Here is a 254,619-nt window from a genome sequence, read left to right as displayed (position 1 = left end):
ATCCTTTTACCCTTGTTAATTGGCAAATCAAAAGCCAGCTGTATAACATCAAATATCAGTTTCTTAGAAAGCTCCAACCTGAATTCCATGTTATAAAACCTAGTGAAAAGTAAGCTCAGAAAATAATTTGCTGATATTTAATTAGTTATCTTTTGGTAGTAGGAATTTATGTCCTGTGCCAGAGGTGAGTCTGAGTCTTTCTGGTACTAATTTTGAGACAAGAATATAAGGATAGTTATGGAAGGCACACCATGGCAATAGTTGACTGAGGACACTCAGCCCAAGCTTGGCCTGATTTTATTTTCCTCATACTTACTTTCAAAGTCATTTAGATATTTGAAGCTTCTTACCCACCTAGTAACTGTTTCTGGCTTCTCCTACTTCACCCCCGCGTGAAATGGGGATCAAACAACCAGAATAAAACGCACATTTTGACCAAGCAAAATGTTTGCTTCGAATTTCAGAAGTTACTTCGAAGGAAATTAAAAAATACTAAGTACTTTAACATTTTTTTTCTCTCTAAGCTTTTCACACATATACATATATATACACACACACATACTTTTGTTCAGAAGTTATGTTGTGGCATTGGATATTTTTCACCCTTGGAAATGGTTCTTAACTCTGGGATTTTAAAAGGTGAAAATAATTTTTCAAGAGAACAATGGTACTCAAAATAATGAAAGGTGGTCCCTACATTTTCTGTATTTCATTACTTTAAAAATTTTTTTCCCCCAAGAACTGCAAGTAATATTTGAACCATGCTGCTGTTGTACCTTAAACAAAAACTCAGTGATAACCAGTATTTAGTCTATTAAAAATGCTCTTTTTGAAGAAAAAAGTTTGGAAGTCTCTGATTAGCCAGAGTATAGTATGAATCTTCACTGAGAAATATAGTGACCCATTTTCTTTGTGAAAACCTGGGAAAATGCAAGTGTGGGTGTGATGTGTGTGTTCTATTTGCATTGAAACAATGTAATTTTGTGTCTTCTTTTTGCTTTTCCTGATTTATTTCAGAAATTGTACAGTCTTGGGGGGGGGGGAGTCTTTTGTTAATATATTTGCAACTCATTAAAGGATATGGAAAATCCAAATAAATTACTTTTGAAAGCAATTTATAATCAAGTTGTTAAAGCTATATCAGAGCTGTGCCATCTGTATTTTTTAGTAAAGCACAGCAAAATAGTGAAAGGTTACAGTTTTATGTTCCACAAAAGTCTAGGTCAGTGTTTAATTTTTTACTTACACCCTCTTTTAATACATATATATATTTAAGAACACATTCTTATTTTAGTATTATTTGGAATTTCATAATAAATATTGTGACAAAAAATGGTAATTTTTAGAATATTTTTTCAAACTGCAGAAGCCCCTTGTCAGCAGCTGCTACTTTGCAAGTCATTTGCTTATTTAATCATGTGATTTCTAAAATTCCTTTAAAAGGGACACAAGCTTTTGTTCTAAATCGAATCTCTTTTCAAAATCAAGATCTGAAAGAAGTAAAATATAGAAAATAAATTTTACTCTAGTTTGATTATCTTGGAGAAAATGGAGAGATCTGAAGGCTTTTGTTCAAATTTGAGGAAAAGGTTAGCAACAGAGAGAAACAAATAGGATGAACTAGGCAGATCAGAGGGATTTGCTGTCAACTGGGTAGGGGTAACTAGAAGTATTCGTTGGCTCATCTAGCTGCTAATTAATGGTTTATGAAGGTTTGGTATATAGGTTTTATTTTTCTTTATAAGTGTAAATTTTGCTAAATAGCTATGTTTAATGAAATCATGACGTGTGCTGTGTAACTTAATTTTTGTACAGTATTTTCAATCCTCAACCCTATAAGGTAGGTATTTCTCTGTTTTACAAAAGAGAACATTGAGGCTCAGCTATTAGATGATAGAGCTGAACGCTTTTGACAAAGTATGTTTAAACCCTTTTATTTAGTTTAGGACTTACTCTGAAAATTTCAAATCATGTCAAATGTTATCTGTCAGGTATCCTTTCTATCATTTTGAAATTGTCTACTATAGAGTATTATAGAAGTTCAGGTTTTACAAAGGAAATTTATTATTTCTTTAAGTTGATTTTTAGAGAGAGAGGAAGGGAGAAACATTGCTGTGAAAGCAAAACATCGATCGGCTGCCTCCTGCACTCCCCCTACTGGGGATTGAGCCCCCAACCTGAGCATGAGCCCTGACCAGGAATAGAACTGGCAACCCTCCAATCCATGGGACAACACTCAACCAACTGAGCCACAGTGGCCAGGGCAGGAAACTTTATTATTAACCATAGATTCAGATCTATCATATGCATACTCCATATATATATATATATATATATATATATATATATATATTTTTTTTTTTTTTTTTTTTTTTTTTTTTTTTTTTACAGAGAGGAGAGGAGATAGAGAGTTAGAAACATCGATGAGAGAGAAACATCGATCAGCTGCCTCCTACACACCCCCCCACTGGAGATGTGCCCACAACCAAGGTACATGCCCTTGACTGAAATTGAACCTGGGACCCTTCAGTCTGCAGGCCAACGCTCTATCTACTGAGCCAAACTGGCTAGGGCGTATCTGTCTATTTTAAAAAGCACATTGGCTGGCATGGCTCAGTGGTTGAGCATCGACCTATGAACCAGGAGTTCACGGTTCGATTCCCAGTCAGGGCACATGCCCAGTGTGGGGCATGCAGATAGCAGCTGAGAAAACAATGGCAGTAGCCTGATTACAAATATGCCCCTTACTCTCCCAAAACAACCATAAAATCAAGTAGAACAAATAAAAACTACACAGGATTCATGCCTTCATTACTAGAATACAAATTGCCTGTAAGTACAAAACAACTTTTGCAGTAGGGACCTTGCTACCACCATAAGCCTGTGGGTGTTGAGAATGTGGAATGAGGTTAAATCACTTAGTGGATCAGCAGAATGGAATAGAAGACTTAGAGGAAGCACAGGCAGAATCTATAGGAAAGAAAAAGTGACGTAAATGCGAACTATTGAACACAGGTTGGGACTTGTGATCATTCCCCTCATTTCAGGAAAAGGTTTGAAAATGTATGGGACCAAGAACAAGAGCCTCATAGAAGTGGTGTTTCTGGGGGAGAATTGGGAGATACAGACATGAAGAGATAGTGAAAGGAAAAGGATGAAATATGAGACTGGCAGAAAAGAGAAACAAGGTAAAGGGTGTCCCAAAATTCATGCAAGAAGTAATTTTGATAGAAAACACAGGTTTATAATAAAAAATTGTAAATTTTTTATTGATTCATAAAGTATACAGTATAGGGTTATGTATGGAATAGCATATCGGGTAAATGGCCTCCACGGCACAAAAAACTGGATTATCATGTCACGATAGTGAGCACCATTAACTGTTATTGCCTGAGCAGCCGCATTTCGGTCATGGAAAATTTCAACAAAAGAGTGCGTATGTGCCAGCAAAATCATGGAGGCCATTTACCCGATATGCTATTCCATACATAACCCTATACTGTATACTTTATGAATCAATAAAAAATTTACAATTTTTAATTATAAACCTGTTTTCTATCAAAATTACTTCTTGCGTGAATTTTGGGACACCCTTTATATTGATCGTCCCACCCTCACCAACAAGTCCTTAAACTGCACAGAAGAGGGTGGACAAACAGATAAGGGCTCTCAAACGGAGAATTCTTGTCCATGAGATTATTTAGAGTAGAGTGTATAGCGGTCCATACACATACAAAACTATTGCAAAAAGTCCAAAAATGTAAATTAAAGTCTTTCTGATGATAAATGTCTCCCCCAAAGCAATCACAAAGCTAAAGAAAAATAACCCTTTTAAAAGGATGAGAAAGTGGCTCTGCTGGCGTGGCTCAGTGGTTGAGCGTCGACCTATGAACCAGGAGCTCACGGTTCAATTCCTGGTCAGAGCACATGCCCTGGTTGCGGGCTCCATTCCCCGTGGGGGGTGTGCAGGAGGCAGCCAATCAATGATTCTCATCACTGATGTTTCTATCTCTCACCCTTCCTCTGAAATCAATAAAAATGTATTTTACAAAAACTACACCGAGATACAATTCCTCACCCAACAGATTAGCAAAAATTCAAAACTTGAGTCTACACTCAGTTGGCAAAGCTGTGGGAAACAGGCACTCTTCTACATTGGTGGTGGGGGTGCAAAATGGTACAACCTGTGAAGCAGAATTTGGCAGTATACAGCAAAACTCCATACGCATCTATTCTTCACCCAGCAAACACACCTCTAGGAATTTACCTAGAAGATACACCTCAAAAATACATTTGCATAAGTTCATTCATTATAGCATTATTTGTAATTGCGAAATATTAGAAACTAAATGCCGCCGAAACCGGTTTGGCTCAGTGGATAGAGCGTCAGCCTGCGGACTGAAGGGTCCCGGGTTCGATTCCGGTCAAGGGCATGTGCCTGGGTTGCGGGCCCATCCCCAGTAGGGGATGTGCAGGAGGCAGCTGATCGATGTTTCTCTCTCATCGATGTTTCTGACTCTCTATCTCTCTCCCTTCCTCTCTATAAAAAATCAATAAAATATATTTAAAAAAAAAAAAAAAAGAAAAGAAACTAAATGCCCAAGCATAGAAGATTGGTTGGATAAACCGGTACACACACAATAGAGTGCTCTGCAGCTGTCAAAAACCGGACAATCTCTATAAACTGTTATGAAATGATTTTTAGGAGATGTTAAGTGAAAAGTTAAGTGCAAAAGATCATACACATCGTTTGTGTAAGGAAAAAAAAAAGGAAGTAAAACGTCTATAATTTGCTTCTCAAAAAGGAAACAATGGAAAGATAACCCAGAACTTAGTGAAGTTGGTTACCTTTAACAGGTGAGGAATGGAGTGGAAGGGATTTGGGAGGAAGTGATACTTTTCTGATTATACTTTTAAAATACACATATTTTTTTATTGATTTCAGAGAGGGAGAAAGAGATAGAAACATCAATGATGAGAGAGAATCATCGATCGGTGGCCTCCTGCACGCCCCACACTGGGGATGGAGCCTGCAACCCGGGCATATACCCTGACCAGTAATCAAACCATGACCTCCTCCTGGTTCATAGATCAATGCTCAACCACTGAGCCACTCCAGCCAGGCTGATTATACTTTTTTATAATATTTTTATTTTTGAGAGCATATTAATATGCTACATATTTTTTTAAAACAATAAGAATTGGAAAGAGGAAGAAACTAAAAATGAAATAGAAACAAATGAACCTAACTGTAGTATTTCTAGTGAATACCAGAACCAGCCTGGGAAGGGGAGTGGAGGGTAGGACTAAGAAGAGCTAACTGAAGTAACTTATGAACACAGTATTTCACTATATACTCTCAGTCTTGAGAAGGATAGGGTGTGTGTTGGGGCAGTGATGGGAGATAAAAGTGAAAACAAATCCTGAACTCTTTAGTAAGTTTGTTTATTTTAGTGGTGTAAATGAAGCAATGGGAAACTAAGATATATCACAGGATTGAACAAATGAATAAATGTGTTGATATTGTGGATTGGAATTCTAACTGGAAGAAGATAACATAAATTGGAGAGGAAAAAACAGGTATCTCCTTCTTTCAACTTTTGGCCTGACTCTAACAATAGAGTCAGTTAGATACTATCATTTTCTGGAAAGTGGTTGCTATCCTTCACCTTCTGGACTTTGTACATGCTATTTCCTCTGTACCTCCCTTTCCAATCTTACCTCCATACTGCCTTCTATCTCAGCCCTTATTTCATTGTAATGGCTTTGCCTTTTTTTTTCCTGTCTTCCCCACCTCCATGTAAACTTTGAAGGCAAGGGCACTATCTTATCATCACATCTTCAGGGCCTTGGCAGTGGCTCGCATGTGGCAGGTGCTCAATACTATTTTCTTAATGACTTTTGAAGTTGAGATAGACAGAAACTTAATTGCTAAAAACAAGCAGCATTCAACTACTGGGGTTCATGAGGAAGAACCCAGTGACCTGTGCTACATACATTAGGAAGAAATAAAATCAACATATACCTACTAGCCTTTTACTCTAGTACAGTGATGGCAAACCTTTTGAGCTTGGCGTGTCAGCATTTTGAAAAACCCTAACTTAACTCTGGTGCCGTGTCACATATAGAAATTTTTTAATATTTGCAACCGTAGTAAAACAAAGATTTATATTTATTTTATATATTTAAATGCCATTTAACAAAGAAAAATCAACCAAAAAAATGAGTTCGCGTGTCACCTCTGACATGCGTGTCATAGGTTGGCCATCACTGCTCTAGTAAAATGCTGCTTTTTGAACAAGAGATCCACTGCCCAATATCACTGCCCAATGATCTCTTTTATATATATATATATATATATATATAAATTGATTTTTTACAGAGAGGAAGGGAGAGGGATAGAGAGTTAGAAACATTGATCAGTTACCTCCTGCACACCTCCTACTGGGGATGTGCCCGCAACCAAGGTACATGCCCTTGACTGGAATCGAACCTGGGACCTTTCAGTCTGCAGGCTGATGCTCTATCCACTGAGCCAAACCGGTTAGGGCCCAATGATCTCTTAACTAAGCTGATGACAATGGAAATAAAAGAAAATTTTAAATGTGATATTGTGAAAGAAAACCAATATAAATGAATGAATATAGGGGCAATATGTACAACTCAGGATCTCATATCTTCTCGTATTTTAATCCAGAAGGCCAGAGTCCTAAGGATTGAACAACAATAGCATCAGCCAATTTTTATTGAGCACCTACTGTGTGCAAGTCTTCACCTGTGTTAATCTTTTTTAAAATATATATATATTTTATTGATTTTTTACAGAGAGGAAGGGAGAGGGATAGAGAGCTAGAAACATCGATGAGAGAGAAACATCGATCAGCTGCCTCTTGCACAACCCCCACTGGGGATGTGCCCGCAACCAAGGCACATGCCCTTGACTGGAATCGAACCTGGGACCCTTGAGTCCGCAGGCCGATGCTCTGTCCACTGAGCCAAACCGGTTAGGGCCACCTGTGTTAATCTTTACAACAACTCTAGGAAATAGGTATTATTGTTGAGAAAACTGAGGTAAAACCACTGCTATTGCTATCTTATCCTCTTAACTTTTTAATACATATTTTAGTGATCAAGTATTTATTTAGGCTTCTGTGTCTGGCAGTGCCCTGTGTAAAATAAAATATACAAGACAGTTTCTGCCCTCAATGAGCTTATGATCCATTTAAAATGCTTAATTTAAATGATTTTTTTTTAATAAGTGAAACTTTGGCCCTGACCGGTTTGGCTCAGTGGATAGAGCATCGGCCTGCGGACTGAAGGGTCCCAGGTTCGATTCCAGTCAAGGGCATGTGCCTTGGTTGTGGGCATATCCCCAGTGGGGGTTGTGCAAGAGGCAGCTGATCGATGTTTCTCTCTCATCGATGTTTCTAGCTCTCTATCCCTCTCCCTTCCTCTCTGTAAAAAATCAATAAAATAAAATAAAATAAAAATCAATAAAAATATTTTTTTTAAAAAAAGTGAAACTTTGACATGATTCAAAGATTAACAAGAGCCCTAGCTGGCTTGGCTCAGTGGATAGAGCGCCAGCCTGTGGACTGAAGGGTCCCAGGTTCGATTCCGGCCAAGGGCACATGCTTGGGTTGCGGGCTCCATCCCCAGTAGGGGGCGTGCAGGAGGCAGCCCATCAATGATTCCCTCTCATCATTGATGTTTCTCTCTCTCCCCTCTCCCTTCCTCTCTGAAATCAATAAAGAAATATATTTTTTTTTAAAAACAAAGATTAACAAGAGAAAAATTCTCTCACTTCATCTTCCTTGTTTCCCCTTTTTGGAAGCAACCAGTGTTACTGAGTGTATATTCTTCAGAAATACGTTTTAGGTGTATGTAAGTACATATATGTAGAGATTTTTTTTCTTTCTTTCCTTACCCAAATAGAAACAGGGAATAAACATTGTTTGATACCTTAAAAAAAAACAAACCAAACTGTATCCAGAGATCATGCTCTAGTAGTAAATGTAAATAGAACTTCCTTCTTTTTTATGGCTGTCTAATATTCCATTGTATATCTGATAACAGTATTATAGCAATAATGGTAATGACATTAAATACTTATGTAGTAGCTATACACTATTCTAAGAGTCTTCCCTAATTTAGTTTATTTAATCCTCTCAACAATACTATGAAATAGGTATGACTATTATTCTCATGTTGCAGAGATGGAAACAGGCATTGATTGTTTAAATAATGTGCCCAATGTCACAAAGTTAGCAAGCAATGGACAGGACCAGCTATCTAATTTGGAGTTCAGTGCAAAATAAAAGTGTGGATCTCTTGTTCAAAAAGCAGGAAAAAAGTGCCATTAAAGGTACTAAAATATAAAATTTTTCCCTTTCTATCATGGTCTCTGTCTTGACTCGTTATGGGTTTTTTTGTTATTCGATGTCATCTAAGCAAATAAAAGTTTAAAAATTTAAATGAGCAAGCAGGAATTTTGCCATCTATCTTTATGTTGTGCACTGCCAGTTTTAAAGATCATTTATTTAACTCATATGTTGAATTGCTGAAATTATACAGTTATTCGTATTTTGTTGCTTGTACCTGCACATGTATTTTGTTCTTACCACAATAGTGGGAACTCTGGATAAACCAACTCAAATGTTTTGATTTTACTTCTTGCTGTGGGCATATTCTACTCACACTCCACTTTCAACTTACTGATGAATAAGGAAGGACTGAAAGGAAAAGGAACTCCAGATTGCCTTTTCCTTTAAAAAATTTTTTTAAATTGATTTCAGAGAGGTAGAGAGAGGAAGAGAGAGATAGAAACATCAATGATGAGAGATAATCATTGATCAGTTGCCTTCTGAACGCCCGTCCCTGGGGACCAAGCCCACAACCTGGACATGTGCCCTGATGGGGAATCGAACCCAAGACCCTTCAGTCCACAGGCCAACACTCTATCCACTGAGCCAAAGCAGCTAGGGCTGCCTTTTCCTTTATGTCATTTTCAGGATCAATGATTGGTTAATACAAAGAAGCAACGTGAGTAAGAAAAGTTAGAATACCTGGAGTCCCAGCTTGGGCACCCTGTGTCCTGGACAGGGACCGGGCACCCGATCCTCAGGAACCATTCATCATTCTGAATTTAGTAGTCTAAATTGCAATACATTCAAACTACACAATAGGAAATGGCAATTGTGGTGACAATTGTGACTCCAAGAGACAATGGACACTTCACTTCCCTTTGTGTGGTTCTTAGTAGAGAAGACTGAATAAGCCCCAGAGTCCTTGGAGGTTGGGAGCTAGGATAAGCAGCTCCCAAGTAGGAGGTGTTGGATTTCCAGCTCTGTAGGGTAGCTGCTTGAGCAAGTGATTAGAAAATGTAAAGAGATGTGAATGCTTTTAAACGCCAAGTACACCCTCATTTCTAAGTTGGTCATTATCATATTCTATATAATAAAAGCATAGTATGAAAAAAAAAATACAATTCCTTATCTTTCTCGTTTCTTAGAATATATTACCTTTTTTCTGGGTTGGAACAGAAAGTTCTAGTTTGAACGGAAAGTATGACCTCTCAGGGCTTCTTCAGTCATACATGTAAAACACATACCCTGCATTCATTTTGAATCTTGTGGAACTCCCACATTACAGGTCCCCCAGAATTCTGTGCTCATGGGGCATCACCAATGCTTTATGTAAATGGCGTGACAAGGAATGGTGACACCTAATTGTGCATATCTCCTCTGCTTGCTCATGCATTTGCTTCATTGGCCCATTGGACTTCATTTACAAAACCCAAGTTCAAAAGTAAAATCATTAAAAATTTCAAGATGGCAATAGCAGAGTGTGGGGCCCTGTGTGACTGCATAGTTGTTATGCCCATAGTTGTTATGCCCTGGTGACAGAGCAGGAGTCAATAATTTATTTAACCAGTCCTATAATGAAGTGCATTTAAATTTTCTTTTCATCTTTTGCTATTAGAATGTTTGTTAAAAAAAAACAAACAAACTAGTAAGTATGTATATACAGATTATGTCAAAATTTGAAAGTAGGGGAATATTTATTATACTTTTTAAATTTTATTTAATGTGGTCTGATAAAATCTTTTATATTCTCTGGTTGAGATTTAAGGCTTCTTCCTCATGAACAACTGTATAACAATGAAATAAACAGCCCCATATTTCCAGATTTTTCGGAGAATATATCAGTAAGATAGATTCTACAGCATAAAACAGTGCCTGCCACATAGTAAGGTGCTCAATACATATGTATGGAATGAATGAATACAGTTCTAGGGTTGGAATTACTGAATTAAAGGGTATTTGCATTTATAATTTTGATGGTTATTGCCTAATTGCTCTTCATATAGCTCCATAGATATTGGAAGAACTTAGACTTTCATCAGTGATGTGAAAAAAATTGTTATTTCCCTCTTTCCATTGCCAACACAATGTTTAGCAAATGTTTATCTTCATGACCTATTAGATGAAAATAGTATCTCAGTGGAACTTTAAATGCATGTTTTTGTCAAGTTGAGCATCTTTTTATTTGTTTAAGAGCCATTCCTGCCCTAACTGGTTTGGCTCAGTGGATAGAGTGTCGGCCTGTGGACTGAAGGTTCCCAGGTTTGATTCTGGTCAAGGGCATGTACCTTGGTTGCGGGCACATCCTGAGTAAGGGGTGTTCAGGAGGCAGCTGATGGATTTTTCTAACTCTCTATCCCTCTCCCTTCCTCTCTGTAAAAAATCAATAAAATATATATTTTTTTAAAAAAGAGCCATTCCTGTTTTCATTCTTGTGAAATTTGTCATAAACTTTGTTCATTTTTCTAGAGGTGCTGTTTTTAAAATATTGTCATTGTGAAATATATATACTGAAAAATATAAATGTTTTTGTACATTTTAATGAACACTTATAGAGCACATACTTCTATCCCATCACCTGATCAAAAAGTAGAACACTGCTTGTCCTTAAGAAAACCTCTGCCCAAACTCCCTCTGTCCCACTAATTCGTCTTTTGTGTTCATTTCCTTCCTTTTCTTTATAATCCTAACACCTATCTATGCATCCCTAAGCAATATTTTGCCTGCTTTTAAACTTTACATAAATGGAATCATACTATACATGTTTTATGAATCTTGCTTTTTGTGTATGTGTTCAATGTTACCTTTGTAAAAATTTTTATGTCGTTGAATATAACCATAGTTTATTAATTTTCATGGTACAAATATACAATAATTTGACCATTTTACTCTTGGTAAACATTTGGGATGTTTCCAGTCTGGGGCACTAAGGAACAATGCTGCTATGACTATTCTTGTACAGTAATACTTATGCTTAAAACTCTGCATTTCCTTATAATATATATCCACTAGTGTAACTGTTAGGACATAGAGTATGCATATCTCCAATTGTATTAAATTATATCAAAGTCTTTTTCAAAGTGGCTGTGCCAGTTTGCACTTCCACCAGAAATATATGAGGATTGCTGGTCTTTATTTCTTGATTTGTAGGAGGTCTTTATATACAGCATTATGGAAGCTAGCCCTTTGTAATAGGAGTAGCAAAATTTTCTTTCCAAGTTTACAATCTCTTTAAAGAGGCACTGATGTTCTTCCAACCACCCCTAGAGGAATGAAAATGTAACTGGAAGAAGTAAAGTATTCTAAATTTGAAGCATTTAAATAAAAAGTAGGTGCTCTGGGTTAATCACCTTATCACTCTTAATTTGCTATTATACATGCCATTAATACAAATAATCATACCAAAAATTTTCATGGCATGCTCTGGAATACAAGATGCAAAATGTAATAATAATGGTAGTTAAAAACTGCACTGTGTTAAATTTATTATATGTATTAACTAATTTAATCCTCACAAAAAACCCTAGGATGTAGGTACTATTTTTTTTCACCCCATTTTACAGATATATGAAATAAAAAGCTGGATTAAAGATGTTCTCTAGGGCTGATTTAAGTAAAATTAATAAACTCAGAAATATCATTTTTTAACTGATAAAGATTTCTTTTTATAATTTGTTTTTCCTCTTGGGGATTAATGATACCCCATCTTGGGTTCCTTATCCCCATCTTCTCAGATCTGCTATATACTGTATAGCTCTCTCTTTTTTCTTTGAAGAAAGACAACCTGTATATATCTTTCTTCCAACACTCACTCATAGTCCTTTGCTCTTTTAGTCACAGGGATATCAGAAATCTGCAGGTAGAGAGTGCTTGGAGCAAATGGGAAAGAAGTAGAGAGAGCAAGAGATAAGAAGCCAAGGGAAGGGTCACAGCCTGGCATAGTATGTGGGGGGTGGAAAGAATGCTTTCTTTAGGGCAGGGGTCCTCAAATATTGTATTTGTTCCCGTTTTTTGTTTTTTTTTAAATGTTTTTTTTTATTGATTTTTAGAGAGAGAGAAAGGGAGAGGGATAGAGAGACAGAAACATCGATGAAAGAGAAACATCTTTAATCAGGGCTGCCTCCTGCAAGTCTCCCACTGGGGATCGAGCCCACAACCCAGGCATGTGCCCTCGGCCGGAATCGAACCTGGGACCCCTCAGTCCGCAGGTCGACGCTCTATCCACTGAGCCAAGCCAGCCAGGGCCCGTTTTTTTTTTGTTTTTTTTTTAAATATATTTTATTGATTTTTTACAGAGAGGAAGGGAGAGAGATAGAGAGAGTTAGAAACATCGATGACATCGATCAGCTGCCTCCTGCACATCTCCTACCGGGGATGTGCCTGCAACCCAGGTACATGCCCCTGACCGGAATCGAACCCGGGACCTTTCAGTCCGCAGGCCGACGCTCTATCCACTGAGCCAAACCGGTTTCGGCCCGTTTTGTTTTTTTTTTTACTTCAAAATAAGATATGTGCAATGTGCATAGGAATTTGTTCATAGTTTTTTTTTAAACTATAGTCCGGCCCTCCAACGGTCTGAGGGACAATGAACTGGCCCCCTGTTTAAAAAGTTTGAGGACCCCGGCTTTAGAGTATGGTTTCCTAAACTATGGTCCGCAGATTAGGAAATCCATGAACTTAGAAAAGCATATGCTTTTATTTTTGCTAAAGTGTAACAGAAAATTAGCATTTTTTGCAAGTACAAATGGAGACAACAAACCAAGTATTATTAGCAGTACCTGTGATCTTTTTTTTTTTTTTTTTTTTTTTTTTTTACTTTCTTTTTTTTTTTTATTTTTTTATTTTTATTTTTTTAATTAAATCTTTATTGTTCAGATTATTACATTTGTTCCTCTTTTTTCCCCCCATAACTCCCCTCCTTCCAGCTCCCACCCCACCCTCCACCCTCACTCCCCACCCACTGTGTTCATCCATAGGTGCATGATTTTTGTCCAGTCACTTCCCGCATCTCCCACACCCCTTTTCCCCCCAAGAATAGTCAGTCTATTCCCTTTCTATGTCCCTGATTCTATTATAATCACCAGTTCATTATGTACATCAGGTTATTTATTCACTTGATTCTTAGATTCATTTGTTGATAGATGCATGTTTGTTGTTCATAATTTGTATCTTTACCTTTTTCTTCTTCTTCCTCTTCTTAAAGGATACCTTTCAGCATTTCATATAATACTGGTTTGTCGGTGATGAACTCCTTTAGCTTTTCCTTATCTGTGAAGCTCTTTATCTGACCTTCAATTGTGAATGATAGCTTTGCTGGATAAAGTAATCTTGGTTGTAGGTTCTTGGTATTCAGCACTTTGAATATTTCTTGCCATTCCCTTCTGGCCTGCAAAGTTTCTGTTGAGAAATCAGCTGACAGTCGTATGGGTATTCCCTTGTAGGTAATTGAGCCTCTTTCTCTTGCTGCTTTTAAGATTTTCTCTTTGTCTTTTGCTCTTGGCATTTTAATGATGATGTGTCTTGGTGTGGTCCTCTTTGGATTCCTTTTGTTTGGGGTTCTCTGCGCTTCTTGGACCTGTAAGTCCATTTCTTTCTCCAGATGGGGGAAGTTTTCTGCCATTATTTCTTGAAATAGGTTTTCAATATCTTGCTGTCTCTCATCTTCTGGCACTCCAATAATTCTGATATTAGACCGCTTAAAGCTGTCCCAGAGGCTCCTTACACTATCTTCACACTTTCGGATTCTTTTTTCATTTTGCTTTTCCAATTGGGTGTTTTTTGTCGAATCTTTTGTTTGATTATTGTGCTCCTCTGGTCTGCTATTGGGTATAATATTCTTTATTTCAGTCCGTGTATGCTTACTTTCTAATTTCTTTATCGTAGCATCGAGGGTCTCATTAGTTTTCGTGAGGTTCTGCACAAATTTATGGCAAGCCCTCAAAATTGCGATTCTTAGCTCCATATCCTCCATTTCTGTCATGTTTTTTTGTCTCCGCATCTTTTACACTTTCTTGGTGCACCCCCTTGTGGTCTCTGTGCGCAGTCTTGTTCTAGCCAAGCCTTAATTGTTGTAGTTAACACTAGAGGGGTTTGACCACCAGGCCGACTGGCTATAGGAATCAGCTGTATGGAAAACGTCTGCCTTCTGGGGAGGCGCTAATCCAGCCTTTGCCTGAGGCGATCGGCAAATGGCTGTGCGCAGGCTTTGGGCGGGGCGGGCTCAACAGGGCGGGCGGAGGGAGCAGTTATGGCCACGCTCAGTCCCGTTCCCAGAGGCTCTGCTTCTCAGAACCTCGGCAGCCGCTGCAAACTTCGGAGAGAAAGCTGCCCTCAGGTTCCAACTGATGCCGGATAATCCCGCTTCTCCCGTTTGAGTCTGGGTCCCTAGAGACTCGCCCGGATCTGGAGCCCAGAGTCTGAGACTCACTCCCGACAGAAAACGAGAACCGCGCCCTCAGCCACCAGCCCGCTTTGCGCGCGCACCTCGGTACCTTTGTATTTTCCACACTGCGCCGCCTCTGAGCCTCGATTTGCTGTTCTCTTTCCTTCTAGTTGTAGAGTCTCTCTTCAGCCAGCCTTCCTGTGGTTCTGGGTGATGTCCGTTCAGTCTTTTAGTTGTGTTTTTGAAATGGTTGTTTGCGGCAGCGGTCTCCGGTGTTTACCTACGCCGCCATCTTGGTCTCCTCTCTCTCAGTACCTGTGATCTTGTCATCAATAGAAATCACAGATATTTTTCAAATCTATTACAGTCATTGCAGAGATCTTGAAATATTATTTGTTAATTTACTGCCTCAAAATTACTGAGGTTATTAGATCTTATTGAATACATTAATATAAAATGCATTAATATAATTGAAAATTGTGGTTTAATATCATTGCTTTCCTTTGCATTCCCATGTATGTTTGCTATGCATTTGAAAACATTCTGAGAAGAGGACCATATACTTCACCAGACTGAAAAGGGTCTGTGGTTTGAAAAAATTAAGAACTCTGCTTAATGGATATTTTCTTGGCTTTCATTCTTTACTGAATGAGCCTAAAGAGGGTCCCTGAAGTGAGTCTCAAGAGCCTCACCGGTCTTACAGTTTTATTATTCTGTTTTTCCAGATACCCCTCCTCCCTTAACTTTCATGCTTCTTCAATATTGTTTTTCTTACCTAACTGCCCCTCATTCTGTTTCTTTTCATCCTCCTGTGGGTTTCTTTTACATTTCTATGGGGAGTTTACCCTTTAGCATGTCACCAGTCACCGTATTTAGGCGGAGACTCTCAGATCTCCCCTAGTCCAGATTTTCCAGTCTTCACCAGTTCCATAACTCCAGTTGCCCCTAGGACACATCCACTTAGTTTTACCACTGGTATCTGGATCTGAATATATTAAAAACTAAAATTCCTTCCTAAATCCGCACGTCGTGCCACTTTGGACGACCATCTTGTCTGTCCCCCTGGTTTTCCAACCTTGGAATTATTTTTAAATTTAAATCAATTACTTAACAAAAAAACCCCAACAAAACCAACCTGGCATCTTTGTGAATGGTACAAAAATCAAAAGATACAAAAGGATGTGCGGTGTAATGTTGTCTTCCTTCCACCTGGTCTCCCAGGCACTCAGTTCTCCCGCCCGGGAGGAAACCACTGTTACTAGCACTTTGAGTCATTTTGATTCCTTCTGATAGTGGCTCTCTCCCAAGTCCTTCCCTGTTTGTGAGATGTGTACCCTTTCCTCTCCAGGCTCTCGTGACCTTTTATCTGACTGACTTTATATGTAAGTATTTGTATGTGTATATTTTATATACATCTATAAAATCTCCTCTGTGGCCTTCCGGCCTCGAGTTTTCATCACGTCGCTTCCTGGATGAAGAACCTACAAGGGTGAGGGGCCGGGGTTGGGGGTGATGGAGAAGAGGATCTACAGGGGACTTAGGTAGAGGACTCGGAGCGGCCGACCGGCGGGAGGCTCTGTCAGGATGCCTCTTTCTGTCCTTCCCACCTCCGGCCTCCGTTCAGTCCTCCGGTTCAAATGTCTCTCCTTTCCCGAAGCGAGACAGAGACAGAGAGATACACAGAGACAGAGACGCCGGGGCACCAGCATCCTCTCCCCCTTCTGTCCCGCCCCGCCGCTCTGACGGACATCCGCCATCAGCCAATGCCGCTCAGGATGTGCTCTGGAAGGGCCAATGAGAGACAGAGGAGGGCGGAAGATTCCCCGCCCCCACTTCTAGGCTTGGTTGAGCCGTGCAGGTAGGTCCGGGGCCCGGGGAGCCGCCGTTGGCACTGGTGCCCCGGGGGGTGGGTGCCCGAGTCGGTAGGGGTGATGGTGGGGAAGGGGAGGTGGTCCCGTCCGCGGGAATCCGAGGGGGCGGCCCGGCCGGGAGGCGGGGGGCCGCAGGGCCCGTGGAGCGGGCGCCGCCGAGGGCCCTGGAAGCGGCTGGGCTGGGGGAGCGGAGACGCGTGTGTGGGGCATAGAGACCCCCGCCCCGTTCCCACTCCCAGGCCTGGGCCGCGGGCCGCCTGCCGAAGGGTCGGGGGCCTGGTGCCCGGGGGCCGGCCGGGGCCGGGCCTAGGGCCGGGGGCGCCGAGGAGAGCCCGGGGCGCCAGGCCGAGCCGAGGTGGGACGGACCGACGCGGAGGGGAAGGGAAGCTGCATCCCGCGGGCCGCCCCTCCGGAGGGCAACGGCCACGGGCGCCCCTGCCTTGAGCCCACTCCCCCGGGCGCCCCCCCTCTAACAATGGGGATGGGGCAGAAGGAGTCACCCCGCTGCGGGAAGGTGAGGCGGAGAGGTTTGGGACCAGGGTCCGAGGTGGGGGGAGGGGTGGGAACTCGGGCTGTCCCCTTTCTCTTCTCCCCATGCCTTCTGCAGTGGGGGTCCCCGAGGGGCCCCTAAATCCTCCTGAGACTTGGGTCAAGAGTCAGACTCCTTCCCCTTACCCCCCCCCCCCCCCAAAAAAAAAATCCGATGAGCGTTAAGGAAAGTGATGGCAAGTCTTCCAAGCCGAAGTGACAAATGTATAGCAGGAACAAATCTACACCAGAACATTTTAAAAACATTTTTCTTTAGAAAATGAGGGTATTGTAGTCTTTGATTTTTCCGAAATTTATTTTATAGAGGTGGGTGCTGTTATTTTTGTTCCTATTCAGGCAAGCCTCCATTTTAAGCGAAGCAATAACTGGTTAAGCTGGAATTTTCATTCAGGCCTAGGATTTGAACGAGGATTCTGCGAGGGAGGTCATTTAACCCATCCTCCTACCTCCAGGCGAACTTGCCTCCCTCCCGGGTCGTCAAAATTAAGTTGTTTGGTTTGCTTTTAAAGATCTCTAGGAAAGAAGGGCCTTTTATTTGCTTGTAGCACTTTAGTCAAGCATAGGTTTTTAAGTAGAATGGGTTCTAAAACTTAATAAAATTTAGGACAATGGGAGCGATCAGAGAGATTTTCATTAAATAAAATTAAATGTGGCAAGGGTCTTTTTTAGATGGTCAGTTAACAAATCACTTTCCGTAGTGTTTATGAAGTACCCTGGATGGATAATTATTTTTCTATCTGGGATTTTGGCTTTCTAACGATTTGATATTATCTAAAATTTTATATTATCTAAAATATGTATTACACATTTAATCCACTTTTTATGTAAAATATATTTCTCCATATATATGGATATACACATGCCCACAGGTGCTATTTTCCAAAGAGGACTGTTTTGTACCTCTCTTTGGGATGGTGAGGCAGTAGTACTTCAAATCTCTGTCCACATAGCTTAACTATTTACTCATTCTTGATTATTTTTTTAGTCTAAATGAAAGTCTTCTCTTTCAGATACCTTCTTGAAACAAAACATTTTTCCACCTGCTCATACTTGGTGACTGAGGGATTACTAAGACTCCCTTCTTGCTCATTTTTGAGTATTGTCTGAACTATTCCGACACTATGAGTGCTATTCGGATGCCTCTTAAGGTAAGATGTGTTATTTTTAAAATTAAAGGCCTAATTTATTTTTTAGAATTGAGAATATTCTAATTCTCAAATTTGCAATTCTTTAAGCCTCTTTCCACTCAAAAACTACTATTGTGTTTGCTTCCTAGGACTGATGGGTTATTCCTTACTTTGTATTGCTACTTTTCTTGGTTATTGGAGTTAAAATATTAGTGAAGTTTTCAAATTAATTTGCATTACATATATATGTGTTATTTTTTTAACTTTAAGTTATGACAACCCACATAGTTGTAAAATTCTGCTCCTATCTAAGTAGGATGGATCGGCAATTCCGACATCCAGGTCCACTTTCAAACAAGTACTTTAGAGTCATAGGTACTAGGGTGTGACCCACTCTTGCAAATGTGTAGCTGATTCATGTGTTACAAAAGATGTGTCATTAACCATTTGTTTACTCTGAAACTTCATATCATATAGGATATAAGAACATCCTAAGACCAGTTGGTTTATGGATACAACTCTGTTGGAGAGTTACCATGCTGTTTCCTAGTCCTTTGTATGGGAATGAATTTACATTATTTTTCTCAACAGGTAGCACTTTGTGCCAAGTTTCACTTCACAGGATAAACCTCTTTCGGGCAGTGTGGACAGATGATCTTTTATTTTTTCAAATATATTTTTATTGATTTTAGAGAGGAAGGGAAAGGGAGAGAGAGAGAAACATCAATGATGAGAGAGAATTATTGATTGGCTGCCTCCTGCATATTCCCCACTGGGCATGTGCCCTAATGGGGAATTGAACCCTGACCTCCTGGTTCATAGGTTGGTGCTCAACCATTGAGCCTCGTTGGCCGGGCAATAGATGATCTTTAGATGAAAAACCACTCATTGATACGGTTTTTCTCTAGTCTCTTGGCTGCTTTCAATCTCTTGTACATAGATGGCCAAAGGACACTCCATTGAAACTAAGCAGAGGGGCCAAGTTTAAGACATGTAGGGAGGAAAATGGGAGGAAGGATGGAGAGAGAAAGACAAGGAGTAATGGAAACCTTCCACCAGCGTCACCAGGTGGCATAGGTTGCCTTCCTTTGGAGCTAGACATTAGTGTAATTAGATAATTTGTTGTGTGGTAATCTTTCCTGCAGAATTCCAAATTAATGCAGTGAATAAATCAGAGAATAATGCAATCTGTGTAAACTAAATATTTGGACTGTTGGAAATCTTTAGGTAAATGCATACTGAGTTCTCCATCTTCGTTTATGTTTCAGCTGCTATTGTTGGATAATGAGGCTTATTTTAGTGTAAAGGAAGTCAAAGTCACACAGTTTTTCCAGTCATTCTCCCTGTAGAATTGAAGCGGTTGCAAGGGGAACCCAACCAGAAGTCCTGAACCCTTAGGAATTGGAGGACTTTGTACAAGAGTATTATTTCTCTTTGGTACTGAGAATTTAGCACCAGGATCTGGTGACTTTTGTTATCTTTAGGATACAGACAAAGGACTGTCAGCAGGTACTAGTTCCCTAAAACTCAAGAAAATTTGGATCAATATATTGGATTTTATTTTACAGTCACCTTGGTTTTTTAAAAAAATATTTTTTATTGATTTTTTTTTTGGGTTTGTTTTACAGAGAAGAAGGGAAAGGGATAGAGAGTTAGAAACATTGATGAGAGAGAAACATCGATCAGCTGCCTCCTGCACACCCCCTACTGGGGATGTGCCCGCAACCAAGGTACATGCCCTTGACCGGAATCAAACCTGGGACCCTTCAGTCCGCAGGCCGACGCTCTATCCACTGAGCCAAACTGGTTAGGGCAGTCACCTTGGTTTTAATGAATGTATTAGGTACATAGAGTCCTGCTTTTTAAGGTATATATGCTGTTTAAGATTTTACCTCTAAATCTCAGAACCTAGAGTGTTTAATATACAGTTGGCCCGTTAACAACCCTGGGTGTTAGGGGCGCTGCCTCCCGCTCCCCCCACCCAGTCAGAAATAGCTAATGACTTTTGACTCCTCCAAAACTTAACTACTCGTTGTTGACAGTATTACTGATAACAAATAGTTGATTAACACATATTTTGTTTGTTATATGTATTATATGCTGACAATTAAAGGAAGTCAGAGAAAAGAAAATTTATTAAGAAAATCATAAGAAAAATAGTATTTATGGAAAAAAAACTCTAAACAGTTTAAGCTCACATTGTTCAGGAGTCAGCTGTAGTTTCACTGTAACCCCTGAAGCTGTACCAAAGACTTCTGGCTTGGTAGGAATACAGAATGGAAGTCAGAGCTCTGTACTGTATGAGTTACCACTTGTTAACTACTAAAGAATGTAGTTATGTGGCTGCCTTAATTTTATATTCCCTGCTAGTGGAAAAACCTCTTCCTAATCTAAACAAATGTTTTATTTGCTAACATTTTCCTCCTCCTTTTATTACTTAAAAAAACTTATGAATTATAATGTTTGATCTGGGCAGGAGAAAAAGCACTTTTTGGGGGGAAGAGGATAGCATTGAATTTACAGGATGGAAAATAAAAAAAGGAGGGAGAACTTTATTCCCTTTTTTTAGTTGTAAATATCCTTACAATGTTTCTGAGATGTATTTTCAGGTTATAATTATTTATTTTTTTAAGTGAAAAAAAAAGGTAGTCTAATTAAAATGGAGCCAACATGTTCATTTTCTTTAGTTTTTATGTGATTACCTTATTTCAGCATGAACTCTAAATGCATTACCTAACTGTTAGGCCTGAGTATATGCTTATTTCCATGCTTCTAGAAAGTAGTGCCAATATTCACCCTTTTCACAAGCCAAAGTACCAAAGGAAACCTAAGTTACAAAGGAAAATTAACTTCAAACAGCAGCTCCTCAATTGAAGGCATTTTTGTTAATTAGAAGTTCCTATGGAAATTATTTACCGCTTTCTGTCTATATCAGGGGTCTCCAGCTTTTTTATTGGTAGCGATGGCTAAGCAATATCAATGAAGTTTGCTGTTTCTAGGTCCAGTTTTCAGGGTTAGGGTATGGGTGAGATGGGAGAGGAATAAGGAGGAGGAGAATTGGATGAGTTGGAGAAAAGAGCAAAATGAAGATGAGGTGGAGAGAATAGACAGATGGTCTTTGGTATGTGATACAGTGCCCCCATCTGTTGTCTCAGTTAGCTCTGGCTGTCCTGTGTGCTAGACTGAATTATGATGAAAGCAAGTAAAAAGTATTCTTGACAAACAAAAGGACAGAATTAAAATATAATTCAATATGATATGGAAAGGTCTCCCAAGATATAGTTAGGTGATAAAAGCAAGATGCAGAACAGTGTGTATGATGTGTTACCTTTTGTGTGTTTTTGAAGAAAGAAATGCAGAAAAGAAAATTTGTATTGGCTTGTATATGCATTAAAAAAGACTTTAGAAGAATAAACAAGAAAATGGTGACATTGGTTACATGTTAAGTCTAGGGACTTCGCAGGCAAAGGACATTGTGGGAAGGAGACATCTCACTATATTATATTTTTTTTATACTTTTCTGTTTGTATCAAAATAAAAAAATTAAATACAAAATTTAAAACAAAACAAAACAAAACAAAAAAACCAGTATCTCAATCCTTACATTTTTTCTTCTCCTGTGTCAGGAAGTTAAGGAAACAGTAAGGGGCCACAACTGAGCACAAACAGCCCTTGACCAATGGCTGAAGGGGTACATGTACATGTTGTCCTGGGATCTTGAAGAATTTTGAATTTATAGATGTATATTTCTAATATTAAGTTATAAGGCCAAACATTTAAAAATTTCACCAGCTCTTAAAGTTTAGTATAGAAATATTTTTATGTTTTTTCCTTCAAGTTGGCAAATTAGATACACTATCATGGTTCTTGGTTGTAAGATACTGGGCAATTTCTTAATCTCTCTGATAGGGCCCTCCTTTGTATTGGTAATAATATTTATTTCAGAGGATTGTTGTGTATGTTATATCACTCCTGTCTGGCTTAATGAACTATTAATAATAGTTCCTTTTAGCCTAGTGATAAGAGTCGGGGCTGTGGCTGATTTTGGGCAAGTTCCTTAATCTCTTAGAACCTTGATGTGTCCTCATCTGTAAAAAGGGTATAATTATAATATGTGGATCCTGGGGTAAACCTGAGTTTCTTGATGCCAAGTGTTTAGATAACACTTTGTATGTGCTCAATAAACACTAGCTGCTTATTTTCTTCATGACACCTGTTTACTGGGGCTCCTGTAACAAAGTACCACACACCGAGTGGCTTAAACAACAGAAATTTATTGTCCTTCAGATCTGGAGGCAGAAGTGTAAGGGCAGGGACATGCTCCCCCGTTAAGGTGCTAGGACAGGATCTATTCCAGTCCTCTCTTCTAGCTTCTGGTAGTTCCTTGTGTAACTCTAGTCTTTACATAGAGTTCTCCCTATGTGTGTGTCTTTATGTTAAAAAAAAATTCTCCTTTTTAAAAGGACAACAGTCATATTGGATAGGGCCCAACCTAATGACTTCATTTTAACTTTATTACCTCTGTAAAGACACTATCTCCAGCTAAGGTTACATTCTGAGGTACTGGGGGTTAGGAGTCCAAACTAACTTTTTTTGGGGGGGCTGGGGGGTTTCACAGTTCAACCCATAACAACATCCAGTAGCTTTGTCAGCCCCAAAGATGTCATTTATCATGGGTGGCACACCCTTAACACCTATACATAAAAAATGAAAATTTTCGTGCAAATTGGTAACATGATTTAAAGAACTAGATTATTATTATTTTTAAAATTGATCTTTAGTGTTGAAAGTATTACTGATGTCCCCTTCCCCCCCAGTAGGTTATTTCTTTAGGATTTTTATGCACTTAAGCTTATGTATAGATTTTTGTTATCATTGAAACTATAGCTTTATATAAAATTGAAACTTTAGAAGGTAAGATTATTCTCTTTTTTTTTTTTTTTGGTATCAAACCAGTCTGACTTGAAAAATTGGGATCAAGATTACAGTCTTGCTCTCTCTCTGTCTCATCCTTTGTAGACATTGATGGAACCTTGGGATTTCCTTAATCTGTAAGAATTAGGGCCAGGTATCTATCTGTCTCTAAGGGACTTGGGAGGTAAGGATACCAGTAATATGGAATTAATACCCCTTTCCCTGTGTGAATAAAGAGAGATTTTACATTAATCAGATGTCATATTTGAAAAAGCTCGAACATTTGGTTTCAAATTCCATTGGGATAGGCAGTAGGGATCACCCTAGAAATAGCAAGGCCTTAAGGAAGTTGCTCTGGCCTGACTGATTTGGCCAGCCCTCTACTTGTGTTCCCCTCCTGTCTGTGTTTAGGACAAAATTCAAACTTTTAAACATAGAATATAGACTCCTGATGATCTGGCTGCTGATGACCTTTCGGTTTTGTTTTTATTTATTATTATTATTATTTTAATTTATCTTTATTGTTGAAAGTGTTACAGGTCTCCCCTTTTCCCCCACATCGACTCCCTCTTCCCCACACCCATCCCTCTATAGGCCTTCACCCCACTATTGTCTGTGTCCATGGGTTATGCATATATGCATATAAGTTCTTTAGTTAATCTCTTCCCTCCTTGCTCTGTTCTGTTTTTATTTTTTATTTTTTTGTTCTGTTTTTAAATCAAGCCTTTCACCACTGGCCTGTATGCACCTCTCCTGAAACTTCTAGAGTCAAGACTTAAAAAAGTTATCATATAGGTGAAAATCTTTTCAAAAGTTATTACATGCCTGTCTGCCTTAAAGAAAGCACTCTGAGTGAAAAATTTTTTTCTTCACAGTTTTTATTTTTATTATTAAACTTATACTTTGTATTGATTACAGAGAGGAAAGGCGAGGCAGAGAGAGAAACATCAATGATGAGAGAATCATTAATTGGTCGCCTCCTGCACAACCCCTTCTGGGGATTGAGCCTACAACCCTGGCATGTGCCCTTGACCGGAATCGAACCTGGGACCTCTCAATCTGCAGGCCGACGCTCTATCCACTGAGCCAAATAGGGCCTTGCCCTGACCGGTTTGGCTCAGTGGATAGAGCGTTGGCCTGCGGACTGAAGGGTCCCAGGTTTGATTCCGGTCAAGGGCATGTACCTTGGTTTCGGGCACATCCCTAGTGGGAGGTGTGCAGGAGGCAGCTGATCGATGTTTCTCTCTCATCAATGTTTCTAACTCTCTATCCCTCTCCCTTCCTCTCTGTAAAAATCAATAAAATATATTTATATATATAAAAAAACCAAATAGGGCCTTTACTGAGATTTTTACAGTGGTCTGGGACTGCTCTAGATTAAGTACATGTTATAAAATTGCTTTGTCAGTTGTTCTCAGATTTTTTCTCCTATTTTTCCATCTGGGAGTGAAGGAGTTTATAGTATTAGGTGATTTTGTTAGAACTGTGTGAAGAAAGATCATTTGACTAGTCCTGAGACAGTGCTGACCAGGCTGAGGCAGAGTACAATTGTTAGGGCTGGAGTGAGGAAGGGAAGTTGGGTAGTTGGCCAGAGAGCAGCTCTGGGCATTATTGGCTGGTTTGCTCCAGAGGACAAAGGGACTAGCCATAGTAAGTTCTGGAAGCTCAGGGAATACATATTTAGGTACTTGATTTGAAGAAATTAAAAATACTATCTTTTTAAAAAATTATCTTTTTATTTTGAACCTAGTGATTTTAGTTTTTGCTAGTCTTTTTTTTTTTAGAAATCATCTTGTGAAATGCTTGCAATCTAGACCATACTTGAATAAGTCAGATGAAGTAAAAACAGGAGTAAAATATTAAATAAAAAATATAAATTAAGGTTGTTACTCTAAAAGCATCTTACTATGGGGGCTTCTTCAGAACTTAAACGCCTGCCTTGATTGTAAAGGACCTGCCCTCCCCCAATGTCTTTCTGTCTACGGTCATAGAGCACACAAAGCCTTATCAGGAAGACTGTCTTCGTGGGCCTATCCCTGTCCTTGCTTTTGTCTCTTCCTATATTAGGCCCACCTTGGTCTTTTGAGGTATTTTCTTTTTCTTTGTAGGCATCTCTGGCAGACAGTTGTTTCTTCCCAACCAGTTTCAACCTCTCATTCCCTGTTGGCTCTTGTCCCTCAACTTAAAAACACACTCTAGTCTTTCTCACTTTTAGGAATACAAAACCCTTAAACCACATCCCTTAGTCCCCATCTAGCTTCTACCCATGTGTTCCACTGAAATTGCCCTTACAGAGTTATCCCTGTTGCCCAAGGTAAGAGGATCCCTTTCTGTTATTATCTTGTGAGGCCTCCTTATATTTCTTTTCATTTCTTTTTAAAAAAAAATTTTTTTTTTTAATTGATTTCAGAGAGGAAAGGAGAGGAAGAGAGAGAGAGGATCATCAGTGATGAGAGAGACTGACTCATTGATCAGCTGCCTCCTGCATGTGTCCTGACTGGGAATCGAACTGTGACCTTCTGGTTCATAGGTCCATACTCAACTACTGAGCCACACCAGTAGAGCAGGCCTCCTTATATTTCTGACACTCTGGACCATTCCCTCTGGCTGTGGTGGTGGTCCCTTCTGGTCTCTTTCTTGTCTTAATTTCTGAGAGGCATTGTAGAAGAATGAGACGGAACATGGAATTTGGAGCCAAGCTCCTAGATTCAAATTTCAGCTCCTCCACTTATTGTGTATATCTTGAAAAAGTAATTTAACCTCTCTGTGCCTCAGTTACCTCATCTGAAAAATGGAAAAAATAATAAGATATTATAACACCTACCTCACAGGACTGTTGTGAGGAGGAAATGAGTTAGTACAGTGGTCACCAACCTTTCGGACCTCATGGACCACCAGTGGTCCACCGGTTGGTGACCGCTGAGTTAGTACATGAAAAGCACATGGAAGAGTGCCTGGCTCACAGTAAAGTATAAATGTTGTGAGTGCTGGCTCTTTTTATCATTTTTGTCATTTCTGACTTTCTCAGTTTTCTTTGCAGTCTTTTTTCTCTTTCACATCAGTGTTTGCCTTACTTTGGCTCTCTCTCCCTACCCTGTCTAGTTCCTGGGGGACATCTTAGACACGTTGTGTCTCATTCGCCATCCATACACTGATGATTTGCAAATGAATTTTTTCCAGCTCTAATCCCATACACACAGCTGTCTCCTGGACATCTACGTGTGGATGTCCTTTGTTCATTTCAAAATGACCTTAAAGTTCAACCTCTTCCTATCTTCATATCGCAGTGAGTGGTACCATCACCCATCTAGTCATTTAATTCCTTCTTATGGCATAGTAGTCACCATGTTCTTGAGATCCTAGCTCATAATGTTTCCCTAGTCATCTACACTTCTCCCTTCTGAGTTTAGACCTTGGTCACCCTTTGCCTGCATGACCTGCAATCACCTTTTGATCATTCTCCTTGACTGCCTTCCAAGTTGCTGTCATTGTAAAATGTAGATCTCATCATATGATTATGTACCTCCTCCCCCGCAGCTTACCTGGCTTTTGAGGTAAATGTCAAATGCTTTTGCCAAAGCACCCAGGCCTTGCCAGATCATCTCTACTCCTGCCTGAGCACTCTGTACTCAGCAGTGCTGAATTGCTTGAAGTTTCTTTTGTGCACCTTGTTGCTCCTGCCTCTGGGCCCTCACACAAGCAGTTGCCTCTGTTTAAAATGGCCTCCATCCTGTTCTAGAAAGTAACAGTGGTGATAGTAACAGTGACAACAACAATAGCTGGTACAGCTTCATATGGACCCAGGCGTGGCCTTTGAGTGTGTTACATTCCTAGTATTTCTCTTGTACAGTGATTGCAGGTTTTCTTCTCTCACCCAGCTAGCTAGTCTTTAAGTTCTTTGAGAGTAAGGGCTGTGTCTTGTCTTTTATCATCATTGCTTGCTGTCTGATGACACTTAGTAAATGTGTAATGAATAGTCTGAGGACTGCTTTGCCCAACCTGTGGAGTACATCTTTAGGGAGGGGACAGTGGAAAAGCTGAGTTAATTACATCCATTCACCAATCCTGCTTTACCCTTTGGAACTATAGGATCCAGTCTGTGCAGTGTAGCTTGGAATAAGGCAAAAAGGTGTTTGTATTTTAATAATCTTCCATTGAATAATGAAGGGCATAGGTGTTTTTGCTTTCTTAGTGAGGACCTGTTTTTTGATAACCCAGTGTCATGTGGTAGCTACAATATTTTCACATTAGTTAGAATAAAATATAGGGAAATGGATATTAATTAGGTTTGTGATGTTCCAAGCAGGTAGTATATTTGGCAGTGAACTGATGGTAGTTTTAGATTCCTTGTGAAATTAGTTTTTATACATTAGTGATCAGGTGTCCCCTCTCTCCTCCATCACAGATGTGTTAAGTATGAGTTAGACACATAACATTTTATCTTTTATCACTATGTTTGTAGCAACAGTCTAGAAAATGGACAAGATTGTAATTGTGACCTATTTTTTTAAATCTAGGTCTTGATCATGGTAGCAAATTTTTGGCCAGCAGGGGGAGCTAAAGTCACTAATATGTGACTCCTCAAGTGGTTTTTGAAGTTTGTCACAGCCAAAAGAAAGAAAAGCCTTACTGACAAAGAATATGATCAGAGTTCACAAAGAAGAAATATAGTCGTTACCTTGTTGCCAATAGAATTTGCAATCCCTCCCCCCTACTTTGCATAGAACATCACATTGTCTTTAGGGAACATTTTATAGTTATTCAAAAATTCTTTTTTGACTGGAAGCTATGAATCCTTTAGGTACAATTTAGATTTTTAAAAATACATATATTTTTATTGATATCAGAGAGGAAAAGAGAGGGAGAGAGATAGAAACATCAGTGATGAGAGAGAATCATTGATCAGCTGCCTCTTACTGGGGATAGAGCCTACAACCCGGGCACGTACTCTCAATCAGAATTGAACCTGGGACCTTTCAGTCTGCAGGCCAACGCTCTATCCACTGAGCCAAACTGGCTAGGGCACAGTTTAGATTTTTTTTCCTGTAAATGCCTTACTTTTCATTTGTGCATGCTGTAACACCTGTCACTTCCCTGCCTGCAGTATTTTAGCCTCTTGTATCTCAGTACGTCTTCAAAGTAAAATAGAGTAAGAATTAGAAGGCTTGACCTTACGTTGAGTTGAAATGTGCATCTCTGCAGTTTCCACTTTGGGCCTAATTTGTCTATACAGGAACTGCGTGGAGCAACTACTCTAGTTTCTCTTTTGCCCCACAGCCCTTCTGCTATTTAGACAACTTTCATGCTTGCCAAAGTATTCTCTAAGCTGAAAAAAAAAAAAAAACCACCTAGTTTTTCCAAATGCCTCTCATTAGGTGTACTTAAAAATCCTTTTCACCTCATTTCTCTTATTTTTCACTATCAGGGAACTCATCATTCCATCTGCAAAATGGAGAATTCTCTGTATATCTCTCATGTAATTTATTAAATTACTAAATATAGCATTTCTAAAACAATACCTAAGATCAATCTTCTGCTTATATTTCTTTATTTGGGAAAATGCCATGTATCCACCCATTAATTTTCTGTCTAAATCATGCTCTGTCTATGGTAAATATTTTCAATTTTGGGGTCACTCAGGTTTTTATAGATCTTGTCAAGGTTTTTATAAAAGGCCACATAAATTATGTTCACATACTTACTTTTTCCTCAGAAAATTTGGGTAGACTGGTGTGGTGAGATTTTCTCTTTTAGAAGCCTTGTCTTTTTCTCAGAAGATTATTCATGCCACTATGTCTTCTGATCTCTACTAGAGATTTGCCAATTTGACTGATTTGAAGCTCACAGCCAGAGCCCTTCTCTTGAATAGATGGGAGTTATATTGATGGCATGTTTTTGTTCATTTTGTTCAGTAGACATTTTTGAATGCCTGAGTATGCAGGAGTAAAGCCAGAAGCTGGGTAAATGTTGATAAAGGACACAGATCCGGATTCTATCCTCCTACCTAGGTCTATAGGAGGTCACTTCCTGTCATGTGGCTGTCAGCAGTAGGTTTTTCCGTGAAATTTTTTAATGTTATACTTAAATTCTTTTAAAATTCAGAGAATGCTTTGGGACTCCATAACTACCTAATAGCTAACTTATTAGTTTGGAAGCATCTTGTTTATTGAGTGATGAATTTGATTCCCTGTCCCTGATTTGTATATTTTAAGAATAATTTAGAAATAGGGTATTCTTTCTCCTATCTTCTTCAGTAAATATTTAAGCAAAAAAAAATATTCAAGCAAATTAAAGTTGGGCCTATCAGCTGTCTTGCTTTTATCACTGTTTATACCCTGCTTATCAAATGACTCATCCAGTAATTATTTGGCATCTGGATTTTTTATTTTTGGTGCTGAAACCCAGGATCATCTGGCTTTTTATATACTTAAGCCTCCTCTTGTGGCTTTGCATTTTCTTGCAATGTTTTAATTGTTTTGCCTACATAGGTCTTAGTGCTCCTGATCAGTTACAATTTATGGTGTTTTATTACTTTTCTGCATTTTTGTTTATCTTAACTATTTTGAGAAAAGTTGTTTTCCTCCTCCTCTCCTGCCCGCCCTCCACATCCCTCCTCCATCCCCACACTACTTAGCAATTCAAAACTTACGGTTGAGCACCTGACTTTTTTATTTCTTGCATGGAGTATTTTAAACTCCAACTCTAAGCTTTGTATTACACATTTGCTTTTTAAACATAATTTTAATTTTATCTAACTAAAGTCTAGATTTTCTTTCTTAAAATTGGGTAACCATATATTACATTTTTAGTTTTTCCTGACTTACAGAATGTTGGTTATGCATTTTTTGTTTTCTTTAAAAATATATTTTTATTGTTTTCAGAGAAGAAGGGAAAGGGAGAGAGAGATTGAAACATCAATGATGAGAATCACTGATCGGCTGCCTACTGCACGTCCCTACTAGGGATCGGGATCGAGCCCACAACCCAGGCATGTGCCCTTGACTGGAATTGAACCCGGGACCCTTCAGTCCCCAGGCCAACGCTCTATCCACAGAGCCAAACCAGCCAGGGTGGTTATGCGTTTTTTATGTCTATTACTAGTAAGTCATATATGTCAGTTTCTGATTATAATTTAGTACCAAGTTCTGTTATATGCATATGTCTCACTCAGTAGGTTCTAATTTATTTTTTTGAGATGCGATTTATTTTATTTATTTTTTTATTTTTTTTATTTTTTTAAAAATATATTTTATTGATTTTTTACAGAGAGGAAGGGAGAGGGATAAAGAGTTAGAAACATCAATGAGAGAAACATTGATCAGCTGCCTCCTGCACACCCCCCACTGGGGATATGCCCGCAACCAAGGTACATGCCCTTGACTGGAATCGAACCTGGGACCCTTTAGTCCTCAGGCCGACGCTCTATCCACTGAGCTAAACCAGTTAGGGTGCGATTTATTTTATTATTTACATTTTTATATCAGTTCCCTCCCCAAAAAGTTTTGGGTTGTTAAACACATAGATTATTGAACCCTTCATTATTGTTATTGTAGTTTTTTTATGTTTTTGAATTGATGAGCTTTAAGTTCAAAGAAACCGTGATTTAAGTTAGTCAAGCTCTCTTGTTTTCTACATGAAGAAACTAAGAGCAGTAAGGTCATTTGCCCAAAGTCACATAGCTACTTAGTGATAGAGCTAGAACTTGAATGTCAATCCAGTATTAATCATATCAGTCTAATGATTACTGGGTGCTAAACTTATATGCCAATCACATTTATATGGGACCATATGCAAACAATTGTTGATTTATGGGAGAAAAATGAAATGAACAATCTGGCTTGGAAATGAGTTGACCGATCATCATATTCTTTCTTGTTTAGCACATATTCTTCCTCTCAAATCCTGTATTTGTGGATAAGGGTGCCATCTTTATACTTCGGATAGTGCTGGGGATGATAATGACAAATTCTTTCTCTTTGAACTACCCTTTTATAGAAGGCTTGCCAATCATCTGTTATAATTCTTCAAGGAGAGTATAATATTATTGCTTTTGTTGAAGCTTTTAAAATACTGATATATTCCAATCCTATCTCACTGAAGATAACCCTTGCATTAATAGGATTTGTGATTTTTAAACTCTTCACTTACTGATGCCCTAGTTTTGTATCATTTCTATAGATGACTGATTGTATCAATTACATGTTGGGTCTTCCTCATTTCATTCTCACAAAGTAGAGTAACTTCAGTTTGATGAGAACCTAATCTTTTATTTTTTCTTTTTAAGTTAAAAAATGTTTTTTTTTCTCTAGCGGGTTTGGCTCATTGGATAGATTGCCGGCCTGTCGACTGAAGGGTTCTGAGTTCGATTCTGGTCAAGGGCATGTACCTTGGTTGCAGACTCCCGGCCCTGGTCGGGGGCATGCTGGAGGCAGCCAATCCATGTGTCTCTCTCACATCAATGTTTCTATCTTTTTGTCTCCCTTCCACTCTCTCTAAAAATCAATGGAAAAAAATATCCTTGGGTGAGGATTTAAAAAAAGAAATGTTTTTCTTTACAGTAATCTATTATGCTGCAAACTTTCATTTTTGTGAATATGTATGATGTGCCAGGTATTTCCAATGTATAGTTACATTTTTTATACCTATATTTTGAGGTATCTCCAGTCCTATTTTTTGTTTCTTTATATGAACATATTTTTATTAAAAAAATGTTAAACTATGGCAAATTTCAGTCTTTTCTTATATATATTGCTGGCAATGAATTTGCAAGTATAACATAAAGGCAAATTAGTGCTCTGAGGTAATCTCTCAAAGGGAAATACTAGTAAATAGCAGAATTATGACATGCCTTCTGACATTTTCACAAGTGGTTCAACATTTTTTTTCAAAGTGAAATTGTTTAGAAATTAAGTATTTTGAAATCATTTTTTACAGCTTTATTGAGATACATCTCATATATCATAAAATTTACCCATTTAAAATATACATTTTTTAGTGTATTCACGAAGTTGTGCATTCATCAGCACAATCTAATTTTAAAACATTTTTAACATCCAAAAAGAAACCTTATATCTATCAATAGTCATTCCCTATTCTCTTTTGTCCCCCAGCTTCTGACAAGCACTAACCTACTTTCTGTCTCTATGATATGCCTATATTGGACATTTCATATAAATGGAATCATATAATATGTGCTCCTTTATAACTAGTTTCTTTCACTTAGCATGTTTTCAAGGCTCATCTGTGTTGTAGCATATATATCAGTACTTCATTCCTTTTTATGCCAAGTAATATTCCATTTATATGGATATTCCCCATTTTGCTTATTCATTAATCAGTTGGTGGACATTTAGGTGTTTCCATCTTTTGGCTATTATGAATAATGCTATAAACATTATTGTGCAAATTTTTGTTTGGATACCTTCTTAAAAATATGTTAAAAAATTGATTTCAGAGCGGGGGGCGGGGGGAGAGAGACAGATAGACATTGATGTGAGAGATACATGGATGGGTTACCTCCTGTATGTGCCCAACTGGGGATTGAACATACAACCTAGGTATTGAACATATGACCTTGTAATGCACAGAACGACACTCCAACCAGTTGAGCTATGTTGGCCAGGGCTGGATACTTTTTAAAAAATATATATGTTTTTATTGATTTTATTTTAGAGAAGGAAGGGAGAGGGATAGAGAGAGAGAAACATTCATCAGCTGCCTCCTGTACACCTCCTACTGGGAATCCAGCCCCTGACCCAGGCATGTGCCCTGACCAGGAATTGAACTGTGACCTCTTGGTTCATTGTTCAACACTCAACCACTGATACACCCTGGCTGGACATTTCTACATATTTTATTCTTTTTGATGTTATTGTAAATGGAATTTTAAAAAATCATTTTCATATTGTTCATTGTTAATGTATTGAAATACAATTGATATTTGTATAGTGATCTTGTATCCTATAACTTTAATGGACTTTATTATTAGCTCTAATAATTAATTTACAGGTTCCTTAGGATTGTCCATATATAAGATAATGTCGTGTACAAATAGAGATAGTTTTACTTTTTCCTTTGTAATCTGAATGCTTTTGTTTCTTTTTCTTGTCTTATTGCCCTGGCTAGAATCATCAGTACCATGTTGAATAGAAGTGGTGAGAGTAAACATTCTTGTTTTGTTCCTGTTCTTAGGGAGAAAAATATTCAGTCTTTCTTCATTATGATGTTAGCTGTGGGTTTTTCATACATACCTTGTATCAGGTTGAGGAAGTTTCCTTCAGTTCCTTGTTTGCTGTGTAATTTTGCCTTAAAAGGATGTTGGATTTTGTCACATACCTGTTTGTATTGAGGTGATTATATAGTTTTTAACCTTTATTAATATGGTGTCTTACATTAATTGATATTCAGATATTAAACCAACCTTGAATTCCTAGGATTAACCAGTTATCAAAGGTTATGTTGCTGGATTAACTTGCTAGTTTTTTTGTTGAGAATTTTTATATCTGTATCCATAAGGTATCTTGATCTGTAGTTTTTTTTTTTAATTAAGTCTTTATTGTTCAGATTATTACATTGGTTCCTCTTTTTTCCCACCATAACTCCCCTCCACCCAGTTCCTACCCCACCCTCCGTCCTCACTCCCCACCCACTGTCCTCATCCATAGGTGCACGATTATTGTCCAATCTCTTCCCGCACCCCCCACACCCCTTCCCCCCCAAGAATAGTCAGTCCATTCCCTTTCTATGTCCCTGATTCTATTATAATCACCAGTTCATTCTGTTCATCAGATTATTTATTCACTTGATTTTTAGATTCACTTGTTGATAGATGTGTATTTGTTGTTCATAATTTGTATCTTTTTTTTTAAATATTTTTTTTTATTGATTTTTTTACAGAGAGGAAGAGAGAGGGATAGAGAGTTAGAAACACTGATGAATGAGAAACATCAGCTGCCTCCTGCACACCCCCTACTGGGGATGTGCCTGCAACCAAGGTACATGCCCTTGACCGGAATCGAACCTGGGACCCTTGAGTCCGCAGGCCGACACTCTATCCACTGAGCCAAACCGGTTAGGGCTGTATCTTTACCTTTTTCTTCTACTTCCTCTTCTTAAAGGATACCTTTCAGCATTTCATATAATACTGGTTTGTGGGTGATGAACTCCTTTAGCTTTTTCTTATCTGTGAAGCTCTTTATCTGACCTTCAATTCTGAATGATAGCTTTGCTGGATAAAGTAATCTTGGTTGTAGGTTCTTGCTATTCATCACTTTGAATATTTCTTGCCACTCCCTTCTCGCCTGCATAGTTTCTGTTGAGAAATCAGCTGACAGTCGTATGGGTATTCCCTTGTAGGTAACTGAGTTTCTTTCTCTTGCTGCTTTTAGGATTCTCTCTTTGTCTTTTGCTCTTGGCATTTTAATTATGATGTGTCTTGGTGTGGTCCTCTTTGGATTCCTTTTGTTTGGGGTTCTCTGCGCTTCCTGGACTTGGAAGTCTATTTCTTTCACCACGTAGGGGAAGTTTTCTGTCATTATTTCTTCAAATAGGTTTTCAATATCTTGCTTTCTCTCATCTTCTGATACCCCTATAATTTGGATGTTGGTACGCTTGAAGCTGTCCCAGAGGCTCCTTACACTATCTTCGTATTTTTGGATTCTTTTTTCATTTTGCTTTTCCAGTTGGGTGTTTTTTGCTTCTTCGCATTTCAAATCTTTGACTTGATTTTTGCGATCCTCTGGTCTGCTGTTGGGAGTCTGTATAATATTCTTTATTTCAGTCAGTGTATGCTTAATTTCTAGTTGGTCCTTTATCACAACATCGAGGGTCTCACTAGATTTCTTGAGGGTCTCACTACATTTATCGGCGGTTTCTAGAAAGTTCTTGAAGAACCTTATAAGTGTGGTTTTGAACTCTATATCCAGTAGTTTGCTTTCCTCCATTTCTGTCATTTGTGTCCTGTTTCTTTGTCTCGGCATTTTTTATGCTTTGCTGTCAATAGAGTGGCTTTCTGTGCTAAGTGTCCTATAGGACCCAGTGGCTCAGCCTCCCCAATTATCTGAGGTAGACACTCTTGGTGCACCCCCTTGTGGGCTTTGTGCACAGTCTTGTTGTAGTTAAGCCTTGATTGTTGTAGGTAAAGCTGGGAGGATTTGACCTCCAGGCCAATTGGCTGTGAGAATCAGCTGTGTCTACGGTGGAAGAACTTCTGTGCTGAAGACACCCTTATGGGGCAAGACTTGCTTCAGTGGGGCTTTGGTGCTCACTGAGTCTGCCGCTTGAGTGTGTCCCTTATAGATCTGAGGAGTTGTAATTGGATGGTCCCACTCTGACCACTGGGTACACTGGCTCTTGGATCTAAGGAGGTGCTAATCTAGCCTCTGCCTGAGGCTACCCAGCAGAAGCCAGCTGTAAAGCAATGCAAGTTGCCCTGGGGCCTTGGGGCAGCTGCAGTATGTTAAGTTATTTTCAGATTACAAAGGGCTGGGCCTTTCATATGCAAAAGCCTCCATGCATTGCTTGGGTGGGGGCGGGGTCCCAGGGGATCAGCAGGGCGGGCGGAGCGAGCAGTATGGCTGCTCTCAGTCCTGCCTTCAGAGGTCCTGGCAATCGCTGCGAGCGCCTCCGAGAGAAAGCTGCCCTCGAGTTCCGACCGATGCCAGACAGTCCCGTTTCTCCTGTATGAGTCTGGGGCCCCAGAGACTCGCCCGGAACTGGAGCTCAGAGCTTGAGACTCCCTCCCGATTGAAAAAGACAATCGTGTCCTCAGCCGCCAGCCCTCTGCATGCACCTCTGTACCTTTGTATTTTACTTCCGCACTGCATCTCCTCTGAGTCTAGGTATGCTTTTCTCTTTCCTTCTAGTTGTAGAATTTCCACTCAGCCAGCCTTCCTGTGGTTCTGGATGATGTTCGTTATGTCATTTAGTTGTATTTTTGAAGTGGTTGTGCGAGGCAGCTATCTCCGGTGTTTACCTATGCCACCATCTTGGTTTCTCCCCATCTATAGTTTTCTTGTAATACGTTTTTCTGGTTTTGGTATTAGGTAATAATGTGATCTTGCCACCATAGATATTCTAGGAAGTGTGACTAGTTTTTCCTCTTCCCTACATAGAAGGATTTTTTTCTTCTTTATTTTATTTTATTATTATTGTTTTTGTAATTCTTTATTGTTGAAAGTATTACATATGTCTCTTTTCCCCCGTTGACCACCTCCAGCCCACCCCCACCCTTTTTTTCTTGGTACCACAGAAGATAAAATTAAGCTATTTTATTAATTGTTGTTCTGCTACTTGAAATTAGTTCATTTGCATCTAAATTCGATGGTGGGAATTTATCTGGAATCTGGCTGAAAGTACTGAATACTGTGTTTCATTATTTTTGTCATTCTCATTAAGAAGTGAAAAAAGGTTGCTGTTAAGAAAATGATATATGATAAATGAGTGACAGAGATAAGATGGACTTTAGCATTTCCTGAATTTCAGTCATGTTTTCAGTACCTTGTGGTCTCATTAATAATACTAGAGGCCCGGTGCACGAAATTTGTGCACTCTGGGGGGGGGTGTCCCTCAGCCTGGCCTGTGTTCTCTTGCAGTCCGGGAGCCCTTGGGGATGTGGGGAGGGGGCCTAAGCCACCAGTCTGACATCCTTAGCGCTGCAGCGGAGGTGGGAGAGGCTCCCGCCATCCCTGCAGCGTTCGCCAGCCGTGAGCCTGGTTTCTGAATGAGCGCACTGACCACCAGGGGGCAGCTCCTGTGTTGAGTGTCTGCCCCTTGGTGGTCAGTGTGCATCATAGCGACCGGTCATTCCACCATTCAGTTGATTTGCTTATTAGCCTTGTATTATATACTACTAGCCCTGCACACGAATCCACGCTCCAGTAGCTTGCTGCCGCCCTCCTGAAGCTCTCTGCCTGTTGCCCTGCCCTCCTGTAGCTCTCCCCGACCCCCAACCTTGCAATCCGGGACCGCTGGCTCCTAATCGCTCGCCTGCCTGATCACCCCTAACCACTCTACCTGCCTGCCTGATTGCCCCTAACTGCCTCTGCTTGCCAGCCTGATCGCCCCCTAACTGGGCCCCTGCCGGCCTGGTCGCCCCCAAACTGGTCCTCTGCCGGCCTGGCCGCCCCCTAACTGTCCACCTGCTGGCCTGGCTATCCCCTAACTGCCCACCTGCTGGCCTGGCCGCCCCTTAACTGCCTCCCTGCCGGCCTGGCCCCCCACAACTGTCCCCCTGCTGGCCTGGCCGCCACCTAACTGCCCACCTGCTGTGCTGGCCTGCTCCCCCCCCCCCCCCCCCCCCCCCGCAACTGCTCCCCTGCCGCCCTGATCGCCCCTAACCACCTCTGCCTTGGCCCCCGCCACAGTGGCTTTGTCCAGAAGGAAGTCGGACATCTGGAAGATGTCTGGTCGACCCGGTCTAATTTATATATATATATAAATATATATATATATACATATATATATTTATTTATTTATTTTATTGTTTTATTGCTTAAAGTATTACAAAAAGTATTACATATGTCTCTTTTTTTTCCCGTCCTTGACAATCCCCTGGCCTCCCCTACCCCCAGTGTCTTATGTCCATTGGTTATGCTTATATGCATGCATACAAGTCCTTCGGTTGATCTTTTACCCCCCTCCCTCCTGCCCCCCAACCCTCCCTGGTCTTCCCACTGCAGTTTGACAATCAGTTTGAGGCAGCTCTGCCTCTGTATCTATTATTGTTCATAAGTTTATAATGGTCTTTATTATCCATGAATGAGTGAGATCATGTGGTATTTTTCCTTCATTGACTGGCTTATTTCACTTAGCATAATGCTCTCTAGTTCCATCCATGCCATTGCAAATGGTAAGAGTTCCTTCTTTTTTATAGCAGCATAGTATTCCATCGTGTAGATATACCACAGTTTTCTAATCCATTCATCTACTGACGGGCACTTAGGCTGTTTCCAGATCTTAGCTATGGTGAATTGTGCTGCTATGAACATATGGGTGCATATATCCTTTCTAATTGGTGTTTCTGGTTTCTTGGGATATATTCCTAGTAGTGGGATCACAGGGTCAAATGGGAGTTCCATTTTTAGTTTTTTGAGGAAACTCCATACTGTCTTCCATAGTGGCTGCACCAGTCTGCATTCCCACCAGCAGTGCACGAGTGTTCCTTTTTCTCCCCGTCCTCTCCAGCACTTGTCGTTTGTTGATTTGTCAATGATAGCCAGCCTGACAGGTGTGAGAAGGTACCTCATTGTTGTTTTGATTTGCATCTCTCGGATGATTAGTGACTTTGAGCATATTTTCATATGTCTCTTGGCTTTTTGAATGTCCTCTTTTGAAAGGTGTCTATTTAGATCCTTTGCCCATTTTTTGATTGGATTGTTTATCTTCGTTTTTTTTAAAAAATTTTTTTAATTAAATCTTTATTGTTCAGATTATTACATTTGTTCCTCTTTTTTCCCTCCATAACTCCCCTCCTTCCAGCTCCCACCCCACCCTCCGCCCTCACTCCCCACCCACTGTCCTCATCCATAGGTGCACGATTTTTGTCCAGTCTCTTCCCGCATCTCCCACACCCCTTTTCCCCCCAAAAATAGTCAGTCCATTCCCTTTCTATGTCCCTGATTCTATTATAATCACCAGTTCATTCTGTACATCAGGTTATTTATTCACTTGATTCTTAGATTCATTTGTTGATAGATGCATATTTGTTGTTCATAATTTGTATCTTTACCTTTTTCTTCTTCCTCTTCTTAAAGGATACCTTTCAGCATTTCATATAATACTGGTTTGTGGGTGATGAACTCCTTTAGCTTTTCCTTATCTGTGAAGCTCTTTGTCTGACCTTCAATTCTGAATGATAGCTTTGCTGGATAAAGTAATCTTGGTTGTAGGTTCTTGCTATTCATCACTTTGAATATTTCTTGCCACTCCCTTCTGGCCTGCAAAGTTTCTGTTGAGAAATCAGCTGACAGTCGTATGGGTATTCCCTTGTAGGTAACTGAGTTTCTTTCTCTTGCTGCTTTTAAGATTCTCTCTTTGTCTTTTGCTCTTGGCATTTTAATTATGATGTGTCTTGGTGTGGTCCTCTTTGGATTCCTTTTGTTTGGGGTTCTCTGCGCTTCCTGGACTTGGAAGTCTATTTCTTTCACCACGTAGGGGAAGTTTTCTGTCATTATTTCTTCAAATAGGTTTTCAATATCTTGCTCTCTCTCATCTTCTGATACCCCTATAATTCTGATGTTGGTACGTTTGAAGCTGTCCTAGAGGCTCCTTACACTATCTTTGTATTTTTGGGTTCTTTTTTCATTTTGCTTTTCCAGTTGGATGTTTTTTGCTTCTTCGCATTTCAAATCTTTGACTTGATTCTTGCGCTCCTCTGATCTGCTGTTGGGAGTCTGTATAATATTCTTTATTTCAGTCAGTGTATGCTTACTTTCTAGATGGTCCTTTATCACACCATCGAGGGTCTCATTAGATGTGCTCATATGTACATCTCATCAAGTTTATCGACAGACTCTAGAAGCCTCTTGAGAGACCTCAAAAGTGTGGTTCTGAACTCAATATCCTCCCTTGATAGTTTTGTCCTGTTTCTTTGTTTCCGCATTTTTTACGCTTTCTTGGTACACCTCCTAGTGGTCTTTGTGCGCAGTCTTGTTGTAGTTAAGCCTTGATTGTTGTAGTTAATACTAGAGGGATTTGACCTCCAGGCCGACTGGCTGTGATAATCAGCTGTGTCTGCAATGGAAGAACTTGTGTCCTCTAGGGAGGTGCTAATCCAGCCTTTGCCTGAGGCTGTCCGGCAAATGGCTCTGTGCAGGGCTTGGGCGGGGCGGGTCCCACGGGATCAACAGGGCGGAGGAGGGAGCAGTTATGGCTGCTCTCAGTCCGTCCCCAGGGGCTCTGCCTCTCTGTCCCAGCAACAGCTGCAAACCTCGGAGGGACCGTAGCCAGACAGTCCTGCTTCTCCCGTTTGAGTCTGGGTCCCTAGAGACTCGCCCGGATCTGGAGCTCTGAGTCTGAGGCTCCCTCCGGATTGAAACAGACAACCACGCCCTCAGCCACCAGCCCGCACCGCGCGCACTCTGCACCTTAGTATTTTACTTCAGCACTGCGCCTCCTCTGATTCTCGGTTCCTCCTAGTTGTAGAACATCCACTCAGCCAGCCTTCCTGTGGTTCTGGATGATGTCCGTTCCGTCTTTTAGTTGTATTTTTGAAGTGGTTGTTTGAGGCAGCAAACTCCGGCGTTAACCTATGCCGCCATCTTGGTTTCCCTTTATCTTCCTTTTGTTGAGTTTTATGAGTTCCCTATAAATTTTGGAGATTAGGCCCTTATCAGATATGACATTGGCAAATATGTTTTCCCACGAAGTGGGCTTTCTCGTTGTTTTGTTGATGGTTTCTTTTGCTGTGCAGAAGCCTTTTATTTGGACGTAGTCCCATTTGTTCATTTTCTCTTTAGTTTCAAGTGCCCTAGGAGCTGTATCAGTGAAGAAATTGTTTCGGCATATTTCTGAGATTTTGTTGCCTTTGGATTCTTCTAGAATTTTTATGGTTTCCTGTCGTACATTTAAGTCCTTTATCCATTTTGAGTTTATTTTTGTGTATAAATATTTATATTTTTGATATTTATTTTATATATTTAAATGCCATTTAACAAAGAAAAATCAACCAAAAAAATGAGTTCGCGTGTCACCTTTAACACACGTGTCATAGGTTCACCATCACTGGTATAGAGGATGCCCAAAGCAATTTTTACATTAGGTCTTTTCAGGTTTCATTATCTGTATAAAGGGACTATATTCAGGGTCCCTTTTTAGCATGCATATATATCAATAACCTAGAGCAGGGGTGGGCAAACTTTTTGACTCGAGGGCCACAATGGGTTCTTAAACTGGACCGGAGGGCCGGAACAAAAGCATGGATGGAGTGTTTGTGTGAACTAATATAAATTCAAAGTAAACATCATTACATAAAAGGGTACGGTCTTTTTTTTTTTTTAGTTTTATTCATTTCAAACGGGCCGGATCTGGCCCGCGGGCCGTTGTTTGCCCACGGCTGACCTAGAGGTTTGTTGCACAAAATTCGTGCACTTAGGGGGTCCCTCAGCCCAACCTGCACCCTCTCACAGTCTGGGAGCCCTCAGGGGATGTCCGACTGTATGTATGTATGTATTTATTCATTCATTTCCAATATGTCTTTATTGATTTTAGAGAGACAGTAAGGGAAGAGGGATAGAGAGATAGAAACATTGATGAGAAACATCTATTGGCTGCCTCCTTCATGCCTCCTACTAGGGACGAGCCCACAATCCAGGCGTATGCTCTGATCAGGAATAGAACCTTGGCCTCCTGGTTCATAGGTCGATGCTTAACCATTGAGCAACACCAGCCAGGCTGGGACAGGGTCTTGAGCTTAATAGGTAGTCACTAAATTTTTTTGAATAAATGCATTTAAAAAAATTTTTAATGTGGCTTTAGAGTTATTGTAAATAATTCTTTTCAGAATTTTAATGTTTTTAGGGAGCTCAAATAATTTTTATGTATAGTATTATCTGAGTTTATGCATGGACACATTGTTAGCTGAAGTCTAGAGTGGGATTTGAAGTTTGAATTAGAGAAGATGTACTGACCTTTATTTTAGTCTTTCAATTATTAAACTTTGGAAAATAGCTTCATTCATTCCTTATTTATTTCTTTCTCTATCCTCACCTGAGGATATGTTTTTGTTAACTTTTTTAGAGAGAGAAACATCGATGTGAGAGAGAAACATGAGTCAGTTGCCTTCTGTACACACCCCGACTGGGGATCGAACCTGCAACCTAGGTATGTGCCCTGACCAAGAATCGAACCTGCAACCTTTTGGTGTATGGGATGATGCTCCAACTGAGCCACCTAGCCAGGGCTAGCTTCATTTGTTAATGATAATGATAATAGCTAAACTTATGAGGTAGGCACTATTATACCTTTTTTACAGACTAGAAACTGAGGCTTATAGGTTAAATAATTGATAAGTGATGGAGGGACAGTAAAATCTACGGCTATATGTGGGTTCCTATATTATACCTGTTTTCATTTTTTCAGCAAATTCTTATGAAGTGCCTCTTTTTGCAAGGCTGTGGACTAGGTTCTCAGGATGCAATGGTAAATAACAAAAACCAGGTCTCTGTCCTTTTGAAACTAAATGGTTTACGCTTTAGGACTTTCTCCTGAGTTATATAATAATTGCTTTTTTAAAAAGTGCAAAACAAAATAATTCCTTGTCCTTGTAAGATTGGTTTGGATGTGTGAAGTACTGAATATGTTATAGAATACTAGAGGCCCGGTGCATGAAATTCATGCACTTGGGGGCGGTTTCCTCAGCCCAGCCTGTGCCCTCTTGCAGTCTGGGAGCCCTTGGGGGATGTCGAATGTTGCGGGGGTGGGAGAGGCTCCCACCACCACCGCTGCGCTTGCCAGCCATGAGCCTGGCTTCTGGCTGAGCAGCCCTCCCCTTGTGGGAGCGCACTGACCACCAGGGGGCAGCTCCTGCGTTGAGTCTGTCCCCTGGTGGTCAGTGCGCATCATAGCGACTGGTTGTTCCACTGTTCCGTCGATTTGCATATTAGCCTTTTATTATATAGGATTCTGTTCAGGAATTTCTTTCTGGCTTGTTAGAAGATATATCGTGGGTAAGTTAGAGTACCTTTTTGGAATATGTTTTTTTTTTTAAATATATTTTTTATTGATTTTTTACAGAGAGGAAGGGAGAGAGACAGAGAGTTAGAAACATCGATGAGAGAGAAACATCCACCAGCCGCCTCCTGCACACCTCCCACTGGGGATGTGCCCGCAAGCCAGGCACATGCCCTTGACCGGAATCGAACCTGGGACCCTTCAGTCCGCAGGCCGACGCTCCATCCACTGAGCCAAACCGGTTTTGGCTGGAATATGTTTATTGTATAGATGAGAGTAATAAATCTGAAGTCGGAATATCCATAGTTCTTGCCTTTAAGAGGTTCTAAATCAGCTTCAGGAAGGGAGATGATTTATGAAAACAACCTCAGAGGAATTACAGAGAGCATATAATCAAGAGCAGAATACCAGTAGTACCAGTTACCTACATTATTGAGTGAGTTAATGATAATGGTTGTGTGGTGGAACATATCTTGAAGGAAAAATAAGTTTGAGGTGGATTGGGGGAGAGGAATGAACAAGGAATGATGGTGATGAGGGATGGTCCTCTTCTTTGCAGCAAGAACACAGCTAAAGACATGGATGGGTATAGAGTTGTGTATAGGAAGGAAGGGCCTTTTTGAGGAATAAATAATGTTATATAAAATAAATGTTGGTTGTTACATTGTTCCTATGTAGCTGGAAGTCCAGAAGTCTTGCAGATAACAGGATTGTTTGGTATAAAGATTTAATACTGTCACTAAAGACGAAAGTTCTTGCCAACTGTCTTCCACCTTTTGATGGTGGCATCTTCAGGCTTGCTGTAAGGTAACTAGTGGTTTGAGGTGTCATGTTTAGCACTGTCTGAGAAAGAGGGAGTGTTTCTTCCTCATCCTTAGGATTGAAGAAGCTTTTCTCACAATTCTCTTTTGGAGATCATCTGGTGGGCTTTCACCCATGTCTCATTGGCCAGGATTGGGTTCCATGCCCATTCCCAACCAATCATTGGCAAAGAGAATGGGTTTAAATGAATCCATTAGGATAGAGTAGATATTGGAGAGTCAATTACAATGTCTGTTCTAACAGTTACTTGAAAAGTGAGTAGTATGTGTGTGTGTTTTTAATGTCTTGACATCCACTGTGTTTCTGGAGGAAATTTTAAGAAAACATATTTCTCTTCCTAAGATTTTTGTGTCTACTGGCTCACCTTTGAATGTCCTTATTTGTAAAACTTGGTGCCTAAGCAGAAAGAGATCTGATTTGAGTGTAAAACAGATTGACTTATTTAAGTGCCATAAGCACTGTGAACTCCTGAGCTAAGCAATGAGAGAAAGGAAAAGTTGGAATTTATTTTTCCCTAAAACACATGTTTTGAAATGAGTATTTCCACCTTTTTCCTAATCCATTGAAAAAATGTATTTCATAACCTTGGTTATTTGGGGGCCTAATTAAATCTGGCAGTTGAGTTTTAAAGGTTGAAGCAGTAGTAAGATTATTTTGTGGTGGGTGTCTTTGAACATAATATTTAAGTATACACTGCAAAGGGCTTTGCCTTATTTGGTGTTTTTCATTCTGCTCATTTAGATTTCAGAAGTCTCAGATTAGGGCTCTAGTTCGCCATCTATTGGTCCTGCAATTGTATGTTTAACACCCTTATGCTATACTTTGTGGAATTACTATTATGTGGAAATATGTGTGTGTACATTTTTTAATCAACAAAATATTTTTCCCCAGGATTATACATTAAAAAGCCAAAAGCAGGATCTCTTTTGGATGTGTATGCAGATATGTATACATATATTAGTTTATTCTTTGGGTAATTTGACTCTGGGACTTTCTTAGCTGGTTGCTTTTGATATTTGAAAACCACTATAATTGAGAGAGTGATTTTAAGAGTATATACATGGAAATTCATGGAAATATAGGTGCAAATGCTGTAAGAGCTGGTGAGTTAGTGTACCTTTGTGGGAGGACTAAAGCTGTATTGTTTTTTTTGTTCTGTTTTTTACTAGAAGTGAGGCATACCACCGGATATTGGTTCTGGTAAGCCACAAGAGTATTGAGCATTTCTCATCTTCATTTTTGGTAGTAGAGCATACTCTTCTCATCTGCTGAATATGATGATTGAATTGTTGGACACATTTCTTTTTTTCAGTCATTTAAAGTAATATTTTGATAAATCCTAGGATTCTTTTTTTATAAAAAAAATCTTAATTCATCTTTTGGCAACTTTTTCTTTAGTTTTAAAGGATGATGGAATATAATTTGTATATTTGTGTAAATGTCACACTTTGCATTATATTACTGACTTTTTAAAATCTATAAAAGGTTCCACTATTTTAAGACCCTATTTTGGGAAATGAATAAAATACTGTATTGACAAACTGGTCATGAGAAATGATAAAGTTTTAAACCAACTCCGGTATGAAGGTGGGAAGTTTGTTTTTTGTTATGAGACTTGGGTTTCTCTACGGAGTTCTTTGTTAAACTTTTAGCATAGCAGTGAACTTCCTTTTGGTGGCGACAGGAAGCATAAATGCTCATTGTGTAATGCCGTTTGCCTGTTTTGGCGGATTTGCCAAGCCATGACACCCAAAACAAGACGCGTGCTTAACGAAAACTACAGTTCCCAGCGGGCCCGGCGCTGGTGGGCCACCACTTCCCCTCTGTCTCCCGGCTTCTCCTTCCCGGGCTGGCCCGGCGCGGGCCCTGGCACGCGCTTGCGCAATGACGACGTGCGCTTTTTTTTTTTTAACCTGGCGGCTGCGGAGCGCAGCGCTGGGGCTAGTGGCCAGGCGTGCTGCAGTGTTCGGAGGCAGGCTGCTAGGACAAAGGGCGGTAGGAAGCGCTTCAGTGGTCAAGGAGCTTCCTACCCGGTTCCGCGCACGTTAGCCCTGGAATAGTGCGGTACCTCGGCCGTAGCCGACAGTGCAGACAGTTCCTCGCTCACGTCCCCTCGCTCCGCCGCACCGCTTTGCCCCTCGCCTTGCCCCTCCTATCCGGCGCGCGGCCCCACCAGCCCCAGCGCGGAGGGAGTGTGACGGCGTCAGTGCCTCAGGTTAGCCTCACCTTGGCCGCAGCAGACCCCTCTCCCGCCTGCTGCAGTGTCGCGTGCCGCCGCCGCACGTCTGGAAGCCGCTGGGGCCCTGCGCCGCGGCCTCCACAGATGGAGGCGCAGAAAGCAGCGGCCGCGGCGAGGAGCCATGACTGAGGCGGCGGCGGCGGCCGCGCCTCCTGGCGGCCCGTGGGGGCGGCGCGGCGGGCGCCCCCTGGCGGCGCGCCGGGGCGGAGCGGCCCTTCGCCGCCGCAGCCGCAGCCGGCGGAGGCGCTGCTGTCCCTCCTCCCCGTGTCCCCGGCGCTCGCCCGCTCGCTCGCTCCATTCTCCCTCCGCTTCAGATTAAAGGGGGGGAGGGAAAAGGAGCTCGGCCGCCATTTTCCCAGTGCCGCCGCCACCGCCGCCACCGCTCGGCGAACCGGCGGGAGAACCGAGCACCGTAGCAAAGCCGACTCATCTCGCCGCGGCGGCGCGGGGGGCCGCCGGAGCGCGCTCCCCGGCCTGGAAGAGACGTTCGGGGGTGGCGGCCGGGGTGCGGGTTCGGGCTGCAGACGGCGGCGCTTGTTTGTGCGGGGCGGGGGGGGGCGGCTTCACCCTCTGCCCCCGCCCGCCCGCCCGCCCGGTCGGGCTGCGGTCCCCGGCGGTGCCCAGGCCCCGCCGGAGCCGAGGAAGGCCGGAGAAGGGGCCCTAAAGAGAAGAAAAAGCAGCCGCTCCTCGCCGCCGCCGCCTTCCCCTCCCCCTCCGCCTCGCCCCCCCGCCCGGAAAGTCAGGGCGGCTCCGGGCGCCGGGGGGGAGGAGAGCGGGGGCCCGAGCCGCAGCCGCCGCCGCGCGCCCCCGCCCGCCGCCGGCCCTCGGCGCCCAGGCCGGGGGCTGTTTGCAAACTGCGCCCATTTTGTGGGGCCGAATCCGCCCGGGCGACGCTCCTCCATCACGTGGTAGGTGCTGCTGCTGCTGCTCCTTTCCTCCACCTCCTCCCGCTGCCCTTTCTCCTTCTCCTCGCTCTCCCCGTGGCTCCCATTTCTCTCTCTCTTTGTTAGTAGTAACTAGAAAGGCAGGGCAGGGCAGGAAAAACCCCCGGAACTTTAAATGGCCTCTCCGGGCTTCCCCGCTGCGGGTCCGGGGCTGGGAGTCGCCCCAAGGGCGGGGGTGTGCGGGGCCCTTCCCCACCAGCTGCCGCCGCGTTCGCCAGCTTTTCCTTTGGCGTTCTATTTAAAAACGAGGCCTTAGAACACCATTTATTCCCGTTAAAAAAACAAAACAAAAACAAACTCTGGCTTTCGCCTTGAACTTCTCGACTGCAAAAGGCCTTTCTCTGCTCGAAATACACATCTTGCGCGTTTCACGGTGTATATCACAACTCTTGATTGTTCTGTGAGATGGTTATTTGTTTCATTTATTTATTGTTTTTGTTGTCTGTAAATTGAGGTCACTTAGGTTTTCAGATCTAGTTTCCCTCAGGCGGACGTGTTTTTTTTTTTTTTAACTAAAGAGGAAGAGGCATTTATTTGCTTTTAAGCGAGTTTGGGGGGCCTGTTTTCCGGCTGACGGTCTTTTGAGTCTCAGCATATAGTTTGATTGTTCTTCCATATGATAAACAATATCCTGATGCTTTACTTAAACATCCTTTTGTTTTCCATTTTTGGGATCCTAATGTGGTGTTTTTGAGAAACATGTTACTTAACTATTGCTTATTGGATTGCCTTAGGGGAGAAGGGGTGACATGATGGCGCCACTTTAAATTGCTCTTTCCTCCTCCGTTTTCCCCCTTTATTCTAGAGGTCACTGGTGCATTTTTTGTGACCTATTAATAAAACTGTACTTGAGGATATTAACAGTACAACTCTTAGGGCTAGAGTTTGGTCCTTTAAGGGTCGGTAGACTCGAATCTCAAGGTTCCCAAAGTTCCGAGAAACCTCCCTAGTCTTGCCTCGCTTCCCTCCCCTCCATTCACAATCCTGATGTTGCCATCTCTTTTGTCACGTGGCTAGCAATCATTGTGTGTTTCTTTTTTTTTTTTTTTTTTTGGTTTGTTTTGGGATGTGTTTTTATTTTTAAATTGTAGCCCAGAAGAACCTATCCCCTCCCCATTGGAGAGCAAAACGTTTTAGTTGTTTTAGTTTTAGAGTCGGAGAACATTTGTAAAAAACGATAAAATTACATAATCTTTGCCTTGCGTAATCATGATATAGTTATAGATTGTTACTGAACTTCGTTCTAAAGCACTTTCAAGTATGGAAAAGTAGTACATCGGGGTATGTTTTTCATATTTCGGAATAGTATAGTTGCTTTTTTTCCTACTTTGGGGCCATTTAAAGTACCACTATTTACAAAGGCTTAAGTGGGTGTGTTTTCCCCTCCCCCTTCTATAGGCTATACTTGGTTCCTTTTCTAACAGTCTGACCAATTTAGAAATTTTCAATTGTCTGCAGGTTTGTCAGTTAAAACTATTTTTCTTATATCCTAACAACAGTAAATACTTTTGAGTAATAATTACGCTTTAGCTAAGAGTATTTCATTATATTTTTATTGTGCTTTTGATCTGGAGATTTTTTGCTTTTTATCTTAAAGTTTTAAATGAATGTTCATTTATCGGTTTCTTCATGTCAGTTTTCCTAATAATTGTGTAAATTCCTATTTTATAAAATACCAAGTATATTTCTCTGTTTTTCTGCATAGGTTATTAGCCACTTTTACAATTTAAAAATGTGATTTAATAAACTTTTTAAAAAAGTAAGTATGAAATGTAGTGATTCTTAAGGATGCATTGATTCTTGTCCTCTTACTAGATATATTTCAATGATTTGGGCCATTTTCTTTGCTAACAGTTACATCACATCATGTGATATGTGCAGTGTGATGTGTAGTTCTAAAAATAAGGCAAGGTAAAATGCTCATTCCTTGAGGAATTTAAAAAATGTATTATAAATGTGGGATAACTCATTTATATTTCTGATTTCAATTTCCACTACGTTTCCCCAACACAGTATGCAATTCTTTTGACTTTAGCGTATTTGGTATATTTGTTAGTGATCTCATGTTTGGAGGTGATTAGCTTTTTATTTCTCAAATGTTGGAGAGAAATATTAAATGTGACCAAGATTCTGAACATCTCTGTATTATGGTTGGTCTCTGATGACTGCCTCATTAAAGTAAGATACATATGTAAGATAAGTATTTTTGATTTGTATCTGTAGATAGTTAAAAGAATGATCAATTAAATATTGATGGACCTTTGAGGGTGGGGTGGGATGGGGTTTTTGGTCCTTTTGCCTATATGAATTTATTGAAGTGAAGTATTTAGAAGTGTTCCTGCATCTTTTCTGAAAGCTTCATTCAGAACATTAGTATTTGACTGATGTGCTTTACCAAAGTCAGGTGTTAACTTTTTGTCTGATTTTCTTTTTTCTTGCCTACACATGCTATTTCTATGGCTAAAACTGCAGAGCATTCTTTGGTTGTTAAGTGACTTATCATTATCCTGTTGAGGAAAATTTTGGAAGCTAGAAAATGAGTAAGCCTTAAGTTCACTTTTGAACTTTTATCACGGTGAGAAGAAAGGAAAATAACTGTAGTACTCCATTTTTTCTTCTTCAAACACTGCCAACCCTTCCATCTTATTTGTTACACTGTAACCTACATCCTCTGAATTTTATTGGGTTGGCCACAGATTTTAATTGTATTTTAAAGTGAAAGCAAATTTTAGCTTTGTTCTGTTGATACAACCTGACTCATGTGATCTGTAAACATAGGGCCATGTGGTTGATGGTGGTTGGAGAAGGTATTTTAGTATTTGAGTGGTGCTAGTTAGAAACTTTGTGAATAAAGCTTAGTTATCTTGTCATATTAGAAACACAATTTTTAAATGTTGTAAAAACATCATAATCATGCTGTATTTTCTAAACAGTAGTCATTGAAAATTCTGCGTTTAAAGAGTAATACTTATTCCTTTTATATTTAGTCAGCTTGCTTGAAGGCTTGGTAGGATTTTTTTTTTCTTCTTGGTGAGGCTATTAAAACAAATTTAAGTAATTTCCTTCCTGGAGAGAGAGAGATTAAAAAAATATTTTTTAATTGACCCCCCCCTCTCCCCCCCCTCCCCCCCCAAAAAAGATCTCTCCATTGCCTTGAGTTTGGAAAGGAGGGAACTGTGCAGATTAACTATGTGATCTTCATTTGATTGCCCCAGAGCAAATTTCATCCATTTAGTGGTTTATTTAGAGCTCTAAAGCACCTTTTCTTTGCCCTCTTTATTTTAAGTAAGCTTCTGCCTTGATTGGTTAGACCAGTGGTTCTCAACCTTCCTAATGCCGTGACCCTTTAATACAATTCCTCATGTTGTGGTGACCTCCAATTTCATTGTTACAAATTGAACATAATTAAAGCATAGAGATTAATCACAAAAACAATATGTAATTATATATGTGTGTTTTCTGATGGTCTTAGGCGACGCGACCCCTGAAAAAGGGTCGTTTGACCTCCAAAGGGGTCGCGACCCACAGGTTGAGAACCACTGGGTTAGACTGTTTTAAGTTTTAGGAAGTGTCTTTACATTAGTGTACCCTTCTGCTTGATCACTTTTTGAAGTACAGTGTAGGTGTCTTAAATAAAAATGGTCCCGAACACCTGGCCTACCTACTATCTCAGTGCAGAGTATTTGGACCATGTCCTTTACCCTAAAATAGGACTTTATTTCTTGGAAATCTATATTAAGACTGGTTTTCCAGTCTGCATGTTGGCTCTGAAGATGTATTTTTTTTTTTTTAATATATTTTATTGATTTTTTACAGGGAGGAAGGGAGAGAGACAGAGAGCTAGAAACATCGATGAGAGAGAAACATCGATCAGCTGCCTCCTGTACATCTCCCACTGGGGATGTGCGCGCAACCAAGGTACATGCCCTTGACCGGAATCGAACCTGGGACCCTTCAGTCCACAGGCCGACGCTCTATCCACTGAGCTAAACCGGTTTTGGCAGAAGATGTACTTTTAAATTATAGTTTCTATCCCTAATAATTTGTCTCTGGGCATATTAAAAATTTTGTAAAAGTATTCTTGCCAGAGTATAATAATTCATAACAAAATAAGGGTCTTTCGGTACTTCCCATTCTCCTAAAAACAGTGATAGGAAAGACAATATAAATTGGAAAAGACAGATACCCACTGTACTAGAGATCTCCAACATTTGAAGGCCACAAGAAGGTAGGAGGTAAGTGGTATCTTTGGGTATCACTTGCAGATTGTGGGAAGAATTGTGGGTCATAGGAAAAGACCAGTTGGAAGGGTTACTATTAATTATTCAGTTATTATTTGTTTCTCCATTATGCCATGTGCCAGTCTTTTAGGATGTAGGGTAAAATATGTAGGAGAAAATAAACAAGTAGGTATAATTTACCAAAAAGACTGGACTCCAAACAGGACTGAAATTGACTTTTTTTTTAATGAGTTATGAGGAAACTGACTTAAGAGTTTGAAGCACAGCTCATATTTATGAATGAAAAGCAGATAAACTTGGATAATCTGAAAGAAAAACTTAAAAGTTTGTATAAGAAAGTTTTAAACCTTTATGCCAAGAGACCCTCAAGGGGGAAGATCTTTTAAATTCTTATCTCCCTTTGGGTAGATGTCTGGCAGATAATAGTTGCTTAATGAATGTTACTTCCTGCAAGCCTTGCTTTTCCAAGACTAAGCTAGCTCCATAAAATTTTAACATTTGAATGCCCTAACCTACTAAGGAATTATTTAGCTATATGTATATATATACATTTACATATGTGTGTGTGTGTATATATATATATATATATATATATACACACACATACACACACACTTTTAAAAAATATGTTTTTATTGATCTCAGAGAGGAAGGGAGAGGGAGAGAGATAGAAACATCAATGATGAGAGTCATTGATCGGCTGCCTCCTGCACGCCCCCTACTGAGGATTGAGCCTGTAACCTGGGCATGTGCCCTTGACTGTAATTGAACTTGGGACCCTTTAGTCCACAGGCTGATGCTCTATCCACTGAGTCAAATCAGCTAGGGCTAGGTATATATTTTAATGTTGACTGTAAACTTGCCTTTTTTTCCTAGTTCTAATTTTTTAAGAATTACAATTTTCCCCCAAGCTTTTGAGAATCAGGAAATGTAAGGTGGAGGTAAATTCAGTGCAGTTTTATCTAAATGTTATCAAAAACTCTGGTTCTTGTTACTTGAACCAGGAATCCCAAATGAGGTCTCACTCTGAATTTTAAGTACAGCAGATTCTGCTCTTGTTTGGAAAAAGTTGCTTGAATAGCATCAAACTTAATGGAAGATCCTCACCTTTTAATTTCTTTTTTAAAAAGGATCAGTTTAAGATCAGAATTGGTTAATTACAGTTGGAGGGGAAGTGTTGGGGAATAAAAAAGATGAATAACAATTTTGTTAGAACGGTAAACCAAAAATTGCTAAAAGCTTACATCCAGGTTTTCTCCTGCTACTTGTTATTTGGCCTTTGTGACTGCTTATTAGCACCTTCATGGAAGGGTGTGAAGGGAAAAGAGGCAAAAAGCTAATTAGTTTAATTTTTTATGTTTGCTAATGTATAGGCTTTGAAGAAATACTAGTTTGATAAGTTGAACTGTCAGGAAAGTTTCATTAAACTGTTTGTACATTACCATGGAGAACTGATGATTTTAAAGACCTTAAGCACATATCAAAAAAAAAAATTGGGCAACTGTTTATGCAGTTATTGGTTTATTGCTTACTCCTACTTTTTCCTTTGGCCTCCCAAAGGATTGAAAGAAGGATGGTAGTATTACTATTTAACATTTCCCTGGTGTTGGAAAAATGAATTTTTATTTATCATTAATTCAGTACTCTAAACAGATAAGGTAGGCTTCAGTGAGATCCCTGGAATTTGGTCAAGGATGCCCGCCAAAAAGAACCCGTTTGCTTTTGAATTGCTTGGATCCTTTAAGAAATCTCTGATTTTAAGATTGTTCAAGCACTTGTACTGTTAGAGCTTGTTAGAAAGAGACGAGATTAAAAAGTACTTTTTTCCTCTTTGTTTTTATGTGAGGTAGACTGGTAGGAAATTTGAATTCAGTGGTAAACATCAATAAGTATTTTGATAGGTAGTCATCCTTCAAAAAATTTTTTCTGTTTATTTTTAAATAGGAATGGGATCATACTTATGTTCTTGATCCCCCCACCCCCCATTTAGCTATACATCAGAGGATTTTCACATCAAAACATAGTTTTCTAGTGTGTCTTTTTTTTAAGTTTAGGGTTTTTTTGTATTACAATTCTTCAGTGAAAGAATTGTACATACATCTTTATGTATCTATGAGAATATTTCTCTTGGATAGGTTCCTAGAAATGTAGTTATTGGGTAAAATTTTGGGTAATTGCATTTACATTTTTGATATATTTTTGTCTTCAAAAGGCTTTTGTAACCAAATTTAATAGTTTAAATGCTACAGTTAAAAATTTGCCAGTCTGGGTTCAGGTGCTTGGCAATATAAATGACTGGAACTTGAGGTAGATGAAATCTGTCCTAGATTCAGTTGGTGCCAGCTTCTTGTTAGATCATTATCATTTTATTTTATGATCAGACATCCCCTTTAACTTCATAATGGATCTCCAGCTGGTACATTCAACATAGAATGCTCAGGTTAACTAGCATATATATTGGTCCACTGTCTGCCAGGCACAGTGCTGCATGTAGGGGATAAAGATAAAACAAACAGTAACCCCTTTTTAAGGAAGTATATAGTCTAGGGAAGGAAGAGAAAGACAAAATTGGGAGTCTATATTACATTATGAGCTATTGCCCAGGGTGTCACAGAGGCGCAGGTAAGACCCAGAGAGTGAGAGGGACCCCTAATTCAACTTGGAATGAATGGGGAATACTTGAAATAGCATGTGATCTTGGAGAAGAAAAAGTAGCACAAGCAAAGGTGCAAGGGCATGGAAGAGCCTGGAACTATAAATACAATTCAGGAAGTTTGGAGCTGGGGACAGGTTGGAGATGAGGCTGAGTGTTAAAAGGACGTAGATATGCTGTGTGGGGAGTTTGGGTTCATCCTTACTCTAGTGTCACTAAAAGATTTTAAGCAGGAGCACAACATGGTCAGATTTATATTCCCTCTCCTCTCCTCTCTTCCTTTTTTTTTTCTAATCATTTTGGTAGTAGATGCTATATTGAAGGCTTGCTGAGACAGGAAGAAAGAACAGTTGGGAGATTATTACTGCCTGGATTACTGTAGTACATAATTAGGTTCTGAATTAAGGCAATGGCATTAAGGATGGAGTGAGTGTGCCTATTATTCTACTTCCTATTTTGAACTCTCCCTAGTCAGTCGTCAAAATTCAACCAGAATGTTATCTCTTTTTTTTTTTTAATATATTTTATTGATTTTTTTACAGAGAGGAAGGGAGAGGGATAGAGAGCCAGAAACATTGATGAGAGAGAAACACCGTTCAGCTGCCTCCTGCACGCCCCCCACTGGGGATGTGCCCGCAACCAAGGTACATGCCCTTGACCGGAATCGAACCCGAGACCCTTGAGTCTGCAGGCCTACGCTCTATCCACTGAGCCAAACCGGTTCTGGCGAGAATGTCATCTCTTTCTGGAACCCTTCAGGCAAAACACAGTGCTTTATCATCTGGGTTTTCCTTTGCACCTATTTTCTATCTTTTTTGTGTTGTATGTGATAACCTTCACCTGTGGATATGTTTTCCATTGCTTTTCAGAGAGAGAGAGGGAGAGATGGGAGAGAGAGAGACATCAATATGAGAGAGACACATTGATTGGTAGCCTCCCACATTCATCCTGACTGGGGCCAGGGATCGAACCTGCAACCCAGTTTGACTGGGAATCAAACTCTCAACCCTTCTGTGTGAGGGCTGACGCTCTAACCACTGAGCAACACTAGCCAGGGCTATATTCTGTCTTCTTATCTTTGCATGAATGAAACTGTTAGAATTTTTATTTTTTTATTTTATTTTGTTTTATTGCTTAAAGTATTACAAAGAGTATTACATATGTCTCCTCCCCCGCCCCTTGACATTCCCCTGGCGTCCCCTACCCCCCATTGTCTTATGTCCATTGGTTATGCTTATATGCATGCATACAAGTCCTTCGGTTGATCTCTAACCCCCCAAACCCTCCCCAGGCTTCCCACTGTAGTTTGACAGTCTGTTCAATGCTGCTCTGCCTCTGTATCTATTTTTGTTCATCAGTTTATAATGGTCTTTATTATCCATAAATGAGTGAGATCATGTGGTATTTTTCTTTCATTGACTGGCTTATTTCACTTAGCATAATGCTCTCCAGTCCCATCCATGCTGTTGCAAATGGTAAGAGTTCCTTCTTTTTTACAGCAGCATAGTATTCCATCGTGTATTTGTACCACAGTTTTCTAATCCATTCATCTACTGATGGGCATTTAGGCTGTTTCCAAATCTTAGCTCTGGTGAATTGTGCTGCTATGAACATAGGGATGCATATATCCTTTCTGATTGGTGTTTCTGGTTTCTTGGGATATATTTCTAGAAGTGGGATCACTGGGTCAAATGGGAGTTCCATTAGACCATAAACTCCTGCAGTCTTTCTATTATTCGTCTGACATTCGTATTTGTTTAGGTGAGCTATCTATGATATACAATACATCAGTGATTGAGATCAAGATTCATTCACAGGGGGCCCGGCTGATGTAGCTCGGTGGATTGGGCATCATCCCATGGACCAAAACGTCCTGGGTTTGAGTCCCAGTCAGGGCACATGCCCGGATTGTGGGCTTGATCCCCAGTAGGGTGCGTGCGGGAGGCAGCCTATCGATGTGTCTCATCTATGCTTCTGTCACTTCCTCTCCTCTCTATTTAAAAATCATAAAAAACATATTTTAAGAAAAGATTCATTCACATAGGGAATGTTGATGCACAGGAATTGGGTTAGAATTTGGTGTTGGGACCATGGGATGGATTTTGGATATGGAATAGTTGAAGTAGCAGTATGAATGATGCTGGACCCTACATATTCTTTAGGTTTCAACTTAAATGTTATTCCCTCTGGGAAGCCTTCTATGATTCCACCCACTCTCAGCCTGTGCTAGGGTCCCATTAATGTGGCCCCCCAGGATTCCCTGATCACATAGTAGTGTCTTTAGTGGTCTTTGTCATTACTGTAGACACTTAGTGTGGTGCTTTTAATGTTATAGGCATTTTAATGAAATGTTTATTGGAGATAATCAGTTGGTATTCCTCTAAAGACTAAAATTTGAAATCTAGTGTCTAGCAGTTAAGGTCCTTTCAATTTAAAATTAGCCTTAAGTTACTTAGTATGATGGTTTAAGAGTTGTGGACTTTAGAATTAGGGATTTGAATTGGAATCCTGCTTCTGAATTTTAGAAGTTCTGAATGTCAAGTTTCCTCTATAAAATGAAAATAGGAGTACTTGCTTTACAGTGTTATTGTGAAGATAAATGAGAGCGCATGTAAAACGCTTAGCACGGTGACTGACGTAGTGAAAGATCAGTTAATGTAAGTGAGCAGCAGTCATAATAATAACCTCTAGTCAGAGCTATGATTCCCTTAGTAATTATAAACGTTTTTGGTTAAGAAGCCCTGTTGGCATAGGAAAGTGTTAGGGACTAGCGTGGTGAGGTCCACATTATTTTTTTGACTTGTAATAAAAAAAAAAGTCTCTACTCCCTATTGTATTTCATACCTACATTGTTTTCCATTTAAAAGAAACATTTTGCATTTTGTCCCATAATGTAGCTTTCAGAACAAATCACTACATACATAGCTGCTTTCCTCTTTTTTTTTTTAATTTCAGAGAGGAAGGGAGAGGGAAAGAGAGATAAAAACATCATTGGTGAGAGAGAATCACTGATCAGCTGCCGCCCACACACCCTGCACTGGGGATTGAGCCCGCAACACGAGCGTATGCCCTTGACTGGAATCGAACCTGGGACCCTTCAGTCCGCAGGCTGACGCTCTATCCACTGAGCCAAACCAGCTAGGGCTGCTTTCCTCTTCTTGAGAAGCTGTATACGTGTACCACTTGGCTCATCCAAATTGCTTGTGGATCATCTCCTAAATCCTTTCCCATTATTTTTTTTGTCAGTTTCTTGATTAGAGTTTCCTCATCTTCCTCTGCTTGGCAAAATCTCACCAAGTGTTGTTGTTGTTGTTAATCTTCACTCAAGGATATTTTTTCCATTAGGTTTTAGAGAGAGTGGAAGGGGGGAGAGGGGAGAGTCTATTGGTTGGAGGAGGGGGGCATCTATTGGTTGCCTCCCACATGATGGACTGGGGATGGAACCTGCAACCCAGATAAGTGCCCTCGACTGGGAATTGAGCCTGAGACCCTTCGGTCCCAGGGTCAGTGCTGTAACTATTGAGCATACTTGCCAGAGCAAACAAGTGTGTTTTGACTACTCTAGTTCAGTCAGTAAGTGCTTACAGTACTTAGAGTTTACCGAGCTCTAGATAAAGTTGCCGAGTATGCAAGAGAAGGATCCTAAAGAACACTGCCTGTTTTGAAATATAATTAATAAATTGTGACAATTAGGGAACATTCAAACACATAATTTAAATTGAGTGATGATGACTTTAAGTGCACTGAAAAATTTAAGCAGGAAGAAAGCAATGTGAATCTGAAGAGTAGGGAAAAGTTTCTGTAGAGATGTTATGTATTGAAGGATTAATTATGTTTTGGGCCTTTCCGGTAGAAGCAGCAGCCTAGGCAGAGATTGTGGAATTTGGAATTTAGGAGGAGTTCTGGGTCCATACTACCTGATGTACTTGTTCCGATATTGTTTTATAGAGGCCCAGTGCACGAATTCGTGCATCAGTGAGGTCCCTCTGCTGGGCCTGTGGGATCGGGCCAAAACCATCTCTCTGACATCCCCTGGACACTTAGCATATTAGGTTTTTATTATATAGGAAGTTTCATCTTGGAGAATTTTGACTTGTGAAAAGGCACTGGAAGTTATTCTAGAATAGAGAAGTGAGATGATAAAAAGGTATGGAATGTATTGGAGGGCTGAGCTATCAGTCAGGAAGCTGCTATGATTTCGGTCTGAGCTGATGAAGACTTGGCTGGGTTTTGGTTGGTAATGTTAAGAATAGAAAGGATATACCACACCTGAACAGCTTTATGAACAATGCATAGAGAAGACAAAGTTAAGAAGGAAAAGAGAGCCTTTTCTCTTGTCCTTAAGAGCCTTTACATTAATGTTTGTGTCACTTATTTGGCCCTCGTGTAAACTTTAGCCCCTTCTAATTTCTGGATTTAAGTTTGGAGAAAACTTTGACCATACTACTGTGGTGACCACTTTAGTTGAGGTTCTTGTTGCATCCTGTCTGGATTATTGCAGTAGCTGCTGCTTTGCCTTTTTGTTTTCTTTTAATCCATCCTACCCAACTGGTCTCTGAAAAGCTCACTTCTGATGTGTCACTCCCATTTGGAAAGCCTTTAATGACATTCTGCTGCCTTTAAGTCTGAGTAAAGGCTGGCTATTTAAGGTTTTCCGTTATTGAACTGGCTTCAAACTGTCTTGCTACCTTTTTCTGTACTGTTTCCTCTATTAACTTTATATTTCAAGAAAATTGATCATTTAACCTCTAGGATGTCCTATGTTTTCCCACAGCCTTGCCTTTTCCCATGCTGTTTCCTCTCACTAGAATGCCATGTTACCATTCTCTTGTTTTAACCTCTTAGATATTAAATTTTAGCTCATTTAAACATTTCAGCTGACATTTGACAACTTCACGGACACTTCCCTTACCAACCTTCCTCCTTCTCTTTCTTTCCTTTGTGCAGAGTAATGAGGTAATGGGATAAGAAGTTAGTAGAAGCCACATTATGGGCAAACTTTTCTTCCCCATCTGATTTTTGCTTGTTTTCAGTGCAGGCGTGGTGATTAGCCAGCCAGATGGCCAAACCCTTCTCCTTGGGTTTTTGCAGTTTGTCAACATTTTTGCAAGATGGATGCTGCTAGTTTTTTCTTGTGTATTTGGGAGTCCTCTGTTGGAAACTAACGAGGCAAAGTTTTCAGTTGTAGGTATGGAGTTAGTTCTGACTTGCAGTGTTTGAAGCAGCCAGGTGTTTTGCTTTCTGGAAAGAATATATCTTACATGTCTATCTCTATAGATAGACATAAAGATATAGGTCTGTATCTCTAGGACAGTGATGGCAAACCTTTTAAGCTCGGCATGTCAGCATTTTGAAAAACCCTAACTTAACTCTGGTGCCGTGTCACATCTAGAAATTTTTTTATATTTGCAACCATAGTAAAACAAAGACATATTTTTGTTATTTATTTTATATATTTAAGTGCCATTTAACAAAGAAAAATCAACCAAAAAAATGAGTTTGCGTGTCACCTGACAGGCGTGTCATAGGTTCGCCATCACTGCTTTAGGAAGTACTTTTCAATTGGGAGGTGTGATTTTTGCCCCCTATGGGACATTTGACATTTCTGGAGGCATTTTTGGTTGTCATAATTTGTATTAAGGTGTTACTAGCATCTAGTGGGTGGAGGCCAGGGATCCTGCTGAATAGAGTGCACAAGAGAGACCTCCCCCCTTACAACAGAGTTATTCAGCACAAGATGTCAGTAGTGTTGAGAAACTCTGCCCTAGGGATATGTTTTTGCTTCAAAAGTGCTACTTGTGTTAGGTCGAAGTTTGTCCTTGAACCTATACTGCAGTTTAGAATAATAGAATCCTAAGTACAAGAAGGGACCCTAGAATTCACATATTTGAACTTTATTCCAACTGTATCCCTCAGAACAGTGTTCCTCAAGATATTAATAGGTGTAATGGGAAAAAGGTGTTTATTTGTTAAATAAGTTTGGTAAAGGCAAATATCTGCATATTCAGTATGATGAAATACATTGTGGATCTCCATCAAAGGAAGTGTTTCCCCAAATGTGTTTGCCTGCTGAACCCATTTAACATTTTCCAGTCTCCAAATGCTTCCTTGGAACTGGTAGGGAAACCATTAATTACCTAGCCCAGTCTTTTATAGCAGATAGGTTCTTTTGTCTCTTTAAACTTACTGGAAAATCTTAATTTGTGTTAGCTTCATCTGCATTTGTCAGATTGTGGTTTATTAGATGAACTAAAAATTGGGATATTTTAGATTTATTTTGAGTGTACACTATAACTTTATTGTCTAACCCCACCCGCAAATTGGAAATTATAATAATCCCAGCCTGAAACCTACTACTGCCCAGGCTGTTTTGAGGATTAATAAGTTAATTATAGCTTTTAATGCTTTGTATTCTTAGGAGAAAGGTGACTTATTATAAGCTGTTGTGCTGTTTTTGTAAAACTGCTAAAGTTTGACAGTCTTCTCTGTTTTAAATTGTTGGACAGTGAAACTTATAGGACTTGAAGTGGGATGGGAATAATTGTTTTAATCAACATTTTGTGGAGTATGTTCAATTTTTAAGAAAAAGTCAGTCACTGACATTTTGCCTTACTCAGGTTTTTTGGCTCTTTAAAAATTTGCATTACTTTCTTTTTGCATCCTTTCCTTTTATTATATAAGTAATATATGTTTGTGGTAGAGACAATTACATAAGCCAGAAAACCAAAGACAGAAGAATATTACCACCTACTTTTAAAACAAAAATAAGGTGCCGAAGCCGGTTTGGCTCAGTGGATAGAGCGTCGGCCTGCAGACTGAAAGGTCCCAGGTTCGATTCCGGTCAAGGGCATGTACCTGGGTCGCGGGCACATCCCCAGTGGGGGATGTGCAGGAGGCAGCTGATTGATGTTTCTCTCTCATCGATGTTTCTAACTCTCTATCTCTCTCCCTTCCTCTCTGTAAAAAATCAATAAAATATATAAAAAAATAAAACAAAAATAAGGTTATAGTACTTGTTTTGTAACACCTTTAAAAAAAATTAACAGTGAAGCAGGAACTTTTTCATGTCAGTAAATACAAGTGTGCTTTGTTATTTATTGTTGCATAGTATTCCATTACATGGGTATTTCATAATTTAAATTGTTGGGCATTTGATTTGCTTTCTTTTTATCAGAAATAACATCATGAAATATTAAATGAATTTCTAAGCTTATGTGATGATTTATAGCAATTAAAGCTAATATTGAGTGCTAGCTAACCAGATTTGTTATGTCCATTTATGTGCTTTTTTCCCTAAGTGAAAAGTCCTCAGGTACAGTGACCTTTTAGAGAAATATTTGCTTAATATTTTTCCTGTGCATTAAGAAGTCTCATAGAAATTTATTTTTATATTTGCTTTTAGTCTATAGGTTATTAATAGTGCAAATAATGGGTGTTTTTGCCAGGTACTAGGCTAAGTAATTGAAAATATTTCATTTAATCATCACAGCAACCTTGTGATTTAGGCTTGTCTTTCGTAGATGAGGAAGTGGAGGGAACAGTTAAATAATTTAAATGAGGGTGGAGCCATGATGTGACCTTGGACCTACTCTCCTTACCTGTGAATGCCTTTGGGGGTAATATTGAATCTCAGCATTGCATTACAAGTCAACTAAGGGAGCTGGTTGTAGATTTTTATCTTTTCCTATAAGTAATACTGTTTTGGTGTAGAAAGATAAAGATTTAGGATTTAGAAATGAATTCCTTCTGAAGAGGTTGCTTTTCCCTTTCCCTACTTACTTAGATGATTGTTTTAGTAACTACTCTTTGCAGTGCGTCCTATGGGGATATAGAGACCAAGGAGAGTGTGTAAACAAAATAAACTCTTGCCTTTGAGCTGAGATATGCGTCATTAATGTTAACTTCACAGATGTACTTTCACAGGGTCAGAGAAATCTTGAAAGATATGGGATTTGAGCCAGCAGATTTTTCTTTAAGTTGTGAACTTTAAATAATTAAATAATTCTAAAATCATGATGGAATATTTACTGCTTAAGTACTTCTGTAGTATGATGTTAATTATGACCCTCTTTTTATTTATTTATTTATTTATTTTTATTTATTTATTTATTTATTTTTTTAAATATATTTTTACTGATCTCAGAGAGGAAGGAAGAGGGAGAGAGACAGAAACATCAATGATGAGAGAGAATCATTGATTGGCTGCTTCCTGCACGAGCCCACACCTGGTCATATGCCCTTGACTGGAATCGAACCTGGGACCCTTCAGTCTGCAGGCCGACGCTCTAACCATTGAGCCAAACCAGCTAAGGCGATGACCCTCTTTTACGTGTGCTGTGCGAGCCTGGGTTTTCCTGAGTAAGTTTTGTGTAAGCTGTGTAACATCTGTGCTCTTGCTTGGGTCCCCAGAGGAAGGCTGTTTCCTGCCATTGCTGAGACTTACATATGGTGCTCTCGGGGTAGTAGGTTACAACTACTCTTCTCACCTGTTGTATTATTCATCTGGCACTGATAATGTTCCTCCTTGCATTGCAAGTATCAACAATGTATTGCTATCAATTTAAAAGAGGAGAATATTGGATTGATGCGAAAGATCTGATAGTGATTTTTGTTTATTGCAGAAAATGCTTTGTGTACTATAAAACTAACTCAACATATTTTGCATTGGTTCATCTATCTATTGGTCATTTATACTATATTAGGAAGTAACATTAATGTTAAGATCAGAAATAGAAAGAGTGGACATAAAACAGTTTGTGTTACATAGAAAGCCATATACCAGAAGGTCTACTTATTTCATAGAAAATTCATTAAAGTACAATATTAGAATGAGAAACTTTTGGCAGGTATGTAGAGCAATAGATAAATTTGAACTGTAAATGTATTGGTATTTGTATGGTTGCTATCTTGGTCATTTACTTAAATATTTATTTAATGATTTGAATGGTCATAGTGTGAAAAAAAACCTTGGTGTAGTCCTATAGGGTCTATCATCCTATGTTGTCATTAATCTAGGGCTAAAAAAGTTTGACCAAATTGGAAGTTGTCTTCTTGTTTTTTTGTTTGTTTGTTTCTTAAGTAGGGAAAAGGTTGCTTTAGTCCAGTGGTTCCCTAGTTTTTTGCTCTCAAGACCCCTTTTCACTCTTAAAACATGTTGAGACAACCACAAAGAACTTTTAAGTGAATGGCATTGTTTTACATTTTTGCAAATCTTACTAATGTCTGGCTTAATAGAAAACACCTGGGTTCTCATATCTGTTTTTGCATTCATTCTATTATATGTTTTGGTTGTAGAATATAAAGAAAATCTGGCTTCACACAGCTAGGTAGGTGGAAAAAGAGGAGTACTTAATAGTCTTTTTAGATAAGTGTGGATCTTCTTTGACATTGTACCCAAACTTGACAAGTCATAGTTTAATCGAGTTTAGTTGCAATATGGAATCTAAAACCATATCAATGAACCTTTTGTACTCTGTTAGGTCAGTAATTTTCAATCACTAGTGTGCCACAAGCAATTTTGAAACATGAAATACCTGACTATTTAGTCAGGGGTACTGACCTCTTTTCCCTTGATACTCAAAAAAATAACAGCCAACGACAATAGTCGTCCAGTGTAAATGAATCAAAATTACACCTATTTTTTTTGTCAGATCAGCAAAAAAAAAAAAAAAAAAGATTTTTTTTTTTTGGTGCGCTGCAGGATTTTAGTACTAATTAGTGTGCCATGAGATGAAGAGGGTTGAAAATCACTATTAGGTTAAAATGTACTGGTCTGTCTTGAGCTTACTTTTACCTGTGCATGAGTTTCTCACATGCATTGATCATTTGGTCATTTACTGAGTTTCCCAGATCTTCCAAATGTTTACACATTTCGTTGTATGGTATCAAAAATTTACATTTATTAATATCAGCAGTAGTATATTTAATTAGAAATGACTTTTTAAAGTAATGGGAATATGTTCATGTTCATGATGGTGGATACAAGTTTTCAAAATACTTATTTTTTGCTTGAAAACCCAGATTTTATAATTGGCAATAAACATTGTCAGTGGTTTTTCTTGAAGTGACAGGTTCACTTTGTTCATTTTTGAGAAAATGTCTGCTAACTACATAAGTAGTTCTGCCAACTAAAAATAGTGTTAGATGAGAAAAGCTTCTAGTTCAGCTTGCAATCAGTTGTACAGGTGCTTTTTCTCAGACTACTACTTTTTGTTGTTAATTCTTATCCGAGGATATTTTTTCCATTGATTTTTTTTTTTAGAGGGAGAGGGAAAGAAACATTGATGTGAGAGAGACACATCGATTGGTTGCCTACTGCACGTGCCCCGACGGGCTGGGGGTCGAACCTGCAACCCAGGTATATGCTCTTGATTGGGAATCCAACCTGAGACCCTTCAGTGGGTGTGCCAATGCTCTAACCACTGAGCACACAGACCAGGCTCTCAGACTTATTAAAGCTTCAGAAGTAATTTATGTGTACTTTACCTTTCATCACGAAGAATATTTAAAAAAGTAGAGTAGAGATTCAATAAATTTATAATTTTCATAATTTTATCAAGGACATTGATAAATGGAACTAGCTTTTTTAAAAAAATCCTAACCCAAGGACATGTTTATTGATTTTCAGAGAGAGAGAGATAAAGAGATGGGGGGGGGGCTGAGAGAGAGAGGGAGGGAGACAGACAGAAGGACATGGATAGATAGACATTTGATGTGAGAGAGAGACATGAATCGGTTGCCTCCTGTATGTGCCCTGACTGGGAATTGAACCTGCGACCTTTCTGGTACACAGGTGCTCAGCCTTGTTTTTGTACCCTCATTGCAAATATCAACAGAAAAAAAAATTTAAAAAGGCAAATAATTTTTAGGATTACTATGAAAATAGCTCTCGTGGACCCCTAAAATGGTCTTTGAGCTCCCAAGAAGTCTGTAGACCACACTTTTAAGAACAGTTGGCTTAGTTCTTTACATAGATTTTCTTTTGCTCTCAAACCAAATAGAGGCAAATGACTGAGGCTTTTAGCTTAGATTACTAAATGAAAGCAATACCATTACCAGAGATAATAAATCTGGTTGAGGAGTAAGTATTGAAAGAAGAAAGTGAATTTTGAGTTCCAGGGAGCTTGAGGAACATAGAAGTGGGAATGTTGACTAGTGCAACTCAGCAAGTTTTTCTGAGTATTAGGAGGCCTCACTATATATACTAGAGGTCTCACTGTACTAGTACATACTAGTGGTTGTTGAAAAGGAAGTGGATTCAGAGAGAAGAGGACAGAAGAAGGAACCTTGGCATCAAGGACATCAGGAAAGGAGAATTTCAAGAACGATTGGTCAGCACTACCTAATGCTTTAGAGAAGTCAAATAGATTGGGGATTGAGACTTGACCATTGAGATTTGATAATGAGATTACTGGTAACTTCTGCCAGAGCAGTAGGAGCCAGATTAGAGTGCAGAGCTAGCTATTTATATTATTCTTTTAGGAAGTTTTGGAGTGAAGGGAAGAGACAACTTGGGCAATTAATTTGAGAGGTAGGTTGTACTGAGGACAATGAAAGAAAGCTGACAAGTGTGATACAGTTAAGCTTGTAGTTTGAGCTGTCTTGCCGAGAAGTGAGAAGCTGCTGAACACTGGATTGTTTGGCCAGAAAAATACACAGCTCTATGACATTTGGCATATGAACTTTTTGGTAGAGATGGGGAGTTCTTACTAATTCTTTTCTGTTTAATTGCTAGGTGTTTAGTTTGCTTCATTTGCTTTAAATGTACTCATTTTAAGAAGTTTAAAGAGATTTTTCTCTTAAATGCAGGTGATTTGACTTTAATAATCTGATTTTCTCAGTGTGGAACTTCTGTTTTAGCTACTTTGAATCCGTGGTAACAAGTGACAAAAAAAAGTGGAATTCTTTCTCTTGTACAGAAGAGTGTATGTGCTCTCTCTCTCTCCATCCCTTCTTCCTTCCTTCCCTCCTTCCCTCCCTCCCCCTCCTTCCCCTGATGAAGGATATTCAGGTCTCCAGAGTGAATGTGACTGGAGGCAGAGTTTGGATTATAGCCTCAAGTAGTATTTGTATGAAAAATGTTGTTGTCTATTATGCTTGTATTTCTAACTTCCTTTTGTTCTTTTTTTTCTAGTCTGTTCTCTGGGGAGGCAGAAAGGGGCCGTGGAGGTGGCCTCGGCACCGGGAGAGGCTGGACTTCCTGTCTCTCTGTGCTGAATGGCTGCGATGGCGCCCGCTCTCACTGACGCAGCAGCTGAAGCACACCATATCCGGTTCAAACTGGCTCCCCCATCCTCCACTTTGTCCCCTGGCAGTGCCGAAAACAACGGCAACGCCAACATCCTTATTGCTGCCAACGGAACCAAAAGAAAAGCCATTGCTGCAGAGGATCCCAGTCTAGACTTCCGAAATAATCCTAAGGAAGATTTGGGAAAGCTGCAACCATTGGTGGCGTCTTATCTCTGCTCCGATGTAACACCTGTTTCCTCGAAGGAATCATTGAAATTGCAAGGTGTCTTCAGCAAGCAGACAGTCCTTAAGTCTCACCCTTTCTTATCTCAGTCCTATGAACTCCGAGCTGAGCTGTTGGGGAGACAGCCAGTTTTGGAGTTTTCTTTAGAAAATCTTAGAAGCATGAATACGAGTGGTCAAACAGCTCTGCCACAAGCACCTGTAAATGGGTTGGCTAAGAAATTGACTAAAAGTTCAACACATTCTGATCATGACAATTCCAGTTCCCTCAATGGGGGAAAACGAACTCTTACTTCATCTTCTCAGGGGGGTGAAATGGTGGCATCTGAATCAGGGGACTTGAAGGGGGGTATGACCAATTGCACTCTTCCACATAGAAGCCTTGATGTAGAACACACAACTGTATTTAGCAATAATAGCACTGCAAACAAATCTTCTGTAAATTCCATGGAACAGCCAGCACTTCAAGGAAGCAGTAGGTTATCACCTGGCACAGATTCCAGTTCTAACTTGGGGGGCGTCAAGTTAGAGGGTAAAAAGTCTCCCCTGTCTTCCATTCTTTTTAGTGCTTTAGATTCTGACACAAGGATAACAGCTTTACTACGACGGCAGGCTGATATTGAAAACCGTGCCCGCAGGTTACAGAAGCGCTTACAGGTTGTGCAAGCCAAGCAGGTGGAGAGGCACATTCAGCATCAGCTGGGTGGATTTTTAGAGAAAACTTTGAGCAAACTGCCAAACTTGGAATCCCTGAGGCCCCGAAGCCAGTTGATGCTGACTCGAAAGGCTGAAGCTGCATTGAGAAAAGCTGCCAGTGAGACCACCACTTCAGAAGGACTTAGTAACTTCCTGAAAAGTGATTCCATATCAGAAGAATTGGAGAGATTTACAGCTAGTGGTATAGCCAGCTTGAGGTGCAGTGAACAAGCATTTGACTCAGATGTCACTGACAGTAGTTCAGGAGGAGAGTCTGATATTGAAGAGGAAGAACTGACCAGAGCTGATCCTGGGCAGCGTCACATACCTCTGTGAGTAGAACCCATGCATAATGACATTCTTGAGAGAGGGAATACAGGAGAAAGACTTGGTGAATTCCCATCATGGGGAGAATGGGATTCTTTGTTTATAAGTACCTAGATTCCATTTGTCTTTTTTCTAATTTTAAGTAGGTGAGTGCATATACTTGTTAGTGATGAAATGGAAGATATTTCTGGTATAGTTGCTGTAGGCTAAAAGCTGCTAATTTATTTTTAAAATCTAATTTATTAAAAATAGACATCTATTTGTAAAACTGTACCCATTCTGTGAGTGAATAGATTTTTTTTTGAAACTGGACATAAGTTATTTTTATAAGTTTCTATGACTTGATTTCAGAATTTGTTGCTTCTAGTAGATGGGGACAGAAATTTAGTTGACCTAGTTCACTTTGCTGGGGTTTATAGTTGGTTTAATTGAGCTTTCAGCCAAGAATGTACCCTGTCTTCACTTTTAACACTTGAGGTTTCCTCTCCTTTTTAAGGACTAATAATCAGAAAATGCTCTGAGTATTTTATAGGTTACATCTAAGCACAATTCACTTTTTCATAACTTGTCTCTACCTAAAATAGCCCATCTTTGTCAGATTTGGATTTTATTTTCTCTCAGCTAAGTTAAATGTATTAGCTTATTTGGGATAAATTCTTATTGTTGTTTCCAAATCTGTTTGTTTGAAGAAAATTCTGCTTAAGCTTTGAGTGGCACTCGGTGTGGTGGAGCTCATATATTTCCCTCCTAATTCTGCATTTGGCTTCTTATGGATTAACAAGGAAGTACAGTATATAAATATATCTCCTTAAAGATAAATCAGTCTATGCCCTAACCGGTTTGGCTCAGTGGATAGAGCATAGGCCTGTGGACTGAAGGGTCCCAGGTTCGATTCCGGTCAAGGGCATGTACCTTGGTTGCGAGCACATCCCCAGAGGTGGGTGTGCAGGAGGCAGCTGATTGATGTTTCTCTCTCATCGATGTTTCTAACTCTCTATCCCTCTCTCTTCCTCTCTGTAAAAAATCAATAAAATATATTTTTAAAAAAAGATAAATCAGTCTACTTTTTTAAAAAAAAATTCTCAATCAAGGATATGTTTTTATTGATGAGAGAGAGAAACAAACATTCATGTGAGAGAGAAACATCGGTCGGTTGCTTCCCATATGCACCCCAACCAGGGATTGAACCTATAACCTTGGTATGTGTCCTGACCAGGAATCGCACCTGCAGCCTTTTGGTGTACAGGACAACACTCCAACCAACTGAGCCACCTGGCCAGGGCAGTCAGTCTATATTTTATCTACTTAAAAGTGCTAAACTTGTGAAGAAGGGAAACATGATAATTTGGAAAAGATGGGCAGGATTGTTGACTAGCAAATCCTCTCTCATTTCTACTTTGGGTAGGGATTTTATAAAGGTTGGATTACTAGAGAAGGCTCAAATAGGTGGCTATGGAATAATTGTTTTTTCCTTGCCTGTAGTAAAAAGGTAACTAAGATTTTCACTGGAGACTTAATTGAGACAGCTGTACTTTTAAGTTTAAGTAAATTTCCTTTTTTCTTAAATGGATTACTAGTTTACATCACCTTGTGAATATTTGTGGCATTATCCCTACTGACTTTGCTGCATGAACCATTGCTTCAAAAAAACCTTAGTTAATGTTAGCCTATCCAGTTTTGCTCAATGGATAGCGTGTCAATCTGCGGACTGAAGGGTCCCGGGTTTGATTCAGGTCAAGGGCACATGCCTGGGTTGCAGGCTCGATCCCCAGTAAGGGAGCGTGCAGGAGGCAGCCAATCAATGATTCTCTCATCATTGATGTTTTAGTCTTTCCTCTCTTCCTCTCTCTGAAATCAATAAAAATATGTTTAAAAAATCTTAGTTAATGTTGAATTTTTTTGTGTTTTAGAGTAATTTCATATAACAAATACTGTAGTTGAAGCATGTTACGTTTCATGTGCTTGTTTTGTGTATTTGAGAAAATAATCTAGAAACTTACTGTTTTCAGTATACCTTGTATTGGAAAAGTTTTTAAGTTTTGGTAATGTGGGTAACTTCTAATCCAATGAAATAAAAATAACTAAGAGAGAGCTTTTTTTATTCCATGGGATAATCTAGTGATTTGAAAAGACCTTAGTCTATTCACTCACTACTTAATTCTGGGCCTTCTCATATAATGAATGGTTTATTGATTTGGAAGAGTGTGAAGTACAAGGACAGTTCACATATTTTAGGGATCAGTTGAACCCACTTACAATTTAAGTAAGAAAAATATGGAGAACTAAAGATACTGTGAAGTAAATATACTTTTGTACATTTTTATGTAATTGAATCAAAATTAAAAGCACCAATACACCACTACTTCAAAGTTCTTGTGGGGCAAGGCCAACAGATTGACTCCTAATGCAAGCATCTAGCCAGGTGTTTTATTTATCTTCTAAATAAAGAGAGAGAGAGAGAGAGAGAGATTGAGATTGATTTGTTGTTCTACTTAATTATGCATTCATTGGTTGATTCTTGTATGTGCCCTGACCAGGAATTGAACCTGCAACCAACCTTGTTGTATTGGGAGGCCGCTCTAACCAACTGAGCTACCCAGTCAAGGTGGTAGGCAGGTGTTTGTTGACCATCTGAGTGTTTTAAAGATTTTTCAGTAATTGGCCAGACAATGAGAATGGAGGTATTGCTTTGATTAAAAAAGAAAAAAAGGGAAAGTCTTTGGATGCTGAGAAGCCTTTTCTTAGTGATCTAGTAGTCCCTTCCAAACCCCATAACCACATTTAGAATTTTTGAGTCCTAGAATAAATAAAATTGGTGAGTTTAAACTTGTTTTCCCTTTCTGATAGTCTGTCTAATAGTTCACTCCTTTACTGAAGTACTTCTGCCAGAGATAAAATTGCTCCTGTACTAAATATTTTCAGCCATGATGAAAATATTTAGTATAGGAGACTGTTGAAATGAAATGTTTTGAAATAATGCTGCTTATAAATTATAAGTGGATGGTTCTGTGAAAATTGCAAGCCTTCACTAAGAATTCATTTGTTTTTTCTTTTCTAACTCTTAAGAGGAAAAACTAAGTCCTAGACCAGTGATGGCGAACCTATGACACACGTGTCAGGTGACATGCGAACTCATTTTTTTGGGGTTGATTTTTCTGTTAAATGGCATTTAAATATATAAAATAAATATCAAAAATATAAGTCTTTGTTTTACTATGGTTGCAAATATCAAAAAATTTCTATATGTGACACAGCACCAGAGTTAAGTTAGGGTTTTTCAAAATGCTGACACGCTGAGCTCAAAAGGTTCGCCATCACTGTCCTAGACACATGCTAGCAGTAGCAGAATGATTGATTTTTATATGTTGAGTTTTTGGCAAATTGTTTATCATTGTACTAGGGTCCCAGTGCAGGAATTCGTGCACCTTGAAAGGAACTCTGGGCCACGAGGCTGCAGTGGGCACAGGGGCGGGTCTTGGCCCATCCTCCGCACCCCCTCCCAGCCCCTCCCACCATGGCCCCTGTTCCCCTGTCTGCCGGCAGCCCCGCTCCCGCCACTGCCACTCCCACATGCTGATGGTGCTGGCCCTGCTTGCACCCACTGACTGACTGACGGTGTGGTGCGATTGGGGCTGGTGCTGGCAGTGGGTGCAAATGGGGCCATCGCCGGCAGCAGGTGCGAGAGGTGACTGTCAGCTCTGATTGCCCCTCAGGAGCAAGGGGAGGTGGAGAAGCCCTGAGGGGCGATAGGGGCCGGCAACCACTGCTTGCACCTGCTCGAACCTGCTGACAGCACCGAGGATCAGAGCCAGTGCCGGGCACCAATAGCGGGTGTGAGCAGTGGCTCTGGCGCTGGCAGCAGGTGCAAGCGCCAGGCGGGACCACGGTGCATGGGAGCAAAGAATTTTCAGTAACCAGCAGAGGCTTGCCCCAATGACAGTGATTGGCACCTGCCTTGGTCTGGTGCCTCCACTTACCTGCTCCACCATCCCATTGCAGCTGATGCCTGCCATGTTCTGTGCTCTGCCTCATTCTCGCCATGTTCCAGCGCGCACCCCCTGGTGATCAGTGCACGTCATAGCAATCGGTTGTTCTGCCGTTCGGTCTGTTTGCATATTAGCCTTTTATTATATAGTATTATACTTTACAAATAGTAAATTCTGTATTACTAGACAAGGTGTTTTAGAAAAATTCTTTCCTTTTTCTATATATATATATATATATATATATATATATACATACATACATACACTAGAGGCCTGGTGCACAAAAAATTGTGCACTCGGGGGGAGCGGGGGGGGGTTCCTCAGCCCCGCCTGTGCCCTCTCGCAGTCTGGGACCCCTCGGGAGATAACGATCTGCTGGCTTAGGCCTGCTTCCGGGTGGCAGAGGGCAGGCCCAATCCCTAGGTGCAGCCCCTGGTCAGGCTCAGAACAGGGCCGATTGGGGAGTTGGGGCGCCGCCCCGTCATGCACAGAGCAGGGCGGATCAGGAGGTTGCGATGCCACCCTCAGTCACACAGGGTAGGGCTGATTGGGGGGTTGGGGCACCGCCCCATGTCACACTCAAGGCAGGGTCGATGGGGAGGTTGTGGGGCCACCTCCTGTCATGCACAGAGCAGGGCCGATCAGGGGGTTGGGGCGCTGCCCCCTGTCACACTCAGGGCAGGGCCAATGGGAAGGTTATGGCTCTACCCTGTCACACACAGAGCAAGGCCCGTGGAGGGGGGTTGGGGCGCCACCCTCTATCACCCACAGAGCAGGGCCGATCAGGGGGTTGGTGCGCTGCACCCTGTCAAACACAGAGCCGCAGGGCAATCGGGATTGGGGAGCTCCCCCCATCAGGCACAGAGCAGGGCAGATAGGGAGGTTGTGGCCCCGCCCCCTGTCACACACAGAGCCGCAGGGCAATCGGGGTTTGGGCGCTGCCCCCTGTCGCGCTGATCCCGGTGCTGGGAGGCATATTACCCTTTTACTATATAGGATAGAGGCCTGGTGCATGGGTGGGGGCTGGCTGGTTTGCCCTGAAGGGTGTCCTGGATCAGGGTGGGGGTCCCCTCTGGGGTGCCTGGCCAGTCTGGGTGAGGGGCTAAGGGCTGTTTTCCTGAAGCGAGTCACTGAAGCTCCCAACCGCTCCTTGTTTTCTTTTCTTTTTTTTTTTATTCTGGGCCAGCTTTAGCACTAAGGCCTCGCAGCTGAAAACATCGATACAATGTTGCTAAAGCCCGGCTGAATGAAAGCCGGTTTCTGGTGTTTTGTTTAGCTTCTTATTTGCAACATAGTACATAGTTTCTTAGAGTTGCAACTCAGAGGCCAGCAAGTCAGGCAGGGAACGTTGGAGTCTGCAGTCCCTGTAGCAAGCAAGCCTCATGTTCGCTTCCAGCTGCCTGGCTGCCGGCCGCCATCTTGGGTGACAGTTAATTTGCATATACTCACTGATTAGCCAATGAAAAGGGTAGCGGTTATACGCTAATTATCATGTTTCTCTTTTATTAGTGTAGATATTAAAATGCTCACCTGAGGATAGTTTTTCCATTGAAATTTTTTGAAAGAATGTAAGGTAGGGAGGAGGGGGAGAGAGAAACATTGATGAGAGACACTTTGATTGGTTGCCTACCGCACTGGGGCTGGGAATTGAACCTGCAACCTAGGTGCATGCCCTTGACCAGGAATTGAACCCGAGACCCTTCGGTCTATGAACCAAACTTATCAGACTGGCCGGGGCTGATTAATATTTTTGGTTAACTGATTTTATGTTTAGTTTAAACCTGTCATGCCTTTTTATTTTAAGCTCTTTTGGGAAAAACTATCTAAAATGTGTTATGTAATAGTCTTGGTACATGTCACTACTAGTGTGAAAATCAAGGAACTAACAAGAAAGCTGTGTTTTAATAAATACCTTAATGTTTTGTTTTTTTTTTATATATTTTATTGATTTTTTTACAGAGAGGAAGGGAGAGAGATAGAGAGTTAGAAACATCGATGAGAGAGAAACATCGATTAGCTGCCTCCTGCACATCTCCTACTGGGGATGTGCGCGCAACCCAGGTACATGCCCTTGACCGGAATTGAACCTGGGACCTTTCAGTCTGCAGGCCGATGCTCTATCCACTGAGCCAAACCGGTTTCGGCATACCTTAATGTTTAAAAAAAATTTTTAAAGCCTCACCTGAGGATATGTTTATTGATTTTGAAGGGAGAGGCAGAGGCAGAGATATACACTGAGTGGCCAGATTATTATGACCACCTGACGTTTGTAGGCAAATTAGCTATAATTTCCCGCTGAAGTTGCTAGAGGGCCAGCCAGATCATTATAAACGTCTGAATAGCACAACATACCTAAGTATCATTGCTGATCAAGTTCATCCTATCATGTTGGTGGCATGTCCCAATAGAGATGGCTTCTTCCAACAAGACAATGCGTCATGCCATGGTGCTCGTATTGTGCAGGAGTGGTTTCAAGAACATGAGGGAGACTTTACCTTGCTTAGGTGGCCCCCACAATCACCAGATCTCAATCGAATTGAGCATTTGTGGGACGAAGTTAAAAGAGCCATCAGGCAGCTGGTTCCACAACCATCAAATCTCACAGAACTGGACAGTGCTATTCATCAGGCATGGTGTCAGATTCCTCGCATCACCTTTCAACATCTTGTGGAGTCAGTGCCAAGAAGAATCACCGGAGTATTGAAGGCAAAAGGTGGCCCAACGAAGTACTTATGGGGTGGTCATAATAATCTGGCCGGTCATAATAATCTAGCCATTCAGTGTACATCTACTGGTTGCTTCCCATACACGCCTTGACTGGAGATTAAAGTCGCAATATGTGCCCTGACGGGGAATTGAACCTGCAACCTTTTGGTGTATGGGACGATGCTCAAACCAACTGAGCAACCCGGCCAGGGCTAATGTTTAATTCTTAATTGTAGAAGTAGAAACAATAGCATTTATTTATCTCCTATGTATGTAATATACTCTTGAGTGTGTGCTTGTGCCTGTGCTCTCATCTAAACTTTAGTTTATCTTTATATTCCTCTTTTTCTTTTCCTCCTAAGAGTTTTGTCCTGTTATTTTGTCATGAATTCCTGAATTTGGTTTTTATTTTCTTGGTCTGTCTATGGTAAGTACTTGCTGTTGAGAAAATATTTTTTCCAGGTAGATCAGTATTCTGGGTACCTGGGCATTAATATAGACCTCTTTACCCTAAAAAAATTTTTTTCTTACTGAACTGTTAAAATAGGCTTATCTTGGTGGTTAGCATAGAATTCATCCCATAAAACATTTCCTTGTAACTATTGAAATGTGTTTTATATATTAAGTATATATTATACAATGCCTTCTCTATAAGGACCTCAGGGAGAAAGATGTGCAAATAAGAGTAATTGTATTTTTCCCTAAGCTTTTAAGTCTGTTTTTATTACCTGGATGTTGTGATTTGTGTTGTTCACAAAGTTTCTATTTTCCTTTTGGCTTTTAGAACTTTAGAGCCAAGCTTATTGTACTTTTTAAAATCCTCATTCTTGTCTTCATTTTGTTCTTCTAGTTCTTACTTTATTTTCGTGGTTTTATTTCTTCTGCTTTAATTTATTCTAACCTATGTTTTATTTATCAAGTAGCCTTCTGATGTCCACATCAGGGTTGGGTAAAAATTAAACTAGATGCTCAGTTTAATGACACTAAACTTATTTGAATTTTGGGTTATGTTGATTGTAGTGACTCTTTTTTTTTTCAAATATATATTTTATTGATATTTTACAGAGAGGAAGGGAGAGGGATAGAGAGTTAGAAACATCGATGAGAGAGAAACATCGATTAGCTGCCTCCTGTACACCTCCTACTGGGATGTGCCCACAACCAAGGTACATGCCCTTGACTGGAATCGAACCTGGGACCCTTCAGTCTGCAGGCCAACTCTCTATCCACTGAGCCAAACCAGTTAGGGCTGTAGTGACTCTTTACTTTTGAGGAATTTCACACTCTTGGAGTTGTTAATGAAGACTTCCTGATACAATGAATTACTAGTATGTTTGTAGATTTTGCTTTTTCGGTACTCTGGAATGCGTTGTGTTGTAGCTTCTACTTGAATTTATTAAGTATACACAGATGATGTTGCCAAAGTCATTTTGATTTGTGCTTATTTCCCTATTTATCTTTTCACAGAATGATGGAGTGAGAGAAAGAAATATTAGTCAGGACCTAAGATCTAAGGGTGGCTAGGATTTCGATACAAAGTTTTCTTTTGGTTGTGGCCTACTGAGGTAGGTTAGTACAGGCACAGCATAAACAGGACAGAGGCTAAAAGGCATGGGGCTTTGGTGACTAGATGGGGGTGTTTTAAAGACCAGGGCTAACCATGTAATCACTTTTCTAATAAAAATAAGAGAACTGACCTAGATGATCTCTAGGGCTCAAAGTACTTTGAATTGTGCTACTATATCTTTAAATAACATTGATGGCGAAAGTCTCTATAAGTCACTGAGGTAACTTGAAACAAAATAGCTTTCTTGGCTTGTGACTCAGAGCTTTGATTCTTTTAATGCCTTAGGTTTTTTTTTGTTGCTGTCCATAAAGTGATTATTGTATTTCTCTGTGTGTGGGATACATATGTGAAACTAATTCCCTTGTGTTCTTATACAAGTTACTTCAGAGCTGCGTAAACTTTCATTTTGTGAACACCTTTGATTTAATGCCCTTTGTTTTTCTGTTAGCCTTCCTATGACATCCAGTGGCAGAAACAGGAACTTTTGTATTTACTCCCTTTTCCCTGTCCCCCTTTTTTCCTGAGAATATATATATATATATATATGTCAATAAAGAGGATTATTCTTGGTGCTTCTTTATATATTTCAATAATGAGAATTATTCTTGGTGCTGCTTTTGTGATTCAGAAGGAAGTTGGGCAACAGGAATTTGGGTTACCTACTTGCTGCAGATCTAATTGTTACAAATGTTTTTTGTTGCCTAAATAAAAGTTGAGTTTTAAGTATTCTTTTATGATTAGTGTTTAAGTAGTCCTGTAATAAGTACTTGCTGAATGAGCAAATGTGTGAGACACAGGAGCTGCCATAGGTAAATAAACTGAGTCTCTGTCCTCAAGAAGTTTAAAGTTTTGATGTGGAGTGGAGATATGGTAAGACAAAGATGCATACTTAGTGCCTGGCACATCTAATCTAATAAAAAGGTAATATGCAAGTTAACCGTCACTCTGACACAAAGATGGAGGCGCCCATAGCGTCCCGTGCCCTGGCCATGGAGGGAGGGAGGGAGGGCGTCAGACACAACGTGTGGGGGGTCCTCTGCGCATGAGCTGAAGAGGAAACACCTTTTCTGACAGCTCATTGGCTAAGCTCCCTGTACGCCACCACTCGCAGTGTTCTTGGTAATTTGGGTAATAAGAAGCCAAGAAGATAGGTGATCTTGGGTTTTTCCACCACACTCCTGGAGGAAAAAACTAAGGTCTGCTGCTGGAGGGGCTAAGAAATGTCATATCCTGCCCTAGCTGGTTTGGCTCAGTGGATAGAGCCTCGGCCTGTGAACCGCAGGGTCCAGGTTCGATTCTGATAAAGGACATGTACCTAGGTTGCCGGCTTCTCCCTGGCTAGGACCCAGGTCAGGGCTCATGCAGGAGGCAACCAATCGCAGTGTCTCTTTCACATTGATGTTTCTCTCTGTCTTTCCCTCTCTCTTCCAAGCTCTCTGAAAATCAATGGAAACATACCCTCAGGTGAGGATAAAAAAAAAAAAAATAAAGAAATGTCATATCCTATGAAAGACACATCTTGAAAGTGCCTAAAGAAAGTTGTCATTTTTTTGTGGTGAAGGGACTGGAGTCTGTGTTGATTAAAACACCTTGGCGACTGCGGCAGTGGCAGCAGCAGTGGGGTGATGGGGCTGGCGCCTCCCCCTGATCAACCTGGTCACCTCCTGCAGAGGGAGGCCAGACTGTGGCGTAGGCCCGCTCCCCGTCAGTAGGACATCCCCTGAGGACTCCCAGTCTGTGAGAGGGGGCAGGCTGGGCTGAGGGACACCCCTCCCCCCAAGTGCACGAATTTCATGCACCAGGCCTCTAGTCTTCTATATATATAAAAGGCTAATATGCTAAGTGTCTGACCATCTTACCAGTCACTATGACACTCACTGACCATCGGGGGCAGATGCTTAACGCAGGAGCTGCCGAGCTGCAGTGACTTGGCAGTGGCAGTTCTCGGGTGATGCACCCCGAAACCAGAGAGGAGGGAGCCTGATTCCTTGCTGGGCAGTGTGATTCTACCTTTGGCTGTGGGTTATGTTGTTGCTGGGGCATTGTTGGGCCCGAATCTGGTTTAATGCACACTTGCATTTGCAGTCCACACCCTGTGTGACAGCAACTTTGCAGAGTGCTCTCTCGCACCCCATGACCCCTCGGGGGATGTCAGAGAGCTGGTTTCAGCTCAATCCCCACAGGCCAGGCCAAGGGACCCCACCTGCTAGAGGGACCCTACTCACTCCACAGATGCTGGGTAAGGGACCACGGGAGGTTGGCTTCAGGCGTGTCTGGCCTGTCTCGTCCAGTCCCACCCCGCCGGCCACCTTCTAATTAGTTACCTTTTAATGTGCACAAATCCATGCATCGGGTCACTAGTAGTGATATAAAGTAAATGCTGGTTGATACTAATGAAATAGGAACCTATTACAGCTGGTTGATGGTATTAGAAAGAGAGGATAGTAGAAATGAGCCTTGAAGGGTGGCTAGGATTTCGATAGAAAGTTTTCTTTTTGTTGTAGCCTACTGAGATAGGTTGGTATAGGAAGAAGGCACAGCATAAACAGTACAGAGGCTAAAAGGCCTGGTGGCTAGAGTGGGGCTATTTTAGAGACCTAGTAATAAGGGTAATAAATCTAGTGTAAAAAGGAAAAGAGAAAATTCCAGAGATGATGCAGAAGCAGATTTAATAGGACTTAACAGTAGATGTACGGGGGTAGTGAAAGAGGGATCATCATAGATGATTGAAGTTTTAATCTTGGGTAGGTTATAAGCGTACAGCCTATAAAATAACCCTAATAGCTCATAAGAGTCTGGGTTCTTTACTAGTGTCTTAAAAATGAAGGTTTCTGTATTCCTTACAAGTTACAGCAAGTGTTAAAAATCAGACAATAGACTTTCAAGTAATCCTGTATAAAAAGAGGGAGTAGTGGTCTTGTACAGAGGCCTCAAAGACACACATTGGAATTAATTCATTTATCAGATATATTAGGTTCTTACTATGAGCTGAGGTGCTAGGTATATACTGTGGTGAGTAAGAGATACAATCCCTGCCCTGCTCTCATGGGGGAATATAGGGTAGAAAGAGATATTAATTATTTAAACAAGTGATCCCATAATTAATGATATATTTATAAAGGTTGTGGGTGTCCCAGAAACGAAGTTCATAGTGCTATGAGAGTCCATATAGGACATCTAATTAAGATGGGTGGGGATGTCATACAAGTATCCTGAAGAAGTAATATGTAAACTGAGATTTGAATGAAGAGAAGGAATTGGTGGTGAAGAAGAGTGTGTTACAGATTGAAGAAACAGCATATGCTTGCTAAGGATTTGGGAATGGGAGATGCTTGATACTTTCAAGAACAGAGCAAAGTGTAAGGAGAGTGGTGAGTAATAAGGCCAGGGAGGGAGCTAGAAGCCAGGTGATATGGGTGGCTTTGTAGGTCATCTCAGATTTAATTTTTTTCTTTTTAATCTTCACCCAATGATATGTTTATTGATTTTTAGAGAGAAAGGAAAGGGGAAGGGAGAGGAGGGGAGAGAGACAGACAGACATCAAACAGTTGCCTCCCGTATGTACCCTGACCGGGGATCAAACCCACAACCTAGGTATATAGTCTGATGGGAATCGAACTGGCAAACTTTGGGGTATGAGAGGACGTTCCAATCAACAGAGCCACCTGGCCAGGGCTCAGGTTTAAATTTTTAATGTGAAGCCATTGACAGGGTTTACATATCATTAGATTTTTAAAAGACCCCTCTTTAATGTGTGAAGAAAGGAATGGATATGGACTTTGGGTGACCAGCTAGGCTGTTGTGGTAACCCAGGTAAGAGATTCTGAATGGTGGACTTGGCCTTTGGCAGGGAAGTGAGAGAATTGGTTATTGGAGGTGGAGTCACTAGGACCTGTGATTGATTTGATGCAGTGGAAAGAGGGAAAGAGGTATTATGGGTGATTACCAGATTTTTTGCAGGAGTAACTGGATTGAATGGACGTATTGAGATGGGGAAGGAGCAGATGAGGCAGGTTATTACTTGCAGTGGGAATATACTAATTTTCATTGAAACATTTTTGGCTATTGGTATACCCAGAGGTTTCAGTGTCATTTGCAGAGCACCATATTAGATTCCATCATCATGGTAAAATAAATTGTTTTACTAGAAAAGTAAAAGCTTGTGTCCACATTCTATTTTAAATGAAGAGTATTTGCATTAGTTTCTCTTTTCTCTTCCTAGACAAAGGCCAAAATGGACTAGATTATTTTGCAAGCTAGGCAGAAATTTATGCCTAAGGTTATGTGCTTTCATATCTACTAGTTTCATTGTTTTTTTCCTATTTCCCATTGTGTATTTAAAATTATGCACATATATTTAATGTAAAGAGAGCATTAAGTGTCTTTTTAAAAAAATAATATATTTTTATTGATTTCATAGACCATAACCTGGTTCATAGATCAGTGCTTAACTATTGAGTTATGCCAGCCAGGCTTAAATCATTTTCTTTTATATTTATTTTATATATATTTTTAAATTGATTTCAGAGAGGGGGAAGGGAGAGAGATAGAAACATCAGCAATGAGAGGGAATAATTGATCGGCTGCCTCCTACACGTCCCCACTGGGCATCGAGCCCGCAACCCGGGCATGTGTCCTTGATTGGAATCAAATTGGGGACCCTTCAATCCATAGGCTGACACTATCCACTGAGCCAAACTGTTAGGGCTACATTATTGAATATAATAAAAGGCTAATATGCAAATCGACTGAATGGCAGAACGACCGGTCACTATCATGTGCACTGACCACCAGGGGCAGATGCTCAGTGAAGGAGCTGCCCCTAGTGATCAGTGCACTCCCACAGAAGTGCCGCTCAGCCAGAAGCCCTGAGCCAGGGCTCACGGCTGGCAAGCGCAGCCGTGGTGGCGGGAGCCTCTCCTGCCTATGCAGCAGCGCTAAGGATGTCCGATTGACCGTGGGGGGGGAGGGGGGGGCGGCGGCGGCGGGCCTAAGCCGACATTTGATCATCCCCCCCCCAAGGGCTCCCGGACTACAAGAGGCGCAGGCTGAACTGAGGGAACCCCTGAGTGCATGAATTTCGTGCACTGGGCCTCTAGTTTTTTTATGCGTGTTTTACTTTTGTCTAATAGAATATAGAAAGTGTAGTGACCATTTTCTTGCTCACCCTTTAATTGATTCCTATTTGTGCTTCTGGTACTTGAAAGATGCATCCTGAGAAAATAGAAATTGGGAGAGAGAGAGCTTAGGACCTTTGGGATTTAGTGTGAAACCTGGGAGATCAGAGTCCCAGGAGGATTTTTTTAAAAATATATATTTTATTGATTTTTTACAGAGAGGAAGGGAGAGAGATAGAGAGTTAGAAACATCGATGAGAGAGAAACATCGATCAGCCGCCACCTGCACATCTCCTACTGGGGATGTGCTGGCAACCCAGGTACATGCCCTTGACCAGAATCGAACCCAGGACCCTTCAGTCCGCAGGCTGACTATCCACTGAGCCAAACTGGTTTCGGCCCAGGAGGATTTTAACTGAACTGATTTGGTAGAGGTAGGAGACAACATTTGAACCAACTTAGCCTAATCAGACAACAGAGTTGAGACATATTGATAGAGCAAAACTAATAGCCTGCGATTGTTGAATATTTTGAGGTAGGCAGTGTTATGAATGCTATACATGCATTATTTTATTTAATTTTATAATACAAAGAGGTAGATAGTATCTTAGTTTTACAGATTCAGACTGAAGAATGAAAAGTTTAACTTGCTAAATGTCACACAGCTAATAAATCTAATATATAAGAAATCAAAGTATTACTAGGCTCTTCACCCACAGCCTGAGCATAAACACTATTAGTAAAACCATCAAATTATCCTTTAGACTTGGTTGATGAAAAGAAATCTAAACATAAAATATGTTATTTCACATTATATTCAAGAGTCTTTATAGTAATATTAAGTAATTTGGTAATGTATTTTGAGGAAAGGTACATGGTCTGTATCCTTTAGCCTGAAGTAGTACCCTGCTACTCATTTCTTTCATAGAATATAACTTAGATAAGTTGTGAAGGAGCTAAATTGATTTTTAGGAAAGAAAAAGAAACAAGGGAATTTATATGTATTGATTACACCTTCTGTATTAGGTGGTTTACATTATTTAACCTTTAAAATATGATGAAGTGGTATCACCATTTTACATTTGAATCCCAAGACTATAGATGTGTTAAATAATTTGCTGGAGGTCAAGGTGAAGATAAAACTACTTCTTTGTTACTGCTCTTTTTGTTTTTCTTTGGGAACTTTTTGGGAAGAAGTCAGGAGGAAGATTCTGTTTTGAGAAATGCAGCAACTTGAAGGCACATAGCTTTTTAGAAGCCTCTTTGACAGCATTTTACACTGATGGACATGGCATTGACCAGGAAGGGTGATGGGAAGGTTAAATAGATTTTCTCTACTGTAGTAAATCTAGAGAAGTGACCTATTTTGTAACCCACCCCCCCTCCCATCAAATGGGTGAAAAAACATTTTTGACATGCTAAAGGGATGATTTGTATTTTAACTTATGTGGAAAAATCCTTTTATTTTCCCAGTTGCTGGAAAAAGAAATATTTTAAGATGTGAAAATATTTTGTGTTCTTATTCTTTTATATTCTTTATTTTTTAGTCTTCTCTTGTGGTTACAGCTAATATATGAATCGTAAGCATGTATTTAGTGTTTATGAAAATATTTTCCTCAAGAAATCTCTTGTAAATCTGGTTACATTGCTTTGGAAATTAAGAACTTGAAAGGCATGAAATAGCAGAATACTATCCTGATTGGTTTCTACCCACTTATATGAATTTGTGTTGTTTCACTGTCTGATTCTGATTAACATTAAGTATCTTATTTTTATTGATTTGATAATCACTAGACAAACCTGAAGGATGAACTTGAGGTTTTCTTAGCATTTGTAGGATTAGTACTAATCAAGAGCAATATAGTAGAAAGGATTCTGGACTAATATTGAATTGTTAATTTTAGTTTTAATCTTCCTAGGTTTAAATTCCTCATTTTAGAAATACTATTTATACCTTTTTGAATAATGATGAGACACAGGCTGGGATGGGAAAGACTTTTGTCACTGTTAGGCATACAGTCTGTTTGCTGAGGTATGCTGAGTGACCCTTTGAGTAGCTCATATTACCTGCATTTCCATGGGGAGTCTGCAAACTGGGTCCCCTCAGGGAGTTAGTAGTAGAACTGAAGCAGTCTGCTCACTGTTTCTCTCATGAAGCAACCTGGTGACAGTGTGTGTGCCTGTATTGTGGTAACTGTTATTTTATATTTTTGTTGTGTTCCACTTATGGCAATGAAGAAACCTGAAAGTAAGGTTACAAAGTATAGACCCTGAGGCTGAGGTGTAGTGAGAAGTGAAGACAAAGGCTTTACCAGATCTGTGTCCATTTCTGTTAATAATGTTATGCTTTGGAAATAAATATGAAAAACAGTCATCTATCCTCTTCCCTTCCCCCAGATAAGCAAAAACAATAAAAAAATTTCATTTTAAAAATAAATAAAAAGCTCTTTTTTATTCCTGTTTCTTAGACACAATTGGTTAAAAACTATTAAAGATTGTAAAGTTCATTTACATAGAACAAATAAGGGACCAGCTGCCTTTTGACATTGCCAAATATAAAAGCAGAATTTCAGTGATTGCTTTTTAGATACATAAAGTTGACAATGTTGAATCCTTCAGTGATTCATTTAGTTGCCTTTCAGGGGATTTTACTCTTTAGAATGAAAAGATCTGGAGTTTTTCTTTAACAATTCTCTTCAGATCTTGAGAGTTTTCTCAGGTTGCTGCAACCACTGTTTCTCCACATTTCCAACTGGGTGAAAATGTTTTTCTTTTTGAACTGGCACTCCCCTAGCAGATTTTTCCAGCAAGTATTTGGGCACACCCTATACACAGTAAGATGAAAACAGAGTGAGGCTTGCTTAAGACTCACTTGCTTCTACCCAACTGTATTTGAAATTTATCTCTTATGCAAATTCAAGCATTCACAGAAGTGGAAAGGCTAATTTTGTATTTGCAGGAAGCTTGGTGCAATGATTGTCTTCCCAATTTGTTCTTAATGATAAGTTGATAGTAAGTAAGTAGGTCTCAGACCCAAGAGTTGAGACTGTGAGATGACTTTGATATTTGCAAGAGTATATGAGTTTTGGTTTTACATTTTATTAGGTGTGGGAGGTTAGTATTTTTACTTAATGTACGAAGCAATGTTAGATTATTTACACTTTCATGATTTATTGTAAATAGGTTGATAGTATTGATGAATTAAATTTCCTTAATTTTATCCATGAACATTAAGATTGGCTGACATATTTGGGTGTTTCCTAGTAGACCAGCGTTCAAAGAGCTTACATTCCTTTAATAGTCCTTTAACAGTGATCAGAGAAGCTACCTTCACTGATAATCTGAGTAGAAACTAAGATGTATCATCATTGAAGGTAGTCAAAAGTATCCCTGTGGAAGTTCCAGAAAATGAGATCCAGAATTCTCCTAGCAAAAAATAAAAAGTTTCAAGGTAACTCAATTATTTGGAGACTAGCCTTTCAGGAACATCTACTATCAAGATTAACCTTGCCCCAAAGGGCAAGGAAACACTTCTCTGATAGTAAAATAAGAAATGATGGAAATACTTAAAAAGAATTAAGAACTTGATTCTTGCCTTCAAGGAATAATTTATGTGACTGATCCCTCTTCCCCACCACGTTCAAGTAGAAAAGGAAGCATTAGAATTATGCAGTGTATATTTAGTACTAGATACATAGTAGAGACATTAATTGCTGAACTTTAAGATGGAGTGATTACTATGGGCTAAGGTGATCAGAATACCTGAGAAGAGATGGCACTTTTGTTTGGATCAGTGATGTCACTTACCTTTCTAAAAGAGGAAATAGGTTGTTTCAGGTCCAAGGATGAGGGATCTCAGGTGAGGATGTTGTGTTGGCAGAAAGGAGAGCTATCTGCCAGAGAGAAAAGTTTCAATAAAATGGAAGACGAAGTTGGAGAAGGGTAAGTTAGGATCACATTGTTTTTGAATGCCATTTGGTGCATTTGGATTTTATCCTAAGAATAGTGGACAATCGTGAACATGAATGGCATGATTAAAGTGCTCATAATAGTTTTTGATAGTGGTGTGGTTTGGATGGACTGGAGAGTTAAGACGGTTTGGAACAGGGCAAGGCTTAAAAGCAATATTCTATGAATAAAAGTTTGGAATCAGGGCAGTGGACATGAAATGGGAAGAAAGGTTCAGATACAAGATTGATATAATAGAGAATTTTAGAGCTCTCTCTGGACATGAGCTCTAAATTATTAGTTATAGATGAGAAATGTAGGTGCAGAGAGGTCAAGTGACTGTGCTAAAGATTATTAGGATAAGAGTCAAAGTTGTAATGGATTTTTAACTCCAATTCATCTAACATATTTCATTGATAACACACTTTAGGAAACTTGGTGATGGGACTGGATTTTGATCTTGGGAAATTGGCAGAGTATTGATGGAACTAGGAGGGGCAAGAAGAGATGTCAGTGTATGGCCTTTTGTTGGAGAAGAATTTCCCTAAGAGGAGTGACTGTACTTAACTTTTATGTTAGCTCTTAAAGATTAAGAAAAGTTTTTTTTCAAATTGACGTATAATTGACATACATTATATTAGTTTCAGGTGCATAATATAATTTGATATTTGTATATACTGTTAAATGATCTGGCACAATAAGTCTAGTTAACATCGACACCATAGTTATAGAATTTTATTTTCTTGTATTGAGAACTTTTAAGGTTTACTATGTTTGTAACTCTTAATTATGTAACACAGTATTATTTACTACTAGAGGCCCAGTGCTGGCTGGGGAGGGACCACAGGAGGGCACTGATGGGGTCCCTCAGCCTGGCCTGCTGGCATTGGGCTGAAACTGGCTCTCCGACATCCCCGGAGGGGTCACGGATTGTGAGAGGCGTAGGCCAGGCTGAGAGACCACACTGGTGCACTATTGGGGCCGGGGATGAACTGTGAGAGGGCTTCAGGGCATGTCCAGCCTGTCTCAACCAGTCCTGATCGGCTGGACTCCAGCCGCAAGCTGACCTACCAGTTGGAACATCCCGCCCCCTGGTGGTCAGTGCACGACATAGCGACTGGTAGAATGGTCAAACGGTTGGAGGGACAATTAGCATATTAGGCTTTTATATATACACACACTAGAGACCTGAAGGAATTTGCATGGGTGGGGTCCGGCCGGCTGGGGAGAGGGGCCGAGGGAGGTTGGCCTCTGGCCCCACCCCCTATCGGGGCCAGGCCAGGGGGGGAGGGGCCACGGGAGGTTGGCAGGCCAGCCCTGCCCCCATTGTGCTAGTTGGCCAGCCACCGTGTGTATCATAGTGACTGGTCGTCCTGGTCATTCAGGTTGCTTGGCTTTTATATAGAGAGATTTCCTGGTTCATAATAGAAAGGGTTTTGTGAATTGTCCTAGCTAGACAGTTTATGCTTTTTTAATTTAAAAAAATCTAATGGGGCTATTTATTGCATGAAAATTCTGACCTAAGTAGTTACTTAGTCCTGAGCTAAAAAGGCTGTGTTTATTTTTCATCATAGCACCAAAGTGTTCTTCAGGAAGATAACTTTTCTGGATAGCTATTATCTTTTCAAAAGTCTAATGAATGTTTAGAGAATCTAGAACTATTTCCATGATAGATACTACATTATTTAATTAAAGATAGAAAATTTGTTGGCAGTAGATTTGTTTTTGGAAGAATTTTAGGATATAGGAAAGGTCAGGTGGTGGTGTCTGTATTTGAGATAAGGGATGGGCCTATAGAGGGTGAGTTGGGACATGACATTAAGTGAAAGTGGACTCTTGAGTTTACAAGAGTCATATTAAGAAACGTGTTTTTCACTTTCATGCAAAACCACTCCACAATGGCTTTTTTTGTGTGTGTGTAGAGTGGATTTAAAGCAAAATATAAGAAGCAGATTTTTGGATGGGTTGATGGAATTTGTGTAGTACCTGTCAGTCCTAAAAGATCTATTTTTAGCCAGATTCTCTCTTTTTACCACCTTACAGAGTTTGACTTTGTTACCACTGTTAAGATTTGGAAATGCATTTTAAAAATATCCAGCTCCTAGTGAACTTTTAAACAAATTAGTATTTATCTTGATACTTTATTTATTCATTAATATGGGCCATACATACACTGTAATTTTAAATAATTTGGGGAGTTAGAAGAAGTGCCATACATCCTATATGGAAAAAGACACAAGTTAGCAATAAATTTGGCCCCGGAGGCTTCATATTCTCTCTTTTCTGGTAGAATGTTAAGTACAGTGTTATTATCATTTCTTTGTTGAGGAGGGGACTACAAAAGCAAATTGTCATTATTAGCTACACTAATGTAATGTTAATTCCATTGTTAGGATTTATTTTTTGCTGTGGGATTTATCTTTAGCTATATTATTGGGGCAGAGGTTCTTTCTAGATGGTGTTCTCAATAAAACAAATTGTCGTATACAAATTATGCATATGCAAACCTGTATCTGCAATTCAGGGCTCTTTATAAAAGGTTCATGAGAACATGTACTTACGTGATTTTTAAAAAAATATATATTTTATTGATTTTTCACAGAGAGGAAGGGAGAGGGATAAAGACTTAGAAACATCGATGAGAGAGAAACATCGATTAGCTGCCTCCTGCACACCTTTTACTGGGGATGTGCCCGCAACCAAGGTACATGCCCTTGACCGGAATCGAACCTGGGACCCTTCAGTCCACAGGCCGACACTCTATCCACTGAGCCAAACTGGTTAGGGCGTGATTTTATTTTCATACTGATTAGAAAGAATGCTGAATCTGGGTATGTATTTTTGTATTGAGTTCACTTAGAGAGCTACAGGAATTGGCAAAGTTTGGTTCAACCTGTCTTTGGTTTAAATTTGAACATGCAGTTAGTATATTGGAATTTCAGAAGTTTGTTATTGTAGGTCTCTTGTACAAAGGTGGAAATCTGGAATTTCTTGTTCTGTTTTAAATTAGTGTTTGTTCGTTCATTCATTCATTCAACAAACATTTCCTAATTATCCTTAGAGTTTTGACACACCGTGTGAAATTTAGAATTGTACAATCTGTATCTGTTATTGTAAATAGTAGAGATTTTGAAAGGACTTGGAAAGTAAGTAAACCTTTTTTCCCTTCAAAATGATAGTTCTATAATCTCATTCTTCCTTGGGCTAATTTTTTAAAAAAGTATTGCCTTTTCCCCTGATGACAAAGTAATAAAAACTTCTTAAAAAAGCAAAGAACCACAGGTATGTGAAACTTATATCTAATGTTTATTTCTAATGTTACTTGGTATGTTGAGATGTCTTTGTAAAAACATTCCTTTCGTTTGGGGTAGTATAGAGAGCACATGATTTGGGATCTGACAGACTTCAAGTTCCAGCTTCAAGTCCCAACTTAGGGTTCTCAGCATATCACTCAACTACTCTGAACCTTAAGTATTCCCATCTCTTTTGGGAAGACAGCATTGCTGTGAAAATTTTAATGTGTGATCACATAATATGAGAGAGAGAGAAACTTTGATGAGAGAGAGAAGCATCAGTAGGTTGCCACCCACATGCACCCCCACTGGGGATCCAACCTGCAACCTGGGTATGTGCTCTGGCTGGGAATTGAACCTGCCACCTTTTAGTGTATGGGTTGTCACTCAACCAACTGAGCCACACTAGCCAGGGCAATATTTGACTCTTAAGTGAGTATTCTCACCCTACTTTTTGCTTTTCACCTCATTTCTTTAGTAACTAATGATGTTGATTCCATTAGTATATTCATTTGTATATCTCTGACGCTTAACAAAAGCTTTAAATTTTTGTTATAATCCATTTATCTTTGTGTGTTTCTTTTGGCTTTTTGTGGCATAGCATAAGACACTATTGCCTGACGCAAGTTCATAAAGAATTCACTCCTATGCTTCTCTCTAGGAGTTTTATAGTTTTAGCTCTTAGATCCTTTTTGAGTTAATTTTATATAAGGTGTGAGGTAGGGGTCCAAATCATTCTTTTGCATGTTGTTCCAGCATCATTAATTGAAAATGCTATTCTTTCCCCATCATGTGTTTTAAAATGGAAATGAATATAATTATTTAATGGAAACATCCTTGTTTTTAAAAATTTGGGTGGTTGTATAGGTGATATTTTCTTTATGCTATTTAAAATTTATTATGAGGTTTATTTTGGTAATTAAAACAAGTAGAGCCCAGCCAGAGTGTATCAGTTGGTTGAGCGTCGTCCTTTGCACCAAAAGATTGAGGGTTCGATTAATGGTCAGGGCACATACCTGGGTTACATGTGATTGGTTGATGTTTTTCTCTCTCTTCCTCCCCCACCCTAGTGTCCTCAGGTGAAGGAATTAAAAAGAGAGAAAAGAAAACAAGTAGAAAATAATTGTCTCTCTTGATCATGCTGATTTACTTAAATTATTATGGCTGCTTTTAGATCAGGGCCAAAAGTGCTTGTTTAATTTTAGGGGTTTGGGTGTGTGTGTGTGTTTTAAGACAGTGTTTTCTAAGAGTGCTTTCTGTTCCTGGAGTGATACTTTTCAGAGTCAAAGTATGCTATTATAGGAGAAGGAAGAGGAAAGGAAAAACTCCCTTAGAGGCTATTATTGACACTGTGCTTTTTATATACATAACTAGAGGCCCGGTGCACAAAAATTTGTGCACTGGGGGGTGGGGGGGGGCCAGCCCGGCCTGTGCCCTCTCACAGTCTGGGACCCCTCGGGAGATAATGACCTGCTGGCTTAGGCCTGCTCCCGGGTGGCAGAGGGCAGGCCCAATCCCAAAGTGCAGCCCCTGGTCAGGCTCAGAGCAGGGCCGATTGGGGAGTTGGGGCGCTGCCCCATCATGCACAGAGCAGGGCGGATCGGGAGGTTGCAATGCCACCCTCAGTCACGCTCAGGGTAGACTGATTGGGGGGTTGGGGCACCGCCCCCTGTTATACTCAAGGCAGGGTCGATGGGGAGGTTGCGGTGCCACCCCTTGTCACGCACAGAGCAGGGCCAATCAGGGGGTTGGGGCACTGCCCCCTGTCACTCACAGAGTAGGGCCGATCAGGGGGTTGGGGCGCTGCTCCCTGTCACTCACAGAGCAGGGCTGATCAGGGGGTTGGGGCGCTGCCCCCTGTCACTCACAGAGCAGGGTCCATCAGGGGGGTTGGGGCGCTGCCCCAAGTCACTCACAGAGTAGGGCCGATAGGGGAGCTGGGGCACCGCCCCCTGTCACACACAGAGCAGGGCGGATCAGGGGTTGGGGCGCTGCACCCTGTCACACTCAGGGCAGGGCCAATGGGGAGGTTATGGCTCTACCCTGTCACACACAGAGCAAGGCCCGGGGGGGGAGGGGGGGTTGGGGTGCCGCCCCCTGTCACACACAGAGCAGGGCCGATCAGAGGGTTGGTGCGCTGCACCCTGTCACACACAGAGCCACAGGGCAATCGGGGGATTGGGGAGCTCCCCCCTATCAGGCACAGAGCAGGGCTGATCAGGGGGTTTGGGTGCTGCCCCCTGTCACACACAGAGCAGGGCGGATAGGGAGGTTGTGGCCCCGACCCCTGTCACACACAGAGCCGCAGGGCGATCAGGGGGTTTGGGCACTGCCCCCTGTCACGCTGATTCCGGTGCCGGGAGCCTCGCTGCTCCGCTGATCCTGATGCCGGGAGGCATATCACCCTTTTACTATATAGGATAGAGGCCTGGTGCACGGGTGGGGGCCGGCTGGTTTGCCCTGAAGGGTGTCCTGGATCAGGGTGGGGGTCCCCACTGGGGTGCCTGGCCAGGTTGGCTGAGGGGCTGAGGGCTGTTTTCCCGCTGGCAGTTGACTAAAAGCTTCCAACCGCTCCTTGTTTTCTTTTTTTTTTTTTTTTATTCTGGGCCAGCTTTAGCTCTGAGGCCTCGCTGCTGAAAACATGGACACAATGTTGCGGTCCGAGGCTGACTGAAAGCCGGTTTTGTTTAGCTTCTTATTTGCAACATAGTAATAGTTGCTTAGAGTTGCAGTTGAGAGTCGGGCAAGTGAGGGGGGGGGGGGGGGGGGGAACATTGCAGTCTGTAGTTCCTGGAGGAAGCAAGCCTCCCTGCTCGCTTCAGTGCATGGCTGCCGGCCGCCATCTTGGCTGACAGTTAATTTGCATAAGGATATGCTGATTAGCCAATGGGAAGGGTAGTGGTCGTACGCCAATTACCATGTTTCTCTTTTATTAGTGTAGATAGGGGCCCAGTGCACGAATTCATGCACCTTGAAAGGAACTGTGGGCTGCAAGGCTGTGGTGGGCACAGGGGCGGGTCTCTGCCCATCCTCTGACCCCTGCCCAGCTTCTCCAGCCGTGGCCCTCTGTCCCGTCTGCTGGCAGCCCTGCTCCTGCTGCCACCACTACCACACACTGACGGTGCTGGCCCTACTCACACCCGCTGATGGTGCAGGGCGATTGGGGCCAGTGCCAGCACCAGGTGCAAGTGGGGCCGGCGCTGGCAGTGGGTGTGAGAGGTGGCTGCTGGCCCCAATCGCCCCTCAGGAGCAGGGGGAGGTGGAGAAGCCCTAAGGGGCCACTGGGGCTGGCAGCCACCACTCGCACCCACTGACGGATGTGAGCAGCAGCTCCGGCGCCGGCAGCAGGTGGGAGTGCTGGAAGGGACACGCCACACAGGAGCAAAGAATTTTCAGTAAGCACCAGAGGCTCGCCCTGATGACAGTGACTGGCACCCCGCCTTGGTCTGGCACCCCCGCTCACCTGCTCCACCATTCCGCTGTGGCCAACGCCCACCATGTTCGATGCTCTGCTGCCGAATGCCTGCCATGTTCCACACGTGCCCCCTGGTGGTCAGCACACGTCATAGTGACCGGTTGTTCGTTTGTTTGGTTGTTTTGCTGTTTGGTTTATTTGCATATTAGGGTTTTATTTAGAGAGATTTATTAATCCTTTACATTTTTGCAGGTAGGGAAAAATGAGTACTAGACATAATAAGTGACTTAACCGCCATCACATCGCTTAATAATTATTAGTTAAAACCATGAGGTAGAATCAGGGTTTTATTACCTCAAAGCTTGGGGTTTTCTCTGTTCTTTGTGCTAATTAATACATAGTAAGCAATTCATTGAATGTGTGGATAGGCATATTTTTATATAGGTGGATGAATGATATAATGGGTGGAGGAACCCTGATGAAAAACTAGATGTTAAAAAATAAAGGTTAGTATGGGAAGTAAAATTTGTCACTGTATTCAAAGCATGGTAGGCATTATGCATTTCTTTACCTATGAAATATTTAAAACTTGGTTCCAAAAATTTGGCCAAGTGTGGTAAGAAGACAGAAAATAATAAGAATACTGTGAGTTTACTTTATAAAAATGAGGTTTTCCTTCATTTATTTAGTAAACAGAGATAATGTTCTTACAATATCTCAGGTATTGTATGTTCTTAACAATATCTCTAGATTTGGCGATAGAGCAGTAAGAAAGACTTCTAGTTTTCCTTTTTCCTGTTTTCCCTTTTAATGAATTGACACTAGTCTCTACTCAAAACTTAAGACTTTATAACAAACTAGAGGCCCGATGCATGAAGATTCGTGCAAGAGTAGGCCTTCCTTGCCCTGACTGGTTTGGCTCAATGGATAGGGCGCTGGCCTGCAGACTGAAGGGTCCCGGGTTCGATCCCAGTCAAGGGCATGTACCTTGGTTGCTGGCACATCCCCGGTGGGGGGTGTGCAGGAGGCAGTTGATCAATGTTTCTCTCTCATTGGTGTTTCTAACTCTCTATTCCTCTTCCTTCCTCTCTGTAATTCAATAAAATATATTAAAAAAAACAAAACAAAAGAGTAGGCCTTCCTTCCCCTGGCTGCCGGCACCGGCTTCCCTCCGGCACCCAGGACCTGGGCCTTCGCTCTGGCCTCCACCTTCTGCCTTCTCTCTTGGCTGGAGCCACCTTCTGCCTTCGCTCCAGCCTTTCCGCCCTCCTGTAGCTCCCTCCACTCCCTGCCCCTCCCCATAGCAAGCGTCCTGGCCCAGCTGCCATTATCTTTGTCGCATCAATTTGCATATTCCTTCCTTATTGGTTGTGGGCGCTGCCGTCTTTGTTGTGGAGTGAGGGTCAATTTGCATATTCCAGCTTTATTAGATAGGATTAGGAACTTTCAATGGTAATACTGTGTCTGATGCCTGTAGGATTGATTTTAGCGAACTGGGTTGCAGTGGAGTGTGAATAGGTTTAATGAATTTATCACAGGATTCCTGGTTAGAGGTAAGATTAGTGTGAATCATGTAATTCTGTTATTTTGTGAGTTCTAATCTTCTATATTGGTGGGCTTTTATGATGATCCTTTGACTCCAGTCCTTGCTGTCAGGTGACGCCTTTGGATTAGGTGAAAAATACTTAATTACCTTTTAATTTGACTTACTATCTTTGAATTTGACTTAGCACTTTTAAAGATATTTGAGCCTTTAGACAAATTTAAATTCAAACAGCCAGGCTTGCTCTTGATTTAGGGACTTGAAGGCTAATAATGTCTTTGTAGTGTGTGAATAATGTTTTTCTGAAGTTAAGGCAGGAGTCAGGAAATGTGAATTCTATTCCTGAATAACTTGCTGTACCTAGGGCAGAGATCACTGAACTAGCTTTAGCAGCCCTTAGCCTCTGTTCATGTCTGAGGGTAGCTAGAGAGCCTGGGGAACTGATTGTAACACACTTTAGCCACCTTTACATCTGGATTTTTCCACTGAAGGATGAGTCATTCTTGTGAAACAGTTTTCAAAACAGGAAGATGGAAGCCATGTTGTCATATTGTTTAAGTACACACTGAAAAGTTTTATGACAATTGTTTGTATCTAGAGGGGTGAATTCACAATTTTTTCCAATGAATATTGAGTGCCTGCTATATTATAAGGATTTGGAGAGGGAACTCTGAAGATAGCATGCTATTGTTAAACTTTGAGGATACAAAGTGAGATACATAAGTAGTACATTTGACACTTGAACGATGTGGATTTGAACAGCATGGGTCCACTTACACATAGATTTTATTTTTCAATAAATACTGTAAATGTATTTTTCTTACGATTTTTAAAAAATAACATTTTTCTTTCTCTGGGTTATTTTATTGTACAAATACAGTATAATTCATGTCACAGAATATGTATTAAGGGACTGTTTATGTTATCAGCAAGGTTATGCTATTTGTCATCAGTAAGCTATTAGTAGTTAAGTTTTTGAGGAGTCATAAGTTATACATGGATGTACGTTTGCGGTATGCAACTCTAAGAATGTTGTAATAAGCTTCTAAAGTTTATAGAAAGGGGGAGATAATATTTGGTTGTAAAATCACAATATTTCAGTGAATGCTTTAGCATGAAATATTTTTGTGTATGTTAATCCTCATTTCAAGGGTATTTTTTCCATTGATTTTAGGGAATGGAACGGAACGGAACGGAGGGGAGGGAAGGGGAGGGGAGGGGAGGGGAGGGGACCAATTGGCTGCCTCTGGGATCGAACCTGCAACCCAGGCACGTGCTCTTTGAACAGGAATCAAACCCACTACCCTTCAGTGTGTGAGATCTGATAATCTAACCCTTGAGCAACACTGACCAGGGCAGCATGAAATACTATTTTGACTATCAGACATTAGAGAGGATGGGGTTGGGTAGAGAAAAAAGTAGGTAGAGTAAAAAGGGGATGAAGGGGGACTAGGGGATAGAGATGAGTCGAGGGAGTCAAGTATGAATAGAAGCTCAGAAGATGAGGTTAGCATAATGTTTTGAGAGAAAAGTTTTGTAGTCTCACTGTGTAGCATCTGCTTTCTATACCTGATGTTACACTGTACTCTAGCTTTGTTGTAACCCCAACCCCAAATAACAAATGTTCAGGAGAAGTATTTTAATCTGTAAATAATTGAAGAATTGTGATATTTTTCTTTACATTTTTTATGCTGTTTGTGAGACTCGATTCCCAGCCCAGAAAATAAAAGTAACCTTGACAAACTAACCCTTGAACATTTTGCTTTGTTTTTAATTTACACAGGTTTAATTAAATTTACACTGTGTTTTGGCATAATTTGGTCCATAATGACAGTTAAATTGCACTTTTGTTTTGCCTTCTAGGTCATTAATGCTTTGAACCTTCTGGTTTTCTTCTATTGGTTTTATTAAATTGTGAAGCCTGAGAGGAAAGGTACTATGTAAATTTAATAAAAAATTTCCCTTCCTCTTTTGTTTCTTCTTTCTGAATATTCTTGGAACTTTCTGGGGACAGAGAACCCGAGTCAGGTGGGCGATGGAAAAGGCCTTTGGATTTGGTTGATAAATGACTAGAAGAAATGAGGGAGGATTGACCTTTGAGCAACCAGTCTATGTAGAGAATTTATGTCATGCATTTTACCATTGAGGATTTCAATTTAAATGTGAGTGTTGATACTGTCAAATTTCTACTTTTTGTGACGCATTTCAATCCTCAGCATTTCTAGGGGAAATTTTTTATTTTAGTAGAAGAGGGTAAAGATTAGGTTTATCTCTACTTACAACTAATAAGGATGATTATGGGTATGTGAATGTGTACATGCATATGTAAAATAAATTAATTTTGGTGGTGAATTCATAATAACTGTCAGGTTTTAGGAAAGAAAACTTTGATTAAGAAAAGGAACATTAGCCCTGGCTGAATGGCTCAGTTGGTTGGAACATCATACACCAAAAGGTTGCCAGTTTGATTCCTGGTCAGGGCACATACCTAGGTTGCGGGTTCGATCCCCAGCTTAGGTGTGTATGGGAGGCAACTGATCAGTGTCTCTGTCTGTCTCTGTCTCTGTCTCTCTCTCTCTCTCTCTCTCTCTCTCTCTCTCCCCCCATCTCTCTCTCTGCTTACCCCCTTCTCTCTCTCTAAAATAAATTTTTTAAAAAAGAGAAAAGTAATATTTTATTTAAAGTATGTAGATTAGGAGTTCTCATCTTGAAATTGTGGTCTTTTATATGATTACTGTGTGTTATTTTCTGTATTAAATACAGTATCATAATTGACTAGTGTATAGGGTTTTGACCCAGAGAGAGCCTGCAGCACCCAACCTCTCACTGGTTAGTAACTGTTGAGCCTTCTGCATCTCACAGAATGTTTGTGATGAATGGTTTTTTAACTATTGTAGGATCACTTGATGTCTACTCAGTTAATGTGTGAAGGTTTCTCTAGTTTCCCAAGCTAATGTAAGAGATTTAAAAAATGATAAAATTTTTCTAACTCAAGTATGTGTCTTAAGAAATGAAAGTGTTAAGTAGAGCCTAGTTTGCCATAGCCCTGTGGAGAATTGTGAGTCATTATTTAAAAATAACAATACATAGTTTAGGGAAAAAATATTTTCACCCTTAAATTCCATTGGTGTGCCTTTAAACTTCTAGAATGTCTGGGTCAACCCTGTAAGTCCTTGGGTTGTAGCTCTCATTACTCTGAGTAAAATCGAGATGTTACTCTTGTGCTGGTGTTTGTCAACTCCTTTTTCCCTTTATGTTTTATTGTAGAAAATTTAAGCTTACATACAACTGGAGAGAACAGTGCAGTTAAACCCCCATGTGTGCAGTTAAACCCCCATGTGTGTATGTGTGTATCACTCAGCTACAGCAGGCATTAACTCATGGCTATTCTGGTTTTATCTAGACACCCCACAACACCACCACGACACACACACACACACACACACACACCGATTATTCTGAAGCCAAGTCTATACAACATATTTTTCATCTCTATATATTTCAGAATCTGTCTTTAAAAGATAAAAGTCGCATCTTTTTATTTTTAAAAAGTATTCCTTTATTTATTGATAAAGATGTGTAGGAATGAGATAGAGACTATATAGATGGGGCAAAAGAGTAGAGATACAGCATATTCGCCCCCCTCCCGCCTTCCCCATTGCCTTCTCTATACAGATTTCTGGGCCCTCTTCTCTCCCTACCTGTTGAATATTACAGTACTTCAGGGTTTAGTTTTCAAATACCCCCCCCCCCCCTTCCTTATACTCTTCCTGTCCTTTAAGTATCATCCATACACTAATAATTCCAAACTATATTTTTAGTCCAACTATATATTCTTTCTGAAGTTTAGATTCATATCCAATTGTCTGTCTTGTAGGTATTTCAAATTTAGTATGTTAAAGCGGAGTTCTTGATTCCCCTTGCTAAAATCCAGTTTTACTTCTCACTACCCTGCAACTCCACCTCCCTATCTCCACCTCATTCCTCATTACAGTATGTAATAAAGTCTAGGAGTCCACCTTTGTCTTAGTTTAGGCTGCTATAACAAAATACCACAGACTGGGTGGCATATAAACAATGGACATTTATTTCTCACAGTTCCAGAGGCTGGACATTGGAGATCAGGATGCCATTATGGTCATTTTCTGTGTAGGCTCCATACTGGATTGCACACTTCATACTTCTTTCTCATTATAGTAAAGAAGAAGAGAGAGCTCCCTGAGGTCTCTTATAAGGGCACTAATCCCATTCATAAGAGCTCCACCCTCATTTTATAAGGACCTTGATTCGTATTTAATCATTCCTACTATCAGTCTTTTACATGACTTTCTGGTTCTGTTTCTAAAATATATTTCGATCTGTTGACTTCATCTTCACAACCATAATTATCTCTCCTTGAACCTCTCCTAACTAGTTTCCTTGTATTCACTTTTTCTTCCTAAGTCTGTTTTTTATATTGCAACAAAGTGGTCATTTTAAACTTAATGTTACTTTCTTGCTTAAAAACCTTTCATTAGTTTCCATTTGCTTTTAGAATAAAACCTAAACTTCTTGCTATAGCCTTTAAGGCCTTATAAATGCCATTATTCCTGATTGTTTTTTGGGCCTCATACCTTACTATTTTCTTTTTATTTTCTTTATTATTGTTAATCTTCATCTGAGGATGCTTTCCCATTTATCTGTTAGAGAGAGGAAGAGAGAGAGACATTGATGTGAAAGAAACTCATCGATTGGTTGCTGGGCCGGGGAGGAGCCTGCAACCAAGGTACATGCCCTTGATCGGAATCTAACCAGGGACCCTTGGGTCCACAGGCCGATGCTCTATCCACTGAGCCAAATTGGTTAGGGCTGTATTCTGCCTTGTACTCTGGCCCCCTTTCCTTGAACCAATCAAAATCTTTAAGTTACACCTCTTGGACTTACTATTCTCTCTAGCATCTTTTCCTCAGCTCTTATTTAGCATGGCTATTTTAGTCTCTTACCCACTACAGTTTTTTGTCTCTCATTCACTACAGTGTAAGCTGTATTGTGGTACTTATCTGTAGCCCACTGCCTAACACAAGGTTCCAAACAGTATTGTGTGAATGAAGATACGTAATAGAGAAGGTAGAAATTAAATAATAAATTTTGTTTTTCTGTTTTCTTCTGGTTCCTTTTTATCACTGGTACTGGAGTATGCAGAAGGAATACTATTCAACTTGGTTAAATGAATTTGGGATTGAAGGGTGAAGAAGAGAGTTACCCAATTTGTTTACTTAAAATTTTTAGAATTAAAAAATTTATAACACTTATTTTATATTAAAAACACTTTACTATTATCATTGGGCTTTTATAAATCTGTAGCCATTTTAGTGAGTTGATAACTCACTATATAAAAGTAGTAGGCTCTTGGGAATAGTGAGAATAGGAAGATTGAATAGCAAATATTTTCTTATGCTTTTCTTATATTTATGCTGCAAAATTATGCCATACTAATTTCTCTAAGCCGCCCTGACTTCTGTTTCTTCCTATCTCATAATCTGTCTTTATAGTATGTCTTTGTTGTTCTTTTTCTATTGAGAGTGAAGAACAAATTATCATCTCTGTTCTGAGCTTAAAGTAGTGGTAATTTCTGGTATGTTTTATAGTAAAATTATTGCAGCTAAAGTGCTGTGATAGAGTAAGAAGACCGGTGTATTTGAGTGAAGTTTTAAGGTGCTTTCAGTACTGCTCCCCTACACCAGTTAGTAGTCCTAGTTCCACTAAGGATTTGGGGATCACATTCTTGAGTTTAAACGTTGACTTCACCACTTAATAGTAGTTGAGCAACCTTTGACAAATTATTTCACTCCTCTGGACCTCAGTTTTTCTTCTGTTTATGTGGGGTTTGCGGGGAGGGGTGGCTGGCTGGATTGTTAAAAGGACCTGAGATAACAAATGTAAAGTGGCCAGGCCAGCATAATATCTTGCATATAATGGACCTTAAACAAATGGTCTCCTTTGTTGTTATTTTGGACAAGTCACTAAATCTCTAGGTTTCTACTTATTTATGTGTGAAATTCGGAGATTTGACTAGAAGCTACAGCTTTCAAGTTCTTCAACTTTAGTGCTCATCAGAATCACCTGGTTGGGCCACAATTCATTTTATGATTTGGTGTGTCCTGAGTAGAGCATTAGAATGTGGGTTTCTAAAATGTTCCCAGGTGTTGCTGAAGCTGCTGGGGTGGGAAACATATATTGAGAACCACTAGACTTGATAATCATATAATCCTGCTAGCACTAGGATTAGTAGCCAGTATTTGAAACGATGTACCAGCCATTGTACATAGTACTTTATATGTACTGTATTGTTTGATTCTCAAGGTGATTGGTAGATATTATTCTCTTTTAAACGGCTAGATAAATTGTTGAAATTCACACAGCAAGTAAATGGCAAAGTTGAGTCTGCATAGATACAAATCACCTTATTGTAGGCTACAAGGTCCTACAAGGATGCAGGTTCTGTTTGCTTTTGTTTACCTCTTTGGTATCATATCATCTTACTACTTTTCCCTTGGCTCACTATGCTCCAACCACACTGGTCATCTTACTCCACAAGGCAAGTGCATTCCGGTCTGTACACCTACTAGTCCCTCCACCTGGAGAACCTTTCTGCTGATCTCCTGTCGGTTTAGTTCTTCATTCTGCTGTAGAAAGATAAATTAAATTACAATTTAAAAAAAAATTTAAATTTTAATCCTCACCTGATCTTTTTATTTTCTTTGTTAAAAAATCTTTATTGTTGAAAGTATTACATATGTCCCCTTTCCCCCCCATCCACCCCCTCCAGCCCACCCCTGCCCTGGGCCCTCACCACCCCACTGTTTACAACCATGGGTTATGCATATATGCATACCGGTGATATTTTTCCATTGATTTTTAGAGAGAGTGAAAGGGAGGGGGAGAGACAGAGATAGAAACATCGATGTGAAAGAGAGAGATCAATTGGTTGTCTCTCGCACTCGCCGCAACCAAGGCCAGGGATTGAGCCTGCAACCCAGTTACGTGCCCTTGCCTGAAACCAAACATAGGACCCTTCAGTCCAAAGGCCAATGCTCTATCCACTGAGCCAAACTGCTGGGTAGGATCACATTACAGTTTTTTTTTTAAATTGATATGAGAGGGAGGCATGGAGGGAGGGATATGGATATATATATATATTTTGCGCTTGCCAGCTGTGAGCCCGGCCTCTGGCTGAGCGGTACTCCCCCTGTGGGAGCACACTGACCACCAGGGGGCAGCTCCTGCGTTGAGCGTCTGCCCCCTGGTGGTCTGTGCACATCATAGCGACCAGTTCTGCCATTTGGTCGATATGCTTATTAGCCTTTTATATAGGATTGTTGGGATAGGAAGATTCTGAAGAGAACACAGAATTGAACGCCTTTTTAGGAAATCTGGTTACTCTGTGTCATGATTGGCCTTCTGGTCCTTAGTGTGACTGAAGAGTGAAAATAACCCTTTGAACTCTGTTATAGGGAAAGTGGTGGTGTTCTCTAAAAGACATTTTATTACATACAGTTTTTGCTGGCTCCCATAATCCTACTATGTCACCAAACTTCTGAGACAGTTATAAATTACTTCTTGAGCTTCCTGTGGCTTTCCTTTTCTTTATTAGCATGATAATCCAGTTGGATATATTACTTAGAGATTGGGTAATGACCTTGACCAATTTTTTCTTTTTTTAAAGAAATCTTTATTGTTCAGATTATTACAGTTGTTACTCTTTCCCCCCCATAGCTACTCTCCACCCGGATTTCCCCTGCTCCCCCCCCACCCCCTCACTGTCCTTGTCCATAGGTGTATGATTTTTGGCCAAACTCTTCCCGCACCCCTCACACTCCCTTCCACCCAAGAATTGTCAGTCCACTTCCTTTCTATGCCCCTGATTCTATTATATTCACCAGTTTATTCTGTTCATCAGATTTTTTTATTCACTTGATTTTTAGATTCACTTGTTGGTAGATACGTATTTGTTATCACTTTGTTCATAATTTTTATCTTTACCTTTTTCTTCTACTTCCTCTTCTTAAAGAATACCCTTCAGCATTTCATATAATACTGGTTTGGCGGTGATGAACTCCTTTAGCTTTTTCTTATCCGTGAAGCTCTTTATCTCACCTTAAATTCTAAATGATAGCTTTGCTGGGTAGAGTAATCTTGGTTGTAGGTTCTTGCTATTCATCACTTTGAATATTTCTTGCCACTCCCTTCTGGCCTGCATAGTTTCTGTTGAGAAATCAGCTGACAGTTGTATGGGTACTCCCTTGTAGATAACTAACTGTTTTTCTCTTGCTGCTTTTAAGAGTCTCTCTTTGTCTTTTGCTCTTGGCATTTTAATTATGATGTGTCTTGGTGTGGTCCTCTTTGGATTCCTTTTGTTTGGGGTTCTCTGCACTTCCTGGACTTGTAAGTCTATTTCTTTCACCAGGTAGGGGAAGTTTTCTGTCATTATTTCTTCAAATAGGTTTTCAATATCTTGCTCTCTCTTCTTCTGGCACCCCCATAATACGGATGTTGGTATGCTTGAAGTTGTCCCTGGGGCTCCTTATACTATCTTCATATTTTTGTATTCTTTTTTCCTTTTGCTTTTTCTGTTGGGTGTTTTTTGCTTCTTCGTATTTCAAATCTTTGACTTGATTCTTGGGATCCTCTGGTCTGCTATTGGATCTCTGTATATTATTCTTTATTTCAGTCAGTGTATGCTTAATTTCTAATTGGTCCTTTTTCATATCCTTGAGGGTCTCACTATATTTCTCGGAGGTTTCTAGAAGATTCTTGAGTTGCCTTATAACCGTGGTTTTGAACTCTATATCCAGTAGTTTGCTTTCCTCCATTTCTTTCATTTGTGACCTGTTTCTTCGTCTCCGCATTTTTTATGCTTCCCTGTGTTGATAGAGTGACTTTCTGTGCTAGGTGTCCTATAGGGCCCAGTGGCTCAGCCTCCCTAATTACCTGAGGTGGATACTCTTGGTGCACCCCTTTGTGGGCTGTGTGCACAGTCTTGTAGTTAAGCATTGATTGCTATTGGTATCACTGGGAGGAATTGACCTCCAGGCCAATTGGCTGGGAGGACCAGTTGTGTCTACAATGGGAGAACTTCTGTGCTGGAGACACCCTTATGGGGCAGGACTTGCTTTAGTGGGGCTTTGGTGCTCACTGAGTCTGCCCCCTGAGTGTGTCTCTTGTGGATGTGAAGAGTTGTAATCTGGATGCTCTCACTCTGACCACTGGGTAGGCTGACTCTTGGATCTTCAAGGGGGTAAAAAGTCACCCACTGCCTGAGGCCACCCAGCAGGAGCTACAGAGAGATTTGCAGATTCCTCCTCTTTGTTTGGGGTTTGGAGGTGCCCAAATGAGGCACAGCTGTGAAGTAATTCAGGCTGCTGAGGAGCCTTAGGCCTTTTGAAAGCTCTAGGTTTCTCTGACCCAGCTGCAGTTTGACAGGTTTTTAGGCGGAGAAAGGCCAGGCTATTAGTATGCAAAAGCCTTTGCACACAGCTTGGGTGGTGGTGTAAGTTGTGTGGGGTGTGGTCTCAGGGAGTCACGGGACGGTGCAAACAGCAATCGTTGCCGTCAGCCCTCCGGATAGGTCCCTGGGTCTCTTATGTCCCTCCCCCCGGGCAGGAACAATGAATGCTGCAAACACCTCCGCGAGAAAGTTGCCCTCACTTCCCTGCCTGATGCCAGACAGTCCAGTTTCTCTCTGTATGAGTCTGGGTCCCCAGATTCTTGCCCAGAACTGGATTTTAGAGCAGTTGGGAACTTGTACCTCCCTCCCGGTTGAAAAAGACAACAGCATACCCAGCTCCAGCCCCTTTCGCGCGTGCCTCTGTACCTCCCACACTTGCACCTCCTGCCAGACTCAGTGCGTTTTTCTCTTTCTTTCTAGTTGTAGAATTTCCACTCAGCCAGCCTTCCCTTGGTTCTGGATGCTATTCATTTTGTCTTTTAGTTGTAGTTTTAATGTGGTTGTACGTGGCAGCAAGTTCAGGTGTTTACCTATGCCGCCATCTTGGTTCCAATTTTTTAAGGAAAGATTATATATTGTTGGGCAATTTTTGTTGCATAGTAGAGCCAGGAACATTTTCATATTACTTTTTTCTACTTATCAAAGGAGATAAATATCCAGGCTATTTATTTTTAGGATACTCAAATGTCTTGGAGAAAAGGACTTTGGGAAACTGAGGCTTAAAGCTCATTTAATTTGAAGTTGAAGAAAAGTTATTACAGTTCTTTTTTTTAAAAAAGATATTTTTATTGATTTTAGAGAGGAAGGGAGAGGGAGAGATAGAAACATCAATGATGAGAGAGAATCATTGTTCGGCTGCCTCCTGCACACCCCACACTGGGGATGGGGCCCACAACCCGGGCATGTGCCCTGACTGGGATTGAGCCGTGACCTCCTGGTTCATAGGTCTACGCTCGACCACTGAGCCACACCAGTTGGGCATTACAGTTCTTATTAGGTAAATATTTTCAGATTTTAAGTCCCCTTTTCTTTATTTAGCTAAAATTTTCTACTGATAGGGACTCCTTGATATTGTCCAGAACTCAATATGCTTTATATATTAGTTATAAGAATTTCAGTTTTGACTAAGGAAAGCAGTGTGGACTAGTGGAAAGAATTCAGACTACTACTTTTTTAAAAATATATTTTTATTGATTTCAGAGAGGAAGGGAGAGAGAGAATCAGTGATGAGAGAGAATCATTGACTGGCTGTCTCCTGCCCGCCCCATACTGGGGGGATCAAGCCCACAACACGGGCAAGTGCCCTGATGGGGAATGGAACTGTGACTTCCTGGTTCATAGGTGGATGCTCAACCACTGAGGCACACCTGCCAGGCCAGGCTTCTTCTTTTAAAAACAGCTTTATCCTATATAATAAAAGCGAACTATGCAAATTGTCCCCTCAAATGGAGTTCTTCCAGGAGTTCGACCTGGTGGCAGGGGTGGGGCCTGCCAGGGGAAGGTAAGGGAGGCCCTGGCCAGCAGCCGGCAGCCGCTAGGGCCTCTGGTTGAGGTATATTTTAGAATGCAGATTTTTGAGTCAGACTGAGTTTGAATTCCTATTGGTACAGTCAGCTGTGTGACTTTGTCCAAATTGCTTATTCTGAATAGCCTTGGAAAACAATATTCACTTTGTTAGATTGTTTCTAAGTTTAGAAAACTATATATGTCAAGTACCAGGCCCTTCAGGTTTCAAAAAGTGGGAACTATTTTTAATATTACTAATAATACTGGCATCTCTTTCTGTTCTTTCGGATTTTAAAGCCTGGGGACTGAAATGTAATGGACAGTAGTGAAGGTAAACCTGATATTACTGAACACAACCACACAAACTGGTCTGAAGGGTAGAAGTGTCGGTTCAACTACATTGTTCTTTAACTCATCTTTTCCTAATCAGTGCACTCTTAGTAAAAGTTGGTTTTATGGTATTACTGACTAGGGTTTCCTTTTTCCGCTCATTTTATAAGATGTTTCTGCTGAATGTAGGGCTTGATACTTAATGAGTATAAATTGTTTGATCAGGATGGATAAATTCACTATTGCTAACCATACTTGTAGTTGATAGAAGATTCTCCCCCCATTTTTTTTTTAAGTCCTCACCCAAGGATATGTTTTTAATTGATTCTAGAGAGGAAGGAGGAGGGGAGAGATAGAGAAACATTGTTGTGAGAGAGAAACATAAATCGGTTGCCTCCTGTACAAACCCCGACTGGGGATTGAGCCTGGGACTCTTTGGTATATGGGACGATGGTCTAACCAACTGAACCATACCAGCCAGAGCCTTCCCCCATTTTTTAGAAATGTTCCATATTTTACAATGAGAATACTTGCTTATCTTTAAGTATGTGTGGTTAAATTAATCTTTGTCTATATCAGTGGTTCTCAACCTTCCTAATGCCGCGACCCTTTAATACAGTTCCTCATGTTGTGGTGACCCCCAATTTCATTGTTACAAATTGAACATAATTAAAGCATAGTGATTAATCACAGAAACAATATGTAATTATATATGTGTTTTCCGATGGTCTTAGGCGACCCCTGTGAAAGGGTCGTTCGACCCCCAAAGGGATCACGACCCACAGGTTGAGACCCTCTGGTCTATATAATAGCAGCCTAAATATGTTTGTTACCCGTGAATCTCTTCCTGCCTGGTATACTTAGTGGCTATATATGGGATTAGAAAGTCGATGGGAAATTTCATGAAAGCAGAAGCCCAACTTCTCAGACGAGCACATTTTTCCTAATAGAGGAACTTGAAGTCTTTAAGAGAGTAAAGGAACTATTGTATTTACAGAATGAGTCACTGAATTGTCGAGAATTTGGGACTTTGTTTAGACTGTAGTGTGCTAGTAGCTATATTCTGGTTTTAATTTCCTATCAGTATTCATTATATTACCTTCAGCACCCATTACTTATTGTTGAAGGTCAGGTACATGTTAGTTGCTGCAGAGAACAAAATCAATCCAGATTCCTGCCCCTGTTTTCTAGATGGAGGTCAGGACAGTAAATAAGTAGAATATGTTTTATGTTAAATGGCGATAAATGCTGTGGAGAAAAAAATGAAGCAGATGAGGGATAGGAATGTAGAGAAGGAGGGGATGCAATATTAAATAGTGTGTTAGGCATGGGGATCTGTGGGGAAGACAGTTTGGGCTGGGAGTAGTGGGTGACAGCAGGTGCAAAAAAACCACAAACAAAAGGGACAAAACCTGCATGGAAGTGTAACTTCAACAGGGAGAGGGAACTAGTAGGAGGTAAAGTCAGAGAGGGAAAGGAGTAGGTGGAGATAATAGGTTATATGAAAACTGATAGATTATTATAAAGATTACTAGAGGCCCAGTGCACAAAATTCTTGCAGGGTAGGACCCCTAGGCCTGGCCAGAGATCAGGGCTGATCTGTGGGGCATCTGGGGGGGACCCCCTGCTGGCACCTACTTTGGAGGTGACTGGCGGGGTGATTGCGGGTAGCGATGCCTGCTCGCCTGCGGTTGCTTCCCTCTCTGGGGCGACCAGCGGGATGATCAAGAGCTCCTGCATTGAGCATCTGCCTCCTGGTGGTCAATACACATCATAGCGACAAGTCGTTCCACCAGTCGTTCTGTCGGTTTGCATATTAGGCTTTTATTATATAGGATAGCTTTTACTATGAGGTTAAAAGCCTGTGTCAGCCCAGCCGATGTGGCTCAGTTCTTGAGTGTTGACCTATGAACCAGGAGGTCGAGGTTCAATTCCTGATTAGGACACATGCCTAGGCTCAATTCCCGGTGTTGGGTGTGCAGGAGGCAGCCAATCAGTGATTCTCATCATTGATGTTTCATAGCTCTCTCCCTCTCCCTTCCTCTCTGAAATTAATAAAAATATATTCAAGAAAATGAAAAGCCTGTGTCAACCTTTGAATAGAGGAGTAACATGATCTTTTCTGGTTTGAAGGAAACAGTGACTGCTATGGAAGAAGCTGGGAAACAAGATAAACTGGGGGCTATTATAATACCCTAGTGCAGCGGTTCTGAACCTGTGGGTTGCGACCCCTTTGGGGGTCGAATGACCCTTTCACAGGGGTCACCTAAGACCATCGGAAAACACATATATAATTACATATTGTTGTTGTTAATCACTATACTTTAATTATGTTCAATTTGTAACAATGAAAATACATCCTGCATATCAGATATTTACATTACAATTCACAACAGTAGCAAAATTACAGTTATGAAGTAGCAGCGAAAACAATTTTATGGTTGGGGGTCACCACAACATGAGGAACTGTATTAAAGGGTCGCGGCATTAGGAAGGTTGAGAACCACTATCCTAGTGAGAGAGGATGGTAGCTTGGGTCAGGGTGGTGGTGGTAGAGTTTGTGAGAAGTAATGTATGATTCTGGATATACCTATGACAATACTGCCTAACTCAGTGCTATTACTAAAAACTTACCTATAACATTACCCCCCGCCCATTTTCTATCCTAAATTTTCTGTCTCTTTTTTTCTTTTTTAGTTGTATTATATACCTGTGTTTGCCTAAAAAATTAGAGGGAAGCCAACAGGTAAAATCTTTGTTGTAAGGGCAGAAATGCTAAGGCAATTGTAAAACATACAGACACAGCTTTTTAAAGTTTCTCCAGGTTACTTTCGCTTATTTTTAAATTTTACAAAAAAGTGTACTGTAAGTTATTTTATTGGACTTAGATTTTCAACATTATTCCTAGAATTCATCTGTGTTATTTTATGTAGCTGTAGTTCATTCATTACTCACTGACTCATTGAGCAAATATACTGTAATTTATCTGTTCTCCTCTTGGTGTACATTTGGATTTTCCCTTTTTTAAAAAAAAATATGTCCAGTGCTATTATTCTGAACATTTTTGAACATGCCTCCTGCTACATTTGGGCTAAAAGGATTTTTGGGTCTATATCCATGAGTAGAATTGCTGGGTGGGCCCCAACTGCTTTGGCTCAGTGGATAGAGCGTTGGCCTGCGGACTAAAGTGTCCCAGGTTCGATTCCGGTCAAGGGCATGTACCTTGGTTGCGGGCATATCCCCAGTAGGGGGTGTGCAGGAGGCAACTGATAGATGTTTCTCTCTCATCGATGTTTCTAACTCTCTATCCCTCTCCCTTCCTCTCTGTAAAAAATCAATAAAATATATTTTTTTAAAAAAGGTCCCGGGTTCGATTCTGGTCAAGGGCATGTAACTTAGTTGCAGGCTCGATCCCCAGTAGAGGGTGTGCAGGAATCAGCCGATCGATGTTTCTCTCTCATCGATGTTTCTAACTCTCTAGTCCTCTCTGTAAAATCAGTAAAATATATATTTTTTAAAAAAGAATTGCTGTGTGGTAAAGTATGCAGATTTCAACTTGGTTGGATAATGACTATTTTTATTTTGTGTTGCTGCTTAACAAGCCACCTCAAACTGAATGAATGGTATAAGACAAGCTATATTTTATTTTTCTCATAGATTTGTTGGGTGATAATTCAGGGGACAGTTGGAGTGGCTTATCTCTGTTTCAGGATGTCTAAGGCCTCAGGTTGGGAAAATGCAAATACTTCCAAGATGGCTTCCTCCCTCACTTGTGTGGCATCTTGTTGGGGATGTCTAGAGGACTTTGCTCAACTGGGCATCCCTGGCAAAGTGTGCCTACACTTGGACTCTTCATCATAACAGCCTCAGGGCTGTCAGATTCTGTATTTAGCAAAACAAGGATAGAAGCTGCCTGTTCATTTATAAACTAGTCTGGGTAGTCACCTAGTGTCACTTCCATCAGATTCTATTGACTGAAGTAGTCAGAAGCTCTCTCAGATTCAAGGGGAAGAGACGAGAACACCGCCTCTCAATGGGAGGAGTGTCAAAGAATTTGCAGCCACCTTTAAAATTAAAAAAAAATTTTTTTTAACACCTTTTTGTTTTGTTTTTGTACAGAAAGGAAAGGAGAGAGATAGAGAGTTAGAAACATTGATGAGAGAGAAACATTGATCAGCTGCCTCCTGCACACATACTGGGAATGTGCCCGCAGCCAAGGTACATGCCCTTGACCAGAATCGAACCTGGACCCTTCAGGCCACAGGCCGACTCTCTAGCCACTGAGCCAAACCAGTAAGCGCTACACCTTTTGTTTTTTATTTTCAATTTTTAGAGAGGAAGGGAGAGGGAGAGAGAGTGAGAAACATCAAAGTGAAAGAGAAATATTGATCAGTTGCCTTCCTTATGTTCCCCGACTGGGATATCAAACCCACACCTGAGTATGTGCCTTGACCGGAATTATACTGGCCACTTTTCTGGGCATGGGACAGTGCTCAACCAACTGAGCCATACCCGATAGGGCAAATTGTTCTAAACTTTATCTGATCAGAATCTTTTTATATGTTGTCATTTATAACCTTCTTCTTTGAAGGAATTAACATCTGTGGAAGCAATTATCTGATGAACTTTAATGGGATTAAGACTTGTTTTTTGGAAGCTAGTTACCTATTGACTCAGTTGACTGTCAGTCAAGAGTCTAATGCAGCCGTGGGCAAACTACGGCCCGCGGGCCGGATTCGGCCCGTTTGAAATGAATAAAACTAAAAAAAAAAAAAAAAAAGACCGTACCCTTTTATGTAATGATGTTTACTTCGAATTTATATTAGTTCACACAAACACTCCATCCATGCTTTTGTTCCAGCCCTCTGGTCCAGTTTAAGAACCCATTGTGGCCCTCGAGTGAAAAAGTTTGCCCACCCCTGGTCTAATGACTTACTTAGGCATTGCTTTCATTATCTAATTTTAAAGTGATTTGCACGTTCTTTAAAAACATTTCAGTCAAGAATTATCATTGAGTCCTGGCTGGTGTGGCTCAGTTGGTTGGGCATCATCCCCATGCACTGTGTATGTTTTTCTTTTTATATGGTTCCTGCTTATTTCTAAAAATAGATATTATGCTTAATTTTATATATTAGAAAATTTTCAAACATGGTACTACTGTTCACGCGGTGTTATTTCTGAGTCAGTAAAGTAGTTAAATTTTTAAGACATTTGAGTCACAGTTACCTGGTCAACTAGTTAATGAAACCAAAATAATTTTTAAAATTCGAATGTAACTTAGCTAATGTCTTCAGACCAGACTCTGAGATTTTTTTCTATGTTTCCTTTAAGAGCTTGACTGATTGAATTGACTTATGACTCTGGGAAAGTCATTTACTCTTTTGGGTCCCATTTTAATCATTTAAAAATTGAGATGCTTAGAGAAAATCTTGAATGTTTCTTTGGGTTTTAAAAGTTTTTGGCATGTTTTGGGAGGGTAACTAAGATTTAGATTTGGCATCAAGATCCTAGTCTATATCAGTCTAATTATTAAATAAGGGAGAGAATTTTACTGAAGCATCTGGAGTGAATTGGATCTTGCAGGTAGCTATCTAGTCCTCTCACCCCAGTATAAATTACAGCTGTACATACAGGATGTACTTCATGCTGATGGTTGTAAGTTCATCACATCTTGTAAAGAAAGAACCTTGTAAGGTTTTTTACGTCCAACTCACTAAATTTATAAATGACATCTGTGGCTTTAAGGTCTGTCTTAAGCATGATCTACAGTAAGATACACAGTGTATGTGACTCATTCTACTTGCAGGTGAATCTGAAGACCCTCTGGCTTACATATGCCTAACTGAAAAGTTACTTACCCTTACTGCATATATACTAGTACATATTACATACCCTAATATTTTCTGTTGTCTTCTTCTTTCTTCTTCTTTTTCCTTCTCCTTCTCCCTTCTCTCTTCTCCCTTCTTCCTCCTTCTTCCTTCTCCCTTCTTCCTTCTTCCTTCCTCCTTCCTCCTTCCTCCTTCCTTCTTCCTTCTTCCTTCTTCCTTCTTTCTTCTTTCTTCCTTCTTCCTTCTTCTTCTTCTTCATGATGTTGGGTCACAGTCTGAACTTCTCCCTTGCCACTCACCTTATTATGAAAGAACCTTAAGACTTTTCTGGCTTCTTAGCCAAAAAGCCAACAAAAAATGTAGGACCATGAGGTGCCAAAAGGAAGTGTTTACTTGGGAAAGGTAAGGTTTTATACTTATCAATGGCTCATATAAAACAGGGTTCCCACCTTTGCTATGAGGTACTTGATGTCATCACTCAAAGCCTTGGCCAATTCTGTTAGGATCCATGGAGCACAGAAGTTACAGCAACTATTTAACTGCCATCCAGGCAACCACCAGGGGAACTGAGCCAGTAGATTGAGAGATGATGTCTCTGTTGAAGGATAGTCCCTAAATCATTGCTGTTATGTGTATTATGTGAATGACAGGCTAATACAATTCTTCATCCACAGAGAGTTGGTAAGAAAAATACACTCCGAATGGAACCAGTAAGACTCATCATTCGCTCAGAAGATAAATTGCAATCATTTTTTGACCTAGAGTAATGGTCTCTTTCTGATTTGTGTGTGTGTGTGTGTGTATACACACACATTTCTTGGAAGGATAACCACTCAATTAAAAACATAGACTTGGAAAAATAAAAAATAAATGAAGTAGGGTTCCCATTGACATTTTGTTGTGGAGACTTTCTATGTATTGTAGTTAAGCAGCATTATTGGCCTCTGCCCACTAAAAATGCCAGTATGGCCTGTCCATATATACCTTGCTGAGCATGCTTTAATTTGATTCAGAATAAAAGACACTTGGTTTCAGTTTTCTGTTTCTCAAGTGTGTTTAAAGAATATTTACCAAAACAAATGTAAATGGAAAGGCAGGGAATACCTTTTGGTGGCTGAAAGCTGAATTAGTTCTGCCAGAAGTTAGAGCAGCAGCAGTTACTTCAACTAATTATTGTAATGCTAGGCATTATAATATGTATCACTGCTTGCTGTATCTCTCAGTTGTTAGGGCAGTGAAAATGCCTGTCTTTGTGCCTTCAGTAAGTTTTTACTATAAGCTAGTTAGTCTCTGGGCTGACTAGTTCATTCAAAAGTATTTCTTCTCTCTCTCTCTCTCACTCACACACACACACACACACACACACACACAGACATAAATTATTTCTTAAAATTTTGAGTTCTTTTTTAGAGGTGGGTGGGAGCAGATTGATATACTATTTGGTAAAGAAGAACCTGGCAGAATAACTTTCAAGTTCATATGAAGGAATGGTCAAAGTTGCAAAGAAAACTTTGAAAGAGAGTATCTTCTGTATATCACATAATTCAGGGTTCTAACTATTAGTAAATGGTTTGAAAGTGTGTGAATTGAGATGTGAGGATTTTATGTCATAAAACCCTCAGTAAGTAAGCATCCATTCAAGTTGTGTGTGATTGGTGTTAAGAATATGGGTGAAAATACTTTGCTGGCAGTTTTCACTTTGTAATACAGCTTTATTTTCCCTGGTCATATGTATGTCTGGATTAAGAGTGTGGAATATAATTTTGTGTAACCCATTTTGGGAAAAAGAGAAAAGAGTGTTTTATGAGATCAATTGGCACCAAATGAGAAAGGGGTTAGAATCACTGTAGCATTACTTTGGTTTTTATCTATTGTAAGGAAAAGTTAGGATCATGGTTATAACTTCTATCCTCTTTCCCTTCCTGTTTTTCTCCCTTACAAGTATCTGAACACCTACCACATGCCAGATATTGTTTATGACACCAGAAATGTGATAATGAACAAGACAAAAATCCCTGCTGCTCTCATGGAGAGGGCTCTAGTGGGGGAAAAAGACAATAAGTAAGATAGATAATTAAAATATTTTATATGTAAGTTCTAATCATAAAACCAGGAGGGGAGAGAGAGGGAGAGAGAGAGAGCACGCGCGCACATTGGGGGATGAATGAGTGTGTGTGTGTGTGTGTGTGTGTGTGTGTGTGTGTGTGTGTGTGTGTGGGAAGGGTGAAGGATTTCAGTTTTAAGGATAGTCATGGGAAGGCCTCATTGAAATGACTTTTGAGGAAAAAACCTGAAGAAAGTGAGGATGTCTGCCTTGAGAATACCAAGTAAAAGGCCTGTGGTCAGTAGCTTGCCTGGCATGTCAGTGAAGCAGTGGCTCAGTGGAATGAGCCTTGAGGAGAATAGAAGATATAACTTGGATTTTAGAGATAATGGGAGGAGAGAAAATAGATATAATGAATATTTTTGTTATAAAAAGGAAAGAGAAATGGAGTAAGAATGTTTCCCCTGGCCTCATTTCTTATTTTTTAAATATGTTTTTATTGATTTCAGAGAGGAAGTGAGAGTGAGAGGGAGATAGAAACATCAGTGATGCCCTAGCTGGTTTGGCCTGTGGACTGAAGGGTTCGATTCCGATCAAGGGCCCATGCCTGGGTTTCAGGCTTGATCCCCAGTAGGAGGCATGCAGGAGGCAGTCGATCAATGATTCTTTCTCATCATTGATGTTTCTGTTTCTCCCTCTCCATTCCTCTCTGAAATCAATAAAAAAATATTTTAAAAAAGAAACACCAATGATAGAGAATCATTGATCAGCTGCATGCGCCCACACTGAGGGTTGAGCCTGCAACCTGGGCAATTCCATGACCGGGAATCAAACCGTGACCTCCTGATTCATAGGTCACGCTGGCTGGGCTCTTATTTCTTATTGTTAGTTGAACCCTTGTTCCATCTCCTTTGCAGTTGCTGCAGGGTTTGCCCGGTATTGTGGAACCAGGAGTGCGAAGAGCCAATCCGGATAGCTTTCTGTTGCTAGAGTGAAAGTCAGGAAATGCCATGCCTGGGTTACCTTCTATTGAATGGGATTTTTAAAAATGCCCTGACACTATGGTCTTCTAGTCCTGAGGTTCCTTATCAGTTCACCTTTCTCTTAAGTTGTATTCTTTGTTTCTAAACCATCAGAAGCTCAGTAATATTTCTGAAAGTATGGTCTTACATACTTCTTGCATAAGAACTATCTAAGAGGCTTATTCATGCAGGTCCTCAGGACTTCAATTCTCTGGTATTTCTTATACAAACTGAAGTTGTAACATTACTCCTGGAGGTTGAGCATTGATAAGACATGTTGTTTGTTCTTTGATCTTTCAGTACCTCCTAAGCAATAGTAGTAACTAAGTGGCAGGGCCACAATTTGGAGTTCAGTGTTCACTGACTCCAACACCATATTCTTTACAACAAGCTATATTTTATTTCTAAAGTGAGAAAAAAAATGTTTCTTTATAGGGATTCTGTTAATATACAGTTAATCTATTCAGTTAAATACAAAGATTTCTTTGTTCTAGAGATAGCCAGAAACAAGTTTTCATGGAATAAGACGAGCTGGCGTGCTCCCTCCCCCTTCCTCCTCCCTGTCAATATGTACATTGTACTTTTCTACTCTTTCACTCTCTTTTAAGGAGCCCAGGGCTGGGGAGTTGGCAAATGGTGAAGAGAGGAGGATTGTTTTATTTCTATCTAAATTGTGATGTTTGTGAGAAGCTTTAAGTTGGAAGATGTGATCCCTGTCAGTTTCTTGCTTAGATGAGTGAACTGGATAAAATAATAGCTGTTCTTTAATTTATGGCTATTGAGTGACTGGAATTATTTAACTATTTAGGGGTTTCAAAGGAGGAATTAATCTCACATACAGAATGTCAATATTTTAACCTCAGTGTGATTTATTTATTTATTTATTTTTTTTGAAAGGGTCTAAAGTGGAATCCACTCTAAAAAGATGAACTCTCAAGGCAGAAAAATGGTTGGTTCAATCTGGAGGAGCCACTCTGGAGTAGCAGTTCTTTGAATAACTGAGAGCCTTTCAGTATTAACTTTGTCATTTTGCTTTATTCTTGCAATATAACAGAGTTCTACTCAGTAACTAGGCCCATTTTTGTTCTGAATCTTCATGCTTAGATTCCATGTCCAGTCCTATAGCCAGACAAGAAGAACTATAAGCCACTTGCATCTTTTTTTCTCATGCCGTAGTTTTCTCCATCAGAACACTTCATTGTGTTTTCTTAACAGTTTGAAATTTAAGCGGTACAAACAGCTAAACACATCTTAGATTTTTCATATTTCCTAGGAATTACATCTTTAAGATAATAGTATTTTTTAAAATATATTTTTATTGATTTCAGAGAGGAAGGGAAAGGGAGAGAGAGAAACATCGATGATGAGAGAGACTAATTGATTGTCTGACTCTTGTACGCCCCACACTCGGGATTGAGTCTGCAACCCAGGCATGTGCCCTTGACCAAAATCGAACCTGGGACCCTTCAGTCTGCTAGGACCAAGGTATTATTGACAGTTGATTTACATTTAAAACATATGGCAGGTAGTGTCCCTAAGAAGACATAGATAATTTAGTTGAAGACCAGTCAGATATATATGCCATGACTTGGCAATACACAACATATAAACAACAAAATAAGAGGATCACAATGAGCTTGAAGAAAACGAAGTAATGAATTATGAGGTACAATTCACCAGGAGAGACTTTCCCAGAGGGAAGTGGGTTTTAGGGATAAAATTAGTTCTGGATATTTTCAAGTTAGAGGCATATATCGGGTATGACAAACAGATTGGCCTGAGTATTGCAGAGGGGATTATTTTAATATGCTTGGTAGATTATATATTATGTATATATTACCCTGGTTGTTTTTTTGTTTTTGTAATTTTATAACTTTATTTGACAATCAGTTCTCATCCACATTAACTGTTTGCAGGTTTTTGAAAGTGGTGACAGGTACATAGGTGATCAATGTATATAGAGCTTGTTTGGTGAATCTTCATCCTCATTACAATTTTCTGGACAACTGTACCCAGATACGAAATGGAACGTTCCTTATTCCTTTGGCCCAGACAGCTTTGTTCAGCCTGGTGTGATGGAGTTTCCATCTCCTTCATGGATCTCCTTGAGTGTCTGAGTGGCATGCTTCTTGAAACCCACACCGTGGGTGTGCTTGTGAATGTTGATGGTATTCTCTGGTCACCACCTCATTGATGGCAGAACAGCCCTTCTTCTCACCACCTTTCTTTGTGGGAGCCATTATGCCCTGTCCAAGTTGAAAAGAAAAAATGTTACCATGTTTAATAAAAAATTGACAGGTGGTCATTGAGAAGTGTTTGTTGAAATACCTTAAATAATTATTTAAAGGTTGGGTGTGTTTTAGTACATAGTCTTAAACATGTAAAAATTAAATGTACAAAAGTACAAATAATTTATGAGCTGCTCTACAGAACACTAAATAACAAACTAAAGGTAGTTTAGAAGTGTGTCTGTTTATAAAGTTCAAAAGTGTAGACTTTGAGACAAGGATTTAATTGGCAAAATCCACATTGTGAGGAATTCTAAAGGACAGATAACTCTGTTTTCTACTACAAATAAATTGCAAGGGGAAAAAAGAGGAAATTTGTTACAAATTTGAGATGTATTAACTAAATACAGCGTGTGGATCTTATTTAACTTTTAATTTCGACAAACCAATTGAGACAATCAGGAAATTTGACTGATGTTTGACATTAAGGAATTAGTGGTTTTTAAATGATGAAAGTATGTATACATTTTAAGTAAACTTAACTTTTCAGAGGTACATATGGAAATATATACAGATGTAATGATCTGATGATAGGGATTGGCTTCAAAATTAATCTATGGATTTGAGGGATAGATGTTATAGATGAGGTTGGATGGTCAAGAGTTGCTAGTTATTGAAGTTGCTTGATGGTTATGTGAGAGTTTGTTGTAACTTAGTTTGTATTTGAAATTTTTTATTTATAAAGAGTCCAAGATAAATGACAGAATATGGGCCAAGATCAGGACAGCTTATATCGTTTCATGAAGGTGCCCTGGCCAGTGTGTTCAGTGGTTAGGTTTTGGCCTGCACACTGGGTCTTGGGTTTGATTCCCAGTCAAGGGCACATACCTGGGTTGCAGGTCAGATCCCCATCCCTGGTTGGGGTGCATTCAGGAGGCAACAAATCCATGTGTCTGTCACATTGATGTTTCTCTCTCCACCTGTTCCTCCCTCCCTCCCTTTCTCTCCCCTCCCTCCCTCCCTCCCTCCCACCCACTCTTTCTTAAAAAAATTCAATGGAGAGCTTGCTTCGGCAGCACATATACTAAAATTGGAATGATACAGAGAAGATTAGCATGGCCCCTGGGCAAGGATGACACGCAAATTCGTGAAGCATTCCATATTAAAAAAATAAATCAATGGAAACAATGTCCTCACTCCTTGGGTGAGGCTTAAAAAAATTAAAATGAAAAATGTTAACTTGTATTACAGATTTTATATGATCTGGCCCTATCTACCTATATCCAGTGTGAACCTCAGTGCATGCTTTACCTTGTTCACTCTCTGAGCTCCATCTCCATCACCTGTATACACGTCATTTCTTCCTAAAACACACCACAATTTCCAGTATTTTCTATGTCTCTCCACATTCCCTACTCCTCATCCCAGGCAAATTTGCCTATCCAAAGTCCTAATTTATTCTTTGGAGCTCAGATTAAATGTTTATAGCACAGAGAAGTCGTCCAGATTCTTCCCTCTAAATCTGATGTCATAGTTATTATCTCTTACCTGATATTTTGTATGATTATTTGTTAACATTTGCCTTCCCCATTAAACTCTAAGCTTAATGAGCCACAGTTCTTGTCTGTTAATATTGTATCCCCAGCACTTATTAAAACTCTGCTAAAGGATAGGTGCTTAGCCTGGCCTGCGTGGCTCAGTGGTTGAGCATCGACCTATGAACCAGGAGGTCACCTATGAACCAGGAGGTCACGGTTCGATTCTCAGTTGGTTCAGTCCCCAGTGTGGAGCGTGCAGGAGACAGCCAATCAGTGATTCTCTATCATCATTGATGTTTCTGCCTATCTCTCCTTCTCCCTTCCTCTCTGAAATCAATAAAAATACATTTTTTTAAAAAGAATAGGTGCTTAACTATTTAATCTTCACTTACCATCCACTAGTCACCAAATTCTCTCACCTGGGTATCACATAATTTCCTGGTTCAGGTCTCTATTAACATTCTTAATTACCTCCCTCTCCCAATGTGTTTTTATCCTAATAAGATCATCCTATTCTCCAGCTTAAAAATTCCATGGTGCTATTCACTTGCTCCCAGCATACAGTTGAACATACTCTATGTGATCTGAGGCCTCAAATGATAAAGCCTTTACTTACTACTTCTCGGGTATTTTGTGAGACTCTGACTTTCTGTTAGTCCCTAGGATTGCCAAGCACCTTGCTCAGCACTTTCACAGATTGTGTTTCTTCTGGTTGAACTACTAATCCTTTCACTCATTTGCCTGGTAAACTTCTACTTTTTAAAAAAACATTTTGTTGGTTTTGAGAGAGAGAGAGAGAGAAAGAAGCATCAATTGGCTGCCTCCTGTGCGCCCCCTACCAAGGAATTGAGCCTGCAACTCGGGCATGTGTCCTGACCAACAATCTAACCAGCAACTCCCAGGTACACGGGGTGCCCAACCAACTGAGCCACACTGGCCATAGCTAAACTTCTACTTTCATTGTTATTCCTCTAAATGTCACTATGTCTTGGTAATCTTCCTTGTTACACTCCAATTAGTTTTCTTTTACCCCATAATACACATTTATTGCATCTTGCAATGTTAGCTTATATCACAATCATTGCTAAAAAATTAGTTTGTAATTATTTAATGTTTGCTTGTTTTGCAAGATTATAAAGCTCTATGAAAAAAGGAATGGACTTCATGTAGCTCACTGCTGAAATCCCAGGTCTCAATGACTTTTTTAAAAAATGATGAATAAAGACATCTGTAATTGGAAAAAAATATATTTGTTAAATGGAAGGGGGGAGGGGAAGAAGAGTTCAGGAGTTCATTGTGGATTGAAAGCTTGTCTGAAATAATCTGCCAAAATGCACAAAACTTATTTCTGTTTCAGAGATAATCTGGTTTAAGTAGTAACACAAAAAGGTTAAGTGCTCATCCCTCAGAGTATAGGGATGAATTGGCAGTTTAGAATTGGCTCTGGCACATTTGTCTCCTATTACTACAAACCTATAAAAAGCTGTTGTAACCTAGTTAGAGTGACAGATACAAACTGTTTTTTTACCCGTCCTCATCCGAGTTTTGTTTTCCAACTGAAACATGGGATATTTCCTCCATTTCTAAATTTTGGTGGAGGGGGAGTAATGTCATTGAAGTTGTGGCTGAACACAATGTCTATTCTAATATAACTACTTTGGTTTAGTTGGAGTCGAACTTCCTTTCAGATGGCTATGAAGCCCAACCCTCAAGAAACTCAGGATTCTGTTGCTAACTGAAAACACCTATTTCCTAAATTATTTTGCCTCAGTTTTTTTCTTTTTACTTCTCTTTTCCTGTCCCCTTTTATATCTTTTATGATATGAAATTGAAATCCAAGGTTATATTTATTTTTTTAAAATATATTTTTACTGATTTCAGATAGGAAGGGAGAGAGAGAGAAATATCAATGATAAGAGGAAATCATTGATTGGCTGCCTTTTGCACGCCCCCTACTGGGATCGAGCCCACAACCCGAGCTTGTGCCCTTGACTGGAATCGAATCTGGGACCCTTCGGTCTGCAGGCTGATGCTCAATTCACTGAACAGAACCAGCTAGGGCTAAGTTGTTCTTTTCTAATGCACATACTATACTTTGCAGTTATGATTACATCATTTTATGAATACATCAACCTGTGAGGCAGATGCTGCTGTCATTTCTAGAAGTCAGTTTACATTGTCAGACTATATACATTTTTTAAAAAGTGAGAACTTGGTTTCAACTTGTCTTCCTGCTCTTTCCCCTATTTGTTTCACACTGCTCTTGAGCCAAGTAGTGAATACTGTTGGTATCTACATTTTTTTTATGTGACTTTCAGAAATGCCAAGATTTTCTATTCTTGTCCTATCTAGCAGCTATGTGCTCTGATGTTTGGGGATGGTATCAGTTTTACTTACTGTATTCTATTAGTTTTATAAGACATCTAAAGAACCTGGAAATTACAGAATTTAGGTGCCTGACTGGATTGGACTAGAGGTAGGCTTGCTGCCAACATTGAAACAGATAATTGTACTTAAAAATGAAAGTATCTTTAAAAAAGTATCTTAAGCTTTGCGCAGTGGCAGTATCGTGGCCAGTGAGGTTTATCCGAGGCGCAATTATTGCTTAAAAAAAAAAAAAGTATCTTGTCCTAGCTCAGTGATGGCGAACCTTTTGAGCTCGGCGTGTCAGCATTTTGAAAACCCTAACTTAACTCTGGTGCCGTGTCACATATAGAATTTTTTTGATATTTGCAACCATAGTAAAACAAAGACTTATATTTTTGATATTTATTTTATATATTCAAATGCCATTTAACAAAGAAAAATCAACCAAAAAAATGAGTTCGTGTGTCACCTCTGACACATGTGTCATAGGTTCGCCATCACTGTCCTAGCTGGTTTGGCTCAGTGGATAGAGCGTTGGCCTGTGGACTGAAAGGTCCCAGATTTGATTCCTATCAAGGGCACATGCCCATGTTGCGGGCTCAATGCCAAGTAGGGGGCATGCAGGAGGCAGCTGATCCATGATTCTCTCTCATCATTGATGTTTTCTCTCTCTCCCTCTCCCTTCCTCTCTGAAATCAATAAAAATATATTTAAAAAAAGAAATCCATATAAAAAGTATCTTTATAGCTTTTGCTGACTCCATCAAGATTACCAACCTATAAATTTCTTGTTTCTAAAAAAAATAACCCTATATAATAAACACCTAATATGCAAGTGTCCGGTCGTCCGTCCGTTCAGCCAATCAAAGCACAATATGCTAATGATATGCTAAGGCTGCTCAACCGTTCGCTATGACGTGCACTGACCACCAGGGGGCAGATGCTCAACACAGGCAGATCCTCCCACAGAGGGAGCACCGCTCAGCCAGAAGCCAGGCTCATGGCTGGCGAGCGCAGCAGCAGTGGCAGGAGCCTCTCTTGCCTCTGTGGGCTTAAGCCATCAGTCGGATATCCCCCGATGGCTTCCGGACTGCAAGAGGGTGCAGGTTTGGCTGAGGGATACCCTCCCCCCTCCCCCAGTGCAAGAATTTCATTCACCAGGCCTCTAGTTGGATAATACTTTATCACAATGGTTGACTTGAATGGCTTATATTTGGACCATATAAAAGTTAGGATATCATTGCTACCCTTGGTCTTGATTATCTGTATATATAAAAGCCTAAGCGACCAAATGACCGGTCGACTGGTAGATACGACGTGCATTGACCACCAGGGGACAGATGCTCAATGCAGGAGCTGCCTCCTGGTGGTCAGTGTGCTCCCACAGTGGGAGTGCCGCTCAGCTGACCAACATGGTCCAGACGCTGGGCTCACGGCTGGCGAGCACAGCTGCAGCTGCGCAAGCCTCTCCTGCCTCTGAGGCAGCGCTACTGAGCAGTGGCGGCAGTCCCAGCGGGGCTGGGATGAGCAGGTGCAGAGGCGCCTGGCCTGGGCTCAGGCTCCTCCCTGGCTGCCTGCTGCTTCACGAATTACTACATACCCTGAGGGGTCCTGGATTGCAAGAGGGTACAGGCCAGGTTGAGGGACCCTACCGGTGCACGAATTTGTACACCAGGCCTCTAGTAATATATGATTAAGTATTAACCCATTTCTAAACCTACTATGGTTAAATTTGTTTTATTATTGACAACATAACACCCTATCAGTGGCCTATGTTAAAGTTTACTTATAGTCACTTAAAATTTTAGGAGTATGTATATTTTGGTTGGAAGTGGGCTAAGGACAGTGTAACTGTTGCTTCTTTCTTGAAAAATAATTTTGTGGGAGATTATGAAATACTATTATTACAGATTATACTAGATGCCATGCTACCCCTCTAATATTTAAGGAGTTTTAAAATGTTGCCATGTTTCTTTTTGTTATTTAAAGAGAAGTCAATGTGCTTGTTTTAGCACATATATTAAAGAGAAATCAAGCGTTACATAAGAGGTAGAGCTAAAATCCAATTTCTCCGTTCCCAGAGGTAGGGGACCCTACTTAAGAATTTGTTGTATATCAGTTCTGTGAATTTTTTAAAAATATATTTTTATTGATTTCAGAGAGGAAGGGAAAGAGAGAGAGATAGAATCATCAATAATGAGAGAGAATCATTGATCAGCTGTCTCCTACTGAAGATTGAGCCTGCAACCCAGGCATGTGCCCTGACTGGGAATGGAACCATGACCTCCTGGTTCATAGGTCAACACTCAACCACTGAGCCACACTGGTCGGCCTGGGCATGTTTTTATACATTTATTATTTAATACAATCTTTATTGTATGTTTATTCTTTTTTAGTTTTTGTAGTTTTCTCATTTCACATTGCTGAGATTTAGTCATGTTGATACATGTAATAATAATTAAACTGATAAACAGTATTCCATGAATTCCTCTACTGGTGTGTAGCTATTATAGTATTTATTTTTGTTTATTTTGTTTTTAGTTTTTCCATTGAACATTGTTCTGAGATATAGTCATGTTGATAAAGATAGTTGATACAGATAGTTCTAGTTAATATTATTACTATAGAAAATTTTATAAAAGGAATAAATTGTAGTTTATCTATTTTCATACTTTAGCAGATTAGATTAACTGATTTTTAGTTGTAACAGATTCTATTGCAATGAACGTTTGTGCTTACAGATATATAGGTTATGTTCTCTGAATAAAATTTCATGATGGATGGGTATGCACATTTTCCACCTACCCAAGTACAGTATTTCCAAATTGCTCTTCAAAAGTGGTCGTGCCAGTTTTTATTGTTATTAGTAAATCATGAATTGTTGATTTTTACATTTCACTGACACCTGGTTTTTCCAAGCTGAGTTTAAAACTACTTTTTAATATTTGACCTAATGCTAATATTTTAACCAAAATCTAACAAGACATGGCATATTTTTATGTATGTATTGGCCATTTGGAATTCTCTTATGTGAATTTTCACTTTGTTCATTTTTTATTAGATTTTTTTAAACCTTACTGTAGTTATATATTTTGATATTTAATCTTTAGCTATGTGTGTTGTTTTATTTAAATCATTCCCCTGAAGTTCCAAAGATACTCTTCTTTTGTTTTAAGTTTGGCTTTTCAGATTGAAAAACTCTAAAATTATTCAAGTATATCATGAAGAAGGGATCTAATTTTACTTTTTCCATGTAAAGAACTGGCCAGTTCAGTACCATTTGTTAAGTAGTTCAGTATTTCCCCACTGGTATAAATGCCATTTTTTGTATATTCAGTTTTAAGTTTTGGGGCTCTATATTGTCACATAGGTCTTTTGTCTTTCTAGACTGCCTTAATTATTTTAGTTTTCTGTAATTGTGTAATACGATTTTTTTCATCTTTTTTTTTTTTTTTTTTTTTTCAGAATTTCTCTACTTTTGCTCCTTTTTTCTGTGTAAGTTTTTGGTTCTGTTTGTCAGCTTCCATTAAAATCCCTGTAGGGGCCCTGGCCAGGTAGCTCAGTTGGTTAGAGCATCATCCCAATACATCAAGACTGCAGATTCAATCCCAGTCAGGACACATACAAGAATCATCCTTCTAGGCTGGTGTGGTTTAGTTCAGTGGTCGGCAAACTGCGGCTCGCGAGCCACATGCAGCTCTTTGGCCCCTTGAGTGTGGCTCTTCCACAGAATACTGACTTCTGCGCATGGGCCAGGAAGTTTCAGTCATGCGTGCCTGCACGTGGTATTTTGTGGAAGAGCCACATTCAAGGGGCCAAAGAGCCGCATGTGGCTCGCAAGCCACAGTTTGCCAACCACTGGAGTTGATTGGGTATTGTCCAATGCACCTGGGGGGTTACCAGTGTGATTCCCAGTCAGTATATGCCTGGGTTGTGGACTCGATCCCCAGTTGGGAGCAAAGCTGATCTATGTTTCACTTTCACATTGATAGTTCTCTCTTTCTCAAAAAGAAAAAAATCAATAAATAGTTTTTAAAATAGAATCAGCCCTAGCCAGTTTGGCTCAGTGTATAGAGCATCAACCTGTGGATTGAAAGGATTTGGGTTTGATTCTAGTCAAGGGCAGATACCTCTATTGTGGGTTTGACTCTGTGCCATGATCTGCACACATGCAGAAAGCAACCAATCGATGTGTCTCCTCTCTCACATAGATGTTTCTCTCTCTCTCTCTCTCTCTCTCTCTCTCTTCCTCTCCCCCCCCCCCCCCTTCTCCCTCTCTCCCTTCTTTCCACTCTCTAAAAATCAATGGGAAAAAATATTCTTGAGTGAGGATTAAAAACAAAAAGAACCATCCAATGAATGCATAAATAAGTAGAACAACAAATTGATGTTTCTCTCACCTTCTCCCTCACTTCCTCTGTCTGAAATCAATCAATAAATAAAGTTTATTTTTAAAAAACCCTGTAGGGAATTGGAATTTATTAGAATTTATAGATATATGTGAAATTGCTATCTTTTGAAAAAAATCTCACTATTTATGTAGGTCTTTCTGGGTTGCTTTTTTTTTTAGGTTTTATTATTTTCTCTGTAAAGATCTTTTGTGTATAATATTACCATTTGTTGGTGTTGTGAATAGGTTTTTTTATGAGTATTTTTTTCTTGTCACATGTAAACACTATTAGTTTTTATATGTTAATCTTGGCGACATTGCTGAATTCTTGATTATATGTCTTATGTTAAAGTAGAAGATATTTCTATTTCCTGGGGAATTAAAACCATTTCAGAGAAATTATGTGCCACAAGATCAGGATACTAGAAAGCAGTTTCAATTAGTTATTTGGGGAGTATCTATCTGTATGTGAATAGTTTTATCATTGTGTGTCCTGGGAGGCAGACAAACAAAATCTTTGATTTTTCTTAGCAATAGAGTTGGTCTATGTAAGGGCCTTGAGATGTTAAAAACCTTCCACCCCCATCCTATATAATAAAAGCCTAATATGTAAAATGTCCCTTCGACTGGGAGTTCGACCAAGGGGCTGGGCCGGCCAGCCAACCGCCCACGGCCCCTTACCCTGGCCGGCTCCACCCTGCCCAGCAGGGGCAGCAGGTAGCCAGGGGAAGGGAGGCCCTGGCCAGCAGCCATTAGGAATTTTGTGCACTGGGCCTCTTGTTTAGTATAAATGTTGCTGCTATAAACACACACACACACACACACACACACACACACAAGACATGAAGACAGACAGGGAGAACCCCATGTGATCACAGAGGTAGAGACTAGAGTGATGCATCCACAAGCTAAGAACACCAATGATTGACAACACCAGAAGCTAAGAGAAGGCACAGGACACATCTTTGGGAGGAAGCATGGCATTGCCGACACCTTAATTTCGGTCTTCTAGCTTCTATAACAGTGAGAAAATACACTTCTGTTCTTTTAAGTCACCCAGTTTGGGATACCTTGTTATGGTAACCCTTGGAAGATAATACAGACTCCATAAAAATAAAAACATTGGCTCAAAAAAAAAAAGAATCAACTCAAGTAAAAATGAAATGATTGAGTTCTAGCAATGGTGGGTGAAAAGATTGGCAAATCCTCTTCCCCCAAAACAACTATAAAACTGTATAAAATGCTTACTGCAAAACAATTATTTCAGGGCTTTGGAATAGACCAAAGGCGTACAACAAATTTGAGGAGGATTTATTTAGTAAAAATTGTTGAACTTTGGGTAAGAATAGTAAGAGTCTAGTTTTGCTGTAACATGATAGCCTGCAGCCATTATCATTCTAAAAGTTTTCATTCCAAAAATATTTAAACACACAAATGATACAAGAGGATATTCTTATTGCAAATAGCAAAATGAATCAAATGAAACTCCACATTGATTTCCTATCCTCCAATCTCATCTCTCTCTCTTGGCATTACTGTAGCTATACAGAAGCAAATAATTTGGTTTTGTGATTGTTGTGATATTTAAATAGTCATAGTGTACTATTAAAAAAACGTTGCTGCTACTCTTGGATTTCACTCAGTTTATTTCCTTATAGGAGGCGCAGGTCAGAATGGAGATGGGCTGCAGACCGAGCGGCTATTGTCAGCCGCTGGAACTGGCTTCAGGCTCATGTTTCAGACTTGGAATATCGAATTCGGCAGCAAACAGATATTTACAAACAGATACGTGCTAATAAGGTAAGAGATAAAAGTGTCTGGTCTTTTTCAGCCCAGCTAAAAACTACCATTATACCTTTTCTTCTGTCCCTCGATGACTTAGCTATGTCAAAGAGAATGGTTTAATATGATCTGATATAGTGGTTTAATTTGTTTAAGAGCCTGATGTTGCTTAGTGGAGTGCAGATAACACTGCTAGAATACAATGATAAATTGAACATCTGTTTAAAACGAATCAGTTTGTATACCTGAGCTAACAGGAAACATAAGATAAAAACCTAGATAATGTATGCCATTGACTATTAACTGTCATTTGTTATATTTATGGAAAAATGGTCATGACTAAGAAATTTCATCTTGTTTTTTTACATAGATGCATTCTGCTTTTCCCGATAACTAAGTTTCCCTTGCTTTCTTGAGGCAAAATAGGGTCTTTCCTGAAAAGTTGTTCAGACAGAATTAGACATTGATGGTTAAGATTTTGATTTTCTTGTGTCCTCCTATCTGCAGAGAGCTGATTATTAGTGCACATTTTTATCTTTGACAGTGATACTGTGTGTAGTTTTTCTTCTTAAAATTCAACTTAGAAGAATTCTCTGCTCGGTTTGGCTTTGATTGAGGGTTAAGTGTACATGGAAAATAAATCCATTTAACAAATAGTTGAGTGCCTATTGTATACTAAGCACTGTTCTCCTTAGTGAAGTCACAGTGGTAAATAAAAATCCTACTTCTGTGAAAATTAAATTCTTGCAAGGTATTTTTTGTATTCACTTGATGCACTTGAGCGTCATGACTGCATACATGGGTCTAGAAAAACCGGTGGTCCACGAGGTCTGAAAGGTTGGCCACCGCTGGTCTAAATGGAGAACCTACTGCTCCTAAAATTAAGTGTCACGACATGTTTTTGTCCTATCTTAGTGCTGGTCAAAGCCCTCAGAAAATTGCTGTGCTGTGAACTCTGTGCATTAAATTAATGTAGACCAAAAGTTAAAGGATGACCAATTGACAAGATGAACAAAATGATGAGAGATTGAAGTAAAAGTTTTATAGCCCCCCAACCCCTTTAAGTTTTTATTTAAAAAATTCCACTTCTTCCAGCTTCTTCCCAAGTAGTCTATTTGTAATTCTCCAGAAGTTCAGTAAAACATGTTATAATTGAGGGCAAAGTCCAGAAGACTTAACTTTTAAAAAAAAAAAAAAAACACATTATTTGTTCCTTTAGAATAAGGAACAAATTAAATCCTGACTACTTTAAAAATTAGTTAGAGAAAATGACGAGTTAAAACTAAAAATATTCTCCAAGGGTGGCGAATATTTTGCTTTCTTTTGCTCTTCTTCACAAGGGAAATTCAGTGAGATTGTAGAATGTGAGCTGGAATGGTGATAGGAATGACTGGATGTGCCTATCTTGAGTGGGGAAAAAAGTTTTGCTCTGTCAGGGACTTTTCTTCAGTGTCTGTAGGTTATTATAGCCAGTAGTTAAGTGGGAACTTGCATATTTGAGAACAAGAGTCTCTGAGTAACAACTAAGAGTAGTACAATGGTAATCATATTTGTTGCCTTTTTTATATATACATTCATAAATATGTGTGCATATGTTTTGCTAGTTGTTCCCCATTATAAAATTACTATATTTCATAGACTTGAAGATGCTACTAATTGTAAGATGCACCATTATTTTATGTGCCACTAAAAAATGATTTCAGTTAAACTAAGACATCCCATCAATTGTTAAGGTACATTCTGATTTAAAAGATGTTAAGATTGGAAAAGTATGCCTTAGAATTGATGAAAAACTGTGTTATCATTTCTTAGGAAAGTTGCAAAATACAGGGAAGTATAAAAGAGGAAAGGGGGGGCACCTTTCTCTTTTTTAAGTTTTTAAAGTAAGAATTTATTTCTATTTAGAAATGCTCCAAAGTTTATAAAAAGGCCCAAAGGCTCCCAGGTTTAACATAAGATCCTACTGAGTTGGTGTCTGTTGGTTTTTTCATTACTAAGGTATCAGTTTGATTCTTGTTCATGAAACACCCCCATGATTCTTCTTAGTGTCATGGTGATTTCCTCTGACTCCCAGTATTTTTCATAAATGGCCATTAGCTCACGAATGACAAAAAATATATTGCATTATTCTTCAAAACCAAGTCCAATGATTAGGAGTTCGAAAAGCTGAGATCATGATGTGTGTCATGTGCAAAGACTGGTATTAAATGCAGCTCTTTCAGAACAGAAACCAGTGAACACACTTCAAGACAAAATACCCCTTTCTCTCAGTTTTGCTGTAACCTAAAACTTCTCTTTAAAAAAAGTCTTAAAAAAAAGACACCCCAAAAACAAAACCCAAGCTCAACATTTGGGCATGTTTTATTTCACTATTAGTTTTCTATGCATATAAGTAATTTCTTTAAATATAGTCATTTACATGGGAACCCTGGACATTTTTCTGTCATTTTTTTGAATATATTTTTACTGACTATATTTTATTACCCTTCTTGGTTGATTATTTCTGTTATGTACTTTATTAAAATTATACAGGCATACCTCAGAAATACCACAGGCTCGTTCTAAACTACCTCAGTAAAGTGGAGGGTCTTGCTTTCACTTTGTAAAAACTTCATTATTTGTGAACTGCAATAAAACCAGGTATGCCTGTATTATAAAGCATGCACAATAAATATTCTCACCTATGTCACAGTATGAATGCTTTTATGTTCTTGACGCATGCTTGAAAGAAATTTTTTGACTCAGTTTACAGTCTCAATTAAGCTATGTGAGAAGATAGTCATTACTTCATTTTTGGTTCCTGCTTCCTTCGTTCTGCGTCGCCCCCTGGTGGTAGTGCACGTCATAGCGAGTGAGAGAACTAGCGGTTGAACTCCTGAGGGGACACTTTGCATGTTAGCCTTTTATATATAAAGATATTTTAAGGAATTTTAAGTAATCATATTGACCTCTTCTGTAAAGCCCTACTTCCATTAGCCTCTCTGCTTAAGCTCTATCTCTTTCTGCTGGGGTCCAGCCCCAGCAGGTCCGGGGGTCCCCAAAGGTGTGGACGGAGTCGGCGAAGAAGGAATGACATGGAGACAGCATTCAGTTGATCAGCAGCCTAGCCAGGATCTCTAGCCAAGTTCTGTCCAGAATCTCTAGCCAAGTTCTGTGTCCATCTTCTTAATCTAAAGGTCAATACAGAGTGTTCTTTCTTTGGACTCAGTATGGCACATCTTCTCAATCTAAGGATTAATACAGAGTCTTCTTTCTTGGACTCAGTATGGCACATCTTCTCAATCTAAGTTCTGTACTATCCACCTTCTTACCCTACTTATCCTCTATAGGGGGGTCTGTAGCACCCTGGTGGAGTCCTATCCATCCGGAGTGTGGGGGTTCTCAATGGGGGGGCTTACCTAGGGGAATCCTGTTCCAGGGGTTCCCAAAGGTGTGGACGGAGTCGGCGAAAACTATCCACCCTCTTCCTGCAGTGGAGTCCTATCCATCCTGAGTGCGGGGTGGGGGCTTACCTAGGGGTCCCTGTTCGGGCGCCAGATGTTGGGGTCCAGCCCCAGCAGGTCCAGGGGTCCCCAAAGGTGTGGACAGAGTCGGCGAAGAAGGAATGACATGGAGGCTACGTTAGTTGACCAGCATAGCAAGGTTCTCCCACCAGAGGTTCTGTAGCCAAGTTCTGGTGCCATGTTCTCTCGCTAGGTTCTCCATCCAGCTTCTCCAGGTTCTCCTGCCAAGTTCTGTAGCCAGGTTCTGTCCAGGATCTTTTGCCATGTTCTCTCACTAGGTTCTGTCTCTAGGTTCTGTGTGTAGGTTCTCTCTCTAGGTTCTTCAGCCAGGTTCTCTCGATAGGTTCTGTTTCTAGGTTCTGTGTAGGATCTCCAGCCAAGTCTTGTCTCTTGGTTCTCTCTCTAGGTTCTCTGTCTTGTTGTCTTGTTACATCTATATTTATACCAGTTGATTTTAATCCTGTCAAATTCTATTGCAAAGGTTAGGGCGTTTCTTATCTCCATTCCAGGGAGTAAAGATTATGTAGCTTAAGGGTGATTGTTTGTAGTTAAAGTGATTAACTACCGCCTGGCACTTAGTTAAGAGGTTTTATCCCCTCCTCAACTTCAGGGAAAAATCCCTACCTGGGAAAACAACCTTTCTCGGAGAGGTGACCTTGGTTAAAACACATAGCGCTAAAGGGAGCAAACATATTAAGAACAGTATGCCATATACGCCAGGTCCCTTGAAACATATGCTGTGCAGATGTTTCTTCTCTGCAGCGACTGTGTCAAGCAGCAAGGATGGACCGGCTCCCGGCATCTTTCCTGCTCTCCTTTATCTTCTCTAAACTTCTTCTGTAGTATTGTCACTGTAATTCTTTGCCTTTAGCCCTAGTTTGGCCTGGATTGGCCTATTGGCACATGACCTTTGACCTGTATCATCTCTGCTCTATAAAATGATGTAGAATAAGTGGTCCCTACCAAATCTTCTAAAGCTTTCTTAGGAGGGTGTCTTTGCAGTCTGTCAGAGAGGTATTTTTTTAGAAATTACTCAGTAGTTTAAGGGAAAATTTTTCCCTTTGGAAACATAGCCTGTTATATCCTGATTTACCTTACCTAAAAAAAAAAATTGATGGAGTAGCTTTATACTGTATCTAATAGTAGAATTTATTTAGGCTCTTGGCTATATTTAATGTTTTCTTGTTTGAGGAAAATAATTTTTAACATAAAAACTCAAATTTTTTTTATGTATTTGCTTTCTTGGTGTATGATTCTGCTAGGAAATGTTGCGGGGCTCAAATATATATGTGTTGTGTTTTTTATTCTTCAAGGATCTTACCATTAGTTAACATTTAAACAGCAAATTGAAGCAAAAAGAAATGAAATAATTTGGCCGAAAGTTTTTATCTGGAAATGAGATTTAAATACACAGAATGTAAGATACAATTTTGGTGCTTTGGGAAGTTTGACAATGTGGATAAAGCAAGTAGGGGCTCGGTTAACCAGGGACATTTTCTTGGAAGGAGATGGGACATGGACTTGACAAGCTCTTTGAAAGGACAAATGACGTTTTAGATAAATATAAGGGGCAGAATCAATAGGAATAAAGACATAAGAACAGGTAGTATTGTAACCTCTAATTGCATTTGATTACATACTACTTTATAATAGCCTCCACCTCTCAACAGCAACAAGTTCATATACATCCAAACATTTTTAAAGGGGATAATGAGACTGATATAACTGTAACTATTTTTGGAGAAAGTAATTAGAAATAGGTAAATAAGGTAGGGAGAATGGGGCTAGTTTTATATAGGATGGGGAGGTGGTTTAGGCTCTTAAGCAGGGAAGATGCCAAATGCAGTATTTCGAGAAGGGAATTGTGTGCAAGATAGCTGCTTTTTACAAATAGTTTTTACTTTTAAATGATAAAGTTTATGAAGTCTGCCAAAACCGGTTTGGCTCAGTGGATAGAGCGTCGGCCTGCGGACTGAAAGGTCCCAGGTTCGATTCCGGTCAGGGGCATGTACCTGGGTTGCGGGCACATCCCCAGTGGGAGATGTGCAGGAGGCAGCTGGTCGATGTTTCTCTCTCGTCGACGTTTCTAACTCTCTATCTCTCTCCCTTCCTCTCTGTAAAAAATCAATAAAATATATAAAAAAAAAAAAAAAAAAAAGTTTATGAAGTCTACTTTTATGCTTGTGATTCAGGCAAGAAACTATTTGGCAGCAGCAGGTTTTTTAGCCAGAGAAACCTGATTTTGAAGGCCAGGCCAAATGTTTCTTGCTTAGTTAATGACCTTTCCCTCTTTTCTGAGGAGTCTGCACATCATTTTCTATGCAGGCTAGGTATGGTCTTAATCCAGATTAGGTAAATTCTGTTTCTCTTGCTTTCAGGGGAAAATAGATGTTAAACGGAGGTAAAAATTTTCATTGTCCTTCTTAAAGTCTCCCCTCCCCCTTTCATTCCATGGAGATTTTTGAGTTAGAAAGGACCTCAGGGATGGATCATTGGTTCATTGGCTCACAAGAGCCTGCCAATTATGATGGCCTAGGGAGGCCAAGTTGATGCAGTCAAAATCACTAGGCTCTGAAATCTGTATTTTAGGATGTTATCTGGAGAATTCTGATGCTGCATCAAAACTGATCAAGTTTTTTTTTGTTTGTTTGTTTGTTTGTTTGTTTTCAGTTTAGAGTTTATGTTAGGATTTACCAGGGAAGTTATTTAAAAATTCAGCCCCTCCCCCTAGAGATTCTGAATAGATTTGATGTCGGACTTGGGTAGGTATCATTTGATAAGTTTCCCCAGGTAATTTAATACAAAATTTCTGTTAAGGTCTTCTTATCAAGTTAGATTTTTTTCGTTTTCTAGACCAGAGAAAGAGAACCAAAGCCACAGAGCGCTAGTCACTTTCATCAGTCTTTCTTTTCCACAACATTATAACCTGGTTTTGGTCACCTTTACTTGAATTCATGGGAGGATTCATGTGTGTGGTTTTTTGTTTTTGTTTGTTTACTTTTTATAGTAAACTAACTTTTGCTTTAACCAAGCTGGCCCATGCTGATTATGGAGAGGATTTTGGAGGCGTGTAAATTGGATCTTTTCACATTTTTTTAATTTCTTGGAATGTATTTTCTGAATTTGAATTGTCAAGCAGAAAACTAATCTAGAGTAATATTTATGCTTATGAGAAACAGGTGCCTTTGGAATACCTTCGTTTTTTCTTTTTTAAATAGTTCTTGGTTTCTTTATAGGAACTATTCCACCTTTTTTTCATTCGGTAGTTTTGGTTGCTCTTCATTTATTTTAGCTCATCCTATATAATAAAAGCCTAATATGCTAAATAAGTATCTGGTCAGCTGTTCAACCAATCAAAGCGTAATATGCTAATGATATGCTAAGGATGCTCTGCTTGCTATGACGTGCACTGACCACCAGGGGGCAGACAGTCGACTGGTCGACCAGTCACTATACATGCACTGACCACCAGGGGACAGATGCTCTGACTGGTAGATTAGCTTGCTTCTGGGATCTGGTTGATTGAGACTGAGCAAGACAGGCCAGACACGCCCTGGAGCTTTCCCATGGTCCCTCCCTGGCTGGCAAACCTCCCACGTCCCTCCCTGGCCCCAATCGTGCACTGGTGGAGTCCCTTGGCCTGGCCTGTGCCCTCTCGCAATCCGGGACCCCTCGGTGGATGACAGAGAGCTGGTTTCGGCCCCATCCCACAGACCAGGTCAAGGGACCCCACTGGTGCACGAACTCATGCACCAGGCCTCTAGTCTTTTATAACTGTAGCACTTCTAGTTTGGTAATACTTAAGCCACATTTGTGACCAACTAAACTAAAAAGGCTGCATTGCTGCTGTTAACACAGTATAGTTTGGTTGGTAATATCATGTAAAATACCATATACTGTGATAAAGATTCCATATCTAAAAGATGCTAAATGGTAATAAGCCATATAGGCCAAAACATTCAAATGGAAGAAAGCGGAAGCTTGGGTCTGAGTCTCAGACCTTACGGCTATTGTTAGACTTTTTGTGGAAATAACTCTTGGGAAAGCATAGCATGAGGGAAAAGGCCTCTGGTAAACCGGTCCCCTTCCCCTAACCCTTTTGATATTAACTTTTAAATTAAATTTGTAACTTTTAATACCACTCACTTATGCTGATTTTCTCTGTGTCTTGTAGGGGTTGGTAGTTCTTGGAGAGGCGCCTCCTCCAGAGAATGCAACAGCAGACTTAGTTCTTAGTTCTGAGGTGAAGACAGATCATGGGAATGATAAATTGGTAAGTATAAATACAGAAAGGGGGAAATGAATTCGAATTCGAGGCCTGGTCGGGGCTTGTGCAGGAGGCAATCAATTGATGTGTTTCTCTCACATTGATATTTCCCTCTCTCTCCCACTCTCCCTAAAAATTAATGGAAAAAATGTCCTCAGGTGAGGATTAAAAAATAAACACAAATTCATTTTAGCTTGTTAATATTCTAAATATAAATATCCAACTTAAGGCATCTGGTCACTCATCAATTATAAGAGTAAGTAAAACAAAGTTAAATAATTGATGGAGAGTCATAATGACCTTTAGGTGGGCTTGTTAGACAATGTTCCAGTGTTACACTGAAAGGACACAATCATCTTTTTGCCTCATTTCCAAATTGAATGACTTTTTAAAAAAGAGAACACACACACCTATCTGCTTTGGTTATGAGCACAGTACAGATATTGCTGAAACTAAGTTATTTTATCTAGAAAAATTTTAAATCCTCACATGTGGATTTTTTTTTTTTTTGGCCTTAGGGAGGGAAAGAGAGAGAGAGAGAGAAACATTGATCAATTGCCTTCTGTATGTGCTCTGAACCGGGATCGAACCCAGCACCTTTCTGTGCACAAATGAGCCATATCTACCAAGGCTGAAATTAAGTTATTTTAAAGGGGCCCAACCTGTGATAAAAAAAACACTGGATGCAGCCCTGGCTGGGTAGGTGGCTCAGTTCGTTGGAGCTTCATCCTATATAGCAAGCATGAATATTTTTGCGGCCCAGCCAATATAATGGTATGTAAGAAACATTTTAATAAAAAAATTCGTAACTTAATTTTTATAATATTCTGATATACATAATTATTAATTATTAATAACCCACTACAACGTTCGCTAATGACTGATTACTATAATCGTGTTGCATTCATTTCCGTTACGCACCTTATGTGCAGGCCCACCATTTCTCTCCACTAATACTAGCAGCGAATATTTTAGCAGCTGATTGCCACGTCATTAGTCTTGGACTGACTTGTTTGGTGTGCCCAACAGGAAAGTGTTGGTTGAATTATTTAAGATAGATTTTTAGTGTTGAGTAAAATACTTTATCAAAAGATTTGAACATCTTTATAACTACTCAGTGTCACATCACTTTTCAAAAGAAAATCAGTATAGCATTTAAGGCAATGAAGATGTGTGCCAATTTACCATAATTTTGGCATCCTTAACTAATGTAATTGTTCAAGATATTTGTGATACCTTGGTACAGTGGTCGGCAAACTGCGGCTCGCGAGCCACATGCAGCTCTTTGGCACCTTGAGTGTGGCTCTTCCACAAAATAACGACTTCTGCGCATGAGCCACGAAGTTTCAATTGCACTGTATGTGCGTGCCCGCACGTGGTATTTTGTGGAAGAGCCACACTCAAGGGGCCAAAGAGCCACATGTGGCTCGCGAGCCGCAGTTTGCCGACCACTGCCTTAGTAGATGTACAGGGTAGCTGAAGAAGAAGACGGACAGTTTCCCAGTGTTCACTCATTGTAGTATACTGGTATGTCTTACCTGTTTATATACTACTTTGATCTAACTTTTTTCATAATTTGTATTAAAACTTTTAAGTTATCTTCCCTTTCTTGATACTTGTCTATGACTGTTCTCAAGACGGCAGATCCTTGGGTGTTTTTCTCCTGTTGTTGAAAAGATAAAAATGAAATTGAGCAATATTTAATAGAATTTCAGCTCAAAATATTGGCTTTGTGCCCAGGCAGTGTGCCTCAGGGATTGAGCATCAACCTATGAACCAGGAGGTCACAGTTCAATTCCCAGTCAGGGCACATGCCTAGGTTGTGGGCTCCATCCCCTGTGCGGGAGGCAGCTGATTAATGATTCTCTCTCATCATTGATGTTTCTCTCTCTCTCTCCCTTCCTCTCTGAAATAAAAAAAATAAAAAATATTGACTTTGGTATGCAGGAAGGAGAACTTAAGAACACATGCTAAGTCATTCTAAATGTAAGGTGACAAGGAGCACAGCCATACTGTGGTATTCCAACAACTCACAGAGCTGAGATATAACTGCATCTGTGGCTTTATTGCCTACTAGAGGCCTGGTGCACAAAATGCGTGCACTGCGGGGAGAGGTCCCTCAGCCTGGCCTGTGCCTTCTCAGTCTGGGAGCCCCGTGGTGGATCAACCCAAAGAGGTAGGCCCTGCCTACCCGCTACAGCGCCGCCACAGGGTAGCCTGGGCCTCCCTCTTTGGGGCGATTGATTGCAGGGCTCTGTGATGGATCACCCCTGAAGAGGGAGGCCCCACCCACCTGCTGTAGCCCGCCGGTTGGTGGCCTGGGCCTCCCCCTTTGGGGCGATCATGGACCCCGCCACACCTCCCGATTGATCGATCACCTCACCAGCTGGTTCCCTGGGCCTCCCTTTGCAGGGCAATCATGGGGTGATGGCTGGGCCCCTGACCAATCACATCGCACCTGCCTTGGCTGGCCTGGCGCCAGTGGGTGTCACAGCGTGGTCGTCTGGATGGTCGTTCCGCTGTTCGGCCGTTAGGTCAATTTGCATATTGCGCTTTTATTATTATAGATACTTCAGAGACTCCATATGATTGACATCTCATGGCTAACCCTAGCCCTTCTGAGCCTAGTAAATATATAATCTGCTTCAAAATATTTAAATTAAAACTTTCCAGATTCTTTCCACCTTCCTTTTTAAAATTTTTTTTACTGTTTCTAAGCATATATTAGATTTGTATAGTCCGAAGTTACTACCTGATAACATTGGGTAATTAGTTATTCATTGAGATTTTATTGGTTTTTTATTTTTAACACAAATATATATGTAATTTTGAACAAATTATGGTTTTCTGGAAACAGGCTTTCAGCAAACACTGAAGTTAAGTAGAAATAAGTCATTTAAATTTCCTCTTATTTGATTCAGTACTGAACTTACATATTCTTCGTGACCTTTAGTTGAAGATTCTTGTTACTTCTTATGTAATTGTTTTTGCTAACTTTTTGTTTCGTTGAATTGTTTAGGTCAGTGGTTGCCAACCCGTGGTCTGTGGACCACTGGGGTCCGTGAGGTCCGAAAGGTGGGCGACCACTGGTTTAGGTCATTTCCCTCTCAGTAAGCACTTACTACTATTAGTCTGCTAAATATTATGGTTCCACACACCCACTTCTCCCAAAGCAAGAGCTAATTAATTTTCTTTTTTTTCTTTAGTCATACAAATTTCATTTTTCAAGTTGTTCATCAGAAATTTTACATATTTTATTTAAATGAAATGGTGCTGTATTTCAGACTGGGTGCTGTTGGTTAAATGTTGTTGATAATGTATTTTTGTTTTCTTTTCCTATTTCAGACTGAGTCTGTTTCTCAGCCACTGGAAAACCATGGTGCCTCTGGTCATTCTTCAGAGTCATTATCTACCAAATCATATGGAGCATTGAGACCTGTCAATGGAGTTATTAACACGTAAGTTATCTCTTCCACTTCTTACACTCAACATGCTTGTAAAAGAGCTCTTAAGTTATTCCTAGCCAGGGCTAACCCTGGTTTAACCGTTTGAGTCCCAAGCAGCGCAGTTGCGCTGCTTGGTATTTCTCGGCATAAAATAAAACAAGCGCTATCACGCTGCTTGGGTCTTTTCGTACTCATTTATTTTTTTATCTTTTTTTTTTTTTTAATATATTTTATTGATTTTTTACAGAGAGGAAGGGAGAGAGATAGAGAGTTAGAAACATCGATCAGCCGCCTCCTGCACATCCCCCACTGGGAATGTGCCCGCAACCCAGGCACATGCCCTTGACCGGAATCGAACCTAGGATCCCCCAGTCCGAAGGCCGACGCTCTATCCACTGAGCCAAACCGGTTTTGGCTCGTACTCATTTAGAGAAAGCTCGGTTGCGCTGTTTGGAATTCTTCGACAGTGTTTTTTCAATACCCCCTGGGACTCAAACGAATCGTATGTTTTCTCGACATAAAATCTCAGCAGCGCAAGCGCGCTGCTTGGGACTCAAACGGTTAAAGAAAGAAACCTCATCACATAATAATATTGTGCACATCTTCTACTGTAGCAAGTATAATTAGCATGCTAATGTATTTCCCTTTTACTTACTGACGCCTAAAATTGACTCATCATGTAGAAAAGTGAAAGGTCCTACAATTATTGTGAAACACTGTGATTGGTCATAGTGTTGGTAGAATTCCTCAGAAGTGTTTACATAAAATCCTCTATTCTAGGACAAATTAAATTTCTAAAGGTTAGCAGTCATCAGCATCAGGAGATGAACTCCTGCTTCAGAATACTTATGTGTGTCTGTGGCTATTTACAAGTAGAGGAGGTTGAACCAATATTAGAGGCTTTGTTTCTGTGAGCCTTCTGAAAAGTGAATATTATTCCTTCCTCTTGTGTAGGCTGCAGCCGGTCTTGGCAGACCACATTCCAGGTGACAACTCTGATGCTGAGGAACAATTACATAAAAAACAACGACTGAATCTAGTTTCTTCATCAACTGATGGCACCTGTGTGGCAGCCCGAACACGTCCTTTGCTGAGCTGTAAGAAACGGAGGCTTGTTCGACCCAACAGCATCGTTCCCCTTTCCAAGAAGGTTAGTACCAGTGAGGTTTGATCATTATTAAACCACTATAGGCCTGGTGCACAAAAATTCGTGCACTGGGGTGGGGGGGTGTCTCTCAGCCCGGCCTGCCCCCGTCACAGTCCGGGAACCCTCAGGGGATGTCCTACTGACAGCTTAGGCCCGCTCCCCATGGGAGCAGTCTGGCCTCTCTCTGTGGGAGGCAACCGGGCTGATCAGGGGAAGGCGCTGCCCCCATCACCTCGCTGCGGCTGCCACTGCCGGTCGCGGCAGCTAAGAGGCCTGAGCCCACGGCTGCCGTGAACCCCAGGCCTCACAGACGCTATGGCTTTGTCCAGAATTAGCATATTACCCTTTTATTAGTATAGATAAGCCAGATGTTCAAAAGTATTAGTCTTTTGCCAATTTTGCTTCATTTAACTAATATTTTCCAAACTTGGCCAACCACCAAGGTTTCCTGGTGAGTTCTAAAAAATACTAGGCTCCTTAACCCTTGTTTCCCAGAGATTCTGATTCACTTGCTTTTGAGTTAGACCTGGAAATCTTGTTTTTAAAAAACAAAAAACTCCTAGGTGACTTTGCAGCCAGGTTTGGAAACTATCGGCTTAAGCTTTTTAATCGAAATGGGATAGAGGAAGTTGAAATGCTGCCATCAACATTTTGAAAAACATTGGTGTGTCTTCTCATTTGTACTGTTATCACTAAAAATGGTAACATAGAATGCTTTTCTTTTAAATACGAATTTCCATTAAAATTTCTATATTGGTTGCTAAATGAATGTTTGTCTTGACAGAGAAAATGGAGATTGATTCACAACTATAGGAAGTTTGATTGCTGACTTTTCAAATAGCAGAGTTGGCTTTATCCCAAAACTAATGAAATAATACTCCAGTAAAATTAATGTCATGTAATGGTTAAGAGTATTAACTTTGAAGAGGATAAACTTGGGTTAAAATCATGGCACTGCCACTAGTTTTGTGATTTGGAGCAAGTTAATACCTCCTCCAACACCCCCACTCTACCTCCAGCCTCTGAGATCTCATAGGATTGTTTGAGTGTTAAGTGAAATGCATGTAACTTGCTTATTGGGCTGTCTGGCTCATAAGTTACTAGTACAAAGTGACTGTTGCTGTTATTACTTGTTTTTGTTTGTTCATTCACTCATCCAAAAATATGTATTGAGCTCCTACAATGAGTTATATCTGTTCTGTGTACTGGGACTACACTAAACAAAAACAGACAAAAATTCTTAATCTCATGAAAAAAATAATAAATGGAGTTTACATTATGTCCTATAATGTTAAGTGCTGGGGAGGAAAAAAATTCAGAGGAAAGGAATGAGGAACATCTGGTTGTTCAGATGGAATTAAGCCTTGAGCATTCCAAGGCTTGTAGATAAGAAAGATAAGGAAGAGTAAGAGGAAGGAGTGGAGTGACTAGTGAAGTGGAAGGAAAACTAAGTGTGGTATGTGGAAGGCAAGTGAAGAAAAGTGTTTCAGAGAGGAAGGAATGATCATGTCTTAGGTGCTGCAGATAGGTCAAGTTAGACAAAATTGAGACTTGACCATTGTATATGATGGGGGTCAGGGTTGTTGGAGAACTTTATGAGCAGTTTTGTTAGAGGGAGAAGAATCAATTCTGATCAGAGCAGATACAGGAGAGAATGGGAGGGAAGGAATTGAGGAAACTTGTAGATATACTATCAAAGAATGTTTTCTGTAAAGGTAGGCAGAGAAATAGCCTGTTTCAAGGGGAATCTTTCCTAAGATAGAGCTGTTACAATACTTTTGCTGATGAGAAAAACTAATGACAAAGAAGAGGGTAGAGAAGAGAATTTTTGGAACCATTAATATTTGGACAGCGGCTTTTCAGTACTTAGCTTGTTTTGTTATAGTATGCATTTAAACTATATGATGTTACCATGATTTTTTTTTTTTTTTTTAAGAAAAGTATTATAAGTGAAAATTAACTGTCAGGCTGTACCATTTCTCTCGTTTATTCTTCAGACTGCCTGAACTACCAAAATACCAGAAAAGAAAAGACTAAGATATTTTGCAGGTTTCTCATTAATATTTGAAGGTACACATACATTTTTAAAAAACAGTTGAGGCAAGGAAGAGACGCACAGAGCATACTAAAGACCCTTTGATTCCAATACCAATTTCTAAAACATTCATCCTGTCCTGGCCAGGTGGCTCAGTTGATTGGAGCATCTTCCTGTTCGTCCCATACACCAAAAGCTTGTGGATTTGATTCCCGGTCAGTGCACATAAGTAGATTGCAGGTTCATCTGAATCTGCTGCAACTGATTAATGTTTCTCACATTGATGTTTCTCTCTCCCTCTTTCCCTCCCTTACCCCTCTCTTCCTCTCTTCCTCCCTCTCTCAAATCAATAAACATATCCTTGGGCGAGGATTAATAAGTAAGTAAAATAAATAAAACAATCATCCCGGCATATGTAAAAATAAGCTGCATGGAAAATAAATCAAAGAAATAAATTGAGTTTGGAAAATAAACCATTTGCTGGTTATAGCAGAAATACTGGCCATAGTCGGAAATAAAGGCCATTCTCTCTATCTTGGTTATTTACCAGTATCAGTGATATTTGCTATTGAGCAAGCATCTTGCCTTCTGTCATCTTTAGGTGTTAAATTTGGGTTATTTCCCTATATCATGATTTCATTGTAATATAAGGGCTGATCATTATAACTTGTCTATATTGCTACTTATATTCTTCACTTTAAGGGTCTAGTTCAGCCATGGGCAAACTACGGCCCGCGGGCCAGATCCAGCCCGTTTGAAATGAATAAAACTAAAAAAAAAAAAAAAGACCGTACCCTTTTATGTAATGATGTTTACTTTGAATTTATATTAGTTCACAGAAACACTCCATCCATGCTTTTGTTCCGGCCCTCCGGTCCAGTTTAAGAACCCATTGTGGCCCTTGAGTCAAAAAGTTTGCCCACCCCTGGTCTAGTTAGTATGTTAGATGTTAGTGAATTAGCTAAGCCAGTAAAGAAATATTCAAGTGGGAAGTTTTTATAATATATGTCATGTTTATTTTGTGCCCTGCTGCTTCTGTAAGGTAGATGTTTATGACAATATAAAACACTAGAGGCCCAGTGCACAAAAGTTTGTGCACTGAGTGGGGGAGGGGGTCCCTCAGCCCGGCCTGTGCCCTCTCGCAGTCTGGGACCCCTCGGGAGATAATGACCTGCTGGCTTAGGCCTGCTCCCAGGTGGCAGAGGTCAGGCCCAATTCCTAGGTGCAGCCCCTGGTCGGGCTCAGAGCCGGGCCGATTGGGGAGTTGGGGCGCTGCCCCCTGTCATGCACAGAGCAGGGCAGATCGGGAGGTTGCGATGCCACCCCTAGTCACGCTCAGGGTACGGCCGATTGGAGGGTTGGGGCACCACCCCCTGTCACGCACAGAGCAGGGCCGATCAGGGGATTGAGGAGCTCCCCCCTGTCACTCACAGAGTAGGGCCAATAGGGGAGTTGGGGCACCACCCCCTGTCACACACAGAGCAGGGCGGATCAGGGGGTTGGGGCGCTGCCCCCTGTCATGCACAGAGCAGGGCCCATCAGGGGGGTTGGGGTTCCGTACCCTGTCACACACAGAGCAGGGCCGATCAGGGGGTTGGGGCGCTGCCCTCTTATCACCCACAGAGCAGGGCCCATCAGGGGGGTTGGGGCTCCATACCCTGTCACACACAGAGCAGGGCCAATCAGGGGGTTGAGGAGCTCCCGCCTGTCACGCACAGAGCAGGGCCCATTAGGTGGTTGAGGAGCTCCCCCCTGTCACTAACAGAGTAGGGCCAATAAGGGGAGTTGGGGCACCGCCCCCTGTCACACACAGAGCAGGGCGGATCAGGGGGTTGGGGCACCGCCCTCTATCACCCACAGAGCAGGGCCGATCAGGGGGTTGGGGCGCCGCCACTGTCACACTCTGGGCAGGGCCGATGGGGAAGTTATGGCTCTACCCCGTCACAGAGCAGGGCCCGTGGGGGGGGGGAGTTGGGGCGCCGCACCCTGTCACACTCAGGGCAGGGCCGATAGGGAGGTTATGGCTCTACCCTGTCACACACACAGCAGGGCCCGTGGGGGGAGGGGGGGGGGTTGGGGCGCTGCCCTCTATCACCCACAGAGCAGGGCCAATCAGGGGGTTGGAGCGCTGTACCCTGTCACAGAGCAGGGCCCATCAGGGGGTTAGGGCACCACACCCTGTCACACACAGAGCCGCAGGGCGATCAGGGGGTTGGGGAGCTCCCCCCTATCAGGCACAGAGCAGGGCTGATCAGGGGGTTGGGGCACCTTCCCCTGTCACGAACAGAGCAGGGCGGATAGGGAGGTTGTGGCCCCGCCCCCTGTCACACACAGAGCCGCAGGGGGATCAGGGGGTTTGGGCGCTACCCCCTGTCATGCTGATCCTGGTGCCGGGAGGCACATTACCCTTTTACTATATAGAATAGAGGCCTGGTCACGGGTGGGGGCTGGCTGGTTTGCCCTGAAGGGTGTCCTGGATCAGGGTGGGGGTCCCCACTGGGGTGCCTGGCCAGTCTGGGTGAGGGGCTGAGGGCCGTTTTCAGGCTGGCGGGTGACTGACGCTCCCAACCGCTCCTTTTTTTCTTTTCTGTTTTTTATTCTGGGCCAGCTTTAGCTCTGAGGCCTCGGCTGCTGAAAGCAGGTTTCTGGCCTTTGTTTACCTTCTGTATTTGATACAATGTTGCGGTCCGGCTGGCTGAAGCTTGGCTGACTAAAGTAGGTTTCTGGGGTTTTGTTTAGCTTCTATATTTGCAACATAGTTGCTTAGAGTTGCAGCTGAGAGGCCGGCAAGTCAGGCGGGGAACGTTGGAGTCTGCTGTCACTGGAACAAGCAAGCCTCCCTGTTCGCTTCAGTGCATGGCTACCGGCCGCCATCTTGGCTGGCAGTTAATTTGCATATCGCCCTGATTAGCCAATGGGAAGGGTAGCGGATGTACAGCTAATTACCATGTTTCTCTTTTATTAGATACGATTAGTTTCTAGATAGTGAGATTTTAGATCAAACAAATTTTAAAAATAAATCTGGGACCAGTGTTGGGTTGTTTTTTATTTTGTCAAGTGGAATGCTTTTATAAATTGGGTAAATCATATTACAGATGGTATTTTAAAAAGAAAAAATAATATGCCTTGAAATTTTGGGGTTGGACTTAGCGCTTTTTAATTTTTTAAAAATAGCATTTCTTATCAAATGGTGTGGCAATGTTCTGGCATGATTTTAATATTTTATAGTCTGTTGGAAGAGTATAATTATATAGGAAGATTGCTTTGGGGTAAATTTTCAAGTTAGCTTCTATAGAATTACAAGTGGGCCTCCACTTTTTCCTCTTACATCACACTTGAAGTCATATAGGACATTCTCTTAAGGCCTAGTGCCATGATATTTGTGGTTGAGGACTAAAGAACCAAAATAATTATGAGTTCGTATTAAAAGTGAATAATTTCATATCAAGTGGGATGTGTTCTTTTTTGATAGGGGATTCCTGTGATAGACTTTGGAGGCCCAACTTTGCAGTACTAATCTTTTGGGAAGAAGAAAGAGTGCCATGTGGAAAATTGTAGTTCCTTAGGAATTAAAGCTACTTAGAATACTCAGAAGTCACCCAGTGCTTAGAACACAAACCTCTAAACTTTTGTGTTTTATATATGCACCATACAATTTGAAAAATTGAGATTAAATAAATAAAAGTACAAGCTCTAATGAACTGTCCTCAAGACAAAAGAATTTGTAATGCTTTGAACTAATATTTTGTGATTCACAGAAAATGATGAATATAGCCTTACAGTTTTTGATCTTTTCAAATTTACACATACAGAATTTTATAGAAAGCATTCTTAATTGTTAAGAATTATGTATCAGTGTTTATATCCATTTCTTAGTCTTATTTATATTTAGTCTTCTTTCTTGATTAACCTTTTTAGCAGTTTTTCTATTTTAATAGTTATTTCAAAGACCAGTTCTTTGCTGTTAGTTCCTTCTTCCTGTAGTCTTCTCACTCCCCCTCCCTTTTTTGCCTTTATTCAGATGGCTTAGTTAATTTTTCTGTTCTTTCTTTTATAATAATAAAAACATTTAACTTTTTAAATTTTCTTTCTTAGGGTAGCTTTGGATGTCATTCCACAGCCTTTGATGTGGCAAGTGTTCCTTTTGCTATTTGTAAATTGCCTTTGAGTTTTTTAGTTATTTTCTCAAGAGTTAAGAATTGAGTTTCCAAATTCCAACTGGTTAGTTTTTCTTTTTAAATCTTTTGTTATTACTAATTTTTATAGCATTTTGGTCAATCTCTTCTTGGCCTTTTGGCTAAGATCAAGTGTATAGTATAGCATTTTGGTCAAAATGTTTTAGTAGTTTCTGCTAATATTTATAGTCCATTATGTGGATTTTATTTTTTTAATTTTCATTGCTGTTTAGTATAAAGTTCTATATAATTGTATCCTCATAGTTGCAGCTTCTTTTTCCAGTAGTTGTTTTTGTCTTACATTCAACTTTTCTTTATAGTAATGTTATACAGTATATGCTTTTTTCTCATTCATTTACTTTTAGGATTTTGTATGTTTTTTGAAACATCGTAGAAGAAGATTTAGGTGTTTCTTTTTAATGTCTTAAGAAACTCTGTTTTATTAAATATAAATAGAGAATAGTTTTAATTTTATATTCAGTTTTGAAACTAGATTTAAAGGCTTATTTTTACTGTAATACTTTATTATTTACTGGCCGTCTTTTTTATACTTTCATGTGCCCATTTATTGAGTTCCTAATTTGGATTTTTAATTTTTCAGTGATTAGAGCAATAATTTCATCATGTTTCAAGTTTTCAGACCATAACCTTTGTCCCTGAAAACCCTGTTCTGCTTTCTTTTGGTGGGGGAAAAGAGCAATTGTTTATTCTGTTTTGGCATAGAATTAGACTGGTGTCAATCTACTTTTATTCCTTTGTATTGATAATTGATTCTATTCTGTGGTGCCCAATATGATAGCCACTACCCACGTGTAGCTTTTTAATATATTTTATTGATTTTTTTTTACAGAGAGGAAGGGAGAGGGATAGAAAGTTAGAAACATCTACCAGCTGCCTCCTGCACACCCCCTACTGGGGATGTGCCCGCAACCAAGGTACATGCCCTTGACCAGAATTGAACCTGGGACCTTTCAGTACGCTCTATCCACTGAGCCAAACCGGTTAGGGCCCCACATGATGCTTTTTAAAATTAAGTTTAAAAATTCAGTACCTTATGGCACCCAGACACATTTCCAGGGTTCAGTAGTCACATGTGACTATAAGCTACCATATTTAGTTGCACAAATATAGACATTTCCATCATTGCAAAATATAGCTCTGTCTAGGTTTCTTCTGTAATAGCTTTGGGTTTTGATTCCCTTAAATTTGTAGTTGCCTCTCTAAGTAACCAATTATCTATGTTATTTTTCTATTATTTTTATCTAGCTCTTACTACCTACTCTACATTATTGTGATCATTAAATTAGACCAGAGGCCCGATGCACAAAATTCGAGCAAGGGGCTCGGCCCTCGAAGTTGCAGCGGCTTGCCTCTGCCCTCACAGCCCCAGCTTTGTAGGGAATGTCGTCTGGAAGTCCGGTCTAATTAGCATTTTATGCTTTTATTATTATAGATAAGGGAAGTAATTGGCACAGTTTGGCTGCACATAATGAGTATTCAGATGTTAACTGTTAACTTTTCTCTGATTGTTTTCTTTGGTTCTCATATAACATAAAGGAAAAAGACAAGTTTGTTGCCTGTTTCCTATTTTAATTTCCTTTATCACCAGTTCTGATCTATAGTTGCTCTTAGATAGATTCTATTTCTGCTACAATAGGTTAAGATTTTCTTTTTTTTTTTCTTTTCAGATTTTATATTTCCTTTTTATGTCACTTATTGCCCTTTGCACTTTCCCTGTTACTATATAATAAAGGCTATGTTGTCTTTTACCGTACTCTGTTGGAGATGCCAAAAGTTTCACTAATTGTTTGACTAAATTTTTTAATAGTTTTTCAGAGATATGTATATTCTTTCTGAATTTCTCAGATTTGCTTTCTTTTCCTTTGTTCTGCAGTATTCTACTCATGAATTTTTCTTTCATCATTTTTTAAAAGTAACTTGATCTATCCAGACTTTGTTTATCACTAGAAAAATTCAGTAACTCACTATTAGTTTCCTATCACAATTATGGAGGCTACAAGTCTGAAATCAAAGTGTCAATCCTTGCTGCCTCTGAAGGCTCTAGGAAAATTCTTTCTTGCCACTTCCTGCTTCTAGTGGTTGCCAGCAATTCTTAGCGTTCCTTTCCTTGTGGCAGCATAACTTCTATCTCTGCCTCTGTCTTCACATGATCATCTTACTCTGTGTCTGTATCTCTGCTTCCTGCATTTTCACATGGTCTTATAAGGATACCAATCCTTGGATTTGAGTCCCACCCTAATCTACTATTACTTTCTATGTAACTACATCTGCACAAACCCAATCCTATATAATAAAAGCCTAATATGCAAATTGTCCCCTCAACCAGGATTTCTACTGGAAGTCCCACCCAGAGTTCAACCAGGGGGTGGCGGGGCCAGCCGGCCAATCTCCCGCAACCCCTCCCCTCGGCCGTGCATGCATTCGTGCACCAGGCCTCTAGTCTATAATAATAATAATAATAATAAAAGCGTAATGTGCTAATTAGACCGGACGACCTTCCGGACGAAGCCAGGGCCGTGAGGGAAGCCCGGCGTCCGGGTGCCTGCCGACGATTGGAGGGAAGCCTGGGTCCCAGGTGCCTGCCAGCAGCCGGGGGAAGGAAGGCCTAGTCTTGCACGAATTTTGTGCATCGGGCCTCTAGTTTACAAATAAGGCCACATTCTGTGGTTCTGGGTGGGCATGGATTTTGGGGCAGGGTCTGGAGAGGAGACACTATTCTACTCACTATACTGGCCTTTGTATGTTGTTCCTTGTCTCTGCTACATGGTAGTTGGATCATTTTCTCAATTTTAAATATGGAAGATGGGTTGATAGGTGCTAGTCCCAATTCAATTCTTGTGTTTGCTCTAAAATAGTTGGACTTCCTTTACTCCCTTTGACTGTTTCCTGGGACTCTTGTGTTGTGTACCATTGAATTTATTGTGTGAAGAACTTTAGGTCCCTGTATAAGGAAAAGCTTAACTAGGTTTACCTGACTCCTCCCCTAATTATTTTAATTCTGTGAAGTATAAAAAAATGAAGTAACAGACATCTATGTACATACTACCTTAAAAGTTAATATCTTGACTTTTTTTCACTTTATGTATTTTTTTAATAGTTATAAGAAAAATACAGATAAACAGTGTTCCTTTTATTTTCTGTTATCTCCTTCACCTGCTTTCTTCCCCATAGGCAACCACTATCTGAATTTTTTTGTGTTTGTGTGCATATCTTTTTTTTTCTTTATTGAATAAGGTATTACATATATGTCCTTATCCCCCCTACTCCCCCCTGAATTATGTTTATATCTATTTTTTAAAATCCTTATTGTTGAAAGTATTACGTATGTCCCTCTTTTTCCTCCATTGACCCCTTCTAGCCTACTCCTGCCCCAACTATCATGAATTTGATATGTATACTCCCAGTTCAGGTTCTTATTTGTACTACATGTATCAATGAGCAGAATGCAGTATTGTTTCATTTAACGTTTGTACAAAAATGTGTATGTATATATATATATATATATATATATATATATGTTGTCATGGTGTACATACTCTGCTACTTGGTTGGTGGGTTGTTTTTTGTTTGTTTGTTTTTTAAGTAGAGGCCTGGTGTGCGAATTCGTGCAGCAGTGGGGTCCCTCGGCCTGGGCTGCAGGATGAGGCCGAAATCGGCTCTTCGACATTCACCAAGGGGTCCCAGATTGTGAGAGGGTGCAGGCCACACTGAGGGACTCCACTGGTGCACGATTGGGGCCAGCGAGGGACACGGGAGGCTGGCCAGCCAGGCAGAGACCATGGGAGGGCAACAGGGTGTATCTGGCCTGTCGTGCTTAGTCTTGATAGGCCAGACCCCAGCAGCAAGCTAACCTACCAGCTGCAGCATCTGCCCCCTGGTGGTCAGTGCATGTCATAGTGAGCGGTTGAGTGGCCTTAGCATATCATTGGCATATTACACTTTGATTGGTTGAATGGATGACCGGACACTTAGCATATTAGGCTTTTATTATACAGGATTCACTGTTTTTCAAGATCTCTGTGTTGTCCTAGCTGGTTTGGCTCAGTGGGTCCCAGGTTATATTCTCGTCAAGGGTATGAACCTCTGTTGCTTGATCCCCGGCCCTGGTCAGGTGCATGTGGTAGGCAACCAATCCGTTTCTCTCTCTCTCTCTCTCTCTCTCCCCCTCCCTCCCCCCACTACTCTCTCTAAAAATCAATGAGAAAATATCCTCAGATGAGGATTTTAAAGAAAAATCTCTGTGTTGGTATATTTGGTTTAAGTTCAGTTTTTTGTGGTTTTTTTGTTTGTTTGTTTGTTTTTTAATCCTCACTTGAGGACACATTTCCATTGATGAGAGAGAGACAGAGATATCCGTTGCCTCCCATATGTGCCTCAACTGGGAATTAAACCCACAACCTAAGTATGTGCCCTGACCTGGAATTGAACCTGAAGCCCTTTGGGGTATAGGATGATGCTCCAGCCACCTGAGCCACCCAGCCACGGCTAGTTCAGCTTTCATTAGTAGTACACATTTCCTTAAGAAAGACACTGTTTGGGTGTGAGCATATTCATATCCTGTTCGTTGACTTTGGGTTTTAAATTTAACTCATATCTTGGGCTTATTAAAATTATATTCCTATCTTCTGTATTCTTTGATCTGCTTTCTGTTTGTTTTTGAAATATATTTGATATGTGACATTGTGTAAGTTTAAGGTATACAACATGTTGATTTGATATTTATATTGCAGCATGATTGCTGTTGTCTAGAACACCTCTATTGTGTCACATAATTATCATTTCCTTTTTGTGATGAAACAATGAAAAAACAATACTTAAGATCTAGTCTCATCCTAGCTGGTTTGACTCAGTGGATAGAACATCGGTCCCGGGTTTGATTCAGGTCAAGTGCACCTACCTCGGTTGCAGGCACCTCCCCACCGCATGCTCTGGTCAGGTCTTGTGTAGGAGGCAACCAATCGATGTGTTTCTCTCACATTGATGTTTCTCTCTGTCTTTCCCTCTCTCTTCCACTCTCTCTAAAAATCAAGGATTAAAAAAAAAATCTAGTCTTGCCCTAGCCGGCTTGGCTCAGTGGATAGAGCATCGGCCTGCGGACTGAAGGGTCCCAGGTTTGATTCCGGCCGAGGGCACATGACTGGGTTGCGGGCTCAATTCCCAGTGGGGGTGTGCAGGAGGCAGCCGATCAATGATTCTCTCTCATCATTGATGTTTCTATCTCTCTCTCCTTCTCCCTTCCTCTCTCAAACCAATAAAGAAATATATTTTTTTTTTGAAAAATCTAGTCTCTTACCACATTTGATATTTTAAAATACAGTTGTATTATCTATAATCACTATACTCTGTATTAGATCTCCAGGACTTTAATATCCAGTAGTGTAAGTTTAATATTTCTCTTATTTCCTCAACCCGCTCTCCCACTTCTTTTTTCTTTTCTTTTTTTCCCCTCACCCGAGGACATTTCTACATTGATTTTTAGAGAGAGGGAAAGACAGAGAAACATCGATGTGAAAGAAACACATTGATTGGTTGCCTCCTGCATGCACCCTAAACAGGACCCCGGCCAGGGAGGAGCCTGCAACCAAGGTACGTGCTTGTTGATTGGAAGCCTTACCAATAACATAAACAGTTGATTAGCATAGTTTGTATGTTATATGTATTAAATATTCTTACAATAAACTAAGCTAGAGAAAAAGAAAATCATAAGAAAGAGAAAATATATTTACTGTATTTATTGAAAAAAATTGCATGTAAATGGACCCAGGCAGTTCATACTCATGTTGTTCAAGGGTAAAGTGTAGTGACAAGCATAAAGATCCTTCAGGACATCAAACACTTTCGTGAGGTGTGATGGGCGAATCAATTTGGAGAGTACTTCAAAGATTCATAGAAGATGTTAAAGACCTAAAAGTCTTTTGTTAAAAAGAAGAAATGCTTTAATTTGTTTCCCTAACTTATTTGACAAGGGAACCTTTGTAAAGTAATACTGATTAAACATGGTCATGAATTAGTAGAATTCCAAGAGAAACATTTTAGGACACCTGCTTTCTACTGTGTAATCTTTGTAGGTGATATTTGTACACTTGGCAATACTGAAATAAGACGTTTAAAAATGAAACCTTTACCTATCAACATTTTTCACTTCTTAATATCTCATTCTTAAATTATGACTACATGCAGATATTTTAAAATATTATAAAGTAAATATGATATACTTGCAACATTGACTTAGTTATTGATCCCATTTTATGTTCAAATATAGTCTAATGTCTAATTTTATAGAAAAATAAACTAATAAGATCAAATGATTGCACATTTCCTATCAATATTTTATAAACTTACATTTGTTTTCATTGCTGTGTGTATGTACTTTAGATTTTTGAGTTGCATATACATATTTTTTAATATCAGTACTTGGTATTTTAATTTTTATTTTTTGAAATATATTTTTATTAATTTCAGGAAGGGAGAGAGAGATAGAAATATCAATGATGAGAGAGAGAATCATTGATTGGCTACCTCCTGCATGCTCCCTACTGGGGATTGAGCCCACAACCTGGGCATGTGCCCTTGACTAGATTTGAACCTGGGACCCTTCAGTCTGCAGGCCAATGCTCTATCCACTGAGCCAAACCGGCACAGTACTTGGCATTTTAGATGCTGCAAATGAAGTGATGCCACAGTTTGTTTAACCATTCCACAGTTTATTTTTCAATGTTATGTATCAGGTGAGCCATGAGAATTTGGGCACAAATTTCAAAATCTTTCCCTATTCCATTGTGATCTTAGTTCCTTTGATTGCATCATAAGCTAATTCCTTGGGGATCTAGTTTCTAAAAAGTAAGAGTCTACTATTGTTAGTTCTGTATATTGCAAGTTGAGGTTATATTAAGATTAAATCAGGTAGTACCAAATCCAGCGTTGTGGGTGATTATTGCCACCAGTAACACTTTTAGTTTTAACAGGGATTTTCTATTGTTATTAGAGACTATTCTATTCAGACTAGAGGCCCAGTGCACGAAATTCGTGCACTCAGGGGTGGGGGGCTCCCTCAGCCCGGCCTGTGCCCTCTTGCAGTCCGGGAGCCCTTAGGGGATGTCCGACTGCTGGCTTAGGCCCACTCCCCCCAGCGGGCCTAACCCAGCAGTCATTAAGGAGGTGGAGGAGGCTCCTGCCACCACTGCTGCTGTGCTCTCCAGCTTTGAGCCCGGCTCAGGGCTTCTGGCTGAGTGGTGCTCTCCTGCGGGAGCGCACTGACCACCAGGGGGCAGCTCCTGTGTTAAGCATCTGCCCCTTGGTGGTCAGTGTGCATCATAGTGACCGGTCATTCCACCTTTCAGTTGATTTGCATATTAGCCTTTTATTATATAGGATTGCCAAGATTCTCTTAAAATGATTTTTACAGTTGGTTTGAATCAAGATTCAGATATGGTCCATACATTCAAGTGAGTCTTTTAAATGTAATTTTATAGGTTTCCCCTTTATCTCTTTTTTTCCTTGTGGTTTAAACACTTTTATGATATGCTTAGATGTGATTTTTCTTTGCATTTCTGTTCTGCTTGGGTTTTGCAGTTTAAGTCTGTGGATTTGTGTCTTTAATCAGTTTTAGCACAAATTGGGCCATTATCTCTTCAAAGACTACTTTCCCCCCATTCTGTCTTCTCTGTCTGGGTTGCCAACAACAGGTACATTGGGTTTTGTCACAGTGTCCTGCAAGCCCTTTACATTCTATTCTGTATTTTACTGTGGTTTTTTTCCTCCCTCTGTTTCTTAATTTCTCTAGTTCCTATTAAACTATCTGCCAGTTCTCTTATTCTCTCTTCTTTTGTACCTCATGTGAAATTTATTGAGTTATTAAGTTTCCATTTGATTCATTTACACACACACACACACACACACACACACACACAGTCTTTCTGAGTCTTTTCATTTTTCTTTCCCATTTTTTCCTGAACATATTAATCATTTATATTTACATCTTTGTCAGCTGACTCCAAAGTCTGGATCACTGGGCACTCTCTTTCTGTGTTGTTTTCAGTCAATGTAAGATACTGTTTTTAAGAGGTTTGGCTGCTTCGGTATTCTCTGGTGCAGATCCACTTTTTTTCTAGGCATATATAAAGGGGGGCTGAACACTTTTGTGTGCAAGTTGGGACTGAGCTGAGTTGCAACTGGATTACAAATTTGATGAGGCTTTGTCCCTCTCTGGTCCATTCTTAGGGCATAGCCTTGTTTCTCAACCCCCATCTGAAAATGCCTGGTATGTTGACCAGTGTCCTGTCCCTGAACTCTAATTCTAGTTTCCTCAGCAGAGTGAGACTGCCTCAAACCTCCTCTCTATTTTTCAGAGGCTTTCTACTTAGTTTCTAACCCATCACAGCTTCAGAATTTGCTAAATTCCTTGGAAGGGTGAGTACCTGACGTGTCATATTGGGAATTTGGCACTTCAAGTGTCTAATGTTCTCTCTTCTGCCCTTTTATAGAACCATCAAAAGCTCTACTCATTTCTCTGCCCCTAGAAGTGGCCCTCTATCAAGGCAACCAAATTCTAAGCATCTTTTCTAAAATCACCCATTGTTCTCAAGAAGAAGTACCTCTACACTTCAGTGGTTCTTCCCTCTCTGCATCTTGTCTGCTCAATATTGTCATTGTTTTAGCATTTCTCTTAATAGCTTAAAGTTTTTGTTTTGTCCTTTTAAACTCTGGCCTTACCAGTTATTCTCAGAGTTCTGATTTACTGTAAACTACCCCTTATCCTCATAATTTATTTGTTGTGAAAACTCATTTATCCCTTCATATCTGTGGCTTGCTTTTTTTCAGATTGTATCCCTATAGTGTAACTTTCTTGCCTCTTGGTATATCTACAATGTTTTATTGGATGCTGGGCATTTAATTTTATTTTTTTTGACATATGTGGATTGTTTTATCTTCCTTTAAAGAGGCTTTGTTTTGTTGGTAAGTAAGTTCCTTGAGATACAGTTTTTTCTTCGCTGGGGGGTGGTGTAGAGTAGTTTATTTAATAGTTAAGTCCACTAATAAATAGGGATCTTCTGGGGTCTTTCTTGAATGCGTTATGCCACTTGGCTGGTCAAAATTCAAAAGCCTCCCACCTGTGTGAACTCTGAGAATCGTTCAGTTCACAGCTCTTCATTTGTTCTTTGCCTTACCTGGTGGAGTTTCACCCTGTATGTGGGCTTCAGATTGAGTGAACACTTAAGAGCAGTGGTTCTCAACCTTCCTAAGGCCGTGACCCTTTAATACAGTTCCTCATGTTGTGGTGACCCCCAACCATAAAATTATTTTCGTTGCTACTTCATAACTGTAATTTTGCTACTGTTATGAATCGTAATGTAAATATCTGATATGCAGGATGTATTTTCATTGTTACAAATTGAACATAATTAAAGCAGTGATTAATCACAATATGTAATTATATATGTATTTTTCAATGGTCTTAAGTGACCCCTGTGAAAGGGTTGTTCGACCCCCAAAGGGGTCGCGACCCACAGGTTGAGAACCGCTGCTTAAGAGTATGTCATGAAGATTTCTATATGGCTCCCTTTTCTGGAGAATTTTGCTTCACAATTTCCAATCACCTGATCTTCTAAACTTCACCTCTGGGGGTTTGTTTCCTCAATTCCATGAAACCACTGTACTCTGCTTAGATCCCCTCTACCTGCTGTGCAGTCTGCAGTGTATCTCTAGGCAGAAAGCTGGGGCTATCACGGGAGCTGCTTCATGTGTTTCTCAGTTGTAAGCTATATGTTGTCCAGTTTTCTAGTTTATGGTTGTGGGATAAATCTGATCACTGTTGCACGACCCGCATGGCTCAGTGGTTGAGCGTTGACCTATGAACTAGGGGGTCACAGTTCGATTTCCAGTCAAGGCACATGCCTGGGTTGTAGGCTCCATCCCCAGTGGGGGTGTATAGGAGGCAGCCGCTCAGTGATTCTCTCTCATCATTGATGTTTCTAACTCTCTCTACCTCTCCGTTCCTCTCTGAAATCAATAAAAACATATATATACATATACATATACATATACATATACATATACACTGAGTGGCCAGATTATTATGATTACCTGACATTTGTAGGCAAATTAGCTATAATTTTGCGCTGAAGTTGCTAGGGGGCCAGACCATTCTAAATAGGGAAGCAGGTTGTTCACCACGACAGTAGGAGTGATTTTTTTCTGAAGATATTGGGTAAACAACGCGATTTAACAGCCTTTGAACGTGGGATATACACACACACACACATACTCTGAGTGGCTAGATTATTATGACCACCCCATCAGCACTTCGTTGGGCCACCTTTGCCTTCAATACTGCGGCGATTCTTCTTGGCATTGACTCCACAAGATGTTTGCAAGGTGATGCGAGGAATCTGACACCATGCCTAATGAATAGCACTGTTCAGTTCTGTGAGATTTGATGCAGTGGTCGGCAAACTGCGGCTCGCGAGCCACATGTGGCTCTTTGGCCCCTTGAGTGTGGCTCTTCCACAAGATACCGACTTCTGCGCATAGGCCACGAAGTTTCAATTGCACTGTATGTGCGCGCCCGCACGTGGTATTTTGTGGGAGAGCCACACTCAAGGGGCCAAAGAGCCGCATGTGGCTCGCGAGCCGCAGTTTGCCGACCACTGATTTGATGGTTGTGGAACCAGCTGCCTGATGGCTCTTTTAACTTCGTCCCACAAATGCTCAATTGGATTGAGATCTGGTTATTGTGTAGGCCACCTAAGCAAGGTAAAGTCTCCCTCGTGTGTGTGTGTGTGTGTGTGTGTGTGTGTGTGTGTGTATCCGTGTATCCATCCCATGTTCAAAGGATGTTCAATCGTGTTGTTTACCCATATCTGCAGAAAAAAATCACTTCTGTCGTGGTAAACAACCTGCTTCCCTATTTAGAATGGTCTGGCCCTCTAATCCTCAGTCCTACCCTAAGAGGCCCCGAGTCTCAGTGTCCGGATAATCGCTGCAAGCACCTCTGAGAGAAAGCCGCCCTTGAGTTCCGACCGATGCCAGACAGTCCAGTTTCTCCTCGTATGAGTCTGGGTCCCCAGAGACTCGCCCGGAACTGGAGTTCAGAGCAGTCGGGAGCTTGAGACTCCCTCCCGATTGAAAAAGACAACCGCGTCCTCAGTTGCCAGCCCTTTCCACGTGCGCCTCCGTACCTCTGCACTTTACTTCCGCACCTCCTCTGAGTCTCAGTGTGCTTTTCTCTTTCCTTCTAGTTGTAGAATTTTCACTCAGCCAGCCTTCCTGTGGTTCTGGATGATGTCCGTTTTGTCTTTTAATTGTATTTTTGAAGTGGTTGTGTGAGGCAGCAGTTTCCGGTGTTTACCTATGCCGCCATCTGGTTTTCTAGGATATACTTTTTTGTTTTTTTAATCTGGTCACTGTTACTCCTTAATGGCTGGAAGTAGTCTTGTGGCGGTATTGTTTTCTTTTCCAAAATTTTATTATGATATTATTTAAACATGGTAAAGTTGAATGACTTTACAGTATATTTACCTGCAGTAACATTTTACCACATTTTATCACATATTCATATTTCCATTCATTAATTACATAATTTTTACTTCATTGAAAGTCAGTGGTGTTCCCCTGCTGCGTTTCCTGAAAACTGTTAGTTGAATATAGAGGCTTGAACAAATTTCATTTTGAGCTTTGTCAAGGAAAAAAAAAGGCGTCTTGAGAATTTGCATGAGAAGACACATAATGTCTTGTCTCTCTTCTCAGCTTCTAGTGGTCATTGCCTACACCTATTATTATATTAGGAGTTGAAGAATTAGGGGTATTCTACTTGTTTAATTTCTGTTTCGTTTGTTAGCTAGGCTATATCTATACAAAGAAAATAACTTTTGCAATGTTGGTTTAAGCAAAGTTATAATTTATACAGAAAAGGGCATGATTTGTGTTTGTTTCCTTTTGTCCACTAGTTTTCAAAATAACAAGTTGGTTTCCTACTATCTTCTAAGAGCAATCAGTGAAATCTTTGATGGAGGAGGGGAATGTGTATAGATTATGAAGTCATTGGTTTAAACTTACTTGGCTTATTTCAAGGCATCAAAATTTTTGATGTTCAGATTGTCATCTTTGATTAGTAGAAGCTTCTCCAGGCTTGCTCTTGAGTCCTTTTGCCTTGGCTGCAGTAGTCTTGAGAGCTTTCTTATTTTTCACTATTAATATTTAATAGGAACCCACACTTTGAATTTTTCTAGGCGGCCTGACCATAATTTGAGCTTTGTGGTTCTCAATAATTTTGCTTTCCCAGGAAACATTTGGCAGTGTCTGTATTCATTTTTGATTGTCACAAAGGGGGAAGAAGGAGAGTGCTATTTGCACCAGGGGCAGAGGCCAGGAATGCTGCTACTTATCTGCAGTGCACAAGGACAGCCCTTTCTCACAATCCATGAAATTGACATTGCTGGACCTTTATTAACAGACTAGAGGCCCAAACGGGTAGGGTCTTGAGGTCTGGCTGGTGATCGGGGCCCATCTGGGCCGTCTGGCTGCCAGATGGGGCCTCCCTTCCCTGGCTGCCGGCTGGGGCCTTCCTTCGTTCCACGCCGCCCTCTGTTGGTCAGCACACGTCATAGTGAGCGATCAAACTCCCGGTCGAACTCCTGTGGTGACAATTTGCACATTAGGCTTTTATACAGATAACTTAACAAAGGTCATACAACTAACCTTCACAGGACCTTCTTTGCATGCCATCCATCTATGTGGTTGCAGAAAGTAGGCATTTGAGGAATGTTGATAAAGAGCATATATGTATGTATCTTTCTCCTATACATGATCATAAACATAAACAGCTTTAAAGTGATATCAGTGCTAAAACTAAATTTAGCTCTTGCAGTTGTTACAGAATTTTTGATAGATTTTTGAGGCTACTCTTCTGTCTTTATTATGATATTACCCTTGTTCATAGCATCCCTTCTCATAGTGCCATTCCACAGGCAAGTTTTTTCTTCTAGGACTGTGCGCTGCCAATTAATTGAGAGGGGGGGTTGATTTGTTAAATGATAACCTTGTTCTAAAGCAGTGGTTCTCAACCTTGGCTGCACATTAGAATCACCTGGGAATCTTTTTAAAATCCCGATTTCTGGGCCTCATCCTCCGGAAATTCTGTTTCGTTGTTATGGGGTGGGGCCACAACATCAGTAACAAAGAAACAGACTTTCTTGGTAAGCATTTGGGGCTTCAAAAACCTGGATTTCATCACAAAGAAGCAAGTTTACTTAATTACTTTGAAGGTTCATGTGTTGGAGAAATGGAAGTGTTAACAAACTAATCAAACTTTTGTTATCGGTGTCATATAGGCATCTAGAAAAAGCCTTTTAAATCTTTGGTGTAACGAGTGGGGAGCTGGGTTTTTATCAGACACTCAATTGTCACTTTTGCCTGACTCTTCGCAGGTTTATCGCAACAGCCCAATGCGCTCTGGCTGTGATGTGAATCCCTTCTGTGCACTGTGTGGCTCAAGCAATGCCAACACCATGCCTCCGGAAATCCACTACGAAGCCCCTCTGTTGGAACGCCTTTCCCAGTTGGACTCTTGTGTTCACCCAGTTCTGGCATTTCCAGATGGTAAGAAAGGCCACAGAATATAGTCTAATAAATGAGACTCAAAGGGTTGAAAGTGAAAGGAAGTCAGCCAAGATCTTGGTACAACTCAGATATTATGATTGTATTGCTATCTGTCAACAGTCTTCTCAGAATTTTACAGATAGGATGCAATAGATCCATCAGATTTGCTATAAGAGAAAGATTTCTCCCAGCACTTCAAATGGCTAGGCGGGGCTAAGGACAGTTGCCTCCAACCACAAGCAAAGTGGTCTGTTATATCCCTGTATATCTTTAAAAATGTATTACCTGTGTGCCCATTATGTAAAATAGGGTGGGCAGCACTATTCTGAGAGAATGTCTTCATATTGGGTGTGTATGTATTACTGGGAGTGGTTACATGACAGCTTTCCAAGGTGTACGTGAGCATAGATCTTCATTGTTAGCATGTACTATTTTTCTAAGACTAACCTACCTGATAAGCCTCTGTGTTTGCCAGTTTTCCTTGTCATAATTGCTCTTCTCCCATTTCACAAAAGAAAATTATTCCTCTTACCCATATTGAGTCTCTATTCTGTTTTGTTTTTTCATATTAAGTTTCAATGTGGATCTTGCCCCAGAGTATAAAAACTTTAGGCAGTAGGGACACCAAAGGGACCATTTCCAAGAATTCATGGCTCCTGAAGGAGAATCCTGTGGGAATTAAGTAAAAAAGAATTGGAGTAAAAAAATTAATGAAGATGGAATTACCTTATTTTGTGTAGATTCTGTGTTTGTCATCTTAGAGTAAATATTAAGAGACTAAAGTTAGACTTCATTCTATCTAAAAGTCTGATTGACTAAGGTTTAAAAGAAAGATTTTTCCTTCAGCTAATTAAGCTAAATACATTTCCATGTCAAGGTGTCGATTAAAATATTTCTGAGTTTATGTTTTATTTTTTTTTAATTGCATTTCATATGGTACAAGTCCATGAGCAAAAATGTTAAAACCATTGCTCTAGATATCACCTGCAAGAATCCAGTGCTTTCATAATCGATTATTTCATTTATTTTCAGATAATCTCAGTATCTCGCTCCAATCTAAAGATATAATAAGCATTTCCTTTCAAATCACTGGTATTTTTTCTGTTACGTATGGCTGTTTTTAAATTTACTTTCCATTACTTAAATTGTAAGCTTCCTGAGGGTAAGGGACCATGTTTTTCTTCCTATTCTGTCCTTTATAACACCTCACAGATATTCTGTGCAATTTTTTTTCGAGGAGGGTAATTGAGATAGGAATATGTTAAAAGATAACTGAAATAGGACTCTGAGGAATGAGAATTATGTGGGATGTAAGGTTTACTTGTTTGTAGGAGAAAAAAAATGTTTTAGCATGAGTGGTATGTAAACTTTTTCTTAAAGGGACAGATGCTTAGTAATTTGGATTTTTTGAGCCGTACTATGTTTAGTCTGTGCAGCTTCACAACTCTGCCATAGTAGTACAAAAGCAGCCATAGACAATATATAAACAAATGGTGTGGCTGTGTTATAATAAAACTTTATTTATAAAAACAGTCATTGCCCTAGCTAGCTTGGCTCAGTGGATAGTTGTTGGCCTGCGCAGTGAAGGGTCCCAGGTTCCATTCCAGTCAAGGGCACATTGCCTGGGTTGCGAGCTTGGTCCCCAGTAGAGGGCGTGTGGGAGGCGGCCATTCAATGATTCTCTCTCATCATAGATGTTTCTATCTCTCTCTCTCTCTCCCTCTCCTTTCTTCTCTTAAATCAATAAAAATACATATATTTTTTTAAAAAACCACAATCGTTAATAGGCCCTGGCCAGTGTGGCTCAGTTGGTGAGTGTCATCCCGTGCACCAAAAGGTTGAGGGGTCAATCCCTGGTCAGGGTGCATATGAGAGGCAACTGATTGATGTCTCTCTCTTTCTCTCTCCATCTCTCCCTGCCTCTCCCTTCTTCTCTAAAATCAGTAAAAGCATTTTTTAAAAAATCATTACTGATATCTGTTCTTTAAATGATGCAATTCTTTTGTTTATTTTGTTAATCCTCATCCGAGGATATTTTTTTCCATTGATTTTTAAAGAGAGTGGAACGGGGAGAGAGAGAGAAACATTGATGTTAGACACATTTATGTGAGACACATCAATTGGTTACCTCCTGCACCTGCCCTGACCGACCGGGGCTGGGGATCGAGCCTGCAATCGAGGTATGTGCCCTTGACTAGAATCGAACCCGTGGCCCTTCAATCCGTGGGCCGATTCTCTATTCACTGAGCCGAACCGGGCTGAATTCTTTCTTAACCACCTAAATTCTGTAACTACTCCCTGACTTGTTATCAAAACTCTCTTTGACTAAAGAAAGGACATGGGATAATATTCTTGCTGCCATTTACTTTTAGCAAGAGTAGAAATGCTTAGAAAACTTGGAGCATATGAATAGTAAGCTAGGTAGGAGTTTAGGTCAGGAACGGTAGAGCTGTAAATTAGCTTAAAACAGAATGAATCGAAGACACTAAAGCATTTTCCTCTGCTTCAAATTCCAGGGTCATTGACTTCTACCTTCTCTTGCCATTGGGTTATTGCTCATACACCTGCTATTTGTATAGGATTTTGTGGTTTAAAAAGCACTTTTCCCACAACCTGCCTTAATTGCTTCTCACAGTAATCTTGTAAGGTGTTGCTTTCAGCTTTCCAGGTTAAGAAACAGGTTTGGAGAGGTAGTAGTTTTATCTCAGGCTAAATGGCTAAAGACTTTAGATGGCTGAAGAATTCAGACTCAGGTCATCTGATGCCTGACCTTCATTTTTCTCTATTCTGTGTTCCTCCCCAGCCAGGTTATTAAGAGAAGTCAGGTTTCTACTCAGTTCCACACTCTGGGTGCAGATGAAGCCACCAGGAAGACTTAGGAACATTTCTCGGATTAGTTACTCTCTCAGGTTTACCATGTTGAATTGTGTAGTCTCGTATTTGAAAAAGAAGTCTGAAGCCTATACTGGTAGTTATATTCTGATTCCCATAAGGCCTCTTCCATACTCATTGAATATCAACTGATAAACATGGTGAGCATTCCTTTGGCAACAGTATTACCATGTAGTTTTGAGTTGTCTCCTCCATGTGCCCTTGACTGGAATCGAATAGCTAATAGTTCCCTATTAACTGTCCTTCTGGCTGCATCATATCTATAGATCTAACCACTGTCCTTATACTTCCCCACTCCATCCCATTCCAAGCAACTCGAGGTAGCAATGAGGGAGAAAAGAAGGAAAGATCATTTTCCTGTCTGCCTCTATTGTTTCTCCCTTTTTCTCTCTTGTCTTATATACACACAGAGCTCCTAACCATGACACTGGGGTTTGAACAAGAAATGGTCATTAAATTCTCCTTATAGGAAGAGAATTCATATAAAGGAGAATATTTATATATCTTTTACTATACCAAGTTGGATGGATGGACATTTTTGCCTATGGATAAATTAGACTTTCTGTGAGTTGACCTGGGGTCCTAGATACCATATTAATATTGTTCTTATTCAGGTAATTTTGCTTTGTCCTCACAACTCCCACATTCAGAATGCAATCTATTTGTAAACTAGAAGATTTGCAGGGCCGCAAGGCCACAGGGCACCATCCTATGTGAATAGTTCCCCCTAAAGTATTGAGATTCCCTGTGTACCATTGTGTAGAATAATGAATAACAGTGAAGTCTAGCAGCTAGAATAATGCTGTGTAGGTCAGACGTGCATCAGGGTCACCTTTTTGCAACCTCTTCATTTTTAAGTAGAACCAGTTGTGTAGTTTGTGAGGCTAGGAACCAACGGAGGCTCGTAATACTAGATTTCTGTCTCCCTTCTTGACCTCATTCACTCCCATTAAGTATAGCTAGAGATGATAGAATTTGAGGAACTGTAAACCAGGCAGGAATGTGGAGGCATTAGGGTGTAATCACTTTTTAATATTCCAGAAAGAGGGGCTTGTTTCCTTACCACCTTACTTAATCTTGGTTAATCTTTAGCTTGAAATGTAGAGGATATATAACCTTGGGGAAAACCATGTTAGTTAGGTTTGGGTTTAATAAGAGCACCACCTGCTGGCCATGAAGATCTGTGTTTTCAGAGAGCTTGCCAAGACAACTAGCTGTATAGGTGGCTACCACAACTTGCCAGCAGGAGGAGGGAGTGAGCATTGCAAAACACCCCAAGAAAGTGTGTTTTGAGAAAATGGTGGAAGAGTATGAGCAAAACCGTCAAGTGAATTGACCCTGGTGAACCTGTAGTCAAGGTCTTTTCATTTTGTTTGCAGAAATAGTAACTTAAGATGTTTGTAATCATTTCTGTTTTCTTGTTACTGACCTGATCAAGTATCTGCAGTCTTTATTCTCTAATAATAGCACTTTAATGCCATTGCCTATGAAGGTATAGAACAGTGATGGCGAACCTAAGACACGCGTGTCACGCGAACTCATTTTTTGGGTTGATTTTTCTTTGTTAAATGGCATTTAAATATATAAAAGAAATATCAAAAATATAAGTCTTTGTTTTACTATGGTTGCAAATATCAAAAAATTTTTATATGTGACACGGCACCAGAGTTAAGTTAGGGTTTTTCAAAATGCTGGCACGCTGAGCTCAAAAGGTTCGCCATCACTGCTCTAGAAGAATAGAAACAGGATGTTTATCAGTCTTTCAAACCTATAAAGTTAAACATCAGAATATGAACAGAAAACTGCATCGATTTAACAAAAGGTGTTTGGGGTGTATTTTGGTTTTGAACTTGAAGACTAAAAAAGGCCAAAGTGACTTGCTTGTGAATAGGAGAATGACCTTCGTAAGGTTCAGATAAAGAGATATTCTGTATCAGCAGTAGCCAACCGGTGGTCCGTGGTGTGATGTTTCCCTGGCTGGTGTGGCTCAATTGGTTGGGGCGTTGTCCTGTGCACCCAAGGGTTTTGGGTTCAATCCCTTGCCCTAGGGCACATGCAGGAAGCAACCAGTCAATGTGTCTCTTACACATCCATGTGTCCCCACTCTTTCCCTCTTTTCCACTCTCTAGATACAATGGAAAAAATATTGTGGGGTGAAGATTAAAAACAACAAAAGAATGGTGTGATGTAGATCTTGCCTACTGCGAGAGTCAGAGTTACTGGTGAATTCACCTCACTTCATGAGATAGGAGCCCGTAGGCCAGGTGTTTGGACTAACCTTTAGGTGTTTTGTGTTTCTTGCAGATGTTCCCACAAGCCTGCACTTCCAGAGCATGCTGAAATCTCAGTGGCAGAATAAACCTTTTGACAAAATCAAACCTCCCAAAAAGTTTTCACTTAAGCACAGAACACCCATGCCAGGCAGTCTGCCAGATCCAACTCGTAAAGACAGGCACAAGTTGGTCAACTCCTTCTTAACAACAGCCAGTAAGTTTTAGAGGACCAGGGAGTCCTCTAGTTATTTTTCTGTTCCTTTTATAGTCTCACGTTACTGGTTTGCTATAGCAGTATGTTGGGTTTGGGAATTGACTATACAAAGTCAGCTTATAGTCTACTTCTACTTGTCTTGGATTTTTTTCAGATGGACCCAGAATGGTCAGTAAACAGCTATCAGTGGCACAGCATTGGGTCTATCTGTGAACAGGCTCTCTTCTGTAGCCTGGTGTCACATTTCTCTGGTTGAGGACCCTTTGGGCTCCCTAGCCATTTTGCTATTTGCTAGAAGCATTAGCCCCAGAGGACTGTCCTGCTGCCCCAGGTGTCTATATTGGCCTAGAGAGAACTCAAGAGCTCGGAATTTAAATAAGATTAAGAGAAGATATTTCACAGCTCTTTTTCTGTTCCCCTCTTCAGAGCTGTCCCATCACCAAACCCGGCCTGACAGGACCCACAGGCAGCACTTAGACGATGTGGGGTCTGTGCCTGTGGTGGAGCGAGTGACAGCGCCAAAAGCAGAGCGCTTGCCCAACCTACCACCACTCGTGCATGACCCAAACCACAGCAAAATGAGATTGCGAGACCATTCATCTGAGAGAAGTGAAGGTAGGGCCAGGCCCGGCACCTCTACCTGCGTTGCACCTGCTCGGGGCTTTCTGGGGCAGCCTGCGCTTCTCTTAATTGCCCCCAGCTTTGTCCTTCACTCTAGGAAGGCAGAGTAGAGGGACCTTACTGCTTCTAAATGCAGGCCACTTCTTACTGCTGCAGCAACCTCTGCCCAGCCCCTTACCAGTTTGCTTCACCTTTTTATCCTCCAGGCTTAGAAAGCATTTTGCCTTTACTGTGTATTGCTGGAATTCCTAGCCTTTGCTAGGAATTTCAAGTAGAGTTGGTTAGAGGTAGCCACATATTCTTCTTTTCTGTTGACTTCTGCAGTGTTGAAGCATCACACAGACTTGAGCAGTTCGAGCTACTTGGCAGCCTCCCACCATTCACCACACAGTCCTTTGGTGCGACAGCTCTCCACCTCATCAGACACCTCTGCATCCACCAGCTCCAGCCCACAGGTTACAGCCAGCACATCTGTAAGTACCTGCATGAAATTGGCCGCACAGCCCCTTTGCAGTTTCAGCTCATTCAAATGTCTCTTTGGGACAGTTTAGAAAGTGAATTATGAAGCCCAGGGCAGTTATGAGGACTCAACTCATTTCAGAGAGGAAGGGAGAGAGGGGTAGAAACATCAATGATGAGAGAGAATCATTGATTGGCTGCCTCCTGCATGGCCCCATACTGGGGATTGAGCCCACAACCCAGGCATGTGCTTTGGACTGGAATCGAACCTGGGACCCTTCAGTCAGCAGGCCAATGCTCTATCCACTGAGCCAAACCAGCTAGAGTGTTATGTGTCTTTTTAAAATCAGAGTGGTGGTATTTGATTTTCTGTTGAAAATCAAAGGTGTGTATGCTAGTGCTTCTCTGCCTGGCTGCAGAGCTAGCTCTCTTACATTACATACACAGTGTTGACCACTGGGGCACCCCATGGCAGAGGCACCTTATGCAGGTGCTTTGAAACCCCTTCAGAACTGACATCAAGAAACTTCTAAGCCCACAAAATGTGCTCACTAGGTAACTGTGATCAGGTAGGAATTCACATTGTTCTGTCTTTGCTCTTAATAGTCTCCATGTTCCTTCTTCTTCTTCACCTCCTACATTCCACAAATTTTGTCTGAATAGGTGTATATAGTATCTATCACAAACTTAGCTACCCATCAGCAAAAGGTAGATAACCAAAAGACCAAAGGATTTCAGAGTTGTTTTTCATAATAGAGATGGATCTGTGTTGAGCCATCCATAGAAAGCTTGTTGCAGAGAAAAACCCTTAAAGCAGTCAATGACTATTCAAGATTTGTGGGACTAAGTTTCACATAGCACTCAACAGTACCATGGCTCTAACCCTCTTAGTCTAAGAAGTAAGCCAAGAGAAGTGATAAAGGAGCGATACCTATAGGTATTGAAGACATTTGATTTCCCAGCTTTTAACTCTACTGGTGAGTGGAGCTACTGTACCGAGAATAAAGACTGATGTTAGGGTGCCTGGAACGGAAGGGAGAAGGCCCATGCTTTTCCGAGGTACAGAGCAGAATTACAGATCCAGCAGGCCACCCTGGCAGTGCTTACTGGTACACTCACAGTGACCTCATAAGTACTGCATTCTATCCAGAAAGCTGGTCTCATAGCCATTTCAGACACACATTAGAATTTCATTATAATATTTAGTTCTTCAAGGTGTGCCTCCTTGAATACATCTACCTGTAGTGGCTTTCTGTACTAAAGGGTCCTTTATGTAATAATTATAATAATAATGGTAATACTAATAATAAAACATTGCCGCTGTAATGTGTCAGTGCTAAGTGTTTTCCACATGTTCTTTCAGTCAGTTCTATAATACCCTTTGAGATGTAGTTGGTGTTAGGGATTCCCATTTTGTAAACAGGGAAACTAAGGCTTTCCAAAGTTAAATAAATTGCATAAGCAAGGCAATTTGTGATGGTTATAATTGTGATTCAAACCCAGGCTGCCTGGCTGCAGAGCTGGCTCTCTTACATTACATACACAGTGTTGACCACTGGGGCACCCCATGGCAGAGGCACCTTATGCAGGTGCTTTGAAACCCCTTCAGAACTGACATCAAGAAACTTCTAAGCCCACAAAATGTGCTCACTAGGTAACTGTGATCAGGTAGGAATTCACATTGTTCTGTCTTTGCTCTTAATAGTCTCCATGTTCCTTCTTCTTCTTCACCTCCTACATTCCACAAATTTTGTCTGAATAGGTGTATATAGTATCTGTCACAAACTTAGCTACCCATCAGCAAAAGGTAGATAACCAAAAGACCAAAGGATTTCAGAGAGAGTTGAATTCTGATAGAAAACCTGAACTCTGAGATTCAGTATTTCTCACCTGCCAACTCTCCTGTGTCTGGACACTGTTAACTTGGGCCTGGATCATTTGACATTTTTACTTAATATTTATTGAGTATAAATTTTGTACATAACCCTGTGTTAATCATTAAGGCTCTTGCTGCCTTTTTATTTTATTTTTTCTCTAAGAAGCTGGATTTATTTAATAAAGTGAAAGCCCAGATACTTACAATAAGGTAGAGAAACTGAAGGACATGGAGAGACGTTTAGGGGGACAGAGCAGGAAGAGGTGTGTGTGCTGGTGCTTCACAAAAGATTGTGGATGCACCGGAACCAACTCAGTTACTTTAAAAAATATCCCTGAAGATTCTGATTTCATAGTCGGAAAGGGGAGTCTGAGAAATTTTTTTTTTTTAAGCTCTCCCTCTTCATCTTGCTTCTGATGTGCAACCAGGTGTGGGAACCACTGTCCATTCCCATCACCTGCTCTCCACCTCTGATTCTAAACAGGAGAAGAGCAGTTATGTTCGACCAAATTAGTATCTGATGGAATGGGGGCGAGTCATTTTAGGGAAAATATATACCTGTTTCTGGCAGCAGTTTCACTTTTTTAAAAAATTTATTTTATAGAGAGAGAAACATCAGTTGGCTGCCTCATGTACGCCCCCTACTAGGGATCAAGCCCGAAACCTGGGCATGTGCCTGACTGGGAATTGAACCAGTGACCTCCTGTTGTATGGAATGACACTCAACCACCTGAGCCGTACCAGCCGAGCTCGCATTCATTCTTTTTTTTTTTTTTTTAATATATTTTATTGATTTTTTTTTACAGAGGGGAAGGGAGAGGGATAGAGAGTTAGAAACATCGATGAGAGAGAAACATCGATCAGCTGCCTCCTACACACCTCCCACTGGGGATGTGCCCGCAACCAAGGTACATGCCCTTGACCGGAATCGAACCTAGGACCTTTCAGTCCACAGGCCGACGCTCTATCCACTGAGCCAAACCGGTTAGGGCTCGAATTCATTCTTGATTAAGATATATGGAAAGCTATCTGTTGGGACTTCCTTAAGGAACTCTTCTTGTAGTAGGACATACAGTTTCAACAAAGGTGTGGCAGTCAATGACAGTCTGTTCCAGTGATTTTTCAACCAATATGCTGCAAGAATTTTTAAAACATGCAATACCTGACTATGTACTCCAGGGCACTGACCTCTTTTCCCTTAGATTGTCAAATAAGAAAATGCCAACAGCCAACACAACCATATCCATCTGGTGTGACTGAATCAAAATTATACCTTTTTTTGTTGTTCTTATATCAGGAAAAAATATATTCTTGGGTGTGCCACAAAATTTTACTAATTAGTTTACATGTGCCATGAGATAGAAAATCACTGATCTATTTTCACTTGATAGAGAAGGAACTTCAGGTGAGAAAGACATTGTGATAACCTTAAGTCATAGGTAACGCAGCTAAAATCCTTGTCCAGGAAGCGCACTGCCTTTCAACGTTCTCTGAGAATGTCCTGAAATGATGGGGTGAGTCAATTATATGTCGCCCTCCAGGAACAGAGTAGAGTGGTTGCTTGTAGGGAACAACCTCTTCCTCATCTTCTTTCACTAACCTCTTCTGGGCCAAGCACACATGGTGGTTTGGGTTTGAATGCAGTCTCTTAGGTGTTTCCAGCTGTATTGTCGCCACGGCAGCATGTTTGTCACCCACTGTTTCCCTCTGGCCTCTCACAGCTCAATTGCCAGTCTCTGTGGCAGGGTGTAGGGTGTTTGCTATCTGGGCACAAACAGCTAGCAGACTTTTTCCTCCATCTACGAAACCAAGCCCTTTGGCTTTATTCCTTCTTTGATCTCCCAGCTGTTGTAGGTGCCCACCTTCTCATTGGATCCTCATTAGTCTTTCCCAAGAGTTTGATCTTCTCAACTTCCCTTTCTAGGAGTGAGCTATAGAACCCAGTCCTCTTCTTCAGTTTCTCTCTGCTCATCTAGAAAGCTCTCAGCTCTTCCCCCAAGAATAATAGCCACAAAGAGGGAAATCACATAGTGGCTGAGCAGATGGTGGGTTCAGATTTAGCTGAAGAGTTCAGATCTATAAGAAGGAGGTGATTTTGTGACATCCAAGGTTAGATGATCTCTTGAGCTGGACCTATTTTGGGGGCATCTTTCAGGATAAGGGAAATCATTTTTATAACCCGAAGAGTCACCACTAGGTTTAAGCATTGCTTTTAGGAGCTACTGTGAGCCTGAGTCATGGGTGGGGATAAAAAGGGAGAGCAGAAAGGATTTAAAGTGGAAAGAGGTGCCTGGCCGGAGTGGCTCAGTTGGTGGTAGGTGTCCTTCCCATGCACCAGGAGGGTTGCAGGTGCAATTTCCAGTCAGGGCCCATGCCTGGTTGCAGACTCGACCCCCAGTAGAGGGCATGAAGGAACAGCTGATTGCTGTCTCTATCTCTCTTCCTCTTTGTCTAAAAAAAAAATCAATTTAAAATGTGTATTAAAAATTATTTTGAAATAAGGGGGGAGGGTAGTAAAGGTCTTTATGGAGGAATAGGAACCACAACTGACTCAAGGCCCCAGAATATCCACCCTGTGAAATTCACAGACGTCTCTTCACATGAGCCCATGAAGGGGGCGGGTGGACAGTGAGACCTGTGCACAGGAGGTACTTACCAGGACCCACCTAATATTTCTCCTGAGGGCTTTGTTATGGGAGACCATCTCCTAGAAGCAAGCAGCTGCTGCCCAGCCCCCACCCGTGGGACCCAGGTGCCTGTTTATTGGTGATCCTGTTTTAAGTCTCTGGTGTATGCTTTGATGTTTGTAGAATTGTGCCTCTCTTTCAAACTTACCTTTGTCTTACAGCAGCCAATAAGGAGGAGAAGGGGAGAGAGCTCATTTGACATTAACAACATTGTCATCCCAATGTCTGTTGCTGCAACAACCCGTGTAGAGAAACTGCAATACAAGGAAATCCTTACTCCCAGGTAGAGGACTTAAATAAATCGGTTTCTCTCCTTATTCCTTTTTACTTTGTCTCTCGTCACTGAGCTCTGGGTCCTAGCTTTGAGTTTTGTCTTCTCTTTAAGAGGAAGTTGTGTGTAATAGAAGTGAAATTATTTCTTACTAGTTCTCTCTCATTCCATTATTTAAGTCTAATCCAGTGGTTCTCAACCTTCTGGCCCTTTAAATACAGTTCCTCATGTTGTGACCCAACCATAACATTATTTTCATTGCTACTTCATAACTGTAATGTTGCTACTGTTATGAATCATAATGTAAATATCTGATATGCAGGATGGTCTTAGGCGACCCCTGTGAAAGGGTCGTTCGACCTCCAAAGGGGTCGCGACCCACAGGTTGAGAACTGCTGGTCTAATTAGACCACAGGCCACAAAGTGGTGATAGACGTTATTCTGTTTGACACAACAATGTGTTTTAAAATACTGAATTTGTCGTCAGCATCAAAGCAGGACTTCACATATGAATCTCTGTTTCTAGCTTTTGTTGATATATCAGAAGATTCGGTGACCGTGTATATGCGATCCCATGTGGTAGCAATCTGCTGGTGCTAAATAGTGGTGGTCCCTTCAAATAGGTTCCTTTGTTTTTGTCAGTCTCCGAGCCTGCATTGGGTTTTTGGCCCTTGTGGATATTGAGTGTGGGGCCTCTTTTAGAGGCCTCCAGGGCAAAGGAGGACACGCTCTATAAGAGGGCAGAGCCTGCCAGCAGAAAGCAGTGTCACTCATAGGTACATGGCTCTCATTCTTGCATGGACATTTTATCCTGCTCTGGAAAATTGCCATCTCATGATTGTCCCTTCTTGGTTTTGCAGTTGGCGGGAGGTCGATTTTCGGTCTCTGAAGGGGAATCCTGACGAAGAGAACGAAGAGGTAATGGCATGGTCATTCTCTCTTAAAGAAGATACACACACGTGGGTGTACACATCCAGACCTGTGGTGTCAAATGCTGCAAGCTCACTTTCCTGTTTTGACGGGGAAGAGTCTAGTGTGGGGTGGGGCTGGCTCTAGAATTGACCTACCCATTCTTAAACTCAGCTTTCTGGAAGAAATTGTTGATCATTGAAGCTGCTCTATTGCAGATCGAGGACTTGTCTGATGCAGCCTTCGCCGCCCTGCATGCCAAATGTGAGGAGATGGAGAGGGCTAGGTGGCTGTGGACCACAAGCGTGCCACCCCAGCGGCGGGGCAGCAGGTGATGCGACAGGGAATTTGGGCCGTGTCCATGGAATTGCCACTGCATCTCAATTGCTTTTGCTCTTCATATTCAGCCATTGGCAGTAGCCTAGAATACAGAAGTTCCTTGGTGTTTGTTGCAACCAGTGAGAGTATAAGCAGTCAGACTCTGGTCTCCTGAAAAGCAGGCTGACTGACATTTGGAGGCCTCACCACACACTGTCTTTCCTTTGGACAGTGGAGCATGGTTGTGTGGTCGTGCTTGAAAGAACTGCCCCACCTTATCTCGTTATTGTTCACAGTTGCAGAAGCCCTCGGGATTCTCAACTAGAAAGATTTAGATTCGATTTTGCTCTTTCCTTTGACTATAATTTTCTGAGTCTGAACTAATTTCCCTTCCCCTGTGAGTTCTAGGCATTGGGCAGAGGTTAGCGCTGGCATTGTTCAGCCCTGGCTTTCTTTTGGGATGACAGTTCCAGATGTCATATTGTGTAGCCACCTTTGTACTCGGTGGTGGGAGGACATGAGGGGATTTGTGATTCCTGGGAAAGAACTGTTGGTGTTAGTCTACCTTGGCTCCTCTGGTGGGACACTTGCTTTCATGCCTCTCCAGAACCCTCCTCCCCCACCCCCCAATAATATACTAGAAATTCCCTTTACTTAGGCACTCACATTTGCACTTCTTGTACAGGTCTTACAGGTCATCAGACGGCCGGACAACCCCCCAGCTGGGCAGTGCCAACCCCTCCACCCCCCAACCCCCCTCTCCTGATGTCAGTAGTAGCCACTCTTTGTCGGAGTTCTCCCACGGTCAGTCCCCCAGGAGCCCCATCAGCCCGGAACTGCACTCGGCCCCCCTCACCCCTGTGGCACGGGACACTCTACGACACCTAGCCAGTGACGACACCCGTTGTTCCACGCCAGAGCTGGGGCTGGACGAGCAGGTAAGGGATGCTGCCTTTGCATGGGTTGGCAGGTGGGGCGTGAGATGGGGAAGGGGCAGCACTGCTGAAGATGGATCTTCATGTCATGACTCCCTCCCATTGTGAAGGGGAGGAGGGGCTGCACTTGAAATTGACCTTCTGAAGGCACAATGGAACTGGCCATGGTTAAAAGGGCGCCCACTCTGTGAGGGGTCTTCCCAAACCACCCAGGAACTCGAGAGAGACTGGTCAGGGACTCTAGTCCACACGTGTTGGGGCAGGAGGCAGCTGGTACTGGGTGCTCACCAAGGCAACTTGTCTGCCCACAGTCTGTCCAGCCATGGGAGCGGCGAACCTTCCCCCTGGCGTACAGTCCCCAAGCAGAGTGTGAGGACCAACTGGATGCGCAGGAACGGGCAGCTCGCTGCACTCGGCGCACCTCAGGCAGCAAGACTGGTCGAGAGACAGAGGTGGCACCCACCTCACCTCCCGTTGTCCCCCTCAAGAGTCGGCATCTAGCAGCAACAGTCACAGCTCAGCGTCCAACTCACAGATGAGCGGGAGACGAGAATCTAAAGACTCACTAACTATTGGCATTAAAGCTTCAGAAATCTCTGCGTTTGATATTCAAACATCATATGCCGGAAATTTTCACAGTTTTTAGTGAATTTAAGGAATTTAGATTCTACTTTGGTATTTTTTTTTTTTTTCTCATTTTGATTTTTGTTTTGTTTTGGTTTTGGTTTCCATGTTTTGTTGTCACACACCTGAGCACTTCCTCCAGCTGGCAAACAGAAGTTCAGGATAAGACCCTGCCGGCCTGGTCCTGGCACATCCTCTGCACTGTTGAATCACTGGACTTAGCAGCGTTTGATGACCACCTCTCCCTCGCACCTGTGGGCAGGGTGGGACAGCCAAGTGGGCAGAGGGAATGGAAAACTCCAGCTCAGTATTGCCACCTTAGGTTAGGGTGGGAGAGCAGCTCCCTCTGGGCTCTTACCCCTCCCCACTCCTCCGCTCCCCTCCCACCTGTGGCTTGGCTCAGCTCCGGCCCTCCTGGCTGGGTCTCCCTTGGCCGTCTGTGCTGGAGCACCCGCGCCAGAGCCTCAGCTGTAACTGCCAGCTAGAATGGCTTCCCCTGTCACCCAGATCTCGGAGACTGATGTGGGGTTTCCTCTGCATTTGGTCATCTCTGTATTGACTCCTTAACTGCAGTTAACCTGGCTGTGGCTGCTCAGGTCCCCATCCTGCCCCTTCGTGCCCTCTTGTCTGCTCCCCATGCCATATACATACCTACGCACACCAGTTCTTCCACTCGGACTTTTTTACCCTCTCCTGTTCCATGAAGCTAGAGTTAGGACTACTTAACCTCTATTCCCACCTCTGCAAACTAGGGGTCTGGGAAGTGAGCCGCCATTTCTTCTATGTAATTCTGTTTTCTCCGGCTGATTCATTCAGTCGTTTCCTTCCCCCTCCAGTTCCCTGTCAGTGTCAGTTCGGCCCTTCCTCTTTTAAGTTTCCCTTTCCTGTGGAACATTGTCTCGTCCCAGCTGTGGTTCCCATCGCTCCCCCGTGATCACTCCCTGGTTGTTAACCTTGTGCCTGTCTCATGTATGATCACATTACCAAAAGGGGCAATAAGGACTTTTTTTTTTTTTTTTTGCCATTTTGTAATCATATAAAAATAGTAAGCAAACTGCTTAATGGTTGGGGTTTTTTCACAATTTTCAACATTAGTGATTCTTTTTGATCTGTTTGCAAGTTAAAGGGTTTGTCATTGTTTCTTTAAAAAAACAATAATGCACCATATCCCTATGCATAAAGTGCTTCTTCTATTTATAAGGTTGAAAATTCTGAATAACCCTTTTAGCATTGTAAAAAAAAAAAAAACAAAAACAAAAATGGAAAAAAAAACCTTGTATTTTGTAAATATTTTCTTTTTCTGCTTTGAGCTGTGTATTGGCAGCGAAACATGTAGCTGTCTTTGTTCTATAGAAATGCTTTTCTTCAGAGAAGCTGATCTTTGTTAATGTCTTGATTCTGTTCGCAAAGCACAGACTAGTGCTTAAAAAAAAGGAAGGAAAAAATGAAAAAAATAATAAAAAAAAAGTTACAGAATGTTGTGTGCTGGGCCTTTTTTGACACTTGGACATGGTATTGCTGCATAGTTCTCTGGTGTCCTGACTTGCTGTGGACTTTGGGATGTCTCTATTCTGTCGTATGGGCCCCTCGCAGGGTCATCTTATCACCAGAAAGCGGGTGGGGCCAGTGAGAACATATACTTTGTATGGAGCCTGAGCTGCTTACCTGCTGCCTGAGATTATAGTATCTGAGGAGGCAGGTGCTTGATTTTCTTTCTATAAAGATGAGTAAGTGGGTGGGCCTGTTCTTTATTGTTTTTTTCCTTTTCATGGCAGTCAAGTTGAAACAGCCAATGAGCTGTCTATCCTGGTCGTGGAAGCAGCAGTTGGCGAGGTCACGTTTCTCTGTGGCCGCCCTGTTGCTACTCCTGTAGTTATAGTTGCGATCTCTACTTCAGCTTCTGTCTGCAGTGGCTAAGGAAAAGCTGAGCAAAGTCATATTTTGAAACTTGGAAAATGTAAGGGCTCCATGTTAAGACCTTGAACTGATTACTGAGGAACAATAAGATGATGGTTTGTTTTGTTATTGTTTCCCTTTGTGACATTGCTAGGGGTTGGCTGATATCCCTGTTTTGATTTAGCAGACCTGTTCCCCAGTACTGCTCCCAAGAGGAGGAAGGCAGCTCTGTAAGCCTGCAAGAGAGCTAAGCCATTCTTTCAGCTGATTGGCTGGTGTTCTGCTTCAGCCCCAGGCCTCGAGGCTCATTTCCAGGGAAGGAAACATCTCATATACCAACCCCAGTCTTTTCAGGGTTGAAATCACTAGAATGGGTCAGCCCCAAGGGTATTGACCAGGACCTTTGTGAGCACCAGAGTGAGACAGTCGGCCTGAAAATGAAAAGGCTGAGAACTCTTCTTCCACCTTCTGGGCCCTAGAGAGAGTGGTAAAACCTCATGGCCCGGTTTTAGCAACATTGTCTTTCCCTATTCGGAGCAAAGTTCTCCAAAGCTGAAAAAAGACTTGAAAATTATACATCCCATAGCATTTCTTTGTCTTTTGAATTTATGCACATAGACCTCATGTAATCAGTAATAACTTTATTTCCAAATTCACTTTTACAGCAACAGTCCGTGTATATCATTTGTTAAAACACACAATACACCATATGGACATTCACAGACAGGAAGCTAAGCTAAGATTTGTTTCCCCCCACCCCACCCCCGACCCTTAGAATTACTGAAGAAATCATGGGACTTGCAAGTGTCAGAAATTGCCCTGCCAGACACTGCAAATTCATGGGCTAAGTCCATTAGGAGGTGAGCCTGGGTCAGTGCCCAGGATAACCCTTTTCAAAACTGAAGAGCAACTAGAAGTCTCATGAAGCCACGGATCTATAGATGGGACACAGTGACCTCCATCTTTACCCTCATCCCTGCCTCTTGGGGGACAAAGATAAAAGAGGGTGAAGGAAAAGATCTTGGCAGCTGCTAGATACAGGCTGCATGTCCAGAGTCAGTGGGAAAAGTGACACAGAGGTGCCCACGGCTTACAGCAAAGTTTGCCAGGGTCTGGGAGGCACGATTGTGGGCTTGGGGCCCAGCAAGAGACCAGAGCAACCACATCTCCAGATTCCTCCACAAGCCTCACCGCCTGCACCTGGCTGGGAAGGACATGGGAAGCAGCTGGCAGCTACTGCACTTGGGAATCCAGTCGGTGAAGGCGGCACCCCCAGGACCTCTAGCAAATGCGGTTGAAATGGTGAAGAAAAGGGTTACAAGGAGGTTTAACTGCTGCTCTCCAAGACTTCCCCTTGCCCATGGTAACTATCTTACAGGTTCCTCCCCCCAACCCCTATAGCACAACAAGCAATCGCAAACAGGATACAGTCTCACCACTGAAGTCAATTTAAATGGAACTATGGATAGAATGGAGAGCTTGAAGGAACCAGGCATAGAGCATACCCAGCCCACCCAAGGGACGTTGACTGGAGAGAGGGAATGGGGAGAACTCAGCCCTGGGGGATTGTCCTCATTTAAGGTCACAAGCCAGCACCCCTTTGCCTCTCCTCCCCAACACTGACCTGATCACCCTAAACCATAATTTTGAGGCTGACCCAAGCAGCCCACCCTCCCAGGGAGATTCCAGGGCCCTCGGAGTCAGGTGTCAGAGAACGGCACAGAACTACAGGAAGAGGAGACGCAGCGCATTAGTGGCAGTGATGAGGGGCCACCTCTAACAGCTACCGGTCCTTTACACCACATTCCCTTTTCCTTTCTCAGAACCCCAAGAGCAGCTGGGACTCAGGACAGCCGAAAGCTCTGACTGCAAATGAAGCCTCCAGCCCAGTTGCCTTCAACTGCCTAAACAGGAAGTGGCAGAACGGTCCCGAGGCTGAGTTTCTTTAAGCGGCCATTTCCACAGAGGCTGCTTCCTTTCCCCGAGGCAGCAGACGGACTCCTGCAAGGTCCGCGGGGCTCTGGCCAGGCTTCGGGAATGGTGTCTCCTGGCGTGTCATCCGTCCTCTGCCGGGCAGCTGTGGCGGCAAGGCCCTGGGACCTTTCCCCAGCTGGCGCTGGCTTCATCTTCCTGGTGATGCAGGGCTGTTGTGGGGCTTCTCTAGGCTGTGGCCAGAGAGGGCATTTTCACGTTGCAAGCCAAGCCAGCCCAAGACACAGCTCTGCCCGGCAAAGGGAAGCCCGGGGTGGGGAGGGGCACCAGCTTCCTTGGTCCTCGTCCTGTGCGTCAGGCCTTCTTCCAGCCGAGGGTCCTCCACTGTCAGAATCTGCGCTCTGCTGGTCCCAGATGCTGAAGGAAACCTCTCGGGAGGCCAAGCAGGGGAGAGCCACACTGGCCTGGGGTCCCAGCGCAGGGGAGAGTGATCCAGGACCCCCACCGGGTGGGTTAGAAACCTCTTTACAAGCATTTCAAGATACATGCGTCCTTTTTTTTTTCTTTTCTTTTCACTATCATAGTCACTCAGGTGAATCCAAGCATAAACAGACAAATCTGACGACAACTCGACAGGTGCAGACGGGGAGGGAAAGGCGACATCTATGTATATGTTCAGCTGCTCCAGTGGACAGACAGCATTGCTTCCAGCTGGGACGGGGAGAACCATTTCCAAGTGGGCGTGTCCCCTTGTGGGGGTGTGGAGGGCTGACTATATGCACTTGAGGCTGAGCAGCGTGGGGCGCTCTGCGAGGCTGGCAGTCAGAGGCTGGGGTGGAGGTGAGGGACAGGGAACGTGGTCCCTCCCGGGGGGCCTGCCTGTCCTGGTGCCATCTCTGACAACCAGGACATCCAACCTGCTGCAGCTCAGCACAGGAAGGGGCAGGCCTTCTGGGAGGGAAAGGCTCTCCAAGTCCACATCCAGGGTCACTGCTGAGCCCCATCCTGGCCTTGCCAAGCCCCACGTCTGGATGGGAGGTAAGGTCATCGGGTTCATCATGAGGGACAGGCCAGTTGGATGAGTGTAACTTAGACCTAGAAACCGAGGTCCCACCTTGTGCCCGGACTTTGCCTTCCCTTGATTTCACTCCTTAGTTAAGACTAGGTGCCTCCCACATCCAAACAATGTGAACTACTGAGAAGGGTGGTGAGGCTGGGGACTCAGGACAGTGTGACATAATGAGGGGCACAGGCAGTGACTGGGCTCCACCCAGCAGACACAGGGTGTGGTGGGGGCAGGCAGCTGGCTGCAGTGGGGTGGGAGGAACAGGAGGCTCAGGACCCCCTTTTGCGCCCCCACCCCCACCCCCACCCCCCGCACACTCTAGAGATGCCAGCGGCCCAGGCTTGGGAACAGGCGGGTGTCCCACAAGAGGCACAGGTCCTTACAAGAGAACTGGTTAGCCCTAAAGTCCCAGATCAGTGAGGTGGCCAAAATCGTGGCTGCACTTCCAACCTTTAGAACGCAATTGAACAGAGTGTCCCTGGGGTGGAGGGAAGCCCTTCAGGTCAGGACCCCCCCGCCCTGCCCCTGCAGGGGGGACAGAGGCCGGAGGCCAGTCTTCTCTAAGGAAGTCACCCACCGGCTGCCAGCCACCCTCCCGCCAGCCAGCCTTCTCCTGCCAGGCAGGTGGGAGGGACTGGAGCCCTTTTCCACAGGCTGCCTGCCCTGCCCTGCCCTGCCCTTGAGGGAGACACACCCACCTGCACAGACCCTGGCCACCAGCCGCAGGAGGCCCCAGTGGAGGCTGCTTGTGCTCCCTGCTGCCCCTCCATAGGGAGCAGGTCTCCTCTCCCTCGTACTCTTACCTCCCCCCTCCCTCTCTCCCGCTCCCCTGCCCACCCCTGCCTCAGCCTCTCCTGTGTCTCCCCCCACCCCTACCTGTCCAGCTCACACCAACATACCAAGTTGCAAATCCTTTGTTGCTGCCACAGCCTCTGTGACATCCCCAGGATGGGGCCAGAGGGCGCCCCCAGGCCCCTGAAAACCCCAGCAGCACCTTTCAGAGCCTGACTTCCTTCCTCTTCTACTCAGAGGGGGGGAAAAAAGAATCAAACGGAAGTGCCCAAGGAAATGTTGGGTGTGGCCATCTTTAACGTGTTTTTAAAAACATTTTATTATTCTTAGCCCACCCATCAATTTGGAAAGATAGAATTGGCTCTTATTCCCATCACTGATTTTGAAGTCCCGAGCCAGAGCCGAGCAACAAAAGCAGGTTAAGTGATTAACCGATTACCCGATCTGTGAGGAGCAGCTGGGGGGCAGAGGGCGAGGGGCCAGGTCATTACTCTTTTTTTTTTCCACACTCTCTCACTCTCTTCTCTCCACGATTACTGACCGCCCCGGGGGCCTGATCACAAGCCCTGCTTGGCCAGGGAGGCGGACACTTCGTCAGCTAGCGTGGCGAGCTGGGGCGAGTCTACCATGTCGATGCTGCCCGTGGAGGACACGTTGCTGAGGTGCCGCGGAGACGTGTCCCCGGACACCACGGGCGACTTGTACACGATCTCCGCCCCGTGGTCCGTCTTGGCTTTGGCGTTCTCACGGAAGGTCAGCTTATGGGTTTCGATCTGCGAGACAGGAGGGGAGGGGGGCTGAGAGGAAGAGCCGGAGAAAGGGGCACCGGCCCTGCCAATCTGGCCCGGGTGCGAGGGCGCCGACGAAGGGGTGGCAGCTGTGGGTTCATCATTTCCAATAGCAAACACTTGTGCAGTTCTTCCCTCCTGCCTCCCGGCGACCCTGTGCCCCTCTCCAGAGGCAGCGGCCGCCCGAAGTGTCTTGTGGACCCTTACAGACGTATCCCGCACGGGCGTATGTGTGAACACGTACAAAATGCCTGTGCCCGTCTATTTTAATACGTAGGTAACAATATGCACTGACTCGGCTCTGTACTTTGGTTTGTAGACTTAAACCTTCTGCTATCAGCGCTAGTTCCCACGGGCTTGCTGGTGGCTGCCTGGCATTCCACCAGGGCGGCTGTACCCACGGGCATCTGCCCCCCTGGGGGTGGCTGTTTCAGCTGTTCCAGGCTTTTGCTGTGACAAAGAATGCTGTGTGTGAATAACCTTGGATGACCTTGAACACACACAGCATTTCACACCCTGTAAGCGTGTCCTACCAGTGGAGTTGCTAGCAGGTCCTAAGGCGTGCGCGTGCGCGTGCGCATTCTATCCGGACATGCCGCCCAGTTGCAATGCAAGTGCTGAAGTTCGCCGGAGAAGACTAAGGGATGTCCCCAGAGCCACAGCTGCCCTCCAGGGGCCACGCACACCCCTCCCCTTTGCCAGTGACTGATGAGTCTGGAGGTGGCGGAAGCTGTGGGCAGCACTGATGGGTGTGACAAAGCCCTTTTATAAAAGTAGAGAAACGATGGCGTAGTCTGCAGCCCCGGAGGGCAGACCGCCAGTGGTACCTGGGAAACTCAGGAAGCGTTAGCCAGAGAGGCAAGTGGCACAGTGATTCCCGATGAACCCTGAAGTGATGGACGCAGTGATTCTCAACCTCTCGGGGGTCCTAAGACCTCTCCGAGCGTCTGATGAAACCATAGAAACGCACACAGTTCTCCCGTGGGCCCAGGTGAAGGGTCCCTACCGCATGGGCTTGCGTGTGGCTGTAGAGAGAGACTAGGCTCCCATCGAAGCCATGTATGTGCTGATTTTGTTCATTTGGGGCCAGCGCTTTGACCAAAGGACTCTTCCATATTTCTGTAGTGGAAGGGCCTTTTCCACATAAGTTTTGATAAGAACATTCATGTTTTTTAAAAGCTTTGTTCTTGAGAAGAAATGACAGGGTCCTAGTAATGACCCCAAATCCCCCAAACTGAAGGGAACTCAGGCAAGACCCAGCGACTAGAAACTGCCGGGACTGCGAGGTCCTTGTCCAGCAGCCTCCCCGGGGGCACGCCCTGGCAGCGGCTTGGCTGAACTCGGGGTTTCACCGTCACTGTTTTGCTCTAACTGCCTGGTGACCCATCTAGAAAGTGAGGTTCTGTCCCCAGGACTTGTCTTTGGCGCCTGGGCTGGCCTGGGGATGGCTGCTGCCTTTTGTGGCTGCTTGGAAGCCACGGGGCCGGGGACAGCGGCTCTCACATTTGCACTAAAGCAGAGCCGCCAACCTTTCGGCTCTCACCACGGACCATCAGTTTTAAAACCTCCAGGTGTCCAGACCACACCTGAGACCAGTCGGCATCTCCAGGGTAGGGCCCCGGCTCCAGTCCCATCGCGCCCCCAGGTGGCTGCAGCGGGCAGCTAAGCCGAGCTCGCTGTCCTGGGGGCTGCTGAGGACCACCTCTCGCCAGTCCCCGCGGGGCCTCCAGCTCCCTCCCCTGGAAGCCGGGCCAACAGCCTCCCCCGGCCCTGCCCCCTTTACCTTTTTATTCCCTCCCCCAGGGACGTGGGTGATATTATCCAGAGACCCGATCTTCGACTGGACCCTGTCCTTGAAGTCCAGCTTCTCGGATTTGACTTCCACCTGGCCGCCGCCTGGAACACAGCACACACCACGCCGCCAATTAGCGCCGTTTCGAGAGTCATTCCCAGGAACACCGGCTGCTGGGAGCAGCGAGGACGCGCCTTCCCTTAGAAAGCAGCTGGGGCACAAGGCAGTCCTAAAGGGCTGGACAGCAGTTGGCTTCATCCCTCCCACCAAAGCATGCATCAATATTGACTCAGAAAACTCTTCCTCCTGAGATAATGCAAAGGTGAGTGGCAGCTGGGTGTGGGAAAAGCTACTCCAGTTCTAACTGGATGGCTTCCAGACAGGGAAGGCGTCTGTGTCAACATCCTGGACGCTGCAGCCCTGCACGACCTTGGCATTAAACTGCAAAATGCACCCCAAATAAAGAAGGGCCCTGGCCCTCCTGCCTCCTCAGACGCTCGATGCCACCCACACTCGATGCCACCCACAGCGGGCTGAGGGCGAGAGAAATGACAGCTACCTTTGAACAACACAGGTTTGAACTGCATGGGTCCACTTATACGAAGATTTCTTTCACTAAATACTGTGTCTGTTGCTTATGATTTTCTTTGTAACGTTATCTTTTCTCTAGTTTACTGTAATAACACAGTATTTCATACACGGGACATGCAGAATAGGCACTAACTAACTGCATGTGTGTTTGACTGCACAGTGGTTGGCACCGGACCCCCCACGTTGTTCCAGGGTCAGCTAGACATGACTTGCTGGGGTGGGACAAAGCCGCCCAAGAAAGCTGCTCCCAGTGGGTGACCCCATGGAGGGTAGTTCTCCCCGGGAGAGAGACTCCCACAAAATGCCCAAGGGAGCCCGGAGACAATGAGGCCTTCTGCACAATGAGGCCTTCTGCGCCAGGCTTCTGAGGCCTCTCCCCGCACAGGATGGGTTCCGGAGGGACCTCTGCCCTGAGAGCCTGGCATGGCAGAGCCGCACTCTGAACCCGGCGGGAGGTGGCATCTAGCACTGTGTTCAACGTGGTAACCACCAGCCACACGGCCACTTCAATGTGTGGGTTTTTAATTGAATTTATTGGGTGACATTGGTTCATAAAACCATACAGGTTCCAAGTGCCCACTCATCGTGTGCTCATCGCCCAAAGTAACGTCTCTTTGTTCACATTTGTCTCCCCCTCACTTTGCCCACTTCCACCCCCTCTTTCCCTCTGGCTATCACTATACTATTGTCTGTGTCTGTGTGTTATCTATATACTAGAGGCCCAGTGCATGAAATCATGCACAAGTAGGGTCCCCAGCAGCTATGGGGACGGGGAGAGAGGTGCCTCCCTTCCCCCCAGCGCCTGCCCCATTGCCAACGCCCGCCATGTTTCGTGCAACCCCCTGGTGGTCGGCGCACATCTAACTCTGGGTCGGTTGAACTCCTGCAGGTAGGGACAATTTGCATATTAGCCTTTTATTATATATGTATATATGTGTGTATAAATATATATATATATATTTTTTTACTTAACTGCTTCACATTTTTTCATCCAGCCCCCCAATCCCCTCCTCTGACAACAGCTGTCAGTCTATTCCATGTATCTATGCCTCTGTTTCTATTTTGTTTGTTAAATTATTTTGTTCATTAGAGTTCACATGTAAGTGAAATCATATGATACTTGTCTTTCTCTGACTGGCTTATTTCACTTAGCATAATGCTCTCCGGGCCCATCCATATTGTTGCAAAGGATAAGATTTCCTTCTTCTTTATGGCTGAGCAGTATTCCATTGTGCAAATATACTTTTAAATTTTAATAAAATTCAGCTCCTCAACTGCCCTGGCCACGTTTCATAGGCTCAACAGCCACACGTGGTCAGTGGCCTCGACACTGGACATCACAGGTGTCCAGCATTCGCAGCATCGCAGCAAGCTCTGTGGGTCTCACTGGTTTCTTTTGGAGGGGGTGCGGGGGAGGGGGATGGTAAGGCGCCAACAGTATCATTTTCTGTTCAAAGTCACAGAGGGGACACCGCAATGGCCCAGGGTCCCGTGTTGCAGTTTGTGCAGTTGGTGAAGTGTCCCCCGTGTTGGCTGGGGACCAAGCTGGGACATCCATAGAGCCGAGCTTCGGGGGCCAGACCAGGCCGCTCCCCAGCTCTCGAGGTCCGCGTGCAGCCTGCGTGGAGCACTACGAGCCGTGGGCTAGGGCAGTGGTTCCCAACCTTGGCTGCACATTAGAATCACCTGGGAATCTTTTTAAAATCCTGATTTCTGGGCCTCATCCTCCGGAAATTCTCTTTGTTACTAATGTTGTGGCCTCACCCCATAGCCGCTAGGGTGTAGGATCAGCATCTGCCCTCCCTGCTCAGGGACGAGATAGGACAGCCCCTTCCACCCTCAACACTCTCCATGGCCCATCCCATCGCTGCTTCCCAGCCACCCCGGGAGCAGGCACCCCCCCATCCCGCCCCAGGCCCTCCCCTCCCCGCTAGTTTGCAAAGGCTACCTGGCTTGTGATGGATGTTGCCTAATGAGCCGCACTTGGAGGTCACCTTGCTCAGGTCCACGGGTTTGTAGACTATTTGCACCTGGAGGTGAGAGGGGCGGGCAGAGAATAAATGGGGTTACTTTACGGGCGGAGCACAATGAGAAACAGCTGTGGGCGTCCAGGCGCAGCTGGACCAGGCCTGTCTGCCGAGGCCCAGCCTGGGTGGAAACGTGCCCACCCTGCCCCCAGGGAGCCGGGTCTGCACCAGTGACTGGGGGCTGAAGACGCTCCAGTCCCCAGGACAAGGACCCTCGGGGCAAACAGGGTCCTTCTCTCTGTCCCTGAGCAGGGCCCGTGCCATCTGCTTAGCAAACACACGTAGAGCAGCCACTCCTGACGCGACACAGACATCACATTCAGCGAGGACACAGAGAAAGGAGGCCAGTGCGACCCAGTGTGCAGCATTGGGAAAGCGAGAGCGTATCTGCTGGGCCTCAAAGAGGAGAGGGCCTTGGGAGCGGAGAGGGGGCTTTCTCCCAGGAGAAGCTTCCAGAAACCCCAGCACACCCACAGCAAAAGCAATGACGGTCAGTGAGCAGCACCCAGAGCCGTGGGGAGACCGGACGGAAGAGCCAGTTGGCACCTGAGTGTCCTGGAAAGTGACACTGGCAGGGGGCAGGCGGCCCAGCAGACACCCCCAGGGTTAGTGTCTCGGAGAGCAGACGCCCACACACCCGCCGAGGCCCAGGGCTTCCCCTTGGCCCCGGTCCACCCTGTGGCCGGCCACACTGGCATCCTCCCCAGGGGGACGGTGGCCCCTGCACGGCCCCCTGATCTCAGCCCAAGAGCCGGCTTACCTGGGGGGGGCTCCCCAGGGGGCTCCTGGAGGAAGTCCCACAAAGCCATGGCTGTGAGGGGTCCCAGATGGTCACTGAGGGACCTTCCCAGCAGTGACCTTGTGTGAGGTCACCAGAGGGTGCAGGAGGTGTCACCCAGGGGACTCCGGCTTCCTGCCTGGAGAAGCGTACCCCAGGGAGATGGCCTCGTGCCTGAGAATGGGTTTAACCAGGGGCACCAGGAAAAGGGGAGAGGTTTCTCCTTGGGTCACAATCGTCTGGAACAACCCCATTTTCTCAGTTACTCAGAATCACCCTGGCGTGTGCCCTCAGTCCATGGAGAGTTGATTGAGGCCGACAGGTGGGCCTGGGCTGTGTGGCCGTGTGTGGTGTGGGGCGGGAGGCACAGGGCTGCCAGCCTGCACCTCAAGGGGGTGGGTAATGAATGACTCTGAGAACAGGCCTGGGAGGGAGCTGGGCTCTGGGTGGGCACCCAGGAGGTGGTCAAGGAGCTTTGGGGACCCATCCCAGAGGAAGGGAGGGGTCGTGACCCCGGCTTCCTGCTCTTCCCTGCAGCCTGGATGGGCAGCCACCTCCAAACCGGAGAGCGGAGGGCAGGCCAGAGGCTGGAGCCCAGGTTGGGGGTCCAGGGCCCCCAAATCACCTGAGGCTGACACTGTGCAGCCACCTTCCCCCAGACGAGCTTTCTTCAAAGGCTCCTCCTGCAAACAAGCCTCAGGCGCGGACCAAGCACAGGGCCTGGCCGGCCGGGGCGCCCGCGGGTCTCTGCTAGGCTAACCCACAGGCCCGCAGGGAGTGCAGGACAGACAGGAGGTGCCCGAGGAAGTTCCTCCGTGTTCTGTGACTGCCAGCGGCAGTGGGAGGTACCCTCTCCTCCTGCAGGACCTGCCTCAGCCTCGCCAGCACGGCCTCCCTCCAGCTGACCAGACACCAGTTAAACCGGAAAGCACATGCCTCCTCCTCTGGCCGGAGACCAGTCTGCGGCAAAGCCAGCGAACCAGGAGTCGGAGCTAAAGCAGCAATGTGACCAGGGCTGGGGCGGGTGGGGGGCCAGGGGCAGGCGAGCAGGGACTGGGGAGATAGCAGCACTGGTGAGGAAGCGTTCATGAGCGCCATGCAGCAGCCGCGTGGTGAGCGCCCATCCCGGGACAGCAGGGCTGGGCAGAGCGGGCAGCGCTCAGGCGGGGCAGCGGCACATTGCAAGAATAAACCCTCGGCTGGATGCAGACGACGGCGGCCCAGGCTGGGCATTTTCTGGAGGGAGAGCCCCTTGGGGCATCGCCACCATCCTCGGCTGCCAGCCAAGAGCGGAGCCTGCTCTCAGAAACCTCCTCTCCCCAGGAGTGGGCCGCAGGGGTCTCGAACCTCCTGCTCCCCGTGTTAGGCAGGGCAGTGGGGGAGCCTCAGGATGAGTTTGCACCCACAAAGGACAGCAGGAGGGCAGCAGCAGAGCTGGCCAAGTGGGGAGGTGAGGGTGCAGCCCCAGGTCTCGGGGACACATGCAGTGGGGATGCAAGGAGTCCCCAGAGGCATTTGGAGGCAGCCGGATTTAAAAGGGCCCAAAGCAATACAATAAATAATCAAACGGGCCCAGAGCGGTGTTTCCCTGTCTCCCGGGGCGCAGATGGTCCTCTGGGGCCTTCTGTTGGGCTCTTCTGCATCTGCGCCTCTGCCAGGGGATGGAGCTGGTTTGAACATGGGCCAGAGGCTGAGGCACTGGCTCACCCCCTGCAAGTGCAGGAGACAAATGAGGCCAGAGACCGGACTCGGCTTGCTCTGAGGTAGAACAGTGCGACCTTTGTGTCCACTTGTCAGGACAGGGCCAGCTGTCCACAGTGGAACCCCTCAAAGTGGGCCTGCCCAGGTGATGGGGAGGGGGTGACAGAGCCGGGTGCTGCTACCTTCAGCCCAACCTCGAGGGGCCGGGCTGCGGGGCTCCCGGGAGCCTGTGCTGGGCGGTGAGTGGGGTCATGGTGGGTGTGAATGCTGTGAGGACCCCACTTCCAGGTATGGGCCAGGGAAAGATCAGCCACCTTCCCTAAGCTGCCCGGGCAGGCCAGGGGCCCCCCGGTGCTGGGCACCCCTCCGAGAACGGGGGGTTTATTCTATGCAATGTCTCACAGGGCACACACTCATGCCACGCCTTCAACACCAGACCCCAGTCGGGCGCAGGGAACGTGTGAGGTACTCACACTGCCGCCTCCGGGCACATGTTTGATATTATCCTTTGAGCCACACTTGGACTGGACGTTGCTAAGATCCAGCTTCTTATTAATTATCTGCACCTTTGACAGCCAGAAAAAAGGATGAGTGACACCCCCAGCTCGCCTGCTCTGCACGGAGGACCCCGGAGGGCAGGGCGGGGACCCGAGGCCCAGGCAGCACCCAGGAAGGCACTCCCCAACCGGCTGATCTGGGCGGACCCACCCCACAGCTTGGGGTTCACAAGACAGACCCATCCAGAGGCAACTCTTCCCCCGACACAGGGTGTGTCACGGAGGCCCCTGGGCGAGCCTCTGAGGCCCTAAACCAGAACTGAGTGCTCACATGGGGGGGTGGGGGGGCAGAAAATGTGCTCACTTGTGTTATTTTAATCCTCACAGAGGACGTGCTTAAAGAGAGGAAGTGAGAGAAACATCGATCGGTTGCCCTCGGTATGTGCCCTGACCTCGAATCGAATTGGCAGCTTTTCCACGCACAGGACGATGCTCAACCACCGAGCCACTCGGCCAGGCCCACCGAGGCTATTAAATGAACAAACACAGAGTCCCAGCTGGGCCCTCACGCACACCCCTCGGACCCATCAGAACCTTCCCCGAGACCTGGCTGTGGCTGTTCTCAAGCTTGTCAGGCGGTGGAATCACCTGCAAGTATTTAAAAAACCCAGACCCCACCGAGATCTAGAATGAGAATCTCGGGCTCTGCTTCTGCAAAGCACGTGGTGCTGCCTGCACGCCTGGGTCAAGGACCACTGAGGTCACGCGGAGGATGTGGGCGCTGTGTGGAGAAGACAGAGAAGACCGCCCCCCGCCCCCCGGGCGTGCGAAGACTTGGCCTCGTGAAAGGCAGGGTAAGTGCTGCCCTTCCAGCTCTCGGCTCCCCCTCGTCCACAACCAGGTGCCTCAAGGGAACTGGGACAGGGGCCCAGGCGCCTCCTCTCAGCCTCCCTGGGCAGGTGTGGCCTCGATGGTGCGGTCCCACTGTCGTCCTGTGAGGCTCAGGGGTGGGGATATTGACATCTTAGTGGGGAAAGATTTTGACCCACTTTGTCTAAAAACTATGAAATACGCAGACAACCATGGCACAGAGACGAGGGTTGGCAAACTCCGCTTTGCTGGGATGACGACACCCTCGTCAGCAGGTGTCTCCCCTCAGGAGCACTGTGCTTGGAAACAGGGAGCCACGGGTTCAATTAACCACCGACGATATAAAGGACCAACAGCCGGCGTTCCCACTTAAGAACCAGCATCGGCCGACGAACCAGGCCGTCAGGGTCAGGGCACGCGCCTGGGTTGCAGGCTCGATCCTCGATGGGCGTGCAGGGGGCAGCCGATCAATGATTCTCTCTCTTTGTTGCTATTTCTATCTCTCTCTCCCTTTCCCTGTCTCTCAAAAAAAAAAAAAATTTTTTTTTTTAAAAGAACCAGCATCGCTCTCTGAAGTCCTGAAAACAGCACAGAGGTCTCAGTGCTTTGGGAACGGTGGCTGGGGGCCGCTGCCCAGAGGCCAGGGTTAGGGTGGCTGTGGCTGAGGGTCGGGGCCCTGGCTGGGGGCCGCTGCCCAGAGGCCAGGGTTAGGGTGGCTGTGGCTGAGGGTCAGGGCCCTGGCTGGGGGCCGCTGCCCAGAGGCCAGGGTTAGGGTGGCTGAGGCTGAGGGTCGGGGCCCTGGCCGGGCTCGTCCGGGGAGAATGTGCCAGAGCTGGCCACCCAGGGGTCCACAGGTCCTCAGCAAAACGAAGAATTGAGGATATGATAGCAAAATTGGTCCATCCTACTTTTTGGTGTTAAAATGGCCTTTCCTTTATTAAATTATTAATTACTACATCACGTTAATAGATATTATTTTTAGATGTCCTTTACCTGGCTACGTAAACAGATAGCAATCTTCTGGAGGCACCACCCCCAACCTTTTTTCTTTAGCATGAACCTAACCACCTGAGAAACCTATCTAACCCACCTCTTTATTCTTTTATGGTCCTTTCTAATAAAAGCTATGCCTGGCTGGTGTGGCTCAGTTGGTTGAGCATTGTCCCATGCACCGGGAGGTCCCCGGTTCTATTCCTGGTCAGGGCATGCTAGATCTCTGGGCCGGGGGTGGGGGGTGGGGGGGTTGTGTGCAGGAGGCAGCCAATCAATGTTTCTCTCTGATCAATTTTACTCTCATCCTCTCCCTTTCTCTCTCTCTAAAATCAGTAAAAACATATATTTTTTCCATTAGAAAAAACCCAGAACATTGTGCTTTTGAAAATAGAGGTTAAAAAAACGCAAGTTTTCTTGCCTTCCGAACACAACCACTATCGTATTTCATTGCATTCCCTGAAGCCTCATATACACGTAAACTACCGTCATGTGCGTAGAAATGGTAGTAATTAGTGCGTCCACACACTTTCTATCTTGTTTTATCAAGTAACGTACCCTAGGCACCTGTGCTATCAGATGTTTATCCTGATTCCATTTTAAAGAATATCAGCAGCCTCACCACGAACACCTTTGTGCAAGGAGCTTTTCCCTGTTTTGGGTTATTTTCATAGCATGGGGTCCCAGGAGTAGAATTTCCAGGCCACAGTTATAAACACTCTGAAAACACTCAGCACAGCCCCCTGCATGGCTTTCTGAAGGATGTTCCCCGAGAGCGCGGTGCAGGAAGCTCACCATAGAGCTGCCAATCTTGGGCATTTAAAAATGTGTTTATCTCCTTGACTAACACAGACCGGCACGGCATTGTTGGCTTCCTCTGCCTTTCTTTGATTTTTACTAAAGCTGCTCCTTTGCCCCCTGTTTGTTAGTAGGTGTATTTCTTTCTAACAAACAACTGTTCAACTTATTTCTTTGTAATTTCTTCTTTGTTTTTTAAACGTAAAAACCATCCTTCCGTTAGCGGTTGGATGAATCTCTAATTCCACGTCCCCTTTCTCACCACCACCCCCTTCGTTACGGACGGGGAGCTCACAGGGGAGGCCCAGGGAAGTTCAGCGACTTTCTCAAGCCCCGTGGCAGAGAGAGCTGCACAGGAATCTGGATCTGGGCGTGTCTGTGGCCACAGGCGACGGATGTGACTGCAGTGTTTTGCCTGAGCTGTCTGTCCTCAAGGCTGTTGTGTCATAAGTCAAAACAGCGCTCTCCCTCGGAGAACACCGAGTTCTCTCCCTGAGCGGGAGACTCACGGGCAGGGCGTTAGCCAGGCGGGAGCGAGGAGCCGGGTGAGGGATGGGCTTTCTCCAGCTGCTGCTTAAGGAGCTGCTGTCACCCTCTGCATCGTGTCTGAATCAATGTGTGCCGCCCTCAGATTTGAGGGAGTCCCACTTGAACTTCTTCCTTGGGGATCATTTTTATTTACAACTTTCAGCCTACTTTCACAAAGAGCAGTTTAGAATTGGAAAACAACAACACACACACACACACAGTAATAAAACAAGAAAATGTAAAGGAGAATGGTAAAAGAAGGGGAGGCCATTCACACTGACAATTACAAGACAGATTATGACCCCCTGGCCAGGTAGCTCAGTTGGTTAGAGCTTCATCCTGATATGCCAAGGTTGTCTGATCCCTGGTCAGGGCACATACAAGAACCAACCAATGAGTGCATAAATGAGTGGAACAACAAATTGATGTCTCTCTCTCTCTCTCTCTCTCTCTCTCTCTCTCTCCCTCTCTCAAAAATAAATAAATAAAAACATTGAACACACACAAACAAGGTGGTTCCTTTCATTTAACTCTGAGCTTCCTGGAAGCCAAGGCAAAAAGGCAAACAGGATGGGTTACATAACTCCTCTTATCTGACAAAGAAAACTTCCCAGTTTTTCAAGTTTTCTGTAAAATCCATATAAGGAATTCATCAATCAAATCAAGAGTTCATGAAGTAATAATAAAATTTATAACATACACAGAAAATTTTCCCTCCAGTGTAACTTTTTCTTTTTCCAATCCCACAAAAAAGACAACAAGCTCTCAGTAGCCCTTTTATGGGATTTGGAAATAGACAAAAGGATATGTACAAAGCAGACACAAATTACCATTAGTCATCAAATTAAGCCAACACCCTTTACAGAATGTTAGGTTTACAGAAAGGAGGAAAAAGGGTAACGGTTGGCATTCTGAAATTGGGATCCTGAAACGACTTCTCCCTGGAGTACCTTGTGTGATACCGAGCCTCAGGTCTGGCCAGACACTGAACATACCCATCACAGGAAAGAGCAATGTTTTGGAAGCTCCAAATTTTAGTCTGGAGACTCCCAGTCAGGCGAGAAATTCCTGTGGTCAGGGTTTGGCCCTGGAGGAGAGGATGGGGTGAGGTGGGCGGGTCCACTTTGCTTTAATCTGCTTCCTGGAGGGAAGTCCCAAACCTTTATTAGACCTTGAACTTGTTCGTTTGCGCTCAGATCGCTCAAGGTGCGCCAGGTGGCCCAGCCCTCCCCTGGCGAGCGCCCGGCTGGCCCCTGGTCCTGGCTGTCCCTGGCGAGGTCTGCCCCCAGCACTGCCTGGTGCTTGCTGGGCGACCTTGCCTCACTGGGGTCAAGAGGCCCAGGGCCCAGGGCTGGGGATTTGGAGTGGGATGTTCTGGTGGGAAAGCTTATCTGGGTCCTGTTAAGTCAACCAGCCAGAGGAGAGGCCAAATAACAGGGAAGTCGCCTGTAGAATTATTTGCACTGTTCCTTTAACCAGTGACTGCTCCCAGCTGCTTTAAAATGATTTACACAAGGTTTTTCCACAAACACGGGCGCTGTGTACCGGGAGGGTCCCAGCCTGGCTCTGCCCGCCACTCACTGCAGGGCCCCGACACCTCAGCCCAGGTTCACCTGAGTCCAGGACAGGCAAACGATCCCAGGCAAACAGAAATGTTCCTCACCTGTGCTTTTGAAAATAAGAGCTGGGACTTTGTCAATAAATATAATGAATCTAGAAATACTTCCTGAATGGAGACAGACGCTTACAGCGCTCCATCGCCATCTTGTGGCCGCTGGGAACATTGCAGCCCAGGGCGTTCCCAGCCTGAGCTCGGTAGGTTCCTGTCCAGCTGGGTCTTTGCATTCCGGCTGCAGGCCAGGGCCCCCTCCGAGAAGTGACGTTAGCTCTGTCTGCTCACAGCCAACCAGGCCACCCCCACGCTCGGGCCGCTGTGCCCTTTCCAGGCTATGGCCCTGCACACCCCGCTCACCCTTGGCAGCCACAGGATCCCCTGTTCTCCTGACCAGGCAGCCGGGCCCCAAGTGCACCTTCTCTCTGACCCTGGATGGCACCGGGGTGGGGGGGCAGGGGGGGCCTGTGCTTCCTTCTGCGCCCCCACTGACCACACAGAGGGGCGGCTGAGGTTGGTGTTGCCCCATCTGCCCTCGCATTCAACTCTGACGGCCTCCCAAGCTCACGCCCACGACCACTGACAGCTGAGCCTGGGCTCTCTGCCGCGGGTCCCTCCAGCTCCCTCTTCCTTCCACATCCTGGCTAGAGGACAGTTCCTGTCGGCCAGGGCAGACACCGCTGGGGCACAAAAGGCCTCCTCCAGCAGCTGTTCACGCTCCCCGGCCTAAGCCCCCACTCCCCTGCCCATGCCAGCTCTAACTTGATTTTGCTTCTGATCTGAAAATCTCCAGTGGGCGGTTCCTCACGGTGTCTTCCAGCCCCTGGGCCCAGCACTCTGTGTGTGTGTGTGTGTCCGGGGGGTTGGGGGGGGGGCTGTCCTTGCCAAGGCCAGTGATGGTCCCAATCAAGGGTCTGCCCTGGCTTCTCTGACTTGTTGGTAACACGTGAGACTGTGGGTGACACCCCACAACACAGGTGACTCTCCGTGTGGGGGACCCCCCGTGGTGTGGGCTGCTCCCCACTGCATCCCTGGCCAACCTCTCCGCTCCCTTTGTATTTCCCTCCCCTGGCCTGGGCCCCGGGGGCAGCAACTCAGCACAGGGCCTGACACTCAGAGGTGCCCCAGAAATGTTGGTGAATGAACACAGGGAGGTAGGAACCCACTTCTGATGCTACCTGCGTGCTCTGCATTACCAGGATGTAAGGATGCCAGTTCACATTATTCACCAAATGTAAAAATTGATTTTAGAGAGAGGAAGGGAGCAAGAGAGAAACATCGATTTGTTGTTCCAGTTCTGCATTAGTTGGTTGATTCTTGTATGTGGCCTGACTGGGGATGGGACCTGCAACCTTGGTGTATCAGAATGACACTCTAACCAACTGAGCTACTCAGCCAGGGCCTTTAAAGTATGTTTTAAATGCTGGTTCTCTGTCGCCACGATGGAATTCTCCCCTGCTCCCCTCACAGAGAGTAGGGCTCTGACAGACTCTTGGGGAGGGAGGTGCGAGACAGAGGGGGTGGCCTGGCTGGGACTGACTGACATTTGGGGACACTGGGTCTTAGCCTGGACTACACATCGGGAACACCTGGGGAGGCCCCCTGAGGTTCTTACAAACCTGGGAAAGGCTCTGGCGTCAGGACTTTTAACAGAACCCGCCCCCCCCCCCCCTCCCCAGGTGATTCTCCTTGCCAGCCGGTGGGGAATGAGAACCTTCCGGCTCCAGGAGCAGGCTCCCTGATCTGCAGTGACCCCCAGCTGCCGGCCTCGCTGCCCCTGGCTCCCGTCTTCATCTAGTTCTGTGGAGGGGCCGAGGGATTCTTCCACACTTTCCTTTTAAAGTTCAGAATTTCGTTTTGGTCTCTGCAAGCTGTACACCATCACTGCACAACGCAAGTAGGAAGGCCGAGGTTCTCGGTCTGCAGGTGGCCAAGCAGCTGCTCTTCCTTCTTCCCGGAGGCCTCGGTTCACGGAGGGAGCTGCCCCTCAGCTGAGGCTCCCACAGGCCACAGCCCCCCAAGGCCTGAGCGTCGCCTCCGGGAACCGCCGGCCCAGTCCAGGCGGAGGACACCCTCGCTTTAAGAGCTTTCTCCGTGGATCCCAAGCGTCTCTGTTTCCTTTTCAGTTTCCCTGGAGACTGATGCGTTGCTCCTTGTCGTGGTGGCTGCGGTGGTCTTTGGTTCAGACAATTGTCTAGGTTTTCTATGGACGTGAAGGGGCGGCTGTCACTCCTCCCTCTGCGCTTCCCCACACCCCCCGCCTGGTCAGTCCTAAGGAAAGTCACCGTCTCTCCTTCGGGAGATGAGGGCACGTCTGCGCCCGGCCTGGTGCGTGGTGACCTGGGGCACCTTCCCCTTCCACTCTGAGCCTCAGGTCACAGCCCTGGTCCCCGCCCTGCGCAGTGCGGGGCGGGGGCAGGGCAGCCCTGGGAGAGTCCCCCCTCCACTCAGCACTGTCACTCAGCAGAGCTGCAAGAACTGGGCCAAAGGTGCCCAGCCCTTCCAAGCCAACCTCAGATGACCCTGGGGTGGCAGGAGGACACGGTGTTTGCTGGTGTGTGACGGCCCCGCAGGCTGGGAGTCGCTCAGGGCTCCGGTTCCCTCTGGGTCCGCTGGTCACAGCTGCAGAATCATCTCCACGGTGCACACTGACCGGTGGGGTTTTGCTTCTCATTTTTCAAAACGGGCAAACGGTCACACTGCTATGAAAACAGGCTCGAGGCCCCCGGGCACTGAGGGGAGGGGGCTGCGTGGGGAACATCCCATCGTCTTGCAAACCAAGTCCCTGGAGCTCCTTCTGCCCCAAAACATCACAGAAGGATCAGCCTCCAACCAGCACCCTCACCGCTGCCTCAGCCCCTCTAGAAGGAGCCGGGCATCTCTACCGAGAGGCGCACAGGCCGGCATCGCAGGAAGGAAACATGGCCCAGGGCCTCCCTGTGGTCCAAAGACAGCTCTCCCGAGAGGCGCCTGGGCCCCCAAGGCTGGGAGGGGCCAGCGGGAGGCCCTGAGGCTCCGCAGGAGCCAAGAGCAGGGTTTCAGGCGAGGCACCCACACGGGCTCTCCGAGATGCCCTCTTCCAGGGACACCCAGTCCCCGGCCAAGAGTAATAAAATCAGTGGTGCGGAGGGTGCCCGCTGTGGGGGAGTCGAGCTGTCCCAACTGGAAGGTTCTGTAAAGACTCCCAGCCCACCAGGAGGCTCATTGCCCCCCAAACGGCCCAGTCCAAAGCCCCCACACATCTGTGGCCCCCAGAGCAGAGCCTTGGTCCTCGGTACCCCCCACACCTCCTCTTCTCCCTTCCCCGTGCCCCCCTGGTGGTGGGTGGGGAGGGCTGATCTCTGTACCCACAATTCATATGCTCAAGTCCTAACTCCCAGGGCCTCCGAACGCGGCTGTGTCTGGAGACGGGGCCTGTCCAGGGTGGTTCTGTTAAAACAGCCCCTTAGGGTGAGCCCTCGTCCGCATGACTGGTGTGCTTACAGGAGGGGAGGTGGGCCCAGAGACACCCGGGGGGAGGAGCGGGAGCACGCGAGGAGGGGCAGCCGTCTCCAGTCGAGGAGGGAGGCCAGCGGCCCTTCCACACCTCGGTCCTGGGCTTCTGCCCTCGGCACTGGGAGGAGACAGGTTTCTGCTGTGTAAGCCACCCAGCGTGGTATTTCCCTGTCAGGCCCAGGAAACTCGGGGGCAGGGCAAGAGGAGGAGGGCAGGCAGGGTCCAGGCCAGCCCCTCCTCCCTCCACCTCAGACCCTCGGAAGCTCACGGCCCCCACCTTTAGGGGACCCCAACATTTCATGAGCACCCACTTGTGCCTGGAAGAATCAGTTCAAAATGGAGACCAGACTTCCCCAGAACTGAAGGTAGAGAGAAGCCTAATCTAAGCAACCATCCGACAAAGGCCTGACACCCACCTACGGACCAGCTGTGTCACGTTCTACACGAGGCAGACTTCTGGGCACCCCCACGTCGAGGACCCCCGAGTCACAGATCAACCGTCCTCTGATCAGCAGGGCTGACATGGGGAGGAAAAGAACCGGCACTTTCTCTCCCCCACGCAGAGCTGCGTGGGACCCCAATAAAGAACCATAACCCATTGTCTTTCCTTGAAGAGGTCTGGGAGGGGGCCGGGGTGCTATGTGAGGGTGGGAGGCAGTCACTCGCCTGCCTCTGCCACAGGTGTGGGGGCCGCACGCCTCTCCTGGTTCCGGTTCGGTTCTGCACAAGCACAGCGGCCTCCGCACGCCCTTACCTTCCCGCCTCCTGGCTGGTGCTTCAGGTTTTCGGTGGAGCCGATCTTGGACCTGACGTTCTTCAGGTCGGGCATGGGCACGGGGGCAGTCTGCAGGCGGCTCTTGGCTGAAGACGGCGACTTGGGTGGCGTGCGGACCACAGCCACCTTCTTGGGCTCCCGGGTGGGCGGGGTTGGCAGGGATGGGGTGCGGGAGCGGCTGCCAGGGGTGCCCGGGGAGCCGGGGCTGCTGTAGCCACTGCGATCCCCAGATTTCCCAGATTCACCTGGAAAAGAGGAGGGAGTGAGGCCAGAACTCGGAATGGGTGCCACTTGGCTAAGGCCCGGGGCTGCCTGTCCCGAGGGCCCACCCCGGGCTCAGGGCTGGATGAGGCAGGTGAGAAAGGCCGGGAGCTCAGGAGGCTGCCCTTGAGCTCATCCGCGTCTTTCCTTCCTGGCCTTGTCGCTGAGGGCAAGAGACAGTACCCCTTCCCAGAGAGGGAGCCGGTTCTGCCCCAGGGCCCTGGGGTGGAGAGGTGGGACCCCAACTAGCTGTGTGGTCTCTGACAAGCCACACGCCCCTGAGTTCGGGCCTCACCTCGAAACCAAGCACAGGGATAAAGCCCGCAGTGAGGAGCCGGGCGGCCATGTGTGTGCACGGGCTTCAGAAACTCCAGTGCGATGCCAGGTGGCCTTGGCCCTGAGCAAGGGCGATGCCAGGGCAGGACCCAGGGCCACCTCGTCTGGACCCTTGAGACCCTTTCCCCACAGGGTGAGCGTTAAGCTGCTGAGCAAGTTCAGGGCCCCTCTCCCACCAGAGCCTCCGCAGCCTCCCGACTCTAGACACTGTGCCTGCTTCATGCCCACCTGACCCTCGCTCTCCAGACAAGCCATGCCCAGCTTGGTGCCTGCCCTGCCGTTCCCGCCCTTCCCCACAATGCAGGGCAAATGCCAGTGCACCTGTCACACCCTCCGGGAAGGCTGCTGGGACCGTCCTCCCCCGGGGGCCGCTAGCTGGTGCTCCCTGACCTGCACCCCGCGCCCCACTGCCCTCCAGTCGTTTACTGTTCCATCTGCCCTGTGGTTCAGTGGTTCTCCTAGTGTGGCCCAGGGCCCTGCGTCAGTCTCTAGACCTGTGAGGGGGAGCGGGAGCTGGAAGAGGCAGGTTCCCGGCCCTGCCCACACCTGACATGACAGAATCTCTAGGGGTGGGGCCTGCAAGCTGCTGCTCCCAAGCTCCCCTGTGGTTCTTGAGCAGCCGGGTCTGAGAGCCACTGGGCCCCATGCTGTGCCCCCCGGGGCGAGGCTTAGCTTCCTTCAGCGCTGAGGCACTTGTCCAGGGGGGAGTAAGCCAGGTCCTTCGTAGAGTGTGATCGTCTGCTGTGAACCCTAAAGTCAAGTTCTGTGGCAACAGGACAAACGAAGCCTTTTCTCCTTTTCCACCTAAGAACCCCGCCCCCGCCCCCCGTCTCTGCCTCTAGGCCAGTGGTGGCGAACCTATGACACGCGTGTCAGAGGTGACACGCAAACTCATTTTTTTGGTTGATTTTTCTTTGTTAAATGGCATTTAAATATATATAATAAATATCAAAAATATAAGTCTTTGTTTTACTATGGTTGCAAATATCAAAAAATTTCTATAGCCAAAACCGGTTAGGCTCAGTGGATAGAGCGTTGGCCTGCGGACTGAAAGGTCCCGGGTTCGATTCTGGTCAAGGGCATGTGCCTTGGTTGCGGGCACATCCACAGTGGCAGATGTGCAGGAGGCAGCTGATCGATGTTTCTAACTCTCTATCTCTCTCCCTTCCTCTCTGTAAAAAGTCAATAAAATATAGTAAAAAAAAAAAATTTCTATATGTGACACAGCACCAGAGTTAAGTTAGGGTTTTTCAAAATGCTGACACGCCGAGCTCAAAACGTTCGCCATCACTGCTCTAGGCCATCCCCACCCACTCTGCCCTGCCCTCCCCTCCTGCCTCCACGCACAAGGCCAGACTTGGCGATGGCTTCACATCCTTTCTGTGCCACCTGATTGCGGAGTGACCCCCGAGCCTGTGTCCGCATCTGAAAGGGGGGATGTGTCACAGCCCCCAGTGCTGTGTGTGAAGACGGGATGTGGCGACAGGTAAAAGCGTCCAGAGCAGAGACGGGCCGGCCTCCCAGGCTGTGCAGACCACGTGTGATAAACGCCAGAGGGAACGTCACACGCAGACCTGGGTTAGGGACCGTGCAGCCTCCAGCAGCCACAGGCAGCCCGAGGCACGGGCTGCCCTGCCCCACCCAGCCCTCCGAGGCAGGAAATGAGAACACACAGTATTAGAAAGCTCCCTTGGACGCACACGGCTCGTCAAACCACACGCCAGCAGAGGAGCGGGAATCCTGACTGTCCCCGTCCAGGCTCAGCGTGTGAAACCACGGTTTCAGAAGCGGGTCCTCCAGCTCTAAACACCAAAGCCGACAAACAGCCACACACAGAGGGGGTGACCCCTGGCGGAGCAGGGTTACCTCGCTCAGGCTTTGGCCCCGCGGGGGGTGGTTTTCTCTGCACTTGCTTGGTAGCTTAAAAAGAAAAATCCACAGGAAGCCTCGTTACAATCAGGCGGAAACGGGGCCTGAGGAGCTCTTCTCTGGGTCGTGGGTGCCCAGCCAGGCCGAGGGGCTGAGGTGGGAGGCAGGGAAGGCGTCCAGGGAGCAGGGGCCTGTCTGTCAGGAAACAAGGTCAAGGGGCCCACAGGGTGCTCTGTCCACCTGCAGGCGGCCACCCGAGAGCGGGTGAGAGCCAAGGAGGGATGCATGTTCGTGCTTCCAGTTGTGGCTCCAGTCGTGTGAGCCAACTGCATCGTGTGAAGTGACAAAGAGCACATGCAAAGTCGTATGCAGATCCAGTCACAATTCCTCACTGACCCCCTAGCATAGGCATCACATCCACGAGGAAAACACTGCATGGAAAACCAAACCAGTGCGCCTTAATGCGCGCCGTCCTTGTAGGCATCGCCCGAGGGCAGACTTGGGCTAGACGCCACGCAGAAGCCTGCCGCCGGCGAAGGGCTCTGAGCTGCCGCCCTGGCCAACGGCAGCAGAGGCGTCATTGGACCAGGCCAGGCACACGCGCAGTCATACAAGACCCACAGGCTCCCGAGCATCTCTCCGGAGCCAGCGCAGGCCAGCGCCCCCTGACTTGTGCAGCATCGAAACCCAGTTGCCTGGAACATGTTTCCTGGGAGAGGGGGCCTAAGCCTGGCTCTCCCCCATCCCCAAAGAGGGCTACGCCTCTGAAAGCACCGCTGGAAGCAAAATCGCTCTACGGGAGCCTGTCCTGCTACTGAACCGGCCGGGTTCACTCCCAGGACCGTAGGACAGACAGCCTGCAACTGATCAGTGAAAACCTCTGGCTTCTGTCAGAGAATCCCCAACACCCCAGCAAGTGAGGCTGGGCAGAGGCCACGCCCTGTGTGAGGTCACGCATAGTGACGGGTCTGGGTGGCCGTCAAAACACCTCCCAGGGGCCCTGAACTGGGTGGAGGTCAAGAGAAGCTCAGAGAAGCCCCCTTCCTGCCCCTTGTTACCATGTGGCCTCATTCTCCTCCTGCTTCCAACGAGCTGGTAGACGCAGCCGTGCAAACTCTGAGCTTGACGCCTTCATGGATAAAAGGTGGGGATGCAATATCTAACTAAGAATTGTCAAGAAGGCAGAAAAGAAAACGCACAATCCAGTGCTTAGCGAGCAGAAGGCATCTCGGAGCCACCAGGGGCATGAACTGTCAGGGACAGTTCGGAGACGAGGGTTGGGTTCCAGAGAAGGTTCTTACCCGTGCCCGGCGGGGTCTTTGGGGACGGCGTGGTTTTCGCTGGAATCCTGGTGGCATTGGCCGGGCCTTTCTGGCCTGGAGGGGCCGCTCCCCGGGGAGTGGCAATCTTGGTTCCAGTTTTAGCGTCTGCCCCCTGTAAACCGAAGCATGGTAGCGTGGTTTTTACAGTTGAGAAAGGACATTGTTACTTGGCGTCAATGCCACTTAACCACTTTGACTCAAAATGAGGCTACGGGTGGGGCGACCCTTTGCCTACACGATGCAACGAATGTCTCCTACAATCACAAGGGTTTGCTGGGCACACAAACCCACAGCCCCACCCAAACACCAAGCGCTCCGAACACCGTGTCCTCCTGGGGGAACGTTCAGGTGCGTTATCCGTGTGAGCTGCGCTGATGTGCGGCATGAACGGCCATGGAGCTGATAGTGACACTCAGGCTCACTCTCCACCAGGGCCGCTCAGCAGGCAGGACATCAGACCGCTCCCGTGTGGACACCCGTTCTCTGCCTCTCCTCAGGGACCTGACTGGCGGTGGCTGGTTTCACCAGAGGCCAGTGAGGGCCCTGTTTGTTGAACTTGACCGAGAGTGCTCCAGAGCTAAGTCAGACTCTTCTGTTCTCTCACAAGCAGCCCTGGGTTTCAGCGACTCCTTAGATGAGCTAAGAGCCCGTGGTGGGTGAACACAGCATCGGTTAGCAAACCGGCCCGAGGCTGAGCAGGGCACCAGCACAGCCAGCTGGCAGTGCCCGGGCTCGGTTACCCAGTCGATGACCCTGACTCATGACTTGGAAAAGACACTGCATTCACCAAAGACCTAACGATGGCTCAGGAGGGAGTCAACTAGCGGGTCAGGCGTTGCTGCCCAGCGAGGCTCGTATCCAACCCGAGAGGGCAATCTGGAAGCACTCCAGTTCCCCAACCGGGAGTGGACAGGGGAGCCCCACTCGAGCGGCGACTTCACAGCGGGGTCCCGGCAGGTGCCTGGGGGCTGCTGCTATGAGGCACTAAGGGAGCTTAGAAGGATGGTGCCGAGGCCCCATCCCCATTTCAACTGTTCTATGCGGCGCTTCTAGGTAAGAGCTGATCTGAAGGAGGTCTTTTCGGCTAAAAGAGACACACATTGGAAAACCACACGAGAGCAGCCTGGTTCTTTGCGGAGGCGTTTTTCCTTACCTTGACTTTCATCTCCTTTGCTCCAGAACCGCCGGTTCGGGGCGTGACAGAAGAGACGTGTTTAGGAGAGGAGGATGGCTCTGGGCACACGGCAGGGCTGGAGGGTTTGATCAAAGGGTCTGAGCTACCAGGAGGGGGGCCTTTGGGGCTAAGGCAGGGCCTACTGTTCAGGGTTTTAGCAGAGGAAGGTGTGGATGTCTTAAACATAAACATAAATAAAATCAAAATAAAAATCAGCACATGGGGGAGGGAAACAAACTGAAAAAGACAGTAACTAAACATAAACAAGGCAGGTAACGGTCTACGGCAGAGATCTCCACCTGTTTGGATCATGTACCCTTGGCAGCCGTCATCGGCCAGAACAGGTGGGGACGTGCGCCCTCATGGACTCGGCCAATATATGCAGTGCATTATAGAATGCACATGTGACAGGACTTTTAAAAGAGAAGCCGAAAAATGGAGAGAAGTTCTAGAATGTTCTGTCTTGGATTTTTTTTGTGCCCATCCTCCCCCCCACCCCCTGCTCCCCACTTTGGAGAATTTTTTGATTTACAGGTGTTTCATGTCCAAAAAGTTGGTGGAGATCACCAAAGCAGATGATTCTAGGATGTTTCTCAATAAAACTTCTGCAGCATGTCAAGCGTCCGACCTGCCCCACCGTCTGCCCAATTCCAGGTGCGGAGCCAGGCTGGCCTGCTCACCCCTGGCGCCCTCCCCCTCGCTGACAGGTTGGTACCGCTACAATCAGGGCCGTGCCGGTTCTCAGTCTCAAAGATTCTGCCTGACACTACTTAGCGTGCGCTCTCTCTCTCTCTCTCTCTCTCTCTCACACACACACACACACACCCCCACACACACTTTCTGAATAAAATCTGCAATAGAACTGAACTCGATCTGGTGAACCCTAACCTGGCCCATGTTTCCTCTGGAACGTGGGCCACTTAAGGAAAAGCCTGGGTGGGCGGGCGGCCCAATGGGACAGGTGCCTGAGAGCCGGATGACCTCACAGAGGCAGCTGCACTTGACGGTGTGTGGCTGGCACCTGTGGTTTGTCCTAAGGCCTTGGGGGAACTCTAACCAGGGTGTGTGGCCCTGGGAGAGGAGGGGGTACACCTTCAGGAATAAACCCTGGAGGACCAGTTGAGAGATAGGGCTGAGCGATGACAGGGCAGGTCCTGACAGAGATTTTACTGGTTTCTGGGGTTTGTTCCTCATCGCCCTTGCATTCCCCATGGAAGCCTCAGCGAGGAGGACGGCCCAAGGGATGGAGGAGGAGTGAGGGGAGGGATGCGAGCTGAGGTCCTGGGGCTGGTGAGAAGGAAGAAAAGCCGAGGGTGGGTACTGGCAACGCCTCCTTCCCCAGATGCACAGGCAGCGCTCTCCCTACCAAGGTTTCTGAGAGACCTGACCCCTCACTATGAGCAACTCTAGGGCAGGGACGTTGCACCATGTGTGGGAATGAATGAATGAATGAATGAATGAGTGAACGCATGAGGCTGGGGTCCCCCTAAATGTGCATCATGGTTGGCAAGCAGCTATGGCTACTGCTTCAAGCACCGAGAGCAGAGCCCCATCCGCCAAGTCTCTGCAGGACCCTCAGCTGACTCACAGGATCTTGTGATGGGGAACCCTGACTTCCTACAGGACAGCGCTTTGGGGAGTGGCCCTCAACACGCTACCATTTTGCACCTGGGGGCTCCATCAGGGCTCCGGGGCTGATGAAGACCCAGGCCTTTCAGGCGGAATTGATAACGGGAATTTTAGGCACCTTTAAGAAAAACAGGTCTTCGTCTAGGGCAGTGATGGCGAACCTATGACACGCGTGTCAGAGGTGACACGAGAACTCATTTTTTTGGTTGATTTTTCTTTGTTAAATGGCATTTAAATATATAAAATAAATATCAAAAATGTAAGTCTTTGTTTTACTATGGTTGCAAATATCAGAAAATTTCTGTATGTGACACGGCACCAGAGTTAAGTTAGGGTTTTTCAAAATGCTGACACGCTGAGCTCAAAAGGTTCGCCATCACTGCTCTAGGGCCATGGTGGGATTTTCCTGGGATGGGAAGTCCTGGGTGCAGTGCTGGTGGGCGGGTAGGGGGGCAGCAGGCTGCTTCTCTTACTGATCCTGGGGTTCGTTTCCGAAGACTAATGACAGCACACGATCAAATCACCGCCTTGGCAAGATGTGAAGCACCATGGCCACCACACTTGTCCACTTAGCATTCAAGGTGTGTGCCAGGCTTCCCTCCTCTGCCAGCCACACCCCACGCCCCCTCCAGCTCTGCAGCCACCAAGCCAAGCTGCTTAGAGTTCTTGGAAGGCACCAGGCCTCTCTTCCCAGTCTTTGCTGTGCTGTTGCTGCCCTTAGAATGCCATTCTCCCCCCCCCACCTCGCCAACCCTCCTTTGTAGGCCCGCTCTCCTAGGGCTTTCCCGGAACCCTCCGCCTTAGGTTGGGGATCACGTCCTTGCTCAACACTCCCTCAGCCCCCAAGGAAATGATATTTTTCTATCTAAAGTATGTGTGTGTATATATACATATGTTTTTGAGCCCAGACCTGCAGCGAGAAGGGTAAGATGTACAAAATTCAGAAAAGTCAAACGTACCTTCATGTCCCGTGAACACCTCATTTAACTAGGCTAACGGATGGCACCTAGGAGCAGGGCTCCGAGCCTGCCGACTGCCCTGCCCTGGCACAGGTAGCAACAGGGGTAAACGCGGGAGTTTTACGTTGGCGTAAAAACAAGCGCTGGGAATGGCAGTTGTACCTCAGTGACACGTATACAGACACATTGTACATAAAATTAATTCAGATAGAAAGCACGGCTTCTTGGTAGACTCGGCGGCAGACAGCTCCGTGGTTTCGGCCGCTTACCTTGGTTTTCTTGTCGTCGGTGCCAGCCCCGTCTTTGCCTTTGCTGACCATGCGAGCTGAGGAAATATAAAACGAGAATGGACGTTACACCCATTTGCACGGCTCCTGGACACGGCTCAGGGCCGTTAGGCCTCTTTCTCAGGGTGGTGCCACCTGCTTTGCTCAGGTGGGCTCAGTGGGAACCACTGATTTTCTCTCCCCTGGAACCTGTTAGGCCTCTCGCTGTTAGTATCAACACAGAACGCTGGGGTCATTGCTTGGCGCACCCTGACGAGGGCAGCAGGCTGGCCGAGGGTGGGGACATGCAGAGGAGACGCAGAGGCAACTTCCGGGCACACGTTGGCACAGGGAAGGCAGGCCCTGCCTCTCACAGGCTCCCTTCCTGCCTCTGCCTGGGCCAGTCCCCCCCAGCTGGGGCCAACTCCTCTCCCAGGAGGGGCACTTGGAAGTCCCAGGGCCACCGATGGGGCAGCCTAGCCAGGCTCTGGCCCCTGCAGGACTCCTGCTCATGCTGTCACTCAAGGGTCAGGGCCAGCCCCTCATGAATGGGGGCTTTGGGCACCAGCCCAGCTGTTCTCCAATGAGCCCAACCCGCAAATGACCCAGCCCTGGAGGGTCTTCTCACCACCTGGTGGCCCTCCCAAGGGGTTAATCCTTGATTTCCCCAAATTAGCTCATAACTGGTTACCATCGAACATCCTACAGATGACCTCTGGATTTTAGGACTAAACCATTGACCGCTTTTGTGTTTAGAAAGCCACACCCCTTGGTGAAACCAGTCTACTGGTCTACCAGGGTCACCTCTGCCTGACCTTCTCCTTCTATTGACATTCATTGTTGAAGATTGATTATAGATTTGTCTTTGATTTCAATATTGTAGTCCCCTTGCCCCAAGGACAATGGGGCCTCTTGGAGCTGCTCGCTGGCTACGGAGACTGGATTTTTAGAGTGACCAGCATTGATGAGCTGGCCCAGAGGTTTTCAGACTTTACCGTGATGAATCACCAGGAGAGGTTATTAAAATGCAGGTTCCTGAGCCCACCCTGAGACTCCTAGCCAGGGTCCAGTACCTGGTTCACAGCCTTTGCCCACATCAACCATCATGCATGTCACAACCAATGCGTCTGCTAGATCAGCATTTCCCAAATTGGGGGACTACTGAACAGGCCCTCTTCCAGGAGATGTAAGCAGATGAGATCAAATAACTTTGGGGAATTCATACTATGGGTCCTTCTCAGAGGGTCAACATGTGCATTAGATTATTAAAGACTCGGGCAAGTCCTGCACCTGCAAACCCTATTTAACTTTGTTTAGTCTAAGCTGACTGGACCATGGACACACCTGTCAGCATCCAGTGGACCAGGATTCTATAAAACACCGTTTTCAGGAAGCGGTGTTGTAAGGTGTCAAGCCACAGTTATTTGCCTCCTACTATTTTGGAACTTAGGATATTTTAAAATGGACATAGGATTTTTTTTTCCTGTTTTAACTTTTAAGGGATTATAAATTTATTAGGTCATCTGGGTACCAGATGGGTTGAGCTCCAAAATGGCACCAGCCTCTGTTTTAAATTTTAAATACAGCTTCCTTTATCGACGACATTTCCAAGTTCTCTTGACATGCAGGATCTAATAAAAACTTAACAGATGTTTGCCATTGACAGCTTCAGTAGCATCCATGTCTGAACCCTGAAAATAACCCTAAAATGCTCAGGGCCCTAACTGTATGGATGCACCTGATGTGACCAGGAAGCCGCCTTGGGTTGTGCACTGTCCCCTCCCTGACAGATCACAGAGACCTCGACACTTGGGAACCGCCCCTCCCGTCTCTCCAGCCCCCAAAGGCGACTGTGGTCTTGCTTCCTAGGGCTCAGGAAGGGGGGTGCTTTGAACAGGAACATTTTGTTCCTGCTCACTCCCTCCTGCGGGGTGGGTGTGGGTGGGGTCGTTGTGTCACTGGCTCATTGTGGGCTGTTGGCCACCTCCAAGCGCTTGTGTGTGTCACCTGCCGCGCGTGATGCATTGTCCACTGACAAGAGCAGCAGGAGGCGGGCTCGTGCCCTCTGCGTCTCTGGGCCAGGAGGTTTCGCTCCAGAACCTTCTGGAAGTCACTGTGGTGTACAAGGAAGAGCTTCCTTTCCGAGCAGACCTACCTGGATTCTGAACCTGGCTTGGCCATTTGCGACTTGGTAACTTTCAGTGAGTTACTTTGCCTCTCTGAGCCTCAGTTTTCTCATCTGCCAAGTGGGCTAATGACACCCACTTGGGAAGGCCGGGAGGGTTCTGACTATACATTTAAGGCGCACGATAGGCCCTCAAAAGTCGGAGCAGCTGTTACCCTCTCCGGAGTGCGGCCCACCAACCTCCCGTGGGCTGGTGGACTGTGCGGATAAACCAAGTGGCCGGGGGACTGAACAGGGCAGGAAGCGCTGGGCGGGGGTGTTGGTGACATGCAGAACGGCGGGCAAGCGTGAGGGGGGCACGTGCGTCCAGGGCCTGAGGGCAGGAGGGGGCCACGGGAGGGTGAGCGGCGGGACCCAGGCGGTCCGCTTAGTGGCTGTGCCTGGGAACCTGGAAGCGGCAGGAGTCACGGGGGCCAGAAGCTCAGTGGCAGTGCCCGCAGCCCGGGTGGCACACGGGGTTCCGGGAAGCAGCCCAGGGGCTCTTGACACAGACCTTTGAGTTGAGGGACCCGGCTGGCGGGCTTCCCGGGCAGCCCAGCCGCAGGCTGCTTTTCAGGTGGTTCTCGAAGGTCAGTCTTTTTTGTGTCCTCTCCCTCAGAGGGGCTTGGGGGCTCTGAATCCTCTCCAGGGGCCCCCGGAGGGGCAGCCCCGCCCACATCCACCTGGGAGCCTCCCTGCTCCTTCTGCACGTTGGCTTTGATTTCCACGTGGAACGTGAACTCGGGGGCCCCGTCATGCCCTTCCACAGGCCTCGCGCTGGGCCCCTCAGGCTCTGAGGCCTGGGGCTCTGTGCAAACTTTGGGGAGGAAATCGACACAGAGGGGGATGGCACCCTCAGCTGGGAAACCGGGGGTGCCAGTGGCTTCTCTAGAAGCTGTCTGGGGGGCTGGCCCGCCTCGGGTTGGGGAGCTCTGCAGACCTGGGGAGACCTGGGAGGGAGGGGAGACCTGGGAGGGAGGAGAATCCTGGGAGGGAGGGGAGTCCTGGGGCGAGGACTCGTCGATGTCGCGGTCTTCATCCACTTCCTCACCCGCCAGCCTCTCTTTGCCCTGATGCCCCTTCAGAGGCGGCCCCTCCTGGCGCAGGCCTCCCAAAGGCTGGTGCTCCAGCAGCCCCAGGCCACGGCGACTTCCTGCTGTGTCCTCGGGTTCTGTCCCCAAGGGCGGGTCCGCGGCTTCTCTGGGGCCCTTGGGCAGGATGGGAGCCCCAGGTACGTCGGGCATGTGCTGGCGGGTCAGACCAGGGGTCCTCAGGCCCGTGGCCGCGTCTCCATGACACCTCGGCTCTTTGAGGACGCCTTCCTGGACAGCCTCTGTCTGCAGATGCCCAGGGGAGCTGGGTTCCAGGAACGCCGGGGCCTCCTCGGCCTGGGGCCCTGGCTTTGGTCCCCACTCCTGGAGGGGCTCCCGAAGGCCTCCTGTTGGAAGAGGCGGTGGGCAGATGGGATGATGCTGAGGACGGTGAGAGTCTTGGGCTTCTGGCTGTTTCTCTCCCTGAGGCAGCACGGAGACCCCAGAAGCTTCTCTGCCGTGTCCAGGCTGAACCTGAGAGCTAAGTCCATCGGCCAGGGGCCTCTTGGGCACCTCCCTCTGCTGACCAGGAACTCTCAACTCCTCTGGGTTTGAAGAGGCAGCGGTGGCAAAAGGTTAGCAAGGGCTCATTGATTGTTTAAGAGGGAGCACACTTGTTTGTTGCAATAAGAAAAGGACATTTAAACGACATCACAAGCCTGCACGCACTGCGCTCACCCTCGTTGCTTTGGTCTGCTTGGAATGAAAGCTCTCTCAGTTTATGCTGGGGGGTAGGGGGTGGGGTTGGGGGGGCGGGGTGAGCACCTCCCCTCTGCGGGCCTGTTTTCTCACCTTGGACCTGGTTAGTTCCAGGGCCCATCTAGCATTGGTGTAGGCCCAGACACTTCCTAAAGCCAGGTGGCCTCAGTGGTGGTGCTAACCATTGGCTAAATCCCATATCACTTTTTGGAGAAAAAAACAGCACCTAGTTCCTAGCTATTTTGCAATCTAGAACCTTCCACATTACACAGTAGACGCTGAAGTTCATTTATGCAGCAAATGACAGCCAACAAACCCAGCCTGCATTGTCTCAGAGGTCTCCATTTCCTAAGAAGAATCTCTAGGACTTAAAAAAAATTAAGTTCTTAAAGGTTGTATGCTAAATGATTACAGAAAGTTGCTTTTCTTGAACACAGCAGTTTTGGTTCCTGAGAAGAAAATCATAATAGGGTTTGAAGTTTGCACAGAAGAAAACGGAAAAGAAATGGCCTGTTGGGGATCTGGTTGAGGGAGGCCTTGCTCCTGGGACAGACCAGAGGGCACAGCCTGCAGGGAGAACCGCCCGTCACACATCCTTGCGTTTCTGTTGGATATTCATTCCCTCTACGCCAAGTGGGACAAGGCCAGCTTTTTTTCAGAACACTAAACACTTTAGGGTTGACTCAGAAATAGTGCTGGGAAAAGCATGTTAGAGCTCTTTCTAGATCCGCACAGCCCAACTTTAATAAGTACCACCCCCTAAACATCTGCTGGGCCTGTGACGTAGGGCCCAGGCCCAAATTCTCTCTTCAGGGTCGAGTCCGTCTGAGACTTGCCATCTCCCTCCTCCCAACCCCCAAGGCTTGGCAGGCAATTCCAGCCACTGACCTTGAGTCACATGTCCAGCCGCTTGGTCTTCCAGGTTGGGGGTGTCTCCGATGCCTGCTTCTTCAGCTGGTTTATGTGTCAGCAAATGAAGGAGAGAAGAGCAGAGACAGTTACTGTGTGCTAACAACAAAGCTCTCCGCACCTCTCGGTCGTTTACTGAAAACATTAGAAAAAAAAAAAAAGGCACCTTTACCAGTACTGAGGGGCTGTCCCTCTGACGCGCTGAACATGTTATTGCTGGGGATGTTGACTACACAAACCCCTTACACTGTACAGGTGACCTCAGTCCGGTAGGAAAGACCTTCCCCACAGTGGGCCAAGGGTTCTGAGGGCCCCACTGGACAAAGACACACAGGGTGGGTGAGGCCAGAGGAGCAATTTGCTGCCAGGCACGGCCAGGGGACCCGTGTCCGGGTGTTGAGTCCCAGCCCCAGCTCGGGGCAGAGGTGGAGGGAAGGGCTAGGCATGGGCTGTGGAGTCAGGCTGGGACTCACACCCAGGTGCCATTAGTGACTTCACCTCTGCGTCTCCATTTCCTTACCTAGAACCCCAAGGTGACGATACCGGTTCTACTCCTACAGGAGAGCGGTGAGGATTAACCCAAGAATTTGTGTGAACGTGTTTAGCAAAGCGCCTGGCATACAGCAGGTGCCCCAGAGCTGTTTGGTTTCTTTTCTCCCAACCACGGGAAACCCTTGAACTGCATGCCCAGAATAGGCGCCTCCTGGTTCGAGGGAGGCCAGCAGTGCCAGTGATAGCTTTGGGGCGTCTTAGCAAATCAGCCCACACACAGAAGACTGAGCAAAGGTTTCTGCACATTTCAATGGTGCTGAAATCAATAAGCTTTAACGCAATGCCAATTTCAGCCTCATAATAAATCAGGATACTGCTACAGGACAGTGAGTATAACTGTCCAGAAGAAAGAGCCCACAAAACCAGTCAGCCATCCCATGCGCTGGCCTCAGGAGCCCAGTGACAGAGAGCCCCCTGCCCCCCGAGAAATGCCTGTATGCTGTTGGCTGGGCCACCAGTCTTTTCTCCCACACCTGCAATGACTCAGCCTCTACACCTAAGACAGAAATGACAGGTTACCATCCCTGGCCACACGGGCCCACCACGGAGAGCACGGAGGAGGGAAGGGGAAGACTCCCTGGTCTCCGGATAGGCCCGTGACGGCCTTGTAAACACCCACCCACTGGCTGTCTCAGGGCAGCTGTGGTGAGGGGGGCCACGGTGAGCTCAGGAAACTCCCCATCTACCAGCTTATAGCACAACCGCCCTCTGGGCCCCCGAGCTGACACTGTGCTGCCTGTGAGGTCTAATGGTGACAACTCCATGTCATTTGACGATACTGTCTGGGAGGCGCAGCTCCAAACAGATTCGGTCTGAGTTTCTGTTGAGATTACGGAAGGAAAACTCAGTGACAGCAAGTCCCGCTGAACGGCACAGATCCGGGAGACAGAGCACACGACAAGCATGCCAGGATGATGTCACCATCGTGGCCCCGGGAAGTCGGCAGCTTCCACAGGCCAGCGCAGGGCTGTGATAGCCTGGCCCTGGCACCAGCTTGAAATTGGAGGGTGCCGAGAACTTCGACGACCCCCAATGCCAGCAAAGGAGGCCTCCGAGAAGTCAGAGGGAGGGAGGGCGTGTGACCGTGGCTGGCCCAGCACATCACTATACGGCCTCTCTGTATCCTTGAAGCCCCAAGAGGCAGGGGCTCCCACCCCAGCACGGCAGTGATTCTTGCAGTGGGGCGGCCACACGGCACCCCCAATAGGACCTCAAATGACAAGTGTTCAGGGGGATACCAAGATACAGCAAATGGAACCTGCCAGTTGAGGTGCCAAGCGAAGGTGCCTATTGTCCAAGTCAACAGCTGAGCCTCTAACACCTTCTGCCTCATGAGGAGGCAAGAGGATGGAGGGGAGGGTATCTCTGAGGAGGGTTTCTTTAGAAAGAACAGATTGGGGGGCCATGTAGACACCCCCCTACCTCAGTCCCAGTGAAAGGGGTTCAAGGCACCCCTTGGAGACCCTTGGTGAGTGTCCTCTATGGTTAGCGCCATGGCGGGTGCTGTCAGAACCCTACCTCGGAGAGTAGAGGAGGGGAGAGGCCAGCCCTGCTTTGGAGGGTGGACAAGGAATATGGTGGAGGCCCCACTGTCAGTCTGCAGACCACAGTTTGGGCAGAGAATGTCCGTGTGTCTCCCTTAGCGTTCCTATGGGTCAGGGCAGCGTCCGTGTGGGGATGCTCTAGACTACGTCCAGCAGGTCCCCAGCTGGAGCAAGCGCCTCTGCAGAGGTGAGGCTGCAGGTAGATTGTCACCCCGAAAGGAGCAGTGGAGAGGAAATGTCTGCCTGAATCAAGTCCAGGGAGGAACCTTCGGAGGGATGACCGGGTGGGAGGAGATGGGAAGAATTGAAAAAAGGTCCCCATATAGAGAGAGTTAGCTTTAAACTCCGCAGAAAGCGTGCAGGCAGCGGCCCTCGCAGTGCCAGCCAGGAAGGCTCTTCCTGCCTCCCATCCTCCCCCTCCCCAGCCCAGAGGGGAGGGGCTGCAGCCTTGAATGAGCTCTGACCTTTCCATGGAGTGGACCTTCTGATCGGCATTTGCAGACTGTGTTTTGTGATTAATGAGACGAAAATCTTTTTGGTTACCTAGGAGTGAGGGAAACTGTGCTACAGTGTTCACTTCGGGCAAGGGAAGGGCCCCCATTGGATAAAGAGTGAGGGAAAAACACCAGGGGACTCATGATCTCATCCCACGAGTCCTTTCTTGGCCTTCAAACCGTCTTCCCTGTCAAGGATGAGGCCTGCTGGGCTTCGAGAACATTCCTCTCCACCCATCTCAGAGGACCAACTCCAAAAGCCGAAGCTGCTTGGAAGCGTGGCCCTGCTTGGCCCGGCGTGGGGTTCCCACGAGTGGGGCCCTGAGGAAGGCTGTGGCTTCCCACGTGGCTTCGGTGAGCACCGTCCTTAGGAAGGAAAGACACTCCTGCCTGGGACAGGTCCCCACTCCCCATTGCTGGTGAAATCCTGTCCAGAATTCTTCTGCGTTTCTTGTCGAGCACACTCCCACCACCAAGCGCCTGTGCGGTCTGCACGTCAGCCCAGGGTAGGGGACGCGAAGGAAATGCCAGCGGGAGCTCCGGGCTGGGCTAGCCGTGTCCTCAGGGCCCGGGCAGCTCTCGGTGACTCTGGTGGCCCCGAGTCCGGAGCTATTTCTGGTCGGTGCCTAGATGTCCGAGCTCCTCCCCATCGCCGTGTGGACAGGACAGCGGCGTCATGCCTGTTCCATGCAGACACGTGTGACAGGAGGGTCGCAGGACTGGATGCTGGATTATATGCTGAACTCCTCAGGGCTTGTCCTCCAAAGGTGTGGGTCGGCCATCTGGACCCTGCTGCACACTCAGTGCTGCCGGCGGCAAACCTGCCCCTGAGGGTGAGCCTGTCGCTGGGTCTGCCGCCAGCCTGGCTCGGCGCACCCTGTGGAGCGGATGTGCTGACCGGGACAGGGAGGAGAAGCTAGAAGGGAGGCACAAGGTCCTCTCCCCCGGGAGGCTGGCAGACGGCCATGGAAGCAGCGGGACATCCAGGTGTCAAGCTGAGAACACCCCAATTGTCCCAGGAGCCGGTGTCCGCCCACATTCCCGCCTCACTCTGAGATGAGCACAACCCCACGTGCACCCTTTCCTGCAGCAGATCAGCTGGGAATCCAGCCCTGGGGTCACCCTCACCTGTGGTTCCTTCTGGGATCTCCGTGTGGGGCTGAGCAGCTGCTTGCTTGCTGGGGCCTCCCTCATCCACTAGGGGCGCTGTCACGTCTGGAAACCACTGAAAATCACCTTTGGGGGGCCCGGGATGAGCTGTGCCAAGCCCCTCACCTTGCTTCGTGTGCGGCAGCAGGGCAGGGAGGGGAGGCAGGAGGGAACTCAGCCGCATGCAAAAAAGCCACACCACAAAGCAGGTCCAGAGCCACCCTGTCTGACATCTCCCGGGAAGCACATTAATATTCTGCTTGAGTGGCACCGGCCCATGAGACGCCCAGGCCCTCTGCCAGGAAAGCCAGGGACGGCCCTGTGTAGGCACGCAGTGCAAGAGACTGCTGGGGACGGTCCCGGGGAGAGGTGAAGAAGAGATGTTGAAAATCAGATGACTGTTCACAGATGTCTGATCCTTAAGGTGGTGCAGGAGAGGAACTGGGTCTAAGGCAGGGCAGGAACTCTGGGGTTAGGGATAGGGTCTACGGCTTTGCTGTGAGTCCTTTGTCCTCGTTGGGCCTCAGTTTCCTCATCTGCAAAATGGGAGTATCAACTCCAGGTGGCCTCCAAGGTTTCCTCCAGCTGGCCCTGTCCCTGAGCCCATGACCCCTGATTAAGGAGCACAGAGTCCCCTGGGTAGTGAGGAGCAGGCCCGTGCTGTCCGGGGTCAGGTGCTTGACCACAGGACTGGGGCGGGGCCACCTTCAGAGCAGAGTCCGGAGGTGGAGACCCCCCACCAGGAGTTGCTGTCGGTCTCTCACTAAGGTGAAGGCTTCTAATCGGCACTGGTCCCCGAGCAATGCCCTGGTACACTCCCAGGCAGTTCTGGGTGAACGTAAGGAGTTGTCAGTGCGGGAAGCTGTCCAAGGGCCTGATCAGTTTAGACAACTGGAGTCCATTTTAATTACGGTCTCGGGAGCAGGCGGAGCAGCCTGGCCCAGCACGACCCCTTCCCTGCCGGGTGGGAGCTGAGCTCTTGGGACCCACACGTGCACAGGGTCCCCAGAGCAGCGAGACTTGTTGGAAGATTCTTCCAGAACACCGTTGATGGGACACTGAAAACCATGATGTGGAAGGCTGGCCTGGGTTCTGGCATTAGCGTTTCAGGACTTTCTCAGGGAGGTAGGCAACTTGTGCAACTGTCCTAACAAGATCAGCAGGATGTGTCTTGCATCACTGGCTCTAAGGAGAGAAAAGAGCATTTGGCCTGGTATTCTCTTCACTGGGCTAAGAACCTGGGGGTGGGGGGAGGGCCATGCCCACTGTGTCAGATGTACCCTTAGACCAAGCAGTTGGCAGGCACTTGACAGTCACTTTCAGAATTCATCCAAGGTGAATGCTGGGACCAGGTTCGCATCCTGTGACACACAGGTGCAGTAATGGGCAGGGCCTGGAGCAGTGCTGAGAACAGAGCCGGGAGCCTCCTTGGGGAGGATGAAGAGATGGAGGTGCAGATACCATGGACAGGTTGCTCAAAAGCCATTCTCAAGTCCCTTGTCTCTTGATTTCTCCTACTGAAGAGGCTGTAAAGCAAAATATCTGGTGGCCCAGTCTCCCTTCCAGCCAGGGGTGGGCTGTGAGACTCGGTTCTGACAAATGGGACACAAGCAGAAGCTGGCCAGGTGGGGCTTGCAGAAAACCTCGTGTTTTCCTAATTAAAAGAGAACACTTTGGATGTCAGGGCTCTTTTGGCCACTTTGCTTTGCTACTTTCTTTCTGTTTCGACGGCAGATGTGATGCCTGGAAGTGCAGCAGCCATATCGTAACCATGAGGCAATATAACCGTACAGGATGGGAGCAGATAAAGACGGCGGGACACTGATGAGACTGGGGACTGCCCAAATCTGGGTATCTTATCATGTGAGACAAATAAACCTCTTCAGATATATGCCTCCATTCCTTGGGTTTTCTTTGACCTGCAATCAAATTCAGTCTCGACTGACATAGATGGGAAGCAAGAGCAGGTGGTCAAAATCGGGACCAAGGAGCACCCCAGGAAATACATGAGGAGCTTTATAATAACCTGGACAGCAAATGTCTAGAGAGAACAGGTTGGAAGATGGGCTGGAACTAACATGGTGGCCAATGTCCAGAGGCCCAGCCAAGCCCATTGCTCAAACCCAGAAGGACACTGAACCAAGACCAGTCCCAAAGTGTGAGCTCGGAGCCAGGCGTTGACTTGCTCCTCTCCTCAGCCACACGGCTGCTCTGGGACCTGGTGGCTCATGAAAGAGTGAGCTGGGTGGGGGTTTTGCAGAAGTTTGGGGAGGTCAATGGATATGAAGCAGGGGCTTTGAGGAGTTGCTTTGCCGCAGACCCCAGTCTCTGCAAGTGTGGCTGCCTCAAAGCACCCACACGATGAAGGTGCCCATACCTGGCACCAGCGAGCAAGGCATCAAAGCAGGGCTTGGCTCCGCCAGCATTCCTGAGCCAAGCCTGAGCCATCCTGCAAAGCACTGAGCGAGTGTATCTCTCAGCCAGAGGGAGAGGCAACAGCAATGCAGCCAGGAAGGGTGGCACACATGGGCACAAAGCACGGCGACACGCAGGCTGGTGCATGGGAGGAGCTGGCTGGATGGAGCAATGAGAGGAAGGAGGCCCCACCTTTGGCTGTCGGAGTGCTCTTAGCATCAGCGGTTTCAGATCTGTCACCGGTGGGTGTCCGCAGGGGAGGCTCTGGAACATACACAGTGAGTCCCTCAGAATGGCTGCCTCTCCCACCCCCACTTTGGACCTCAGGAGGAACTCAGGAGCAGTTTGTTTTGAAGCCAGAAGTCACTCAGTATGGAAGCCAGAGGGATGGACCATGGCCACATGATAAAACCACAAAGAGGCCCAACTCCCTACTCCTCCTCCCCCCCAAACACAATGGTGCCCCACACCAGGGTCATTGGGTACAGACACAGGTGAGAAGTAGTTGGTCTTGGCGAGAGGAGACAGTGCCTTTCAATCAGCTTGTGGTTCCAGCTGAGGCAGGGCTCTCCTGACAGATGGCGGCAGATACCAAAAAGCTACGCCCCAAGGACCTGGGGCCTCATCTCTCCTGGCCGGGGAGACTCATGGGAGATCACTGCCATTAACGAGGGGCAAGCAGAAAACACCTGGAAAACACTCAGCGCTCCAACTCCTTCCTCTGAAAAGGAAGTAGCTCAGGGCAGACCCAGTGCCCGCTTCTAACTGGACAACCGGTGCCTGGACTCCACCCAGCTCCTCTCATGGAAGGGTCTCTAAGTACGGGCTAACCAGCCTTGAGTGACACCTGGAGTGTCAGCCTTAGTTACTTGGAAGAAAACTGTCCTTTCAGAACCCGAAGCCAGGAAGCTCTGGCGCCCTCTGGGAGAGCCACTCCACCCAGTGTGGGGGCAGCCGTGGGGTCGGTTTCATGATAAGGGGCTGGTTCTGTGCACAGAACGGATGAAAAAAGGCAAGTGGAGTCCTAGGGCACCGTGGGGTCAGATACCCCGGACCCTTTGCTAAAACGCTGTCCCAGGACACCAGCCCTGGCTGTGCCCATCCAGTCAAAGAAAAGCTAATTCTAAACAAGCCTCCAGCAGATGTAGTTCCCTGGTCCCCCGGAGCTTGCAAAAACCTGCAAACATCATGCGGACTGTCTGCGGAGTCTTATTACTAACGGGCCTTGACTGGCAGGGCACCGGCACATATGGGCGTGACCAGGTCTCTAACATCTTGTCCCCAAACACCCCTGCCCCCAATCTGTCCTCAGCCTGCAACCCTTATCATCTGCGTTATCCTTGTTAAATTTCTTGGAGGTGGGAAGGAAGGGGAGGGGCTTCTTCCGAGTATCTTATCTAGAAGGTATAACCAGTTAACCCATTAAATGCCTTTTCTTCATTAGGATGTCTTATTTGATCCGTTAGCCAACTTGCACCCTTTGCAGCTCTCTTTGGCTGCACCTAGTCCTTTCCCAATGGTTAGCACCTACTTAGATAACGCTCTGCCTAGGATTTTACATGTGGTTTCCTGTCATGACCCAAAGCAGTCTCTGTCACTTATCTAAAGTGTCGCAGGTCAAGTGGCACCTCTGCCAAGGGGCACCCCTTGCTCCCCATATAAAAACAACTCGTTCTAAGTCCTTAGCAGCAAGAACAAGCCTGACGAGAACTATGGAAATCTTTCAGGTATTACTGCTTCCTTGGCAAGTATATTCTCCGGGTAAGCAAACTACCTTCAAATGCTTTCCTTTCCCAGCAGGGACAAAAAGGTTGGCTGCTTAAAAACTCGAATATAAGTTGACCCTTAGACAACACGATTTGAACTGTGTGGGTCCACTCACATGTGGCTTTGTTTCAGTAAATACTGTAAATGTATGTTCTTTCCCTTATGATTTCCTCAATAACATTTTCTTTTCTCCAGCTTCCTTTTATTGAAAGAATACAGCATGTAACATAGAACATAAAACAGGTGTTAATCGACTATTTATGTTATCAGTAAGGCTTATGGTCAAATAGTAGGCTGTCAGTAGTTAAGTTTTTTTTGGGGGGGTGGGGGGTCAAAAGTTATATATATATTTTTGATGACTTGGGGGATTGGCACCCCAAACTCCCAAGTTGTTCAAGGGTCAGCTGTATATATATATATATTATAATATGTCCGTTTGGGCCTAGAACTTCTGATCATGTTTCATGTGAAAGAATGGAGTAGTTTTAGCGAATATACTTTAGGCAACTCTGAGACACAAAATAACTCAGTCAGCTGATTCTTACTGTACAAATTGAATTTAGTTTTCCCTTTAAAAAATAAGACTGGTGAAAACTGCTTTTTTTTTTTCTGGACTTAAAAAAAAATGAGCTTTTTATTTGAGAACAGTTTTAGATTCACAGTAAAATTGCAAAGATAGGACAGAGAGTGTACCCCAAACCCAGTTTCCCCCTTATTCACATCCTTCATTATTGTACATTTGTTGCAACATAATCTATATTTTTCACTTAATTTTTAAACCAGGCAACCCTAAATAGAGCATCATTTTTCATTGGCAGAATTCATCCGGGGCAAAATTCAGCATGTTGTGATTCTAAGTTGGATTCCATCCGTGAGCGTTTAATAAAGAGTTTAATAACTGAAGTTCCACGGGGACCTGGCAGAGAGTGACGAGAGGCGTGCGGGGCGGGGGCTGGAGGGCATGTGTGGGCTCAGGTCCTCAGATGAGGGAGAGCTTAGGGCCCAGCAGCCCTCCACAAAGAGCTGAAACTTAGCAACTAGGGCTGGAGCCAGGCTGTGGCCTGCAGGGAGGTCAGAATGCACATTTCTTGTTACCATGACACCAGGTAGGGAGTTCAAGGGCCCATTGGGAACCCATTCCCCACCCCCACCCGCATCCCTACCCTCCCATCACTCTTTCTGGCTGGGCAGCCTCTGAGCCCAGGGAAAGCAGGCCCACTCTGCCTCCACTTCCTCCAACCTGGAGCCCGCGTGTCTAATTTCCAAGCTCCTGTGACTCCAATGTGTTCTCTGCTTAAACACATACAGAGAGGCCAGCCTTTGAAATAAGGCCCCCAGTGAGTCCGGAAACCTTTCCAAGACAGAGACTGTTGTTCCTGCACCCAGGGCACCTCCTGGTGACCTGCCTCTTCCAGGGAGCCCTCCTGGATAGATGCACCCAGGAAAGGTCGTTTCCCACCTAGGAGCTGCACCGCTTCTATTCACCATCCCACACCCCAGGCTGCAAAGTGTTTTTAAAATGATTTTTACCACTAAAAGAGGAAGTAGACTGCTTGCCATTTTGTCTCCTTAGGAGTAGGTCTGGAGGGCAGGGGCAGGGTCCTCCTCACACTGAGGCCAGCTCGGTGCTCCTGGCGGGAATCAGGCCAGCATGTGGAGCGGAAGAGAGGCTGCGCATTTCCTGAATTTGGTGGCCAGACAGTGAAATGAGACATATTTGTTTGGAATGGGACAGGAGGAGGCCAAGCTGATTTGCCCAAAAGACTGTATTTTAGAATATGCAGAAGTGGATGCAGTTTATTAATGCAGGTATAGTAGGAATCCCAGCGCTAACTAACGTGCCGAATAGGGCCCAGGCAGGCCTTCGAGGAAGAGATGAAGCTAATGTGTAGGGCCACGTATTTTGCATGCTAATGAGTGCTGCTGATTTATAGGTCAACAGGTTGGGTGTGGTGGCTAAAGACTCGAGAGAGCACCCTGTACTGATCAGACTGACGCGCCCTGCAGTCTTTGTCACACGGCATTCACTCGGGTGGCACACTCCCCTTTGGAAAGGTACGTTTTCAAAGAGCGTCACATCTGGGTTATCTTGGCTCATTCAAATGATGAGGCGTCTCTCTATTGACAATCTAACCCAATAAAGTGCTTAAAACTTCTTTAAGAAACTGGCTGCAAACCCTTCCTGCCAGCCTTTTCCAAAGCAAGCAGACCGGCTGTGAGTCCCAAGGCCCCGGCCTGCCGTGCAGGGGGTGCACTCACCTTTCAGGCCGTGGTCCCTGTCGCCCTCGTGGTCCTGCAGCAGTGTGTAGCTCCCCTGAGAGGGGAGGTCTTTCCTGTCCCCAAGCCCGTAGGTCCCGGCATGATCGTCCATCATGTTGAACTCCTGGCGGGGCTCAGTCATCCTGGTTCAAGGCCCACCTGGGGAAGGAAGATGGGAGGTTGAGGCTGGGATGTTGAGATGAGGCTAAGTGCTTGGGGGGTGGTGGTGGTGGTGGTGGTGGTGTGTGTGTGTGTGTGTGTGTGTGTGTGTGTGTGTGTGTGGAGTGGGGGTCAGGGAGAGTAAAGTGCCATCTCCCTAGTTCATCGCAGACATACCATGACCTCCCCACTGACCTCCCCAGCAACCTCAGCCTGAGCTTTGCATTCCTGCCAAAGTGTTATTTACATGTATGTGCACCTTTAATTCACAAACATCACATCAGTTCATATTTGAAACACCAGGTGGACAGTGCAGCGAGCCTGACTTGTTATGCCCAGCACTCGTTCAACTTCAGTAAGAAGTAAATGCTGCTGACTAGTTTAATGTTTTGTTGTTGGTTTGTTGTTGTTGTTGTTGTTTGCAGAGGGTAGGACCAAACAGGAGAAGGAAGGCGTCAGCAGACACCCCTGGTAAGGACACTGAAGTAGGGAAAAGCACATGTTGTTCAACCTCATGCCAATAACTGCACAGCAGAACCACCTCTTGATCAGTGTCCTGACTCCCCCAGTTCTGAGTTGGGTAGCCCCCCGCCCTGCCAGGAGGTCAAAGCTGTGGCCTCCACTCCCCTCACTGGCACCCACCAGGACCTCAGCTGTGCATTCTGAGGGCGGGCAGGGATCCCTAACAGCGCCCGGAGCGGGTGTGAGGCTCGGAGCAGCATCACCCCCTTCCCGGCAAAAGCCCAACAGAGCGCGGTAGAAATGATATTTACTCAGGCGCTGTTCTCATCTTCAGTGAGAATATTTCTTTATTTAAAAACTAGCTCATAGCTTTGAGTTTCTGGACTTTTCAATATGCCACTTTGCCCTGGTTCATTTATGCTACTTTGGGTTATTCCATCAGTTTCCATTTTTATCTCTGGAAGTTTTTAGTCTCTTGTCTTTTACTTTGATACCTCCCTTTATATAACCTAATTATCTCATAGTACTTATTCTTTACTTATTTTTGAAATTCCCCTGTTTTATTGGCTTTCAATTCCTCCCTTTAAACTTCTACATGTAGTTGCTTCCTTTTATTGTTTAAATTATTTTTACTTTTAATTTTCATCCCAGATTTATATTAGCTTTTCATTTATTAATGTTCTTATTTTTATTTTTGAGATAATTTTAGACTTACAGGAGAGTTGTAAAAGTAACCCCTCGGGTCATTTAGTAATTTTTAACCTTTTGAAATTCCTTTTGAATATATTTCCCTATGTTACCTTTTATCATTCTATCCTTTTAGGCCGTTTTTTTTCTTTCATTCTTTCCTTTTTTATATTTGTGACTTTTATAATTTTTCATAGTTTAAATGTAGTCTTTAATTTTCCTTTATAATTTGTAACAGCTATCTCCTTAAGTTTCTGTTTTCACTTGAACTTTTCTCAGTGACACACGGGCGCTGCCGAAGTGGGTCAGTTGTCCAGGGACGAGCTGATAACACAAACTGGAGTGGGCGGGGCCTTTTTCTTTCCTGCCTCGGAGGCATCTAGCTCTCAGTTTCGGTGATCACTTAATAACGTGTCCATAGGAAAGGGCTGGAGGACACACCTGATGACATGCGTCCTCTGAATGAGTTATGAGTTGCAGAATGTTTTAAACCCACAGTCTCATCTCCACAGGCGTTGGGCAACTCATACAAATGGTGAACTACAAGGTGGAGGCTGCACTTGGGGCAGACCCTCCATCTAATTTTTCCAAGACTGGCGTTAGTGGTGGGACAGCCAGCTTCCGGCTCTGTGTTTATACCAGCTGGCCACTGGCACACTCATGTCCAGCTTCATTCCTCTCCCTTCTGGGCAGGACACGCCGGTGTGGGTGCCTGAGCTCTCTTCTCCATCCACGATGCAGGATAAGAAGCTGAGAGCTGGGATGGTCTAGGAAGATTTTAAGAGTGAGGTCAAAACTGATGAACTGAGGGAATCCAGAGACAGAGAAGCATGGAACAGAATGCGGAATCTCAGAGGGAAGGCGGAGGAAGGTGGGAGGGTGGGAGGTAATCAACCAAAGACCTTGTATGCATATATGCATAACCCATGGGCACAGACAATAGGGTGCTGAAGGCCTGAGGTGGGGGGCGGGAGGAGGTCAATGGGGAAAAATGGGGACATATGTAATACTTTCAACAATAAAGAATTATTTAAAAAAAACCCAAAAGAGTGAGGTTAGCAGGACCTCTGCTGGGCGAGGCAGAAGGTGGTGGCTGGCCCCATGGAGGCAGCTCCTGCTAATAGAGAAGGGGGTGCCTTTTCATTCTGACTGAGGCCCGAGGCCCTTGCCCCTCAGAGCTCTCTGGGGAAAGGCATCTGAGACTGAGCTTCTCCAAACCTTGGACATCTCCCCAAGGACGAGCAGGACTCTATTTTAGGAAGATAAAAGTCCAAATTCATCCTTTCAGGTTTAGGATTTGGTGGTGATATTCTCTATCCTTAGATATGCTGATGGTCTGTTTCCCTTGAAAGCCCCCAAACGTAAGGACCCCTCTTCTGAAAGGCACCAGTTCCATTGTCTGAGGACTCAGCTACGGCTTCCCACCCCTGTAGGAAGTAACGCCTTCCTCACTGCTTCCTGATGGAGCCTCTCTGAGGCCCTCCTGGGTTCACTGCCCAACTGCTCATCCCTGGGACTGGTCCACGAGCCACCTCATCTGGCTGACTTCTCAGGTGCCCCACACTGGAGGGGTGGAATCAGCCCAGAAGCTTGAGGCTTCCCATACTTGCTGGAGACACTCTACCTGGCCCAGGTGAGGTAGGCCAGCCAACTGAAGTTTTAGTGAACGCTCAGAAGTTTAAGGAGCCCCATGGTTTTGTCTTGTGATTGGATTGATTCCTTTCAATGACCAAGTCTGCCCTCCTGGAACATGGCGGATGAAGGTGTAAAAGTAAGAATCTGACGAGTTGGCTTCCTCTTTCATAAAATGCCCATTTCTATCCTTTGCTCCCTCCTCTGTTCAGGTCTCGGTGCTCATTGTAATGACTTGAGTGAGCTCTTATTTTATGAATAACATTAACCTTTAATCCTATTTGTGACAGATCGTTTCTCTAGTTGGTTGCCTTTTATCGTGGTTTCTTACGGCTCCTGATGGGCAGGTTTTAGTTTTTATACAGTCAGGCCTATTTTCTTATGTGACTTATCCCATTGCTCTATGATACATAAAGACCATCGATATTTTCTGCTATGTTTTTAGTGATCTAATTCTTTGTATTAAATTTAACTGCAGTGGGAAAGCAGACATCCAATGGTACATATATGAATGAGCTGTGCTCCAATTAAACTTTATATGTGGACACTGAAATTTGAAAGGCATATAATTTTCATGTGTCATGAACTTTCATTTTTCTGTCTCCCTCTCCCCCCAACCATTTGAAAAATGTAAATTCTCAGTGTGGCTGTTGCATTTGATGTTGGGTTTTATTCATCTGTGTCTAGTGTTTCTAGTATTTTCCATAAGGTTTCAAGTCATTCCTGGAGCTTCAGGCAGCAGCCCATTGCTCTGGGCCTGGGGACATGCTGCCTCGTTTGGGTCCACGGAGCAGATAAGAGCGTGGTTGTTCTCGGGGCCCTGGCTTCTGATGACCTCCCCTTCCCACCAGCACCACCCCACAGGGCTGGAGAAAGTCAGATGCGCCAATAGGAAGCAGGATGAATTATAAGGGCTGCTGGAGAGATTAAATCATCCTTAAAAACACAGGCAGCTATTCACTATCCAAAATAAATGAACTGTGTGCTTTGCAAGGGCCAATATTTTCCTTTGGAAAAAAAGTGAAATGCATGGGAAGAACTCCCTAAGCAGGGAGGCTTACCATGCCACCCTCCTGCCAACCCCAGGCAGGAATGCCCTTAGGTTCATGGACCTTCTGAATCAACAAGGCCGCAGCCCCGGAGCCTGGTACCCAGTTGGTGCCACACGGTTCCTGTCAAAGAAGGAGCTTGCTCCGTGTGGGCACCTCACAGGCGTGTCACTGGACACACAGCAATCCTGTGATGTAGCTAGTCTTCAGCATAGATATTAAGTTTCCCAGTGGATAGATGAGGAATCTGGGAAGGTCACACAGCCCAAGGACACACAGCCAGCAGGAGACGAGGCCAGGATGCAAAGCCCGTGTCCTGATAGAACACACCCGGCCTGCTCTTCCATCCTGGACCATAAAATGTTCCCCAACTTCCTGTTGGGCACAGGGCTGGGTGTAGAAGGAGCATTGTCCAGGACTCTCACCCCGAAGCTGCGTGAACAAGTCACTTCTCTCAACCTTCTTCATCCACAAAATGCCACTCTTAGAAAGCCCCCAAACATAAGACCCCCTCTCCTGAAAGGCACCTGTTCCATTATCGGGGACCTCTGAGCTCCCTTTTCGCTCTGGCAATTTATTCTAAGTGGGACCGCTGGGCCTGTCCCCTCCAGCTCTGGAGCCCGAGGTCATTCACAGGACAGCAGGAGGTCTCTAGCCCAGGCCTGGGGGAGAGGCAGGAGCCCTGGCATCTCAGTCCTCCTCTTTCTTCCTCTCCTCCTCCCCCTCCGCCCCGACCCCTGCCATCTTCCTCCTTGAGAACCAGGGCAAGATGATTTCTCTGAAATAACTGGACAAAGAACATGTAAACCAACTGACCACTAGCACAGCGCACACCCCGAACCAAAGACTTTCATGCAGAGACGGCAGGCGAAAAAACAGACCAGACGTGGTCATCAGCTCCCAGACCCCTATAATCTAACGGAGACACACAGACGGGAAAATAAACACACCAAGAGATGTCTTCCTTTGTTTTCTTATTCTTCTAATCAACCAATCTCTCCACCCCCCTTTTCCCTGTCCCTCTCCCCTTCTCTCTGATTTCCTACCTCCTGCTCCCCAGGCAGTGACTTAGAGGCCGCAGGGTGGGAGGTAGGGAAGGAATTTCAGGAGAGGCACAAAAGTTGAGCTAAACCTGGAAACGAAAAGGAGCCACTTTTTAGGGACCCTGGGAAAAGGACTGCATCCTGACAAGAGAAAACGTGAGCCAGAGGCTGCTGGAGTCGGTCCCTGTCGTTTCGTAACCGCGTAGACGGAGGCCGCTGAGGCCCTGGCAGGGGCCTGTGGAGTCGCTCTAGTGCCTTGTCCTACAGGGTCACATCCCAGTCCCAGCCAGGGGCAAAGAGAGGGAGAAAAATGTCCACAGGATTGAGAGAGACAGAGGGACAAAGGAAACAGGGCAGGTGAAGAGAAGAGAAGGGAACCGGAAAGGATTCGGCTCCCCTGGCCCTGCTGCCCTCTGGGACACGGGAAGCAAGCGTGATGCCCGGCTGCTCCCCACCCAGCCCTCTGCTCTTGCAGGCTCCCCAGGGGTCGTAGGTTTCCTCTGACGTGGGGTGGTCTCTACCTCACGGAGGTGAAGACCAAACGGCTTTCCTGCACCTACCACCACCCTTCCTATTCCTTCTAGTTTTCTTACCCACGGCAACGCATTTTGGTGATGAGTAATTCAGGTTCTAGAAAGCTCCTTGGGCAAGCCAGGGCAGCACTGGACATCCTTTTGGCAGTTTTGGGATATTAACCAGTTAACTGTCACGATATTTTGAATTTAATTAAAAAAGGTCCGCCGCTTGTGTCTATAGACGCTTGTGGTGTACAAATGGTTAAATGCACCTGTTTATTTGAGCTCTGACTGCCTGTAAGCCAGTCACAGTGGCTTCAGAAAGAGAGTATCTGTAATATGACAGCCCATGAGAGGGATGACTGTTCTCCCTTTCTGGATGAGGAAACGGCTCAGAGAGGGTCAGTAACCTGTGGAGGGTCACACAGCTAGTAAGCTGCAGAGCAGAGTTTGAACTCTGACCTTGTGATGCTAAAACTCACCTCTACCCTACTGTATCACACCAGCGCCTTCCCAAAAGAAAGTTGAACAAATATAGCCTTTCTCCTCACCCAGGACTTGGTGAAATGACCCTGTCCCGACTGGAGTTAGAGGTCAGGGAAGGCCTGCGTCAGGGGCTGGTTCCGCGCCCTGGCTCACCGCACTCCAAGCCAGACGCCCCCCCAACCAGAGTCTTGCTGAAACAAATGCATCGGGAGCCCATCTCCGGTGGCGGCGCCTGGCGGGGTGCTTCAGGGCTGGGCTGCAGCCCTCGCTAGGGGGCAGCAGACGCCGGCCCGGGTGCCCACTCGCTGCAGCCCAGGTGGCCCGCTGGCTTCTCCTGGGAATGACAGCAGGCTGCCGGCCCGCCCACAGTGACTCAGCAGAATCACGGCCACAGGCCGGGTGGCTCTGTCCAGATAAAGGGAAAGCGCGCTTAGATTCCCCTCAAGTTAAAAGCCCAAACTGGAATGCAGGGCAGTGATGCCGCACAACTTTGTGAATCTGCTGAAAACAGTGAATTGTACACTTTAAAGGGTGAATTTGATGCCATGTGACATACCTCAATAAAGCTGTTATTAAAAAACAAAACAGCCTCAATGGATCTCTTTCAGATAGCCAAAGAGCAAGTATGGGAAAATCTAGGATCCCAAAATAACCTTGACATGAACTTTGTTCTCCAAGATGATTTTTGGCTCCTGCATCCAACTTCCTTTGTTCTGGTCCCCCGCCCCCCCCCCTCCCTTTTTTTGCACAATCACGAATTTAATAGTGATTTCATGAGGGTGGAAAACAGGATTCCATATAGTTATAGGAACCATGATTCAAGCCTCTCCAGGTATTGAGTCATTTAATTCACACAACTGCCTCTATTATTATGCATACTTCCGTTGATGGGGACAGTCAAGCACAGAAAGGTTGAGTAAGTTGCCCAAAGTTGCACAGTAGACCTGTAATGGATTCAGGGTTCAAGGCCCAGACAGCCTGGCACCAGAATCAGATCTCAGTAAGCCAGCTGATAATGGTGATTAAATCAAGTAGTGATTGGGATAGCGGTTTAGGAATACCGGGACACATGTTCAAATGAACTAAAGCTTTAGTTTTATTGGAAAACTTTCTCTTTGTATTTATACTCTATTCTTTAATGCATATGGTCCAACCGTTTTCCTTTCAGATATAAAGATTAATGAAAGGGCAGGCATACTAGTCTCCTGAGCTGAGGGGAAGTCTGGGGCCAAGGCCATTAGGAAATCCCTGTGCTCAGGGAACGGGGAGCCAACTTGTACCTAAAGGAAGAGAAAGAGCCTGGAGGGCTTCAGGCAACACCCCCTGGAGCTGGATGTTGGCAACTGTGATGCCTCAGATGCTCTTTGCTAACAGCTGGTCCCAATGTGAGTGTCTAAGGCAGTGATGGTGAACCTTTTGAGCTCGGCGTGTCAGCATTTTGAAAAACCCTAACTTAACTCTGGTGCCGTGCCACATATAGAAATTTTCTGATATTTGCAACCATAGTAAAACAAAGACTTATATTTTTGATATTTATTTTATATATTTAAATGCCATTTAACAAAGAAAAATCAACCAAAAAAATGAGTTCGCGTGTCACCTCTGACACGCGTGTCATAGGTTCACCATCACTGGTCTAAGCTGTACCTCCTTTGGTCACCTGTCTTCTCTCCTGTCCTCACAGCTGGCACCCAGCACAGGGAAGTCCTCCGCAGGACTTGCTGGAAGGAAGACAGCATGGCAAACCTCAGAGGAGCTCTCAAGTGTGAACTTGTGGTCACATCCATCACGGCGGACCACAGAACGTTCTAGAACCAAAGCTGAATAACAGTAATGCCCAGATTTGAGGCAGTACTGCCAAATTAAGTGGAGAGAAGATAAAGGAGCCCACATAGAGGAAAGCCTTACGTTGGGGAGGAGAAACTGGAATCATCCTGGGCCCCAGTCCAAAGAGAACAATCGACAATTGTCAGGGAGCATGAATGAAGGCCGCTTTTGGGGGAGGCGGCGCTGCCGGGCACACATGATGTGCCCCAGCTGATGTCAGCAGCTGCTGTCCACCCTCATAAGAAAACTCACAGACTGTATCTGAGGACACTATGGTTTTAAGCCTAAGGTTTCCGTTTTGATTTTTGCACTGAAGGCTGCTTGCCTCCTTTGTAACCGCTGGAATAGCCAAATACTAGTGCTATCACCCCTGTTCGCGTGACAGATCCTGCTTGGGTGGCCTGTGTTTTCAGAACTCCAGTAGTTTCCCCTCCAACCCCCTTGCTAGCCTTCAAGGCGGGCAGCACTGTCAGGTGACACCCTGATGGGCGGTGGGAGCAGGCTGCTGAGCCTCTGTCTTATTTAGGGACCACCAATGTCCCTGGTCACCATATGAATTCTACCCCAGGTAAGTTCCCTGAACTCAGAGCACTAACTGGAGAAGGAGGAGTCTTTTGGGATGCCAAAGCCAAGAAAAGCAGAGCAAAAAAATTGCTTTTCTTAGGCAAAGCACTCTTCATCCTGAGAGAGAAAGGTGTGTGTGTGTGTAGAATTTATTTTTTTCTCTTTTTTAAAATAAATCTTTATTGTTGAAAGTATTACATATGTCCTTCCTCCCTCCCCCATTCCCTCTCCCGCCCTCAAGTCACTCCTGATATGAATCATGGTCATCGGGATCAGCTGCAGTGAGAGGAACACCATCCGCTGTACCCAATGGTGGTTCAGTCATAAAATAGCTGGGATCATTTTCAGGTGCTGCTTCTCTTGAACGTTGAGGTGACATGGACTCTCCCCCACTTTCTTGACCGGAGCTCTACAAGCTTCAAGAGCATCTGCCTCACGTCTACACTGCAGGGCGCATCCAGGGCAACATTTTTTAAAAATATATATTTTATTGATTTTTATTACAGAGAGGGAGAGAGATAGTTAGAAACATCGATCAGCTGCCTCCTGCACGCCCCCCACTGGGGATGTGCCCACAACCACGGTACATGCCTTTGACCAGAATCGAACCTGGGACCCTTCAGTCTGCAGGCCGACGACGCTCTATCCACTGAGCCAAACCGGTCAGGGCAAGGACAACATTTTTGATCCTTTGGATAACTTCGTCCATGTCCGTCTTTCCTTGTCCAGTCCAGTCATGTTCCAATGTGGGCCCTGTCAACTCCAGTAATTTTACTGCACCAATTAGGTCATCATCCACAGGGTTCAAAAGGGCATCCAACACCCCCTGAGGAGCAGGCTGAAGAACAACTGTTCTTAGAACCAGTCCGTCTGCCCCTTCGATCTCCAGCGGAAGATAAAGTTCTCCTTGAAAGAGCACGAACCCATGGAATTGTCTCCGAGTTGCTTCATCCCCCTTGGCAGCTTGATCTCTAAGGTCATATTCAGAGTGTATTCTTTGAAGGAGCACTTGGGCAGAAGCTGCCTCTCTGTGAGCTAATGGTCAGGTGATCAGACAGGTAACTACACAGGTGGCTCCCATGCAACGGAACTTTGGCACGGATGTGGCCTGTTGATAGATGAGTGTGGCGAGCCGGCACGGCCATAGCATACTCAGCCCTACGTTGGGTGCCTTATGTGCCGAGCCAGCTCAGCCAGGTTCAGTGAGCCTGAGAGGGGGCGGTGAAGGATTGAGAAAAGACAGACAAGAGGAAAAAGCTGGGTCTGTGTGGGACGCTGTCCTCTCTGACGGAGAGCCTCTCTGATGCAGAGCTAGCGACAGCGCCACAGACTACAAGCCATGTCTTTATTTTATAGCCAGATTCCACCAGGCAAAGTAAGGGCGTGGTCAAGCTGTTTACAACATTCTCCTGGGTTTCGAGCCTACTCAATTACATGCACCTGAACTCTATCAAGCCCACATCACTCAGGCACGTGGGGCCACGTGTTCGGATCATAGGTTCAAGCTTACAACTATAGCTGTTGGCTATAATTGTGCTGGGAGGCTTTGTCCTCCAAGCTGGGACTTGCACGTGGCCATCAGAGGACCGTGCCCTCTAATTAGTCCGAGGCTTGAACCTGTCCAAACACTGTAGCCGCTCTCCACAGATGAGATCCACAGCTTCTTGCAAAGCCTCATCCGTGGTGACCTGGCCATGTCCCGTAGCACCTTCTCGGTGGAGCCGAGAAGCTCCTCCAGCTCCAGGATGCAGCTCTGGAGCTCCCGGCTCTGCTGCCCCAGGTTGGCCTCCCTGTCCCTCAGTCTCTGCAGCGTGTGCTCTTTCTCGCTCTGCATTCTCCACAGGCACGACCTCTCCTCCTCCCTCAGAAGCTTGCAGGTTCTGGAAGTCCGCCTGGATTTTCTGTTCTGAGCCTTTATCTTCTCATTCCTCTCGGTTATCTGCTTCGCCATGAATGCTTTCTGGCTCGTACATTCCTCTCTCATTTGCCTCAGTTTCCTCACTGCTTCCTGGAGCTTTTCCCTGTAGCTGGGGCCGTGTCCTCCACGAGCGCCGTGGCGTGGCCCTTGTGCCGTGGGTCGCGCTCGCAGCGCCAGCAGATGAGCTGGCCCTCGTCCTCCCAGAAGAGGTGCAGCTGCTCCCCGTGCTCCTGGCGGGACATCGCCTGCTCCTGCTCCTGGAGGGCGGCGATGAGGCTGCCCAGCTGCTGGTTGGGCCGCAGGTTGCCTCTCTGGAAGGGAGCCGGGCACTGGGGGCAGGAGAAGGTCTCCGTGCCCAGCTGGCTCTGGGAGGAGGAGCGCAGGCCCAGGAGGCGCAGGCGGCAGGCCCGGCAGTAGCTGTGGCCGCAGTTGATGCTCACGGCCTTGGCCATCAGGTGCAGGCAGATGGAGCAGGTGGCCTCCTCCCACATCTTCTTGCTGGTGGTGGCCCTTGCCACGCCTCTGCCGAAAAGCTGCAATCCCGGGACCTAGAGGTTCCCCACAGCGGTGGCGGCACCGCCCCCCCCCCCCCCCCCACTTCCTGTGGATGCCCGGCTGCCACGGCCCCCATGAGCCTTGAGGTCTTATCTGGGTCACCACCGACGCCACGCACTTGTTGGAGGAAGTCGCCTGGAGCAGCCACTTCCCAAGTCCTGGGCGGGAGGCTTAAGTAGAAATCTAGAATTTATTCTTTTATAAAAGTGATTCATAGTCATTGTTTAAAAGTTAAATACAAAAATGTGAAAGAGCAAAGCAAAATAACCTCTGTTAATATCTTAGGGAACTTCCCTGCAAACATCTCTCCCAGGCACACACATAATTTTCCCTAAACCAGTTCTTCTGTAGCCTACTTTACTCACTTAATAACATGCCTGTAGTAATCAGTGTTATCTTAATTTCTGGCTGATCTTCAGTGGATATAATTTGTTGTGTCTCTGCCCTCCAGATCTAACAGGCAGCAAATGTTCTACCAACCAACACAAGATTACACTTAAAATGCGCTGGGAGAGGGCTCTTAAAATCTCCCCCAGCCCTGATTTTAACCATCCATGATTTCCTCTTAAAAAGAAAAAATATTTCTATAGCCTGGCTTTGTTTGCCCATGATATCGCATTCAACTCTCACAACAGCCCATGTGAAGGAACGAATATTATTATCCCCACATTATGCATTGGTGCTCTCTCCCAGGCTGAGGGAGGACACACAGGCTCTGAATCTGCAGTCCTAGCTTTCAGTTCAACACTGGGGGCTGGGGGGATGGGTCTTGGGAGGCCTCCACCATCAAATCATGAAGCCCTACCCCGAAGCCCTAATGTAGGAGGAGCCACCCCAACTATACCTTTTCGAGGTGCACGAGTATCTCAGCACCATTGTGTTGCTGGGGAAACTGAGTCACAGAGAGGCAGAGGGACCTCACATGGACGTAGAGACAGCGGTGGAGCTGGGGACAGAGTCTGGCGTTTGGAGATTTGCTGGACAGCTCAGCTTAGGAACGGGGTTTTCTGGGCAGAAGGGCCAGGTGGAACCATGTCAGGGACATGAAGACACTGTATGGAGTGAAGAAACTATCTTGAAAAAAACACACCAGAATTTCAACACAACTTTGGAACCAGGTCCAATCCAGGTATACAGCTATCTGGATCAATTAAAATGGACACATCAGAAATTGGGGTCAGCGAGAGACAGTAAATCAAAGCCAAGGGCACACATTTAGTTTCTGGGCCCCAAGAACCTATTTCAGGAAAAGCCCAGCAGCCTCTGTCCGTCGCACAATGTCCATTATCCATCAGAAAGGCCTGGACAACGTTTATGTTCAGAAACAGAAATAGTCGAGGGAGGAGGGAAGGGAGAAGGAGCAGATGACAGAGTAAAGGCTATCAAGAAAGACGTATGAAGACCTTAGACACATAACAGGAAATGAAATTCTACTTGGCAAATGCATTTTTTCATTTTCCCCAGGTCTAGCTGGATACGCCACTTGTCCAGATATCTGATGATGAATGGACGTCCGCAGTCGGGCTCCTGCCTCAGCAGCACTGTGGGTGCTGGGAGGCCTCTCAGACGCACCCTCGGGCCCCTGCCAAAGGGCATTATGGGTTCCTAGAAGCACCTGCTCCTCCAGGAGCCATTCCTGGGCTGATGAATAGCACTTAGGCTGCTGTCTTCCCAAGGCACTTTAGAACCCTGCGCGGCCACTCACCCCCACTCCTTGTGTGGAGGGCACCGAGTCTGCCTTGTTAGACGAATGGCCGGACTCCCTGGGCCCTTGGCTTCCAAGTGCAGGCTTGGCTCCAAGTCTTCCCGAGGGACCCTTGTTCCTGGTCCAGATCTGTCCATGCATCTGGGTGGAGAGGACGCCTGGTGTGGAGCCAAAAGCCCTGGGTTCGAGGCTTAGTGGGGACCACTCACTAGCTGGTCGATGCTGGGCCAGTCACTTGAACCCTGGTCTACCATTTGTAAATGGGTCTGAGGACACCTGCCTCACAGGCTATGAGGGTCACTGAAAAGCACACATGAGGTGGCACTTTAGTGACCTTTGATGTTCTAGGCCAGTGATGGCGAACCTGTGACACGCGTGTCAGAGGTGACACGTGAACTCATTTTTTTGGTTGATTTTTCTTTGTTAAATGGCATTTAAATATATAAAATAAATATCAAAAATATAAATCTTTGTTTTGCTATGGTTGCAAATATCAAAAAATTTCTATATGTGACACGGCACCAGAGTTAAGTTAGGGTTTTTCAAAATGCTGACACGCTGAGCTCAAAAGGTTCGCCATCACTGTTCTAGGCTGATGTGAGGAATGTTGTCATGACGTGTGAGTTATGGGCAATGAGAAGATATGTGAAGACAGGGAAGAGGAGGCTTACCCCAAAGGGATAAAATTAGGGGCCAACACGAGTGCCTCTGTCCTGAAGGAGGGGAGTAAGAGTGGGAAGGAGAGAAAGGCAGCTTTGGGGTAGATAGCCTGTGAAGAGGAGGAGGAGTGAGGGGGTCCCTCTAGGAAGGTCTTGGAAGCACTAGCGCCCAGACAAAGCAAGGGGCAAGCACAGAGAGGACGCGTCAGGTGACTTGGGGAGGGACAGAGGGCCCCGTGGTCAGCTCAAAGTCTCAGCTTGCTGGAACCTGCCCAGGATCAGCGAGCGAGCGAGGCGGGGATTTGAGAGGCCCCGAGGGATGGCCAGAAATGGGCTCTTTTTGTGCCATGCCACTTCATGAGATGGGCACAACAGGAAGAAATGGAGGGAGAGGAGAATTAGGAAGGAAGGCAGGTAGTTTTGAAGATGTTTTCACTCCTATTTTTTGAGTCTGAGGACATCCTCTGGAGGACGCGGGGGAGGAGGACGGCGGGAGTCGACCGCTAATCAGAACTTGTCCCTCAGTAATGAACGACCTGAGCGCAGCCTGGGCTTGGGGGGACGGAAAATAAACAGTGTCCTTTGAACACACGCTAGAAATGCCACAGCAGACCAAGCACACCGTCCCCAAACCTCTTTGACAGGTGTGTGGGCACTTCTGCACGGTGGCATCAGGCCCAGAGGTAACAGTGCAGTTTGGGGGGCCTTGGGTGAGTCACTCAACCTCTCAGAGTCTCCGCTGCCTTGTCCGTAAAATGTGGGGATTACATGAGTCCAGTGCTAAGAACTGGCACTGGCTCCCGGTGAACTCTATGTAAGTGTCAGCTGGGGTTCTGATCTGAGGACCTTACCACCCATTCATTTAGCCAGACCTTCCTGTATCCTGTGCATTTGCAGACTAAACAGCTTCTCAGGGCACAGAGCCCCTCCCACTTTGGAGCCAACGACACGTGGTGCCCGTTGGCCCTCCCGATGCTGCCTCTGGCCAGGCAGGGCAGATGGCGTACCCAGTGAGATCATCCCCTGGTCCCGTGATGCCCGCAGACCCGGCCAGAACTGTGTCCCGGGGCACCCGGCGTGAAGTTGGCTGCTTGGGAAGGAGGAATGGGGAGAAACACCGGGGCAGACAGAGAGGCCCACCCTGTATCGCCAAGTGAACAAAGCAGTGTTAGAGATGTGCGCGCACAGAATTGTTATAAAAAGAAGGTAAAGTATATATGTGCATGCGCAGAACAGAGGTTTTCCCTGGGAAGGAAGTAGAGTTATAGAGACTTTATCTTGTTGGTGTCTCCTTTTTTATTTTATTAATCTGTTTTATAAACGTGGCTTATGTTATAGTCTGATGGAAAGCAACAGATACATTCCCGTGTTGGCAAAACCTGTGAGGTGTCTGGGGGACATGGGAACAGCACAGCTCCTTCAACTCCACAGAGTTCACCTGACCCCACCTCTGTGGCAGGAGGCTGGAAACTCCCCCTTCCCGAGACATGAGTAGGAATCATATCACCTCCCCACCCTCCCTCCACTCCGCATCTGGCCCAGTCTTTACTGTTGAACCTGTCACTTCCCACTCTAATTGAGCCCCAGCAGTCTCCCCATTAGACTGTAAGCCCCTTGAGGGGGGAGGAGCTTATTTTTAACCACTGTAAACAACTCGGTACTTGGTGCAGTGCTTGGTGTGGGCTCGGTGCTCAATATACCTTCATGCATGCATGAACGAAAGAACGAATGTTAATTGAGAGCCACTCCTCATACTTCATCAAGTGATACCTCCTAACTGCCACTCTTTCTCACTCCCAGACATGCTGGTTTCCCCTCCCAGAAAGCCTTCTCTACTTTCCCTCCCCTTTGTCTGGCTAACTCCTACTCAAGCTTCCGACTTTATCAAAGCAGCCATTGCTTCTAGACGCCCTTCCCAACTGCACGGTGCTGTAATTTGACGGTTACTTGTCTCTGGGGCTGGAATGATAATGCTGTGAGGTTGTGAAGACAGCACCGTGTCTTCAGCACTGGCCCCAGACCTGGCATGAGGAAGGCGCCCAGCCAGTGCTGCTGAACCAGTGAGGGTGTGGGGCAGGGGCAGGGGCGGGCTGCGGTGGGATGGAAGAGATTCGACATTACTCACTGACACTTCCCAAGCTCAGAGCTCACGGTCTGTTTCGATGCGACAGCCGCCCAGTTCTCTTGTGTGGGCCACTCCAGTTCCCTGTGTGCTCAGGTGGCTCACGTGGTTCTCGCACGGGCGTGCAGGAACACACCCTGGATTAGCCTGAAGCAGGAGCTAACTCTGGGAGCTGTCCAGAGGTGGGTAGTTAATGATGTCGTGGAGGGAGAGCCTTTCCCAACCAATAGCTAGAATCCGGTTAATTAAGAGCAATGCTTTGTGCTTCAAAGGCACAAATTCAGACGCATCCATTAGCCTCTTCGGTGAAGATCACGTTTAAGTCAAAGCTGCCAAGCTGAGGCTGTAGGCAGCATCTATTATTAACAGACAGAGAGAGAAGTGGGCTCCTAAGTGAGAGGCTCACCAATCACCACACGCTTGGAGATAGGTTTGGGGGCTGATCAGAGATGTCAGCTGGGTGATAAATAAAGTTCATAGCAGCTTTCTGTGCACAACATGCATTATTGATGCTGTGCTCAGGGGCTGTGTGTGTGTGTGTGTGTGTGTGTGTGTGTGTACCTTGCCCATGCATGTGCATATATACCCTCTGGCGGTCCTAGGATACCTGTGGACAGGAGCGCGGGCCAGGAGAGGATGATATAAACATGACAGAGCTGTCGCACTGGCCCAGCCCTGACTGAGCAGCTGGGGAGACCTCAGGGACCAGGTCAGTGAGCATATTATGAGGAAGGCATGTACCAGCCCCCACCAGGGACCCAGAAAACGGAGCAGATGTGGCCACTGCCCGTGGATCTATTCGGTCTGGCCAGGGAGATACATACACAAATACTGAATGATTTCAGAGCAAAGGACCCATGGTCAACTCCATTTGTGGAATGCTGCCCTACCATGTGCATGGGCTCCAGGCTGGACAAAGGGATGGAAGATGGGCTCCCTGCCCGCTTGGGGTCTGGTTTGGGAGGGGAGACAAAGACCTAAATACACTTCAAGGCAATAGGTCAGAAGAGAGAAAACAGATGGGCTCGTGCCCCAAGTGTCTATGATTCCGAGAGCTCAGTATAGAACAGGCGCTAGAGTCAGAGGCTGCAGCAGCTGAAAGGAGATGGGGTTAAGAAGACTGGAGAAGGCTCTGGGGACCTTAGCTAAGACTTGACGGGAGGGCAGGCTTGTAGGGACAAAGAGAGGGGCCGTGACAGGGTCATTATCAGACCAAAGGGTCATCCTTGGTTAAAGGGGTGATGGTTGAGAGACCAGACATGTTGGAGGAGCCCATGTCAGAGAGATGTAAGGCCAGGTGCCAGCTAAAAGCCTTGAGCCAACAACAGGGGAACAGCTCTCTAAGTAGCCAGGGCAGCCAACAGGCTCTCTCTGCAGGTGACAGTCCTGCTTGCTGGAAATTAACAAAGAATAAAGAGCATGCATCTTGCAGGTTTGGCTCTGGGGCTGGCGGTGGAACTGTTAATTCTTGCAGAGTCCAAATTCCTGCACCACCCCCTAGTTCCGAGGGGGTGGGGGCCATAATTAGACTGGCTCTGGCTGTATGCCCACCTCTGACCACCTTTCCAGGATGATCCTTGGACCAGAAGCAGCGGCAGGTTACATAATTGAGCTGCAAAGAGGCCTGGCCAGAATGCCCTCATTAGAAAAGGCTGCAGCAGCATAAAGCCTTGTGAGATGAATAAGGGGGGTGGGCAGGGAAGGAGGGGAACGGTTGAGGTGGGGGACTGAGGGAGGGAACAGCATCACAGCTCCTAAGAGGAGATGCCCTGTCTCCTGAGGGAATGGCAAGGCCTCCTTGGAGGGACAATTCTCAGCACACAATTAGCTGTTGAAGTCTGCAAACCCACTACGGTCAGTTTTCGAATTTTAGTGATGGGCTATTGGATGCAGCAGCCTTGCCCGGAGGACAAAAGCATGCATAATTATCTAACCAGAAGAGGTCTCTTTGCTTTTCCCAATTATTAACCCGGGTTGTTAAGTAGCTGGTAGGAGCACAGGTCCTTTTAAAAGGGAAAAACTCAGAAAAGGCCTTGGGCTCAGGGTGGCCACTTGGTGTTTTTGTGTTTAAAATTTCAAACGGTGACCCTGAGTGTGAACTGCAAAGTGTAATATTTTTGCTTGGTATGTACAACTTCTACTTAAACAAGATATATGTTACTGGGTTTGAATAATATTTTGAAAATGGAAGCTTATTCTTCTTATATTGTTACTAGAGGCTTGGTGCGCAAAATTTGTGAATGGGTAGGGTCCCTAGGCCTGGCCAGTGATCAGGGCTGATAAGGGCCTTCCTTCATTCTGCGCCGCCCCCTTGTGGTTAGTGCATGTCATAGCAAGCAGTCCAACTCCCAGTCGGTCAAACTCCCGAGGGGACAATTTGCATATTAGCCTTTTATTATATAGGATAGTGTTTAAAATGAAAGAATTAAGCAAGAAAATAAAGCAGTACATCAGTGGTATAATTTAGTAGTTGCTAAATTATAGGCAACCTTTGCAGGTGTCTCACTTTTATTAAAGTTCACCTATTAGTGACTGAGCAATGATTTACATAAAATATTATATCAGGCTGCAACCAATGGATCAAAACTCAGTAGATGTAAAAACGATTTAGTAGGTAGTTGTGCTTTTTTTCTTTTTTGTACTAAAATATTTACTTTTATTTAAAAAAATATTATGGTGTAATTGTATGTCTAGAGTTTAAGAAAAGAAACATTTTATTATCTGTGTTTCTTGTCCGCCCATTATTATGACCATTTCATTTCATGATTATTTCTGAAAATAATTTTGTCACATAAGAAGGGGACTGTTAAGTGACTGGTGTTAAATGGCTTGGTGCCACTGTCCCGTAAAGTGGCATGTGAACCAACCCCTTCAATGATCAATTAGCTTCAATCATCCACAAAACTGTAAAAGAAGGAAGATGAGTTTTTCCCCAGACTAGCAATGTCCCTGTTGATGCCCAGTGATCCTTTCCCCGTCTACCACCTCACACAGCAGCCACCATGACAATGCACTTTAGAATATAAAGCTCAGTGATGTGAAGGTTCATGATGACTTCTCAGGGCCAAGGATGAGAAATCCTTGCAGGACTGGCAGAGGGTGGCGCTCCTGGCAGGATCTGGCCCCTGCCCATCGTGGAAACCAGAGGCCAGCCCTCACAGCAGCCAGAGTGTGTGGTCCCTGCAGCCTTGACCTACTTCCCAGTCTTCTGGTAGGGGATCTGGGCAACCGTGACAAAGCAAAATTAAACAAATTTGGAATGAGCCTGTGCTAGAAAATCCGAACATTAGTCACCCTTTTCTATGGACGAGAAGCCAGTATCACAGATAGAGGAACAGTTTAATCGCAGAAATTTAAAAATTAACCATGGATAGGAGAAAGAACACAGGCTTTGGAGTTGAAATCTGCGTTCAAATTCTGATTCTGTAATTTTACTGGCTGTGTGGCCTTGGGCAAGTGACTTAAACACCCTGAGCCTTGGTTTGCTTGCCCTTGTGAATGCACCTAGTGAGGGACACAGTCGACAATCAAGTGAGACAAGTGTCACAAGGAGAGGACAGTGGATCATAGGAGTGTGAGACGGGGACTTATATAGTCTGGGGGTTGGAGAAAACTTCCCTGAGAAAGGGATGCTTGAAGGATGAATAAAGTTAGCAAGGTGAAAGGGAGAGGGTAGTAAAGAACATTCCACATAGAGGGGACAGCATATACAAAGGCCCCAAGCCAGAGAGCTCTCAAAGAACTCTAAAATGACCCTTAAGGCGGGAAGATTAGAGAAGCTGTGGTGCCAGATGTGTGAAGCCACTGGCACTTCAGACTTGCTTGTTACTGCAGCATAAACCTGACCTTGCTGACTAATACAAGTGGTTATAGTAGAAAGATAGGGAGCTGAGTCCAGCCTGAATTCAGCTGAGGAGGGTGGGCATGTTGGGAGAAAACAGAGGTTGCAAAAGTGTTGACAACACTTTAATACACATCAGGCCTGGCCAGCTTGGCTTGAGCATCGACCTCTGAACCAGGAGGTCACGGTTCAATTCCTGGTCTGGGCACATGCCCAGTTGTGTGCTCCATCCTTAGTGTGGGGCATGCAGGAGGCAGCCAATCAATGATTCTCTCTCATCATTGATGTTTCTATCTCTCTCCCTCTCCCTTCCTCTCTGAAATAATTAAAACTATATTAAAAAAACAACAACAACACATCAGGCTGGGAAGAGGAGGAGAGAACTAAGGTGGTTGACCGGAGAGGGCATGTATTTTGCTTTAAAGAAGGGAATCATTTAAACCTCCTAAATGCTGACAGGAAGGAGTCAGGAGAGGAGAGGACAGAAACAGATGGGAAAAAGAAAAGCTAAGCGAGCTTTCTGAGTGGTGGAAGAGGGGCAGGGAATACTGGAAACATAACCAATGTGATTTGACCATTTCATTTGATTTCTGTCGTTACTGAGATTTGGGGGTTTTAGGAAGGAAGAAGCAAATGCCCACACTCCCGGAGGTCAAAGTGCTTGGCTCGGATGACCCAGTCAGCACTGTTCTGTTCTGGCCAGAGCGTGCTCTGTGCACCTCTCCTGGCAGCTCTTAGGGACCTGCTAAGGCCAGGCTCTCCCCAACCCCGTGCTCTGGATTCCTTCCCTCCACCTCAGGCTGGCCCCTTGCCAGGTGGGTCTGAGGTCCCCCTCCAGCCACTGAAGGCAGGCCTGCCAGGAAGGACCAGTATGTGAGATCCCAAGAAATGAAGAGGAAGTGGTCCCAGGAGGGGGTCTGAGTGTGGAGGAGGAGACCTGTGCTGGCCCAGCTTTGGTCCAGCTGTGTGACTCTGGGGAGGTCACTTTACCTCTCTGGGCTGTTACCTCATTCCTCAAGTGGCTCTGGCATCTGTTCACATTAACACCTTGTGCTGGCACCTCTGTGGATTCTTCTCAGTATAACCTCAGAAAGCAGGGGAGGTGTGAGGAGAGGGGGTGGGGGGTGTCCTTCCTAGAGGAGAAAAGGCGGTTGAAGGGAAAGTGGGTGACTCATTCTAAGGATGTCACATGTTTGGGGGCTGTTCCCAACACTTACATCTTTCTCTACTGGTCCCACCTTTCTCTTCCCTACCAGCCCCCTTGTTAGAGGGTTGCTGAGGCTGAGACTGGCCATCACAAACAAATTGGGGTGACTCTGTAAGGAAGGCAGAAGAGGAGGTTTGGGCAGGGGTGGGATCAGGTTGGCCTCTGGGGGTTCTTCCACATCCATGGCTCTGGGAGTTCTGGGTCCTACAGGCCAAGCAGAGTGGCCCTTGACGAAGGAACAGTGGAGACACTCAGGCCATGGGTCAGGAAGCCTACACTCTTGCCATGCTTGCCCCTCTGGAGGGTGCCCACAGGACAGCCCAATAACTGAAACTGAGCCAAGGCCCTTGGAGGATTGGCTGGAACCTCCTGTATCTGAAAGGGAAGACTAGAAGTGTCTTGTTGCTTCTCTGGGTGTGGGTAGCGTCCCATAGAGCAGGGTCTTGGGGCTGTGCTCTTCGTCCTTGAAGGCCTGTGGGGGTTTCTGCAGGTGCTCTGGAAGGGCCTGTGGAGCAGGGTGTGGAATCTGCACCATGGAAGTTACTCCAGAAGAGACGGCTGTGGTGCCAGGTGGGAGACAGGCCCTGACCCAGGCCCTGAGACCAGAAAGCGCCTCACCCCTGTCCCCACTGCGGAAGGGCCCAGATTCTGCAATGGTAGCTTCTCTGTCTTCCCCTTCCAAACAGGAAGTGCCACCCCCTGGCCTGGAGTGGCTGGAGGATGAAATGAAGTCATTTGTGTGAAGGCACTAAGAGAAAAACTACTGTCGAGGTTGTTTCTTATATAAAAGAATTGGGCATTAAAATCGTCACCTCGCCTGGCCTCAGGGAACTTGCCCACGGGGTTCTCACTTGGAATGCAGGTTATCAGGCATTCTGGGGACCAGGGTGGCTCATGGGGCTAGTCAGGGTTGTCACAAAGCCCGACAAGGGTCAGACACTAAATAACACAGAGCACCTGGTCAGTGTGGCTCAGTGGTTGAGCGTTGACCTATGAACCAGGAGGGCACATGCCCAGGTTGTGCAGGAGGCAGCCAATCAATGATTCTCTTGCATCACTGATTTCTCTCTCTCTCTCCTTCTGCCTTCCTCTCTCTAAAATCAGTGAAAATATTTTTTTAAAAAAATCACAGAAGCTTTTCTCCCCTTGGCCTCCTACCCCACCCCCTTCTACATCCACGGGAGCACTCCCGAAGGTGCCCTGTACTCCATTACGTACCGTGTGTGTGTGAGCTCCTGTGAGTTCTATTCCTGCAGCTCACCGGGAATTTTCCTTTGTCTAAGGTGGTGAAGTGCCCAGGCTGGCCCCCAAAGGCCTAGCCACAGCCCTGTGGTCCCTCTGTGAAACGAGAGGGTGAGGCCAGGTCACAGCTGCTCACGAGGGGGTGACAGGCACACCTGCGTCACCTGGGGAGCCTTTGGAAGAACCTTCTTCCAGATATTTCAATCCTTTTCAAGTGAGCTGGGGCCTGAGCATATATACGAATTTATCTTTTATTTCCCAAAGGCAATATATACACGGTAAAAAAAAAAAATTAAGTAGATAATAGTATAGAATAAAAATGCTGTCTCCTGCCCCTACCCACCTAGCCCAGCTGCAGGTTATTACCCATCTAGACCCGTGCCATCTGATTTACCAATAGTGGCCTCTCACTGGTTTTTATCAGCAGTCCTTTAATTATGCGTGAGGTCAAGTGTCTTTTCATGTTTAGCCACCCCCTCCCCCCTTTCCCCTGTAAACTACCTGTTCTTCTCTTTTCCCAGGGATAGGTATTTTGGTAAAGTTTCTGGAACAATTCTGGGCTGTCTTAGGACCCCCCTGTCTGTTCTGGGTGCCCAAGTCCCCTTAAAGCTCTAACACTGCACATTCGTGAGCATCATGAAAAGTCTGAGGGTCCAGGGACTGTCCAGGTTTCATGGAGCCCCAAGTGAGAGGAACCCTCCGCAGGAAGACTGGTGTCCCGGCCTGGGCGGGACAGCCCTTTTTGCAGGGGAAAAGGGGCCATGCTTGTCTTTAACATTTGCCCCTTTGTCCCACTCATTGTAGAGTGTCATTTGATAGGAATGAGAGCGACATTTTGCATCTACTTCCTGGGAATCCAGAGCCAGCATGTCCTGCCACATCTGCCTCTCGCTCCAGTTCAGGTCTGCTGCAAAGTCCTCGCATTCAGCAACCAGGAATGGCCAGGCTGCTCGGCTGCGTGGGCCCCACCATCCCACAATGAAAGGGTGCGAGATTCCCAGGGGCGGCTCAGGTATCGGAAATGCACCGCAGAACCACTGGAGCTGTGAAGGGCAGTATTTCACGTGCGTTATCTGGCATGGCTTGTGGCTCAGCCTAGATGTACCAGATTCATGCCTAACTCCTCCACCCTTACCCAGAGCTCGTTTCATAGGAAGTGCTCAAATGACTGTTGAAAGAATAAATCATTAACACCTGTCTGATTGCCCCCCTTTTTGTTCAGAGGGTAGTTATTAAAGTTCAAATTGGTTCAGTTGGCTGTGCTTACAAATACTCCTAGCTTACAGAAGGCTACTTTCTGACAGCGTACACCAGCTTTCTTGGGCATTTCAAAAGCCCTTTCTTTGGCCCTGGGAATTAGGGTGGCCAGAAAAAATACAGGATGTCCAGTTAAATTTGAATTTGAGATAAACAACAAATAATTTTTTTTTTAGTTAAATATGTCCCAAAGATGGCATGGCTCATACTTATTGTATTAGTTTCCTGTGGCTGCTGTAATAAATTACCACAAACTGAGTGGCTTAGGACAACAGATATTTATTTTCTCATAGTTCTGGAGGCCAGAAGTCTGAAACCAGAATTACTGGGCCCAAATCAAGGTGTTGGCAGGGCTGCACACTCTCTGGAAGCTCTAGGAGAAAATCCTGTGCTTGTCTCTTCCGGCTTCTGGTGGCTGTCAGCATCTACTTCTCACCGATGTCCATCTGTCTCCGTCCTCACATCATCTTCTCTGCTGTGCTTCTACTTTTACGTATTATTAGAGGCCCAGTGCATGAAATTCGTGAACTTGGGGTGGGGGTCCCTCAGCCCAGCCTGCACCTTCTCGCAGTCCAGGAGCCCTTGGGGATGCCCTTGGCTCCCCTAAGCCATCAGTCAGACATCCTTAGCGCTGCCGCAGAGGCGGGAGAGGCTCCTGCCACCACTGCTGCACTCGCCAGCAGTGAGCCCAGCTTCTGGCTGAGCGGTGCTCCCTCTGTGGGAGCATGCTGACTACCAGGGGGCAGCTCCTGCATTGAGCATCTGCCCCCTGGTGCTCAGTGGGCATCATAGTGACCGGTTGTTCTGTTGTTCAGTTTATTTGCATATTAGCCTTTTATTATATAGGATTTCTGGTGGCTCACACAATGGACATTTATTGTCTCACAGTTCTGGAGGCTAGAGTCCAAGATCAAATTGTCAGCAGGGTTGCTTTCCTCCTGAGGACCGTGAGAGAGAAGCCGTTCCATGCCTCTTGCCTAGTTCTAGCGGTTTGCTGGCAGTCTGTGGTGTCCTTGGCTTATGGCAGCATCACCCTGATCTCTGCCTTTATCTTCACGTGGTGTTCTTCCTGTGTGTGTGTCCACCTCCAGATTTCCTCTTTTTATAAGGACACCTCTTCTGTGTTTTTAATTTCTCTGCCTTGCTCCCCTAAGGACACAGGTGATTGCGTTTAGGATCCATCCAGATCATACAGGACAATCTCCATCTGAAGGTCCTTGATTTAATCACATTGGCAAAGATCCTTTCCCCAAACAAGGTCAAATGCACAGGTTCTGGGTTATCTTTGATATCTGATATCTTTGGGGAACATTAGGTAGCACTAATACACTTCACTAAAAAATATCTGTTGCTCATCTGAAATCCAAATTTAACTAGGCATCCCATGCTTTTTTGTTTGTTTGCGTGTTTGTATGTTTTTTGTTAGTCCTCACCTGAGGATATTTTTTTCATTGATTTGTTTTTAGAGACAGTGGAAGGGAGGAAGGGGGTGGGAGAGGGAAAGAGAGAGAAGCATCAATGTGAGAGAGACACCTCGATTGGCATCCTGTGTTTTAATTTGCTACATCTGACATCCCTCCCTAGGCTGAGCTGATGGGGGCATAAGTGGTTTGCCTTCAACTGCTCACCATCCTTCCTGACATGAGCGTGGGGACCAGACCACAGACCCAACCCTGCTCATCAAGGTCTTGTTCTTTTCTTTTTAAAAAATATATTTTTTATTGATTTCAGAGAGGAAGGGAGAGGGAGAGAGGGATAGAAACATCAATGGTGAGAAAGAATCATTGATCGGCTGCCTCCTGCAAGCCCCACACTGGGGATCAAGCCCGCAACCCAGGCAGGTGCCCTGACTGGGAATCAAACCGAAACCTCCTGGTTCAGAGTTTGATGCTCAACCACTGAGTCACACAGGCCAGGCCAAGGTCTTTTGTCTTTGAAGCAGGGCTCATGGTATATGGTGTCATTCTGGTTTTCAGAATCTAAAGGCTTGGATTAGTCTGAAGATTTAACTTGTTTAAAAGGTTATGGCAAATAGTTCATGTATTTCCACGATTAGCACCCCAAACTCCAAATGCAGACCTGTAACTGTCCACCCTCCAAGAAAGTAGAAGGATGAACAAGTATACAATGTACCTGTTTCTCTTTCTGTTCCCAGGTCTCTTTAGGAAAGTCCTTAATTTTTAATCAGTATTGAATCCACTCATCCATTCATGCATTCACCAAACAATTGCTGAATGTGTATTCTGTGCCATGTGCTGTGCTAGGCACTGAGGATACACAGGTGAATAAAACATTGCCCAACTGATGAATGTGTTGGGGAGCCTGGTTCCCTGGGGAAGCCCCCAAAAGTGGGATCAGACAAACTGTGGAAATTAAACACAACATAATGGGTGTTAGTAATGTGAAAGCAGGACATTTTAATAAACTTGCTTTAAAACTAGTAGCTTAGAGAGAAACCCAATTTATTATCTCTAAATTCTAGCAATCATTTTAGCTTTTAATTACGGAAAAATGACTTGTACTACAAGATGTGTTACTTAGCCAGGTCTGCCCTTCCCGTCTCTCTTCACCACCACTCCCCGTTTTCCTGGTCCCACCGTGTGGCCGGTGCTGGTGCAGACAGGAGGGAAATAAAGTGGACTGTTGAGTAAGGGGCGGGGTTGTGGGGGGAGGTGAGGCAGGAACCCAGGAGGCTGGGTGATGCAGGTTCAGCCCCCACCCGCTTAGCTGTGACCCTTTTTCCTAACAGCAGGCGCTTACTCTGTCTGCCTGGCCCAAGGAAACCATCCTCTTTGAATGAAATTTCTCCCTGTGGACACTGCCTGGGAACCTGAATGTCATCCCTGAGTTTGTGTACTGGGCTCCTCTCGGCCACACTTTCCAGCCTTGGTCAGTCACACGTACCCCTTCATGGAGGTGCAGGGGGTGTGAACATTATTCCTGCTTTGTCAGAGCTGGAAGAAAATGAGCTTCTCTGATTTGATAAGTGTGGACCTGCCCACGACACTAAATTTGGTTCTGTTGTCACCGGCGACAGAACCAAATTTAGTGGCCCAGTTTAGAGGCCAGCTTTCGGTTTAAAATACTTTCTCCAGGCTCAGGTTACATGTGACCCATTCACAGGGGCTGGAGGGCACGGCCCCCATGGTCATTGGCACTAGGATATGTCTGTCTGCTGGCACTGGCGTGGAGGGCGGGGCCTGGGAGGAGGCTCTGAGGACTCGCAGGCAGCAAGGCGAGGTCCTGGGCTGAGTGAGGTGCCCTCTGGCTCCCTCCACAGCTGTGACAGCTCTGGGTCTCAGTTTGCTCCTCTGCACAAGGAGGATGAGAATCCCTGCCTGTGGGGGAGTGAGGGTAACATGAGACCATGTTTTTAGTAAAAGAAATGCAACTGCTACTACCATTATTATCAGCATCTTCATACAGGAAAACTAATTTGGACCAACAGGGGGTGTGAGTTGGTCTGAAGTAGGGCAAAGCAACAATTATAGACTATTTTGAAGGAAATGTGATTTTTATTATTTTCAAGCATATAGAGCAAGAAATAGAACCATGTACTCGAAGGTTGAGGGATTGCTTTATTTAAACAGGTAAAACTCATCTAATATCAGCCTATTTGATTTATTAGCATCCAACTGCATTAATCGAGAGTAGTTATTTTGAGCTTCGTAGGAGCCCAGCTCTGTGACAGGCAAGACACTCGGGAGCAGGAAAGCCATATAAGACACAGCCTTGCCCTCAAAGGACCTAGAGCCAGTGGGGAGTTGAGCTCTGCACTCAAGGCAAGAAGGAAATAATTAAGCCTTAACCCCTGCGGTGCTGATGACTGGTGAGAGATGAAAAGTGGAGAGGCCTCCAGATCTTGTTGACTGTAACAACTGCTTTAGGCAGGACAGAGACTGAGGAAGGTCAAGGTGATTTAAAAAGGGGGAGGGGAAGAGAGAGCATGATGTCTATGAAGGGGCCAAGAGGCAGGCTGGCCAGCAGTGGGACTGGACCATTAGGACTGACTGGGCAGGGAGTCTGAGCCCAGGCATGGGGACCTGGTTGGGCAGTGCAGGGTGGGTCTTGACTTAACTTAGCGAGGGGCAGACACCCCCCAGTCAAGGACAGGGCTTGGACGGGGTAGGGCACATGACACGGCCACTCCGGGGCGAATAATTTGTCAATGGTCTGCAAAGTGGACTGGATGTGAATTTTGGAATTGAAATTAGGAACAATTCATTATTGTTTCCATAATCATTGAGGGTGACATAATAAGGCCCATGTTCCTTTTAGAACTGGCGAGGATGGAAAGGGAAGGGCCATGTCTAGGAGGAAGGAACTGATGGTTAAGGCTGTTCTAAGATGTAAGTAGAGAAGAAGAGTTTGAGACTCCAAGATCTGCCACATGGGGATGGGAAGTTGGCAGGTTTCAATGACCAAAGTGGAAGGGACAAGGGTGTATTGAGGCAGCTTTGGGGAGAGTAGGATAACAAGGTGGGGGGTGGGGGGATTGATGATGTGGGGCCCATAGGCGCTCAGGAATGTTGCTCAAGGCAGCCAGGAGTAGAGCAGCTGTTGTCAGGATGGGGCAACCCACATGCCCTGAAACTTCCCACCATCCATGTTCACGAGGTACCCTCCAGGCACAGGGCAGAGGTGAGCGACTACAGCCCAGCTCCGGCTCAATTCAGATTCCAAGTGCAAGCGGTTCGACGAGTGAGCCTTCACCTTGTCTCTCACCACCAGCCATCAGAGTATTTATTATACCATCAAAGTCAAATCCGGCCTTTAATTTAATCACCCTTGCCTTAATCGATTCCCGTCACGTGCTAAACACTGAGTGGCAGGAAGAGGCTGCCCCCTGGGCATAATTAGAAGATGAGATGCTTCACCAAGTCCCAGTCTGATTAGGGGGAAACTGAACCCCCGCCCTTGCTGAGAAAACAGAAAGGCTCCCAGGAAATTCACGCCAGCCAAGGAAGTCCCAGCCCCTTTCTGAAGAAGTCGGCATCGGCAGGGGCTGGCTGTCCCTTAAGGTGACATTAAGGGCACCCTCGACCCTGTCCTGCATCCTGGCTTTGGGTCTCCTTTTCCAAAAAAGGGGACAGACCAGGCCAGTACAGGGTGGACCAGGCTGTCTGTTCATCCATCCCCGGCCTGGGCCCTGCTGACAGGGGCTCACCCCTGGGGCCCGGTCGGCACCATCTGGCTGGTGCTAAGGGAGGGAGGTGGTGGCAGCTGCACCATATCAGACGTCAGGCTCCACTCGGCCCATGAGAGACTTCAGATCAGGCACCTGACTGTGGCCCCCACGAGGCATACCCCTCTGTGTGGCAATTGTCTTCTGAGAAGCCCAAAGGAATTCTCAGACTATTTTATTTCAGTTCTGTGACTATCCCGTGAGACCACATTATTGGCTATTCTGAGGGGGGTGGGGTTGGGGGGAGATTGCATAATCCTTGTTTTACAAATGGAAAAATGGAGGCACAGGAAATCTTATATTTTGCCCATTAATAGGAGAATTTGTTTCTATTGAGGTGTAATTGACATACAACACTACATCAGGAAATTTTAATCTCTGCCACAAGCCTCTTAGTTGGTAAATAGGAAGGTAAGGTGGCAATTAAATTCAAGGATTGGCAAGCCCAAGCAGCGGTGATAGCAGAAGCCCACAACATGAGGGGTTGGCCAAATTCTGGAATTCAGTCTTGCTGGCAATAAATGATAAGATCCTACAAAAAATTGTTTTTAACTTGGCCCAGATTGCCAACTTATAACATGAATCCTAGCAGTCAAAAAAAATTTCCCCTGTATTTCCCATCAGACATCAAACGCTGGTTTGTAATTATTTATAGCACTTTAGTGACATTGAAGGGGATTTATGTCAATTTATTCCATCTCTATTAACACTCTGCAGGGAACAGAGTGCAGCCACCCCTTCCTGTGTCTGCTAAGAAGGGAGGGGCTTCGGAGCCTGAGGAGGAAGACGTGAACTCAGTGGAGAGGTACCCAGGAGGCACGCTATCCCCACAGGATTAACCCCAGGGAAAAGATTAAATAGGTATAAGAAGGTTCAGGTGCGTTTGTGCGTAATCAGTCCATTATTCGAGTGGATTTAGGGATGTTCTGTGAAATCCTTCGTTTCTAAGCTGGCCTCATGATGACGGCAGAGGCAGAATCTGCTTGGTGGCAAGTTGGGGCCAGGGTAAAATGTCCCTGGTATTTGGGAAGAGACAAGACAGAAAGTGGGTGGCAGAAGGGCTCGTGACTCTCTCAAACAGCTACTCTGGTGAGGCTCCACAGTGGGCAGCTTTGAGAGGGACAGGTTCATATGAATCTACATCACAACTATTACTGTGCCCCAATGTAGCAGGTTATATACTACTGTTTTATTTGTATATATAACCCTGGCTTGGCTTATTTACATGTTGATTTAAGTTCTGATGCATTATCAATACTGAAGTTGAAAGCTGTTCAGGTTTTCAGCTCCACCCAATATAAAAAATCCAGATATACAACAAATATGAGGTAATGAATATTCTCACACGTAAATATATATTTATATTTTTATAAATATATATGATATATAATTGTAATATTTATACGCATATATATTTTAAATCAAAAAGATTCTTTAAATTGTAACCTTCTCTTGGGCATTTAAGCATTTGGCTTTATTTTTTTTTTTCCTGTTTTTTTGTTGTTGTTTGTTTGTTTGTTTGTTAATCCTCACCTGAGGATATTTTCCATGGATTTTTAGAGAGAATGGAAGATAGAGGGAAAGACAGAGAGAAATATCAATGTGAGAGAAACACATCAATTGGTTGCCTCCTTCACGCACCCGGACCAGGGCCTGGGCCTGGGAGGAGCCTGCAACCGAGATACGTGCCCTTGACCAAAATCGAACCCAGGACCCTTCGGTACACAGGTTGACGCTTTATCCACTGAGCCAAACAGGTGAGGGCAAACATTTGGCTTTAGACGATTAATTATCAAATAAACCTCTTTTTGAGGGGGAGGCCATGGGAGAGGGGTGAGGTAAGACAATGGTTTGGTGTCACTATCCAATTAAGAAAAATTAAAAATAAGCATCTCTGAAATGACCTATAAATAATGTCGGAATTGGCTTTGATCCAAGACAATTCTGTTGACACAAAATTTAGAACAACGGTTCTAATTCAGGGGGAAGAGCTGGCTTTATGCTGGGGGTGGGGCACGGTTCCATGGTTCCATGAGTTGCTCCCTCCTTCCCAGCACTCCTTCTTGGCTGTACATCACATGACAGGTGATTACGGACCCAGGGCTCCTTTAGTATCCCTGGTGTCCAGGGGAGGAGGACACAAGGATGAAAGTATATCCCTGGACTTTCTGGAGTACAACTGCGGACATAGGTCCCAAGACAACATCACCCAGCCTTCCTGGGAAACCAGAAAACAGCCATAGGCCGCAAGGAAAACTAACAGCTGGAACCAGAGATAATTCTGTTCTTATTCTCTTTGATGCCTGATTTGGCAGTGGAGTGGACAAGATCACAGAAAGGCCATGAATGAAACATCATTATCAATGGCTTCAGATTAATTCTAACTCAATGATCTTAAACAGTTTTGTGTTTTTTAAGTGTTAGACCTTGACCTAAAACTCCTTTACTTAGGGGAGTTAATATTCTAAGGGAATTTAATTTATTTTGAGTCTTCAGTGGAAATTTTGCAACGCCCCTTAAGTTGGGATTCTATGTGAATGAATTCAAAGTGCTGTGCTAGTCCTGGAAGACAGGGAAAGGGCGCCATGCGGTCTTCACACTAGGCTGTTTCCTAACTGATACCAGGTAAGAAGCAGGAGTGAAGGACTGTAAATATTCAAGGCTGGGTCCACAGGGCTTGACCTCCACAGCTAGTCTCCTCCTACCACAGCCAACCTTCTAGGTCCATCATAGTTGTTACAACGATCATATAACTTAAGGTGCAAGCTGATGAAACACAAGTATTAAACAAAAGATGAATTCTTAAAATCATTATTTTTTTTTTACTGTCAAATGGGATAACAACCATAAAATAACAGTAAAACTCTAGAGGGATTCTAGATTACTCCTCAGTGTAACTCCTTTTTCCAAGAAAGTTAAATCGGCAGTCCTATGCAATGCACTATGTCTTAGGCAAAACACACACACACACACACACATGCACACGCACACGCACACACATGGAATTTCAACGAGCTGGCCACACACAAAGAGAAGGCTTGGCCCTATATCAAAAAACAGGGGGCTATTGGGAGAGGTCAATGGGGGAAAAAGGAGACTTATGTAATACTTTAAACAATAAAGAATTTAAATAAAAAAAAAAGACAAGGGGATAAATGTTCTTTCATCCAGTTTAAGTTAAAGTAAAATGTTTGAAATTGTATGTATCCTTTTTTATGATTTTCTGCTTTAATGACTTTTTAAAAACTGATGTATTATGACTCTCAGTCTTCATTTCATGGCAAGAAGGCTGCTTAAGCTGAACTGATTAATCAGATATGACTGTGCTTATCAAATACTTGAAGTTTTCTGTAGAGTTTGCTTTCTTTTCTTGCTTTTTTTGTTGTTGTTAATCTTCACCCAAGGATATTTTCCCATTGATTTTTAGAGAGAGTGGAAGGGAGGGGGAGAGACAGAGAGAGAAACACATTGATGTGAGAGAAACACATCGACCAGGGCCAGGGATCGAGCCTGCAACCTACATATGTGCCCTTAACCAGAATCGAATGTGGGACCCTTCAGTCCGCAAGCTGACACTCTATCCACTGAGCCAAACTGCCTAGGGCTAGAGTTTGCTTTATTTAACATTTTCCACTTACTCTGAACTGCCCACTGTGAAGCATGTTTGCCAGTGTTCTGACTTCAACACTCTAAACATTTCATTTGTAGAAATCTCTCCTCAACTGCCTTCTGTTATTTCTATTATTTCTCAACCCCCATCAGTGCTTGCTTGGTAGTCAATGAGTAAATTAGTAAGATCTCTAAACCTGAGATGCTGAACCAGGTCTCCAATCCCAGGAGGGTGGGAGGGAGGGCGGTTCGCTCCGGCTGGCGTGGAGAGTACACAGTCTATTCCTGGCGTGGAGCGGATTTCAGGAAGGAAGAGGACAGAAGCAGGGACAACAGATGATACGTCACTCTGCTCGCCTGTGGCAAGGTCCTGTGTGTACATTTAAACATGGGCGTGTGCGATTTTTGGGGGGGTCCACTTCCACCCAAACAACAATGCTTGGTTCCAGGAGAGCTGGGCAGCGGCCCGCTTTTCCCATCCTGATCACTATGCCGTGTAAGGATTTATCTGATACAATTTATCCCATCACTAGGGTCAGTAGATGCCTTTGTACACTTATCCAATCACCAGTGTTGATCCAGTGGTGGCTGCCCAAAAGGCCATTTACTGAGCAGTTACTAAGTACCAGGCCCTGGGCTAAGCACTGCATCCCCCTTGGGAGAGGTACTACTGAACCCCAAGTTACAGACAATGAAAAACTCCAAAAGCCCCAAAGGCTAAACAACATGGCTTCGGTCCCACAGTGAGGCAAGAAGCCACGATGTGCACTCAGGAGGTCTGTTCTGAGTCCACTAGGCCAAACCTAATGTCTCTCTACATTTGCAGGACATTGCCCTGCACTGGGTATCCAGGAAAAACCACCATCTGCCCTCAAAGCACTCACACATCTACCTGCGTAGCTGAAGCACAAAAGACACTTCTGGGGGTTAATGCTCTAGTGCTCCTGATCGGGGCACACTCAGAGCCTGCTGAAATAGCAACAAAGGAAAAAAAAAAAGAAAATAATCCACCTGGAAGTCATTCAAGTTTGCGTTTTGTGGTTGCCGAGTCTAGCTGCATACTTAAAGGATGTTTCCTAATCAAAGAACCCCCAAAGCTCAAAAACCATCCTGGGCTGGCCTTACACTGCCTCCCACCCTCAGATGGGGGTCATCTGTGCAGGAAAGGAAGCTGGCGGAGGTGGCAGGAGTATGGCACCTGGAGACAGGAAAATAATTCTTGGGCAGCAACACCTTTGCAAGGTGAGAGGGTTTGTCTCCCAGCTGCAGCCCCCCGATTGCTGCGGGAAGGTGGAATAAAACACTATTTCTAAAATTTTCAACAAATGAGCTTCATAAACCGATGTTAAAGGCGCAGAAGAAAATTTCAGCCTAAACAAAGGGCACCACAATCCTATTATGTCTGCAGGCTGACACTGACCTCAAAGGGCATGTGGACCAAAGAGCATGTTCAATAAAGGGGGATCTTTTCCGAAAGGAATACATCTGACCCTTCCTCAAGGAAACAGATTCTGTGTTTTCTGCTTGCAATTTGTGGGACTAATCCATTTCTTTTGTTCCTCTCAGGGGATTGGTGCCTGATACTAGAAGCCACTTAAAAGCCACGCCCTTCCATGATGGGCATAAGCAGACCAGGTTAGGGACTCACAGTTATAGACTGTCACTCATGCAAAAACAACAGCAGCAGCAAAGCCAACAATCCCCTCCCCAAATTGTCCAAAGGCTAACCCCAAAGGTCAGGCCAGGTTACTGCAGTAAACCTGTTACAGAAGCAAAGGCCGGTCAAGGAACTGATTAGCTTCAAGAGTCACTCGGACTGGGCGCTGGGGGTGGAGAGGTGTGTGTGGTTAATTTATTCATTCAGAGGAAGGGTTTGGAGATGGGGAATGGATAAAGGTAAGCAGCATCATAAAAAAAGAGAATACCCTGGGGAGGAGGGGGTGCAGAGTAGAAGGGGTCAATGGGGGAAAAAAGGGGGTCATTTGTAATACTTTCAACAATAAAGATTTTACAAGTAAAAGAATACCTTAATTAATGATGGGAGGAAAGGCATTTCTCGTTCTGTTGTAGGATGAGCCATTTGGAGAGACTGGGATCAGATAAAACTCAAAGCCGTCCTGCTGAGCCTAAGCTCAAGGTGGCTGTAAGGGCAGGTCTGGCAGTCGCTGTCCCAGCCCGGACCAACCACCGGGCGTGGAGTTACAGGTTCCTGAGCGCCAGAGGCCAGGTGGGGTCTTCAGAGACGTAAAATAGCCTCTCCTGCTGGGGACGCAGGGCCGGTTGAGCGCGGGCGCAGACGCTACCTCCCTCCAGATCCTCCGGCGCAGAGCCAGGGATGGCCCGACCCCCGCCTCCGGGATTCCTCTCTCAACAGCCCCCCAGGCTTTGTGAACCCAAGCGCCCCATCAAACCGGCAACAGATTCCAAAATCGACAAAATCTCGGACGGGTGGACTGGGCTTTGTTCCCGGCATGGGACTAAACACTCTCGGGTAACCGACAGGAAGGGACCTCTGCCTGCGGTCTGCCCCGAGAACCGCTGTCTGTCTGTCTGTCTGGTCCCGGAATCTCAAGCCCCGCGCGGGGCCGGGTGGGATGCGGGAGAAGGGAGAGATGCTCGGTCCATCCTTGAGTCTCTACCACTCTTAGACCCCGACGCGAGCCATTGGCCGGATACTCGGTTCCATCTGCGCCACACGCTTGGATGATTTGGCCCCTAAAATGTTCTCCTTCGCAGAACTGAGCTCCCCGCCCCCCCCCCCCCCCCCCCGCGTTTTCAGCAATAGAATTAACCAGAGAGCCGCGCGAACCGGCTCCTTACAGGAGGGCAAGCCTCGGCCTTGCTCGCCAGGGGTCGTCAGTAGCCATCCTCCTCCCCTCATTCCCGGCTCAAGGGCGGCAGAGAATTCGGGCTCTGAAGTGAAAACCCCGCACGTTTCTAAAACAGTGCTCGTCCACAAATACCTCCGGGACGCCTGTCTGGTGGTTGTGGCCGCAGGAAGCCACTTAGGAAGAGCCACCGGCTCAGGGTTGGGGGCCTCCCTCCAGAGTCCCCCCCCACACCCCCCAGGCGCGGCTTCGTGCACCCCAAGGTTCTTGATCTGTGTTTAGAAGGGGCAGGGCTATGCCTAAAGGCCGTTCTCAAACGCTTGTGGTTTCCAAGGCAACCGCCCCTCGGCGCCCCCTCGAAGTCGGCTAGGGGGGGAAATGGGTGTGGCTCGCAGCCCCGAAGGAAACCTCCTGCCCCCTCCTCACATTTGCCCTCCTGGGAAGCAACAGGGCACGAAGTGGAGAGGGGCCCCGCCTGCGAGCCCCCCCCCGCCCCCCTCCCCCGCTCGGGGGTCCCTGGTGCTCCTCTGTGGGCACCTGGTGGGGCGTGGCCACCAGAATGCTCCAGGTATGGGGTGGGGTGTCGTCCCTTCGCAGACACCCTCCCAGCGCGCGGGGACCTAGAATCCACCCGTTCAGTCGGTGGATGCTCCCTGGCGCGCGGCCGGACTCCGGGAGGGGCCGCTCAGTGTCACGCCCGTTCCACGCGTGACCGCGGGGCCGCGATTCGAGTTCATCGATCCCAGCAAGCCCCGAGACCTAACAAAGGGCTCGGAAATAAGGGGCGAAACACGGGGTGGAGGGAGAGGGTACCTTGGCTCAGCATCCTTATAGAATAAAAGGCAAAAACGCAGGCTGGCAACACTGCTCACGTTAGCCCCACAAACAAAGCCGCGAGCCCCCACGAAGATCCCGGGTGGCCGTCCCAGTGCCCAACCCCGTAGCAGCAAGACGCCAAGATCTCAGCGCCGATGGCCGCCTCCCTCCTTGATAACAGTCCCGTCTTGTCCTCCGAAGCCCAGCCACCCGGCTTGGCACGGTACCGCAAAGACGTGACACGCGGTAAAAAGATGGCACCTCGCGTTCGGAGGCGAAAAAGAGAGGGGGTGGTAGTGGGAGGAGGCATCGTCTACCCTCCCCCTTCTCGCCCACCCGGGTCCACACCCACTGCCGCAGTGAGGGGCGAGCCCTGCGCGCCGGCACCGCGCCTCCGGCAGGGAGCGCACACCCGGGCGCCGGCGCAGCGCGGAGAAAGGGGCCGCCCCGAGGTGCACCTGCAGCCCCGCGCCGGCCGGAGGCTGTGAGCCCGGCGAGCCGGACCGGCTGCGGCCGAGACCTTCCACAGCACAAGGCCAGGTGACCCCTGCCATTCGGAGCCTCCACATTGGCATCCGCGCGCCACCTTCTCCCGGGCACGGCGCTGCTCGCGTCTCGGCGCCAGGCACGCGCAGGGGGAAGGGCAACTAAAGTGACAGCGCCCGGACCCCTCCCCATCTCCCCGACTCCACTCCCAGCCCCCAAATGTCCCCAGCGGTTTTCTGAAGGAGGAAAACGGGGAGGGGGTGGACCACAGCCTTACATCAGGGGCAGCGAAAGCCCCATTGGAATCGCTGCCAGGGAGGTGAAGGGAGGGGCAGGCGGGGAGTCATCTCTTCTAGAACCCGATCCATATCTTCCTCAGAGCCGATGGCAGTCCGAGTCAGAGAAAACGGATTACAGGTTCGGCTTCGGGGGGTCCTCATTGGACCCCCCCCCCAAACACACACACATATAGACACACGCCCATTGCGGCAAAAGGCAGCGATCCAGAGAGCATGGCAGCCCCCTCCCCCAGGTCACCGCCACCCGCGCCCCACCCTGCGGGCACAACCTCTGCCCGGGTCCGCGCGAAGCAGGTCGTGTGGAACCCCCAGCACACACCCGCACACACACATGCACACACCCGCACACACACGCGCAACCTGCGCACACATGCACACACCTGTGCACACATACACACACACACACACACACACACACGTGTGCATCCCTTGCATGGGTCCCTTTCCAAGCCACCTAGCTCCCGAAGGAAGAGAGCACAGGGAGTGGCCCTCACCGATGCCCCCCACCAATGTCCACCTCATGAAACCCATCTCTGAGGCGGCCGTATGCGGGCGCAGGGGGCGGGCGGGGAGGCACAATTTAGAGCCTTGCGCCTACCTGATTGTAGACAGAGGGCGAGGACAGCAGAGGAAAGCCGAGGAGCAAGTGTCGTGGTGGCGGCGGCAGAAGGTGGGCGGCGGCGGCGGCGGCGGCGGTGCGGCTGCCGGTGTGGGAGCTGGTGGGTGGCGGAGACTGCGAGCGCGCGCACCAGCCGGAGGGCGCGCTCCCGAGACGGAGGGCGGCGCAGGCGCGAGCAGCGGGAGCGCGGCCTCCCCAGGGGCGGGGCGGACAGCGAGGCCTCCGCGGGCGTCTTCTCCTCCGGCCACCAGTGGGCGCGCGCGAGCGCCCCACCCCACGGCGGTCGCCGGCCTCCCGGCTGGCTCCTCCCTTTTCCCACCCCTCCCCGCGGGCTGGGAGACCGGCCGCCACGCGCACGCGCGTTCCGTGGCGCACGCGCATTCCAGGTGTCTTCCCGCCCCGGCTGGAGCCTTTGTTTTATCGGCGGG

General features: G+C 44.7%; 2 protein-coding genes, 1 non-coding gene and 3 pseudogenes across 16 annotated transcripts; 3 read left to right on the top strand and 3 right to left on the bottom strand.

The window, feature by feature from the left end:
- The first annotated feature begins 16,588 nt into the window (after window positions 1-16,588).
- On the top strand, window positions 16,589-173,108 carry KANSL1 (KAT8 regulatory NSL complex subunit 1). Of its 4 annotated transcripts, none has more exons than XM_070395155.1 (16): window positions 16,589-16,603; window positions 18,176-18,313; window positions 65,907-67,272; window positions 125,240-125,381; window positions 133,041-133,139; window positions 136,479-136,591; window positions 137,534-137,729; window positions 157,382-157,553; window positions 162,750-162,932; window positions 163,359-163,547; window positions 163,878-164,026; window positions 168,737-168,858; window positions 169,707-169,764; window positions 169,974-170,086; window positions 170,759-171,011; window positions 171,320-173,108. In XM_070395155.1, exons 3-16 carry the CDS (start codon window positions 65,990-65,992, stop codon window positions 171,545-171,547), a joined length of 3,300 nt encoding a protein of 1,099 aa, XP_070251256.1. In that variant the 5' UTR covers window positions 16,589-16,603; window positions 18,176-18,313; window positions 65,907-65,989; the 3' UTR covers window positions 171,548-173,108. The 4 variants fall into 4 exon arrangements, with proteins under 4 accessions (XP_070251256.1, XP_070251257.1, XP_070251255.1 ...); XM_070395156.1 differs by lacking the exon at window positions 16,589-16,603 and adding an exon at window positions 16,914-17,130; XM_070395154.1 differs by lacking the exons at window positions 16,589-16,603; window positions 18,176-18,313 and adding an exon at window positions 46,256-46,843.
- On the top strand, window positions 116,348-116,454 carry LOC138995306 (U6 spliceosomal RNA). The gene has a single exon (XR_011468615.1). It is a non-coding gene; the product is annotated as a U6 spliceosomal RNA (small nuclear RNA).
- Window positions 119,373-119,525, top strand: LOC138995291 (U4 spliceosomal RNA; annotated as a pseudogene).
- A 4,504-nt stretch (window positions 173,109-177,612) lies between the features above and the next one.
- Window positions 177,613-254,304, bottom strand: MAPT (microtubule associated protein tau). Of its 11 annotated transcripts, XM_070394856.1 has the most exons (14): window positions 254,171-254,304; window positions 217,420-217,578; window positions 213,586-213,657; window positions 210,958-211,044; window positions 207,219-207,284; window positions 205,055-205,978; window positions 202,380-202,435; window positions 199,502-199,699; window positions 198,328-198,460; window positions 194,540-194,805; window positions 185,469-185,561; window positions 182,438-182,519; window positions 179,890-180,002; window positions 177,613-178,091 (listed from the first exon to the last, which is right to left on the bottom strand). In XM_070394856.1, exons 2-14 carry the CDS (start codon window positions 217,559-217,561, stop codon window positions 177,876-177,878), a joined length of 2,448 nt encoding a protein of 815 aa, XP_070250957.1. In that variant the 5' UTR covers window positions 217,562-217,578; window positions 254,171-254,304; the 3' UTR covers window positions 177,613-177,875. The 11 variants fall into 11 exon arrangements, with proteins under 11 accessions (XP_070250957.1, XP_070250946.1, XP_070250947.1 ...); XM_070394845.1 differs by lacking the exon at window positions 205,055-205,978 and having other exon boundaries at window positions 210,958-211,065; XM_070394846.1 differs by lacking the exon at window positions 205,055-205,978.
- On the bottom strand, window positions 226,085-227,534 carry LOC138995011 (polyadenylate-binding protein-interacting protein 1 pseudogene; annotated as a pseudogene).
- Window positions 227,537-229,192, bottom strand: LOC138995010 (E3 ubiquitin-protein ligase TRIM38 pseudogene; annotated as a pseudogene).
- Window positions 254,305-254,619: the final 315 nt, after the last annotated feature.

The sequence above is a fragment of the Myotis yumanensis genome, unplaced genomic scaffold (assembly GCF_028538775.1).
Source record: "Myotis yumanensis isolate MYYU_CA2020_CCGP unplaced genomic scaffold, mMyoYum1.0.hap1 SCAF_16, whole genome shotgun sequence".
In the NCBI taxonomy this organism is placed as follows: domain Eukaryota; kingdom Metazoa; phylum Chordata; class Mammalia; order Chiroptera; family Vespertilionidae; genus Myotis; species Myotis yumanensis.
Note: the sequence above shows the minus strand (reverse complement) of the source record. Positions and strands in the feature narration are given on the sequence as shown.

What these genes read in the sequence shown, in the direction of transcription:
- KANSL1 (XM_070395155.1), top strand. Translation starts at nt 65,990, where the DNA reads ATGGCTGCGATGGCGCCCGCTCTCACTGACGCAGCAGCTGAAGCACAC. An exon ending in AACAGATACGTGCTAATAAG is followed by an intron (nt 125,382 to 133,040) that starts GTAAGAGATAAA and finishes TGTGTCTTGTAG; the next exon opens with GGGTTGGTAGTTCTTGGAGA. An exon ending in AAGGAAATCCTTACTCCCAG is followed by an intron (nt 168,859 to 169,706) that starts GTAGAGGACTTA and finishes TTGGTTTTGCAG; the next exon opens with TTGGCGGGAGGTCGATTTTC.
- MAPT (XM_070394856.1), bottom strand. Translation starts at nt 217,561, where the DNA reads ATGACTGAGCCCCGCCAGGAGTTCAACATGATGGACGATCATGCCGGG. An exon ending in GAGCACTCCGACAGCCAAAG is followed by an intron (nt 211,045 to 213,585) that starts GTGGGGCCTCCT and finishes AGTGGTTTCCAG; the next exon opens with ACGTGACAGCGCCCCTAGTG. An exon ending in GGCTGGACATGTGACTCAAG is followed by an intron (nt 205,979 to 207,218) that starts GTCAGTGGCTGG and finishes CTCTTCCAACAG; the next exon opens with GAGGCCTTCGGGAGCCCCTC.